General features: G+C 41.2%; 2 protein-coding genes across 2 annotated transcripts; one reads left to right on the top strand and one right to left on the bottom strand.

The window, feature by feature from the left end:
• The first annotated feature begins 21,012 nt into the window (after positions 1-21,012).
• POLE4 (DNA polymerase epsilon 4, accessory subunit) lies at positions 21,013-31,906 on the top strand. Its single transcript, XM_045828186.1, has 4 exons — positions 21,013-21,278; positions 21,984-22,068; positions 22,742-22,783; positions 31,599-31,906. Exons 1-4 carry the CDS (start codon positions 21,063-21,065, stop codon positions 31,610-31,612), a joined length of 357 nt encoding a protein of 118 aa, XP_045684142.1. The 5' UTR covers positions 21,013-21,062; the 3' UTR covers positions 31,613-31,906.
• Positions 31,907-108,318: 76,412 nt separating this feature from the next.
• Positions 108,319-263,977, bottom strand: TACR1 (tachykinin receptor 1). Its single transcript, XM_045828200.1, has 5 exons — positions 262,947-263,977; positions 175,683-175,877; positions 111,440-111,590; positions 109,556-109,752; positions 108,319-108,644 (listed from the first exon to the last, which is right to left on the bottom strand). Exons 1-5 carry the CDS (start codon positions 263,333-263,335, stop codon positions 108,353-108,355), a joined length of 1,224 nt encoding a protein of 407 aa, XP_045684156.1. The 5' UTR covers positions 263,336-263,977; the 3' UTR covers positions 108,319-108,352.
• Between the last annotated feature and the right edge of the window lie 24,381 nt (positions 263,978-288,358).

The raw sequence follows: 288,358 nt of genomic DNA, 5'->3' as shown, positions 1-288,358 counted from the left end.
TTAGAATTAATTTGTAACCAGCTACAGATTCACCCCTCCCCTATCCCTTACCATAAGCCAAGTCGGGGCAGGGTCCACCATCTGTCTCTGGGGAGCCCATCTTCTTCATGCCTCTTACTGGATCTGGAGGCCTCTGCAGGATTGAATGGAGCTCCCTAGGCTTCCAGCAAAGCCAGCAGCACCCTGCCAGCCTGCACACTGTGGCCACTCCTGTCCTGTCTCCCAGAAATGCTGCTGTTGAGTGCTGGCCCCTTACCTTGACTTCTTTGCTTCTTGCCTTGGCAGAGGGGTGTGTGCCTGGGGCAGGGAGGGGGGTGGGGTGCAAGCTGCATGGTGACTCCCCTTCTTCTGGGCTCTGCTCTGCCCAGGAGGCCTCTTTTGTTCTCTCAGGTTGCAACCCTGGGCCATGATTTGTGGAGACCTGCTCTGGCTCTGGTGTCCTCTGGCCAAGTCTGTGCCAATCAAGGTCAGTTGTCCCTTTAGACCATGCTTGGGGACCTGGAAATCAGAATTCTCTGCCCAAGTGCCCCACCTCTTCCAGGGCTGCGTGAGCATCCCCCCACACCCCGTCTGGATGGCTCCCCTCGTCCTTGGGGAGAGTGGAGGGCAGCAGTTGTGGCAGGCCTTCAGGTGGGGTTTACACATGCGGTTGAGGTGTTTGTTCCATGAGCGAAGCTGGAGGTGGGAAGAGAAGGTGCGGGTGTGGACAGCTGCCTCCATTTGTACAGGGTGGGGCAGAAGGTTTACAGTTGCTTGCATGGAAAATAATACAATAATTAATAAATAATAATATGAGAATAAACTCTGGGTTTCATGTACATACAGTTGTGAACTTACTTTACCACACCTCCTACAAATGTTAGGTAGGGGCAGGTATGGGTCTGGGGTCCATTTGGAAAAGGAAAGATACTTTTTCTTCCTATTCAGTCACCCCTTTCTCTACCCTTCTCTCCCTCTGGGGTGGATTAAAAGGCTTCTTGCAGAAAAACACACCAACCAACAAATGAACAAAAACAATACTTCAAGTTATACCTACATGCAAATGGACATAACCCATGAACTCAGCAGGCCACCCCCCAACATGCCTTTGAGGAGATGCTCTTAAGAGGTTTCGGGGAGGGTTGGTCTCCGAAAGGGACAGACGGGGACTGGTACCTGCCTCTGGCTGGTGAGGACTGAGGACCTCTCGGAGGAGGGGAGTGTGGAAGTGAGCCATTGGAGGCTTCTCTCTCTAGGTTAACTTAAGGGTGTCCCAGCAGTTGCTCCCTGCAGCACCTCCTCCTCAAACGCAGTATGAGAGAGAGATGCTGGGGAGCTCTTCCAGCTGAAACAGGGTTGTGGGATAGGACGACTGTCCTCCTTGGTGACACCTCCACCTGTTCCTGAGGAGCAAGTTGAAAACTTGCAGCTGTAGGCAGATGAACTAGGTGAGGGACGCGCAGGTCAGGCTGTGCCAGGCTGTTCCAGGCCGCAGAGCAGGAGCTCAGGGACAAGGTGGAAGCAAGGGGCCCAAAGCTGGATGCTGGGACTGTCTCCCATTCTCCTTGGTGCCAGAACACACAGGTAATTTCCCCCAATGCCCCCATGTTACTGTTATTTGCCTTTAAAGAGGCCAATGTCAGAATCTCTGTATAATTACAAAGAACTAAGTAAACATGGGGTGACGTTCACCAGTAAAAGGGTAGGTGAGTGTTCCTGGTCTGGTGTTTTCTGTCTTCTCATCTATCGTGACGGTCTTGTTCAGACCCTGTGCTGGTTAGGAAGGTGGCATCCCTCAGACCCACTCTTCTCTACTCTCTGATGTTGGGTCTGGGATGCTGCAAACACGGTTCTCTGTGGCCAGCTGGCTCCTGGATAGGCTCTGCCAACCAGGTGGTTTGCAAGGTTGGAGGAGGGAGCAGGGACTTGCTCCTTCTGCACCGCCTCTGTCCCTGTGAGCACCACCCCGGCAATGACTCTACACCTTGCAGGGACAGTTTCTTCCAATAGCAGTGTGTTCCAGTTTCCAGTTTTTCCGCACTGCCAGCACCAGCCTCAGAGTACCAGGCAATTGCCCTTCTTGGAGTTTAGGGTGCCAGTCTGCAGGGCCCCCCTTCCAAGCTTCTAAGTGATCAGCACCCAGTCTCCTCTCTTTGTTCTCCCACTCCAGAAATGGAGCTGCTTCCTGTAGTTACTGCCTCTGTTTATCTTGATATTCCCTTTTCAGCCTGTAACACCGACTTCAGCTATTGCCTAGATTAAATTCTCGCTGTTAAAGTAACTGGTGCGGTTTGCTTTCCTTTTGAAACCCGACTGGTACACGGTTCTCAGAGACATTGCCTGGAAAGCAGAAGAGGCTGCAGTCTTACCTGGCTGGGCTGCTCTGTGGAGCCTGACCTCAGAAATCTTGTCAGCAGCCCTGACAAGTCAACCTCTATGGTAAAAGAGCTCCCTTATCACAAGAAAAGTCCTCTAATCTAATGCAACCTTTCTAAACAAACTCACTCCAAGAGGGAGGGTTTAATTTGAGAAAACCAGAAGGGACCCTCAATCTTCTCATCCCAATCAAAGCTGTCAGAGCCAGTTAGCATCAGAGCTAGTCAGGTGGCCCCAAAGCTGCTCTCTGCCAGGCAGCCATCCTGTCACCAAGGAAACCAAGCACCAGAGCAGAAAGCCACGAACAGTGTCCCTAGGCACCAGCCTGAAACTCAATTGTCTGACATGCTTGTCATTATCAACTCTGTGAAAGTGCAGCATCTCTTGCAAGAATGATTCTCTCCCACCTCAATCCCCCGTCTTCTCTTTCCCAAATCAGGAACATGCCTACCTCTGAGGAAGACATGTGCTGGCAGGTGTGACAGAACCAAGAGAGTCATTTCCTCAACAGCAGATAGGGAAGGCTGCCTGCTGCCTCCACACCAGGACCAGTGCCTTTGGGTGCCCCACCTCCCTGCCCAGGACCCAGTGACTTCTGGTCATCTGCGTCATCAAGTCTGCCCACCTTCCCCCACAGCAGTACCAGCAGAACATGCTCCTACCCTTTCCTTTATCTGCACTGATGTTTGACGTCACCATCCAGAAGGTGATCACAGAAACCTCCATCCTATCAACGACTGGTAACTTCACACTTGACAAGGGGATTTATTCACTTGTTCAGTCATTCTACATATACTCACTGAGCATCTTCTGTATGCCAGACACTAGGCTGTGCATTGAGGTTAATAATAATAATTAATCATTTATTAGTGGTGGATGGAGCCAGTGGACACTTACAATGACCAGGGAGGGCAGTTCTGAGAAGGACACATATCAGCTGTATTCCCAGTATTTATTGCTGTGTCACAAAGCACCCCAAAACTTAGTGGTTTAGAACAATGACAGCAATCATCTTGTTCACAAATCTGCAATTTAGGCAAAGCTTGGTGAGGATGATGTGTCTCTGCTCTACCTAGCACCAACCAGGGGGAGGGGAGCACTTGGAGGCTGGGGACTGAACACACCTGAAGACTTCCTCATTTATCTGTCTAGTGGCTGATGCTGGTTGTTGGCAGGGGCCTCAGCTGGGGCTATCAATGGAGATGCCTGCCTGTGGCCTCTTCATGTAGCTGCTTGTCTTTGTCACAGCATGTGCTTGGGTTCTAGGGGCAAGCCTCACAACAGAGAGAACCAGGTTGGAAGTTGCATCATCTTTTTTGATCTAGTCTTACATGTTACACACAGTCACTTCTGCCGCCTTTTATTCATTAGAAGCAAGTTGCTAAGGCCAGTCTATAATCAAGGGGAGGGGAGAAATTTCAGTCCATTTTTTGTTTTTTAGAGATTTTATTTATTTATTTTTAGAGAGAGGGAAAGGGAGGGAGGAAGAGACAGAGAAAGAAACATCAATCAGTTGCCTCTCACACACGCCTCAACTGGGGGAATGAACCCACAACCCAGGCATGTGCTCTGACTGGGAATTGAACCAGTGACCCTTCACTTTGGGGGACAACATCCAACCAACTGAGCCACATGAATCAGGGCACAGTCCATCTTTCGACCAGTTGAAGTCAAAGAATTTGTGGATGTGTTTAAAATCACAACAAGCTGTGACCTACAGAAGAAATTTGTGGAAGAGCATTCCAGGAAGAGGTCCTAGCATGTAAAGGCCCTGTGGGTGGAAAAATCCAGGTGTATTGAAGGCAATGAAAGGCCAGCAAGGCTGGAGCACAGTGGGCAAGGGGGGGTATATGAGATGAGGTTAGAGGTGATGGAGTCGTGCTGAGCAATCATAGGGGGTTGGGCGTTATTCTGGGTGCGGTGGGAGCCATTGGAAGATTTAAGATTTATATTCACATCTTGAAAGGACACTCCCCTTTTGTTGTTCTGTAGGGAATGGACTGAGGTGATACAGGCATAGGAAAAACCGGTGAGGACACTACTGGAGAGGTCTGGAGGAGATATGATAGCTGGAACAGGATGATGGCCTTGAAGATGAAAAGAAGTAGATGCACTTGAGAAATGATGGGAAGAATGGAAAGAATTCATTAATGGACTGGATGGGAGAGTGATGGAAAGGAAGGTAGGTAAGAATAAGGACTCTCAGGTTTCATGCATCTGTGTGGAGAGTGGAGCCATTTCCTGTGATTGGAAGACTAGGGAGGAACTTGTTAATATGAATGAAGGGTACAACTAAGAGTCCATCTTTAGGCACATGAAATTTGAGAATTTTGCCCTGGCCGGGTGGCTTTGTTGGTGGGAACATTGTCCTGTACACCGAGAGGTTGTGGATTGGATTCCTGGTCATAGCACATATCTAGCTTGTGGGTTTGCTCCTCAGTCGGGGCACCTGTTCAATATTTCTCTCGTATCAATGTCTGCCTGCCTGTCTCTCTGTCTTTGCCTTTCTTCCCTGCTGGTGGTGGTTTGTAGAAGCAGGAGTGCAGGCAACATTAGAAGTGATCGCATTGCAGAAATGCAGTGATTACAGCCTGTAGAATTCAAGAGAACACATGATTCAAAGATGTGTTATTCTACGTTAGCACCATAAATTCCAAACAGAAAATGTAAGCAGAAAATGGATTATTATTCACATTTTCTTGAATATTCTAGGTAAGACTGGTATTTCTGGTCATCACCACTGGAGCACAGAACTGACCTAGCACAGTGCTAGGGAGCCCGTATTCGCAGATGCCGCCCATGGTGATAGTGCAGCACCATGAGCAATGATGCGAACAGCACTAAAGAAATGGTATTAAAGAACCACAGCACACAAACAAAAATCAAAGAAACAAAAATCCCAAGCCCCAAATCATACTGTCTTAATGCAAACATGTTTCAGAGAGTCTGGTCATTGAGAGCAGTAGCAGTGTTGCTATCTTTTTTTTTTTTTCACTGTGAGAGATACAATATTAGCCAAAGGGGCACAAAGACATGTTTCCTGGATCTGAACAGAAACAATTGGTGCCTGGACTCTATGAAGAATCTTCATGTGCAGTGGTACAACAATAAACAAATATGTAAATGCCTCTTTGCTACTGATAATTCTAATTCTTAATTGATGAATATTAACACCTCACATGGGCCCATACATTTTGAAATACAATCTTAAACCAAATTGTTTAGATACACAAGAGCCCTGCAAAAAATATCTTTCTAGGACCTTGCGCACCAAAGGTGGCTCTAGTCTTTGGTGATCTGGAAAATGCTATGTCAGTGGATGGTGCTACTAAATATCTTGTTGGAAAAATGTGAGAGGAAGTGAGAAAAGAAAAATTGGAGGCAATGAATATAGGCAAGTTTTAAAAAGACTTTTGTGCCTTGGTCAGTGTGGCTCAGTTAGTTGGAACATCATCTTGTACACCAAAAGGTCATGGGTTTGATTCCTGGTCAGGGCACATGCCTAGGTTGCAGGTTCAGCTTTCATCGATGTTTCTCTCCCTTTCTCCCATTCTTCTCTCTCCAGACTCAATAAACATGTTCTTGGGTGTGGATAAAAAATAAAAAGACTTTTGCTGTAAATAAGAGCAAATAAACGAGGCAGAAGCTGGAGGAGTGTGTGGGGTTTTCTGGTTTTTTTTTTTTTTTAAAGCTATATACCAATAGGAACGGTCCAGCAGAGGAAGAAGAGTCAGTGCTGTGGAGGGTGGGGAGAGAGAGAGACAGAGCAAGAAGAAATGCCAGAGTGATTTCCTTGAGCAGACAAGAGGGGATGGGGACCCAGTGTAATGGAGAGAGGCACAGGGGGTGGCCTCAGAGGAGAACACCTGTGACGAGCAAGTGCTTGCTGCCCCACGTGCCCAGGAGCCAATCTATGGCAGCAGCTTTTAAGAAAAGAAAGAACTTCTATTTGAGAGTTTGGCTGGCAAGGATATGGGAGGCTCAAATTGTCTCCCAAACTAGAGTTCGGGGCAAGGTTTAAGGGGTTTCAGCATGGGATCTTCCTGGACCCTTTGGCTCTGAAAGGGTTCTGGTGTTCAGGCTCCAGTCACATCCCCATTCTTGGGTTCTGTGGGACAGACCAGTTAAGGGTTCACCAGTGTCACTCACGAGTGATGTTCACAAGTGCTACTCATGTGTGGTGTATCTTAAGTTTAAATTTTGGTTAGAAAAAAGAATTGCTGGTGGATCCCACCATGGGGACTTCAGTGGCTTCACTGCTCAGTGAGCTAGGCTGTGCCCTCTGGACCTCAGCTCTGGTGGTAGGGAGGGGTGCCCTGCCATGTTCACCCCATCCCTGGGTGCTCCACCCCAGGTTTGGGGTAGGTTTGGTCATGAAAGAATGGGAAGAGTTGTTGAAGCAATAACCATTACTCATTTCTTTCCCCTCCTTTATTTTTATTGCTCTTGCTTTACTGTCTTCTTCTCCAGTAGCATATAAACTGTTCAAGTTTCTCTATTCTGAAAAATGAAACAAAAGAGAACCCATATTTGACCTCTTCCTTTAGTTACTGCTCTGTTTACCTTTATAATCAAGTTCCTCAAAAGAATATCCTCACCTCACTGCAGTGGGATGGACTAGTGCTCCCAGTTCTTAGTTCCTTCTCTGTAATGGAATGACACAACTCTGCCCGTCATGCGACTTGTCCATCCTTCCCGAAGGGATGCATACACCCTTGCTGCACTGATTTGAGTATTGGCCATGACACTTGCTTTTATCCACAGAACATGGATGGGAGTAACAGAGTGGCACTTCGAAGCAAAGATTTATGAGACAAGACGTATTTCCACTCATCCTTCTTGAGCCTTTGCCCTCTGCCACGGGAATGGAAGAGCGTGCCCCAGATTGTGGCTGCTCCTCTGGCCTGGGGCCTAGGATGAGAAGACTCATGGAGCCCAGCTGAGGGCCTGTTCTGTGAACATGACTTCGACCACCACCTCACTCTTTTTCCTGCTATCATCTTAGTCTCTAAAGTAAAATAAAGCAAAAAATTTCCAAGATTTTATTGTATTTTCAAAATTTTGGGTCTTATTCATACTTAATCCCTAGTCCATCAGGAAATGATTTTCATACAGACACAAAGGGGTACATTCTCAATGAAGAGACAGCCATGACAGAGGGAAAGGCTGGTCCATCTGAGGACTTCAAGGGTCCTGGTGTCTCAGAGCAGGCCTTCAGATGTCCTACTTACATAAGTGAAATCGGTAGAGAGGATATTGATTCTGAGGTTGGGCCCAGAACACTAGTGTATTAACAAAGTACCATCAATTGAGTCTGCAGACTAGACATCTGAAATGAAGGCATTGGCGTGGTTGGTTGCTCCCAAGGGCTCTGAGGAAGGGGCCTACCTGCTCCAGGCCTCTCCTCTTGGTGTCAGTGGCTATCTTCTTGTCCACAGTGTTATCCTTATATATGTGTCTGTTTCCATGTTTTCCTTTTTATGTGGACACCAGTCAAATTAGATTAGGGCTCACCAAATGACCTCATTTTAATTTAACTATCTCTATAAAGATCCTATATCCAAATAAGGTCATCTGCTGGGGTACTGGGGGTTAGGACTTCAGTGTATGAATTTGGTGTATACACAATACAACCCATAACAACTAAGATAAACACTCCCGAGAAATGAGGGGAGAGAGACATTTCCTCCAATATCTGGGGTAGGTGGAGTATTCTGACTATACAGGGAACTCTCTTCAAGGTAGAAATGAGTTGGAGTTCTTCCAGTCCAGATCCTAGGTGAATTTACCCAAAGGTCCCAAGGCAGAGAGGAAAATACAACAAAAACAAAAAAGAGTTATCATTGAAGGAGATATGCCCTGCCAGCTTCAGCAGTGGTAGGAGTAGCGGGTATACAGGCCACAGTGGCCAAGGTTGTCCTGACCTACTCTTGGCAAGGAGCAGCCAGGCCAGAGCAGTGGTATACTGGGTTCTGCAACCAGAAGGACCCAAAGCATCTTCTACTGGTGCAATTATGATCAATTGTTTTATTCCAAAGGGTAGCTCTGTTTATAGATCAGCTGAGGATTATGTTCTAAAGGACAGAGAGAAAATTAGGAGCATATTAGATAAGTTGATAAGGAGGCTGTGCTGTTCCCTTTCTGGTAATGATAATGGACCACCTGAAGAAATGGAGGGGGCAGAAAACCAGGTAGGTGATCACATGTAATTTTCCCAAAAAGTGTTTTCTTAGCTTCTTTGTCACCCAATCACACTGTAATTGTTTAATTAACCAGTTGTCTTTATTGATGTTTGTGTCCTCTCCAAATTCATATGCTGAAGCCATAACCCCCATTGTGACTGCATTTGGGCCTGTATGGAAGTCATTAAGGTTAAATGAGCTCATAAGAGTGGGGTCCTGATCTCATAGCACTAGTGACCTTATAAGACAAGACACCAAAGACCTCACTCTCTCTGCATGTGCACAAAGAAGAGTTCATGTGTACACAATGAAAAGGTGGCCATCGCCCTGGCTGGCGTAGCTCAGTGGATTGAGTTCAGGCTGCGAACCAAAGCATCGCAGTTTCGATTCCCAGTCAGGGCACATGCCTGGGTTGCAGGCCATGGCCCCCAGCAACCGCACATTGATGTTTCTCCCTCTCTCTTTCTCCCTCCCTTCCCTCTCTAAAAATCAGTAAATAAAATCTTAAAAAAAAAAAGAAAAGGTGGCCGTCTACATGCTGGGAAGAGGGCTCTCACTAGGAACTAAACCTTGGAATTCTCAGCCTCTAGAACTGTGAGAAATAATTTTTTGTTGTTTAGGCTACCCAGTTTATGGTATTTTGTTATAGCAGCACAAGCAGACTAATATAATTAAATTATGTGTTCCCTCTTAGAAGCCATGCATCCTTATTTCCCTAGTCTCACCAGTGCCTGGCATGGTACCTCTCACATAGCAGGTAGACACCCAGTAAATATTTGTTGAATGAATGAATAATTGGAAAATGAATGTGATGGTAGGTATTATTATCCTCCCTTTATAGTGGAGAAAATTGCCAGCTATAAAGAGATACTTAATACAACCCAGAGACACAAATGGCATTTCATTAACCAAAATTAATTGAAAGTGGACCAGGATGAAATAACGTTTTCAAGCACCAGCTGTATTAGGAGTTGCTTTAGCTGCTTAGTGAAAAGGGTCATACTGGCTGTGGCTTCACTCCAGTGTCCTCTCTCTAATCAAGATCAGAGATTTGTCAATCTACATCTGTTTCTTTTCCTATAGATGAATGCTCTCAGAGTCAGCAGATGGATACAAAGCTTAGAGAGATTTCATCGCCAAAGGCAATGTGGGGATATCAGAGGATGAGTATTTGGCTGTCTCCCAAGAGACCTCACAGGGTGGCACTTTCTCTGCCAAGAGTTTGGTCTCCACCCTGCAGGTTTAGAAACTGGATCTGCCAGCATCCTGAGTGTGGATCCATCTCTTAGCTATAAGTCTAATTAATTAAGCTTAGAGAGCTGATGCATGACACCAGAATTTGCTGACTCGCAAGAGGACTGGAATTGCCTCTGTGTCTGGAATGCTTGTCTCCACATGGCTTGCACATTTTTTTCATTGAAGACAGACCTCCAAAGAAGGCAAACTATCAGAAGGTTGCTTAGTAAGCATGGATTAAAAATGAAAGATGTGAGTTAGATGATTCATATGTTTAATGGCTTAGGCTGGGAAATCTTGACACTACCATTTCTGTTATAGGAATGGCAGTGCAAATAGCACCAGAACATTCACAGTTATTGGTTGAGGTGCCACTTGCAGTGAACTTTTCTTAAATGGGCTATGCTGATGCTCACTATCATGATGCTCCTTTTCCCATGCTTTCATGGCCAACCAACTCAGCTTTGACCAGCTTTGTGCAGTTGTAGAGCTTAATTCTCAGAGGATAACCTATTTTCTTAATTTAGTCATACTTAAGAAAGACCTCACTAAATTCCACAATAGTCAGATAGTTTCTATTATTCTTGTAGTTCTATCTTACTTCATTAAAAAAATATTTGAGGACACTTGTCAGAGACACATTGTCCCATCTTTGTACTATGCCAAATTACTAATTTCTTCCATGTGTAGATAATCTTCATCTTAATTACCACTTATCGATTTTTTGAATTGACTCACTAATTCTTCCTGAGGCACAAGATTACATAAGGACAGCACAATGGCAATGATGAGACAGAGCATGATTCTTTCCAGATGGTAAAACTCTGTCAAAGTCACCTTTAAGAATATAGAGTCACCAAAAGTTGTCTTGGTTTAATATCTGGCTGTTTTTCTCAGCAAAAAGTCAAGTTGCTGCTTGATAGTTTTAAGGGGCTTCACACCAAAGTTCCTTTCCACCCTTACCCCTCTTTGGTGATACTCCAGCTCTGAACATCCTTCTATCTAAATCTTACCTATTGTCCAGATTCTGCTTCTCTATCCTGAAGCTCTCTGACCTCCTCCCTTAGCCACCATCTCACCCTTCTCTGGGTCTGTGTAGTCTTTATAGTCTTTATACTTTGCTCTGTAGAATCTACCAACTTAAGTTATTCTCCAGTTGTCTTCTGTGTGCTACTCCTACCTTGGGCAGCTTGTAAAACCTGCAAAGCCAGGATTATTTTTTCTCTCTTGTATCACCCATGTCATCTGGCTTGGCTGGAGTGAACAGCCGATGTCCTCTCAATGCATCAACTTGACCCTAGAAATGTCCTGAGAGATGCTGAAGTAGGAGTTGCTGAAGACCGTGGAGCTACTCTGAGAACACTTTTTCAAAGGAACAGTTTTAGCCAATGTTTTCTGAAGGCTCAAGAAAGAAGTCTGCTCCCTAGGAAATTCATACTTTTCTTTGGAGCATGTAGGACTATCCATGTTTTGCTAAAATGGTTAGACATGGAAACTGGTTACTCAAGTATTCTTCAAAAGCTCTCAGATGACATAGAAACCATAGAATGTTAGAACTGAGAGAAACTAGAAACAATCTAGTCCCACTCATATTTACTACATAAGCAATAATTTCCTGTTATGTGCTGGGCATCATGCCAGGGCTCAGAGATATAGAGATGAATGACGGAGCCTTTGTTTTTTAGGAGTGTGTGATTTCTTGCAGAGATCATAAACAGGTAGCTCAAGGGCTCCATGGGGACATTTCAAAATGAGAAGTTTTGGACGACTGGAAGATCTTGTAATCTGAATTCACAACCCTATGGCTGCTTCATCATTTTTTTTTCAGCAAACTTTTTTCAGTAAAGTGTAGATAATAAGCATTTTAAGCGTTTTTGGCCTGGGTGGTCTGTCACAAGTACTCAGCTCTGCCTTTATACCATGAAAACAGTCATGGAAAATATATAAACAAATGGGTGTGGTTGTGGTTTTATTTTGTTAATTTAAAAAAATTCCCATTCCTCTCCCATTAGTTATCCACAAAGCTTACTTCATCACTTTCTTCAAGTGCTAAACTATCACTTTTATAATTTTTAAACACCCTTATTGAGGTATAATTGATATATAGTAATCTGCATATATTTGAAATGTACAATTTGCTAAGTTTTGATGCATGTATACACCTGTGAAGCAATTACCATAATGAACATAGGGAATGTATTCATCATCAAGATTTCATGTGCACCTGTACCACCCCAAGTATTCCCTACCCAGGTAACCACTGATCTATTTTTTTTTATCTCTATCAATTCATTTGTATTTAATAGAATTTTGTATAAATGGAATAATACAGTATGTATTTTTGGGGGGTATGTATTCTTTTACTCAGCATACTTATTTCAAGAGTTGTTCATGCCTTAGTGTGTATCAATAGTTCATTGTAGCTGTGTTTTTTATAAAGATTTTATTTTTATAGAGGGGAAGGAAGGGAGAAGTGAAATATCAATACGAGAAACAGCTGCTTCTTGTATGTGTCCCCAATGGGAACCAAACAAACTGAGCCACACTGGTCAAGGGCCATTGTAGTTGCGTTTTAATAAGACTTTATTTTTAAAAGAAGATATTAGTCTCAATGTGACTCATGGACCAAACTTTTCCATCCTCTGATTTCTACCATCAGCTTCACCAAGGAAGGGATATGAGATCCTAATCTCCAGTGTAGTGAAAGCAAACCTTACAGATAGAGGTGGCAAGTTTAGCATAGCTGTGGACAGGTGCTGGTAGGAGATGGGGGTTGGGGTGAAGTTTCTAAATCCCTTGAAGGGAGAGAAAAGAGCATCCAGAGGACTCTCAAGTATCTGATTAGGAGACCATATGGATATAGTCTCAGTCTCAATAGAGGAAAAGTTATCAGGTTGAGTTTGAGGTCCCTATGAGGCACCCAAGCATCTATGAGGGTAACTGAGTGTTTATTGTACTATTCTTTTAACCTTATTGTATGTTTGAAATTATTATGGTAAAAATATGTAATATTTAACTTATAAATGTAAAATATAAAATTAAAAATTGAATAAAAATTTACTAAAAATTAAAACTTCAGAATCCAGGAGATAATTGCCTTTTGGAAAGTTGAGTAATTCCTTAACCTCTCTAGATTTCTGCTTTTTCACCTCAAATGAAGAGCACGGTGGAGCTTCGTCTAGTAGAGCCCCCTGCCCATCACGGATGAGAATGATTTTACCAAGATGTGATCTGCTTATAGAGGAAATGTAGCCAATCTCTCAAAGGAGAACGGCCGTGAGCCTGTTCCTCAATGGGCTTTTATTGGGTTTAATTTGCATAGGAATACAGGATATTCCAATGCAATGACACCAGTCATTGTCAGGCAGTAATGATCAAACAATAGATAACATTCAAAGAACTGTGAGGGTTTATTCTGAGTCAGGGTCAGATAGCTAAAGGGCCATGAAACTTTGGGAAACAAACTCATTTTATGCTTGGTTCCTTATCATTTAAATTGAGGGCATTCTTAGCAAAGCAGGTTTCACAGGATTTTATGCTTTCTTTCTTAGGACTGATGTCCCAGGGAACTGCCCTTTCCTGCACAGGGCTGCACCCACCTCCAGCATTGTTTTAGGCTTAAGTTGGGGGTAGGATGTGGGCAGCCAAGAGATTAGGAGACTTTTTACAGATAGAATGAGGACTCAGGCTATGACAAAGCTGAGGGGTGAAGGTCCATCACCCCTTTTTCTATAGCCCTCTAAGTTCTTCCCTGATGGCCCCTTTGTGACTGTGCCTGTCTTAGGTCATCCCTCCCTTGTGGAATCTTACCCGTCATTGGCTAACCAGTCATCTGACTGGGGCCAAGCAAGGTAAAGTAAAGTGGACAGAGGCTGTGCCCCTGTTGGAAGGATAAGGATAAGCCTTGTCTCCATAGTGGCTTATGGTCCCAAGGTCTTTTTATTCAGCTTTAGCCATGCGGGGGGGGGGGGGGTTACAGCTTCTGAAACCAGGCAGGGCAGTTCCCAACAGGAGAAGAGGAGTTGACTTAAAGAATAATTGAGTTCTAAATTAATTAATCAAAGACCAACCAACCAGTAAGCATTTATTAAGCAACTACTTTGAAATCATTTGTTAGGTGCTGTGGAGAGCTCAAAAGACCTAGAATTTCAACTCTGCATCAAGGAACTTAGTGTTTTGGGGAAGACCTAAGTGGTTATACAAAAAACAATCAAAGAACAACCTAGGACCTTGTAGTCCTCCAGGATTTCCAAAAAAAGAAAGAGAATTGACAATTACTTGTCTAGAAGCTCGTGGAGGAAATAAAGTTAAGAACAAATCATTCCATTTATGAACATCAGTATTTGATTTGAGTGCTTATCCTTAATTATATTTGTTTGATTTCTCTTATCAGAATCTGACTCTCTTAATTTCTGGAGTAATATGGCTGAAGTGCAGTGTTGAGGACCTGGAGCCACAGTGCCTGGGACTAGTAAGGAGTTTGGGGCTGATCTGAGGTCTGAGGTCAGAAAGGAGTGATTTATCTGCAGTCATCTGGGAGAGCTGACCTGGAGTTGTTTCCTTGGCTTGGATTCTATATTGTAAAAAAAATAATATATGTTTGGTCATTTGAAAAATGGAAATAACAGGAGTTCTGGCCAAGATAGAGGCATAGGTAGAAACCCTTCACTTCCTCACATAACCAAAAGGATACCAACCAATCTAAAAACAATAAATGACCAGAAGTGCCAGAAAATCAAACTGCATGGAACTTTGACAACCAAGGAGTTAAAAAATCATTCACCAGATTAATGGCACCACCATGCAGCAAAGAGGGTTGCTTCTTCCAGGTGAACATCTAAGACTCCACCCCCCCCCCCCACAACATAACAGGTGCACTGAGACAAATAAATACGGCCCAAATGAAAGAACAGATCAAAACTCCAGAAAAAGACCGAAGTGATGAGGAGACAGCCAACCTATCTGATGCAGAGTTCAAAACACTGGTAATCAGGATGCTTATAGAACTGATGGAACTCAGTCGTAAAATGAAGGAACAAATGAAAAATATCCAAAGTGAAATAAAGTAAAATGTACAGGAAACTGACAGTGAAGGGAAGGAAACTGAGACTCAAATCAATGATCTGTAACAAAAGGAAGAAATAAATATCCAACCAGAACAGAATGAAGAAACAAGAATTCAAAAAAAAATCAGGAGAGGCTTAGGAACCTCTGGGACAACTTTAAATGTTCCAATATTCAAATCATAGGGGTGCCAGAAGGAGAAGAACAAGAGCAAGAAGTTGAAAACTTATTTGAACAAATAATGAAGGAAAACTTCCACAATTTGGCAAAGGAAATAGATTTCCAGGAAGTCCAGGAATCCCAGAGAGTGCCAAAGAAGGTGGACCCAAGGAGGAACACACCGAGGCACATCATCGTCAAGTTACCTAAGATTAAAAATAAAGAGAGAATCTTAAAAGCAGCAAGAGAAAAGGAGACAGTTACCTACAAAGGAGTTCTCATAAGGCTATCAGCTGATTTCTCAAAAGAATTGCAGGCAAGAAGGGTCTGGAAAGAAGTATTCAAAGTCATGAAAGGCAAAGACCTACATTCAAGATTACTTTATCCAGCAAAGCTTTCATTTAGAATGCAAGGGCAGTTCTTCCCAGATAAGGTGAAGTTAAAGGAGTTCAATATCACCCAGCCATTATTATATGATATATTAAAGGTACTTATCTAGGAAATAGAAGATTAAAAACTATGAACAGTAAAGTGACAATAAACTCACAACTATCAACAACTGAATCCAAAAAAAATGAAAACAAAAACTAAGCAAACAACTAGAACAGGAACAAAATCATAGAAATGGACATCACATGGAGGGTGTTCAGTGGGGAGGGGGAGGGGAGGAATGGGGAGGAAGGTACAGGGAATAAGAAGCATAATTGGTAGGAATATAATAGATGGGGAGAGGTTAAGAATGGTATAGGAAACAGAGAAGTCAAAGAACTTATATGTACAATCCATGGACAGGAACTAAGGGGGTGGAAGTCTGGAGATTTGAGGGGTGCAGGGTGGAGCAGGGATAAAGGGGGAAAATTGGGAAAACTATAACAGCATAATCAGTAAAATATACTTAAAAAAAGAATCTGACTCTGAAAAATGTAGGACCATAGGGGAGATTGGCAAGGGATATGAGATGAGATGGGAAGGAAGTCAGGTAGGGCAAAGGTTTAGTGAGGAGACACAGGTGAAATGGTGGTTGGGAAGGTGCAGGAGCCCTGGCTGAAATATTATAAATGGCTGTTGGGAGTTGCTCTAGGATCTGGGGCAGAGTCAAGATAAGAGGTGAGTTTAGCTTCTGATGTTCACTGAAGACTAGTATCTGAGACAAGCATCAAAGTAAATTCCCAGGGAAGCCAAATACTTCTAAAAGGAAACCGTTCCTAGTCTTAAATATCAGGGCTCATTAGGCAACATATATTATAGTTCCTCTGCATCAGGAGCCATGTCTTCATCACCCTAGGCCCACTCACTGACGATGTCTGTGGTCAATGCCATGAGCTTCTGGCAGCCAGATCTTAATCAGCTCCACCTTCCCTCTTTCCCTCACAAGATATCAGGGCCCTCAGAAGCTCCTCTCTCATCTGAAATTTGGAGTTTGGGTTGGCTGTCTGGACTGAACTTTGACAGTGTCCACAAACTATTTTTATTGAGGTGGTAATTATGATGAAAGAAAAGTGGAGCCATTTTTTGGAAGGCAGCTATGCTCACCACTATACCACCAACGCCACATGTGGAGCCATTTTTTGTTAGAATTTTGGCCATCTTGAATAATCCATTCTCCCATTCCCATGGGGAGATACTTTATTTTTCTCTTTTAAACCTCCTATGGATTGTTTATTTTTTACCTTAGCATGTCCTCTGTCATCCCTTTGAATTAACATTTGACCCTACAAATATGTATGTCTATATATATGGATGTATACCTACATGCACACATATATATATACACAAATATATATTATACATATATGTATATATATTAAAGTAACCAAATTAGGCCCAAGATGGAGTTGCTCAAGCTAAGCTTCATGTCAGCAAACCAAAATTAACTAAGTTTCGATGCTGGGCTCTTCCAGAAAAGGAAGGCCTGGGTCAATCAATCAATGCTTGCCAGTTCAGCATAAGTTACCTAACCTGGTTCCAAGACTTCCCTTTGCTCCATATAAGTAACCCTGCTTTAACCAATCAGCAAATGCCCAGTATAACTTTCTTGTTCCTGTTCACTTTGGTCTATAAAAATCTCTTGCTTGTACAGCTCTTCAGAGTTGTTTGCTGTCTGCTAGATTGGATGCTCCCTGATTCATAAATCATTAAATAAAACTAGTAAGATCTTTAAAATTTACCCAGTTGAATTTTATTCTTTGAAAATAGGACAGCAGGCTCAAAATGGAGTCAGTTATGCTAAGTCCCACATCACCAAACTGAGACAGTTTCAGGTCTCCCAGAAATAAAATCTTAGTCAATCAGGAATTGCCTGAACAGCACTAGTTAGGTAATCTGCCTGATAGACTCCTACCATCCCCTCCAGAGGTGTCCAACATTTTGGTGTCGCTGGGCCACACTGGAAGAAGAGTTGTCTTGGGTCACACATTAAATACATTATGACATGAAATCACAAAATTATTTCATAATGTTTTAAGTAAGTTTACGATTTTGTGTTGGGCTGCATTTATAGCCATGGGCCACAAGAAACCCCTGGGCTTGGGGTTAGACACCCTTGCTAGAGGAAAGTAACCATGCAATAACCAACCGGTTTTTTTGGCCTAGCACAACCTTCTTGTTCCTGCTCCCTTTCGCCTATGAAAGTCTTCATTTTGTACAGCTCCTCAGAGCTCCTTTCTATCTGCTAGGTTAGATGCTGCCAATTCATGAGTTGTTAAATAAAGCCAATCAGAACTTTACAATTTATTTAGCTGACTTTTATATTTTAACAACACACAACACATAATAATTATTTTAAAAACAATTTAGAAATGAAATGTTATTGGTTTTCTTTGAGTACACATCTCTTGGATAGAATTTTTACCCCAGGAGGGTAGATGGTAAGTTGTCTTAACCATTAGTTTATTACATAAAATGTTCACATGACATCTTTTTTGCACTTTCTTCCTGTAGCCTTTAAAATATAATTTTAGCCTTTTGGCCCATATGGATTGATATGCAAACTTGTTTTATGTGTAGCTTTTTTGACCTTTGTCTGTTTTTTCTGCTCTTTTGCCACCAAACTTCAAAGACAGTAAAACATGATACTCTCCTTTAACACAATTTAGTGTCTTTCTTTTTTCTTTTTTTAAAATTTCTTTATTTTTAGAGAGGGAAGGGAGGGAGATAGATAGAGACATCCATGTGCGGTTGCTGGGGGTCATGGCCTGCAACCCAGGCATGTACCCTGGCTGGGAATCCAACCTGCGACACTTTGGTTCCCAGCCCGTGCTCAATCCACTGAGCTACACCAGCCAGGGCTTACAATTCAGTGTCTTTCAATGCTCATAGTCAGAAAGTCCTGTGTGGTCTATATATGTTTTTATTAGTCACAGTAAAACTAGGCAAAGGACTATGGGGCTGGGCCAAGTGATAAAATATTCATGAGATGAGGAAAAAAATAGGCATTGTGGGGAGAAAAGGGAGGGGCAGAAGAAGAAGTGAAAGAAAGGGAGGGAAAAATGAATAAATGGGAGAAAATTGAGAAGAGGGGAAGATTAAAGAGAGAATCCTTCAAAAATCAATTTGACTTAGAACCCTCAGGAAGTCTTAATGAATCCTGTCCACACAGTGGGAAACTTTTATTGTATTAACTTAGAATTTAGGCTGCCATTAGTACTTACCTACTTTGACATAATTGAAATGTTGTTCCATGAAGTGTTCTCCTGAAAGGTGACACAAGAATCTAGCCATGATTTTATAATTTTGTGTGGAGCTTTCCAAGTACAGATGTATACACAAATGTGATCTGAAGATGGACTCGGGACTAAAAGGAGGCTGCAGTGAAAATTTCAGTGACTCAGATCCCTTCTGAAGATTGTAATCTCAGCCAAGCCTTTTGTTCGGATAATTCAGTCAGTAGAGTTTACTACATCTTTGGAATGGAGAGTGATTTCAGATGTTATCTAATGCAATCTCATTTTGGCTTCCCCACATTCCCCTGTGGGTGACATGGACCAAGCATACATGAAATCAGGAGGCTTTGACTAGAAACAAGTGATAAAGATTATTCAAGGGCCTTGGGATTTGCAAACTGTAATCACAATTAGGCAATATCCAGAGTGTTTGGAAGAAGAAAGAAAAGCTGAGTTCTTATAGTAAAAAGTACAGTGTTGAGAAAAATCAATCCTGCATTCTTAGGGATTGGTCCAAGGTAATAATACTCTAGATGATTGGTAGTATGGATAATAGATTTCAGATGGGTTGGATAATGGATATCAGGAAGTCTGTATATATGAATATTCTATTCTTAGTCCTTCAGGGAGTAGTCAGAAGTAAACTGGGTTTGATGTATATCTGAACATTGAGGCAGAACTGCAGAGTTCAAAATTTTAAGTTCCCAGGCTAGTTAAAACAAGAATAGAATTGTTTTCTCATACATGAACCTACTTGATTTTAGTAATTTAGTAGATTGATTAGTGACTCCGTTTTATTTTTTCACTCTATTCCTCAGTGAACTAACTCAATTTTCTCAGTTGTAAAACAAGACTAAATATTACCTATTTCAAATAGGGTATTATGAAAATAATGTAGGTCAATATGATTTACATAAATGTAAAGCACTGTGAGCCATGCACATAGTGTTTAAAAATGAGAGCTACTAAAACAGAATTGACTTAGATTAAACCTATCATTTTAAACATCAACTCTTCCTATAGTGTGTTGTGGGGACCAATGGGGGTGTGTGATTATTCTCAGAGACCATTTATAGGGGTCTGTGAAGTCAAAACTATTTTCTTAATGTAACCAATCCAGGTAAGTGGGTTGTTGCCTGCTGCACAACTGAAAAGTCAAACTTAGAGGCAGATGTCTTTTGCAGAGAGATTTTGAGAAAACCACACAAGGAGATCAGAGCCAAGGCTCAAATCAGTCTGTCCCCACCAACAAACTATTAGTGACTTTTATGGTGAAGAGGAAGGGTGGTTGTTCTGCACAGACTAGCCATGGAAACTAGTCTGGTCTTGTTTGACCTGGCTGCCGAAGGGGCGCTGGGAGGGAGGTTGGTGGTTTCTCTAGAAATACACTAAAAGAAACATCTAAGGTTCGGTCTCCTTAATAATATGAAAAGGTTATTTGCTGTTTCATTCTCATTACCTCAATAAGATGCAGTGGAGTTTTCGAGATCTACGTGGAAAACGATAGTGTTAACAGAGAAGCACAAGAGAATCCAGTTGTCTAAGTCAGGCATAAAGAGACTCTTCTCATTAATTTACAAAAATAAGTTACTTCTCATAAAAATGTTAACATGCAATGTATTAGTTAAGTGAATATTTTAAAACTTTGTTTTAATTTCTAGTACAATAAATATCAATATAACCTACAGAAACAAAAGCTCTTTTGGGTCTTCAATAAATTCCAAGAGTGTAAAGGATCCTGTAACAAAAGTTTGAGAGACAAGATTGTGATGCAACTCTTGACTGAGTAAATCTATGTGCCTTGTGACCGTCACAACGTCGTTTTCCAGCCTCTATGGCTCTTTCTTGTGGTTTCCTGTCTAGACTGAACTTCTTCCATTTTTGCCTGCCAAAGTCCTATCCCTAATTCAAGAGCATTTTGTTCTCTTTGAAGCTGGTCCAAATTTCGTGCCCTCCTCCATACCCTCTTCTCCTCACGTTGGGCCATTCGGCGCAGCCTTGGGTATCAATCTGCGTTGACAAAGACTCTTGAGGGTCCAGCCAGTGTTTCTCCAGATCTGAGAGGTCCTCCAGCGACCAGCACGTCCCAGACCACATTCACCAACTAAGCAGCGGTGCCTGGACTCAACTAGACCGGATGGCACCGGTGGGTCACCGAAAACCGAAAAGGAGGCCACTACACTCCAATGACAGAGGGGTACGGCCGGATTTATGAGGCTGCCACACAACGCGGGGGATTCCAACTTGTCAGGACTTCCACTCAGGATTCCTTGCACAGTCGAGCTGGCTGAGGGGCGGAGCCACGCGCTCACAGAGGGCGTGGCCTCCACTGCGCGCGGGAAAGGGGCTGGCGCCGCAAGCGCGTGCACAGTCTGCGGCCGCGCACTGCACGCTAAGGGCCCGGATGGCGGCGGCGGCAGCGGCTACTGGAAGCGGGACTCCCCGCGAGGAGGAGGGGTCTAGTGGGGAGGCAGCAGCCCCGCAGCCACAAGCCCCGACGAGTGGGTCCGGGGCTCGTCTCTCCAGGCTGCCTCTGGCTCGAGTGAAAGCCTTGGTTAAGGCAGACCCCGACGTGACGCTCGCGGGACAGGAAGCCATCTTCATCCTGGCTCGAGCCGCGGTGCGCGGGGAGCACCAGAATGGGGGCGGAGAGCGTCGCGAGGGGCGGGGCTTGGCGACAGCTGGGGCCCGGAGTTGTGGGGTGGAGCCGGAGGAGGAAGAGGAGGGTCTGGGAGGGGTGTGCTGAAGGCCCGGAAGTGAGGGTGCTGGGGCGGGACTATGAGATGGGGGTGTAGGAAGGGAAGACAGGGAAAGTACTGTATACAAAAGTACTGTAGTAGTTTGTCAACACACCTGCCTCATCCTGAGGGAGTGGACAGCATCTTTAATTTGCATCTCCAGTGTCTACCACAGAATTTGTAGGAATCTCAAGTGAATGTGTGGGGTGGAGGATTTACAAAGAAGGGAGGAGGGACGGGTCATGGCCTACTGCGGGAGGGCGAGGAGGAGCAGACCTTTAGGAAGTGCAGGACAGCCTTCAGCTTTCCTCAGAACCTCTCTAGGCATCTGAGCCTCCTTTCACCCCGCCCCACTCACAAATAGGAGCACTCACGAAAGTTGTGCTAGTACCCTTTAGTACAGCGGATCCTCAAATAACTTTCTTTTTGTTCAACATCGTTTCTACATAACGTTGATGAGATGCCATAGGAGCTTAACTCTTGTTTATACCACTTAGCCTACGGTAAAATTGGCTTTGTTACATGGTATGTCACTTAAAGTCTCAGGTTGAGTGAGGGCTTACTGTACACTTCTGTTTGCTTCGCAGGAACTGTTTGTGGAGACTATTGCAAAAGATGCCTACTGCTGTGCTCAACAAGGAAAGAGGAAAACCCTCCAGAGGAGAGATTTGGGTATAGTGTCACTGTGATATTTGGTACCTCAGGCTGACAAGGGAGGCTGGGTGAAGTTTTCCCACGTACTGGTTAAGAAGGCATCAAAGTAAAATGATGTCTGTGCCACAGGGTCTCTCTGATATTTTCTGTTGGACTGTCATGGCACGAGAAAGCCCTACCTTTAGAGTCTCTATGCTTTGAGTGGGTGGAGGTATGTTGGGGCCGAGAACGAAAGGAGTCTAGCTGTTGTCAAAACTGACAAGACCTCTTTATCCTGTGTGCCATGTTGTACCAGACTTGCCATTTCTGTTTCCTCTAGAAATGGGGGTTTGATTTCTGACTCTTCTTTCTAGGTGGTAACCATCATGCATGTGTAAGCTTTTGTATATTGTATTCTCACTTTCCCTGCTATATTGCCCAACTTTTCTCTTTTGATTCTCAGAGCAAAGAAGTTCCCTTCACTGAACAGTCAGGATTTGCTCAGCTTTTCTTGCTATTGGAGAGAGAGCGAGAGAGAGGGCGAGCGCGTGCCCTAGCTGAGAGTTAAGATTTGATGGTGGAGTGGAAATGGATCTCAAGATAGCAAAGGGGCAAATTTTATAAATTTCCTGGTTTGCACAAAGTCTCTTGCCCCCTTCAGTGTGTGCATTGTACTTTTAGGGGGCTGATGTTCCTTTATCTTGTGTTTCAGATAATGCAATAGAAGCTGTGGATGAATTTGCTTTTCTGGAAGGTAAGTTCTCTACCAATGGGTAATTATTTTCAGCTGTCGTTTCCATGCTAATGATCTGACTTCAAAACCTCTCCCTACTTTCTATTGAGATAGGTAAAACTAATTTGCTAAATCTGATGAGATTTAGAAATTCTAATTCCCGTGGGGAATTAGAACTTCTACTTGAGAATTGCTAATAATAAAGAAATGGGAGAGTAAGTAAGATTGCAGTGGAGTTTGGTGGATCCTGATGTTTAATTCCTACTTTGCTCTACCCCTAGATATAAATTTTTCCCCTCAAAGTGCTAGAAATCAGAAATAATCACCAACATTTAAAGGGTTACTTCTTATTTCTTTTTTTAATAGTCTGTTAAGTGATTATTTTGCTGCAGAGATTCTGTGCTTGTATCTATTCTTGGGAATTTTAGATTAACTTGTGTACTAACTAAATTTTGTCATTTAGCAAATACTTGAAATACCTTGCTTTAGCTACCTTCTCTTAGAACTATTCTGCTACTTGATCCCCAAATCTGGTCAGTTTACTCTTTCTTACACATATTCCGAGGTATTCTCATTACATCCTTCAAGCCTCATTACATTCAGAAATCTTCTTGATTTATTTTATTATATTTATACCTGTGTTTTGCATCTTTGTATAAATCTAAGCCCCTGGCCCTTTTGATCCATTGTTTTAAAAGTCTTTAAAGATAAATTCCCATGACCAGCTTCAAGTATTTCTGAATTTGTAGTGTTTTCTTAAGCCATTCTATTTGTCTACTTACTATTCTTAAAAATGACTTGCTAGCTGTCTACCTAAGGCAGGCAACTTCTTGTGCCTGACTTCCTGTAAGTTTTCTAGTCAGAAATGCTGGGAACCTGCTTTACCTACTCATATTTAATTACCAGCTCTTCAGAGATGAGTAAAATGATCAGATTTGTATTTTAAAGATATACCACAAGTGCCCTTCAGATAATAAATTAATTGGAGGATGCCAGGAATAGAAGTGGAGAGATCTTACGCACTTTTCTATCCCAGTCTCTGCCATGGCATAGTACTTAGCTTGGATTTTTAATAAATACCATTTATTGAGGGGTAGATGTGTTCACTTTCATGTTCTGATTCAATAATCTTAGTAATTGAATGCTCTGTGCTGTATCACATTAACAGAGCAGAATTTTGGCCATTTTAGCCCTTGTGGATTTAGTCAGTATTATATTATTTTGTACTTGGTAAAACAAATGTTCTTATGTCATTACAAGTGTATGTTCTAAGTAGAAAATTGTTTTTTTCTTTTTGAATCAAGGCAATATATATCCATGCTTAATAGTCAAATAGTTATCTAATGGCATATAATGAGATAACAACTGTTGCCCCTCACCTTTTTGTTTTTGTTTTTAGTTTTCAGGAGGTTACTTATATTTCTAGGTAGTATGCTTCCTCCTTAATTTACCAGCTACAGTTGTTATCAGTTCCTGCTATGATAAATGAAGATTTGGCTAACCTATACTACTCCATAAGTCCCTTCCCTCTTTCCTGTTTTTTGGTAGTTGGTATCATTATTTTTACAGTTTATATAACACAGTAAAATGTGTATTTTTTATTGTACCCAAGTTTTAACATATTTTTTTCTCCCCACTTTGTAAGGTGTGACTATTATTGCATCTGTCTTTTCCTTTCCTGTTTTTAGCTTCCAACTCTTGTTCTGTGTCATCTATACTTATTCTTTCACATTGTTGAGGCTGGTAACATTTATATCATCTTATCAGAATTGAATCTTCTGTGTTGTATCTGTAAGTTGAGTGTAGAAGTTGAAAAACAGCCCTCCTCTGTGCTTTCTGTCCCTTACTACCTCATATAGGTCCCTCCCTGCAGGCACCTTTTATTAGGCTCTGTAATCTTCTAGATATTTTATGCAAATAAATTAATATATATATATTTTTTTGTAAGTATTTCCTTGTGAAATACAGCATGAACAAATGTAAAGTCAATAAATAATAAAATGAACAGTATTGTAACCAACAACTAGGCCAAGAGGTAGAATGTTGTCAGCCCTCAGAAGTTCTGGATATATTCCTTCTTTATTATATGTGTTCCCATGACCGGTCCTGACATACCTGTATCCTGATTTTTTGGTAATTCTTTGATTTTCTTTATAATTTTACTACATAAGCATGCATCCATCAATAGTTTTTTTTCTTTAGGTTAATTCATTTATGAGATTCATCTTTGTGGTTGTACATATATCTAGTTTGTTCATTTCTTTGCTGTATGGCATGCCATCATATAACAATACTGTAACCATTTTCATATCACTTTTTGGATATTGTGCTATTATAAACAACTTACTATGAACATTCTTGTATGTTTTTCTTTGGGGGGGTGTGTGTATGTGTATGTGTAAAATTGCTGGGACGTAGGCTATATGTAGCTCCCTTTTGTAGGTACTGCTGAAATTCCTGTATACCTGATTCACATTAATACTAGTAATATAGGAAAATTCTCATTGCTCCTCATTCTTGCCAACACTTGATATTATCAGTTTTTGATTTTTGTCAATCTGGTAGGAATGTAAGTGTAAATTGCATTGTGGTTTTAATTTGCATTCCCTGATTACAAGTGACGTTGAGCATCTTTTCATATGCATATCCATTTCTTTTTTTGCATGTTTGTCCTATTTTTCTTTTGGATATTTTGTCTTTTTTTATTATCGATTTATAATAATACATATATATTCCGAATAGAATGTTGTTCAGGATATGAGAGAAAAATGTATTTTCCTGGTTTATGATTTTCCTTTTCACTCCATATAGCTAATGCTATTTGTGATCTGTTTAATAACAAATTTTTCCCTAACCCAAGGTCATGAAGACATTCTCCTATGTGCTAAAATATTTATAGCTTGTCTTTTATAAAACTAGAGTTGACTTTTTATTTATTGGATTGAGGTGGGGGTCTAATTTCTTTTTTTTCCTTCTCATTTGGATATCCACTTGTCCATATCATTTTTTCACATTTCTATCTTCGCTGTAAATCAGGGTTGTTTCTGGGCTTTTTGTTCTCTCCTGTTGATCTGTTTTTCTACTCCCATGGCAGTACCATACTGTCTCGATTATAGTAGTTTATTCAAGAGAGCAACTCTTCCCACCTTGTTTTTGAAGTGTTTTTGGTTCTTTGCATTTTCATGTGTATTTAGAATCTGCTTGTCAAATTTCACAAAAAGAAATATTGATATGGATGGCATTGAGTCTATAGATTACTTTGGGGGAGAAATGATATTTTTACTATAGTGAATCTTCCAGTTCATGAACATGATATGGTTTTCATTTATTTAGATCTTTAATTTTTTCTAATTAAGTTTTTATACTACATGAAGAAATCTTGACATATTCTGTTAAATGTTTTCCTCTAAGTACTTAATGTTTTTAATATTGTGTTAGTGGCATCTTTCTAAAAATATCATTTTTAAAATGTTGCTAGTATATAGAAATATAATTGGTTTCATATGTTAACTTTGTACCTAGTCTCTTGCTCAACTTTATTAATTGTAATTTATCTGTTTATTCTTCTTTTGGATTTCCTTAATCACACAGTAATATCTGCCTGTAATGACATTTCTGTGAAGTTCTTTTTAATTCTTATCTTTTAATTTTTTACTTGCCATAATGCACTGGCTAGAATCTCCAGTAGTGTTGAGTAGAAGTAGTGATAGCAAATATCTTGACAACAAAGAGAAAGCTTGTAGTGTTTTTCCAGTAATTAGGCTTACTGTAGGTTTTTTGTTTTTTTGCGAGTGTGGATTATCAGAATGCAAATACTACATCATGTTTATGAGAGAGATTGATATTTTTTATACTATATGTGAGCCCCACTCAAATTAGATGGAGAATATACCTCTTTTTTCTATGTTCTCTGGAAAACTTTTTGTAAATTTAGACTGATTTCTTTGACTGTTTGGTGGAATTCACCAAGAAAACCATCTGGGCCTGGAATTTTCTTTGTGGGAAGATTTTTGATTATTGATCCAATTTTTGGAATGGTTTTAAAACTATTCTGATCCTCTTTATTTTTGTGAGACATCCCCTCTTTCCCCAAGGAGTTCCAGTTTTTCTAAGAATTTTATATTTGTATATGTAAATTTTCAAATTTATTGGCATAAAGTTCTTCACAATGTACTTTTATTATCTTTGTAATGTCTATAAGGAAGTTATTAACATTCCCTTTTTTATTCTTTGTGCTATCAGAACTTTTTCTCTTTTTCCCTTGATCACTTTCACTAGAGGTTTATCAATTTTCTTAGTCTTTTCAAAGAACAAACCTTTGGCTTTGTTGATGCTAACACATAATTCTATTTTATATTTTATTAGTTTCTGCTCTTTATTATTTCTTCTCTTTACTTTTTTGGAGTTTAAGTTTGCTGTTTTTTCCCAACTCTCTGAGACAGATTTTTAGTTTGTTAAAGTTTAGGCCTTTTCTCTACCTTCTACATTTTAAGTTATAAATTTGCCACTAGTCTTTGCTTTGAATGTATCTCACTTTTTAATAGATATTTTTATTAGTATTTGGTTTGAAATTTTTTTAATTGTAAAAATTTTATTTATTTTTAGAGAGAGGGGAAAGGAAAGTCAAAGAGAAGGAGAGCAACATTGATCAGTTGCCTCTTGCAGGCTGCCAACCAGGGACCCAGTCTGCAACCCAGGCATGTGCCCTGACTGGGAACTAAACCAACAACCTTTCAGTCCGTAGGCTGGTGGTCAGTCTACTGAGCCACACCAGCGAGGGCTGAGCTTTTTTCTTTCTCTTTTTGTTTTTAGGGCTGAATGTTTTTAAATTCATTTTTTTGGGCTTGTGCATTATTTAGATGAATATTTTTTAATTTCCAAAAAATATGAAAATTTTAGTTAACTTTTTTGTTAATAATAATTGCATTGTTTTAAAAAATGTACTCTATTATTTCTGTTTTTTGGGATATTCGAAACTTGAGTTATGGCCCCAATATATGGGCAATCTTGTGAATGTTCTGTGTGTTCTTAAAGAAAAGGTGTATTCTGTAGTTGTTGGGTGCACTGTCAGGTTTGGTGATTGCAGAGTTCAGATTTTGTGTTTCTATGGAATTCTTGTCTGCTTATTTAATCAGTTTTTGAGAATGGTGTGTTAAAGTCTACTATGATTGTAGACTGTTTCTACTTATATATCTGGGTCTGTTTTTCTTTGTATATTATGAGACCATAAAATTAGGTATACATACATTTTATATTGTTATATATTACTAGTGTTTGAATCTGTTGTATTTATAAATTGACCATCGTTATTTCTAGCAGTGCTTTTTGCCTTAAAGTCTATTCTGTCTAATGTTATAAAAGTGTACCAGCTTTCTTTTTTATTTTTGCCTTTATATCTTTGCAAATAGTGTATAATTGGATTATTTTTAAAAATTCAGACTGGCAGTCTTTAACTGACACACACACACAGGTAACTTATATTTGATATAATTAGTGATGTGTGTGGGTTTAAATCTCTCATTTTGTGCTGTTTGTCTTGCTGATGTTTTATTTTTTCTCTTCATCTTTTGCCCCCCTTTTTTTAGTGTAATTTATTATTCCACTTTTTTTCTCTATTATTTTGGAAGTTAGTTGATCTAGTTCTTTTCTTTTAGTTGTTACTCTGTCAGGTACTTTCATGCATCCTTAATATACCAAAGTCTGTTGTTAGTACCTTTTCCCTCAGCAGAATGGGATCTTAGAATATATTAACTCCATTTATAAGTCTCTTCTGCCGCACATGTTTTATTGTCATGTATTTTTGTTTCATCTTTTGTCTTTGTCAGTTCACATAAGTCATTATCATTGCTATATTACACAGTTAATGAAATATAAAATTACCAATATATTTACTACTATCCTTGCTCTTCTTTTCATTCTGTATTCCTGGATCCTTCATTTGTGATCATTTTCTTTCTTCCTGAAGTAAATCCTTTAGAACTTCCTTAAATTTGGGTCTACTGGTAGCTGCCTTGTTTTTTTATTTTAGCACATTGAAGCTATTATCTACTTTCTTCAGTTTCTATTGTTTCTGTTCAGAAATCACCTGTTAACCTGTTATTCTTTTGGAATTAGTTCATCCTTTTTTTCTGTATGCTTTTGAGATCTTCTCTTTACGTTTGCTATTTCTGTAGTTTCACTTTGATGTATTTAGGTATAGATTTCTTACATAGTCTGCTTAGGGTTGTTAAATACGTGAATCTGTCCTGGAAAATTCTTAGCCAGTAATTGTTGAAATATTGGCTGTGCTTTGTTTTTTTCTCTCTTTTCTCTTTGGGATTCCCATTAAACAGGTATTAAAACTCAGCCATAATTTTGCCTCTCCATGATGTGTTCTGTCTATTTTTTTTGACCTCCCAGTTTGCTCTCTCTTCAGTGGTCTTACCTCTTTTAAACTTTTCTGTTGATTTTTTTAGTTTCAGTTTTGTTTTTATATTTTTCATTTCTGCAAAATGTTTGGTTATTTTTTAAATATATTTTTGTCACTTTTGTTTGTATTTTCTGCAGGGATTTTGAAGCTTGTATTTTATTTCTTTAAACATAGTAAGCACTATTGTTTCATGGTCTGTGTCTAGTCTAATACTTAATTAAGCCTTTTGAAGCATTTATTTTTTGTCTATGGTTCCTGCTGGTACTGTCTCAAGGTATTTTTTCTCTATATGTCTAGTCATATCAGTACATCATTCATTGAACTTGATAAAATTATTTGTTGGATAATTTGAGGGTTATGTTATAAAATTTTCAAAGATTTTCATGTGCTTCTGCAACACACCTAGTAGGCATTTATCAGTGCAGGATCTCCTTAATCCAAATCCAAGATTTGAGGATCCTTGGATCACCATGGTGATATAAACCCTGATTGCAGGACTGTGAGGGGCTAATTTAATTCTGGTTTTGCCTCACTTGAGAGTGTAGTCGTTTATTTGGGACTCCAGCTTTTTAAAAAAAGCAGGATTGGGGACAGATTGTCAGACCCTCGCACCTGGGGAGACTCTGGGATTCAATTCCTGGTTCACTGAGCCTGCCAGAATCACAGCTTTTCTCAGATCTGTCTTTTGGATTGACAGATACCTTCAGGGCAAAGGCAGCTTTGAAGGCTGGGTTTACTTTGTGGATTTTGGATCTGATTTTCTTGATGGTTCTTCAATGCCTGAAGGATTAAAAAAATAGTTTAATCAGCTTTTTCAGTTGGTCGCAGCAGGAATTTAACATTCTCACTTTTTTAAAATTTATTTTATTGATTATACTATTACAGTTGTCCCATTTCCCCCCTACATTCCCCTCTACCCTGCACACCCCCTCCCACCCACATTCCCCACTTTAGTTCATGTCCATGTGTCATAAGTTCTTTAGCTTCTACATTTCCCATACTATTCTTGCCCTCCCTCTGTGTATTTTCTACCTACCATCTATGTTACTTATTCTCTGTACTTTTCCCCCCCTCTCCTCCTCCCACTCCCCTGTTGCTAACCCTCTATGAGATCTCCATTTCTGTGGTTCTGTTCCTGTTCTAGTTGTTTGCTTAGTTTGTTTTTGTTTTTGTTTTAGGTGTGGTTGTTAATAATTGTGAGTTTGTTCTCAGTTTACTACACCTGTTTTTCATCTTCTTTTACTTAGATAAATCCCTTTGACATTTCATAAAATAAGGGCTTGGTGATGATGAACTCCTTTAACTTGACCTTATTCGGGAAGCACTTTATCTGCCCTTCCATTCTAAATGAAAGCTTTGCTGGATAGAGCAATCTTGGATGTTTAACATTCTCACTTTTTAAAAAAAGTAAATTTTTGTCTCTTACTGTATAGGATTTCTTCAAATGCCTGGTAATTTTTATCCTATTTAAAAATGAGGGAGTATGGCCATTGTTGGAAACTGTATGTGTATGTGTGTGTTTTGTCTGGTAGTTTTATTTTAGTGTGTGCAGGAGTGGGACTGGATGTTATGGTGGGGTCCCCAAAAGGCCAGAATGCAGAAGGCTTTATGTGGGGAGCTAGCATTTTCAGAAACTGTTCTCCTTCTCCAGATAATTCCTTTATTTTTTTAGAAGAGAGCCCTCTGATACTTTCCTGCCAAATTAGGTTTAAATCCTTGTTTCCTGGTAGTGCTGCCCTCAGGGAGGGTTGTGGGGAGATGGGGCCAGCTGTTTCTCTCTCTTTCCGTCATTCCCCGCATCTGAGTCTGCAGCCTCTGCACGGGGCTCCTAGGCAGATGGGTTCCCACCTCTGCTGCAGTTCCTTCTTTGTTCATTCTGGGCTCATTTTTCTTCTACACTATTATTAACATACTTAAGTCAGGTTTTTGTTACTTTTTTGAAATCTCTTAATGCTGATGCCTGTCCCCACATTCTTCGTTGTAGATTTACATATTTTTTAAGCCATTTTTTCTTTTGAATGGAATCTTGGATGGGAGGGCATGGAAACTTGTGCTCTTGGTATTACATCTTAAACTGGAACTTTCTCAAAAAGTTATAAACTCTTTGCTTAGAGAACTTCTCATGTATTTTGTATCACTCATCCCTTGTGCAGTGTCTACAAATGCTCATTAACCTGACAACTTCTTAGGCCTTTTCCTACGTCTGATTCTAACTCTCCAGACCAGTATGCTTAATTCCCAACTGCCCACCCTCTGTGCTGACATGATTTTCCCCAAGGATTTTTTGGATGGATATTCTTCAAAATGTGTTTTGGTCTTAGAGAACTGCCAGCACCAAAGCAGCTTTCACTTTAACTTTGCCCAGTTTATTACACTCATCCATTTCTTGAGGCACCTTACCTGATACATTGCTCTTTGTCTTTTTAGGTACTTTGGATTGATTGCTGAGCTGGGGACTTTTGTGAGCCTTTACCTACATCCTTCAGCTAGCCTTCTGCAGGCCTCAGCTTTGAAGAAGAGTCCTTGGAAAGTCACACATATACTTTTCCTGTTCTCGCTTCACCTAAGCCAGAATAAACACAGATCTCATCTGTTAGTCCTACAAGGTCTTCCACTGCTGTGTCTTCCATTTCAGGCCTCGATGCAGCTACTGCTGCTTGAGGCAGAGAAAAGGGAAATAATTTGTGTAGGTTGCTTAATGAATGGTAGGGACCAGAATAAAGGTGTCTGATCAAGCTCGTGTGTTTTACGGTTTTGCCTTTGTTGTCACCGCCCTGACTGGAGAGCTAGCGTGCCTGGTCACAGACCTTCCTGACCTTTTCTGCCAGCCATCCTAAGCTCAGTCTTTTATTTGTTCTTCATTTTTCCAGCCTGCCACCAGAATCTGGTTCCAGAGTTTACTCGATACCACATAAGGTCTTCGTAAGTTCAAATAAATGTGATCCTAGATGTAAAACTAATTAAAACTTTTAATAGCTTTGTTGAGATATAATTCATATACCATACAGTTCACCCTTTTAAAGTACATATTTCAATAGTTTTTAGTATATTTACAGAGATATACAACTATCACCACAATTTAAGAACATTTTCATATGAGTGGAATCATCCTATGTGGCTGTTGTGCGTGGGATCACCGGCCAGCAGTGACCACGGAATGCTGTGGATGGCTCGACGAAAACACGCGAGAAAAAACACACATGCACAGAGACAGACTAGTTTCTGTGGGGAAGTAGGGACGAAATGGCCACCCCCCCTAGTGGGGAGCGTGCTGATTTACAGTCCATACCTGCTTTTATTGGGCTCATTCTGCATAATAGTTCAGGTAAAGTACAGTACTCATTAAGGGGAAGTAAGGAACCATAGAAAACAAAGAACTCTGCCGGTCTATTGAGTTAGGGGTCAAAGAGCTGTAAGACTGAGGAACAAACTAACTTCCTCCTAAGACCCTTCTCATTCAACTGAGAGCACTCTAAACAAAGGTTTCACAGTAATTTACATGTTCTTTCTTAGGCCTGATCACCCGAGGAATCCGCACTTCTCAGTACCGAGCTGCACCACCCTGTCATTGTTTCAGGCTTAGGTGGAGCAAGGGAACTAAGGCAACTGAGAGACAAGGAGGTTTTTTCCCAGACACTGAGAACTCAGGCTATGCCAAAGATGAGGAGCGAGGGTCCATCACCCCCTTTTGCTGCAGCCCCCCAGGTCCTTCTTTTGGGGGGCCTCCCAAGGTGATCGTGCCTGTCTTAGGCACGTTCCTCCCGTGGGGAATCTTACCCGTCTTTGGCTAACCGACCAAGCTTTTTGGGGTTCAGTTATGAATAAAGCAGCAGAAGCAGCATTCCTGCCAGGGAGATAAGCTTTTGTCTCCTTGTTGGCTTATGGTTCCAAGGGCGTTCCTTTAGCCTTAGCCTAGGCGGGGGTTTCAGCTTCTGATACCAGTCAGGGCGGTTCCCAATAGGTGGCATTTTGTGTCTGACTGCTTTCATGTAGATAATGTTTTCAGGGTTTAGGTGATAGTATATATCAGCATAAATTCCATTATTTTAATTTTTTAATTGTAAAGTATACATAACATAAAATTTACCACTTAAGCCTTTTAATTTAAAGCCTTACCATTTAAGCCTTTTAAAATTTATTTATTTATTTATTTATTTATTTATTTATTTATTTAAATCCTCACCCGAGGATGTCTATTGATCTGAGACAGACAGGCAGGTAGACAGACAGAGATTGATGTGAGAGAGAAACTGATTGAGTGCTTCCCATATGTGCCCTGACTAGGGATTGAACCTGCAACCTTTTGGTGCACAGGACAATGCTTCAACCACTGAGCAACCCATCCAGAACCCTTTGAAGCCATTTTTAAGTGTACAGTTTTGTGGCATTAGTACATTCCCAGTGTTGTACAACCATCACCAGTCATTTCCAGAACACTTACCATCTTCCCAAAGTGAAACTCTGTACCCGGTCAACAATAACTTCCCACTCTCCCCTTCTCCAGTCTCTGGCCAAATTTTGTTTTGAGAGGAAGGTGTGGGTGACAGAGCAGGAAGGAGGCAGAATGTGTAGGAAGTAGTGGTTAAGGAAAGTAGCAGGAAGCCTTGGATAGTGGGTATTACATGTATTTGGATCTTGGATTGGAGATAGAAAGTTCATAGATCCCCACAAAAAAATGCACAGATACTCAGTCCTGGAATGTTCTGTAAATAAACTTTATTTTAGAATAACACTAGATTTACAACAAAGTTGCAAAGATAGTGCAGATTCTTTGTATACCCCTCATCTGGTTCCCTTGTTAACATCTTATGTCGTCAAGTACGTTTTTTTCTTACTAATTCAAACTTATTTTTTATTTTTGCTTTTCTTAAATATTTTGTCTATGCTATTTTTGTCCCAATTTTTACCCCTCTGCCCAGCCCATCGCACAGTTGATCCCCACACAGTTGTCCATGCACACAGTTGTCCATGTCCATGCATCATTTATATATGTTCTTTGACTAATCCCTTTGCTGTCTTTCAGTCAGTTCCTCCCACCCCCTCCCCTCTTCAGCTGTCAGTCTATTCCATGTTTCTATGCCTTTGGTTCTATTTTGCTCATTAGTTTATTTTGTTTACTAGATTCCACTTATAAGTGAGATCATATGGTATTTGTCTTTCACTGACTGGCTTATTTCACTTACCATAATAGATTCCAGTTCCATCTGTGCTGTCACAAAAGTTAAGAATTTCTTTCTTTTTTTTTTTTTTACCACTGCATAGTATTTCATTGTGTAGATGTACCAGTTTTTTTTAATCTACCATCTACTGATAGGCACTTAGGCTGTTTCCAAATCTTGGCTACTGTGAAGAAACTGACATTTATATGTTATTATTCACTAAACTCCAGTCTGGCTTTTCCCAATTTTTCTGTTCCCAGATCCAAACCAGAATACTACATTACATGCACTTGTCATTGTCTCCCCAGTCTCTGAGCTATGACAATGTCTCAGTCTTTCCTCATTTGTCATGACCTGCAGTGGTGAGGTATCCTGTAGAATGTCCCCAACGTGGGTTTGTCTGTTTTTCTCATGATTATTTAGTCCCATAACTTTTCATAAAATTTCAGGGGTTACACAGACCCCTGAGGCCCTTTCATTGGCCTAATATCACAAATGGAAATTTAAAAGGGCATGCTGGCCTTTTTAAAAGATATATTAGAAGTTGCAGCCCATTAGTAGGACATGAATTGATGTAGTGTGTTGCTATTGGCATTTGAAAATAATAAAAGCACCAGAGTGTGGAGTAAGGGCATTTTAATTTTTGCTTCATGTATGTGTGTGTATACTAGGTCAGTGTAAGGTGCATGTGGTGGGCAGGATTTTGGCCCCCATGACCTTCACCTGTGCTATCATGCCTGTGAATATGTTATGTTACATATAACAGTGGGGCAAAGGGGATGTTGTGGATGATGTACAGGTGTACATTATGTACTGTGAGTTCAGTTCCAGATCGCTGCAATAAAGCAAATACTGCCAATAAAGTGAGTCACACGAAGATTTTGGTTTCCCAAGGCACGTAAAAGTTATGTTTGTTTACACTATGCTGTAGTCTATTATATGTGCAATAGTATTATATTAAAAAACAATGTACATACCTGAATTTTAAAATACTGCTAAAAACTGCTAGCACCTGAGTCTTCAGCACTTTCTAATCACTGCTGGTGGAGGGTCTTGCCTCAATGCTGATGGCTGCTGCCTGATCAGGGTGGTGGCTGTCAAAGGGTGGGGTGGCTGTGACAATTTCTTTAAAAGAAGACAAGGAAGCTGGCTGCATCGATGGACTCTTCCTTTCATGAATGATTTCTCTGCAGCACATGATGCTTTTTGACAGCATTGTACTCACAATAGGGCTTTCAAAACTGAAGTCAGTCCTCTCAAACCCTGCTGTTGCTTTGCAAACTAAATTTATGTAATTTTCTAAATCCTTTGTTGTCATTTTAACAATTTTTACAGCCTCTTCATGAGGAATAGATTCCATCTCAAGCAATCGTTTTTTGTCCTTCCCTAAGAAGCAGCTTCTCAACCCGTTAAAGTGTTTTCATGAGATTTCAGCCAGTCAGTCACAGCTTCAGGCTCCACATCTAATTCTAGTTCTCTTGTGATCTCCACCATACTTGCAGTTACTTTTTCCATAACAAATATAATGAGAATGAAAAAGGTTGAAATATTGTGAGAATTACTAAAATGTGACAGAGACATGAAGTAAACAAATGCTGTTGGAAAAATGGAGCCCAGAGGCTTGCTCCACATGATGTTGCCACAAACTTTCAATTTGTAGAAATGCAATATCTGTGAAACGCAATACAGTGAGCAGTAAAACAAGGTGTTCCTGTAATTAAGGTTACTAATCAGTTGACTTTAAAATAGTTTACCTTAGATTACCTTGGCAGACCCAAAGTGACCACACAAGCCCTTAAAAAAAGAGCCTTCTCCTGGGTGAGTGTAGAAGAGATTGTCAGAAAGATTCAAAGCATAACACAGACTTTGTTGCTGGCTTTGAAGATGGAGAGGGCCCTGGAACAAGGAGTGTGGGAAGCCTTTAGAAGCTGAGAACAACCTCCAGCTCACAGCTGGCAAAGAAAAGACCTTAGTCCCACAACTGCCTTGAACTGAATTCTGCCAGAAACTTCCATGGTCTTGGAAATGGATTTTTTTCCCCTCGAACCTCCAGATAGAGCCCAGGTCAGGTGATTCTTTCACTTTGGCCTTATGAGACCCTGGGCACAGGATCCAGCCACAGACTGGAGTCTGAGACAGACTTCTGCAGAACTGAGATAATAAATGAGTATTGTTTTAGTATGGTGAGTACCAGAGGGAAAGGGGGGTGGGGGAAGCAGGAGGGAATAAAGGGGCAGGAGGTAAATGGTGATGGAAAGAGACATGACTTGGGGTGGAGAACACAATACAACACACAGATGGTATATCATAGAATTGTACACCTTAAACCCATATAATTTTATTAACAAGTGTAATCCCAATTCAATAAAAATAAATAAACAAATGTGGTGTTAACCTGAAGAATTTGTGACAATGATGTATTTTTTATTGTGTGTCAAGGTTACAAAAGTCAAAAAGACTGCTGCAATGTTAAGGATCCTGGATGGGGGTCCAGAGACCCATTCCCACCTAGCCACTCCCCTGCCTTAGGTGACACTGTATTAATCACCCTTTTTGTGTTTTCTGTTTTGTCAATTGAGTGGGTTATTCTAAAGTTTCTCCCATATGACATATTTTTCTTTTATGAGCCGCTTTATTTTTTTTTCAGCAAAATTTACCTCTTTAATGTTCAGTTCTATGAGTTTTGGTAAATGCATAAAATCACCATGTTATTCAAAGTATAGAACAGTTATATCACCAGAAACATTTCCTCTTGCTGCCTCTTTGTTGCGGTCCTCTCCCAACGCACTGGTGCTCCAGCCCCTGGCAACCACCGATCTGTTCCTCATTGTTTGCCTTCCTAAATGGAATCAGACAGTGTGTAGAGTTTTGAGTCTGACTAAATTTAATTTAGCATAATACATTTGAAATTCACCTATGTTGTATGTGCCAATAGTTTCTTTTTATTGCTGAGTAGTATTCCATTGTATAGAATGTATATACCATTATTTTGTTTATCCATTTTCCAATTGAAGGACATTTGGGTTGTACCCAGTTTTTGGTAATTTTGGATAAAGCTTCTAAAACATTTTTGTACAGGTTTTGGTGTGAACATAAGTTTTCATTTCTCTTGGGTAAATATGTAGGAATGGGAATGCTGGATCTTATTATAAATGGATGTTTAATTTTTTTTTAAACAATGTGCCTGGGTCATTTTGTCCTTGTGCAGGTAAGTATACTTTGTGACAGATTGCTAGAAGTGGGCTGCCAGGCTGAAGGGTAAATGCAGCTGTTATTTTGCTTCTATTATTTTTTTCTTTTATTGATTTTAGAGAGAGGGGAAGGAGGGGAGAAAGAAAGGGGGAGAAATATCAATGTGAGAGAGAAACACTGATTGGTTGTCTCCTGTATGTGCCCAGACCAGGGACTGAACTCTTAACCCAAGCATGTGCACTGGCTGGGAATTGAATCAGCAACATTTTGGTTTGTGGAAAGATGCCCAACACACTGAGCCACACCAGCTGGGGCTGGGTGTTTATTTTTTAAAGACACTGCCTAATTGTTTTACAAAATGGCTATACATTTTTCATTTACATCAACAATTTTTGAGAATTTTGGTTATTCTGCATCCTTGCTAGCACTTGGTATTTACTTAAAAATTATTTTAAACCATTCTAATAAGTATGTACTGGCATTTCATTGTAGTTTTAATTTGCATTTTCCTAAGGACTAGTATGTTAAACACTTTTTCACATGTATATTTGTCACTATATAGTTTCATTGGTGAAGTGTCTGCTCTCATCTTTTTCCTATTTTTTTAAAAACTGATTTGAGAGAGAGAGAAACATCGATTGGTTGCCTTCTGTACTCACCCTGACCAGGGATCGAACCCACAACCTAGGTATATACCCTGACTGGGAATCAAACCTGTAATCTCTTGATATACAGGACACTGGCCCAACTAACTGAGCCACCTGGCCAGGGCTCTTTTTCCTATTTTTAAAATTAGGTTGATTTTTAAAGTAAGTTTTGAGGGTTCTTTATATATTCTGGATATCAGTCCTTTATCAGATCCATGTTATGCAAATATTTTCTCCAAGCCCTGTTTGACATTGTGATATTTAATCCTATAAATAAGTCTTAACTGCACTCAGTAGTGTTGGTGAAATGACTTAAATGAAGCACCTGTGGCTCCCAGGGGACCCTTGCTCCTTTAAGTTTTTTGTATACGGTCTGAGGGGGAGCAGGGCTTTCTTCCTTCTTTGTCTATCAGTCATGCGCTAGGGGCTCAGGATAGGAAGCTGCATTTCCAGATTCCTGGTGGCTTCCTTAGATACCTTTGGGGCTGGAGAAAGGCAAATGAGACTGTTACCAGGTATTACGGAGGGTGAAGACCTTAAGCTACGGAAACTTGATGTTAACAGTGTGAAGGCCCAATATTCAAAAAGAGTAAGAGCAAATCTTGCCAAAAAAAGCAGAAAAATTAAAAATTTGTTCCTGTTCTTCCTCAATGTTTGAACCAGGGATCTGACATTGCTAATTTGAGCCTAAATCTCTGAGCATCCTGGTGCTTAAAGCATTTTTTCTTATTTCCTCAACTAATGGGGTCAGAATATTCTACCTCATCTTGGATATCATTTTACTTTTTAGGGTTTTATCTTTCTCCTTTCCCATAGGAACCTTATTTCCCCTATCAGATATACAAAATTTAGGTACCTTGGAATCTTAAAAACAAAAAAACAATGAATGCTCAACTGTGAGCATGCATATCTGGTCCAGGGTGGCAGAGTGAATACCCCTTATGGAGTCTCCTTTCTTTAGTACAACCTGATTAGGTAAATGAACAATCACCCTGCCCCCTCCAAGTCCATACAAATTAGCAAAAAATTTTACCGCAATAATCCAACTAGGAATAGGGTACATTGCAGGGCGACAGGCTTCAGAAAGTGGCTGATAAGGAACGACAGAGAGGACCCAGGACTTGAGAGGAAGTGCATCACAGAGAAAGGTTCTGAACCCCATCTTTCAGAAGTCATAATTGTGAGTAGTCACCAAAGTTCTGAGAATTCTTACTTATACCCTCAGTCAGAAGAAAAGAAAACCAAGGAGGAATCTCCTTTTCTGACTGGAAAGAAATGAAATGGTAGCTGGGAGAAGTGGGTGAGGTGGATGCAAGTGAACCCTTTCTTCATATGCGGGCTCTAGGCTAAGCTAGAGGATGGATGAATCCAAGGCGGGGAACTCTGTCTAAGGAGATCAGCGTGGAGCCTCCACGAGGTGGAGTGAATCCTAGGACTGTCAGCCCTCCGAGTTGGCTCCCCTTCTAAGCTGAGCACTCCCTCTCCACTCACCATACCTTTAGGCTTCAGGGAAAGTACACAGAAAGGAAGTAGCCAGTCCTGCAACTAGAGTTCCCTGGAGAACAAATGGTGGGAAATACCGTGGTTAAGGAAATGGACGCCGGAGCCAGAATGCCTACTTTCTAATTTGCCTCTGCTACTTACAAGTTACTTGAACAAGTTGCTTAACCTCTTTATGCCTGAAGTTCCTCATTTGTAAAATGGGGATAGTAGTAATATCTCAGAATTCATGTGAGGATTAAATTGATTAATATAGCACTTATAACTGACTCACATATAGTAAGCGCTGTGTAGCTAAGTGTTGTTATTATATCAGAGCAAATGAAAGGTCCAAGCATGAGCAGAATGAAAATAGCACAACTGTATAAAAAAGCAACAGCAAACAAACAAAAACCAGAAACAGTGTTGAAAATACAAGGAGCTCCATCTAGAAGAAGACATAGCTCAAGGAACAGAAGAAAATTGCTCATTAGTGTTTTGGATTACAGACTAACATAAAACATACATTTAATAAAATATTGAATAAGTTTAAAGGCTAAGTAATACATTAAAGAAATGAAGGGGAGCTTGCAGATCTCACTTTTAATTGCCAGGAATCAATCTATACTATGTAAAATGATAACATTAATAAAGTGATTTTATTATGCTGAAGAAATATTTGATACCAGCACAATTAAAGTTCTTTTTTACTTGAGTTTTCACCTCTTGTTAAATTTTAACAAAAGAAGCTTTAGTATTTCATAATTAAAATAGAAGTTGTATTTTATATAAACATTTGTGTTTACCTGTCTACTTATCCTTCTTTCTCCCATGAAAATATGCATAGGGTGATTTTTACCTAATGTTGATAATGGTTGTTTCTAGGTGGTGGAAATTTTTTTAAAGCTTTCATCTGCTCTTTCTTTCTTTCTTTCTTTCTTTCTTTCTTTCTTTCTTTCTTTCTTTCTTTCTTTCTTCTTTCTTCTTTCCTCTTTCTTTCGGCATTGCTTATTATCTGATGCAAGTTGTTTTTATGAGGTGGGGACCAGCACTTTGAGGCAATTTGAAAAGTTTTTTTTGACATTGCGTCAGGACTAGCCACTAAAATCTCTGACCTGGACTTGAGATGGCTTGCCCCAGTTGCCTATTGATTTCCCAGGAGTGATAAAAATCTCTCAATATCCTGGAAGGCACTTTATATTTCATCTTCTCTGTATTCTATGGGCACTGAGAAGTGACAGCTACTATGTGGGCTAAGATCCATCCCTGCACCAACCAGTACAGGAGCTGGCACCCCAAAGGCAACAAGACCTACTTGCAGCTACAATTTACTAGGCACTCATGCATGATTATTCCTACTTCACAGAAGAGGAACTAGGCCCAGAGATACTAAAAGAGAGAGCTAAAGTTCTCTCAGGTCCTAAGTGCTGAACTGATTTCGTGGTTTCAGCAGCATTCTCCCTAGGATATCTGCTTCCAGCCACAGGATCTTCTCTTCTAGCTTGTCTATGCAAGGTGCATGGTACCCAGGTGGGTTGGGGTAGGTTGCCCTTTTGTCTTTGCGTTCCTTGTCTCATGTTTGGTGTACTGAAGAAGGCAGCAGGCTGAGGCAGAACAGCATAGAATCTGGGCCCAACGGATAAGAGTTAGCTCTCTCACTCCTCTCTTTCCTAGTTGTTCACACTGGGCAGGACGGTCAGCCTTCTTAGGCCACCATTCCTCTAAAATGAGGAGGGAGACAAGGTAATGATGGAGGATGAGCTTGGAACAGCTGTTGTGTACCAGGCCCTGTGCCAAGTGCTTTGCGCACAGATCTCATTGTGTCTCCCACAACCCTGTGCAGTAGACACTATTGTTACCTTCCTTTTACAAATGAGAAACCGTAGGCTCATGGGTCCTTCATATGTGTCAGCTGAGCTGATTCAACAGTGGGCCTGGTTCCTGTAGCTTTTGTCAACTCCGGTGTCAGCTTTCAGTAGTGCTCACTGAGCACTGTAGCTCTTCCTGTTCTGAATGTGGCTCACCTACAGCAACAGAGCCCTGAAATCAAGACTCTTTCAAACACACAGAAGAGAAACACCATAAGTGGAGGTGCATCTGTGCATCAGATATTGAGTTTAGTTAAAAAGAGTTTGCTTTTGAGAGAAAGATTTATACTGACCTGCCTATAACCCCAATTTTCTTAGCCTGAGACATATTCACTGAGATTATTAATGGAGGACCTTTTTAGAGACACTGGAGAGCTTTTGCCTGAGATGAACAATATGTCCCTTTTCACTCCCCACTCCCCACTAGAGTCTAGTATAGCAAACACAGAAAGACATGATTTTAAAAAAGATGTCTATGCCCAATCAGTTCTTGGTGTTTTCTTGACAGACAGATAATGAACACAGCTCTACCTTATTAGAGAAGATAGAAACTGACCAGGGTGCCACAGGGCACTGGTGAGATCATCAGACCTCACCTCAAGGATGTCACCCCGGAGTGTCACGAAGCAGAGATCCATGTTGTCTGTTTAAATTATACTGGTAAAGATAATTCACTAAAGACGTGAAGTGAATTTTGAAGAAATATATCATTTGACAATAAACAACTGTGAAACTGTATTTCAAGACAATGACGATAACATTTATTTGTCTTACCCGCTTAAAGAAACGTTGTGCCTTCAGTGCTTCAAAATAGTAAAATACTCACCCGGGTGAGTGCTGGATGAAAATCTGGGGATGGTTTCAGGATTCCTCCTCTTGCCACTGTTACTATATGGTGCATGCTAAAAGCAAGAAGTGAAATTGATTTTCTGCTAATTGTCATTCCTAATTACAAGTGATGTAAATCACAGTGATTTCACCAAGCAGTTTGTAAAAGTGAAAAGGTCTGTAAGAGTGTGTGTCTAATAGAGAAAAATGTCAGACATAAAATTGGGAGAGAAAATTCCCAAGAGAGCTTATTGTTATGGGAAGTCCTTAAGCTCAGAGCCTGAGAGATAGACAGAGGCCTAAAATACTTGGGCACAAGCCAAGAGGAAGCCCTAAGCAGGTGGCACTGGGGGATGGGAGGAGGACAGCCAACAAGGTAGCAGGTGCCAGCAAATCCGTAACTGTGCTGACAAGGATGAGTTGAGGCTCTGGTGATAGTGTGCCCCAAAGTTCATGAATGTAGACCTGGGGCCCTGTAGGGCCTAGAGTGGCTGAACAGACCTGCCTGAGCAGTATTTCACAAGGGGATTCCTCTATACCAAGTTTCTGGAAAGGGCTGGGTTTTTCCTGGGATGTGATTCTTATTTTTTTTAATTTAAAGATTTTACTTCTTTATTTTTAGATAGAGGGGAAGGGAGGGAGAAGGGAAGGAGAAAGAGAGGGAGAGAAACATCAATGTGTGGTTGCCTCTTGAGCTCCCCACTACTGGGGACCTGGCCCGCAACCCAGGCATGTGCCCTGACTGGGAATCGAACCAGCAACCCTTTGCTTCTCAGGCTGACACTAAATCTACTGAGCCACACCAGCAGGGCTTTAAAAAAAAAGTTAGTGGTTTAGGAATGATGGCATGTTCGGCTCTGGGGGAAAGTCTACTGAAGTTGGCAGTGAGGGCCAGGTGTCACAAACTAGGACAAATGGATGGATGGATGGTCCTCCTTCAGCTGATGCTAGGAAAACACTGCCCAGTGTTTTCAAAAATAAAAGAAAATCTTGCAGTTGTGAGACACTGAGAATAAGAATATCTTGCTTCTAGCTGGTGTAATCTGGCAGAACAAATGCTGATGAAGGATCATGTTAAAGGTCAAGTCCAATCAACCCTTTTTGCTTAACATCCTTTGTGACTACCTATTGGTCCCAAGGGTAAAAAGTCCAACCTGCTTAACAAGACTTTACAACGCCTTTGTGGTGAGACCTGTCCCCTCTCTATTCCTGTTTTCCCCTCCCCATTCCTGTTTCTCCTCCCTCCTTTCCTTGAGCTCCAGCTACTATGGATTTCCTGAGGGAGCCGAGGTCTCTGGGGCTTGGCAGATGCAGTTCCCTCTGCCTGCTGTACTTTTCTGCTCATTCTCCTCTTCCCAGGTCGCCTCCCGACTTCCACTCATTTTCCTGGCCACTCTCTGGATCAGGGCAGGTGCCCTTGCTCTGCGCTCCCCCATGGCCCATCTCTCCCAGCACAGGGCTCTCCACACTGCTGAGTCAGTGCTTGGTTCCTGTCTCCCATCAGACCTTTCGCATTCTTAAACATGACTGGGGACCCCAGACGACACTTGTTGGGATATCCATTGATACTTACCATGTTAGAAATTTGAAGAATCTTTAAAATATGTATTACTTCATTTCAAAATAACAATAATAAAACACATTACATGTTAACATAAGTAACATTCTTTATGAAGAAAATATTTTTAAAACAAAAATTGCTAAGAAGAGAGGTATTATTTCTTTGAAGTTTGGTTTAGTAGAAGACAGCTGAATGCTCATACCTGTTGTGACGTATTGTGTTAGGTGAAACACATGAGGAAAATCTAGCTGTGACAGATATGTGGTTGGAAAAGCAAAGATCTTACTGATCCCTGAGAGAATCTCAGGGGCCCCAGATGTCCCTCGGCTGCACTTTGAATCCTGCTACTGTGCGTGGTATCTTGCTGCTCAGAGTGGGATCCAGGGACCAGCTGCACCAGCATCATTGGGACTTATTAGGAATTCAGGCTCCCAGGCCCTCTGACTCAGAACAGGCAGTTTAATGAGGTCCTCACATGTTCCTGTGCTGAGGAGGGTTTGAGCGGCACTTCTTCGGGGCAATGTGTTTCCTGAGTCTTTGCATGTCTGAAAACGTCTTATTCGAGCCTCACATTGACTTGATGGTTTGGCTGGGTATAGGCTTGATGCTAGGTTGAAAGTCATTTTAATTTTCAATTTCTGTTTCCCCAGAGAATGAATCAATAGTATCTGGCGGAAGAGCAGGGGACATTATTTACCTTGGCAGGCTGGTCAGGCACTCAGGATTTCAGCCTCCCTGTAAATAGACTTCCAACCGAGCAAGCGAGCGCCCCTGGCCTTGTCCCCGCCTTCTCAGACACCGTGCCTCTGGGCTCCACGGCTTCCCTGGGGTCTGTAGGGGCAGCCCCTCCTCATTCTTACCTTCCTCCACTTGAAAAAGATACCTAGGTTATGGTTTTGTTCCTCCCGTTCTTTTTGGATTTTTGTTTTACACTTTTGTTTATTATTTCACTGTCATTTTATGGTGTTTTGATGGTTGTATTTGCTCAAAAGTCTCCCAACTGATTTTAATTTCCAGAATACTATGAAATGTTTTGCTGTCTGGTGGGTCTAAAAGAGTTTTCCTAGCCCATTCTTCATTTTTTATATGAACTTTATAATTAGCTTGCCTAGTGTCTCCCCTTGCACTCTCCAAAACTCACTGCCATCTTACTGAGATCATATAAAATGTATAGTTCAATTTAGAGAGAACTGACAGCTTTAAATTATTGAGATTTCAAGATATGTTTTTTCCATTTATTCAATTACTTTTTTATATCCCTCAGTAGATTTTTTAAAAAATATATTATTTATTTACTTTTAGATAGAGGGGAAGAGAGGGAGAAAGAGGAAGAGAAACCTCAATATGCAAAAGACAGTCAGTCAGTTGCCTCTCACACACACCCACATGGGGACCTGGCCTGCAACCCAGGCATGTGCCCTGACTGGGAATCAATCTGGTGACCTTTTTGTTTGCAGGCCGGCACTCAATCCACAGAGCCACACCAGCCAGGGTGTTCCTCAGTAGAATTTTAAAGTTTAGTTCTGACAGATTTTACCCATGTCTTATATTTTATCTCTTTGGTTTCTATTATAAATGAGATCATGTCTTCTAATATACTTTGTAACTGTTTGGTGTTTCTCTTGCTATTGTATCAATAAAGTCTTTTTGATCTCAAAGTATATAAATTTCCCTCTTATTTTGTAAAATTAAAAAAAATTTTTTCAATTACTGTTGATGTACACTATTATACTAGCCCTCACATTTTAGAATATTTAACTGGAGTTTTGAGTAGTTCAAAAGGTAATACATGACATTATAAAAATCATTAAAATATAAAAGTGCATACAATGAAAAATAAACTTCCCTTTCATCTACAGAATTTATCATGTGTATTATTTCTTGTATAATCCTCCCAGAGCTTTCTTTTTTATTTTTTTTGCTTATACATGGAAATTTATATATGCAATAAGAGGTTGAAATGGTTTTCTTTCTCCTTTTGGGTGAGGCCAAAGGCATGCAACAACGTTGTGGATGCCTTATACTTCCACTGGCTCAACCTACAACCGCCTTTGTAGGTTGTGCTGACTGTGAGAAAGGATTGGCTGCGTTAGCAACCCTCCTTATGGCCGATAGGAGGTGCAGAGGCTGAGAGATTTCTTTGGAGTGTGTTGTCAGAGTGCTTGTCCCGGTGAGCAGCGCTTCAAGACCATCTCCCAGAAAGCTGACCCCTGTTGCCTGGCATCAGGAGAAGGTGAAAAGGCTATTTTGAAACTTTTTACCTGGGGTTGAGTGAGGAGAGTTGGCTACCTTGTATTGAGCTATGTTTTCAGTAGCTGTGGGGCAAAGGTGCGCGTTTCTGGGGGACCAGATATGGATTCTGTCAGGTTTGGGAAGCAGCCTGCGGTTGCCTTGAATCTCACCCAAGAGGATCTCCAGGTGGGACCAGGTGATTCCAACAGAGTGAGTCTGTGGGCCTGAGGGAGAGGTTTTCCACAGCCAGACAACAGACAGCTCCTGTAGCAAAGGTGCATAGCCATCAGTCCCCAGCGGGAGAAACTATAAAATGGGAGGGGGAAAAGATTAAACGCTGTAACAGCTCTTTGCGAAACCAACATCTGGAAACTCTGCATCTGTTACACCCAGAGAACAAGACTTCACTCCCTTCTGTAAAGAAGACCACCCTCTCTCTACAGGCCCTCTTCTCCTGCACCCCGGCGGGGGTGCGTGGGTCAGAACACAAAGCCAGCCAGTAGTTGAGGGGGTGATTGAGGAGGAGAGAAGCGGCCAACCTGGCCCTGCCGCACCCCTACTCAACAGCACCGACTCCAGACAGTAGGCCTAGCCCGACAGGGAAGGGAGGGGTTTCACCCTGGACTAGGCTGGAGTTTAGCTATTACACTGGATGGACTATTAAATCACCCAAGTGAGGTTTTCTTGTAACTGAATGTGATGGAGGGCTTTTCAATGATCTAGGAATGGCTGAAGAACTATAGGGCCTCCCAGTACTGTTATCTTCAAGTAGGGGAAGAACAAATCCATAGAGTAAGTTTAAACAGAAATGGTGGGGAAAAAATGGACTTTTTTCATGCGCCCTATTCCAGCTGATTATGACCCCTGGTCACCACCCCACCCCACCCCACCCCACCCCACCAGAACTGCCACAAACAAGGCCATGTTATACCTACTATCCTGTACTTTGCTTTTCACTTAGTAACATAGAGATCTTAGAGATAATGTCTCCTTACCAGCACACAAATGTACCTATTTTTAGGTCTGTTATGTAGTATTCTGTATGTAGTTATATCATATGAACAAACCATATTTATTTAGCCATTTCTTTATAGATAAACAACTAGGATTTTCCCAATTCTTGCTTTTACAATGTTGCAGTGAATAGCCTTGTTGTTTTTTGGTTGCACATGGGAGTGTACCTGTATGAATATATTTGTATAAAATAGATGTGGTACATTTGTACAATAGATACTACTGGCTATACAAAAGAAGGAGCTCTTACCCTTTGAGACAGCATGGATGGACCTGGAGATTGTTATGCTAAGTGAAATAAGCCAGTCAGAGAAAGACAAGTACCATAAGATCTCACTCATAAGTGGAATTTAATGAACAAAATAAACTGACGAACAAAATTGGATGAGAGTCATGGATACATGGAACAGACTGACAGATCTCAGAGGGCAGGGGGTGAGTGGGACTGGAAAAGATTAGCCAAAGAACATACACGCACGTATACAAAGCCTACAGACACAGGCAACAATGTGGTGATGGGGGTGGGGTCGGGGCTGGGTAGAGGGGAACAAAGAGTGGGAAAGAAAACAGTTGGAAATGGACTCTTTTTTCTTTATAACTGGTTACACACATTTTATTTTCACAATTTTATCCTTCCTTGGTTGATGCATCAAAACCATCACAACAGTTGTTATCACTGTCAAAGTTGTCTTACTTCAGCCCTCACTGGTGTGGCTCAGTGGACTGAGTGCCGGCCTGTGAACCAAAGAGTTGCTGGTTTGATTCCCAGTCAGGGCACATGCCTGGGTTGCTGGCCAGGTCCCCAGCTGGGGGCATGTGAGAGGCAACCAGTGGATGTTTCTCTCCCTGTCTGTCTTCCTCTCTCCCTTCTCTCTAAAACTAAGTAAATAAAGTCTTTTAAGAAAAGTTTTACTCTAGACCCTCAAATCAATAAATGCTAAGGGAGAGTTTAATTAGCTGAAACCTAAATCATCATTATTAATTTTCTATTTACATCACAATACCATGTAAAACATTTATGCTGCAGTAAATGGAGCACCGGCTTTCCAGTGATCACGTGGCATAGCTAGTTTACTCCCCAACTGAATATTTAATCACTAATCTTCGCATAGCTAAAGGGACTCAGCTAAAATCACATTATGTTACTTGCAATGAAATGCTTAACATCCTTACTTTGAATATTTTAAAGTCTTATAAAATAAATGATGGAAGGTCAGGCATATGTAAATATTTCTGAAATGTTGGTAGATGGAACTGCTGTAAATTAATTAGGAGACTTTTTATTTTAGAAAGGTCAAACGTGAAAAGTCGGGAAGGTTTTACATTGAGACTGTGTGTGCTCAGGTGGTGGCAGGGCTTCTGTCTGGGACGGTGAAAAGTTCTGACGATGAACAGTGCGGTGGCCGCACCCGCTGTCAGCGCACTTAATGCTGCTGATTGTAATCTTAACAGTGGTTAAAACGTAAGTTTTATGTTATGTATATTTAATCACAATGAATATACCATATTCAATTTTAAAAAAGAATACCTTCCTAGAGGTAAGATTGCTAAATCAACCAGTGTATAAATCTTAAAATACATCTCCAATAAATTGCACCAATTTCTATTGCTATCAACATTCTCCTCATAACCATGTAGATACTGTATATTATCAGATGTTTTAATTTTTCCAGTATATGATGTTAAAAAAATTACCTTGGCAATTCATATATAATAAATGAGATTTAGCATCTTTTCATATATTTGTAAGTCATTTTTATTTATTTTTCTATAAATTTTCCTAGTTATGTCTTTACAGATTGATTTTAAAAATTTGTGTTGTCAGCTATGTTTTCTTGTGGGAAGTCAGCCAGTAGTGAGTGACCAAAGAATGAGACAGTGAGCTGTACCTCATGCCAGCGACGTGAGAACGTGGGCAGAAAACTCTGGCTTGCTCAGTTCTTTAATCTGTTTTCTTCTCCTTCCTTCTCTTCTTTGGGTTTGTGTCTGGATGTCTGGGTTTGAAACTCTGTAAGGCACAGGTTGCCTTCGTCTTCTCTCCCCATCCCACCCAGTGCCTGTTAGCTAGCACCATCCCTGTGAGTAGTGCTCGGCTCCGAAGGCAGGGGCACTGTGCTGGTTACCATCCACCCTCCACCCTCCACCCGGCCCTGTGCTCTGGGAAGCAGACCTGCATGCCCGGCCCTGTGCTCTGGGAAGCAGACCTGCATGCCCTCCCTCAGCGGGCTTCCCGCCCCCCAGCTGCTGGTTGTGTTCAGTAGTGAGGAGCCCCACAGCAGACGGATGGGGGAGTGAAGGCAGTGTACTTATTTTTCCCTCCCTGAGGGACTGACACAGGTAGCTTTATCCTTTGACCAAAGGTCTCAGCTCTTGGTAGGCCGCCTCTCAGGGTGACCTCCTCATCTTCGGGCTCCCTTAACCACACTTTCCTCACCCTTTCAGGCCTAGGGGTGAGATGGATGCTGTTTCTGACTTTGGGACCTGCAATATTCCTTGTGAGGTCCCTGCTTCTTGCCTGCACATTTGTAAACAGTCCGTTGAGTAAACTGTCTGTAAGTTATCCAAAACAGCATGCACCATCTCAGCTTAGTATGCTGGGGCCTTGGCTGACAGAGGTGCCTTGTGCCTTGTTGTATCCAGTGGGTCCTAAATAGGAAGAAAAGTGGTTAAGCAGCAGCCATGGCTGGTGTTAGAGCCTTTAGCTATGCCCAAGAGGGCCCCACACTTCCCCTAGAACAGGCACTCTGAGGGCTGTGCTTTGATAATGTTGGCACTCAGGCCCAGGTGGAGGAAGGCTAAGGCACCTGGGGAGTGAGATGCTCCTGGTGTGCTTTAGCCCCTGGTGACCAACAGAGCTGAGAAGGCTGTGTCAGATGGTGCTCTGGGTCTGTGAGGGTGGCTCTGTGCTAGAGGAAGAGTTGACAGCCACCAGGGAACACTACGATCCTTCCTGGGGCTTGGGCATGAGGAGGCAAGCACTCTAGGAGGGTCTGGAATGAGGGAGGTGGGATGGATGGTGAGAGGGACTCTGACCAGGATGCTTCAGCTGGGACTGGGCAATGTGGGTCTTGAGTCCAAGGCATCCCCAAGAGGCTGCAGCCCCGCAGTGCAGGCAGTGGAGCCAGGCTTGGTGGGAATCTGAGAAGATGCTGGAGTCAGGGAAGAGGTTAGGGTGGTAGCAGTGGTCCAGCCTCAGTAGCTCGCTCACAGCCTGTCGGCCTGTGAAGATCCAGCATGGGAGGGAATGCCCTCCCTTGCTGTTCCTGAGAGGCTGGAGGGCATGTTGCGCGCCCTCCATATTATTTATCCTACTCCTGTGCAAAGCTGCCCTGCTGGCCAGTGCTTTTCGTTATTATTTCTTCGAGTGACCGCTGTGCTCTGTTACCTCACAGTCCAAGTGTGATCTACTTTTTGTCCTGCCAGAACAGTCTGGAGCAGGCTTTAATGGAAGATTTGGTTGGAGCAGGCAGTAATTACAATGCAGAAAACGACAACTGAAACTTTGAGGTGGAGACCATGTCCCCCAGAGGGCCTTCCTGGAGAAGGGGACGCCTCCCCCACCTCTGTCTTCAGCCCCTCAGCTGGGTCACCCTTTTATTTTTAATTAGTGAATTAATTGATTTTTGTTGTGGTAAAATATACATGATATGAAAAATTCTACCTTCTTTAGTGTACTATTTAGTGGCATTTAATTTACACTGTTGTGCAACCATCACTGCTCTCCACTCCCAGAATTTTTTCTAAATCATCCTAAACATAATTCTATGTTCATTAAAAACACCTGCCCACCCACCTCCCTGCAGTCCCTGGTGACCTCTGTTTCTGTGACCGGGTCATTATTTTGCAGGATTTAGCTAAGAGTTCTTTGACAGCAGAGTCAGGGCCTCTGTCTCCTGTGGGTATTGAGAGAGGAAAGCATCTTCTTTCTCCTTTCTTCAAGGTTAACATAAAAGGCCAAAAATAAAACAAAAGAGAGACGTGGCTCAGCACATAACCAGTATTTGTAATCTGAATTACTATTCATGACAAATCTGTGCTTTAAGCAGAGAACACTGGATGTAACTGAACATTTTGTGCATTAATTACCAAAAGCTACTGTTATAAATTGGAGCATCTCCCAAATGGCCTAAACTTGTGTTTTGTTAGTTGATCTTATGTCTGTTTTTTTTATAGTTTTAATTCTCCTCTCCTAAGTTTATGCTTCTCATTGGCTTTGGACTAGTAAACCAGACAGTTAAGCCTGCTGCTGTGGGCTGTAAGATAAGATCAATAAATTCTGGATGAGAGATTGAAGCCTAATCCTATAAGTAGAGTGCATTCGCTTTAACACCATTATTTTGGTTGAGTGGAAGCTTTGATGCTTATATTTTCTCAGGCTTGCCTTGCAGCTATATTCCGGGTGGGCGAGATTACCAGGTAATCTAATTGTGGATTGGGGATGTGTGCTCTTCCACTTTGAGGAACATGGCAGTGGCAGGACTATAGGATAGCAAAGTCTGAATGCCACTTCTGGCTTTGTTGACTGTATATATTTTATTTTGCTCCGTTTTATCATGCTCCTTGGATGCTGTGTTTTTCACAAATTGAAAGCAAGACTCTGCACCAGCAAAAAGATTCTGACTCACTTCATTGTGACACGACTTGATTGTGGTGGTCTGGAACTAGACAGCGGTGTTGCTGAGGTATGTCTGTATATCGGGTCCAGGGTGTGACTATTTGTTACGGTGAAAAGACTTAAAAGGAGGCACTGTGGGCAGATGACCACCTCAGCAGACTGGATGCCATGCAAGTTCTATGGGGGTTCTGGGCTCCTCATTTGATGCTTTCCTTGGTGCCCAACCACCCATCTCTGTTTTTTCCCCCCATGCTCCATCCTTTGTCCTGGACCTTGGTTTCTTATCTGAGTCTTCTATTTCTGAATCATATATATATCTACCTATATAGATATATAGACATAGAGATACATAAATATATTCAATATATATTTCAGTGTATTTATATACATTTCAATAGCTTCCTGGCTCATTCTGACTCCAGCCTTCATAGTAAAGTCAGAAGCAGACCACTACGTTGGCTCCAATGTCTTGGCACTTGCTTGGGGGACCACAGACTGCCCAGGCTGTGGTAAAATCATGTGGGTCACCAGCAGGTTTATAAACAGAGCTGTATGACCCACAGGATTGTTGAGTTGTGAAGATGTAGCCAGAAGACTCTAAGAAACATGAGGTATAATTTTTAATAAAAGGTGGACGCTATTCTAGCAAGCAGCCGCTCTGGTCTCCAACACAGAGTCCCAATAAGTGAGCAATGGAGCTTTGGTAGCATCCTTCTTCATTCTAAGAGAAGAAAACACAAGTCTCTTCGAGGAAAGATGTATGTGCCGAGGCAGGTGTGAGAACAGGATCTTCCTGGAAATGCTCCTTGGCTCTCTTCTATCCCAACTGGCATTGCCCATTGGCCTTTTAGGTCCTTTAAGGAATGAGTGAGGTTGAGTGGGGGTACCAATGCAGAGATTCTGAAAATGTTTACTGGGTAGGTTCTCTTTTTTAAATCCTTACCCAAGACTCTTTCATCCTGCTGTTTATTGATTTTTGAGAGAGGAGAAGGGAAGGAGAAAGAGAAGGGGAGAAACATCGACTGGCTGCTTTTCATAGGTGCCCCAACTGGGGACCAAACCCACAACCTAGGTATGTGTTCTGACTTGGAACTGAACCAGCGACCTTTTGGTTTGCAAAGCAATGCCCAACCAACTGAGCCACACCAGCCAGAGATGCATAAGTTTCTTTTTAACTGCTTACTCCCCTATGAGCAAGTGCTGTCTGATGGGCCAGTTCAGGGACTTCTTGGGGAGTCCTGCAAGCAGGTCTGCTAGCTCCTCCAGGTGAGGATGCCACTGCCTTCAGGGCCCAGGTGATGAGGAGACCCCTGTTATCATCTACTACCTCAATAATATCAAGCATAGTCTAGACAGTGCTGTCCAGTAGAACTTTATATAATGATGAAAAATTTGCCACCAAGTTTTTCATACCGTTATCTGAGTTGGGGACTACAGTGGGTGATTGCTGGTGTAGCATCATTTATTTATTTACCTATTTTTTAGCAAACCCCATGTTTCTTAGAATCTTCTGAGTCACCTGTGGCTGAGGTCCCTAGCTGGGCCGTTTGAAGGACCCCTGTCTTCTACTTCATCTCAAACTTCTGCAGCCAGTGTTGCCAGGTTTCCCATCAGAATCTAACCTTGCACCCCATACTAAGGAGTCCAGATAAACATGCTGCCTAGGGGAAAATGTGTCCAGCTATGGGGAGAAAGAAGTGACCTGGAGAGTGCATTCTATCCGGTACTCTCTTCTAAGCTTGAGGCCAAGGTTATTGGCCAGTCATCTGCACTTGCTCATGATGGGGCTCGTCAGGCTGTCCCTTTCTATCAGCTGAGATAATGACAATGTGTGGGAGCTTCCTGGCTAGTCAGAGGCATCCAGTGATTCCTGTGTGGGCTTCATAAAAATGATGTTGCTTTGTTCCTCACTTTACACTCAGTGTTTTTTCATAACCAAGATCCCCAAGAAAGAAAAGGGGTGTGGGGCGATGTTCTGTGGTTGCAGGTTTCTAGTGGCTGAGGCAACTGAAAACATATAGATCCTAACTAATTCTAGTTTTTCTGACCCCACTTAGGTTTGTATGGTTAAGGCCAAGGCCCATAGCACAGCATTGGGACCACACTATCAAGGAAGATTCCAGGTCTGTCCATCTCTGTCCTGTAGCTTCTTCTATTGGGAGCTGGTCCTAGTAGAAGTCACTCATCTGGTTTGGGAGTGGGAGCTGCTCAATATGAAGCTTGCTTCCATCTTCCAGAGAGTCTGCCTCAAGGGCACTTGAACCATGGCATTTGGGGAACCATGGCATTTGGACCTGAAAGCCAAGCTCAGGCCAGCCATGTGGGCCATAACTTTTAGCTTCTTGAATTCACTCTTTGTATGCCTGTGTTTATATACGTAATATACATACAGGGTCCAGCACAAATAATGCCCCTTTTTATTACAAAATCATAAGCATGTGATTCTGTAACATAACAATATCACACTCAAGCACATTGTATGGCATTTTAGATGAAATGTTCAAATTAAAACTATAAATTATTACACCCATATTATTACCCTACCAACCATACTCAAGCAGGCATTACTTCTGCCAGACCCTGTATATATGTGATATATTAAATATAACTTATATAGCGCATATATATATATATATATATATATATATATATATATATATGATGAGGTCATATAGAGTGGGAAAATGCAGGTAGACACTATGTATGTGTTATCATTTCATCTGAAGTCAGGACATGTAATATTAATTTTATTATTATTTTATTTATTAGTTCAAACAGTATTTATTAAATGTTTAAAACTGCACAATACTATTCTAAGAACGAAGCACAGTGTGGAGCACAGAAACACAGAAAATGTAAGTGCCCTGTGTTCTAGGAGCTCAGAATCTGTGGAGGAGAGAGGTATGCAACTCACTACATTCCACATTTGAAAAAAAATCAAGTATCAAAAGAGGTATAAACCAACTGTTGCAGGAGTTTTGATGAGATAAAGATCAATTTCCCTAGTGGGGATTAGGGACTGCGCCCCTGAGGAAGTAACTTCGGAGGTGGCCCCCAGGGATGAATAGACTACCACTTCGCCAGTGATGGAAATACCGTCTTGGCAATAGCGCTCTTCACAATTTACGTTCGTGTGGCAGTTGCCTGCTGACTGGGTAACCTCCCACACTCATCAGGTTTAATTGGAATAAAGCCTTTGCAAGGTTAAGGGTATATTCTTTTTTAAGGTCATATTTTGCCTTAGAGAACTTTTATGACTTGCCTCATAAAAGGCCACCCCTTATTTAGTTGGGGCAGGGGGAGTATAGATATGGAATCAATGTCTTCTCTCTGTACATATTGTGAGAGCTTCTTCCTCACATGCCTTGCTGTTAACAGGCTATCTAGAGGTACACTCCAGGAGTTTGCCAATTATTGGTCATTATAGCCTTATTAACTAGCCTCAGTGACCATTGATGGTTCTCAAAGTGTGGACTCCATACCCATGCCATTAACATAGGAACTTGTTAGAAATATAAATTCTCAGCCCCCATTCCATACCTGGTGAATCAGAAACGCCAGCAGTGTGTATGTCATACTGTCCTTCAGGTGATTCTGGTGCAGGTTCAAGTGTGAGAGCCATCGACATGTACGATGTAAATAACACAACTTTAAGGATTCTCTCAAATCAAAATAGATGATATGAAACCATGAGAACTGATTCTAACCCCCACTCCCATTAATACTTACAGTATCAGAAATGAAGGTGAATTGTATTTTCATTTTTCGTGTCTGAAGATTTTTATCGAGCAAGGTGATGTTGGCATAGGGATGGAATAAGTGGAATACCATAGGGATGGTATTACAATTGTGTACATTTCTTTCTCATTGAGAAAACAGATATTTTCAGAACTGGGACTCAGTCTGCAAAAGTCAAGGTCTTCCAGAATTGAAGCGCACGGTCAAACATTGCTTCAGAACACAAAGGGATGGATTTCTGATAAGGGCTACCCACAAAAGAGAGGACCCAACCCTGACAACTTGTGAATCTGCTCTTGAGAACATGCAGTTTTGAAAGAAATTCAGCTGAGAAATGAGAGAGATCCTGGTGTCATGACATTTCATTGTTTTGAATAGTTTGTGAGAAAAAAAAACAAGACGGATGAGGGTTATCTGTTACCATGACAACTTGGAGAGGCCAGCTGATGATAACTGTTGAGCTGACAAAGCTCAGCATCTGATTCTAGATGAGAGAAAAGTGGGGCTGTGGAGGTCTGGGGATTGCGTGGAAATGAATATTCTTTTATTCCCAGTCTGCCACATCGCCTGATTTAAAAAAGTAACCCATTGAATTAAACAGCATGCACAGGGACTGTGGCTAATGAACATTTGTTCATGCATTTCCCCTTACCTGGAGGGCACACCCGCTCCCTTGCCTAGTTCCTATCCGAGCCCTTCTGCAGGGAGGGCTTCCTCGTCCACTGGCCCTCAGCAAACCACAGCGCTGAACGGCCTCACTGTTCAGTCCTGCTTGATAGGGGAGAGAAACACAATAAATGTTATTTCATTGTGCCTCCAGGGTCTGGCTAGAAGGCTGCCCGTAATCTCTTTTGTACCCTTTTACTTGTAAAATAAAAATAGCTTACAGTTATTGAGTGCTTAGTGTATACCTCCCCAGTGCTATTTAAAGTGTGGTCGAAGATCAACAGCATCAGCATCACCTGAGAACTTGCTTAAAAGGCAATCTGGGATTCTACCCCAGACCTGCTCAGTCATAACCTCTGGGGGGTCCCAGGAACCCCCTTTTAATAAGCCCCCTGGTAATTCTGATACACACTAAGTTTGAGAATCATTGTACTAGACACATCTAAGTGCTTCATAATCTTTTTCATTTAGTTTTCACAACATTTAACCTAGAGACTAGTATTACTTCCTCCATCCCTCACCCCATTCAGATGGGGGAACTGAGACACAGAAAGTCTGAGTAAATTGCTCAAGGTCCCTGTGGTGTACTGTTTCCAAAGATGATGGCAACTATTCCTCCAGGTGTTCAATGTGACTTTGTCACTTCTCTCAGGAGGTGAAGTCTGTTTCCCATCTCCTTGAACAGGAGTGGTCTGTGACTTGCTTTGACCAACAGAATACAATGAGAGTGATACAGGACAACTTCCAGTGGGGCCAGAAGAGGCCTTGCAAAGTCTGTTTTCAGGGATGCTCCTATAGTCCCCTGACTCCCATATGAAGAAGTCCAGGCCATCCTGCTGGGGACACATGGCCATGTGGTACCAGGGACAATAGGGAGAGAGGCCATGTGGCAAAGAACCTCAGTGTGCCAGCCAACAGCCATCGTGATGCCTGGTCCTGCGTGGGGGAGGGGGCATCCTGGATCTGTTGGCCCAGCCTGGTCACCAGCTGAATGCAGCCACGTGCTGGGGTCTTGCTAACACCAGACGGAGCAGAGGCTGGCTTGCTGAGTCCTGTCTGAATCCCCAACCCACACAACTGTGTGCAATACAATGATGCTGTTTTAAGCCATGAGTGTTGGGATCACTCGTTATATAGCATTAGGTAACTGAAATGGTCCTATAATTTGCCAATCGTAGATCCTGGAGTCCTACCCAGGCAGCTTAGCTGTAGAGCTGTCCATCATAGTCATTGTTCTTTGCTTCATATTATTAAAAAATTAGAATTGATATTATATTAATATATGGAGTGCTAAACCCAAATTCCAGTGCAGAGTATCTGGTAAATTGTGGTCAACCTTATAGCATATATAATAGCACCCATGTCTTCCCTCTAAGCTTGCTAATAATTATAATTGGTAACATTTACAAGGTTCTCAATGTCATTGATAAGTTCTTAGAAACTGTGAATTTAAGCAAAAGGATGTATAACTTTTACTATAGGCTAATAGATATAAAAAAGTCAGGTTCCAACAGTGTATTTCTGGTCACAAAAACATCAACAAACTTGTAAGTAAAGATCCAAACACTTTTTAATATTAAATATTGAAATAAAAGTAAACTATAGATACATTTAAGACAGATGAATAAAAACATGCCAGATAATTCCTTGCCAGCGCGCTGATTCCAGTTCAGCCTGGCAGGTGGCCAGAGCCTGTCCCGGCAGCTCAGGGTGCGAGGTGGGGTCCCACTCCAGGCTGGACGTCCTTTCGTCTCGGGGTCACTTACACGCATATCCACACTCTCTCAGGATGGGACAGGTTCACTCAGACTTCCTGGAGAAAACCCATGGAGGCGTGGGAGGAAGCTGTAAACTCCACACAGACAGTGGCCCGGGCCAGGAATTGATTTTTTCTCATTAATGTTATAACAAAATAACTTTATTCAAGAGCCTGCTGTACTTAGTATGTACCAGGCAGTAAGTGCTTTGAATATATTTTAACTTGCTCATTTTTCAAATAACTTGAAATGATATTTTGAAATATATGCTTACTTGATTTTCAGCCTTTTTCCTAATGCAAGTATTTAAAGCTCTACATTTTATTTTTTAAATTTTATTTTAATTGTTTTGCAGTACAATTTTCTATCTTTTACTCCCATCCCAACCCACTCACGTAGCTCTCCCCTCCTCCCTCCCATTTCCACCTGCCCCTAGTTTTTGTCCACTTGTTCCTGTAAACCCTTCCCCTTTTCCCCTGAAATTCCCCTGAAATTCCCTCTTCTCTCCCCTCTGAACTCTGTCAGTCTGTTCTTTATTTTAGTGTCTTTGGTTATATAAAGCTCTACATTTTCTAAATATGACTTTAAATACATCATAAAATTTTTCATATGTCATTCTAATTATTATTCCATTCAGATTTCTTCTTTGACCCAGGATTTTTTTTTTTAGAAATGTATTGCTTACTTTGGTTTTCTTCTAATTAGAAAATTCTATTAATTATTTCTTCCTAAATTATTCCATTGTGGTTAGAGGATACATTCTGTATAATTTCAAACATTTGAAATTTATTGGGGCTTATTTTTTGGCGTAGTGTATCTTCAATTTTGGTAAATATTCCATGTGTACTTAAAAATGTGTATTCTACAGTTGATGGCTGACTTACATAAGCTTTTAATAATGTTGTTATGGATGATTATTCCCTTAAGGGTTCCCTCACTGACCCCTTAAAATAGAGAAGGATTATGTAGCTATGGGGTTGGTGCTCTGGAGACCCAAGGTTGGGCCGGGGCAGCATAGCCGTACTGTGGACTCAGAAATATATCTCTTTACTTTGAGATGAAGCAATTTCCCTGAGAACACGCACCAGGAAAACGCCAAGAACAGTACCTGACACACAGGAGGAGCACTCTGTGCTTGCTGAAGGGCTGCGTGGGCTGGTTGACCACATCTGCTGTCGTAGTCACAGGAGACTGTCAAGGCTGCTGTAGGCCTCATTGGTCAGTTGAGGCCGGCACAACTTACTCGGGATCCTTCCCCGAACATCTGCTGGAAAACCGTTGTAACACATATGCAAATTATAATCTGATACAAATAGGGCCTCCTGGATCTGTGCAGTATCCAGTGTGCTCAGTTGCAGGTGGGGACCAGAGGATCTAATTTCAGCCTCCGGGCTTAGCTTTCCCCCACTGAGCCAAGCTGGTAGGACAGCTGTATTCAAGCCCACAGATGAACGTGGTCTCTCCTTAGCTCTGCTGGAATGTAAGCCGAGGCCTTGGGTTGCACTGAGCAGTGGCTTACGTGGAGCAAGCCTTAGCCAAGGGGTCCTGTGTCACTGTGTTTCCTGTGAGGAAGAGTGAAGGCAGGACCATGGTGCATCCTCACAGATGCTGAGATTTTTATTTCCAAAGGAATAAAATCACTAGCACTGCATTTCTTAAAAAATTGAGTTAATTACAAACATTCCCATAAAGGAAAATTTCATGCCCAAATGGTTTCACTGTGATTTATAGCAAATGTTTAAGGAAGAAACAATAGCAATTATATATAAACTCAGAAATTAAAAGGGAGGGAATATTTTCTAAGTCATTTTATGAGGCCAGCATTACTCCCGATACCAAAACCAGACAGATATTATAAGAAAACCCCACAGATTACTGTCCCTCTGCAGATAGCCACAAACATTCTTGACAATTTGCAAATCAAATCAAACAACATAAAAAAGGATAATGTAGCATAACCAAGTAGGGTTTCATTCTAGGCATGCAAGTGTGATTTAATATAAAAAAAGTCAATGCAATAGTCATCTTAACAGAATAAAAGAAAAAATAAATGACCATTCTGTAGATGTAGAAAAAGCATTTGACAAAATTCAACACATATTTGTGATTTAAGGGGACTTCTATTAAGAAGGGGACTTTTTACTTAGTAAAAAATATCTTTCAAAAAAATGGAATGAAATCTCTTTACTGTTTGGTCACAGATCTAGGGTGATATCAGAATTTAACACCTATTGAATGCTTACTACTGTCAGACCTCAATCCAGATTCCTTATGTCAGGTTGGATAGATAGCAAGCCAGGGCAGGGAGGAGGAGGGAGACATGTCTCACCCACTAAACAAGCTGTCCTGAGCCCAAAGTTCCCAAAGTCCCCAAAGTCCCCAAAGATTTGGGTTCTGAATACTTGAGGGGGGAATGTTATGGTAGAATGAGCAGCCAGAGGGGAAACAAAGGCAGGGAGGAGGAGGGATACTCGTCCCACCCACTGACTCAGCAGTCCTTGAAATTCTGTGTATCTTTTCCATTATCTGGGAAAGAAAGCCTTTGATATCCTGCTTTCATTCCATGGCCTCAAAGGCTCAAAAGGGCCCATTGTGCCTGAAGGAATAAGTCCATTAACACATTTGGGTGCTCACACCTCCATCCTAGAAAGCTAGCACCACATTTACCTGTCAATCAATGTGTAACTTCTTTACCTTCCCCGTCCTGCCAACTATGTAAGTCCTCAGAACAAAGGCCTTGGGGCTTGGTGCTCTTGACTCTCTGGCCGCCTAGCCAGGCTGCCTAGCCTCAGGCCACTTGGCCTCTGGCCATGTGCTAGCTTGCCACCCCAGCTCTCACCACCCCTGCACTTGTCACCCAGGCCTTTGGCTGCCTTTACCTTCACCGCCCTTACACTGCTTCCTCCTGAACCTATGTCTTTCAGCCCCCACCCCACCTTAGCTAGACTCTTTCTCTTCCATGAGAACGGATCACCAATAAATCCTGCTTGTGTTACTTGTGTTACCTGTTCTTCTTGCCGATACAGTAAAGAATTACAGGTAAGCGAGCCTATTAGCGTGCAAGCAAAGTTTATTAGTGAATGGGAGAGCAAAAGCAAGAGTGGCTAGAACAAGGATGGATAAAGGCCCAGGTGGCCAGCACCTAGGTGGCCAGAAGCCAGATGGCAAAAATGCGTGGCCAGGGGCCTGGTAGCCAGAGGCTCCCTGGCCATAGGCCAAGTGGCCAGGGCCCCCCTCACTGAAACCCTATGGCAAGAGAGTCACAAGCCAAGATAAGAGAGCAATTCTTTTGTTTTGAGGACTTATGTAGGTGGCTGGGTGGGCATGAGGGAATCATATTTTGATTGATGTGTAAGGTTGGTGTGGGTTTGGGGGAGTGCGGAGTGCAGGGAGATGTGACTACTCATCTCCCTACTCATGTGACTAGTATGTGTAGGGGTCTGTTAGCCCAAAATCTTATCTTGCTCCGGACTCCATTTGCTCATTTTGTATATGTGACGGGAGGCAGGCAATTAACCAAAGTTGTTTCATGGGCTTTTTCTCTGGGCATTGTAGTCCTCCTCCTGTAATGGGTGCAGAATTATGTTCAGAACAGGTGTAGGCTGAAAAGCCCCAAGACTGCCCCTCCTACAAACCTAGCTGGGAGGCTGGGAAAAGCAACAGTGCAGTGATTGAAAGTTAGTCTGCATATCGATAACGGCAGGCTAGCTTCACAGTAATGCTGAATAGTCTGCCTGGGCCAGGGAGATGGGCAAGACTTTGACCCATGATGTAACTGGGAGGTGGCTCCCCCAGTTACAGATCCTGCACGAAAGCTTGGAGTTCACTCCGCGCAATGGGGCCATGTCTGCCCGGACTTACTACAGCAGCCAAGAAATGTGGAAAATATGGGAGTGCTAGCAGGTGTAGCCAATTGTGGGAGGAGTCAGAAATGGGGCTGTGGAGGAGGTTCCAGGCTGGGATTTAAATAAAAAGTCAGGCCTACATGTGCAATGTGACAATGTGGGACTGGATAATGTGGGACTGGGCAATGTGGGACTGGGCAATGTGGGACTGGACGATGTGGAACCTTGCAGGACCATGTGGGTAAAAAGGGGGCAGAAAGACTCTTGCCAGCTGGCCATGAGGAGGTATCGGGTAATTTTGGATTAAGAACTGGAGATTTTGGTGACACAGCTGAGGGTGCTGGGAACCACAGGAGACTTGCCCAGCTGAGCACAGATTACTGGGAGGAACTGGGAGAAGTGAGCTTCGGATTTCTGTTTTTTTTTTTCTTCTGGAAGGTGGTACTTCTGACTGGCAGGCTCTGAGACTGACCTGACTGGGCCAAAGGGGGAGGGCAGGACTGTGTGTTTGTGGGTGTATCTTTGTTTCTAAAGAGAGTGAGGTTTAACAGAGAATTCCACCATTATTCTAACCTGTATAACTTTTAATTAAATAATTCCTTTATACCAAGTTCTGGCATTGAGAGCCACAATTCCTACCAGCGGCAGGCAAAAAGAACCGTAGAACAAAAAGACCCCCAGGGGCAGGGGGGTTTTCTGTAGCATTACCCTTCTTGCTTCCTGGCCTTGGAATGAATACACAGCCTCAAGGTTTTCCTTTTCCCAGCTAGTGGAGAGGATACACACAGACTTTCAAGGACTCCCCTTGCCCTTTCTCTCCCTCCCCACCTCACACTATCTTGTTGTTTGGAATGTCTGACAGCCTTGTCCAACCAAGCTCAGGACTACTGAGGCATGGGAGAGACATGTCTTCCTTTGCTTTTAGCCTCCTGTGTTAAGTTCTTTGTTAGATTGCAATGGTGAGGGCCCTGCCTTTATTTCCCTTCTGGTTGCACATTCCTCGCTGCTACCTAAGTGTTAAAAGGTGTTGCTTGGCAACCAGGATGCTAGCCGCTGGCCAGCAACTGCAGCTCAGTCTCAGAGCTCTTCCTGTGCTATCTACTGCAACACTTGCTGGCAAATAGACTTGCTGATCTTTAATTCTTTACTGCATTGGCCAGAAGAACTGAGTTTCTGGGAATTTCTCCCATAACATATACAGATATCATCTTATTTGATCCACTTAACCATATGTGATATGTAGTATCATCATCCCATTTTGAAGATGAGAAAATAATGCAAAGAGATGGCAACTAACTTAATATTGCTCAGCCAGTAAGGGTCGGGGCTAAGACAGTCGGACTCCAGAGCCCATGTACTTAACCACTCCATTGCACTTCCATCTTTTTTTAACAGTTTATTTATTTATTTTTTAGAGAGGGAAGGGAGGGAGATAGAGAGAGAGAGAATCATCAATGTGCGGTTGCTAGGGGTCATGGCCTGCAACCCAGGCCTGTACCCTGACTGGGAATCAAACCTGTGACACTTTGGTTCTCAGCCCGTGCTCAATCCACTGAGCTATGCCAGCCAGGGCTTGCACTTCCATCTTTACAGTTGAAGTTTGACTTTGTGGCTCAAGCCAAACAATAAGGGTCTAAGGCAGAGGCTGAAACCTGACCATACAGGAGAAATGCTTGTGGAGTTTTTGACAGCCACACGTGTCTGCAGGGCCACGCCAAATGATTGCCATCAATTGTACACAGCTCTACATGGTAGACCTGCATTTTAGATCCCCAACCTCTGAGATTCTAATACTTTGACACAAAGGTCGGGCCTGGGCATCTGCATTTTTAAACAGCTTGACACATGGGGGAAGAACCATTAGACCGAGTGTCCTCTGTGCTTGATCATGGACTGGACACATTGATTTTTGGAAGCTCTGAGGATACAGGTGATATATGAATATGAAAACATTTCCTACCAGGTGCCTGGTGTAGGGAGTCACCAAATTGTTTTTAGCAAGGAAGTGATTTGATCAATGCTTGAAAAATCCACTTTGGCAGAGGTGGAAAATGGCCTGGAAATTGATGAGGCAGAAAGATGAGTTATAAAGCTATTTCATTATCGAGGTAAGAGATGTTGAGAGCCCATGCAAGGCAGTGGCACAGGGCTGGACAGGGAGGGATGGAGAAGAGACAAAGGCTTTTGCTTGCTATTTAAATTCCACAAAGCAACCTGTTGGGCCCTTTATGGGAGTGTTTGCTTATTGGGATTTTGTATTTCATATTAGTAGTTTTTAATTTTTATTTAAATATTCCATTTTTGCTAATTTTACCATCTTTTAGGCTTGTTTTATAATAGTTTCTCTACCCAAATGATGTGGGTTGGCTGACTTTTTCTATTTGATTATCTTCCTGAGTTCTACAAAGACCTTCTCAGCACCCACCCCTTGATCTTCATGTCAGCTCACAGGGAAGGCTTCAGATTGACTTGCACTCATGATTCACAGGAGAGTTGCAGGTCAGAATTCTCCTCTGAAGACAGAGTATGTCCTGCATTTGCATCAGTTCTGGAGAATTGCTGGAAAAATGCCCTTAGCTGTCTATGCTGCTCTAAGAGGGAAGTTATCATCTTAAATCATGCCATCTATTGTGCATACCTGATGATAAGCACTTAGAAATTTGTATTAGGGAGAAAAATATAACCTTTTATGTCAGCTGTCCTTAATTTAAAGCTGTTCAAAGTGATTGATGTGACGTCTTTCCTCCAAGTTCCTAGGTGATATGCTCTCTCTGGCTTTCATCTGCAGGTATTTATAGGTGGACACAGATGTAAAAAGTTTGAATTGGGACACATTGGGTGTACATATTAGTTTTTTATTGCTGATATAACAAACTACCACTAAGTTAGTGACTTAAGACAATACCAACTTATTTATCTGGATTTCAAGGTATCAGAAGAACCATATCCCTTCTGGAGGTTCTAGGGGAGAATCCACCAGTTCCTGGCCTTTTCCAGCTGCTAGAGGTTGCCCACATTCCTTGGATTGCAGCCATATCACTCTGACCTCTGCTTCTGTCACCACATCTTCTCTGCCTTCTTTTTATAAGAATCTTTGTATTTAAATTGGGCCCCTCTAGATAATCCAGGATAATCTCCCCATCTGGAGATCCTTAACTTCACATCTGGAAAGTCCCTTTTGAAATGCAAGATAACATTTAATGGGTCCTAGGGACTAGGGAATGGACGTCTTTGGCGGGGCGGGGCGGGGGGGGGGTTGACATTATTCTGTCTACCACACTGAATTTAAACCAGAGGACCTTGTCTGAAACAGGTGGCTTGGCAAACCATCCTGCTTCCATACAAGGAAAGAAGGATGTAATAGATGATGAAAATTACCCTACCTTATAATTTTAATGCAGTTTTGTCTCAGAAAACTCAGCCTTTCATTCATAGAATTTCAGATGATGTATTTAATGGCTGTTTCCTCCCTGTCTCTGTCACTAAACTCTAAGTTCCACGAGGGCATAGACTGTGTCTATCATGTTCATCACAGTGTCGCGTGTGCCTGGCTGTGGCAAGTTGTGTGCATGTCCCTTCCCCCCTCCCTGGCTACTCTACCTCTTAGTGACTGAATTTCAATTCTGTTCCTAGGGTACTGTGCCTATTTTCAAGGGGTGAACTATAGCTGTCTAAGCCAATAAGATAATCCTGTTCTCCTTTGTCAGTGATTGATCTACAGATGACCATGTGACCCAGTTCTGGTCTTCTGGAAGGATCACCCCTCTTAGTGAAAACAACAATTCTGATCTTTTCCTTTCTCCTTAGGATCTTATCATATTTCTATTTTTTTTATCAATGTGCGGCTGCTGGGGGTCATGGCCTGCAACCCAGGCATGTACCCTGACTGGGAATCGAACCTGCGACACTTTGGTTTGCAGCCTGAGCTCAATCCGCTGAGGTATGCCAGCCAGGGCTCTTGTCATATTTCTTATTCTGCTTGAGTTGCCATAACAAACATACTACAGACTGGGTGGCTGAAACAAGAAAAATGTATTTCTCATAGTTCTGAAGGCTGGAGAGTCCAAGATCAAGATGCCAGCCAATTCAGTTCCTGGTGAGAACCCTCTTCCTGGTTTGTAGATGGCTGCCTTCTTGCTCTGTCCTCATGGAGTATAGGGTGAGAAGAAGAGAGAGAGAGGGAGGGAGGGAGGGAGGGAGAGAGATTGAGAGAGAGACTCTGTCTCCCTGTCTCTTCTTATAAGGGCACTAATTCTGCTCATGAGGGCTTCACTGTTATGGCCTAATTACTTCACAAAGGCCCTAACTCCTAATACAATCGCATTGTTAATTTAGTTTCAATATATGAATTTTGGAGAGACAAAAAACAGTCAGCCCACAGCATCATATATGGTAGTGATACTTGGGGCTGTGGAAGCTGTTTTGAAACCATGAAGGAAAATGTAGCTATTCACTGAAGGTAGCAGAGGAGGGAGATGGGATGATCCCGTGTTCCTGTTGGCATGGTTGAACAGCTGCACCAGTCTTGGTGAAACTGGAAAAGACACCGAAGTTCATCTGCCTGTCACTACCAAACCCAATAAGCAGAGACAAGGATTGAATCTTTATGGGTGCTTTGTTCAGATGGCCAGTGATCTGAGAAAATGGCAGGTTCATACCCTAACAAACCATCTTCCCTTTTCTTTCCAGGCCAAGTTTTTTATAATAGGGAATAAACAAGGTACGGTAAGGGATTTTGAAATTCAGGGAAAAGTTAATTGGATTAGGAAAAAAAAAACCCCAATTTCAGCATTCTTGTCCTGGGCGCTGGTCTTAAGCTGTGCCCCAGGTGGTGGTCTTTAGCTGTGTCCTGGGTAGTGGTCCTCTCACCCTGGAGGACAATGGCTCAGATACAGGACTGAATTGCTTGCAGTCCTCCTGAGGAACAAAGGTGGAACTGCTTATGGTCTCCTGGAGTCAGGGTGGGTCACACCTTCAGTTCCTGGAACAAAAGCTTTTACATGCATTGATTACTAAGCTTTTTAGCTATTACTTAAACTAAAATTTTCCAACTCCTAAGTCCCCTGTCATTGGCACTACCTATGTTCAGACTTCTGGTTCTGTGAGATAATTAAAGGTCTTCATCATTTACCATATGTTTGGACTATAAGATGCACCCCCCAAATTTGGGAGGAAATTGGGGGTGCACCTTATAGTCCAAATGTGGCTTTACATTTACATTGGTGAAATATTATGTTATTTGTTATTAAATATTTTACCACATTTTTTACTTCAAAATTTTTTTTTCCTATTTTCCTCCTATAAAACCTAGGTGCATCTTATAGTTTGAAAAATATGGGAAGGCCCTGTCAATCAGGGATTTTGTTATTTGTAGCCAAACTCACTTGAACCAAAATACGAGCATAGTATTTGGGACATTGTGGAAACGTCTAATGAATAAATACTTCAGTTGACAAACGTGTCTTCCCCACATCCCCAGAATGCCTTAAAGAAAGAAGATCTACCTTACAAACAGCCATGCTAATCTGGTGCATTCCAGAAAGAAGGCCCTGAAGACTGGGAGTAGCTGAGAAAAAGTCTCTGTTGTTTTGACTTTCACCACAAGGAGGGGAGTGATTTCATTATGGATGATTTGGAGCCTGCAAAGCAAATTATCCTATATCCTATTTAAATGTCTACCACTTCTTCCCAGTGGATTAGCTTTCTCTGACTAATTCCCACTGGAGTGTTTGCCAGCTGGGAACAGTGTGCCATCTGCTGAGTTTCAGGCAGAATGAACCAACAGGCAGATGCTCTATCCTAAAAAAAGAGAACAAGGAAACTTATCTGGGAAATTCCTCAACCCCAAGCCTTCCTCCTATAACTACAGAACTGAGGACTCTGCAAGACACCTAAGCACCACACAACAAACCAAGGAGGGTCAGGGCCCCCCACAGGGCCTCAGAAGACGCAGAATGTCTGTGAGACAGGGTTGTAAGCCAGGAAAAGTGGAATAGGGAAACTGAGAGAGATATTAAATGGTCAACCATCCAGTAAACCACAAAATCTTATCTTCCCTGACCAAGGACACTTAAGAATAAATGGTTTACACTTCGCCCCAACCAGAGGGTAAGTAGGTTAAATCACCCTACTCAGAGAGATAGATAATAGAAATCTGATCAGTGCCATTTGTGCCAACCACACCCAAGGTAGGCTGAAGTCAGGGGAATAACTCTACTTTTGGCACATCAGCATAAAGCTGATGAATATTCTATTGAGATCATTCCCTAAGACCTCCCCTAAGGCCTCTCCTAAAATTCCCACCTTTAGAAAACAGATAAGAACCCTCAAGACAAAAAGACCCAGCTGTGGGTTCTCTCTACAGCACACTGACACCTTCTCCCCTTTCTGGAGTGCATCTTTACTTTTCTCTCATCTTTAAGGGTCCCCATGAAACTTGCAGTCAGGGAAACAATGGCAGTGGCAGGTGGTCCCCAGCTAACCCCCTAACCCTGTCTCCAAGGCCCCCTTTTCTCTGACTTTTAAGTGAGCTAACAGCAGCCCCACTGTGGCCCACTTCTTCCCTATAAAGTAGGAAGTTTCTCAGTTTCTACTGAGCCAAAGCAGAACACTGCCTACGCTCTCCGGCTGCCTCTTCTATCCTATCCCTTCCTTGTTTCACAGTCCCCAGCTTTAATAAATGTACTCTCAAAGTCACCTGGACTTGTTTTGTGAAATCTTTCCTGCACAAATGATGAACCCACACACTACTGGCAAGTCTGAGGCAGACCCACTCTGGGCCCAATCCCTTTCCAACGACACCTGGAAGGCCTGTTTCAGCCTGGAGTGAGTGGCTCAGACTGCTGTCCAGCCAGATTCATACCTATAATTACCTTTGTTACCTTGGGTCCCAACAAACATCTTGCCTCTCTGGCTACTGTGTGTGATACTCTTCCTCTGATGTGATCAGGACATTGCCTGAAAGGATGAGGCTAGTGCCATTTGCTATTTTGGTGCTATTTGCCAAGCAGGCCTATGAGCTTGTTAAACATGACTGCCATCTTAGTGTTCCAAGATTCTGTCCTCAGGTTTGGAAATTACTGGAAAGTTAGAACAGAACCTGACTAACTGCCCCCAACAGCCTTAGGCAAAAGATAACACTGGAACAAACTGCAGCTTATGCAAACCACCCTAAACTCCTGTGTTGCAACACCCCCAACAGCCTAGGGGCCACACAACAGCAACACCCTCACTCTTCTATCATCCAATAAAAACTCAAAGCCCCCACACCTCAGTGCTGGTGCATATCTCTGTACCTAGCCCTTTCCCTTTTTTGGGAAAGTAAAATAAAATCTTTGCTCTCTGTGTTTTCTTCTCTTTGTGAATTCTTTCACAGCCTGTGTCGTCAACCACCCTAACATTGCCCACTTGGATCTCTCCCTGGCCCAGGCTATCCAAAGGATGGCTGTATTTACTACCAGCCCTAACCTGCCCTGGAACTACATCTTCCATCATGGTTATACTCCCCTTCTCTTCACATAGGTATGTGACCGTAATCCTGTATTGGGGGTGTAATTGCCTCTTGAAGTGGTCACCTTTTCTTAGTTTTACATCCTGTCTCACTTGGCCTCTTCCACATCAGATACAGCTGGTGCTCTTTGGCTTCATTTTCCAAAGGTCCCTGGTTTTAAATAGGGTCCCTGGTTTGAATTGGGATTCCTTTCCTGGGCACCAGAAGAACACAGCTGCTGTTATTCCCTATATATCTTCAGCCTGAATGTCCTTTCCATTGACATTCCAACTCTGCCATGTCTTTGTGCCCTCAGCACCAGTGTCAACACTACCCCAGCACTACACTCACCTGTCATGCAGACTCCTCACCTTAATCCTCCCTTCTGTAATGGGGTGTTGAGTTAGAGGTCCCTGAAATGGAGTTGTTCCCCATGAACCTTGGTTTGGGGGATGAGTGAAGCAGGAGACAGCCATTGAGAGGTATTCTGCATATCTATGGAAACTTGGCTAGCTTAATAGTTACATTAAAAAGCTGTGCTGCCCTGAGCCAGAGAGTTGGGTTTGACTTTGACTTGTGATGTGGGGGCGTGGGGGTATGGGGGTATGGGGATGTGGGGGTGTTACAGAGCCTATGTGAAGAAGGAAGGTGTTTCCCTGTTATAGCACCTACGTGAGAGGCAGGAAGGCGGTTCGCCCAGCGTCACTGGGCCATGCCTTCCTGCACTGATAATGGCAGCAGAAAGAGTGTGAACTGTACAAAGAATGGGCAGATGTAACCCATTGTGGGAGTAGTTAGTAATGGAGTTGCACTGGAAGCTAGGGTCAGGATTTAAACTATGCATGGTAGCCATGAGGCATTCTCTCTCTGCCATGCAGTTTGAAAGGGTGCAGAAGGGCCCCACTGGCCTGCCATAAGGCTGGTATGGAAGAAGGTGCCACATGGGTTTGGATTAAGCACCAGAGAACATGGTGACATGGCTGATAGTGCTGTGAATTGCAGGACCTGTCCAGCCAAACACAGATTAATGGAGATGCCTGAATGCTGAACTGTTACTGGGAATGCTGAGCTGTGTACTTGTGTTTTTCTGAAAGACAGTATCTCTGACTGGCATATTCTGAAGCTTCCCTGGTTTAGCAAAGGGAGGCAGGACTGTGTGTTTGCGGGTGTTTTAAAGGGAGTGGGACTTGACAGCAGCAATTCACTATTATTCTAAATCTGTATAACTTTTAAGAATTCCTTTCTGTTCACAAACTCTGGCATTGGGAATCATGCTTCTTGGTGGTGGGCAACCGATCCCTCACAACTGTTTCAGAACTGCATGGGCTGGGGTTCTACAACACTTCCAGACCTACTCATGTTTCTACTCCTCAATCTTCAGCTCCCTGGTTTCTCCATCTTACCAAGTTACCGGATGTGTAACTCTTACTTTCTCTCCATCCTTTCAGACTGAAAAAGACCCAGTTATGAACTCTTTTCCTCCTCAGATCCTTTTTGGAACACAACTTTTTAAATTTGTACATTATCTGCATGTTCTTATCATTAATAAAAGTCACTACTATGCCTCAGTTTGGTTTGAGTGAATCCATCTTTCTTCTGGCCTTCCCCTAGGGCAGGAGATGAGGCAAAATGGAATTTTGGGACTTTTTGGGAAAATTACAGACTTGTTCCTGCATTTTGGGGATGCCACAAAACTGGAGGCTTAGGAGGCTTTGTCCACCTGCTGCTTCTGATATCTCCCTTCCTGTTTATGCTACCCAGAAGAACTGAGCCTGTATTATGAGTAAAGAGAGCAGCCATAAAAATCAAGATCATGTTCAAAGCCATTGTTTATATGATGAACCAGAAAGCCTGCACCTGGGGATGATGAGGATTCAAGATTGGCCCAGAAAAGAAGGCTCTAGTAATAGCAAGAGGCAAGAAGGGGGCTATCTCTGGAGACCAGGGATTTTAGGGAAAATGCTATCACATGAAAATGAAACTGTATACACACTGCCTTCTCCTTCAGGCCAAGTAGCCCGAGGGTGTTGGACACTTCTGCACTAAAGTCTTTAGATAACTAAGCACTTAAAACTGGAGTGTGACAAACATCTTCTTAAAAACACACTATTCCCGGTGAGGCACTACAGGTGACAATGGACAGTGCCAGAGATGCTTTGGAAGGCAACTTGGCAAAATGCATCGAGAGCTCTAAAAATATTTATTTTTTGATATAGAAATTCTATTTACAAAAGAAAGTCAGGAGGAAATAATACCAAATAAACACAAAAATGTTTATTGTACCCTATTCTTATTATAATAGGGAAATATTGGAACTAACTTAACTACTCAGTGATAGGATATTTAATTAAATCATACTATATTCCCTTGATAAAATATTATGCAGTCATTGAAAATTTTAATTGTGGAGATGATAGCAAGATAGGAACATAATGATGTGAAATTTTATGCACACTCTTGATTGCGATGCCCTAAAAATACATAATCGTGTAATCAGAGAATGGTAGGGAACACATAAAATGTGGAATAGCTGTATTAATTATTGGTGATTTGAAAAATATTCCACCCAGTGTAATGTTACTATGCTCTTTATAATATATAAAATAAATACATGAAATGCAAATACTCTGAGAATGGTTAAGAAATGGGGTAAAAATTTAGCATTCTTCAAAGGACTATTATGTTTCAGCTACTGGGCTAGGTATTATTTTACTTATATCATGTTATTACAGAACAGACCTGGGGTTGGGGGGGTGAATGGTATACTATTACTGAATGGACCCACACTTATGTTCCGGGGGTTTCCCCACTCTGTACTAGGTTCACCTTACCTGCTGCCAGGGAAAGACATCTCTCAATGCCAGAGATTGGTAAAAAAGAAAGGGATTATTTATTTAAAAAGTTATACAGACTTAGAGTAATGCCTTAATGTCTTCATTAAAAATACTGTTACAGAACAGACCGGTGGGGGGGTGCTGCTGAACAGTATAAAAGACCCCTCCTTTTTTCTCTGGGGATTCCTCCCTGGTATTAGGTTTGCTTTGCCTGCCACCAGAGGAAAGACATCTCTCAATGCCAGAGATTGGTGAAAAGGAAAAGAATTATTATTTATTTAAAAGTTATACAGACTAAAGTTCTTTAGCATACCCACAAATGCACACAGTCCTTCCTTCCCCCTCTGCTCAGTCCGGGGTATCCTGTCTCAGGAAAGAAGTAGAAGTCCATGATTCAGGTTCCCGGCACCATCCACATGGCAAAAGGGAGTGTAACTGGAAAAGACACCGGCGTTCGGGCTGCCTGTCACTACCAAATCCAATAAGCAATGACAGTGATTGAATCTTTTATAGGTGCTTTATTCAGATGGCCGGTGATCCGAGAAGATGGCGGGTTCATACCCTAACAAACCATCTTCCCCTTTCTTTCCCAGCCAGATCTTTTAAAAGGGGGTTGGGGGGGGCGGAAAACAAGGTGTCAGCGAAAGCCTTTGAAATTCAACAGTTGCCTCCAAGGGGGAAGGGTAGTTGCTTGCTTCTTCCTGGTACAGACGCCTCCAGACTGAGGTAATTTCCAGTCAGTGACCCAGGAGGTCAACTGCTGAATCCCAGGTGCCAGGATGGGCTTTATCTGTAGTTACTGAAACAAAAACTTAACATACACATTATTTGCTAGATTTATGACTATTTACCTTAAGCTAAATTTTCCCAAGTTTTAAACCCCTATCAGGAGCACTGCTAAAGCTATGTGGTCCCTGAAAAGATGCCAAATGGCTATTGCGCCTGGGTTTAAATCCCAGTGCTAATCGTCCTCTGCAGCCTCATTTCTGGCTCCTCCCACAATTGGCCACAGCTGCCAGCATTCTGAGCCGGTGTGGCCCTGTGGTGTGGGGCCAATCATCTCCAAGCTCTTCTGGACCCCATTGAAAATCCCTGTTTGGGACCCCCCTCATGACTGCACCCTGTTACAATACTAAAGTCCTTTAGAATACCCACAGACACAAAGTCCTTCCTTGTCCCCTTTGCCTAGTCCTGGGTACCATATCTCAGGAAAAGAAGTAGAAGTCCGTGGTTCAGGCAGCCCCTCAATTCTGGCACCATCAGCTGTGTTGCTGCTGTGATCTCCAGTTAATCCAAAACCATGTGGCACCTTTTTCTGGCCCACCAGCAAGGATCCTTTCACCCCTTTTCTTCCAGGGGTGAAAGGACAAAGAGACAGGCAAAGAGAGAGACAGGCAAAGTCTCTCCTGTTTTCTAAGCCATATGGCAAAAAGGGAGCACCCTAAAACTGCATGGTCCCAACTTTCACCAAAGCTGCATGGTCCCCAAAAGCCCCAGCTGCCGTGTCTGGGTTTAAATCCCAGCACCAGTCTTCCTCTGCAGCCCCATTTCTGACTCCCCCCATAATCAGTTACACCTGCCAGCATTCCTGTATTCTTCCAGCTTCACTGGGCTGCCATAGTAAGTCTGGGCAGGTGTGGCCCCCATGGCATGAAGCCAATCATCTCCAAGCTCTCACACAGGCACTGTAACCAGAGGGAGCTGCCTTCCAGTTACATCTTGGGTAGAAGTCATTTCCATCCCCCTAGCTCAAAGCGTGTCCACAGATGTTTAACATATCTATGACACCAGTTAAAGGTTATAGATATGTTAAGTGACTATGCCCCAGGTTAGCTGCAAAGCTGTTGGTGTACAAAACAGCTCTCTCTCAATGGCCCTGCTCCATGTGTCCCATCCCCCAGCTCAGACTGGCAGGGGTGAGGACATCATATATATATATTTTTCTAATATTTCCTGGACACCCTGAGTTCTAGACCCCATTACAAATCCCCATTTGGGGTCCCCCCTTGGCTGCACCCTGTTACAATGTGATATAATTTTCTTTTGTCTTTTAAGAGGTATTTCTTTTTACCTTTTTACATATGAGAAAATGAACCTGAGAGATGCTGGTCAAGGATACCAAGAAGATGGGAGGGGGGCAGATGAACATTCAGTGCTATTCATAATTTTCCCAGCAGCTGGAAAATCAAGGAGGGTCAGGGACTAGAAAGCCCAGTTTATTTACCAGCTACATGAGAGGATGAGGGCTAATGTTCTCCTTGGCTTATTTTGCTCCTGCTCCTCTGGCAGAGGAATGAGGGATGAACTATTGGCAGCACCCAGTGGACACCTAGATTGCTGTACTACCCTAAGTATCCTAGGAAGCCTCCTTTCAGAATGGGTGACATCTTCTTGAGCATCATTTCAGTACTTGGGGAGCCTGAATGTGGCTAAGAAGTCTGTCTGGGGATTCTCAAATACCTGTTTCTTGGCAATGGGCCAGGAAGTGGTGATATAATAGGAATCTTGAAATGTCTGGACCAAGGGCTTATGGGGTATCACTTGTGAGGTCCAAAAAAGGAAGGGAAAAAAAGTTTATGTGTAGGGAGCTGAGGAGGTGATTAAAAAGGGGGTGAAAATCCAGGCAGTCAGAAAGCAGATGTAGTGGGAGTGGCAGCACGGACAGCCGGCAGGACAGGAAGTTATGGCTGGTGTTCAAGTTTCTAGATGATGACACATTCCAGGTTGTTACCCTAGAAGTGTGTGACTGCCCTTCCTCAAATCCATACATTCAAGCTCTAACCCCCAATGTGACTATATTTGGAGGGAGGGTCTTTATAGAAGTCATAAGGGTGGGGTCTTAATCTAATAGGATCGGAGCCCTTATGAGAAGAGGAAGCAACACCAAAGACCTCTCTCTCTCTACTCTGCACGCAGTGGAAGGCTGTATGAAGACACAGTGAGAAGGTGGCTGTCCACAAGCCAGCTCTCATCAGAAACTGAATTTGCCAGCACCTTGATTGTGGATTTCCAGTCTCCAGAACTGAGAAAATAAATGTCTATTGTTTAAGCCACCCAGTCTGCGATACTTTGTAATGCAGCCTGAGTAGACTAATACAGTGGTTAAATCAAAGTGGGGTGGGGGAGTCTATGTAAGTAGCTAAGGTGGTTCACCTATATGGATGATTAAAGAAAATCCCATGAAGTTGAGTAGGAAATGAATAATAATGTGAGCTAAACTTACTCGGCACTTAAGGGACAAGAAATCTCCTAAGCACTTTATGTGCATTAACTCATTTAATTCTCTACCAGTCCCAGGGCATAGGCCCTGCTAGTGCGTCCCCATTATGCATGTGAAGGCGCTGAGGCACGGAGAGGTGAAATGGTGTGTCTAGTCACAGAGCTGGCCACAGAGGTGGTGCTTGAGCCACACGCGTGGTCGGCAGAGCCGACAACCCTAACCACTGTTCTGTGCTGGGGTGTGAGGAATGCTATGAGCCAGGGACCAAAGAAGGGATCTACACAGAGAGGTGACAAAAGAAGGGTTCACCAGACCAATCTGCCAGATCAGCTGGGGAATCTGGGTGACAAGAAGATGATAGATGGGAGAAGATGACCTTGTGGCCTGTCATCTGGAGGGAGACAGAACCTTAGCATTGAGTTCAAGGGGTGCAGGATTTTTGTATGAGAATTACTGTGATAAAAGAGTCCCTATAGAAAATAAGGAAACTAGAGCAGAAAAGTTTGCTGGTTTGTCCAGTCTGAGGCTGGTCTGGAGCTTTAGGGTGAGCAATAAGCTAGCCTGTTGAATGCAGGTGTTGAGCAGGCGATCAGCGGGTGGTGGTAAGGCAAGCTGTGGAGTCGGGACACCGACAAGGGAAGAGGTTTTCAGGCCATGTGGCTGCACGGGGTAGGGGGGTGGTTTGCAGAAGGAGTGGCAGCTCTGTGTGGTTATAGATGTGGAAGTCCTAACTTATTACCAACCAATTTATCAATAACATATCAGAAATTCAGGAGCAGCTTCATTAGATGATTTTGGCTCAGGATCTCTCATGTGGGGAGATCGGTAAGGATGCTGGCAAGGGCTGGGGTCATCTGAAGGGATGAGAAGAGGGAAGGAGGGAAGGGAGGAAAGAAGGAAGGGAAGGAGGGAGGGAGGAACGGGGGAAGGAGTGAAGGAACAGAGGAAGACAGGCAGCACTTAGTGGTAGACAAAGACCTTGCTGTTCTCCTTAAATATTTGATTTTCCACAAGGCCCCTGGCTCTTCTGATAGTGTCTCTCCCATTTGTTATGGGGTTAGTGGAGGAAACAGAATAGACTCAGAGGGGGCTGTGCTCTGTGAACAAAGGCACAACTATGTAAATTTAAATCAAAGTACACCCAGCTCTGCATCCCCATACTGCTGGATGAGAGAAACTGAACCTCATCAATACTAGGATTTTTAAGTTTATTTCTTCTTTAACCCAGAAAGGTACACAGGTGCTATGCACTGAGATGGGAAAAAGGAGATGTTCAGTGGTTATAAAAGTTCAGTTTTGCAAGATGGAAACATTCTCGAGATCCATTGCACAAAGATGTGTGTACGCTTAACACTACTGTGCTGTACTGTGCAGTTAAAAATTGCTAAGATGGTACATTTTGTGTTATGCATTTTTTAACTACAACTTTTTTGCAAAAAAAAAAGAGAGAAAATACAAGGATGTGTGTTACTTAGCTGGTCTCAGGGTCTAACAAGCAGAGCTAATTGTTTGGTTTCATAGGGCATTTTCAGAGTCTCCAATAGTCCATACTGGGGAAACAAGGGAAAAGGAATTGTAACCTGGCTCAAACCCCTCCCTGTCTCCCACTGGTCTGTCACACGCGGGCTGTGACTGCACTATACTCTAGCTTGTGTCACCCTGCCCCTCCAAGCAGCTGGCTGGTTGGCAGTGGCAGCCCTGTGTCTGCGGCAGGGCAGCGGGGGCAGCAGCAGTGACCCGGCTCCGAGATCACAAACTGTCAGTATGGCCAGAGAGCAAGGCCTGTGGGCGGATCTGAGTGGCACAGAAACTGAGCCATGCACGGTCTTCCTGTGGCTTCTAAATTTAAGCTGAAATCAGGAAAGGAGTTATATGGGGACATGGTTGTCACCAGAAATGAGAAGGAAAACCTAAAATTGCAAGTTGCTGTGTGAAGGCTTTAATTGAGGAAAATATTCATTCAAAAAGCAAACAGGTGATGATTACCTCAATAAAATGTTTCTGCAGAGGAAAAGCATTTTGATGGTATCTACTCAGACTTCCATGCAGCAAAATAAAGGCTTGTATGATGAGAGACTATTCTACTGTGGCTGGAGTAAGTAGTTCATAAAACTCAACTAATGAATGGAAGGAAACTGCATTTATTAAAAGGTCATGGTATTGGTGGGAACACATTTTAATTTTCAAAATATCACTTCAGAGAGTAAATCCATCAGTGGAAGACAGCTGATTGTAATCGAGATCTTTTCATTCTTCACTCTTGGGAAATTGGCAGTAAAAAACAGGGTCAAACCCTTTTATTTATATTACATTTGCATTGAGCTTTGGAAAACAGATTGCCACACTAATTAAGCTGAGCCAGTTCTTAGGAGAACTACTTGCTCCTATTAGCAAGCACTTATTCATACAAAGGCTTTCCCTACATTTTGTCAGTTGTTACAGCTACTCCTGGGTGTAGCAGTTTTTATTTCCCTTCCTATTACGAGGTGAAGAAATTGCTTCAAGTTCATCTAGATTGAACCAGAACTAGAAGAGATAGTGGTTTTTCTTAACTATAGTTTAGGATCTTAAAACATAAAGGAATCCCTAGGAGAGTTAAGTAATTATTAAGTCAATAAAATTGTCATGAAGGTACAAGTTGTCTCCTTTGCCTTTTTTACTTTCCTGTCCACCCAAGAGATCTCTGGTGTGCCCAGACTTTGAAAAAGGACCTTCTTCCTCCAGCTCCCATGCAGCTTTGCTGCTCCTGGACAGCACCCATGGCTTAACTTTTGCTCCTTTTTCTTTGTGTTTCTAGAGAGTGCTTCCCAGGTTAAAGTAGGTTATAGTCACATCTAGACTAGAAACAAATCCCTCTTAAAGTTTATGTCTCCTTTGAAGCAAATGAGCCCTTAAGTAACTCTGGTTGCTGTTATAGACCTGGCCGAGACATTTACTGCTGGTTGAAAGGAAGGAAATCCAGAGCCCCATACCTGTTACCAGGACACTCCCTTCACTCTCCACCCACATCATATCCCCTTGCCCTTGTTCCTGAATGTTCTGGTCTGACTTCGGACTGCCAGCACCTGCATTCCTTACCTGAGGGCTTTTCCTGTGTAAGCTTCACAGGCCCTCAACAATTGATAGGAGTTGAGGTGTGTATAAACATCCCAGCTCCCTCTCTCCTGGGGTGGGATGTCAGTTGGAGTGCTGGGGAGTCTCCTTCACTGGCCAAGATGTTGACAGCAGGAGGTTCTTACACTCAGTGTGTGGAAAGCTAGAGATATGGATGGATAGGGCCCCTGAAAGATAATTGGATAGGAAAAAGTCTTCCCCTCCCTATCCCTATAAGAACCTCAGGCTTGAGCAGAAAGATGAGATGGTCTTTGAGAATGGAGTCCATCATTCTCTCAGGTTGCGCAGCACCTGAATGAACCTCTTTCCTTTTGCACCAGCCTCGTGCATTTGGCTTTTGTGGAGGCAGGGAGCTGAACCTCGGTTTCTGTGCAGGTACATGCTCTGCACTGGCTCCCAGAATTCCGCAGTAGAGTCAAGCTCCAGTGGCCAGAGTAGTAACTCGAAAAACGCTCCTTTGATTGGCTTCCTTCCTTCCTCAGCTCACTTCCCTGTTCCATTTGCAGAGTTTCTGGCAATTGTTTCCCAAATAAACCACTTATTTGGGAATTCTGCTTCAGGTTGGCTTTTGGAAGAACCCAAATGGAGCCAGTCTCTAAAATCTTAAAACAGACTTGAGCTGAGTACAAGGCCAGCCTTTGTTTCCCAAGGAGTCCCGGGTGATGCACATTCACTTTAACGGAGCCGTTGTGCCCGTCCATGATTTTCACTTGCCCAGAGTTGGAGGGAATCGGGGTGTTCCAATTCCCCACACTGTGTTATTTTTCAAAGTTGTCTTCCAGAGTTCTCTATTCTTAACCAAATTAGCTCTTTTTGATATAAAGTTTAATTACTGTATTGCATTCTATGAAAGAAGCATGAGCCTGAAATTTAATGAGTTAATCATTCCCCACCACCCCCTTTCTTTTCTTTAGTAATGGAAGTATTTTAGCATTTGGCTAACTCCCATACATTTTGATATGGGATTCAAAATAAAAATAGGTGAACTAAGAACCTAACTCCCTAAATTTAGAAAAATTGAGAATAAAGTATATTCAAGGAAAGCAGAAGACATAGGGAAAATAAAAGCAGAAACCAATGAATAAGACATACAAAATTACAGAACTGATAAATCAAAAAGAAAACTCTTGTTTAAAAGATTTTATTTGTTTTTAGAGAGGGGGGAAGGGAGGCAGAAAGATAGGGAGAGAAACATCCATCTGTTGCCTCTTGCAGGCCCCCAGCTGGGGACCTGGCCCATAACCCAGGCCTGTGCCCCACCCCCACAACTGGAACTTGAAAATGGTAACCTTTTGGTCTGCAGGACAACACCCAACCTACTGAGCCACATCAGTCAGGGTAAAGGATGCCTTTTGTCACAATCATTTTCAACATTGTTTGGAAGTTGTTGTCCAGAGTTACTCTAACTTTAATCCAAGAGCACAGGTTTTATAAGCAGTGGTGACTGGAGAATTTCTATCTGGGAAAGGCCAAAAGGACATATGCCTGTGGGCGGAGGATATGAGACTGGGACTGCTGTTGGCCTTGGTTTATTAATGGATGTTTCTGAGTGCTAGGTACACTAGTGATGCAAGGTTAAATAAGTTTAACTAGGTTTCTTTACCACGTAACTTTTAATGCTCTCAAGTACAACTTGTGAACCTGTGAGAGGAAGATAAACTACCTAGCATTTTCCAAATTCATGGTATACCAGGTTCTGTGAGCCATGGATTGGGCAACACTGTGCTAGGGCATACCGTGAGGCAAGAACTAAAAAGAAAAACACAAAGAGAGGTATAAGTTTACTTACAAAAATAAATAATTTTCAGATGATGTGTTTATTTCTCTATAAAATTTAAGAAACCAATCGAAAAACTATATGGCCAACTCCAACATTAATAGTTTTATAATATATCAGCAAAACCAGTTAAGAATAAAATAAGAAAATGTCATATTTCAATACTATTAAAGTACAAAATTCCTAGAAATAAAATTAATACGAAATGTACTTGATCTGTAAAAAGAAAACCAAAGACCTGGTCAGGTGGATTAGTTGGTTGGAGTGTTATCTAAAAGGTTGCAGATTTGATTTCTTTTCAGGGCACATACCTAGGTTCCTGGTTCAATCCCCTGTTGTGGGAGCCAACAGGAGGCAACCAATTCATGTTTCTCTCTCACATCGATGTTTCTCTCTCCCCCTCCCTCTCCCTCTCTCTCTCTCCCTCTCTCTACCCCCAACTCTCCCTCTCCCTTCTTCTCTAAACATATCCTCGGGTGAGGATTAAAAAAAATAAAAACCAAAAACCAAAAAGTATACTTGAGGAACAGAAAAGAACAAGTGAGAAGCATTTTCAAGGTTGTTGGAAGATGTTACTTTTTCAAATTAATCTATAGCATATAACATAAACATAAAAAATTAACAGAAGTTTTAAAAGGAATTTAATACAATAATTATGAAAGTTACCTAAAATCTTTTTATTTTCACATTATATTTTTGAAATAAAAACACATATGTACTACTTTTCCAATGAGAAAAATATAAAAATTAAATGAGTAAACAGAGCAAATAAATATTTGGAAAAAAGTTATATGAGAAGGACTTACCTTACCAGATAAGAATATAATATATAAAAAGACTATAATGATATGAAAATTAAAATTTCATGCTACTGATTCAAGGCATGAATAGGCTTCCTTACTCTAGAATACAACATAGCTCAAAGTGTAGTAAATAAAACATTACAAATCAATAGGAAAGATGAATTATTCAATAATGAGCTGAGAAGATTGGTTAGTTTCAAAAGTAATATACTCGGAACCTCACTTTAAAGTATATGCAAAGAGGTAAAAAAAACTTGAAGAAAACAGATGAATATGTATTTAATCACTGAATAGATAACAAATTTCCAAATAGAAAATAATGGAAGGCATTACAAAAGAAAAAATACAGATTTGCTTACATAAAGCTTAGAAATCTTCCACTTTTCAAAACTATGTAAAAAAGAAAATGAATGGGGATTATGATTTCTAATCATTTAATTGTTTACAAGAGTGATTTAAAAATTTCAAAGCTTCAATTGAAAAATGAAGAATATGAAGATAGGGAATTTGGAGAGGAGAAATTATAAATGTCTAAGAAACATATACAAACACATATTAACTTCAGTGTTAATGAGAAATGCGCAATAAAATAATAGTGAATTGCAACTCTTCTTGGAAATTGGGAAGTGTATCCTGTCTGAGACAGAGAGCCTGCTGTCACCTCCCCTGCTGAGCAAACAGGGACTACATATTCCAGTAACCCATAGAGATGGGTGCAGCCATGTGGTGGGGTTCTAGCCAATGGAGCATTAGTGGAGGTGATATATAAGCCTTTTCTGGGCCCAGGGCTATTGTTTTCTGGCAAGAATAGACTCACCAGAAATACATCATGCAGAAATACATCATGTTTTTGATCTTCTGGCTGGCCAGAATAGAGGCAACCCCCAGAGAGACCTCGAGAGCCAAAATTTAAAGAAAACAAAGCCTTGGCAAGTCTGGCTTCCTGAAAGACGTGCCAATCTATTTACATGCCCACTGCTGTGATGTGATTAAAGAGTAAATTTCTATTGTGTCTGAGTCAGCACACATTTTGAGATCTGTTTGTCACAGCAGTTAGCCTCACAGACCCATCTAGCATCCAGGGGACTTTGGACTTTCCCTCCCGCAAGAGAATGTGTGCTGCCAGCACATGAGCCTGGGTGAGGCAGGGGGTCTCTGAACTGCTCCACTCCACCACTGTAGAGTGAAAGCAGTCAGTGTGCAAGTGAACATCTGTGACTATGTTCCGATAAAATTGTATTTATAAAACAGGTAGCTGGCATGATTTATCTTCAGGGGTTGCCAGACAGAGCACTGCTCTATCCTTTTGCCCTGCTTTATTTTCCTTTAAGGCATCTACTACTTGCCATATTATAATGGAAGCTCCCAAAGAAGAGAGACATTTTGTGTCCTGTCTACTAGTGCATTTCCAGTGTATACAATAATGAGTAGCTCATAATAGGCCCTAGATAAATATTTGTTGAGTAAATGATGGTAGGTTTGGTGAAACTGGTCCATTTGTTTGTTGCTGATATAATTGTTAATTTTAGTATCATATTTCTGCAGAACAATGTGGCATAACTTATTAAGAAACCTAAAATATTCATTAATTTTGAGTTTTCTACTTCTAATAAACAGAAATGCTTATTATTACATTATTTATAATAATGAAAATTAGAAAAATAAGGCTAAATAAGGTGATGGTTAAGCCAATTAGAGTATAAACTTCTAGATAAAATATTTTGAAAATACAAAAATTATTACAAAACATTTTTGCAATATTGAATATGCAGTTAATCTTTTTCCCTTTTTATTGAATATTGAGATGACACTGGTTAAACTATTATACAGGTTTCAGGTACTACAAAGAACTTTTAATGACAAAAGAAAAAGGTTGTAACTTAATTTTAATGGAAAAAGATGCTATACTTATAAAATACATATTTAATGAGAAGAGGAAATGGTGATTATTTTGTCTATATTTGACTGAGTTCTCTTCATGCTGCCCCTACCACACAAGTAGAGGAAAAAAACTAGCATTTAGTTTTGTCTGGTTTATTAGAGTGCTAATTAGGACAATCCTTTCTCCTCTGGACTAAATCTTGGGGGGGGGAGGGGTAAAATCATAACACATCTCTCAGTTTTCACCTTTTCTTTCTTCTTTTTCACACAATGCCTTGGGCCCTGTGAGCAGTGGGTGCTGACTCCTTCCCTTTCTCTTCCTTCAGGAATCTCTATGGTCCATCTAAGTCAAGTCTAGACTTTGATCTGCTCAAGGGAGAGATAAAGGAAAGCAGACTACCTGCTCTTCATTGCCTAACAATGGGCATACAAGGCTTTTGTTTTGCTGTATAATCTTTTTTTTATGTGTTGAAAATATAAACTCACTTTTCCCTCCTAGCTCTCATCCATACTAAATCTTTGAAAGATTAAGCATGTACTGAGAAGGCGAAGAGACAAATCTACTAAGAATTTTCAGAACATTACTCTTCCAACAAAAGTATATGTGCTAGAAAAAGAACCTAGAAGAAAATACCCATGTAAGTAGGGATTATTGCTAAATAATAACATTATTTTGGGGATAATGAATACTTTAATTTTTATTTTTGGGGTGTTTTTGTGTTTTTAATTTTTCTATAGTGACTATAATTTCATACTAAAAATAAAATTATTTTTAAGGTAAAAATATGGATTAGAAAAGAATAAACCATTTGATAATTTTATTGAAGTTCTTTTAAATTATTATGGATTTCTTCAGATACTACAAAATTATATATTCTAAGACTTTAAAAAATAAAATTCTATTTCTTAAGTTAGTGATTTCATCCTTTTGAATTTTACAGGCCTCTCCTTTATTACCCCAAATAATTCCAGAAATGATCTGCAGTGGTCAACAATTTATTATTTGAGGGTTTACTTAACCCCCCAAAACTCCAGAGCCCCAAACTAAACTTTCACTTAAAAGTTAATATAAAAATAATAGATATAATCTCAGAATCGAGAGGAGTTTTAAAAATTCAACAAGTTTAACTTCAGGATATACGACTACTTTTTTAAAAATTAGTTTTTATTTCATCTGAGTCAGGGGGCCTTGCTCAGGAATAATTATGGCATTTGGGAGTCCCGAGTGTGACAGCTTGGGGCAGAGGGGTGAGGATGGAAGGGAGTGAGGTTCTGGCACGAGGGCAGGGGAGTGCCATGTTTCCGCAGGCCTGGGGACACCTGGTGCCTCTGGGAAGAGGCAGTTCCTGTGTGCTCTCTTTCCGCTCACTGTTTCTCTTTCTTTAAAACTATTTTTTGCTGGCTTACCATTTTCTCTTCGTTCATCCTACCTTGTTGACGTAACCCATGCTCTATACCTGCCACTATACAATAGCCACATTTCTTAGCACTCTGTCTGTGAAAGAACACAGTTATCAAAATTATGACCCTTCTAGGGCATCCTTACTAAACTGAATGCCTTGGTATGTAGGAACTTGGCCCTGAAGAGTGATATTGGATATTTATTCTGTAGAACTTCATTTTCTGCAGGGTGATCAGTCTCAGGCAACAATGACAAAATGACACCATTTGAAATAAGCAAAAAAAAGTTTTTGTTTTTTTTTTTTGACAATCATTTTATTGTTTGTATCCCAGGCAGGATGACTCTGCTGTACCAACAGTGCACTCACATGGTATGTGTTTATTTACCTTAGAGATGGTGGAACCTCTTTGGCTTCCTCACAAGTGTGTAAAAGCATCTCTCTTACACTCAGAGTTTTGACACTTTAGACTCCCAAACACCAGAAACTTCAGTTGTAGAATTCCAGGGGTTTTTTTTTTTTAATGCTCATCATACCTGAGAAAGGAAAAAGCAATTCCTGCATCCAAATCCTGGCCTGACCCCATTAACTCTGGTGTTGTTAGGAGGTGGCTGGACACTTGCAGCTGAGTCATGATCACCTGTTGGACATAATCTACAAAACACCAACATCAGACTGGGCTAGTCTGTGAATGGGATGATTAGACAGAAGAAGACCATTGAGCCATCCACATAATTTCATACATGTATATGTATGTATATATAGAGAGAATTCTATTTCAAGAAATTGGCTTATGCACTTGTGAGAGCTGGCAAGTCTAAAATCTGCAGGGCCAGACAGCAGGCTGGAAACTCAGGCAGGAGCTGATGCTGCCTTCAGGTGGAAGGCTGCTCCCCCTCAGGGAAACACTAGTTTTGCTCTTAAGGTCTTCCAACTGGCTGGATGAGGCCCACCATATCATTAAGAGTAATCTCTTTTAAGTAAAGAATCAGTTTAAGTAAAACTGATTGTGGAAGTGAACCACAACTTTAAAACACTTTCATAGCAATGCCTAGATTAGTGTTTGAATGAAAAACTGGGTATTATGGCCTAGTTGACACATACACATGATCATCATGGTGCAGCTTTTCTCCTGGGTAGTCGGGTGTAGCCCACCTGACAGGCAAGGAGGTGGGGGGCATACATAGCGTAAGCAGAGCTCCTTGGTTTCCTGCAGCTGCACAGCCTGGGCCAGGTCTGTTTCCAGGTCCAGCAGGTGTTTTGAGAGATTATAGGTCAAAGTTCATGGGAATGTTGTGGACACTGAATGAAATAATCTATATAAAACATTAAGTTTTTAAAACATTGATTACTTTGTTAATAAAAGGTTTTTTAAAAATTTTGTACCTTTTACCCTTTCCATGTGTAAGGAGAAGAAGCTTCCTATCCCTGTGACCATGACCATGGAATTCTTTCGAATCTGCTCTGAATAAGAGGGGAACATGTTCTCTTGACCCTCTTTTACTTATAAAGATGGTTGGTGGGGAAGCTTTACCTGAGATTTTGAACTGATACTGGAGGGAGCAAAATACCCTATGTGCCCTGGAATTTCTAAGCTCCTGCTGGTTCTTTGTGTAGGTAAGGATAATGGTCAATGGTGGATGGCACTTTTATCAGGGGGTGAAATAAAAACCACATAAAAGTTGTTATGGAGGGGCTCCTCCCCCCATTGACAAGATGGGGAGTACTTAGTATGATAAACTTTTCATTGACATTGCTGTGCATAATAAAGTAGCAGGAATATTCAGTGTTCTCTGCTGGGTAGAGAAGACAGAGTAGGACTTTGGAGAGCACTGGCGGGGGAGAAGGGTAGAGATGGAAGAGAAGAGGTAGTCCAAGCTGGGGTGGAGCTGAGCCCTGAACATCTGGGTAGCTGGTAGAAGTCTCTCACCAGGGATGGCAGGGGAACTCTAGGACAATGGAGCCCAGTGTTCAGCTTCTGGTTCTGTGCTCTGAGGTTACCCCCATCATTATTCTTTGCCTTTAGTGAAAGGCTGCAAAAGGTGACAGCTTTCTGTTAGTGTTTTGGGGGCGAGGATGTATGTGAGGTGTGGGGTGATGGGTCCTGTGTCCTGGGCTTTGATAAGGAACAAAGTACAGTGATCAGAAACACAGAGATCGAGACCCAGGTTCATGGCTGGGGGATAGGAGAGCCAGACCTGGCTTGGGCTGACCAAGGGTGGACATAGTAAACCTCTACTTCTTGCAAAGACACAATTCTAGGAAAAAGTGAACAAGATTCTGTCTTTATATGCAATAATGGGCTGATTATTTTATTTTGATATTTGATGAGGTGTCTGGGTTACACTTACTCTTCTATACCTGTGCTCATTTGCTTAGCCCTGCCTGGACTATCTGTGGAAAGCTGATATAGAATAGTACTCAGGAACCAGATTGTCAGGGTCCAGAGCCCACCTCCACTACTTAGAGATCTTGAACGATTCTGACTCTTCCAAGTCTTACTGTTCCCATTTCTCGCATGGGAATAGCAAAGAGCTCTTACCCCTTATGGGCTCTCCAAAGTCCTACTCTGTCTTTTCTGTCCAACAGAGAACACTGAATATTCCTGCTACTTTATTATGTAGAGCAATGTCAATGAAAATTTATGAGACTAAGTACTTCCCTTCTTGTTGATGCGGGGAGGGGCCCCTCCATAACAAGTGGTTTTATGGCTGCTGTGGGGGCTAAGTGCAATAATGTTGTGTGTGCTTAGCACAGAGACAGATGCAGAGAAGGTGTTCACTAAATGCCAACCACTATTATTATTATTAGTATCTCCTTTCCTTCTCTTCTACTTATGCGATCATACTCATCCTTTAGGCTCAGCTCAAGTGCCAGCCTCACGGTTGTTTTCTCTTCTTACTCTCACTTTCCTGGTGATCTCATACAGTCCTATGGCTTTAAATACCATCTATATTCTGGCACTTTTCCAGTTGATGACCTCACTCTGACCTCTCCCTTGAACCCCGTATTCATACAACTGCCTGTGTGATGTTTCCACTTGGATGACTACTAGGCCTCTCAAATTTGATGTATTTCAAATGAACCTTTTGATTCCCTGACCTGAACATGCTCCTTCTGCCACCCTCCCCATCTCAGAGGATCACAGCTGTATCCTCCAGTTACTCAGGCCCAAATGTTTGAGGTCATTATTGTCTTCTCTCTTCCTCTCACACTGACCTCCAATCCACCGATAAGTTCACTAGGCTCTATCTTCAAGATACATCTGGAAGCAGACCACTTCTCTCCACTCCCACTTTTCCCACCCTGGGCCAAGCCCCTTTCACTCTATGGCTTTTTTTTTTAAAGATTTTATTTACTTATTTTTAGAGAGAGGGGTAGGGAGGAAGAAAGAGAGGGAGAGAAAAACATTAATCTGTTGCCTCTCATATGCTCCCAACCAGGACTGAACCCAAAACCCAGGCATGTGCCTTGACCCGGAATTGAACTAGTAGCTTTTGCTTTGTGGGAGGATGCACACTCCACTGAGCCCCAACAGTCTGAGCCACTCCCTGGGTTTTTGTGGAAGCCTCGTCACTGGTCTCCCACATTCACCATGGTGTCCTTATTGGCTGTTCTTAACACTGCAGCCAGAATAATCACTCAGTGACCTGTCAGGGTGTCACATCTCTGCTCAAAATATCCTGGCTTTCCATCTTGCTTGCAATAAAAGCTTAAGTTCTTAGGAGGCCTTTATTCAAGGCCCTACACGTTTTAAAATCAATCTGCTCCTTTCTCCAAGTAACATGGATAAATCTTATGAATATAATGACTGAAAGAAGGCAAAAACAAGAGAATACAAATTATATGCTTTCCTTTTATAAAGTTGGAAACATTCAGGACTTATCTATGGAGGGTGAAGTCAGCATGGTGGTCCCTTTGGTCTCTATGGAGGGGCACTGTGAAGTGACTCAGAGGGGCGTGAGGGGAGGTCCCAGGTGCTGGCAGTGCTGTTTCTTGGCCGCATGGCTGTTGCATGGGTGTGTTCACTCTGTGACAATTCATTGAACTCCATCTAGCTTTACAATGTGTGCACTTTTCTGTATGTTGGTTATACTTCAAGAAAAAGGCTTTAAAATTATCCATTGGGTTTTCAGACTTATAGGTAGAAAGATTCTGTTTTTCCTAAATTCTTTACCCAGGGACTTTGTTCTGGTGACTTCTCAATGTGAGGCTGTAGGTCAGGGTTGGCACAGTCATGTCAGGTAGTGGTGGTGCCTGCAGCACTGAGCAGAGAGAGGCCTGGAGTCAGCTTCTGGGCTCAGCAGTGGCAGAGTGCTCTGGCCAGAGAGACGTGTGTCGTGATTGAGGGAGAGAGAGATGGCTGCACATGTGCCTAATGCTGGCCAGTTCTTCTGATAGTAAAGTCATGTACTAGCCAATTTCTGTCTTTTAAAGCAGACCCTGATTTGTGCCAACACAGAACCAACTTGAGATTTTAGAAGCTCCACCAGGAGCCATAGACATTCCCCCAATCTCTCTTTCTCATTTCTTTGATGATCCATCACTATCTAAATCCTGCTTCTGTCCCTCTCAAACAGCACCCTCCATCGTTTCAGTGCTGTGAGGTTCTGGCAGCACCACCCGAATGGCAGGCATTCAGTGATTCATCTTCCCTGTGTCCAGCCAGCCTCCAGCTGCCATGCCTGCAGCCCACAGCAGGCCCCTGACCCCACAACCAGCTGCCACCTCAGCCTGGGCAGTCAGGAAGCCCTGAATGAGCCACCAGATAGTGGCAGATGTCTCCTGTCCCCCACTTGGTGAAACCAAAAGGCACAAATCTGGGTGAAATGGGTGCCTACCATGCCTTTTTCCCTCTGTTCTTTAAACACAAGGAGATTGTTTGCTTCTCAGCATTTTGGTATTGTAGTTGCTGCTTCCTTGGTTTGAAATGTCTTCCCATTTAGCTTTAAGACTTAAAACTGCTTCCTTCAGAGAGACCTTCTTTCACCACTCTTAGTCGTTCAACTTCTCATTAATTCAACAAACAGTCATTGAGCACTGACACATTGCCAGGCGTTGTTCTCAGTGTGGTGACGCAGCAATGAGCAAACAGGTGAAACCCCTGTTCCCCAGGGAGCACCTGTCTAGTGCAGAAGCGTCAAATAATAGGTAAACATAAATATCTGTTGTATGACAAATACTGTATCTACTGTCACCAATATCTATTGGTGACAAATACTATGAAGAAAATTCAACAGGGAAAGGAGAGAGGAAATGAGAGCAGGGAATGGAGGCAGCGCTATCTCAGGTAGCGTGAGTCAGGGGAAGCCTCCTTCGTCAGGTGACAGTAGCATCGGAAAGTGGGAAGAAGTGAGCACAGGGAGTGTCTGGGAAACAACACTCCAGGCAGAGAGGACCAAGAGTGCAGTGGCCCTGGGGAGGGTGCTCCGCCTCCCCTCTGTCATGCCCACTATCACTTTATCCCATCTATTTCCTTCACAGCCCCTTTTACTCTTCTAAATTATTTATTTACTCATGACTTCTTTCTCATTTGTGTTATGTTAAGGAGGCTCTGTGAGGGCAGGGCCTTCACTGACTGTTGTTGCATTATCACCTCTGCCTAGAATTCAGCCTGGTGGGAAAAACAAACAAACACACAAACACACACACAAACAAACAAAATAACAACTGTGCCCAAGAAACGGGATTGACTTGTTAAGTTTATAGTCAGTTATTCTCTCTTTGTGCAAGTCACAGCAAGTTACAAGGAAAAACAAAGCCACAAAGGGGGCTTAATTGGAAGGAGGTGAGCGCTCACAGAATTGTCGGCACAGCTGGAGAACGGGACAAGGCCTTGGAAGGCACAGGACAGCAGCCAGGGCAGCCCTTGCGTTCTGGGGGCAGGACTGAACGGGCGTCCCCATGGAGCTCTGCCCAGGACATGACTGGGCTTCCCTGTTCCTCTCCCTGGGACTTTCCTCGCACGAATCCTGTGGGCAGTGGGGCTGGCTTCATGGGCATGTAACTGCTTTGAAAAGCCCCTCTGCTTGGTTTAACGCTCTGCTGCTGCCATGGTGAAGTCCTTAATAATTGTTGAACAAGAGACCTTGTGTTTTCATTTTATTAAGACTTTAGTATAATTTTTTTAAAAAGGCAGTTTTAGTTTCACAGCAAATTTGCTCTATGTGCAGGTTTTTGTGGGGACATAAGTCTTTAACTCCTTTTAGTAAACACCAAGCAGCATGGTTGCTAAATCGTATGGTGAGAATTATGTTTAGTTTTGTAAAAACTGCCAACCATCTTCTAAACTTTCTGTACCAGTTTTGCATTTCCACCAGCCATGAATGAGACTTCAGTGTTTTTCTCCTAAGGTCGCCCACTTACTGGGTGAGGTCCGCCCAGTTTATGGAGGGTAGTCTGCTTTACTGAAACTCTACTGATTTAAGTGTCGCTAAATACCTAAATTCATCTAAATTCACTAAATACACTAAATTCATCTAAAAATACCTTCATAGTAACATCTAGACTGGCATTCGATCAAATATTTAAGTATGATGACCTACTTAAGTTAACATATAAAACATTGTAATAGGCAATTTTTAAAGATTGATCATATCCATTGTTCATAAGAAGTGAGAGAAATGGATACTCTTTTACATTGTTGGTGGAATTATATAGAACGGCCTTCTGGGAACACATAAAACAGCAATATGGCAGTTTCTACAGAAATTTAAAATATGTAGAGCTTTGCATCCAGCCTGCTGGTTTGCCTCCACCTGGCCGTGTTGTCCCACCAAGGTCAGCTGCCCCTCCAGACCCTTAATCCAAACAGTTATTGGACCCAGAAAGAGAGGGGCCTTGTCATACAACTCTCTCTTTCTGGGTTCAGTAACTGATCCCTTCTTTTGTGCCTTGTAGTGTAGGGTTGGTATTTGCTCCCCGCCCTGGGGAACTGTACCCTGCCTGCAGTTAATGCAAACAGTGCATGCGTTAACTCCTCAGGTTCTCCTGATTTGAGTGTGATCTGTTTCCACCTGGAGCCCTGCCTGATACCATCCGGGATTCTCCTCTCACACTCTTTCTCTGCCTACAGTCTATCTATCACCAACACACATCAGTAAAATCCTCTTTACTCTTTCTTGTTTCCAACCACAGAACTAGTATCCTAACTTGGACCATTATCATCTTTTGCCTGGATTTCTGAAAAATATTCCTTTTTTCATTGCCTTAAATCTTGTCTTCCTCCAAGAAATTTTCCACTTTTCCTAAAGGGTTTTTCTAAAATGAAAATTTGATCATACCCTGTTTCTCTGTTTCAATGGTTCACTGGTTTTGATGTCTTTTTCTCAGTTTGTGTTTCAAAATTTTTTCCTGATGAAATTTGGATAGTAAACGTCATTTCTTATTAAACTTTAAATCATTCCTCCCAAAGAAGTTTAAGAGTCTTAAAGAGGAAGAAGCACATGCGTCTGTGGTCACCCTGTTGCCGGGATGAGAGAGCTGGCATGTCTAGACCCATAACCGCAGGCTCACGACAATACGGATCCCTTTTCGATGAAAGGAGAGGATTGTGGTATGCCTTGCTTATTCGGAATGTACTGTTTTTTTTTTTAAAAGAGTTTTCTCATCTGTCGACTCTTACGGACAGTTGTAGACATTTGCTGGAGGCAACAGAGTGCTATAGTTACTGTGACCCCTATGAACACATGCATGTTTAAGGTCAAGTTAGTTTATAAATAAAATATTTTATTTATAATAATGTGTTTGTATTACAGCGAGAAGCACATAATAGATGCTTATGCACAAAGATACCTGCTTCTGGCATGTTTTTGTCCTGGGAGGATGTTTCTATTTTCCTTAACGATCTCTGGTACTCTGGTCAGGGTCCTCCATGGATAAGACCCAATAACTCCATTCTCCTCAAAAGTGTATGAACAGCCACAATATCCAGGAAGATATTTGGCTTCTAGATTTGTTTCAAACTTGTCCCAAGAGGCGAGGTGGTTGTTTTCAAACTCCATTCACTGATTAGTGAGACACAAGACTCTTAGAATAAACTCAAACTTTGTTTTTGTTTGAGTAATTGAATTGATTGCTACTTCCCCTATTTCCAAAGAGTTCTCAGGTAATTAGTAGTAAAAACGCATGCAACAAAACAAATAAAATGGAAACAGAAAGTCAGTACAAAGACAAATAAGTGGGAATTACCATACTAATGGTAAGATGGCACCAGCTTGTGTATGAGACCCAAATTCGACTGCCTGTTTCCTGGAATGCAGGGAAAATAGGCAAGTGATGAACACTGCACTACTCATGATCAGGGGGAGGAAGTGTACCAGTTTCCCAAAAGAATGGAAATTTTCCTGGCTGTAAACTCCCAAAAAAATTCTCGCGCACAGATTATAGGGTATGGTGTGACATTGTGGATAAATAGATTCATAATAGCCCCTTCCTCCTGAGGGATATGTAACAATTACTGTATTTTTCAGACCATAAGATGCACCTAGGTTTTAGAAGGGAAAAATAGGAAAAAAATTTTGAAGCAAAAAATGTAGTAAAATATTTAATAACATAGATAACATAATATTTAACCAATGTAAATGTAAACAGAATGCAACAGCAGCATTAACAACCATTATTCCTCCCAAATTTGGCGGCAGGGGAGGGGGGAGGGTTGATGCGTCTTATAGTCAGAAAAAACATGATTAATAAAGCTGAACATGCAAAGCCCTTAGAATTGTGAGTGGCACATAGTAAACTCAAATATTAACTATCATCATTATGATTATATAAAATTATATACAAATTACATAATAATCAACATTGATAATATTCACAATGACTTGTAGCAAATGTACAAGTGGATTTTGTTTAGTTGTTTCTTGAAACAGCTCTAGCCAAGAGCATGACATTAACACAACCCAGGGAAGGTGGCCAGCAGGAGCCACGGCTGAGGTGGTCCGACTGTGGGCTTGTTTGGTGTCCTTGTTGCATCAAACAACAGAACAGAGGGCACCTAGAGAAAAGGCCAGGTCGTGCACCACCTAGTATTTCTTAGATATGGTTCTTAGTCATTGAGTAAGCTATGAGCAGGGAATGAATATAAAAATCCAAGTTCTTATAGGTAAATGGTGTGTAATTCCATATATTTTTAGTAAGTTGCTTACCAGTAATTATTATGTAAATTATTGAGGAATACTACAATTTGATATTCAAAAACCTCATGTTAACACTACACTAAATTCCCTGAAGATACTAATTCATCATTCTACCAGTAAGTCTGGCTTCTCCATAGTGCCTATAATGCTGCAACGACCAGAGAGTGGGATGGCTTGTTATTGGTTTATTATAGCAGTAGCCCAAGCTTATTGGTTTTCCAATGGCGACCATTCTTGATTTTCAAATATTAAATTACTTTTCTGAAGATTGGTTAATCCTACAGATTATTATGATTTATATTTGCATCAATAGCATTGCTAAAGTTAATGTCAGTTTGATCCCCTTAAAATGTGCTTGTTCCTGTGTGTTTTTCTCATGGTTCATGGTCCACTGGAGTTGCTTCCTCTGACTAAGTGGCAGCCATAAAGGTCTGAGAGCCACTGCCTTAGATTCTCTGGCCTGGATACTACTCTGTCAGCTTGACCAACCAGAAGTCAGAGGGCTATCACTGCGTGTTGCTCTGGAAGCCTGCAGGGATGGGGTAGGGTTGACTTCATGATGTGTTTGTGGATTTGGTGATGTTTCACATGACTGTAGGTAGCTGATATAATTTTATTCAAGTTGGAAGCCTTTCTTCAGCATTATTCCTCAGATGGAGGTCAGCCCACCTCAAGGAGATGAGCTATGGAGACACTTTTTAAAAAGCCAGTTTTTTTTCTCAGAAAGAAATTTGATCTATTCTAACTCCTCAATTCAGTCACCAAAGTTTTACACTATCAAACATGGCAGAGAACATGGTGACTTAGAAAATTTTTAGCACTTCAGTAGTACATCTGTGATGGTGGTATGCTGGCCAGTTCACTGGCCTGTACCAACTTGTGATAGCCCATTGTTAATTTTTGAGTAATTTAGTGAGCTGATTGTTAAACTATTGGTAGTTTGGAATTGGCCATAGTGGTAGTATTTCAGAAAATGCTATATTTTTTCCCCAGACAGCCAGTTATCAAACTTTTATTAGCACATCACTATCTGTGGACCATCTAAAGTTAAACTATATTGGTCTCTTGTGTCCCTTAAAAACTCAAAATGAGTTTTACTCATCTTCAAAAGGGGTAACCAATTATTTCTTCTTAATTAGAGTCATTCCCTTGCTAGTGATGTTAACCCCTTTGCCAGCCTTACTCCAGGGACACGTTTCAAAATTGAGTCCCCTAATTGGATATTGAGTATGAAGAATGAGTAGATTTTAAAGACAGCTATAATATTATTAACCCCTATTAAACTTCATCCCATCTCCATAGATCATTCACTAATTTATTCAGTAGACATTTACTGAACATGTCTACTTAAAGTGAAACCAGCCTTTTGTGTTGATGCTGTGCTAGTGAATGGGTGTGTTTCCTGTGACAGAACTGAGATGGGCTTTCCCAGGGTTTACAGTCCAACAAGGGTTACAAACCTGAGAAAAATTATACAAACAACTTGTACTTGCAAACTGTGGTCATGCTGCAAAGGAAAAGAACATGGTGATGTGTGAGAGAATAACAATGCAGATCTATTTTGGGGGTCCATTTTCATGTTGTGGGTAGAGAACAATATTTCTAAGGAAGTGGCACTAAATCAGAGATTTGAAAGATAACTGTTAACCAAGCAAAGAGAGAAGGAAAATTCATTAAGATATTGACTGAAGCCAAGTAAGGTCCTTGGTATAGTATACTGATTTGTCTTTAGACTTCAAGTTCATGTACAGAAACGGGGTTATGTGTCAAGATGTATAATATTAGCATAGTTACAATGCTTTTTCAAGACTTGAACCATTGTTCTTCCAAAATTAAAATAGATAAAATTTGTTCTGATCCATCTTGTTTAAAATTTGTAGTTAAGTATTATGTTCAGTTTTTAAGCAAATTGTGTACATACTTATGTAGTGTTACCTTTTGATGAGGGTCATACCTTGGAATTCTCATGGGTAGATTGGGTAATAATTAATTCTGTAAATCATGGTAATTCTAGGAATGGAGGGGATAAGCCCAGTGGGGCATGGTTCTAGGGACAAAATGCAATATTAGTTATTAGAACTAGGGCCTAAGTTCAGAACACAAGACTAATTCAAGTTAATGTTGAGTTGCCTCAGAACCAAATTCAGTTATTAAATTTTGCATAAGATCAAGAATGTGCTCCAGAGCCGTGTAGCAGTTCAGAACAGTCTCCTCAGAGTGTGCCACTCTGGCATGACGATTATTTTGAACTGAAGACAATTGAGGTCCAATAGGCTCAGTAAGAACTTTACTTCCCCACTAACTGCCTTAAAGAATCTAGAGAGAAGCCTCAGTCCAGGGAGAGAACTATCACCAGAGATAACTGGGAAGAAACTCGGTACGCTAGAGCAGGGGAAGTTTAACAAGGCCTGTTTGTTCAAAGTCCTCTCTGTGTCCCATTGTCTCTGTGTGACATGACAAACATTTGTTTACCAAACATTTGTTTTTTCATTTTTCTGTAAATTGTTTTTCTTCCTTGAAGTCCTAGACCACTACTCCCATTTCTTAGCTCAGACTGGGCTATATAGCCTGTGGCCCTCATAGTCTCATGAAGCCCTGTACAAACAAATTAAACATGATTTTCTCCTGTTAACCTGTCTCGTGATAATTTAATTCTCAGACCAGTGAGAAGAGCCCAGAAGAGTAGAAGAGAAGCTTTTGCTCTGCCACAGCTGCTTGGTCAAACACCCATTCTTGGGGAGTGGGACCATGTAGGTCCCTTGACTCACATACACCAGGAACATCTTGGAAACATTTACCACATTTTGCTGTGTACAATGTGCTCCTGTGCGTAACATGCACCCATGTTTTGTGTGCATTATACGTGGATTATGTAAACATTATTCTCGTATATAATGCACACCTTTATTTTTCCCACAAAAATTTGAACAAAAAATGTGCATTATACACAGCAAGATATGATATTTCTTTCATTCTTGATGGTGATCTTCACATGGGGATGTGAAAAGGGACATGTCCTGTGTTTCTCAAAGCCTGGTTCGTGAACACCCTGTATTAGAATCGACAGTGCTGTTTGTTTAAAAACTAGATTTGAAGGTACTATCCCCAAACAACTGAATCAGGGTTTCTGGAGAACCTGCAATGATAACTTGAAGTCTTTAATGTGCTCCCTCCATCCATTATCTTGTAGCCTCATTCCACAAGCTCCTGCCCCATTAACAGTAGGTGATCCTGTTTTCTGCTTCTCCGAGAAAATTGAAACTATCTCCTGAAGGAATTTCTCTGACCTACAGCTTCTGAATCTCCTAACCTACCTTCACTCTTTGTCTCTCATCTTCCAGCTGTGCTCTTCATATCAGTCTCCTGCTTTCCCAGAAATTGTTTGCTATCAATTGTCTCTTCTCTCTCCTACACAATCAACTGCTCCTTCTCAAAAGGATCATTCCTGTAGGCATTGAAGTATGTCCATGTCTCTTCTATTAAACAACAAATACAAATAAAAATACCTTCCTTGGTCCCACATTTCCTTTAGCTAACTACCTTCTCTTTCTTGGCTTTGAAATTAGCCTTTTGGAAGGAATTCTATAGGTTTGCGTCTCTATTTCTTCATCGAACATTCTTTTGTTAGCTTGCTGTGTTCTGCTTCTGCCTCAGGACTCCACTCAGGTAGCTCTTGCTGAGGATCACCACTGATCTTTTCATCGCTAAACTTACTGGGCATTTTCCACGTCCACACATCCTCCTCTTGTTTGCAGCATTCAACATCACAGAATTCTCTCTTCCAAGTATTCTTTTTCGTGGGCTTCCATGACACCACATTCCCTGTTTTTTTTCCCCTTTTATCTCTCTAGGCATAATATGATTCCTCTTATAACTGGCTATTAAACATTGCAGTTGATTACCCAATACTATCACACTTGGCAAGCTTATTTGTGTGCTTGCACACTGCCATCTATAAATGACTTGCAAATTGACGTCCTCCGCCAGACTGCTCCCCGAGCTCTAACTCTGCATCTCCAACCACTTATCTGATACCTCCTTTCATGTTTCAAAGTTATCCCACACTCATAACATTTCTGCCTCTCCCCTTCCCCAAGCTCCATATCCCAATGTTCTCTGTTTTAGTAAGTGGTGTTATTATTGAACCAGTTACATAAGTAAGAAACAGCAAATTCACCCGTGAAACCCTCCCTTTCCCCATAACCAGTGCAGTTCATTGCTAAATAAATATTTCTCATAGTTTCTGAAGGCTTTCAGTTTCATCCACTTGTACTCATGTTCATGCCCAACAATGTAGCCCAAGCCCCCATCTCCTCTTACATGAACCATAGCAACCAGCTGCTAATGGGTTTCCTTGCACCTGGAGAGATCTTTCCGAATAGCAGAATGATCCTGTCACCTCCTAAATCTTTTGGTGACTTGCTTTGCTCTAAGAAAAAAGATCAAAATTCTTATCAAGGCCCATAAGCTTCTCTAAAGTCCTCTGCTTCCCTCTTTTTCATCCTCATCTTCCACTACTTTTCCCCTCTCTCCCATCCAGGCACATTGGACTTATTTCGCAGTACCTTGCTTGAATATGCCATATTCCTGCTTGTCACAGGCCTTTCTCCTCGCCTTTCCCAGTGCTTGGAATGCTCTCCCCTCCTTTTGTGTCACTCCTCCTCAGGGCCCCACTTGTTCGGAGAAAACTTCCCTAGTCTTAAGTGCTGGGTCCAGTTCCTTTGTAACAGGTGACCACAAAAGATCCTTTCTTCCTCTAATCGCCCTTATCTCAGTGTTTAATTATACCCTCCTTTGTGGGATTATTTGATCACAAGTCTTTCCATTAGCCTGAAAACTGCTTGCAAGTAGGAAGTGTGCCCCTTTCCCTCTAGTACACCCTTGCTTCCTGGCACAGGGCCTGGTGTATTGTAGGAGATCAGAGTGAATGAATGAAGAATCAGGCATGCTCAGACCTGAAGGAGGCTTCATATTTCCTGTCACAAGGGCCATTGGAGATAATCTCTAGAGTACCAGAGCATCAACATATTCATTGTCTGTGAGGAAATGTTTCTTGGGATTCAGTAGATGCTGGATGAAAGAGTGAGTTTCAGGGCACCTCACCATCAGCCCTGCTCTGATTACGAGGCCAAGACAGAACATCCAGAGACCCTACACCCCAGTGGTCAACCATGTCCTGGTGCTGACGCGTCATCACACGTCTGAGGGAACATCACCATGTCTGTCATCAAAGAGGAATAAAATTAGAGGTGGTTGTGGTTTGTAGTTTCTTTACTTGTTGTAAAAAGAAAATATATCCCCCTCCTGCTGCTTTGTCTTAGTTAAAGTGAATATTTCGACCTTTCCCCTCTCTCACTGTTTATATAAAAACACTGCTCCGGCATATGGACTTCCTTTGCTTGGATATGAATCTGAGTGGAACATAAGAGGAAAGTTGTAAATAAATAAAAAAGGCAAATTGGGTTCAGTGTTAAGACTAGATAAAAATAAAGTGGTTTTTCATAAAATGCTCTGGGAATTATTTCGGAATTCGGGAAAAATGATTTCATCCTGAGCTGGACATAGTTCAACAATGGGGCCTCCCAGGAGCTGGCAGCGATGGCCTAGGACTAGAAACCTGGAAAGTGCAAATTTTGTACTTTAATTCTGATTTTTCGAACTTGAGTGAAGGAAGACTAAAACAGGGGCAGGGGGTGGGTCAGAGGCTCTTAAGCTTCTTCCTGTTGGTTAGTGTTGGAACTCTGGGAGGAGACACTGGAAGTGGGGCTGCCAGCAAGGACAGTGGTGAAGTGGTTGGAGTCCTAACCCCCTCTTGCATTTCCCATTGCCCTGCTCCCCTCTCATGGTGCTGACCCTAGGGCCTTGCTTCCACCCAGCTTTTCAAGTCCAGTTCTTTGAGAGTCTACCTTGACCAAGTGTGGCAAGCTTATGTATAAGAAACCCTCTCCTGCTTATAATTCAGTTTTTTCTTCTGTCAAAACACCTCCTCATTGACTTTCCAACCTGTTTTCTGTCTAGGTTTCACCTAGTCCAGTGGTTTCATAGGCCATCTGCATTGTAACCACTGATTTGCTTGTTAAAATATAAATCTATTTGGTCAGAATCTCTGGGGATGAGGCTAGGAATCCTTGGACAACCCCCCGAAGTGATTTTTATACCCATTAGGGTTTGGAATCATTGACTTGGTTCCTCTAGTTTTCAACTTCTTAGTTCCTTTGTGCGGGTACTGAGCTCACCTGTCTTTCCTGACTCAGCAGCCTTGTGAGCAATGTTCTGGTTCAGTGTGGCCCCAGGACACCCTCTCCTTGTGCACTATTTTTACGAGGAGTCCAGTCATCCCCTCCCACCTCTGTAACCCCCTGCCCTCCGTCCAACACTTGCTGCCAATACCTAGGTTAGTCTGGCCTTTAGGACAGGAAATAGATACCTAAGTGTTAGTTGTACATGTAAGGTATTATCCATCTCAATGACACTTATATTTCCAAAAGAAGTTTTCATCCTCCAGAGAAATGCACATCTAGGGGATTCTATGCATGCAAGGCTAAATATGCAAGATTAATTACAGCTGGAAATCCTTGATGATCCATTCTTCAAATCTTAGTGAAAACTTGACCTTATGTCCTGCATAATTTAGGGATGACCACAGAATATGAAGGCAATTTACCCTTTAAAATATTTTTTTCTGATGATTTAATGGAGCTGTGAAAGTTTGCTGCTCCTGGAAGCAACATCTCTTGAATTAACGTTTGGCAGCATGTCTGGGGTGGTCATTCCAGCCTGGGCTGTGGCACCTTTGGGAGGATAGAGGCCTAGGAATAACATGAATAGAGGAGACAGCAGGGTTTTGCCTAAAACCTTGGGCTTTGTAATTGGATAGCTCTGAGATTTAGTTCTTGGAATGGGATGTCAGACAAGTTACTATTATGTCTCACTGTTCTCATTAAATTAAGGACAATAATAATATTGATTTCACATTAAGTGCTTGGCACAAATGATCCAGAGTGTAATGCTTGTCATCACTATCGTTATTGTCTTTATTATCACATTTGTGGTAGAAAGGGGGAAGAAGGGAAGAAGCACTTCCTCCATTTTCCAAGCCTTCAGACTTTTCTGGGGCACACATCTCTCCTTTCTCTCACATGCCTCTCTGTCAAGCAAGGGCCTCAGGAATATCTTACAGTGTATCCTTTATCCCACCCCATTTTTTAAATGGATGCAATTCGGGCAGCACCAATACCCAAGGCCAAAGGGGTCTCAAGATTTTGGGGAACAAATGGGATAAAGCAAGGGTTGTCCACTCCTCTGGCATTGATGATGGCTGAGGTACAACCTCAATGTTGTCTTTGTTTGGAAAGTGAGCTGATAGAACCATTTTTGCTCAGGCCAGGGGACCCTGAAACCAGTGCCATAAGCAAGGCCTCCCAGAACACACACTTGGGTGTTCATTCTCTTTCGCCTACTCCAATCATCCTCTTGAGGATTTATTGCTAATCCATTAGGAGACACAGGGACTTAATTCTGCCCTGAGAATCTACAAAATATCCATGGCAATGACCTAGTAAGGGTAAGGAGCTGCTGGAGAGGCTTGATGCTTCTGAGACACAGCACACAGTTCCGAATCCAAGGCCAATGTAGACTGGAACCAAGAGTGACCCCTCTACACCTAAAGTATACAACCCAAATAAATGCCTCCTGCCTCACGGGGGTTGCCCTAAGTGGGCAACTGTGCCAGTCCCACTGCAACCTGGCATCAGTGGCAGCATAAGTAGCAGAGATTCTTGCTATTTCTTAGAGACAGGGCCCTGCTTAGCATCTCTGGGTGAGCTGAGGGGGCCTGTGCCAACCATTCTGCATATCTCCAGGCCGTGGGCAAGGTCTCCACTGTGCTTCACGCCCATTGTGACAACTCTTACCAGAACATTAAGATCAGCATAAGGATATCTGGGAGTTGGCAGAAAGCCCATCACAGTTAGGAATGCAATCTTCATATTAGAGAGAGGGAGGGAAAAGAGGATGACAGGCCCACTGTGGAGCTCCATGATCAGCTCCCATGATTGGATCGGGAGTTCTGGTGCGAACAGAAGCAGAAGTGATTATATGCACAATGATGACAAGTCCCTATTTCCAGGCCCTGCATGTTCTCTTGTGTCTCTTCCTTTCTGTGAAACCATAACCCAAACCATGCCCAGGCAGAGGAATTCTTGGTTATGGCATTGACTCCCTGGGCTACTTCCAAGCAACCTCCCCACCTGCTGACAATGTGCACAGAGTCTCAGTGTTTGGCACTTCATTTGAACCCTCAACTTGTGCGTGTTTATGAAGAGGGTCCTCCAGAGGGCAGCAGAGAGCAGTCCCGTGGCCCTATGGTGGAACCCAGAGGAAGGTGGGAGTAGATGGTCACATTTTATTGGGACTGCTGAGGGTCTGGATTTTAATTTGGGAGAATTTAAAATCAACAGTAGACACAATTAAAAAGTGTCATCAATAGGGGGATTCATGGTTAAGGAATTTAGAACTTTGCAACCCTGAAAAAGCAAAGGTGCCCATCAGATAAGGGAGAATTTAGGAAGTTCTGGAAGTCAGTACGATGGGCAAACGTTTTCTGTGAGAGAGTGGGTGTGCATTTCCATGGAGGAAAATGTCAGGCTTAAGACCTCATTGCCTTTAGCAACATTAAGGGGGTTGTGACATCAAGAGCCCTTCCTGGCATCTCTGCTTCGACACTCCTCCCACTGGGCTGTGGAACATCTATCTGTCTGCCCCTCTGGACTGTGCAGTCCGTGAGGTCTAGGACCACATGCTATTGAAGTTTATATTTACAAATCCCCCCAGAGTGCCTGATATATCATGGTGCCAGGCAAATATTCAGCAGATGGAGTTGAATTATCAGCTGCCACATCCTTGTAGGTATAAAATAAACTGAAAAGGTCTGTGTCTCTTCTTGTAGAAGTGTTTGGATTATCCCACATTTCTGAGGTTAAAACAGAACATGCTTATAATTGCCCCTAACAGAATGTGTGTTTTTAAACTTTATTTTTATTGTTGACCCTGTTACAGATGTCCCGTCCCCCAGCCCCCTTTCCTCAAGCCACCACCACACTGTCTCCTGTGTCTATGGGTTATGTGGATATGTTCTTTGGCTAATCTCTTCACCTTTTTTCATCCAGTGCCCCTACCCCCAGCATCTGTTTTTGACTAGTTGGATTAGCCCCCGTGGCTGCCATCTTTGAGGGGTAGTTATTGCCCCACAAGATACTTCAGCCCAAACAAACAGGTGCTTCTCCAGGTGTAGTTGTACAAGAGGGCAATGAGCATGGATCAGTGAGTGAGCAAATGGCAGGGGATAAATCAGACCCAGAAAATGCCTCACGGGCAGTGAGTGTGCCCCACCTCCCTCACTCTGTCCTATGGCCCCTTCATGCACTAATGCTGTTCTTCAAATCCACATGCTGGCATGGTCAGGAGATAACAGCACTGGAACCTGGCCTCCCTCTGGAGTCTGCTGCTCTCCTGGCTCAGTGTGGAGGCTGGATCTGTTGCTTCAGCTGTTTCTTTTTAAGTGTTGGAGCTAGGTCAGGAGCACTTTTCTGGGAGCCATCTCAGCTTGGGGAGGTAGGTGAGTGGGAGCTGAGGATTAGGGGATAAAGGGAAAGTGTGGGTGGGCAACGAGGGATTTGGGAAGATGCAAAAAGGGGATTTGCTAGGGATGGCTCCTAACTTTCGTACCAAATCCTCTCTTTATGAGTGAGTGCACCAGCAAGGCATCCAGAGCAGTGCAGAGAAAACCTAGAGATCCCAGCAGGGACAGTGTTAGGAGAGGCTTCCAAGGATGGGAGCAATGCTGCACTAGAGAGTGGACAGCAACAGGAAACTGGACATAAAAAGAAGAAAGAAGAGAGAAGGACACATGGGCACATGACCTGGCTTAGAATCTGTCTGCATGAAAATCTTTGACGCTGGCAGGATATACTTGCTCACATGCCCTCTGAGAGCTATGGGGCCAGGGCAGCTCACCCATCTGGCTCAGGTCAGTGCTGATGTCCCTTTGTCATTTGTTTCTAATGAGCAGCCTTTTCTCTGCTAGCTGCTCTGGTTAAGAGAGAAGCTAGGACCAGTGGTGACAGCCACTGTGTTGAACTTGTAGCTTGTGAGATCTGTGCTCCCACGGCCTCATTCCCCTTCCTCTCCCTTTTCCTGAATGGGCAGAGATGAAGGAGGGCATCTCAGACTTCACCTGTGGGGTTCAGAAAAGCAGATTCTGCAGTCAGATGCTGCCTTCACCTTTGACGATAAGGGAGAGAAATATTCTTGGTGTGCTCCACCTTGCTCGCCTTGGCTTTGGGCCTTGACTGAAATCCCAGGTTCCAGAGCTGAGGAGATCACATACACTCCAGAAAGAGATTTGAAGAGCCACGGGATGGGGAGTGGAGGGAGGGTTATTAATGAAGCCAGGGTGGCTCCTAAGGTCAAGTGTCAAGTGTCCCTGGTGTGTAGCCTGTGCTAACACAGAACGTCCTTGCATTTTCAAAGGAATGTCCACACTCCACAGCTGGAATTATTTTTTACTTATAACTAAGCTTAGTCTTTCCTCAGCTAACAAATACTCATCTTCTCATGGGGAAGAGCATACCTCTTAATCATGAATTTGGTATTTTTAGTGACACAAACATCTCTAATGACATTCTACAGCTTTAACTCCTCCGGGAGTCTGTGGTGAATTATGACTTTGTTCCAAAGCTGTTTCCAGCTTCCCGGCAGTCACTCTGGTTCTCCTGGGGCTCATCTCCCTCTCATTGTGCTCTGACGGCCTCCCGGATCCTCGCCCCTCTGCTGGAAACAGCTTAGTTTCTCTCCTTCTCTGGAGAGCCAGGGGTGAATGAGTTCTTCAAGAAGACTCAGGGTTTGCACTCTTACTACACACACACACACGCACACACACACACAGTTTTACATGTGATTGGTAAGGATTTTGAAGGGGATTTGTGGATTCACTGAAGCTTATCCAGACACCCCAGTTTAAGCTGCGTCAATTTAAATAGAAATATCTTTATTGTTTGTTTCTAATACAGACTATGTTGGGTGGCTGTGTATGTTCTCCTCACAACTCCCTTTTTCAGTGCCTCCCCAGGCTTTGTCATTGCAAGTCCGCTAACAGCCTTAACAGCTGCTCAGGGCTGCTTTGAGGAAGTGGGCTTGAGACGTGAGGTGGGACAAAGGGGCCCCCAGAAGTTGGTGTTGGTTGACAGGACCGACAGAGGTCATCATTAACGTTTCAAATCCTACCAATGGTTTCCTGACATGGTTTCTGGACACAGGGGCCTTGACCAAAGCCCTGGTGCCAGCTGTGGGGGTGCTGGCTCCGGTGGGAGTGCAGACTGCTAGCTGCTGGCCGCCAGCTGCTGTGCTGTCAGGACCCACCAGGGTGTTCAAACTCAGACCACTCACTCCCCAGACAGCTCCCAGCCAGGGCCCCCATAACAGGGTTACCGGGCCTGGCTATTTCTGCCAATGTGGGCCTCATCTAGGGGCACCCATTGGCAAACTGAGATTTTCTCAGAGCTTCACTCAGCCTGAGGCTCTGCCTGCCCACTACTTCCTCCCCCTTCTCCACAGGCATCTGATCTGCCCCAAGGTCCCAGGACTTCCCAGCCTCCTCCAGCTTCCTTCTCTATTTATCTTTCCCATGGACTTCCCTCAATAAATCTCTTGCACTTCTAACTCTGCCTTAGCATCTGCTTCTGGGAGGACCTGAACTGACACAGCTCTTCACCTGTGACATTGTGGTCACTTCACACAATCCCACCTTACCTTCCCAGATCCTTCCTTGGAAACAGTCCCCACATTTTGGCAACTCATTTTGCCATGGAGTTAGGACTTTGTTGGGTGTTGGGTTTCATCTTTCTGATTATGCAAGTAGTTAGGATTCAGAGGACCACCCCTTCAGCCTCCTGTAGGGTGCTGAGTTTCCCTGGAGATAAGACAGCAACGTGAGATAGTCAAACACATATTTATTCTCTATGGAAATTCTTTCCAGGATCCCAGGCTGGAAAATGGAAATCTCAGGAACACCCCAGCTCACACACAGGATCCTTCCCGAAAGCCAGGTCAACGAGTTCAGCTCCTGAGCCCTCTTTTCCTAGAAGTCCTTTCAATCCTTCCAAGAAAGAAGACATTCCAACATGTCTCAGCATTCTGATGTTGGGGGAGAGGACAAGGACTCTGCCCCTTAGATCTTCTCCTAAAAGGTCCCCTCCCCACCCCTTAGTAACTATGGTCCTACTGTGAGTCCACAATATACATCAGCTCCTCTTTTTTGAAACCATGAGGAAGAGGAGAGCTTGGCACAATACAGAGAACACACTGATGGCAACTGGATCCCATATTTTGGAAGTAACACAACAAAGATTGGCCCCATGACATCTTGTATTCTATTCCTACTGAACAGTACACCGAGGAAACAGACTTAGGAGAGAAACACAGGAGTGACACATTTCTGTAAGAATGAGCCCCATGCACAGCGCAAATCCTGGTGTTTCTCACATGTGGGAGCGGATGACATTTCTTGTAAATTAAATGGGCGCTGGAGAATGGGTCAGAGGAAGGCTTGCTGGGCTACTTCACAGGTGCTGTTTTGCCATATTTGAAACAGTGCAGTACCATCCCACACTCTAAGAATGTGCAGTGACGATGCTGTCCAACCATGTCTTGCTAGGTCCCCTGTTCTGACTGGTGGCCCCCCTTAGAATTACCTCAGAGAACTCTCAGTGCACAAGGTTCTCTGAAGGTCTCAGCCCTTGGCTTGATTACACATATTGAATGTGGGTCTTTAGAATCCTGGGGAGAATCTGCTTCTCAGCTGCCTTCATGCCTGCTGCATGGCCTCAGCCCACTAGGACTGGTGAGTTAGCAATGGCTCCTCAAGAGTGGAAGAAGCTGTCTGTCCCCAACTCAGGCCAAGTCCAGAGCAAGTACTTAGTGATCCTTGTTGAACTCAACTCTAACCTCTTCTATAGACAGGATGTCCCCAAGTCCTTGAAACTTTCTTCTTAACTTCTTCTCATAACCATGCCGGTTTTTTATAAATTCCTCAAGACAATCATCCATACATAAATGGCACAATTCTTTACTGAAAGTATAACTAATGTTTTCAGCACTGGCTTTTGTTGTCCCTAAATTATGTCTTCTGCTCATATATCTGCATTGAGCTAGCTTTACTTAATTTATTTGATCCTTCCTATGAGGCTTTGCAGAGTATGGTTCTCAGTTCCTTCCAGCTTATACTGTTGCTCTACAACAACCCTCCCCCTGCCCCACCCTAGCCCTGCCTGGTGTGGCCTGGTAGGGTTAGAGCCAGCAGGGCTGGTGAGGCTGTAAACCGTGTGGACAGTGCTGTTCTCCCTCCACACCATGGACACAACACATGTGCATCCTTCTTCAAACGATGAGGAGGATATTCATGGATATTACATGAAGTTTCTGCTTTCAGCCACTTCAGGACAAAGCACAGATCTGGGAGACAGAAAAGAACTGCATGCTCCCCTGATGGAAATCCCAAAGCTTTACTGGGACATGAAGCATAAGTGCATGGATCTTGGTAGGTGAACTGTTCTGTAGGGTCGGTGTGTTGTCTCACCTTTATAGACAGTAGGCCAGCAAAGCCAGGGTGGCAGGAAGGGGGAGATTTGAGAGTCTAAAGGGAAGATGCAAGGTGTCCTCTTCCCAGAGGTACTGCTGCTGTGTGCAGCCCTTTTGCTCAGTGGGCATCTGAGCACATGCCTGATGCTAGTGTAAAGCTAGTGCCTCTGGCCTAAGACACAAAAGGCCAGGCCAGGGAGTCCACAAATTAGTTAATCCTGATGTCATCTCCAGCTGCAGGCTCTGCCTGCTAAAACCTGGTGGAGAGACTCAGGCTTTGACACCAAGTGCTCAGCTCTGTTAAAGACTAAAAACTTCCAGGAGAAAAAAAGCACTCATGTTTTAGGACAAATCAGAGAATGCCTGACATGGGTGTTGACACATGGTCTTAGCAGTTGCTACTTCCCTAGGAACTTGGTATTAAATCGCTAAACTCTCTTCTCCTATTCTTTCTGAGACCACCATTTTTTGGTGAGACAAAAACTGATGCAATGATTGAACCATTGAATGTTAAAATTTGAGGGACACTTAGATGATCTAGTTCAGCCCCACAGTTTTATAAATAAGGAAAGAAAGGCTTAGACAGATTAAGTACAGCACAGCTCTCCTGACTCTTGATGACCCATGATGGACATTAGCTGGTATTAGGGGACACATTCTGCCTGCATCAGTTGCTTAGGACAGTCGCCAGGGACAAAATGCAGATGAATCTGAGGCTCTCAGTCCCATGATATTTATATGCCCTAAAATACTGAGATGTCGAAAAGAGATGGATTTTGTATTCTTTTTGCAAGTGCTTGGGGTTAAATCTCTCATTCAGCTTTTCTGGGGTTCCTTCTTTGGCTCCTCCGGCTGAAGGACAGTAATTTGAGCTTGACTGAGAATGACTTTGCTAACATAAGACAGAGGCTCCAGGCAAACAAGACAGGTAGCTCTGTTGCTACATTGCAGGATTCAACTTGAAATGAGTGCTCACATGCAACCAAAGTTTATTCTAGAACCATGGAATAGATTGTAGAGAACATCGAGTACAACCTTCCCATTTATAGGCTCAGAGAAGTTGGATGATTTGCCTTGGGTCACAGCATGGGGGTGGCAATGACATGGAAGAATCCAGGTTTTTTAACTCCATGATGGAATGTTTTTCCTAAACCGTTCTAATACTTTTCACAAGCCCCAGTGTTAGGGGTTTCTGATGGTTTTCAGATCAAGGAATTATTCATGCATGAAGTGAAGCAGGACAAAGACAATGGTGGCTGCCCCTGCCCCTGCTGAAGGCCCCGGGGTCTAGGAGAGCATGTTGGAGTAGAAGCTGAAGCTCTCTGTCAGGGTCTTGGAGTTGCTGCGAGAGGAGCCATTGGAGGTCAGGTCCAGGGATGAGGGCGTGGCCTTGGGGCCATCCTCGGGCTCCTCCTCCTGGTTTCCTACCACTGTGGAGACAGTGGTCTCCAGACGGCTGACTTTGTACACACTGCCTTGGGTCTGTAGGTACCGGGTGGATTTCATTTCGAGCCCCTCGTAGTCGCCTGCAGTGATGAAGGGGCAGCACCGGAAGGCATGCTTGAAGCCCAGCCGGAACCTGGAGGGAGAGCAGATGGAGCGGTGAGCTGGGGCGTGGCCTGTTTTCAGAGGGTCTTCCTGCCGCTGCATCAGCCCTTTAACATGTGGATATGCCCAGGCATGGCTCTATGTTTTTATTTTTAAAATTAGTTGAGAACTGGAGACAGTAAGGCCAAAAAGATTTAAAGGTTGGTCATTAAAGTCAAACCCAGTACTAGAACCCAGGTTCAGGTGACACACGTCTTTCCTGAGGGCAGCCACTGAACTATGCTGCCTACACTGCTGTGGCGTTGGCCAACTTTGGGTCGCTCAGCATCGAAATAAAACATTCACTATGGGTTTACTCTGTGGACAATACTGTGTTAGCAACTATGTGGTAAAAACATGACCATTTAGTCCCTTCCTTCAAGTGGTTCACTGTCTGAAGGATGAATTTCAGCCAATCACCCTCTTCCAGTATGCCTCTCCCAAGCTGCTCTCACACCAACTCTGTCCCTCTGTGTCCACACACAGCCCCTGTGTGATGAATGCATCGGGCAGAGTGCACCAATGCACAGCCACAGACTGGATCCATCGAGTGGACCTGCTTTCTACACATCAACCACAGAGGGTCTTTTTTGTTTGTTTTTTTTTAATCTGTACCCCACTCCCATTGACTTAGTTGGCAGTGTTTGAAAGTTATAAGATATCACACAAAAATATGGATTTCTGGTTCCTTTTGGAAAAGAAGAATATGTCCACTTTGGGCTTATATTCTTGCAGTGGTGATCATCAGCAGGGGTTGAATAATGTGGTGCTTAGTTTGCTGTAGTCCCTACCACTCCCTGTTGTCTCACAGCTAAGTTTGCTCATTTAGTTTGGCTGCTTGGTGGTTATTTAAACAGATGGTCTTGTGGCCCCTGGAAAGAGTCTGGGCAATGGGGTTCTCACCTGTCATTGAGGCAGCAGTAGATGATTGGGTTATACATGGTAGAGCTCATGGCCAGCCACATGATGGCCAGGTAGACCTGCTGAATGAACTTCTCCAGGTAGAGCTCTGGGTTGATGTAGGGCAGGAGGAAGAAGATGTGGAAGGGAAGCCAGCAGATGGCGAAAGTGCACACCACGATGATCATCATCTTGACCACCTGGTACAGGGTGAGACAGGTGAGACCACCAGCACATTCTCCTTTGCTCATGGCTACTTTCGTTCTTCTCCCACCACCCCCTCATTGCACACAGTGCAGTCTGGGGTGGGATGTGTTCTCAAAACCCCTTTTGAGGAAGAAGAAAGACCTTTATATGTGTTACTAGGGCTTGGGTTATGTCAGTGGTTCTGAGAGTTTGGCCCCAGGACTTGCTCAAACCTTGTCAGAAATGCTAATTCTTGGACCCCACCCAGACTCACCAAATAAGATGCTCCAAGGGTGGGACCCAGACTTCTGTGTTTGACAAGCCCTTCCAATTCTGATGGACACTGATGTCTGAGAATCCCTGTGTTATATCATCCTCTGGGCAATATGTGGAGAAGCTAAGGGAGACCACATTAATGAGCCAAAGGGAATGGGGGTTCAAGAAGCAAAGACTCAGGAAGCAGGGAAATACCAGAGGGGGAGAGGCAGTGAGCGAGGGCAGATCTTTGCTTGAAGTCTGAGCAGGAGGGCAGGAGAAAGGACAGGGTTCGGACAGCTGCCACCGCGGGGCATCAGATGTTTAAAGGGGATTTATAAAGTTTTATGAACTCTGGGTGATATAACCACTTCTTTCCCCAATAATCAGTGAAGAACTACCTAGCCTCCACACAATGAAATAGTATGCAAACATGAACCTAAACAAACAAACAAAAAGAATAAGGAATCTCTCTATATATTGGTTTTTGAAGGTCTTTTGGATATTTTTAGGTACAAAAGGAGTGAAGGGCAGAAAGTGTATATTTACTATTGTGTGAAAAAGAAAAAAGTAATTTATATTTATTTGGTATATAAATACATTGTAATATTTGGAAGGATTAATAAGAAACAACGGTGCCTACCATAGTGAATGTGCTCATGAACTTGGGAGCTGGGTGGAGGGAGAGCTAGACAGGAGGGATCCTTTTCATGGTAAGACTCTTCATGTGGTTTTTTAACTTTCCATTTTTAAATGATTTAAGACTCCCAGCAAGTAGCAAAAATAGTGCAGAGAGTTCCCAGCTTTCTCAGGTGACACCACCTTACACAACCGTGTCACGTGATCAAAACCAGGACTCTGGGGTTAGCGCAGTGCTAGAACAGCACTGCGGTCCGTGTGTGGGCTGCCTGTGCTCCACAGGCCCATGTGGGGGTGGGGGGGGCAGTTCCATGAGATTTTATCACTTGTATAGATGAGTGAAAGCCCTGCCACAACCAGGCACAGAACTGCTCCAATGCGACCCTCCAAACCTCTGACCTGGTGTCCGCCATCATGCTGCTGTTCCTTTGAATCCAATATGTTTTATGTTTTCACCAAGTGAATGTATTATTTTGCTAAGCTTTAAATAAATAAAAGAGGACTGAATACCTCTTTAATGCTTTTGTAGTTAAATGCTGTGTGTGTGGATATGTGTTTTAATGGCTTGGCAGGTTGCAGTTACCCGTAAGGCGAGAGCAAGGTCATGCCCGTACAGGCAGACCTAGGTCACCAGTACATTAAAGAGGGCCCCGTTCCTTCTCTTCCCCTCCTGTCCCCTCTGCTGTTCCCTAGACCCAGGGGGACTTTGTGCCTGTTGTCTCTGAGCCTTCTGAGCCTCTAGGCCCATATGCTTGCCAGCCTGTTGTCTGTGTTGGGGTGGGTTAGGGCTGCCTGTCCCTTGCTCACCTTGCGCTTGGCAGAGACTTGCTCGTGGTATCGGTCAGAGGAGTCCCCGGGAATCTCGCTGGCCCACAGCGTAATTCCCACTACAGTGTATGCATAGCCGATCACCAGCAGGGGGAGGAAGTAGATCAGAACAGGCACACAAATGTGGTACCTGCAATAAAGTGGATGGGAGGGGTCAGTCTAAGAAATAAGGGCTGATCAAGGCTTGACAGCTATCTTTCTCAGCATTTGCCGTTAATGAGTTTGGATGATAAGACCCACCGCAGGGAGGCTTGCCACCTGCAATGGATAAGTGGGTGATACGTTAATGGATAAACTAGAAAAAGCAAATCTCTTCAACTTATACTTTTCTGGTGGACTTTTTCCATAATGAAGATTCCTGTTCAGATTGAAAAGAGAAGAGTAAACATGGATTAAAGAGAATTGAATCCATTGTATACCTATGGCAATTTTAGTTAATGTTGAGTTCAATATTGCTGTCATTCTCTTCCTGCTCCCTCCCCGCCGCAACCCCCCCCGGCAACATGCAACCTCAGGCTTCATTATTATAAGTACATGCTCTATAAAGAAGGGAGTGATTGTACCACTCAGCTGATACATTTGATGTTAAACTTAGACACGATTTGGGTGCAGGGATGCAGACCAATGGGTACTTTCAGACAAGAGCCAACACAATTGTTCTGAGCCCTAATCCATTCTATCTGACAAATGGAGTCCCAGACAGAAGAATAATTAGGTTGGAGAAGAGACCTAAGACTTATCCAAGACTAGGGTCAGTAGGAAAAAGCCACAAGGTGTTAGCCACTCCTAAGTCTGGTTCTTAAAAATATATCTCCAGAGGGAAGCTGCCTGGGTCTCTGAGTCACCGCTTGGAGTTTAGATAGCAATGGACTTAGTCTGACTGAGACACACCAAGAAATAATGCTTTGCAGCGTTGGACTGCTGAGCCTTTGGGGGCAGCCACAGCAGCAAGCATAGAGCATCCTGCTGTTTTAGACAAGGCTCTTTCTAAGGAGGACATTCAAATGAGTTTTTTGAATTTTTAGACAGAATATTTTTTCTGAAGGGGTCATTGGCAAGTCTGGCTAGTCATAACCCTTTCCTCTGATGCGAGTTTAATGGCAAGGCTCAGCATTTCTAATAGTAATGATAGTAACAGCTAATACTCTGGGAGGTTTACTCTAGGCCACTGTGCTAATAATGTTAGTGATGGCATTCCCAGCAGAAACTGGGAGGGGATCTCACTGAGTCACCAGCACAATGCCAAGCATTTTGCTAGCATTATCCCATTTAATCCCAAAAATAAGTGATTGGGTAGATACTATCATGATCCTATTTTGTAGAGGAGGAAACTGAAGTTTAGACTTTAATTAAATTATCTAAGTTCACAGCTGGTAAAAAGAGGAGCTGGTATTAGAATACAGATACCAGAATTAGATCCTCCTCAATGAAAAAAAGTCACACAGTGTGATATTTTCTTCCATTTTGTTTATGCTTATTCTTCACAGTGAATTTTTTCCAATAAGGAAAATGCATTCAATTTCTCCTTTACAGATACTCTGTTTCCAACCATTTCTCTGCAAAGCCCCACAGTTTAATATTCAAAGCCAGGCCCGTGAATATTAAAATTTGCAACCTGAAGACATTTTGAGAGTTTTTAAGTAACAAATCACAGATGTAGCAAAGGAGGGAGCCAAGCATGTCCAGAATGTGCAGACAGGCTACCCCAGTCTCACCAGCCGTTCAAGGTCCCCCTTTATTGTCACTTCCTTTGTGAGCCTCTGGGCTCTCCAACCGCAGCGCAGTGATTGCATCTGTGTTTCCTGTCTGATCTCAGCCCCCTTCCCTATTGCTGCAATCAAAGTAGTGGCTAAGAATTCTGAGGACCTCCAGGCTGTACCTACTTTTCCCACCTGTAAGAACAGCCTGTCTTAGGTAGACTGATATTTGGTGATAAAACACTTTAGTTGAGCTTTTCAGGGTTGCTGCCTCAGAGCAGTGAGCACCCATGTTGGAGTCAGGGACATGATGGCAGATACTATAGACAAGCCGCCCACACTCCTTCCCTTAAACCAGTGGTCCTCCAACTTGACACAGCTTTAGAATCACCTGGTGGGCTTATGGTTTAAGGAGTGGCAAACTTATTTTCACCAGGGGCCACATCAGCTTTGTGGTTGCCTTCAAAGGGTCGAATGTAATTTTAGGACAGTATAAATGTGACTACTCCTTAACTAGGGGCAAGGTGCTTGGGGTTGCGGCCAGGTAGAAACAAGGTGCGGGCAGGATAAGACAAGGTGGAGGGGGTGATCCAGCCCCAGGGGCCTTGAATTTTTCTCCTGGGGCTTATACAAACAGGGAGGGCTGAACCACACCCAGAGTTTCCAGCCTTGCACACGGGCCTGAGAACCTATGTTTATAACAAGTTCCAGGTGATGCTGTTGTTCATCTGGATTTAGTCTTGGAGAAACACTGTCCTACACAGTCCCTAAAGCACGTAAGAATCACCTCGGGAATTTTTAAAATGATCAGTGCACACAGATATTCATTTAATTGGCCTGAGTGTGGGAGGAGGATCCCATATTTTAGAGAATTCTCCAAGTTATTCTGGTATACAGCTAGCATGGAGAACTGCTGTTTCAGACCCACGGTCTGCAGGCCTGTGGGGACTCTGAGATTTTGTGACTTCACTAAAGTGTGCATTAACCTTATTTTCTAGCTTCTGCATCAGATGCTTTAACAATTCCCCAGGCCACCTATTCCCTAGAGATAACTCCTTCCAGCTTGTCTTTCATATGCAAACTAACCAATCCAAAACCCATAGCAGCACTATTCACAGAAGCCAAAGGTGGAAACAACCCAGAAGTCTCTCAAGAGATGAACTCTGTGAACAAAATGTGGCATATACATCTAATAGAATATCAATCAACCTTAAAAAAGAAAGATTTTCTGACACATACTACAGCATGGGTGAGCCTTGCAAACATTGTGCCAAGTGAGTAAGCCAAACACAAATGGACGAATATTGTATGACTCCACCTGTATGCAATATCTAGAATAGGCAAATTCACAGAGATGGACAGTAGATTAGCCGCTGGCACAGAAATTGTGAGGATGAAAAGGTCTGGAAATGGGTGGTGGTGATGGTCACACAATATTGGGAATGTCAAATAATAAATTTTGTTATGTATATTTTATCATAATAAAACAAATTTAATTAAAAAAATAACACTTCAGATGAGCTGGGTCTCACAATTTGCAGCGTTTTTCCTCCTCCAGGTACTCCTCAACAAACAGCCCCGAAGGTTTGATTTGAACAGGACCAAAGGTTAAATGCATCCTCCTGGATCTTGCTCAGATAAAGACATTGCAAATACTCTATCCAAACAACATCTAAGTTATCAAAAATTCAAAATGATTGTAGACCAAATGAATAAAATTCCATCATTTAAAAAAACAATATTAAATACAGTTATTCCTCCTGGACGCTATTTTTGAAGAATTTTTTTTTTTACCATATCCTTGTAGTTAATTGGAAGTAACTCTGTTTTTTTACTTCTCACCAAAATTATTATTTTAGAGAGCTGGTCAGTGAACCTAGTGTAATCTTGTTTTGTACAGCTCCATGCATTTTTTGGCTCTTGGATGTGATATTCCCTAGGTTCCTGCCAGACATGATTTTAGCCTTTCTCAGAATTAACATCTGCCTTGGGAGAAGAGATCAGGGGTCAGGAATATATCAGAAATGAGACAGAGAAAGTGTCAGGAGTGACTGCAAGTAACAGCGACAGAAGGGACGGCTTGGTTCCCACTTGATCAGATGTGCACTGATTTTGATGGAGAAATCCTGCCAATGAACTTATCAGTCCTCTCTGGAGGAAGGTGCATGCAACAACTTCATGTCTTTGTTCTCTCCAGCGTATTCCTCTAAGCAGTGAATTGGGCTTGACACATTTTACAGGATAAATTTGCGGAATACAGGTGGTAGAGCCCCAAGTCCTGCAGATATCATCTTGTCCTTAGCGCCTTAATACCTTAATGCTCACTAATCCAGGCTCACTGAGGGCTCGCCAGGCTGGAGTCCTCTTCGTCGTCCAAGAATCAACAGTTCCAGTTTCTGAAATAATCCTCAGCATTTGAAGTGAAGATAGATACACGTATTAAATAGTATCTAGGGTGCCCCTGACTGGTGTAGCTCAGAGGATTCAGTGCCGGTGAACCAAAGGGTTGCCTGTTTGATTCCCGGTCAGGGCACATGCCTGGGTTGTGGACCAGGTGCCCAGCAGGGGACACTTGAGAGGCAACCATACATTGATGTTTCTCTCTCTCTCCTTCTCCCTCCCTTCTCTGCTCTCTAAAATTAAATAAATAAAATCTTAAAAAGTGGTATCTAGGGTGTCTTCTAATGAACTTCATGGAGAACTTCAGATGCTGTGGGGTGGTGGAAGGAAGCCAAGAGGGCAGGGCTCTGGGTTCTCCACCCGCCCTCTATGAGACAGCTCAGCTTTGCTGGGTGTATATATTGGCTATCTGTGGATAATTTTGTTTGGCGGTGGTGGTGGTGGAAGATTGCAGCTGTTACAGAGAGGCTGAAAAGCACCGATGTAATTCCAGTCCCTATTCAGTGCATAAGTCCTCTCTGCAATATCCATATGTCGTCGTAACCTGCTGTCTTTTTCTTGAATACTCCCTCTGACATGCTGGTCACTAGCTATAAAGCTAGCTCCGTCAGGGATGTTCTGTGGCTGGTTAGAGATGCATGTTCTCAGGCCCCACCCGGAAGGACCAAATCAGAGTGTGCCTTTTAATAAGACTACCTGGTTATTTTTGTGCAAGTTTGTAGCACAGAGCTCTCAATCTTGGCTGCACATCACCTGGGAGCATCAAAAAATCCCAATGTGTGGATCCCACTCTAGAGCTTCTGATTTAAAATTGGTTTGTAGCACGACCTGAAAATCAGAGTTTTAGTAGCTCCCCAGGGGATTCTCCTGTGCAGGCAGGGCTGACTGAGTCACTGTCATTGAGCAGCAGAGTCACTTCTGCTGCTGGCTGTGACTGACACATTGCTCCTTAAACTGAATAAAACCTGTGGTTCTGCAGCTTTCGCTACGTCATCCTAGGTCATGAGCAACAAGCTGAATTTGCCCCCTGATCCTGCAAACTCAGAGCAGCATGCCCTTCCCCAAAGCCCTGTTTGCATCTCGGACTTCTCAGCCATCCCTCATTTGACAGGCACTGAGCAGCTTCACCTTCCTGCTCTTCCTCCAGCAGCCCTCGGGCTGTCTCTTCTTTAAGCATGATACTATTTACCTGCTTGACATTTTACTTCCTGCAAAATATTGCCTTCTTTGCAGGTAAATGGGGTTTCTTTGTAGTAAAGGAAAGCAAAACCCTTATATTTCTTGGTTCACTTTTACTTTCAGACTTGACATCTGCCAAATCCCCAAACCCTGCATTTGGGAGCCAAATCCCCAAACCCTGGCAGTCCTGTTGGAGGTGACGTCCTAATTAATAATCATGTCAATGGCCCTGTGCTTGGGGCTGGGGACAAAGAGGTGAGTCCCTCCCTGCCTTTGGTCTTTTTCCAGAAGTTTAGCCTGTGGTGGGGACAGAGAAGTGATTGACAGTAGGCACCTCTTCAGAAGGAGTGGAGACATTGAGGAGGGGTGTTAGGGGCCTTTATGAGTATCTATAAAATATAAAAAAATGGAAATATGTAAAAAAATGTAAAAATTACCCTGAATACAATAGGCGTTTTGTTACCAAGTGAATAGAGTAATGAGAATGCAAAAGTGAGACTCTCAATCCAGCTGATCAGAGAAGCTTCCTGGAAGAGGTGCTACTAGGCCAGGCCCTGATGAATAAGCAGGAAAATAGCAAGAGCAAAGGTACGAGGGGAGATCTTGGCATAACGAGGGTGCTGTGCTGTGGTTCGGACTGAATGGAAGAGGGCTGTGTGAGGAAGTGTCAGGAGTCTTGGCCAGGAAGGTGGACAGAAGCCAAGTCCTGAAGGGCTTTCGGCATAGGCTAAAGGGTTTGTAATTCACTCTGAAGGTGATGGAAAATGTGAAGTAGTTTTAAACAGGGCGGTGATCTGATCAAATATTTGTACTCTGGCCTTGATGGGGCATGGGTAGAGGTGGGCAAAGCTAGAGGCTCCAGCCTTCAGGGTGCTGTGTGGGGATCCAGGCAGGAGGTGACAGTGACCTGAGCCAGAGCCATGGCAGAATGGATGGATGGGGCGGAGGGGAAGGGCCTCAAGGGGTGCTGGAACTGAGGAAATGCTGGCTGTTGATGGGGCAATTTGCTTGGACTTCTGGTCTCTGTGAATGAAGAGGTGGGCAGTGAGGCCAAGTGTCGCTAGTATGGGGACCTGGAAGGAGGAACGGGATTGTTGTAGGAGTGGTAAGTTGACCTTGAGGGCAGGCGGTTGGACGTCTGGATCTGTCTGGAGCTGGGACAAAAGGCCTGGGCTGGAGACTAGATTTAGAGTCCTCACGTGTCCCCAAAGCATGAGAAGAGGGGGGAGCCACAGCTGAAGGGGACAGCTGTGTGTATGTGAAAAGGTGGGGAAGGAAGCCCTCTGAGCCCTCTCCTGCTCATTACCTGTTCCACCTGGGGTGACAGTGACATGAGTCCATGTCCGTCACTCTGCTCTTCTGAGAAGGGTCAGGATCACTGCGTCCAGTCACAAACTCTGGGCAGAAATGCCCCAGTTGTTCCCCGCCCACCTCCAACCTCTGGCTGAATGGGAGACCAATCAAAACAGATTGCTCAAGTGCATTATTTAATTCATGGAAAAAATGAGCTCACAAAATCCTTCCCCACCCCTGCCCCCGGGGGCTGCCTCCTACTCCCTCAGGTGAACAGGACGGGAAATGAAGCCCATTCTTTTTGTAGTCATTGACAGAATTTTGTGCTCATCTCCAGCTCCTTTTTCTATTTATCTGCTTGCTTGGATGATATTGTCTTTTTTGTTTCTCTTTATTCCCCTTCACAAAACTGGCACTGTGGAAATACTTCACAGAAAGACATTGTCTCAGGCTTTGGAGGACAATAGGGCTCTCGCCTGGTCCCTCCCCAGAGAGCACAGAGCGCGCTGCCCCCAGCGGTGTGCTGATCTGCCGCTCTGCCACTCTGCTGCTCGCGGTCCCACAGGCACAGAGCCCGGGGTGGAGCATTCCTTAACATCTTCGTATTTTTAGTCAATAGCTTTCTCACTACAAGTTTTATATCTATTCATTGTGGATTTGAAATTACAGACAAGCAGTAAAAGAAAACCTACAAAATTTCCTATCATCCCATCACTTAGAAACAAATTCTAATAGAATTATCTTTATGCACTCACACTTAACATCGGTACATACACAGGCATGTTTTAGATTGCTTTAAAAACTTAACACTATGTCACAACTTTTTTTGGTAAATAAATGTATTTCTATAACAAAATTTCTAATGACTGTAATAATATTCTGATTTATGGTAGTTATTTAACCAGTCTTCTAGTTCAGACATTTGAGTTATTTACTGTGTTTTGATAGTTAATTAGTGCTATAATTATAATACTCAAATATATGTCTTTGCTCTCATTCTTATTTGCCAAGAATTAATCAATTGGAATTAAATGCCTTTAAAGGTTTGGTATGTATTGTTGCTTTTCAGAAAATGTATGCCGGTTTACACCACAGCAGCCCTTCACGAGGTTTCTCTTTCTTCTGCATGGCTGCTCTGGGCTGTCGCGTGTCTTGTAGTCTTTGGCGCCGTGATAGCTGATGAATGCTTCCCTACTTTACATTTAATATTCTTGATTCATTATACTTTGAAATTTTACAATTGTGTTATTTAGTCATTGTCATCTCTTCTTTTGTGACTTGTTTGCTTGTGTAATTTATTCAATTTACATTGAAGTTGTTCATATTGTCCTTTTTAAACACTGGAGTTGTTCATATTGTCCGCATTAAGTTGTAAGAACTCACTTTGGCTGGTGTGGCTCAGTGGATTGGGTGCCAGCCTGCAAACCAAAAGGTCACTAGTTCCAGTTCCCAGTCAGGCACCCGCCTGGGTTGTGGGCCAGGTGCCCAGTTGAGGGCATATGAGAGGCAACTGATCAATGTATCTCTCACAAATTGATGTTACCCTCCCTCTCTCTTTCTCTCTCCCTTCCCCTCTCTCTAAGAGTAAATAAATAAAATCTTTAAAAATATTTTTAAGAACTCTTTATGGGTTCTATCATATTATACTTACAATGGCCTCTTCCAAACCCAAATCATGAAAATGTGTGCCTGGATTTCTCCTGTTTACTTATTTGATTACTTGCACTCAACTATTCAGCTTCTCAGGGGTTTATTTTGGTCAATATATGAAAAAAAGTCTTCACATATTTTTTCTCTAACAATTTCTAATTTTTCCCGGCCTCACTGTTGGATACGCCACCCTTTCCTCTCTGATATGAAGCTGCACTTGTACCTCGTACACTCACGTATATACTTGGTTCTGCTTCCAGGCTTTTGTTCTGTTTCCTTGATCCACCCCTCCTTTCTGGTGCCAGCCCTGCACATCTGAATTATTGTGGCTTTGTAGTATATCTTTTACTTATGGTAGTACAAATGTCGTATTGTTTTATTCAGTTCAAAAATAAAAATATCTCCAGAACTGCACGTTTCTTAAAAAGAGGGTCAGGGGATGGATTCAATCATTTGCAGCCCGGCTTGCAGCTTCCCGGAAGATGTCAGGTGGTGAATTCGCTGGCTGTCCCAGCATCAGCCCTCATACTAAAGTTTAACAGTGAATGCTATTGATCTGCCCAGGGCCTTATGTCTTTGTTTCAGATTTTTAAAAAATCCTCACATGAGGACATTTTTTCATTGCTTTTAGGGAGAGAAGGTGGAGGGGAGGGAGGGAGGGAGGAGGAGGAGGAGGGGAGAGAGAGATGAGAGAGAAATATTGGTTGGTTGCCTACCATATGCACCCAGACTGGGATCGAACCCATAATCTTTTGGTGTACTGGATGACGTTCCAACCTACTGAGCCACCGGGCCAGGGCCAGATTCTTTCTTGATCAGCATTCTTAGGTAAAGACAATGGTCCTCAGAAGGATGTGTTTCCAGGATAGGTTCCACAGTTTGGAAATGCTCTAACAAGAGGCATTTAAACACTGGACTCCAGCAGATAGACACTCAGCTCCCTCACCCGCACCCCTTCTTCCTCCAGTCTGCTAAGGGGCAGGGCAGAGATGGAGGTGGAGGCAGATGGCTAACACTCCTGCCTGAAAATTTTATTTGGTGGGTGTGCTAAAGAGAAAACAAACTCTGTATTATAAAGCTTCTTCAGGCTTTGAATTGCTGAGATAGAAGAACAAATTAGATGGCTGATTGGTTTGGTTGGGGATGTTGTTGCATTTCAGGATAAGGCAAGATAGGTTAGAAGCATAGTTTTGGGTAGGGTAAAAATGCTAAATTAGTCTCTGTAAGGAAAAAAATGTTAAGAATACAGGTAATAAGAAAGAGGGAGAGAAAGGAGAGAGAGAGAGAGAGAGAGAGAGAGAGAGAGAGAGAGAGAGAGAGAGATAGGTATCTTGAGTACCCATGGTTGAACATGGGACTTGTAGAAGAACACAGCCAACAGGAAATTTCCTGTGGCAAGGATGGCTTGATATACATACACAGACCTGAGAATAAATCCCAGGACAGTGAGGTCCTATCCTATGCTGTAAGTCTGATTTCTCTAGTCACACCACAAATCTCCTGTAGGATGCACCACAGCCAACAGCTCCAGTGGGTCTTTGAGGATGGGAAGGAAGAGAACTGGTTTCCTGATGGAGCCAAGTGGGCTGGCCAGACAGCAGTGGTGACCACAGATTTTCCGTGTGCTGGGTTAAAGTTCTTACCTTGTGGGTTGAGTAGGGAGTGTGGAGAAGAGAGAGACCTTGTCTCAAGAGGCAGGGAGGCAGTGAGGGAGTCCCTCAGTCTGCATTCTGCTCCTTAGTCAATCTTTCCAGTCTGTCAGATAACATCAAATCATGTAATCCCCATGGTAGTTCTGGAAGCTCCAACCAGCCACAGGGCTAGATAGTGAAGTCCAATAGACAACCGCCACCAGGTGGCGTTGAACTGCAGCTTGCGCCAGGCCCTATCGGAACGTACTTCTTTTAGGTTACTGGCACTTCAGTGTACCAGCAATGAGGCAGCATGCATTTTACGTGCTTGTGTGCATTGCACACTGCACACCCTGCCCCCAGTGCCCTACTGTGCCAGGATATTGTTTTCCAATAGGTAGCTTGGTCTAGACTTTACCAATGTAGCTTGAACTTGGCAAACTTCCTTGGATTATTACAACCCATTGAGAACAAGACTGCGTTTTTTGTCTGTGACATGTTTTCCTGCTTATTAGTGGGCACTGATAAGTGTTTTGCTGATAAAACTCATCCCCCGTAAAGTGTACAGATGGTTCTTAACTCTGTTGCGTTGGGCTCTGGTTGAGGTTGGGGCAGCTGTCACTGCGGTGGACCACTCCTTGCTGGGTGAGCAGCCATGGACAGGTCTGGGATGAGTCTCTGCCCCGGTTGCTGCAGGCTGTGATGAATGCTGAGCCAAGGGAGCTCAGATACACACTGCAGAACTGACACTTGTACTTTGTCATTCTTCTGAGCACTTAAAATATCGTTATTTTTGGTATGGCACTGTTTAAAAACTGCTTCTTTCAGAGCTGACTGATATCAGTAAGCATTTTCTAATATAAGTTGGAGCATAAATGTGCATGTTAGTGGTTTCATACTTCTCCTAGTCCCTGGGGTCTGAAAAACACTAAAAATAATCAACTGTAGTCACAATAGCCTGTGACTAATAACCATCGCATCCCCGATGCAGTCCGGATGCAGTGCCCTGGCCCATGGCCCTCGTGCTGAGCAGCCAGCTCCTTGCTGTGCACTGAAGGCATTTCCTCCACACAAGGCACATCTTAGCACAACACCCACTAACAAATGGCCAGATAGTGGCCATTTTTTTCTTTTGATGAAATCTTCTGATGAGATCTGGTATCAAGTGTAGTACAATGTAAACAGCTGTTTGGCTTGTTGAAGGTGTAGAAGCTGCACATTTTCTATGTGCACTGGTTTCATTGTAAAGGTGTTTCTGGAAAGTGGATTTGACTTTATCTCATCACCTCTGGGACTTGGGGTAAAAGACAGAAATGGCTAACCCTGCTTTAAATTGAAAAATTAAGGTACGGGGAAGGTAATTGCCTTGTTGAAGTCACTCAGGGTTGAAATGGGACTAGAAAACAGATCTGTCCTTTTCTCATTTCAACTCTTTGCATTTCTTTGTCTTAGTGTTCAGATGAGCTCAGAAGAAGAATGAATAAATGTCACTCAGAGCAAGGAAACCACATTTTTTCAAGAATGAACACACACATCAAACACAAAAAAATTATCTGTGGCATTAATAATGGCAGATAATTTATTGAAAAGTAGCATTGCCTAAACTATCAGACCTAGAGCTCAATTCTGTCTACACGTGTGACTTGGAATGTGGCCAAGTCTTGGATTCCAGTTTGTGTCTGGGTTTATTCTTGTATTTCTACAGCCTTTTCCTGTCTTGAACTCTGAGTCCAAAGAAACCTTCAAGTGGCTGAAATATGTGAGAAAAACAAACACCCCACTTTCTGTTCCTCAGCCAAAAGTTCCTCAGTGTGAACAATAGACCATTATGCCATGAGCCACACAGGCTGCCAGTCTAGAGTTTCCATTAACAAATTGAGCAATGTAATTTACATCTTACAAGAAAATACCAAGGAGACTCCATTAATCAATTTGAAGTTTCCTGTGAATTATATGCAAGAGAGGGCAAACCTTTTTAACATGGGAGTGTTGACAGATTCTCATACCTCCCCAAGCTGGTCAAAGAGAATCTAGTAATATCCAAACTATCTTTGATGCAATCTTTTCCTCTTTTGAGAAAGGGGTCTTTACTGATGGAAGGAAAGCTAAGCTGCTCTATCCGAGGAAGACAGAAAATCTGGGTGGACCAGATGTGGAAAGGATGTTTCGGCTGGGGAGGGGAGGAAGGGAGCAACCATGGGTTATGAAAGTAGGAGGCAAGCAGAGGGGAAATTGTGCTGTGGGCAATGGTTTTGGGTATTTTTAATGGAGTTTTTTTTTTAAGATTTTATTTATTTATTTTTAGAGAGGGAAGGGAGGGGGAAAGAGAGAAACAGAAACATCAATGTGCGGTTGCTGGGGGCCGTGGCCTGCAACCCAAGCATATGCCCTGACTAGGAATCGAACCTGCGATGCTTTGGTTTGCAGCCTGCTCTCAATCCACTGAGCTACGCCAGCCAGGGCTAATGGACTTTTTATTTATTACTTTTGCCTATTAAACTAGGCTTCCTGAACTTGGCTCTCCTTAGATAATTAATCATGTACAATAGATTTCAGCTTTGTAGGGGCTGCATGTACATTGTTAGCAAAGCCACCTGTTCAGGCTGGAGGCCAGCCCTTTGTTGAGGTAACACCTCCAGTTATGGATGAGGAGCATATGAAAGAAAGCCGTATAGTTGCCTCTGGGCCCCCTTCATTCAGCCATCAAATTGTTCATGAACCCCAACTTTGTGCTAGCATCTGGGGATATAGTGGTGAATAAAAAAGACATGATTCCTGCCCTTGAGAAGCTCAAAGTATGGTGGGGAAGACAGACTATAAAATATACTGGCAAATAAATATAAAGTCATAAATGGGTTATATGCATAAAGCAACTAAATGAAGGTGGTGGTAAGAAATCTGGGCTCACACTCAGAGACTCTCTGTTGAGACGGCCTGAAGGTTGAGGCAGCCACGTGAAGGGTGTGGGGTCTATGCAGGGATAAAAGCCGACACAAGGCCCTGAGGTCCGAATGAACTGGACACACAGGAGGACCCAAAGGAAGGTTTCTGTAGGTGCAGGTGGGGGTTAAGGGTCATGAGACGTGGACAGGGACTGCAGTGTGTAGGTCCCTATGGGCCATGCTCTCAGGACCTGGGCCTTCACTTGAGGTGCCAGTCTAAGTCACTGAAGGGGATAAGCTTTAATTTGGGAGAGAGATGGAGTCAAACATGCAAAGTTGGGTTCAGGTAAGAGGTTGCACTTTCTTCTGTGCAAGACAGTACAGAGGCTGGGCTAGATGGCTGCCTTGGTCAGGGTTCTCCAGAGAAACAGCACCAACAGGATATTGTGTGTGTGTGTGTGTGTGTGTGTGTGTGTGTATAGATAGATTCACTTTAAGGAGTTACTTGCACAGTTGTAATGGTTGGTGAGTCTAGAACCTGTAGACTGGAAACTTGAGTAAGTGTTGATGTTGCAGTCTTGAGGAAGAATTCTTCCTTCTCCAGAAAACCTCAGCTTTTGCTCTTAAGGCCTTCAACTGATTGGATGAGGCTCACCTACATCACAGAGGGTAATCTGCTTTCCTTAAAGTCAACTCTTTGTAAATGCTAATCACATCTACAAAATACCTTCTGAACCAGTATTTGACTGGTTGCCCAGCCAGGCTGACACATAAACTTAATCACCCCTGGGCACAGCTTGGTTGGAGAGAGCTGGGGAAATTGAGGGTATGAATTGGAGACAGAATAGGCAGGACATGCAGATGGGAGTATGTGAAGGTAAGGGCTGCCCCCAGCCACAGCCTGGGACCCAGTCTTCCTGCCTTTTCTTTTAGTAAGGACTCCTACCCCCTTTAGTATTTAGGAAGAGAAGAGGCTTAGTGGAGATAGCATCTTGATTAAAATGGGAATCCAATGTGGTAATAAAACTGGTGTAAGATGTGTACATGTGCCTTTTATGAATTAACTAAATAGCAGTCCTGTTATGGTTATGGTCCCTAAAGGGGTTAGGGAGATACCTACTAACGATAGGCCTCCAAATCATCATCATCACCATTGTCAACATCATCATCACCACCACCATACTGACAGGTAACACTGATATAGTGTTTGCTATCTGCCAGGAACCATTCTAAATACTTTATTTACACATATTGACTGATTAATGTCTCTCAACAGCAATCTGTCTTGTGGATAATAAAACTCAGGTACAGAGATTACAAAGTTATTATGCACTATGGTACGCCGCACAGCTCCAGGACATCATTCACAGAGACTATTGATTGGATAACACCTCTGGAGCTCTGGCTGGGTGGCTCAGTTGGTTGGAGTGCCATCCCATATGCCAAAAGGTTGACCTCCAGTCAGGGCACATACCTAGGTTGTGTGGGTTGGATTCCCAGTTGGGGTGCATATGGGAGAACATCGATTGATGATTCTGTCTCCCATTGGTGTTTCTCTCTCTCTATCTTCCTTCCTCTCTCTCTGAAAGCAATCAACATATACTCAGGTGAGGATTAAAAAAAATAACATCCCTGGAGTTTGCAATGCAATTCACCCTGACAGAGAGTAATTGGCCCAAGAATTCCATGTTACAGAGATTAGTATTGTCTTGGGTGGAAAAGATTGCAAAACTATCTGAGAAGGGATGCCATGTGTATAGTATACATATGTTTTTAACTTTGAATATATAAATATTTACTAATATAGAGTTCAAAACATAATCATTTTATCTCAGAATAGTATGAGATTTAAGGAACAGTTGCGAAGATAATGCAGAGAATGCCTCTATGCTTCACAGGCAGTTTCCTTTACTATTAACAACTTATTAGTGTGGTACATTTGTCACAATTAATTAACCAATATCAATATGTTCTTAACTACAATCCATATTTTGCTCAGTTTTTCCTAGTGTTTATCTAATGTCCTTTTCCTGTTCCAGGACCCCAGCCACACTTCCTCAGACTTCCCTTGGCAGTCGTGAGGCTCCTGGTCAGGTATTTCACAGCATGTCCCTCAGCTGGGATTTGTCTATAGGTGTTTGTTCCTGATTGGACTGGGGATGTGGGCTTTTTTCTTATTTTTTGGTGTGAGGGAGACCACAGAGGTGAAGTGTCATTCTCATCACATCGTATCAAGGGTGCATGCTATCAGTATGGCTTCTCACTGCTGGGGTTGGCCTTGGTCGCCCAACTGCACTGGCATTTATCAGGTTGATACACTCAAAGCTACTTCTTTCCCCCCACCCTGCCCTCATTCCATACTGTACTCTTTGGAAGAAAATCACTGTGCATAGTCCACCCTGAAGGATTAGGGGGTTATGCACCCCTCCTTGAAGGTGGAGTTTCTATATGAATTACTTGGAATTCTTCTGCATGGGAGATTTGCCTTTCTCTATCTATTATTTATGCAATCCTTTATGTATATCAATATGGATTCATGTATATTTATTATATACTGTGGGTCATAATAAAATACTACTTCTTAAAAAATGTGCTTTAATTGCTCCAGCTTTAGCCATTGGAAGCTCTTTCAATTGTGTCTGGTATCCACTTGGCACTAACATTGCATGTGTGTGTATTTTGAGCTCTTTCTTCATTTCTAGGCATATAAGGTGTTCCAGGCTTATCTTGCAAATTCATTAGCTCTGTCCTTGAATCAGTCATTTTGCAAGAAGCTGTAGTTTCTTTTACTGGAGAATATTATACGAGATAAAAATCTGGGCTGTGCGTGGTAGAGAGCCTTGTTCACTTTTCCAAATGCAATCCTGTTTACGACGTCATTCCCCAGCCTCCACACAGAGTGAGTAAAATCAACCTCACAAAGTAAAATCATTCCTATTCTACGTAAGATGAAACTGTCTACTAAATGTCATGCAGCAGACCTTGAAGTAGACCCTAAGTCTTGCAACTCCGAACCTCAAGTTTTTCCCCACCACACTTGTTTTCTGCAGTCTCTACTCCTCCATGCATGCCTCGGGGTAGGTGTCATCAGTTCAAGACTTCCTGCTCATTTAATCCTCACAACAACCAGAGAGGATGGATGCTGCTATCTTCATCTCCACTTTGAAGGTGAGGGAGCTGAGACACAGAGAGGTAAATAATTTATGCACAGCTGCACATCTGGTGAGTGGGTATGCAGGTGTCACACATGGGCTCAGGTCCCCTGACTCCACAGGCCCCAGACCAGGCTCCCCCTTCAGGGACCATATCTCCTACAGGTTAAGTCAGCTCACCACCTATTTTTATATGGTTCGGGAGTGAAGAATGGTTTCTGAACTTTTACATGAATGAAAAAATCAAAATAAGAATATTATTTCATGGTATGAGAAAATTATAAGAAATTAAAATTTCAGTTTTCATAAATAAAATTATCTAGAGCAGCCACACCCACTCATTTCAGTATTGTCTGTGGCTGCTTTCCTGCTTCAGTGGCTGAGCGGAGCAGTTGTAATGGAGACTGTAGGGCTTGCAAAACCTTTTTATTACTCTCTGGCTCTTAAAATTTGCTGACCCCTGCTCTGTTGCACGGCAAAGGGAAGGGCTGAGTTACAACCATTATAGAGGAAAGCAGCGCAGGTCAGCGCTGTGCCTTCAGCGGACTTACTTATGCCACTGGGATGCTTTCCTTTCTTCTGGCATCAACCCAACTTTCAGCCTTCTTCAAGGTTCAGCTCCTGCTGCTGGGAGATTCTCTGGATCAGTCTGGTCTTCACAATCCTTCTTGTTCTTCTAATCTTGCAGGCCACTTAACATCTACTTAGTTTTTGCTTACTTGGTGCCTTGTACAGTTCTGCATTTCACATGCATTAGCTTTCTCTTTCAAGTCATCGGCAAGCTCCTTGAACGCAGAGACCATGAGTATCTCTCTTCTCTACTCCCCGCATGATCAACCACAGATTAAGTTTCACAAAACCCATCTCTGACCACTGATACAAATGCCCTCCCTGTTCAGGGTTCTAATTACCTATCAAATTAAGCACAAACTTTTTAGCATGGCATTTCATGCTCTCTGTTATATAATCCTCACCCTCCATTGTTACTAGTTAACCCAGGGTCCAGATTCATGTTTGGAACATAGTGGCTGCTCAGAAAATGTTCCCTCCTGCTCTCCCCTCTTTTCTTTCTCTTATGCTTTTACCTTGTTGTTAGAGAATTGAGAACAGGTCATTAGATTTGACAATGATGAAGTCACTCCTGACCAATTGCCATGTCAGGATGAGAACAAAAAACAGAAAGCAAGAACAAAAGAGTATGTCAATGAAAAAAATAACTACAGCAAGCTTAGCATAGATGTTTGTGCTGAGAAGAAGGGGTATGTGCATTGTTTAGTGTGGGGAGAGCATTGAACGGATTTGAAGGTGAAAGACAAGGATTCAATGGCATTGTAAGGAGGTGGTTAGCTAAGGAAAACTCAGAAGGAGCAGGGAGAGGGCTCAAGTGCAGAGAGGGCAGAGAAGGAAGGGAGGGAAGAAAGAGACTTCTTCCTGTCTTCTCACTGAGGTTACCAAGAATCATCTTTTGAGTCAAGGATGCAGGGCAGGGTTAGAGGTCTGAGGACACCCCCACAGGATGGCAGCTGATGACATCAGTAATCAGAGACGTGCTGGAAGGTTGCCAAGTAGCATGAACTAGTATGGCCACATCAGCATGGTTTCCTGACTTTTGCTAGCATTCCTGGGAGATCCAGGGGTGAGAGGGGAGAAAATACAGGAGAACACGAGGTGGGAAAGCTGAAGTTGGACACGGGTCATGGAGATCATTGAAAACCTTGGGAACAATGCCTTAGGGAACACATTTATTCAGCATCCTTTGATTTGGCACCTACTGAAGTCTAAAAATTATCATGTATTACCCCTGTTTAATGCCCAAACCAATTCTGTCAAAGTGGGATTTCATTATCTCAATTTTGTAATTAAATTTGACATTCAGAAAAATGCTCTGAGATGTGATTAGATCTGGATTTTAATACAGATCTTTATTTTTCTTTCCACTCCACCATTCTGACTTTATACTAAGAGATGGTCTCCCAAGAGACCTCTGAGTGCCACAGATTAGAGGTGTGCGTGAAGCCTTGAAGGGTTAAGAGACTGTTTAACACCCTCATTTCCATCAAAGCACATATCCTTCCTCATTGTGACACCATTCAGGTAGCCCCTCCTGGTTCACCCAGTCACATGGGTGGCGCTTCTGCTCTGCTGAGTTTGTCTTCAATAAAGCAGAGACCTAAGGGTACTAGTGCCCACCTGATGGAACTTTTGCCAGATGAATGGAGCAGATCACTCTTTGCTTTCCTTTCTGTCCAGTCCCAGAATTTCAGGATAGGAAAGGAACCATCGAGCTTCCAATCTCAAGAGCCCTTTGCTCTTTGCTGTGACTCTCCAGAGAGACCCCTGCTGTGAACTGAATGTTTGTGTCCAAATTCATATGTTAAAGCTCTCCCCCCCAGTTGGATGGTTCTAGGATGTCTGGGGCCTTTGCGAATTAGATCACGAGGGTGGAGCCATCATGATGGGATTAGCGCCCTTGTGGGAAGATGACACCTGACAGACCATCTCTCTCTGACCAGTGAGGGCAGAGCAAGAAGGCAGCCATCTGTAAACGAGGAAGAGGGTTCTCACCAGGAACAGAGTCAGCTGGCACCTTAACCTTGGACTTCCCAGCCTCCGGAACTGTGAGAAATAAATGTTCTTGTTTAAACCGCCCAGTGTGTGGTATTTTGTTACACCAGCCTCAGCTGATGAAGACAACCCAGGTTTCCTCCAGACTTTCTCTGAGTTTCTCTGGTGCAAATGTATTTTGTTGCCAACTTGACAAAAACAACAAAAATGTTTTTAACGATAAAAAGAAGGCAGCTTCCTGGGTGTAGGAGGAGATGGACAAGAGATTTTTCTCCCACTACCGGAACACCTCTTTGCTGTCTTCCCTCTCTCTGGCTGCTGTTCTCAAACAGAATGTTTTTTCAAAAGGTCGCCGTGAGCATGATGTTTTTCAAAATTAAAGTACAGTTGACATATGATATTATATTATGGTCAGGTGCACAGTACAATGATTCAACGTCTACCTTGCGACATGATTGCCACAGTAAGCCCAGCAACCATCTGCCACAGTACAGAGTTATTATGATATTACTGACTAGATTTCCAGGCTGCACTTTACATCCCTGTGACTTATTTATTTTACAGCTGTATCTCTTATTCCCTTCCACTTTTTCCATCCATGCCCACCCCCTCCCTTCTAACTGTAGGCATGCTTTTAATATCCTAATTCTGGGGCCATACCACAGAGACTCTGAGGGAGGGTCTGTGAATATGAATTTTAACAAGTCCTTCAGTGATTGCAGGGCAGGTGGCCCCTCCTACCTGTGAAGAATCGGTGTTCAAAGAGGGAACCCAAATTCACTGGCTTAAAACAGCTCAAGTTTTAATGGCATTTTGTTTAGGGCAGTCTTCCAAATGCCTTGTCGAGACAGATTCACCAGTGAGTTTTGCTGCAGTTTGAAAGAAAATGGGTATCTGTGAAGCACAAGGTGTCTCTGGGAATAGCTGGCTGTTGGGGACCCCCAAAGGTGGTTTGAGACCCCCAAAGTGCATTTACCTTGGTAAGTTTTCTCTAGTGCAGGGCCTACCCCAGTTCTTGAGCCCCAGAACCTTCACTTGTCCACATGCATGACCTTGGAGCAGCTAGTACGCTAATTAGCCACCTTCTCAGGAATCTGATTTGTAAATCATTGTAAGGGAGACATGGGACTGCTAAGTGAACTGGATGTCGGTGCTGGTCAAATCAATAGGCTATGGATCCCATATCCAGATTTGGCACCAGGAGGATTGGTTGGCTGAATCCAGGGCCTCCCAACACAAGCTCTGAGAGCCTGCAAGGAGCATGCACCACAGTGAGGAGCTATCTGTCGGAGGATGGACCTGCCCGCCCTTGCCCTCACACGGCGCCAGGCACACAGCTGGTGTCCTGAAAATGGCTTTAGCCTGGTGAGGCCAACCTCAGGCCTCTTTTTCCCAAACCCTCAAGATCTCTGGTTGCCAGACTTCTGCATTTCATGGAAAATTTTGAAACAAAATTTGGGGACTGGGGTAGGTTTTCCTTTTCTCCCTGGTAGCATTGGGCCAAATATAGACGTTAAAAACTAACCTAAGCTAAGCTAAACTCAATTAAACAAAGCTACTGACTGCCATCATCACCACTACATTCAGTAAAAGCATATTTTAACAAGAGAAAAAAAAACAGGGGCAAAATTTTGATCATAAAAGGCAGACCTGTCCATGAAAATCCCTCACCACATGAAAAGAGAAAACTACTACTCACAGGCTGGGTGTCTGGGAACCTCTGAGAACCTGGACCACTGTACAGGGGCAATAATTCTGCTTCTTTGCCTTTAGTTGACCTCCAGATGAGCTTCAACCCAATGATTTCATTTCTATCTGCTCACAATTCCAGAGCAGCACCCCCCTTAGATCGCCCTGACTGGGGGCTTCAGGTGTTCCTAAACTTGGCAATGTCACCAGCTCCTGAGGCAAAGGCAACTCCTGCACCCTCCGTGTGGAAGCTCCCAGTGCAAGCCTCAGAGGGCAACTATTTTCAAGAAGAGGAGGAGAAGGAGGGGTGAGAGGGGTGCTGATTGGCTGATGCTGGTCACCAGGAGGACTTGGAGCCTGCATCTCTGGTCTGTACTCAACTCTGAGAAAGTGTGTGTGACAAAGGGGCCAACCCCAATGATGGCTTTGGCCAGTAAAGCAGAAAATGGTTTGAGCCCAGTTTTCTAAGTAGGACCAAAGCTGACAAGAGAAAGAAACCAGAGGAAATGAAGGATGAAGGTATGGGGGTTGCAGGTGAGGTCCTGTCTGCAGTCAGTGGGCACCCACAGAGGCTGGTCTGGCAGGAGGATCCAGTTGACCTGGGGAGGTCAGGCTGACACAGGGCTCCTATGTTTGGATATCAGTCATGAGGGATGTAGGGATACTGAGAAAGACATACTCCTGCCACTTTTTGAGACATTCATTCTCTGGCCATTTATGGGAATATAGGTAGATTCCTTGTCCACATCCTCACATAGGAATGGTCACCTCTCACCAAGAGACATATGGCTAAATGAAGCAAATCTCCAAACCACCTGAAGAACCCTTTTTGCTGGGCACGGAAAGGCATTCACAGAATAGGTTCTCCTTGGCTCAGCTTTGAGACACTTTCCTACCCAAGGGCCTGAAATAAATAAAGGGCACCTGCAGCAGCCCCACCCCTGCCATTCTGTGCTCTGCTCAAATCAGTAGCAGGTACAGTGCCTGAAATAAGCTACACATGCTAGATTTTATATTACTAATTGGTTATAATGATGACGATGATGATTTTTACCACTTGTGCTATACAATTTACCAAATGGAGGGCAGTATCAAAATATTTTCAGCCCTGGCTGCTGTGGCTCAGTGGGTTGAGTCCCAGCCTGAGAACCTAAGGGTCATGGGTTTGACTCCTATTCGGGGCACATGCCTGGGTTGAAGGTCAGGTCCCCAGTTGGGGGCATGCAAGAGGCAACTGCACATTGATGTTTCTCTTCCTCTGTATCTCCTTCCCTTCCCTTCTCTCTAGAAATAAGTAAATAAAATCTAAAAAAAAAAGAAACCCCTACATTCAAAAAAATATTTCACAACCAGGACAGCTGTACTGGTGGGCTCCTGTTGATGCCAGCCCTGCACACAGGGAGTACCAAACTTATTTGCAAAGTGAGAAACCACTGACACAAGTGTTGGCTGATGCTGTTCTAACTTGTTGCAAAGGAGAAAAATTGACCATGGGGGTTCCTGTTGTCTTTGTGCCCTGCAACTCCACCTCTAGTAAGAGCTCTATGAAGTCTGCTTTTCCACAGAGCAATCTTTCAGGAGCTCCTGGGTGTACCCTGGCCTGGTGGGGGAGGGGCAGAGCTCAGCTTTCACATCTACATAATGTGGCTCTACAGCATATGACCGATTCTCCCAGCAGAAAGGCCCTAGAGCCAGTATTTTCAGGCAAGACTGTGGCTTTGGATAGCAGCCTATAAAATCCATCTGTGATATAGATGCCAGGTGTGTTACAGGCTGTGTGTGTACGAAGATTAGGCTCCTTGCACAGAATAAAATGTTTAAGGACTAGCATGGTTGGGGAGCATCTATGTGTGCAGTATGGATACCAATACCAAACCAAAAGCTCTTGGTTTGCCCAAGATTTTCCTGGTTTTGAAATAAAAATTCTGCATCCAAAAGACCCCTCTGTTCCAGGCAAACCAGAGTGGTTGGACACGCTGGATGTGGGAGTGCTGTGAACATGTTCTTCTCCCCAGTTGTTCCCTCTTTCACTGGACTGTGATAGGCTAATTGCACACTATTTAAGATTCATTCCTTTGAGTGAGGACATTGTCCCACGGTGAAATGCAGATACCTGGAAGAGGGGTGAGCCATTAAATCACTGCAGCTGGAAGCAGTGCTGTGCACAGCTGATCGCTTCCTCCTGCTCAGAACAAGGTCTCTTTCCTCAAGGAAATGCAAATTAAGACCACACAAGGTAGTGTTTTACATTTATTTGATAGGCCAAAAAGAAATCTGACAACACCAAGTATTGGCAAGGACACTGAACTCTTATTTACTGCTGGTCATTGTGTAAACTGGAATACCCACTTTAGAAAACAATGATCTTGTGACATTAACCTATAGAGTTGAATGTGTGCAAACCCAAGTTAACTGAACTTTAAGCTATATGTATTAAAGAAGCCCTTATATTTGATCCTCAGGAATTATACATAAGAAAGTTCTTAACAGCAAAAATATTGGAAACCACCCAAGTGATGACAAGGTAGAGAATGGATACATAAATTATGGAGTACTTAGATGCAAAATAATATGTGGCAGTTAAAACCAATAAACCACAGCTGCGTGCAATAACATAATGAATCTCAGCAACAAAGTGTTCAGCAAAAATGTTAAATCATCGTAAAACTACATGCAGTATGACACGATTTGTATAAAGGTGAAAATCAAGCAAAACTAAACAATAAACTGCTTAGAAATGCATACAGACCACCTATGGGAGGAAAGAAGAGAGTCTCTATGGCTTAATGATGCTCCAGTTCACAAGATGGGTGTTTGATTTACATTTCAAATTATTACTATGCCCCATTACTTCCATATGTGTTACAGACATTTATTTGTAAAAACACAAATGTATAATGATGCTTTAGGAAAATAAGAAGGTGGAAATAAAATGTCAACGATCACAATACATATAAAGAGACTAAATTCACTGGTTAAAAGGTAGTGAAGGTAAAATATTTTAAAACAACAACAACAAATCCAGATAAATGCTCATTATAAAAGACACACATAAAACACAAGGATTCAGAAAGATTGAAAGTAAAAGGACAGAAGAAGACAGTCCAAGCAAGAATAACTAAGCTAACATCAAACAAAGGCAAAAATTAGCAATACCTACTATCCTATGTCCAACCTTAAGAATCAAGAGTCTTCATGAAATTATCATAAAGTTATAACATTTGAATCATTATAGTATAGCTTTACTAGGTATCAAGCAAAACTCAACAGAATGCTAGGAGAAATGGATAAATCTGCAAACATGGTGGGTGGGAGATTTTAACCCAGTGAGTGAGTGGTAGCTGTAGGTTTGTGCTTGAACCTGCCCCTGCTACTCTCCCTCTCCTAATTTCCTATGTGACCTTGAGTAGGTCTCTTCCTCTTGTTAGATCTCAGTTTCTCATATCTGAAAGAAGGGACTGGACCAGATGAGTAAGGATTCCATGAAATGCCCCCAGTCCATGCCAGGTGGTGTCTGGAAAAAAAACGTTGTCACATGATGGATGCTTCTAAGCCCAGTGGCAGCTGGTGCTCTTTACTCAGTACATTCCAGGAGAATCAATCACCTGCTGTTTTCCCTGACAATGCTGCTTCACAAATTGCTCCTTTCCATCCCAGGCAGCTTTAGACATACAGAGGCTTATAAACCTCTCTGTCAGCTGAAGGGCTAACAGAGCAAAAGCATAGTCCAGTAGATCCAGCTTCTGGGAACTGCGTGTCTGGTTTGCCTTTTGAAGTCAATTAGGAGGTGACAGGGTAAGTCAGTCCGAGCTGACTCTGCAGGGAGGCTGGCATTTATACAGGGCATGTGCCACTGGAAACATGGAAGGGGCTATCTGTGAAAGCTGAGAGTGGGGGCTTTTTTAAGTGGCAATTCCGAGTGCAGCATAAAGGGGTAAGCTGTGTGGCAATGGGGTGGTACTAGGAGCTGGGTTTGCTGGCCTTGACAATCAATCGTTGGTGCAATGTTGGATTAGCTGCTGCTTGTCTTTGCATCTCTTTCTTAACTGTAAAGCAATGGGACTGGTTCTAACCTGTGAGGCCTCCCAGCTCTGGTAGAGGCTAAGAACTCTGAATTTTTATGAGATAATTCTTTTGCCAATTGGTTCTTTTACTCAGTAGGAAGAGGAGAGGGATTTAACATTTATCAGGTGGCTACCCGGTTCTCGATACACTATACAAGTAATTTTATATAATTCTCACCATTCTCCTGTTATTATTTTATTTTTACTGTTGGGAACTGAGGCTCAGAGAGGGAATAATATTTCAGACAGTAGTACTAACAGAATTTGAACTCAGGTCTTTTGACAAAGAGACAGTGTATCTACTACAAGGAGCATACAGTGGCTAGGATATCTCTACTAAGAGGTCAGATGGTTCTGCTGTGAATTTTTCTTCCTACAAGGTGGAATGCTCCCAGAAGGGGCTAGAAGGAAAGAGAGATTGTTGGTAAATGGCTGACATAGGCACAAAAAAATCCATAAATATTTTATGGTTGACAAGGAAACAACACAAATACACAACCATCCTGAGGGCTGTGAAGCATCCTAAGGGATGCTTTGCAGGCTATCCTGAGGCCGAGCTCTGTGGTCAACAGATAAGTGCCTGTAGGTGTTCATCTCTCCCTCCATTTATCAAAGAGCATTTACTGTGAGGCAGGCCTGAGATGCTGAGAGGACTGTAATGTGCAACACAGACCCTGTCCCTGCTCTTAGTTCTCCTGCTGAAGTCTCAGTAGCTCAAGTCTACAGGGAATTCAGAGGGTCAGTGGATTATGAGTTCCAACATGTTGTGAAGGTGCTGTGATGGGGGAGGACTATCATCATGGGAGTGTGGGGCTGGGCCTCGACCCAGACAAGAAGGCTCAAGGAAGGCTTCCAGGAACATAACCCATAAATGATCTTCTCCTCTTGCTTCTCCTTCAGTTCCCCCATTTTACTCAGTCCCAGTTATGTGCTCATCTCATTCTTCCAATGACCAATCTGGAATCCACTAACTCCAGTTGGAAAGCTCATTCATATCTATTGCATTATCTCTTTTGCAGAATCTGTATTTCTTAAAAATTATTAAAGGCATTTAATTTTATTTTTTATTACATTTATTTTTAAAAATTATATTTTATTGATTATGCTATTATAGTTGTCCCAATTTTTCCCCTTTGACTCCTTACCCAAGCACACCTCACTCCCTCAGCCAATCCCTCCACTATTATTCATGTCCATGGGTTAGGTGTATATATTCTTCTGCTACGCCATCTCCTACACTGTACTTTACATCCGCATGGCTCTTCTGTAACTACCTATTTGTACTTCTCAATCCCCTCACCCCTTCACCCATTCTCCTCCTCCCCCCTCCAATATGGCAACCTTCCATAACTAACTTCTTTTCTCTTGCTTTTAAGAGTCTCTCTTTATCTTTAAACTTTGGCCTTCTAATAATGATGTGTCTTGGAGTAGGCCTCTTTGCATCCATCATAATTGAAGCTTTCTGCACTTCCTGGACTTGCAAGTCAATTTCATTCACCAAATTAGGGAAGTTTTCTTTCACTATTTCTTCAGATAGATTTCTAATTTCTTGATCTTTCTCTTCTTTTTCTGGCATGCCTATGAGGCAAATGTTGGACATCTTCAAGTTGTGCCAGAGGCTGTTTATACTACCCTCAGTTTTTGGATTTGTTGTTCGTTTTTCTTGTTCTATATGGTTGTTTCTTGTTTCCTTATGTTCCAAATCATTGATTCGATTCTTGGCTTCATTCACTCCACTGTTATTTCCCTGTAAACTGTTCTTTATTTGAATTAGTGTATCCTTTGTTTCTTACTGGGTCTTTTTTATGCTGCTAAGGCCGGCCCTTACTATGTACCTTGAGCATCCTTATAACCATTGTTTTGAACTTTGCATCTGATAGATTGCTTATCTCTATTTTGTTTAGCTCTTTTTTTTTGAGTTTCGACCTGTTCTTTTATTTGGGCCATGTTTCATTGTCTCCTCCTTTTGGCAGCCTTTATGTGCTTATTTCTCTGTGTTAGGTAGAGGTACTTTGATTCTGTGTCTTGGTAATATGGCCTAATGTAGTAGGTGTCCTACAGGGTCCAATGGCACAGCCTCCCCATGACCGAAGCTGGGTACTCGAGGTGTGCCCTTCCTGTGGGCTGAGTACACCCTCCTCTTGGTTGAGCCTTGGTTGCTGTTGGCAGTTCAATGGGAGGGATTTTCCAGGACAGTCAGCTGGAAGGATTGTCTATGACCACTGACCACTAACCTCTGCCCTCTGTGGTGGATCAGCTGTGCAGGGGCAGAGTGGTGGTATTCCACTGTGGTTTGTAGCTGTCCCCTGGGTGCATTGGTCCTGGGGTTTCCTGGGTGGTATAGGACAAGGTCAGCCCCCACCTGTGTTTTGCCCTGGGCACCCTGCCTGAGCTCTAAAGCAATCTGAGGTGGCTGCTACTTGTGCTGGGCTTGGAGGTTCCCAGGTGACTCTAGAGCTAAGCTGTGACTCTAACCTGGCTGCCTCTAGGGCTCACTGATGCCAGTTATTGATTGTTTGATAGGATTTAGGAGTCAAGACCAGCCATTCTTATGGAAAAGCAGCTTGGGTGGGCCCATAAATTGGGTTGGGTACAGCCTCTGTGGATCTCCAAGGCAGGTCACAGTGTTAGCCAGGTTGGTGGAGTCTTAAATATGGCACCAGCCTACTGGTTCTGTGCAGGGGAGGGCTCAGCAAAGTGTCAATAGCTTCTGCTCTCCCCAATGTCAGACACTTCAGTCTCTCCCTGTATATCACTGGTGCCCTTCAAGCTGCCACCTGGTACTGGAGCTCAGAGGGAGTGAGTTTGAGTAGGTGAGCCCATGTGTGGGTTCCCCAAGAGGAACTGCTTATGGCTGCAGCAGCCTCCTCCACTGACTTAATCTCCACTGGTTCATAGCCAGAAGTTGTGGGGACTTATCCTCCTGGCACTGGAATCCTGGGCTGGGGGGCCTGGTGTGGGTCTGGGACTCCTCGCTCCCAAGATACCCCTCCTGAATTTTTATCCACGTGGGTGTGGGGCCAGCCAGTTCTGCATCTGTACCCGTCCTACCAGTCTGGATGTGGATGTGGTTTCTTTAATTCCATGGTTGTCAGACTTCCATTCAACTCAATTTCACAGTTGTCAGGCTTCTATTCAACTTGATTTCTGAAGTTCCTGAGTGGTGGTTGTTCTGTATTTTAGTTGTAATTTTGATGTGGTTGTGCAAAGAGGTGAGCCATGTCTGCCTATGTTGCCATTTTGACAGAGCCAGGAATCTGTATTTTAACCTGGGACTCCTGACATCAAATGAACAAGTTTTCTACTGGAGTGACTGCTATTAGTGAAGCAGGGTGATGTTCAGGTGGGAAGGAGGGGGTTCCCTAAGTCACCTGAATAAGGCCTCTGATCAGAGCTGTCAAGTGTGATGATCATGAATACAATCCTCAATAACTGGGTTAGGAGTCCAATGTCCCTGCCTGGATTCCACTGGGTGCTCTGTTATCTCGTTTGAGTTGGGAGTAATGGATTTTACATGATTTTGCAAGTTGCATGACCTTGAGTAATTTTCCAAACTCTCTGAATCTCAATTTATGTAGCTGTAAAGTGGAGATTGTTTTAGCTGTCCTTACCAGAAGTTAGGAGGAGCAAATGGGATTATTCATTTAACATGCCTAGCGTAGTACCTGGCTCATGTAAGAACTTCATAAAAACTTAGTATTACTCAAAATAATAAGTATTTAATGTCTGTTATTTAGCTTTTACCTCCATTTTATCATACCTCCTTTCCATTAGGATCTTCTCCTAGGCAAAATGTCCTGTGGTATCTTGGTTTGCTTTCCCATGCTTCATGCCATCCTTCTCCAGTCACACTCTTCATGCCACTTTCAACCTCATGGAGCACATGATGCAGCCAGGGTCCCGGTAGGGCTGTGTTCAGGAGAACTAAGAATCTTCTTTGGACATCAGAAAAGCAAATAGTAATTCTAAGTAGTTTTCAAACCAGGAATGTTCTTGGTTCTATTTGTTCATTTTCTGAGAACATGCTGTGTGCAAAGTTTTTGGCATCATGGAGGTTCTGAGTAAAGGAAAGATCTTTACCTCTGTCTACTGCCTCTCCCTACCATCTGTTTATCTATTTAGTCACAAACCGTGAAGATTCTCAGAATTATAAAGGGGAAGATGCGACAATAACTCTGAAGTGCAAAGTGAACAGACATTGAATCATGCAGCCACACGCTCTCTGACAAATGTATCAAAGCATCAAAATCCTGTGTTTGCTTGAGGACCTACCATTGTCAGGGAGCTCGCCACCTTGCAAGGCCACCCGTCCTGTTACTTCTCAGTGGCAATTATTCCTGCAGTTGTCTTTACATGGAAGCCACATGATATGCCTTCATGTCACTTTCATCATTGGTCCTAATTTTGTTCCCTGGAGTGACCCTGAGGAAGTCGCACACCTCTTCAATGTGACAGCTCTTTCCTCCCTCTGTCAAATGCCTCCCTTTCTGTCTCAGCACATGGCCACTGCCAGAGTGTTGTCCATCACAGTTGAAAGGGTGATTATAATAAGTTTCCTCAGCACGTTTCTCTGTGTCCAGTCTCTCCCAATCTATCTTCCCTACTCTTGCTAGATTTCTCTTTCCCAAACTGGGTTACTTTCTACTGGTTTAAGTTCAAATGTTAAATTTGCACTTGACCCAGGGCTGCGGCCTGCACTGCCCCCTGCTCTCCACCACTGGTCCTAACGTGCTCAGCCTCTCTTTCCTGCCTCATCACTCACTGCATCTTTATGCTGGGGTGCCCATCAGATCTGTAGTCCCTGGACATGTTGCCAAGAATACCTTGTGATCTTCTGTTTCCTTGTTTTTACTGTTCCATACTGTTCTTTCTCTGGAACATCTCCCACCTCACCCTCTGTTTCAAATGAGATTCATTTACATTTTTGGGAAAGTTCAGACTGTGCTTATAGACCTACTACTTTTTTTTGTCTCACTTTGAAGGAAGTAATTTCCATCAATCTTCTGAGAGATTATTCTTTAGGAATATGGTCCAGCTGTAGCAACCTTCTGGAAGGTTGATCCCTTGATGGTCTTTGGGGTTATCTGAAGGGAAGATGACTGAAAGTGGAGAAACTTTTTTATATTTCCTAACTAGCTGTGTCACCGCCAGCAAGTTACTATTTCACCAAGTGCAGAGAGGGTTGTTGGAAGCTGGTTCTGAAGGTAATGAAGCTGATCTGGTCTGCCTACAGATCACAGCACTGGAGGAAGTCATCACTCTCCAATCTTGCAAAAGATTGTTACTTGTCTATTACTTACACTTCAGGATATTAAGATTGGAACAAAAGTAATTCTTACTGAAATTAGAAATTGAAATGCAATTAGAACTTTCTAATTAGGTAGGTATAAATATTTATAAGAGTATAATGCAAATTTCAAATGGCTGCAGCACCAAATGCCTTTTTGAGTGTGCTCAGGTACTCCACCCTGGGAAAAGGTTAAATCCCCAAGGGCTGCACACACACAGAGCACATACATCAAAGCACACTCATACATGTGCAACCATCATCTCTTCCCTTGAGTACCATTGGTGTGGTCAGAAATAGCTGTTCATTTGGGCTTTTGGATTTCATGCAATCACTGGTCCACTGAGCCAGTGATAGCTACATTTACAGTCTTTCTAGCTCAGACCTTTGGAACTATATTGAACTACCCAGCATACTAGAAGGAGCATTATTAGCTGGCTCTGGAAGCTGATAGGGTGTCTCGAGCCGCCACTTGGTTTAGGAAAGAGAACATACATCTAGAGGACAGAGACCAGAGCTTCAATTCTGGCTCTCCTAGTCACCAAGCCTGTGAGTTTGAAGGAGTGTTTTGTCCTCTCATACTTCCAGATGGGGTTAATAGGAGTATTCCCTACCCCTTAGGGCTGCTGTGAGGACATGTCGAAATAACCGATGCAAAAGCATTTAGGAAAGTGAAGAAGAACAATGTACTCAGATATAGTTGTTGTGGATGTAATTATTACTTAACCCTATTAGCTGATGGAGTAGCGCATGTACAAGCAATACTTCCTAAGCCCTAATACCTGAATGGGGCAAATTGTGAGGAGGGAAGCCATGGGCAGGGGCCAGATATGAAAATAGGAGAGATGGCATGACAATGGATGAATTAGTCAGGAGGACTCAGGGAAGGACCATCTTCATAAAGCCAACTGGGAGATTGCCGTAACTCCAAGCCACCTGGCAGATTGCTGGAGAGAACAGTGACATGTCAGTCAGTGTGCCAGCCCCTCAGTCTGTCACACCACAGGTGCTACAAGGTATACAACAAAGCCAGGTCTGGCCTGGGTGAGGTAAACTCAGGAAACAGAATAAGACCGTGTAGTAAATGATGTGAAATTGTGCAAAGAGAAAGCACATTAGTGCTGCCAACCTAACCCTTACATCCAGGGATGAGGGGGCACTATTCCATGTCCTGGGCTATAAAGGCCCCACTTAGGTCCTCCACAGAATGAAGAGTTCATAATCTTTTTAGGGTTAAGAAGAGACACCCACAGGTCAGCCCTCCACCCTCATCATGCTGTTGTACCTGTGACCCTGGAATTTTCTAGAGCCACTTCTAGGGTGTGTGTGGGCCTCTTCCTCTGGGCTAGTCCCCCTACCCCAGGGTGGACAGTGCTGTCTGTTTGCCTGTGGGGTGGTGAAGGGGCAGCTACTTATGGGGACTGGATGTGGAAAACACTTGGACGTAGAGATCAGGGTGTGACATGTGTGAGAACCCCCTCTGGGTAGGGGGCAGGGGCAGGGGTGGGGGGGAAAGTGGGCTCCCGGAGAGCTAGGGGCTGGATTATGCTGCAAGGCCACGTGCCCAAAAGAACTCCCAGATGCAAAGGTTCAAACTTGGTCTTTCAGGTCAGTATTAAGGTCCATTTTTTCAAGATAAAAGGATAGAGATTTTAACTACTGGTTTATTATCTTGATTTATAACTTTAAATATTTAGATATGATGTGCAAGCTGCACTCTTGTCTCTGGCCTGCAAATGTGAGCAGCAGGCTAAGTGCAACGGTAATTTGTACAGGGAGAGACAGCGTTTCCTAAGCAGCTGCAACAAAGGCACATTGCCCCCTGCCCGCTTCCAGAGAAGGTTGTCGGAAGCTGGTTTGGAAGTAATTAAGCTGATCTGCCCACAGAGCAGCACTGGATCCTGTGATCAGCCCTGGAGGAAGTCGTTACTTTCTAATCTTGCAAAAGGTTTTTCGATGTTTATTACCTACACTTCAGAATGTTAAGATTGGGAGGAAACCAATTCTTACTGAGATTAACTGCAAGCATTAGGGAGGACTTCCCCTAGGAGGTGGGATATGAATTTTGCCCTGAAGTATCTGTCCAGGTTGGGAAAGAATTCCAAGGCACACAAATGACTGAGCAAAGCCCTGGAGGTGGTGAGGGTGACTTGGCTGGAGTCAGTCTTCGTTGTTTCCTTCCAGCCCCAACCACTCTCTCCACTCCCCATGTGGCTAAATTCCTGGCCTTTTTTTCACATCTTACAGAAACCCTGCTTCCTCCACGGAGCCTTCTCAGGTTTCTTCAATGCCTAGAATCACCTCTCTTTTCTGATTACCTCTGCAATCCTTATCTATGCCATCAGCAGTTGTGCATGGGCATTCCTAGTTGGCACTCCTCAGTCCAGAATTTACTTGTGAATTAAGTTGTGGAGGGTTCGTTTTGTCTCTCTTAAAACTAAAATCTCCGGGACATTATGAGCAAAGGCCATGACCATGAAACTGGGCCATGACAAGGTCATTCTGATAGTTCTGTGTTGTTTGGGTTGAGGAGAGAAAAGAGAAGAGGGGGAGCAATTGTTAGTCTTTTCAGACTTTTTGATCAAAGTTGCTTCCTGTAGAAGAGGAACTGGGAACATGCATCTGTAGGTGATCTGAGGGCATGGCCCTCAGCGATGTGTGTCAAGCCTAGACATTTCTGTGAAGCCTCTTGTTTTTACCTTAAAACATATACAGATTTTATATTCTACCCCACGATACATTTTTGTATCTGTTAAAACAGTTTTAAATTATTTATCTCTGAGTGAACTGACTCTCTTAGAAGGTTTATCATTGATCAGTTTTATAAAGTGTGACTTATCTCAGGGCTGAGCACAGCGCTGGCACACAGTGGACACTCGAGGAACATTTGATGAGTGAATAAAGGAATGAACCGTGGTGGGGAGTCTCATACCTCCAGCCAGTTGCACTGTGTTCCCAGGGGGAAGCATGCCTGTGTTGGAGTAGCTGTGGATTAGATCAGCATTTCAATGGAAAGGGCCTGGTTAGAGGGCTGGCAGTGTAGGGAGGGACAGATACGAGAGATGCTTCAAAGGAAGAATCAATGAGACTAAAACACTGACTGCAAATGGGGTATGAAAGAAGGAAGATGCTCAGTAATGAGGAAATTTCAAAGGGGAAGAAATGTTTAATTCAGCTTTAGCATGTGAGTTTGTGAGAACAATGGCAGATTTAGGTACTCTTGGGTCATCTTTCCCAGGATGACAGGAATGTGTCAATTCAACATGCAACATGCACAGGCCGAGTCTTTGTCAATGTAACACGGAAAATATGAAAACCTTAGTCTGAGAGAAACCATCACTGCCTAGGCCCATTCTGTGTAACTTGGTAGCCACTGGCCACATGTGGTCAATGAACCTCGAGTTACGGTTCATTGGAATGGAGCTGTGTTGTCAGTGTAAAACGCACACTGTACTTTGAAGACAGTATGTACATACCCATATGCTCAGACCCCAAGTATAAAATATCTCAATCATTTTTATATTGGTTTCATGCTGAAATGATACTACTATGGCTATATTAGGTTCAATAATATATACTAATAAAATTAATTTTACCTGTTTCTTTTACTTTAAAAAAATGTAGCTACTAAAAATTTTTAAATGATATGTGAGTCTTGCATTTGTAATTCATGCTGTGTTTCTACCAGGCCACACTGGTCTAGACTGATGAATTAAGATGACTTGGTCCTAGATCCAGGAAAAGAGATCCCAGTAGCTTTTCCCTAAGGATTACCAAGCATAGGCCTTTGAAACCTCACTTTGCCAAAACAATGTTTATCTCTTGGGCATATTTGGAAGATACTATTAATAGAAGGCTGCAAAGCACAATTATCATTCACCACATATATTTGACAGGTGTACTGTTGAGAAAAGTTGTGGAAGTATAAATTCAAATGAAAACTAATTAAAACCCTTGCCTAAAAAAGCTCCATCAGTCTCAAATAACTTCAAGCAGTGATCTGTGATTAATCTCCCTTTTGTGCAACACTCCCCCAGCCGCATCTATGGGTTGTCCCCGACTCCCCGACCCCTGGCCATTTTAAACAGTAAATAATTGGACTTTTGTTCAGCTCCTTGTCATTCCTAATTGCTTGTCTGCTGAGCCCTGGTCTTTTAAGTAACAGTCTGTCCACCTGGAGGGACTGAAACATTTTTGATACTGTTATTAAATATTTGTCACAGTTCTAGCAGGGTCAGGATTCTTATTGACTAGTATTTTCATATAGCAAAGTGCTATATGGAGTTAAAAAGAGAGCTAGCCACTGATAACGAACTTGACCCCCAGTGGCCGGCATTCATGGATTGTTTTGGAATCCTGCCAAGGGAAGATCTCCTCTTCGGTGCAATGAACTTCCTTCACCTGCAGTTGCGCCACACCTGGCTCCTCGCTTCCCTAGCTGACCTCTGCCTTATGGTTTGGCCCTGCAGCCCGAAGTTCTCATCTACCCCTTTGCTGGCACATGGTTGGATAAAGATCCAAACTGTCAAGATGGCCAAAAATGCTTTGTTGGCTTGCCCCCAGCCCTGCCCCCAGCCCTGTCCCCTTCTGCAGCCACATCTCAGGCTACTCTCTCCTGCACCCTTCTCCAGCCACCCTACTGGCCTTGGTTCTTATCCCTGACTAGGTCCTACTGTCCAGACTCAGGGCCTCTCCTTGCAGTGCTGTCTGCCTGGAATAAGTCCGCCTTCCCTCCCTCTTCACACACCACCTTGTCCTTAAAGCTGAGTTCCTCTGGGCATCTTCCCTGAAAACTCCAGCATTTTTATTTGCCCTCACGGTGGCCTGAGCTTCTCTTCTAAAGTGCTCACCATAGTTGGTGATACACGGTTTATGTCATTGTGTGGAGATTTGATGTCTGTCTTTGCCACCTGATGTTAAGCACTGGAGGGTGGGGAAAATATGTGTTTTGTTTACTGTTGTATTTCCAGGGCTAGAGACTCAGTAAATATTTGCAGGACAGATTCATAAATGTGTTTGTTCTGCTCCTCCCTTACACTGCTCAGAAATGCCTTGGGGGCAGTGCTGAGAGTTCATGTGCAGGGCGAGGGTGATTAGGTGGGTCAGTTATCAGTCAAACCTTGAATTACACTCTTTTCTCCTCATTCTCTTGGCCTGAGCTACTACACTCTTCTGGATTTCAAGCCTTCTTCCTCTTCCCATAGCTCTTCAATTTTCGCTGCTTGTGGATCCTTCCTTTTCTTCCTTGTGCTGTCCTCACCTCCCGCTAGCCTGGTAGTTTCCCATAGAGAACATCAAGAACTAGGGACATGGGTAGGCACTTTTCCATCTGATTACAGTGGTTTCCAGTTTAACACAGCCATGTAAGCCAGCACAGGCTCAATTAGCTACCAGGGAGGCTCATCATCTGCTCCTCTCTTTGGTTTAGAACATAGGGTGGGGGGCCAGGGACAGAGTTTCAAATGAGAACACTGGTTAGAGAGTTCTGCACGCCCCAGAGATCAAATCTGCCACAATTTTATGTAGCAGGTACATCATGACTTGCTTTTTGCATAAATGCAAGATTTTTCACAAGCAAAATCTTTGAGCTCTTCCATTAAAGACGGATCAAGAATCAGACCACTTCTCACCACCTCCACTGGCAGCACCTTGGCCCAAGTCACTGCCAGTGTTTCCCAGAATTACTGCCGGGTCTCCCTGCTTTTGCCTTTGCTTCCCGAGGGATGGTGTTGAAATGCAATTCAACCATGACACTTCTCTGCTTAAGATCCTACAGTGCAAGGGATTCCTGCCATTTGAGACAGCATGGGTGACCCTTGAGGACACTCTGTTGGGTTAAAGGAGTCAGACAGAGAAAGATGACTACTGTATGATCTCACTTATATGTGAAATCTTAACAAACTGAACTTATAGAAACAGCGTATAGACTGGTGTATGCCTGAGGTGGGAGGGTGGGGGGATGGGAAAATGGGTGAAGATAGTCAAAAGGTACAAACTTCTGGTTATAAAATAAATAAATTATGGGAATGTGATGGTGACTATGATTAAAAATACTGTATTGTATATTAAATGTTGCCAGCTAATTTGAAAGTTGCTGAGAGTCAGTCTTAAAAGTTCTTATCACAAGAAAAAAATTTATAACCATATGAGGTGATAGATATTAACTAAGCTTAGGTGGTTATCATTTGCAGTATATATATATATATATCAACTCATTATGTTGTACACCTAAAACTAATACAATGTTATACATCAACTATATCTCAATCTAATGAGGAGGAAAATGAATTACTCAGAGTAAAGTTGAAGTCCATGTAGTTGCCATCTCCAACCTCACTTCTTTTTATGTTTAACTAAGGAGTTTAATTAAAGAATTTGGATATTTTATTAAGAAGAAAGATAAAAGCTATTCAAGTAAGCTAGAAGTAAGTTTTCTTTCCAACTAATTCTTATACAGTAAATCACCAATTTGGTTCTAATATGTTCATTTTTAAAAATTTATTTTGTAATCAGAGTTGGCATACAATATTATGTTAGTTTCAGGTGTACAACGCAGTGAGTTTATGTAACTTACAAAGTGATCATCTCAGTTAAGTCTGGTGCCCCTCTGACACCACATAGTTATTGCCATATTACTGACTACATTCCTTTTGCTGGACTTTCCATCCCCATGACTGGCTTTATACCTAGCAATTTGTGTTTCTTAATCCCTTCACCTTTTTTCACCCACCTCCCCAAGCCCACTCCCCTCTCCCATCACGCATCTTTCCCTTCGCTCATTCCACTCTGGTGATACTGACTTCCCTCTGGTTTCTCAAATGAGCCAATAACACTCCTGCCTCTGCACTTTGCATTTGCTGCTTCCTCTACCTGGAATGCCATCCCTTCAGTGTGCACAGTGCTTCATCTCCCTCTTCAGGATCACATCATTGTGCGAACTCTGCATCTTTGCCCTAACCTTTCATTTGGCTCCCTCTGGCTTTCCTCTTTGAAAATAGCAAGGCATATCAATGAGATTATGGTGAGACTCTGGCTAGTTGAGACCCTCTTTGAAGAATCATCACTCCTGTTTGAGAACATCTGATGACTTAGGAGAGGCCATAGACACTAGGGCAATAGTTTCAAATTTTTAAAATGTAAGTGGAGCCCTTTCGTCAAATGGAATCATGTGCAGAAGACCTTCTTTAGCAAGTTTTAGAGGGATGAAATGTTGACCACTTATTTGAACACATTGCTGAGGGAAGAGGCTATCACTGCCTTAGCTGACAGATTAGAAACATGAGGCCAAGAGAGGTTAAATTCTTAATGTGGAAGCTGGAAGTAGAGAAGAAAAAGTGGGAGTAGAGGCTTGGTTTGGTCATCACCACCACTTCACGTCCTCCTCCACCCCCACAGTCCTTTACAAGGGTTTTATGAATATAAAAACAAACAACCCTCACCCCCCCAAAAAAAGCAAGTACAGCTAATTACTTGGTATAGAATTACTTGGCTTATTACTATTCATCAAAATCGCCATCACCATTCGTCTGATTGTCTATATTGCATTATTGTGTCCACAAGAACAGTGTGAGAACTTATAACCTGCATTTGCTAAAACAAATGTACTTCCTGTCACCTTCAGGCCTGCTCAAAGGTCACTTCTCAGTGACATGGCCACCCTACTGCAAAGTGCAACCCAGTCTTTTCCTCTACCTAACTCCTCCCTCATTCCACTCTGCTTGTTCTTTTGTCTTAATTCCTCATACCACTTTTAACATGTGATAAAATTGACTTATTTGTTGTTTATCTGTTGTTCATTTTTTGTCCCCCTCTGCTAGAATGTAAGCTCAACATGGGCATTTCCTCTGTCCATTAGCATTCTATTCTCCCTTCAAGTTCCAGTCAAGTCCCAGTTTTCTCTCTTGGCTCTGGTTTGCACTAATTCTGCCTCCTCCTGTTTGCTCATGGGGTACATTGTTTCATCCCACACATTTCAGAGCTTGATATAATTCTTTCTGTAAACTTCTATTTCTTATGTGCTCAGTGGAGGAAAAATAATTTCCCACTGGGCTTCCACTTCTAATTCTGCTATAACTCAATGGTGACCTTGAGAAATGACTCAATTACCCTGGACCTCATTTTTTTGTTTCATTTTACAATAAGAAGCTGAGTTAGATGATATTTGAGTTCTCCCCAGATTTCACATTCTAAACGACCATAAGCAGTTTGATAGCAGGGTCCGTGTCCAATAAAAACAACAATTCCCATTCACAATTGCCTGCTAGCCCCTTCAGCTACATAAGTTCCCACCCCCTTAGTCATCCTGTAAGGGAGGCACTATTGTACCCATTGTACAGAGGAGGAAATAATACTCAAAACTGCACCCAAAAAGCTTGCTTAAGGGACTCTTAGTGAGGGCTTGGACTCTATCTTGAGTCTAACTTCAAAGCCTGTGTCCCTTCCCTCCTTCTCAACTGTCTCTTGCCTTACATTTCTTTTAGATCACTCTTGGTCATGAGTGACAGATCTGAGGTGATCTTCAAATTATAATCCAAAACTCAAGAGGAATCCAATTGCATTTCCTTGCTTGGCTGTGAAACCTGACTGCTGTGTGAGCTGGGCTGTGCCCTCTGCGTGTCTCCTTGATGCTGTCATTCGGGCAGAAGGCAGCCATGTGGGCAAGAAGTCTTTCTTCCACTCACTAATGTGTGACAGTGGGCAGGTCACATATGTTCTACAAGCCTCAGTTTACTAATTATTTTTCCCATTAGATAAGAACAATAACACCTGCCTCCTAGGTTTGTTAGGAGAAATTTAAATGAGGAAATAAATGTAACATCAGTGTATGGGATTTTAAAATTTTAATTGTGGTAAAGTACATATAACATACTACTTACAGTCTTAACCCTCCCTCAGTGGCATTAAATACATTTATTCTGTTATACAACCATCACCACCATCTAACTCCAGAACCCATTCTGCCTTGCAAAGCTGAAACTCCATATATGCTGTGTTTGTCTTTGTTTCAACTCAACTTGGATGCAAAACTCGGCACACCTTCCAGTTCTTGCAAAGGAAAACACACATGCACACACATTAGTGAGTAGCAAGACCTCCCCAATTATCTCGCAGGGTGATGGCACCAGCTTTAATCTCTAAACTCATGTTTCCAACTCACTATGGTAATCAGAAAACAAAGTCCCTGCTGGTTAACAGGATTCACTTTGAGCAGTTCTATTGGGGCTGTAAATGACAAAGATTATTTTCCTTGTACATTATCATCATCACCTCCATCATCGTCAACTATTCCTGGTAACTTAGAAGAATGATGCAGAAACAGAGAAGTGCTGGTAACTGGGAAATAGAAACATTTAAATCCACTTTTCAAAAGAGTGATAGATGGATCATGAGAATCCAGTGCTGGGTAAAGTAGCTCTGGAGCTCAGCCTCTTGTGATCAGAAAAATCAAACCAACTATATCCAGCGACCGAAGCTCATCAGCCACCCCACATTGGTTGGATGTGGACTGGAGACCCCACCACATTCCCTTACCCACACCATCTGACGGCAGTCACTGGAGGGGATCTCCATTGATTGCTTAGAATGGCTGACCTAGAGGAATAGAGCCCTACAGCCTGGGCTGACATGTGGGGGCCTCCACAGCCTGGTATGGGACCAGGCTCACTGATCAACACTGTCGTGGACTGTTTGCCCAAACCTACTGTGTCAATGTGATTACCCTTGTCTAGAAGCTTCATGCCAAGAATAATGTGGAAATCAAATTTATCTGAAAGGGGAGAGGCTGGAAGCCATCTACAATTGCTGAAAAATAGAGTAATAAAATTAAAGCTATCAACATAAAAACATCCCCGATCAAGAGTCTTCAAATACTTTTTTATCATCTACAGGTAAAGCTATTTTATATGTGGCAAGCTAAATTAATTTCTAATGGCCTAGTGAACAGTAGATCACAGCATCAATGGGAGGCACCCGACAGAAGGCATAGGCTGTGTACCTGTGCATGGGGTCCTTCAAGCGTGCAAAGAAGAAAAGATGAGCTTCATTTTTCTAATTTACAATAACCTAGGAATGTTAATACTGATTCTATTCCTGTGTGACTTTCCACAGAGCAGAAAAAAGATCTCCATGAATATTGAAGACTTTAATTTGCCATCTTTGCATAACACCTATGCAGCAAAGATCTCACAGCTCTCAGGAATAAGAGGCTGGGCAACGAAAAGGACTAGATTTGTCAATGACAGCTGTAAGCTTTGCTCTGTAAGCTAAATTTTCACCATCATTATGCCTGGAGCAGAATGAATCTGATCTTTTAATTCCCCTATGGACTTCTCAATAAATGAGAGACTGTGCTGGTTAGTAGCACTGAAAAAAAAGGGCTATGGGGTTGGCATCAGAGATCAAAGGCCTTAATATCTATGAAGTATAGGCAGGAGTCTGAAGCCACTTATTTTCTTAGTTTTTCCATCTGTAGTAATTGTCTCTGCCTTGTATTTGGTGGAATGGTAATTCTAAGTCTTTGTGGAGTTATGACTGATACTTTCTGTTTGATTTGTAACATCTCAGCAAGTTACAATATGGGCAATTTGGCAGATAGTAATTATAAATAAGAGTTAAAAATCAATATTACTTGGCATTTTAATTGGAAACATTTCATGACTCTCCCTTTTCTTAACTGGATTTACCTGTGAAATAAGAAGACAGTGGCTGAGTTTTTGCCTTAGAATTCTAGGACATTAGCAATGATTCAGTTCAAAGCTCTCTCTTTCTGTAGATGATGAACAAATCCACAGAAAGCCAGAGATGTAGGTTGTAGTATATATTGGAGGCAAAGACAAGACTAGAGCCCAGGTCATTTAACTCTGAGCAGTAGTGCTCTCCCCTGACACTACATTTTAATAGCTATGTCTAAGATACTGCATCCCATATGCAGAAAGCACTGCATGCAAATAGCTCCTTGAAGAATATTTGTAATTGACAATAACATTGCTGTCAGTGTTGATTTAATTATAGGGTGCTAGTTTTCCAAATGGAAAGAATACAGTTAAAAATAAGAGAGTAAGAACATTGTTCCAGGTTCAAATTAAGTACTATCCCTTATGTACTCTTCAAATGAAATTAAAAAGAAGTAGGCCATAGAATTTATTTGGGTAAAATATTAAGAAAACTGAACCAAAGCTTCCATTTCCTTAATTTTCCTGTTAGATATGAAGCTGCCCATCACCAGGAAGGCATTCACTAACAACCAGTGATCTCTGACATCTCCAAGAGTGGCAGCTGGCTTCTTCAAGCAAACATTTATCAAGTGTCAAGTCTATAGCTGGTGACTATAGAGGGGTACCTTCAGTGGTGGAGGTACCCCTGATCATGCTGGTGCTGCTGGTGGTGGTGGTGACGGTAGTGATCACAGTGGTGGAGGAAGAGGCGGTGGTGGCAGTGGAAGAAGTTGTGGAAGTGGTATTGGTGGCCACAAAGGTGGTGGTGGTGGTGGTGGTGGTGGTGATGGTGGTGGTAATGAAGAAGGATTGCCATTTGCACTCAGCTTTCAAGGATAGGCAGGGTTTTCAAAAGGCAGAGCTGTGCAGGAATGGAAACTCCAAGTTGAGGAAGTAGCTTAGCTGAAGTCAGTAAATTTCTCTGACTGGCTGGAATGTGGGGTGACTGACATGTGGCAAGAGTGTGAAAGACAGCCTCAGTAAGGTACACCTAGGGTCATCGGGTAAAGTCTTGGATACTAGGACAAGAAATTTGAACAAGTCTTTGCCCAGGAGAATGTGATATGACTAGAATCACTTGGACAGAAATGAGGAGGAACTCACTCAGGGCAGTTGCCCTTAGGATAGCGATGTGAAGAAAGATATGAGAGTCATGTGTGGATCAACAGAACCCAGAAGCTGACTGGGTGTGGGGCTGAGAGTCATGCTCTGTGCAGTGACCTGCTCCGTGAGAGGGCAGAGTAATTGTGTCATGTTACTTGGCTTTTCCATAGGGTCTGGCACTGTGCTTACTATGTGGTAGCTGTTTTGAAAGTGTCTGGGATCTGTTTAACTGCTTTGAGTCACCCTGGCTAAAGGGCTGACCAAGTGGTTGGTTGAATCTGACTCTTTTTCCTGTTCCCTTCATTCTCCATAGAGTGCACATTTAGTCAGTGGCACTCTCTCACACAGACCTACTTTCCATGGCTGACCCCAGCCCATAGTTTGGCTAGGCTCCAGGGAATTGATTAGGATGATAGCATTGTATACTCCACCCTCCCTCCCATTAGAGGAGGGAATTCACTGAAGGATGGGGAGTCTGAGATAACCTCATGGGAGAGGTTATATCTGACTGGGGTTTTGAGGAAGGATAGAGGTTAGATGAACAGTGAGTGGGGGTGGGGGGTATTTTAGGAGGGAAGAAAGCAGGGGCTGAAGTTTAGACATCGGTATTAGTGGATTGGTTTTGCGGAAGTGAAGGCATGTGAGGGCTGTTGGAGTGACTCTGGTCAGACTAGGGGAGGCTTTGAATTCTCAGGAAAAAAATGCTGGGCTAACTCCTAGGGCAGAGGCTTCTGAGTCATGACAACTGGTATTCATCTTAAGTTCCTATATCCCTTTCATGTTTCAATCTCCCTTGTGGTCAGTTCAGGTTCCCTCCCCCTGTGAGGGAGCTCTGGCAGACAGGAATGTGAGTGGTGCTGACACATCCCTCTTGGTCAGGGTGCCCTGTGCATGCCTCTCTGCCCCTCTGTGGTACCCTTGGAAATGCTCCAGGTGGTGCAGCTACAAGCTGGCAGGACCTTTGTACTTAAGGTCTTGGAGGGGAGAACTAATTTCAGGACTTATATGTGAGTAAGAAATAACATTTTGTTGTTATAAGGACCTGGGTTTTGGGTTAATTTGTTAGGGCAACTACCCTGACAGTTTCTAAGGCCTGGGGTCAAAGACAGGAATGATGGGCGTTGGGGGGCAGTGGAAAGATAGGTAAAAGGCCATGTACTCTTCATCTGTGATGCTTCCTCTCTTGTGCAATCAGATGGCACAGTGTTCTTCTGGACACTGGGGAGAACAGTTGATTATAAAATCCATGAAGGCCTTTCCTTTTCACTGGGCACCATCCTTTGCCTGTGCTACTTTTTGAATACCTTGGAGCAGAGGGTTGACAGGAAGAAGTGAGATGCTTGAAATGAAGGGCAAAACTTTAGTGAAGCAGAGGGTTAGGAGGCAAGACCCTTTAGTTTTCCCTAAACATCAGCCAGGCAATGGAGGCTCTCAGAATTCCCAATGCAACCCAAAATCCAATTTGAAAATACCTTGGTAGCATGGAAAGGTGCAGGATTTGGATTCAGAAGATGTGGAATTCACTCCCAGCTCCACCAGTCACTAATTGTGTGAATATGGGTAAATTTCTTAATCTACCTAGGATGTATTCATTATATGAAATTGGGTACAAAAATTGTGTTTACTACTATACAGGGCTATTGTGCAAATAAAGATAAATAAGATGTATGAGTGATGCTTTATGAACCATGTCAGACTCTGCAAATATGTATGGTTTGTTCATTGTCATGCATGCATACCTGCAAAGCTGTCTCAGCAGGGGCCTCATTGCTCTCTCTTATACAGCCTGTGTTGTGTGTCTCAGAACCTTCTCACTTCTTTCTGTAGTTGACCTTGCCTCTCCCTTCACTGAGAATGTCAAGAACTTCCAACATGAACATCTCCACTTTTCCCAGTAGCTTTGTACATCCTCTCATTCTTCTTTCCTGTTTCAGGGGAAGATAGTGCTCTTCTCTGCTCCAGGGCCAAACCTTGCATTTGGGTTCACAGCCCCATTCCAACACACCTCCTTCACAGCTTCCCTAACCACCAACCCCTACCTCATGACTTCCAGCATTTCTATCTTCAGTCAGATAATGGACCAAGTCTCTTTCATCCTGAAAAAGAAAAGTCCCCCTAGCATATTATCTCATAAGGTTAAATCTTATCTTTCTCTCTTCTTTACCACATGTATTTCTGAAAGAATCGCCAAGTTCTTTACTTCCACTTCCACACTCATTTGGAGTGGGAAGAATGAAGGGGGTACTTTCTAATCACAATGAAACAGCCAGTTAACTTTTCACGGGTGTGGTGAATGTGGGCAATACGGCAGGCGGGTCTTCAGCATCTTTTGTTCTGAGCAGGTACACACAGTACAAACCAAACCAAACCAACCAACCAACCAACCAAGCAACTAAGCAACCAAACAACCAAGGAACTAGATGAAATAATTCAGGAACTTTTTTTTATCCTTTCTTACTTTGCTTTACAACAATGCTACTGCTTCATTGATTTAATTTTTTTAACTGTAGGTGATAAAACTATTTCTGTTCTGTGAAGTGTGTATTTGAAGAGTGGAACTGAACATTCTCTCATCTAATAAACAGCACACTCAGGTTTGAGCAACCTGGATTTTTAAAAATAAGTGATGAAGAACATTTTGATGGTCTCCAGAGGGGAGGGGGTTGGGGCGATAGGCAAAAAAGGTGAAGGGATTAAGAAGTAAAAATTAGTAGTTACTGAATACTCATGGGGATGTTAAGTACAGCATAAGGAATAGAGCAGCCAAAGAACATATATGCAGGACCCATAGACATGGACAATGGTGTGGGGATTGCCTGAAGGTGTGAGGGGGCTGGGTAGAGGGGACAATGGCGGAAAAGCTGGGACAACTAATAATTCCATAATTGATAAAATATAATTAAAAAAACAAAACAAAAAATGAGAAAAATGAGGAAACTCAATGTGAGAAGCAATGACAGTGACAGATGATCACACAGGGGCATTCCTGGTCTGGGATAAGCAGCTGACCACTGTCCATGCCCAGGGGCTACTAAAAATGGAGGCAGCTATATTTACACTCTAAATCCAAAAGACAGATTTTGTTTTTTCCTATTGTTCAGTTGAGACATGAACAAGTTGTTTCTCTGCTCTGTAGGGATCTGCACCAGGGCAAAGACAAATGGGGCACTCAGTCTCAAATCCTTGCCTGCTCCTGGGTGTTTCCAAACTTTCATCAGGATTTTCTGGTGGTGATGCACAGCAGGTGGTATGTTAGCAACACCTGGCTCTCCAAGAAAAATCCCTAATTGGCAGGTAGCACTCTGTGGAATAAATACTTTTGTGATGGCCGATTTCAAGCTACAACATGTCACTGAGCATGGAATTGGGAAGAGACATGCACCATTGGCTCTTCAAGGTGACTCCAGTATATAGCTGAGTATGCCATACGTTCTGCTAACAACGTAGTATACATACCATAGGGAACTGGAAATTCATAGAAATGCAGGGAAGAATGCAGAGAGAAAAAATACTAGGAACTTCAGTCCTGCAAAAGATAATAAATTAATATATTCCATTTTCAAAACAGAAAGAAAATTCTATGCATAGATTGTTTTTAGTGTCTAGTTTTTGCATAGCTGTCACCATCATACTGTAGTTTTGTTTCCTGACACAACACACAACTTTTCCTATGTTATTACAAATTCATCCTAAACACTTTAGCAGCTGAATAACATTCTAATGCATGAGCAAAGCAGTCCATATCAGAATCTAGTGCACGGTGACATCTCCGCTTTTAAACTCCTCAGTTCCAGGTACCTTTCTCTCTCCTCTGCTTCCCTGGTCACACTGGGACCATGTTACACTTTGGAGATGCATTTCAATCATGCCCTCCATAAATGCCATGTCCATCTTCCTGGCTCACTTGAACCAAGTACCTCCACTGTCACAATTCTCTGTCTCAGTGAGAGCTCAAATCGATTGAGCCAGCCACTTACTTCCAACCCCCCAGCCTCTTCAGGTTTTACTTCCCTCTTTGTCCATGGATTTAATCATACCTATGTAGCTACCTCCAATTCTCTAGTTTTTACACCCTGTATGATATTTACCTGACAGCATCTCAGCCCAAGATGAACTCAACTGCCCACATCCTTGTCTGCGGCTGCCTCAGGTGCTGAGCACTGGGAGACATTCAGAGAGCCAGGCTGACTTGACTTTTGATTCCTGGGTCATTTCTTTCTATGCTTCCAGGAATCCATACCCATGGTTCTCCTCCTACCCCAACTTGCCACTGATTCACAGTCCTCTTGGCTAAGTCTTCCTATCCTACTGACTTCTTTAGGGCTTTGTCTAGTCTCCTCTGATAGCTCCCCCACAGATGACTTGTCTGTCACCAAGCTTGTAGATCCATCTATCAGCTCATAAGTCACATTTTTATATCTGTTCCTCAGACCTCACTCATCAGCTGGACTTCTATATCCACTGGGATGCATATCACAAGTGTCTCGTGGTTGATCTCTGGCTGCAGGCTTTTACTCCCCATTGTTGTCTGGGTAAAGTCCAAAATCCTCAACCAGTCTACGGAGCTTCATGATCTTTAGCTTGGTATTTCTTCACTTATTCCTGTCTCATCCACCACCACCACCACACATACACACAATGTCACACACATGTACCATGCTACACACATATACCACAGACATACCCCCCACATCATACACATATACACACACATTCTACAGCACACCATACTACATACACCACACACATACCACCTCTTACACCACACATACACAACCCCGCATAACACCCCCCCCCCCACACACACACACTGAATTTCTTCAGAGAGGCAGGATAATGCAGTGGCTAATGAGTGAGCACCAAGGTCAGACTTCCTTGATTCCAATTCTGATTATGCCACTTACTAGCTAAAGAATCTTGGACAACTCACCTACCTTATTGAGCTGTCGTGAGGATGAAATGAGATGAGGCATATAAAGTTCTTGGCAGAGTGCCTGAAACATCATAAGTGCTTAATGAATGTCGGCGATTATTGTTTTTAAATTTAGTTTCTTAAGCATAACATAGGATCTCTTTTTCAGAGCATGCTGTTGCCTCGACCTGGAATTCTTTCTTCCACTGAATGCTGCATATGACTTTGCTTCCCCCCACACACATGCTGTCTGACTCAGACTTAACCTCCAGGACCTTGCTGATTACTTACTTGGTCTGTTGAACATTTCTTGATGCCAGGTTAAGCACACCCCTTCCTGCCACTCTCCTGGCACTGTGGCACACCCCTCACTGCACTTACATGCCCCTTTACCTCTCTGATTGCCCAGTAGACTCTATAGGTATTGAGCATAGGGCATGTGTTTTTGCCATTCTTGTATCTCCAGCATAGTTCCTGTTATAGGTAAGTGTTCATAAATATTTGCTAAATGAATGAATAAAATGATAAGTCACACAAAGTAACCATAGCTCTCTCCTTTAAAGAACAATAAGTCAAAAAAGAAAGTTCATGGGAACTATAAAGTAATTTTGTGATTCAGAGAAATGAAATCCTCAGTTCAGTAAAAATCTTTGGTGATATGTGTTCCCTGAAAGAGATTACTATAAGGAAAAAAAGAATAATGCTGAAATGGCTCATTTATGTTCTTGGAAATAATAAGATGCTGTCCCTAAGAAAAAAAGAAAACTACTATTAACTGAGTTCCAACATATAAATTTGGCCAACCATGACAAAAATCATGGCTGCTGAATTAAAAAAAAACAATAGGTGACATACTGAAAAAGGCAGAAAATTGATTACAGTAGTTCTTCCTTATCCCTGGTTTCACTCTCGAAGGTTTCAGTCACCTTCAGTCAACTACAGCCTGAAAATATTAAATGAAAAATTCCAGAAATAAACCATGTATACATTTAAATTGCACACTGCCTTGAACAGCATGATGAAATTCTGCACCATCCCAGCCCATCAAACCCTGGACATGAATCATCCCTTTTTGCAGTGTGCATATGGTGCGTACACTACTCTCCTGTTAGTCACTTAGTAGTAATAGTGTTTCGGTTATGGTATCACAGTGCTAGTGTTAAAATACTCCTTATTTTACTTAATAATGGCCACAAAGTACAAGAGTAGCAATGCTGGAAATTTGCATTGCCAAAGAGAAGCCATAACATGTATGTATGTATGTATGTATGTATGTATGTATGTATAGGAAAAACCACCGTATTTATAGGGTTTGGTGCTCTCTGTGGTTTCAGGCATCCACTAGGGGTCCCAGAACACCCCCCAGGAATAGGGAGGACTACTGTAGTCAGGCAGAGGACAAGTTGATTATTTGCTGAGAATAATTTAGAAAAAAAAAGTAAGTTGAAGATAAGTATAAGAAATATTATAGGAACAGAAATGAGACTGTCAGAGATATTAGCTACTAATAACAATATTTTTTTTATCACATCTCAATCCCAGGTGAGACTTGTTGATCTAAACCATTTTGTACAAATAGGAACAAAGCCTAGTTTTAAAGATGCCTATAAGAGATATCTTGATTTAAACTATGGGTATGCATTTATTCTAAGATGCTGGAGGCTGGTGATAAAAGTAATTGAAATTAAAGGGCCTGGGGAACAACTTAAGAAAGGAATAGGAGCAAACAGAGCCTGGAAATTATCAGAAGAGGAAAATGTAGGGAATTAAAGAAGAGCTAAAGATAAAAGTGTGATGGCTGCCCTGTCCTTAAACAATTGTGATCAGGTCTCTATTAGTTACAAGTAACAGAAACTCAACTTTAAAAAGCAAAAAAGTTGTTGTTATTATTATTATTATTATTAATTGTTACATAAAGGTGAGAGTACAAGTTGGGATTTGGGCGCTGGCCAGTGTGGCTCAGTTGGTTGGCGCATCATCCCATAAACAGAAATGCGGCTCCTAGTTGGGGAGCTTGTGAGAGGCAAACCACCAGTGTTTCTCTCTCACAATGATGTTTCTCTCCCTCTCTCTCCCTCCCTTCCCCTCTGTCTAAAATCAATAAGCATGCCCTTGGCTGAGAATAAAAAACATTTGTGACTTCGGTACAGCTGGATCCAGAAACTCAAAAAATGGTAGAGCTTTGTTCTCTTTGCGTTAATTTCATTCTCAAGGGAAAAAAAGATTTTTTGAAAGAGATCAGAATGATGAAGATTAGGCAGTAAACAAAGCTGCTGTATCTTTTTTATGTTTTTGCAGCAGTGGTACTGCAAGATCTATCATATTTGTTATAATAATTAAATAAAACAACTTAAGTACTTGTGAATTCTTGGCTGTCAGCATTTATTAGATAGTAACTATGTACCAGACACTGGGCTAAGGGTTTTATATGCACTATATCATAGAATCCTTACAACTCAACTCATGATGAAGGTGTTATCAGTATCCCCAATTTTCAGATGAGGAAAGTGAGGCTCAGAAGAGAAGAAAAATACCTTTCCCAAAGTCACATTGCTGGTGAATGGTGGCCCTGTGTAGATTACTTTGAGAGTGATCCGTGCTGGGCAAATCATCATCATAATTCTGGAACTGCTCCTGAGAAACAAATACCAGGCTCTCTTCAGCAGTTGAAAATAAAGCTGGGTTCATATTTTCTGCCATACAGTTTGTTTGACCAATGGCATGTTAGCATATGTGTGGCAAGCAGAGACTTTAAAAGCACTACTGCATTGAGGCTTGTCCTCTCGCTGCTTTTGGAAGCCAGCCACTCTGTGAAGAAACCTGAGCACTCCCACTAGATGACAAGAAACACACAGTTCAGTCATCCCCGACACCCTGGTTGGTAATCCTCCAAGTGCCAGATCTGTGAGTGAGGGTTCCTAGGTTATCCAGCAGCTAGATATCCATTGCTGGCAGAAGACATGAGCAAGTCCACAGAGTTGACATAAACCAAACCAGCCAACTAACTTATAAAATCATGACCTATATGAATAGTTGTTATTTAAACCACTAAGTTTTGGAGTGGTATGTTACTCAGCAGGAGCTAATTGATACACCCTCCACTTGCGAAAGCAAGCATAAAGAAGCTGCCCCAGTGCAGAAGGCTTCAGGATGATGCTGGAAATGGATGAGGCCTTGAAACTGCTTCCAATTTTGGAATGCGCAGTAGGCACCAGGGTAAGAAATTGTCAGCTCAAGGACCAGTGCCAGCTTCCCATTGGCTTGAAAAGCTGGGGGCATGATCCCTAGTGACTGGAGAAGGGGGTAGGGCTCTGCTGCCCCTCACCCCCTACAGTGGGGAGGAAGCTGGGAAGAGGAAAACCATGGATAACCTATACTTCTTTCTCTTTTTATCTGCCATTGAAGGAGCTGAGGAGGGCTCCTACAACTCCAAATCTATCTTAACTCCCCACACTGGGCTACACTTGATAAGGCTGAGTGAAAAAAGAAAGAGATTCCCTATTTGGCAGAACTGACTATAGGAACCGATCTTGGGAAGAAGAAAATATTTCTTTGGGAAAACTCTTGCTCCAAGGAACAGGTGGAATCTGGAGGTAATTCCTTACTTGTTTCTAAAACAAGATTTGAGAGGCTGTTGCTCCCATGAAAACTGCAGGAAACATTCTTTCAAAAGCAGACATGATTACAGAAATAAAAATGTACCAGAAGCAGTGAGGAGCAGATCATTTCTTGATCTCCCAATTTCATCAGAAATGCTTGAGATTTCACCCAGAAACCAGAAAAAAATGAAAGAAATGACCAACATTAGTAAAGCAGTAAGGAACATGGAGAGCAGACTTGAGGAAAAGATTTTTTTTTTACACAGCATTAATTTTGAAAAGGGGAGCAGAACATGGTGCCAGTAATTAAAAAAAAATTTAAGAAAGTTTCCTCAAACTAGAGATCTGAATTGAGATGAGAAGATCTCAGCAGTGATGGAAAAACACAAAACAAAACTCTGAATATCCATATATTCTGTTGTGCTTTTTTGTAAAAATCAAAACAGCCTGCTACTGGCAGAAGAACAGACACATAGACCAATGGAACAGAATAGAGAGCACCTCTATGGCTAATTAATATTTGACAAAGGGGGCAGCAGAATAAAATGGAATAAAAATAGCCTCTTCAACAAATGGTGTTAGAAGAGCTGGACAGCTTCATGCAAAAAAATGAAACTCAATCACCAACTTACACCACACACAAAAATAAGTTCAAGATGGACAAAAGACTTAACTATAAGTCATGACACCATAAAAGTCCTAGAGAACATAGGCTGGAAAATCTCAGATATTCCATGCAGCAATATTTTCACCGCTATGTACCCTAGAGCAAGGGACATAAAGGAAAGAATAAACAAATGGGATCTCATCACAATAAAAAGCCTCTGTGTGGCTAAAGAAAACAGCATTAAAATGAAAAGGGAACCAACTATATGAGAAAACATATTTGCCAATGATAGCTCAGACTAGGGTTTGATCTCCAAAATAGATAAAGAACTCACATGACTCCACTCCAGGAAGACAAAATACCCAATTAAAAAATGGGCAAAGGACTTGAACAGACACTTCTCCAAAGAGGACATACAGAGGGCCCAGAAACACATGAAAAGATGCTCAGCATCACTAGCCATCAGAGAGATGCAAATTAAAACCACAGTGAGATACCACTTCACACTGGTCAGAATGGCCATCATAAACAAATCAACAAACAACAAGTGTTGAAGAGGATGTGGAGAAAAGGGAACCCTAGTGCACTCTTTGTGGGATTGCAGACTGGTGTAGCCACTGTGGAAAACTGTCTGGAATTTCCTCAGAAAACTAAAAATGGAACTGCATTTTGACCCAGCAACTTCACTGCTGGGATTATATCCTAAGATCCCTGAAACACCAATCCAAAAGAACCTATACACCCCAATGCTCATAGCAGTACAATTTACAGTAGTCAAGTGTTGGAAGCAACCTAAGTACCAATCAATGAATGAGTGGATCAAAAAACTATGGTACATTTACACGATGGAATACTATGCAGTGGAAAGAAAAAAGGAGCTCTTACCCTTCTCAACAGCATGAATGGAACTGGAGAACATTATGCTAAGTGAAATAAACCGGGCGGTGAAAGACAAACACTGTAAGATCTCACATTTAAGTGGAACCTAATCAACAAAGAAGCAAGCAAAATATAACCAGAGGGGAGGTAGGAGGGGATAATGGGGGAAAAGGGGGAAGGGTTTTCAGGAACAACTATAAAGGACACATGGACAAAGCCAAGAGGGGGTTGGATCAGGGGATGGCTGGGATGAGGGAGAGTGGTGGTGGTGGGGGGTGGGGAGCAGACAACTGTACTTGAACAACAATAAAAAAACAATAACAAAATAAAGAAAAATGCAAGTAGACAGAAATCACAAGTTATCTAAAATGAAAAAAGTCAGATGGCAGTAGATTTCTTCACAAAAACCAATGCCAGAAGACCACAGAACAATGCATAAATAATTTACAAAGAAAATGATTCTGGTCTAATAACTATACAATTAGCTAAGCTATTTTTTAGGTGTTAAAATATTCATTTTTGCTTCATCTTTTTTCCAGTGAATTTATTTCTCAAAGATAATATATTTATTCTAGATGTGAATGCCTTAAAAATTTCATGTTATTGAATTTTAAAATGTAGTGCAGCTAATGATTTATATTCAGTTTGAAGAATATCAAATTGAAGATAAGCAAAAATAAAAAATTCAAATGACTTGTAATTCTACTTCCAAAAATAGAAACAGTGTATATACTTTAAAAACACACAAATGGTACTAAACTATGCATATTACTTTAAAAAATTATTTTTTATTTTTATTTAAAAATATTTAAACTATACATATTACTTTTAAAGCCTATTTTACTTACTAATCAGAATATCATGAACATCTTTTCATGGTAATGAACATGTTTGCCTAATATGGTTTCTAAAACTATGACTGCATAGTCTTTCTTTGTGTGGATAATTCACCATTGATTTAATTAGTCCTGTACAATTGGCCATTTGTTTTCAGTTCTGCAGCCTTATACCAATGCTGACATCATGTCTTGTGTATACAGGCTTGCCCTTATAACTTTCTAGGAGTATAATTGCTGACCCAAATCGACTGTATGATTAAAAAACTTGAGAGCTATTATCTAACTGTCTTTCTGAGAACAGTGCCCACCTTCCTCATAGCTGTGTTAATAGCATATTTATTAAGTTTAACTTGGGCTAGTCTAGTAGAGAGAAAATTGTATCCGTTGTTGGAATACCATTTTTTTTGTATTTTTATGAGTTCTTAGCTTTTTGATCCTTCCCTTATTCTTACTGGTTAGAGCTCCTCTGTGTTAATTGTATAAATTATTTCTCTCATACTATGCATTTCCCCCCCTCAATTTGTCATTTGAAGAAATTCCTCATGGAGTTTCCTGATACACAGAATTTAACAAATATATCAATATCTATGTCTGTATTCAAAACCAGCAACGTCTTTTAGTTTGGTTTTGCTTTGGGTATTATGCTTCAAAAGCCTCTATTTCATCTCAATTTATTTGGAATTTATACTGATTAAAATTGTGAGAAGGGAATACAGCTTCATGATTATCCCAGAGTTCCTTAGAATATGTTTTATGGACATTATTTCTGTGGGGTATTAATGGGGGTTAATTAAAGAAGGTTTCTATGTTAAAATAAGTTTGTGAAACACAAGGTTTAAGAAAAACCATTGGGTTTCTTTACGCAAAACTTGCCACAGTGGGACACATGCTTTGCTGTATAATTTGAAGTAGCTAAATGCTAGGAGCAGTCCAAATATACAGTAACATTGTGCCAGCTAAATAAACTATGTTTCCCATACAAAGTAATACTGTGCAGCTATAAAGAAACAAATGAGAATGCTGGCTCTGTACTGATAGGGAAGAATATCCAAGATACATCGTTAATAGAAAAGGCAAGAATAGGGTGTATTATCTATTTTGTTTTAAGCAGGGAGACAATAAGATTATTTATTTAATTGTTTTTTAGATAAACATGAAGAAGCAATAGTGGTCAGAGGAAGAAAACTTTTCCTAATTACCCTTTTATACTTCCTTGTTTGTATACCATGTGAATACATTACCTATAAAAGCAAGTAAAAACTTTTTTTAATAGAAAGCATTTCAGAGGGTTCAATATATTAATATATATTGTGACTCTTCAAATTAGGGTAGTTATTGGTTATGCAGTTGCCTATAAAGCTATTTAGTACAGAATCCTACAGAATTTTGGGTCATTAGGTTTTCAGAAACTTTACAGAATAATCTTTATAGAGTATAGATTTGATGTTATTTATAGCATATACTAAGTATAAAATATTACAGTCGTGTGTATGTGTGTGATTTCTGTTCTGTTTTTTATTGAGCAATACTACTTCCAGTACTAAGTATGTCAATATCTGGAAGAGTGAGTCACTTCTTACCATTCTTTTTCATTATTTTGCTGTAATCAAAATTAATTCTTCTTGTTCAACTTTCTCAAGCAATTTTTATCTACTTGTTCTTTCAAATTATTTTCTTTATCAACCAATTAAACATATTTGTTGGGCCAATTTAAGAAAAAATGATAGCTTCATGGAATTATGTAAAGATAGAAGGGAGATCACTTTAAACCCTCAGACATTTTCCAGGTTTTGAGTTATATGAAATATATTTTTCAAATATTCTCTTCTACCATTCAGTAAAGTCTAAATAGCATAATGCTTTTTCATTTTCTTCATATAATTACTATTTCTTATTTATTCTGTTTTTATTTTGCTTGTGTTGTAAAGGACATACATTACTCATTTGGTTTTCTTAAGGATTACTGCTAATATAAGCTATTTTTTCTTTAATACATGCAACATTTAACAAATTTACCTTTGACATTTACTGAGATGAGTATATGATGTTTCCCTTTGACCAATTAATTTAATAAAATATAATAACATTTCCTGATAACTTTTAATCTTACTTGCCAGGAAAAGTCATGATCAAAAACAAAGCCTTGCTATTTTAATACAATTGTGAATATTTTTGGTGCATCTTTTAATTAGATGTTTGCATCCATATTTGTAAATGAAATTGGCCTGAAAGTTTGTTTTTGGAGCTCTCTTTGTCAGCTTTTTACATTTAGGTAATGTCTAATGTGTATAATAAATTACTGAAGTTCTCCATATGGTGCTGAACCATTTTTAAATATATTTGATTGATTATGCTATTATAGTTATCTCATTCTTTTTATCCTTCTGCCTGCCCCCTGCCCCCTGCCCCCTCCATCATTTCCTCCTCTTACTTCATGTCCATGGGTTGTACATATAAGTTCTTTGGCTTCTCCATTTCCTATACTACTCTTAACCTCCCCCTGTCTATTTTATACCCACCAATTATGTTTCTTACTCCCTGTACCTTTTTCCCTATTCTCCCCTCTCCTCCTCCCCACTGATAACCCTCCATGTGGTCTCCAATTTTGTCATTCTGTTCCTGTTCTAGTTGTTTGTTTGTTTGTTTGTTTGTTTTTGGTTCAGTTTTTGATAGTTGTGAGTTTGTTGTCATTTTAGTGTTCATAGTTTTGATCATCTTCTTTTTCTTAATTAAGTCCCTTTAACATTTCAGATAATAAGGGCTTGGTGATGAACTCCTTTCACTTGACCTTCTCTGGGGAAGCACTTTATCTGTCCTTCCATTCTAAATGATAGCTTTGCTGGATAGAGTAATCTTGGTTGTAGGTTCTTGCTTTTCACAATTTTGAATACTTCTTTCAAGCCCCTTCTTGCATGTAAGGTCTCTTTTGAGAAATCAGCTGATAGTCTTATGGGAACTCCTTTGTAGATAACTCCTTTTCTTTTGTTGCTTTTAAGATTCTCTCCTTATCTTTAATCTTGGGTGATTTAATTATGATTTGTCTTGCTGTGTTCCTCCTTGAGTCCAACTTCTTTGGAACTCTCTGAGCTTCCTGGACTTCCCGGAAGTCTATTTCTTTCACCAGATTGGGGAATTCTCCTTCACATTTGTTCAAATAGTTTTCCATTTCTTGCTCTTCCTCTTCATTTTCTGACACCCTTATGATTTGGATGTTGGAACATTTCAAGTTGTCCCTGAGGTTTCTAAGCCTTTCCTCATTTTTTTTTGAATTTTTGTTTATTCTGTTCTGGTTGAATGTTTATTTCTTCCTTCTGTTCCAAATCATTGATTTGAGTCCCAGTTTCCTTCCCTTTACTGTTGGTTCCCTGTATATTTTTCTTTATTTCATTTTGTATAGCCTTCTCTTCTTTTATTTTGTGTCCATACCCAAACACTTCTGTGAGCATCCTGATCACCAGTGTTTTGAACTCTGCATCTGATAGGTTGGCTATCTCCTCATTGCTTAGTTCTTTTTTGTGGAACTCTGATCTATTCTTTCATTTGGACCACATTTCTTTGCTCAGTGAACCTGTTGTATTCTAAGGGGCAGATCCTTAGGTATTCACCAGGGTGGGGCAACCCATTTTGCTGTGATGTGGTGCAGTATGTGGGGTAGGGGTCAGAGAGGGTACAATGGTGTTTGCTCAGCTCTTGCCCCTCTTTCAGTCACTTTCTTCACTACCCACAAGCAAATTGGGCCTTTCTGGTGCTGATTCCCCGTTGGGTGGGTTTGTGTATATTCTAGGACCCTGTGGGTCCCTCCAATGGACTCTCCTGTGAGATGGGAGTCTCCTCCACTGCCACAACCCCCACAGATTTTTACAGCCAGAGTTTTTGAGGCTTTATTTCCCCGCACTTGAACCCTGGAATATGGGATCTGTCTTGCTCTCCAGTTGTTCCTCTAGGTTTATCCACACAAGAATATGGGTCTGCCTGGTCTGCTAGATACCACCTTGCCATGCATCCTCTCCACTCTGGCTGCCTGTCTCTGCCCCTCCTACCGGTCTGGATGAATATCTCTTCTTTAACTCCGTGGTTGTCAGACTTCCATACAGTTCAATTTTCTGACAGTTCTGGTTGCTTTTGTTTTTAAATCGGTTGTTGTCCTTCTTTTGGTTGTGCAAGGAAACAAAGCATATCTACCTATGTGTCCATCTTGGCCAGAAGTACAGTGCTGAACTCTTGAAGAGCTTGTAGTGTATCTGAAAGAATTTTCTGCACAAATGTTAATCCCAGTGCTTTTTATAAATGAAATCCTTAAATAGTATTTTCATGCTTCCCCCCTCAAACTTCATCAATGTGATTATATACAGTTAATCACATTGTTAACTGTAACATTTCCAATGTGGAAAACCACCCATTTCATTTTACTGTCAGTTATGCTTTGGTTCAGTTGTGCTTTCTCTTTCTTTAGGTCTATGGATAGCTGCCTCCAGAAGTTAATCCTGGCAGCCCAAAGAAATCCCTAACTGGGTGGTCCCATATTTCACAGGCTTATACTTTCACCTCCTAATTAGGGGTTTCTAGCAAGTATTGCCCTTGACAACCTTTGTGGCTGCCTCCTCTTCAGGTCTTTCTATACAGTATTTATCAGAAATAGAGTGAAATTTCTGGCATTTGTATGATAGCCTTCTTAGTTTCTGCATTAATATAGGCTCTCCTTTTATTTTTCTTCCTCTTCCTTCTCCTTCACCTCCTCTGACTCCTCCTCTGCCTCCTACTCCTTCTTCTTTTTTAACTTTGTTTTTTTTCTAATTTCTTTCTAGGAGCCAGGGCTAAGGGCTTGTTTTATGCTACCATCTTTCTCTGAAGTGTCAACAGCACTTTTCATTCTTGGTTTAACTGTTTTTCATCAACAGTGATGACAATACTAGGGGCCCTGGGCTATATTTATAAATGCAGTGGGTGCCAGGGGAGGAGATTAATTACAACAGCTAGCAAATCAATCCCAGTAACACAAATATGCTGACATGCCCTTGGCCAAGGCCTGAAGCAGCCTGGCAAAGAATCCATACTTCTTTTCTTCTTTCACTTGTGAAATAATCAAGAATGTGGAAAATTTGAGAAGTAATGCTACAGGTACATTTTCTAATATTCGCTTTCCCCCTCTCACCCTGTCACTTAGTTGATTTTCAATTTTCTTTATTATTATGGAAGTAAAAATACATTTAAATAGAAAATTTCAGCTAATTTCTGATGATGAGTCATAACATACAAGAGACAAAATTCAATAGTAGTGACAATGATGCATTTTTGTAGTATTCTGTTATAACTGGTGCGTATTAAGCATTAATTTAGAGTTAATACGACCACATTCATGTACATGTCCACAAAATTTCCAGGGAATTAGAGTCATGAATGATCCTGCTCTCTAACATAGCCTCCTTTTCCCGTGTATAGGTAATATTTGCAATTTAAAACAAACACATCTTACTTCAGGCTAAAACACCACAATGTTAGGTACAAAAGTTTAATTAACAGAAAATGACATATGACCAATATTAATAAATGATTCAGGGAACCTGAAATTCCCCGGGCTATTTAAGTCTCATTCTTTTAGATGTTTTTCCCATTTTCCATCCTCATTGCAAACCTTTTCTTGGTCTTAGTGGTGGGCCCTCTGATAAAGAAATGTTGGCTTGTTCATCTTCCTTGTTCTTGGGGGTGTTGCCCATGAATCTTCTGGGACCACTGTAACCTGATACAACATCATCAAGAGTGGGCTTGACTATGAATAACTTTGAAAGCTACTGCACACTCCTCCTAGTTTTTTTATTTTTATTTTTCAATTACAGTTTATATTAAAAATTATTCTATGTTAGTTTCAGATGTACAGCATAGTGATTAGAAAATCATGTAGCTTACAGAGTGGTCCCCCTGATGTTTCAAGTACCCACCTGGCCTCATACATAGTTATTGTGATATTATTGATTATATTCCCTATGCTATAATTACATCTCTGTGACTATTCTGTAACTGTCAACTTGTACTGCCTAATTCCTTCACTTTTTTCACCCAGACCCCCAACACCTTTCCCTCTGACAACTGTCTGTTCTCTGTACCTATGAATCTATTTCTATTTTGTCTGTTTATTGTTTTCTTTAAATTTATTATACTTAAGTAAAATCATATGGTATTTGTCTTTCTCTGTCTCACTTATTTTGCTTAGCATAATACACTTTAAGTCTATCCATGCTGTCACAAAAGGTAAGGTTTCATTCTTTTTTATGGCTGAGTAGTATTCCATTGAGTATATGTACCACAGCTTTTTTATCCACTCATCTTTGATGGGTACTTGGGTTGCTTGAGAATGCAGACTGGTATAACCACTATGGAAAATAGTGAGGATGTTTCTCAAAAAACTGAAAGTGGAATTTTCTATGTCCCAGCAATTTCACTTCTGAGAATGTATCTGAAGAAACTGAAAACACTAATTTGAAAGAATATATGTATTCCTATGTTCATAGCAGCATCATTTACAATAGCCAAGATAAGGAAACACTCCTCATAGTTTTAATAGAATAGAGAGGTCGATGCATTTTGTAAGTCCAAATGTTTTTCTTTATATTTTAATTTTTCTTTATTGTGCTTTTTTCTCCACAAGGAAAAGTAATTTACTGTATTTTTGAACTATAAGATGTACTCCCCCCATCCAAATTTGGGAGGAATAATGGTTGTTAATGCTGCTGTTGAGTTCTGTTTACATTTACATTAGTGAAGTATAATGTTATTTATGTTAGTAAATATTTTACCATATTTTTTGCTTCAAAAATGTTTTCCCTATTTTCCTCCTCTAACATCTAGGTATGTCTAATGGTCTGAAAAATATGGTAATCATCTATGAAATCTTCCTTCCTCACCAGTCAGTCAACTCCACTTTTGTAGGACTTCCTGGGTAGTGTCACAGTTTTGCAAGAGCAGCTACGGTGGCTAATTATTGCAGAAATCAATTGCAAAATATGATAATAGAGCATTGATAATGAGTTCAAGGGTACACTTTCATGACTGTTATAATGTTAGCATAATTTTCTGTAACTGTGGACTGTAAATGTAACCAAGGGATGGCAGACGACACTGAACCAGTCCCCTCAGATATCTATGGCTGTAGCTAGAAGGAGGCCACTTTGACGTCTGGTGTTTTATCTTACTAGTCATCTAAAAAAACTGCTGGAATAATCAATTTTCAAATGAGAGGATCAGTTAATGAAATTATTATCTATATACACATACACATATGTGTATATATATATTCATATCAAGTTGTAGAAATGTGTTTAATGACATAGGAAATTGTTTATGATATGGTAAATGAAATGAGTAGATTATAATATGTACATACAAATGTTTCTTAAATATGAAAAAATGTTCAAACTCACTCCTAATAAGAGAAATGCAAATTTTAATGATAACAGGTCAAAATCTAAAAACTTGGTCATATATTCTCAATGTGAGGCTGTAGAGAAATAGGGACTTTCATCCATTGCTGGTAGGAATGTAAATTAGTACAATCCCATATGAAAGAAAAATATTAAAAATAAAGCGGTGTATGTTTGACTCAGGAATTCCATTGTAGGGGCGTTTTATGCTACAGATAGCCTTGCAGGATATATGTGGCAATTATTCATGGCAGCACTCTGTGATAGCACAAGGCTGGAGACAAACCAAAGTCCAAATAACTGCTTTTTGTATGTTTATAACATGAAGTACTGTGTAGCTGAAATAAAGAATAAAGAAGCTCTTTACAAACTGATATGGAAAGATCTCTAAGATGTATTAAGTTAAAAAAAAAGGTCCAGCAATGTCTTGCATTTCAAAGAGGGAAACAATCTATATTAGTGTTACTCTGTATGCATATGAAACACTTTAAAAGAAACTAAGAACAATATTTCCTTGGAGATGGACTAAAAATCTGGAAGGGTATTCATCAAAGTGTTAGAATCTTTCATAAAAATGGAAATATGGGTGATTAAAGAAATTATATGAACTTTCACTATATTCTATAATCCATGGCTTTAAATGCAAAACAATGTTTTAAAATAATTTTACAAGAATATGAACCAAGTTTATCTGTAGCATTTTGTAGCTCAGAGGTGCATGCCTATGAATAGAGTAGGAAGGGAGAACGCTGTGGAGACCATCTGGGCCTTATTCTTGGGTTAACGTCTGTCATATCCCTCCAGGGAAAAGCATCTGTCCTATACCACTTAGAGCAGTTGGAAAAATTCCAGGTGGGCTGAAGCACAGAAGTCAGCAAGGCAAAATGCAGAGGTCAAGTAAGCATGAGAATGGGTGGGGCCCATACACACTTCATCTTATTCAGAGGTAATTACTTGTGAATAATGTCATTCTAGGCAAAGCCTCACAGAAGAGAATTTCTTATGGAGAAACATTTGGGGTTATCCCAGTGAAGCAGTTTCCAGAGAGCTTGTAAAAGCAAAATTCTTTAAATAGAACTTAATTTTTAGGGTTAAATGATATGAAACATACATTCCAGAAAAAAATGCACAAATCAAATTACCTGGTATAATAAGTAATGTTTAGGCAAACATGCTACTACCACTGAGCTCAAGAAATACAGTGCCATCCCCTCAAATGCACTTCTTAGTGTCCCTTCTTGGTCACACTGTTTCCCTCCTACCAGAGACAATCATGGTCCTCACATTCATGGTGATGACTTTGAATTTACAGTTTTACTGCCTGCTTACACACTCTTAAAGACGTGCTTTCATTTTGCCTGTTTTGAAACTGTTTATAAGAGCCATCCACATTGTACAGAGCTACATTTTGTTCATTCTATTAACTATATCATATTCCACTACATGCTCGCAGCAACATTTTTTTATATCTACCCTACTGATGATGGACATTTGGAATATTTCCAGTTTGGGACACTAAGAACAATGCTGACAATATGAACAGTAAGCTAGGTATATTTGGGTGCATATATGCATGAGTTTTTCTAGGGTAATTACCCCTGACTGAACCTGGGAGGTTATAGGGTAAAAATAGCTTCTGTTTTACTAGATAGTACAAGTGTTGTCTAATGTGGTTTTATCAATGTACACTTCTAACAGTCTGCAAAGGTTTTCATTTTTCCTTATCTTCACCAAAAGTTCTAAACACTGAGTTTAGTCAAGATTCTCAATATTTGCTAGTCTAATAGGTGAGCAGTAAGATTGCATGGTTTTAATTTATATTTCACTGGTGATGAATGAAGTTGTGTGCATCCTTGTATATTAATTGGTTGTTTGGATATTTTCTTTTGTGAAGTACACATGCAAAACTTTTGCCTGTTCTTTTATTAGATTGCCTTTCTTTAACAGTGCTTAATTTGATCCATGTATTAATAAGAGTCTAAATGATGAATAGTCAGGGTTGGAGGTTTAACATGCAGCCAGAGAGGGCAAATGCAGCAATTAAAGATTTTTCAGATAACATTTATTTATGTAATTAGCTGGCACAAATGATTAATCAGACAAATAGGACCTAAGCATCTGCCCACCACCCCGTCTAATGCCATTTATCCGCCCATGCACCCAGGTCAATATATGATGCTAACAACAGTAGTCAACATTTGCCACATTTTTACCATGTGCATGGTGCTGGGCTAAGTGTGTGTCTTATTTATTTCTCTGGATACCTTTGTTAGGCTCACAGGCTTAAATAACCATTATGACTCAACGAGAGAGTGATGTAGCTGAAAGTTAACTATAGAGCCCATGTTCTTATACTCATCATTATACTGCCTCAAAACAAAGTTTCTTCCTGGTTTCAAATTTGTGATTAACTGTACTGTGGAAATGACAATCATTTCTAACAGAAGAGAGTATAATTAAGTACTTAGTTTAGAGCTGGTAAAATTTAAATTACTTAAAAATATATCATAATAATTATGAAGGGTACTGACATAGAGAAAATAAGTTTACCTGTAGAATCCTATGCATCACAGCCCATATGTGATGGCAAATATGGATTCTTTCAACTTACTACTGCACCCATAAACATTTTATACACGAATGAAGTACTTGAATAGATAAAATCAAATGCTCCTATCCAGACTCATTTTTTTAGGATGAAAATTGTGAAATAAACAATTATGGCAAACCTAAACACGCATGTAGCAGCGACCCTAAATTCTCAGAACAAAGAGAAAGACAACCCGACAGAGTTGGGTATTGTAGGGCTTTCTAGTCACTAATAAGCATAAAACAGTAAAATGGTCAAAAGTAAAACACTAATTTCTTGGACAAGAGCTCCAGAGATCTGTAGGAAAATTAAACTTTATTTCCAAGTTAAACTTTGAATTTGTTGGAAGATAAAATAATTGCATGTATTTGAAACCAAGGTTGTAGAAATGTGATCAGATTTTGAAAAGATCGTGACAACTAAGAACTGAACTACACTCCATGAAGCCAATGGCATTTTTGAAACTGTTCATATAATGAGCTTTAATTCAGAGGGTGTTTACCCACTTTCTGAGGGGACCTTACGGATCAAAGGTGTTGAGTGGTTCTGTATGGTTTGTAAAGCTGTTATTTCACTTGCTGTGGCCCTGCTAAGTCTTGTAGTTTCATTTGAAAGAATAATTTTTAATGTCTCCTTCTAGGCTGAGCATTAATCCCCCTGCTGCTTGATCATTAAATCCCACTGTTTGCATCTGGAAGGCCAAATCTGAGCTTTAGGTATTGGCTTTGGCAAGCCTCATCCGTGCTCCGTGGAAGAGAAGTAGTAGGGTAACTGTGTGCATCAGGCTTTCGGAACCTTTATTGTTGGGGGCCGACAGGGATAGTATCTCATTTTACCATTTGATGAGTTTAAAGACCTATAATGATTATATGGCAATCTGATGAATTTGGTTCAATAACAGTATCTTACCTTTTCTATAGCATTTTCTTGTGTGCTTTTCACAATTGCTTATGGGAAGCAGGACTTTATCATTTGCTAGTTTAACAAGGAGAGACTGTGATTGTTGCTCAGACCCATAGCTAGTAACTGGCAATCTTGTTAACACTGAGATCTTCTGATTCTAACACCAGTTTTTTTTAAGACTAATACAGTAAACCCAAGATTAGAGAATTATAAAGGAATTTCAAAAAGACCCACATTACCCAAGTGCTCTGATTCCAGAAAACTCATTGTAATATAAATGTCATGTTGATGCTCACTGAGCAGAGCAAAACAAAGAATAGGCCATTTCAATGTCTCCTCTTGAAGAAAATCATCAGGATGACTTTGGAAAAGCCCCGACTGTCATCAATTAGGCCTCTAGAAGGTAAGCAGGCCTGCCCTGTAGGAACCCTGGAACTTGTAAGATCTCAACATGCTGGCCTTGCCTTCCCATGCATTTTACATGTGTATATCTTATTTCTCCCACTGGAAAATCTTGGAAGTAGGCATTTTGATTTGGTTTTCCCCAGAGGCAGATCCTGAGATTAAAAAGTCAAGTGCAAATGACTTACTTAGGAAGAGAAGGAAACAACAGCAGTGGGGTGGGATGGTGGTTTAGGAAAGGGAGGTGGTCAACAAAGGGTATATCATTGAGTCAGCTGCCACAGGACAACTGGACTTTAATCCCAAGAGTAAACCATGGGCACGATGTAAAGCACACACCTCAGAGACATCCCACCTGTGGGGTGATTGAGCTGGGGTGTCTTCATACGCTAACTCGGATCAGTCCTCATTGAGAACTGCTGGAAATAGGGGATAATTCCTCCACCCTCCAGCACACTGTGCAAGAGGGAAGAGTGGCATTCCATAGCTTAGGAAGAAGTTCCCAGGCAAAGACATGCAGACGTTGCAGGGCAAAGTCATTGACTGGTAAAAGGCACGGCAAATATGGAGGGCACCCAAAGGGTCTCTAGAACAGGATCCAGGTCTCATTTACTTATTTTTTTAAGCTTTCTTTCAAAGCCCAGAATAGCATTCGAGACATAATAGTCCCCTGATAGCTTGGGCACATTGAATCCTGATTGATAGAGAATGTGGAAAGAAAGAGGAAATTAGAAAGAGCAAAGAAGGCACCGGGGAGTCATCTCTACTCACACTTTCTCGTACATCTTGTTGGGATGCTCTGGCCAGTCAATCATGCACACCACTCTGTTGGGCATGGTCTCCGTGGTGGAGTAGTAGCCCTGGGGGAAGGCCAGCAGGAGAGCCAGGACCCAGATGACACAGATGACCAGCTTGGTAGCTGTGGCTGACAGCCGGGGCCGGAGGGGATGGATGATGGCCATGTACCTGGAACAAGAAGAAAAGACAAAGTTTTGATTTAGTCACCAAAATCGACATTAGAATATGTGTTTTTTTTTCCAAGAAAAACTTCCCCCAAACCCTTGATTCCTGGTAATTTCTACAACTATTATCTGGTACATTTTTCATATTTTATCCCAAAGCTTTATTATTCTTATTCCATAAAATACTAAAATCCATAAAATAAGCCATATAAATTCCTCAGGTGCCTCTAGCCAACTCTGCCCCACCTTTGCGGGAACCCCCAGGGTAAGTGGTTGCAAATAAAAATTTGTGAGTTGTCCCTTTAAATGGCTCTCTGAGTATCCAGCCATCAGTCTCTGGCAGAGAGCAATACTTCCGCTTTTGCCACTGGCTGTTATCTGTGTACTCTTTGGGCTCTGGTGCTCTTGTCTGGGGATCCTAGCTTAGGGTTTAGACTCCATTCTTCTCTGGCAGATCCATCAGGCCGCTTAATTATCCCTCCAATGCTGCCACCTGTGGGTGCCCAGCCAGTCCTCTTGAATCTCCACTGCACTGCCTTTTGACCCAGCAATTCCGCTGCTGGGATTATACCCTGAGAATCCTGAAGCATCAGTTGAAAAGAACCTATGCACCCCAATGTTCATATTAGCACAATTTACAATAGCCAAGTGTTGGAAGTGACCTAAGTGCCCATCAGTAAACGAGGGGATCAAAACACTGTAGTACATTACACAATGGAACACTACACAGCAGAAAGAAAGAAGGAGCTCCTACCCTTCGTGACAGCAAGGATGGAACTGGAGAGCCTTATGCTAAGTGAAATAACTCAGGTGGTAAAAGACAAATAGCATATGATCTCACTTATAAGTGGAATCTAATCAACAAAACAAATGAGCAAGCAAAATATAACCAGAGCCATTGAAATAGGGAACAGACCGATAGTGGCCAGAGGGGAGGTGGGAAGGGATAGTGGGGGGACAAAGGGGAAGGGTCGCTAAGGAGCATATATGGGGGACACATGGATGGGCTAAGGGCAGGGTAGGATGGAGGGAAGGAGGTGAGGATGGCTGGGGTGGGAGGTGTGGTGGGGGAAAATGGAGACAACTGTACTTGCACAAAATAAAAAAAAGGAGAGAAAGAAAAAAAAAGTCAGATTTTTTTATTTCAGAACCCATTGAGCAATACTCCAGAAGAGAAGTTTTCGTCATAGAAATGCTCATGTTAGGGAAAAGATGTCCAAGTGGCTTACAGTGAAATTAGATGGTCAGTGGCTTACAGTGAAATTAGAAAAGACATGTAAATTTATCCCATACAAAGACTATCTTTATCCTTTTTGGATTAAGGAATAATGGTGGTAGAAACAGTAGTTTTTAAAGTCCTGGTGTGGCAATTTAAAAGGCTAGCAATCCTATATTAGCTCATAGAATTTGAAGACAAGTGAAGGTGTATATGTGAGAAAACAGTGGCCTAAGCTCAGCAAAATACAACAGTTCCTGAAGAAATCCTCATCAATTCCTTGACCCTTTTGAAGTCAGTGTGCAGTAACAACATAGGCTCCATGAGGACAAAGTCTCCACCTGCTGAGACAGACACACTCGAGCCTATGAAAGGTCAGGGTGTAACGTTGGGAAATTGGAACCCACCCCACCATTCTTTTGACATTATTTCTGTAAATATGACTCTGACATAATATGTAGCTTGTAGATAAACAACATGTTTGTATGTGAATCTTAGAAACTAACTCCAAAAGATACAGACTCTGACCTTCAGGTATCCCAGCTCCTGGAGATTTGCTGTGGAGCCAGGATGACATGAGGCCGGGATAATATGAAGCCAGGATGACTAAGCCAGGATGACGCACACTGGACCATCACTTGCCTTATCGGAATGGACTGTGCTCGTCTGCATTTAGAGAGTTTTTCAACCCTCTATCTTAATCTTTGTTCTGTTCTCCTCTCACTGCTTGTAAAAACCTCTGCCTCCACTGAGATGTGGAGATGGGTTTTGAAAAAAGATTCCCCCATCTTCTCAGGAGATGGGCTTTGAGACAAGAGTCTCTCATTTTCCAGGTTGCTGGCCCCTGAAATAAAACCACTTTCCTTCACATTGGCACCTGCCTCTTGAAAGCACTTGGTTTTGGAGGCAGCAGGTAGCTGCACCTGCATTTGGTTACAAGGGTAGATGAAACCTCCTTGAGAGAGCAGGCAGTGGGAAGCAAAGTGAATGACCACTTAGGGTCTGGAGCTCTTCCTCCATCTCCTCACACAAAGGATCTGGCATTTAATGGTATTCTCTGAATGAATGTGTTCACACATTTGAATTTCTGTGCAGCCTGTGGAATAGAGGAACTTTTAGGAATAATAAATACGGTAATCAGCATTTCATTTCGGTTATAATCAATTCTGACTTCTCCATTTTTTACACACTTAACATTTTGCCTCCACCTTAAAAGGCATATTCTTTTGTGTATTTTTTCTTGCAAAGTTTATGGATCCATTCCTTTAAATATGCATACATTTTTTTCAGAGTCAGAATTATGTATTATACTGCCTTTGGGGTTTAAATACTATCTGACAAATCCTTAGAATCACACATTTGATTCTCTGACATGCAGGTATTCCTGGCTTCCATGGGCCAGAATGGTGAGTGGAGACTTAAGAAATGAGCAGACAGCAGCCCAGCTGCCAGCTGCCTCTACTTAATTCCACCCAATTCTGTCTCAACCCTCTTTAGACTTCTAGGATCTCTAGGCTAGAACTGGGGCCAGGATCACAAGGAGAGCAATCTTATGCAGTATGCACTCCACAGATTCACAGCGGGCACCCGCTACATGCAGAACACGGCATTTCCTTTTGGGCTCTGAGCTAATTTTCTGGGGAAAAAAGTCACATAAATAACCAGCAACAACATGAGAGTAGGATATTTGACCTCCAGGGGTAATCTGATAACCTAGAGCCTTAGCAAGGCTCTAGAGGTAACCAAGCCTTGGAATGGTAGGTGGACTATTAGAGGGGGATAAAGAGGCATACTTAGCTGGGTTTGGGGTGAGCCCACCTGAGTATCTGGCTTGAAGGGGCAGGAAGTATTCAGAGCCTCCCTCTCTACTTTGTGTCATGCTTAGATCTGACTTTCTGTCTGGAAAGTCTGATAGCTCAGTTTTTAAGAAAACTTTCCCAAGCTTCCTTTTAGCATCCTAAACTTTAGAATACCTTTCCTATATTTTCTTGCTAGGGACCTAGCCTTTCCTCCCTGGCCTCAGAGAATTCCACTGAAGATGTCTAGTGCATGGAAGCTGGATATCAGAATGCCTCAGGTCCACTTTTACATATAGTACATGTGATGATAACCTCCAGGAAGGAAATCTCAGGATCCTTTCCTTCTGTCTCATTTGGAAAGTGGGTAGGTGGTCTTGAAGTCAAGAGAGAGTGAAATTAGGAAAACATTTGGAAAATGTATTGTAGTGGGAGTGAGTAGTAATTTATCAATCTCTGGGCAAATTTGCCTGGTTGACTTGGTGGCTGTAGAGGCTATGACTCAACTGTCATCTCCAGAGGATCAGAGGGGCAAAAACAACTCTCACAATACTGTGAATCAAGAATTGTCTGTCTTCTTTAGGTTACTCCAAGGGGCCACAGATACTGCCAAGGGAGGTCCAGTATACTATAGACTTAATGACCTCCTATTGTTGGGGTGGTCAACTGAAAAGAACTCTGACAAGTCTTGATTTCCCTTCTGGATCTGCCTCTTTCTTGCTGTGTGACAGCAAGAGAGCACTGACTTCCTCTCCAGTCATGGATTGTGGTTGGTGAAGGAACTTCAAAATTAGAGCCAACCAAGGTGGACTTGTGCAACCAGTATCTCAGATTCTTTCCAGTTCAGCAAAGGGTTGGACCTGGATGGTCATGGTCAGAATCTCTGAGTATTTGCATTTAAATTGTAGGCTTGCTTGTTGGCTTATTTCCCAGAGGCAAGATATTTCCCCTCCAAAACTGGACACATGCCCGTGAAAATGCCTTTCCTTTCCCGCACAACACAGGCTCCTTCTCTCAGTACGGCTGTGCATTCTTGGGCCTCTCAGGGAATTAAAGAGGATACACAGGGGAGAATGTGGTAATTACATTGCCCTTTTTAATATTGTCTCAAATGCATATCTTAACTTTGCTTTTAACTCAGGATAAATGCTCGGTCTTAAATAAATGTACCCTAACACCCATCCCCATGCTCAAGCTGGCAATAGACTGTTCAGAATCTAATGTGACTGGGACTTAAAAGTGATTGCATCAGTATATTGGTACTGTAGCTCCAAATGGGTGGCAGAGAGCCGTATTTTATCTCTACTGCAAAAACTGCAATCTGGGAGCCCATTTCAGCAAACTCTCTGCCATTCCTAGAGTGTAGAAGCCATTTCAGTGACAGATTAAAGTATTACTCATAAAGCTAGAGAGAATAAAAAGATTGGCTTTTAAAAATGTATATATTTTTATTTGTTCAAAATACAGCCATTTATAAATCTCCTTCCTTTATTTTTCTGTTTCTCTCTTGCAGTCCTCACTGCTGGGGCTTGTGTGACATAATTCTTTCTTATGTACCCCAAAGCTAGTACTGCTTGGATACTTTGCAGATAGAAGTGTTCTTTTCTTTCTTACTGCCCATTCTTAGCTTGGATTCCGTTAACATACATTTATATATTTGTCACCACCCTGAATAATTCTTGCTTATTAGATTATAAGTTATCACTGAGCAAGTACTGGAAAGCCCTAGAAAAATACATTCAATAAATATTTATCGACTGCCTTGTGCTCACAAGACTGGAAGGCAGTCAATGAAACATCTTTCTAGTTTAGGCATTAATCATCAGGCTGCCAGACAAGGGTCCAGAGGCTATGTGAGATGTGGATTACAGTCTCTACTTCAGGTCGTTCCAGTCCCACACAGGGACAGTGGCTCTGATTTGAATTGTATGTGGCCTCCCAGCTGAGAAACCTGAGGTGTTGTTTTCCTCTTGCATGATTATGCTTCATAAAAAGAGCTCTCCCTATAGTTCCTTCAATAAGGCAAAATATAAAGCTGCAGCTTTTTTCTCTCATTCATATTAACTTTATTATTATGTATTATTTATTTTTATCTTAAAATATATTTTATTGATTATGCTATTACAGTTGTCCCATTTTTTCTCCCCTTTATTCCCCTCCACCCTGTACCCCCCTCCCACCAGCATTCCCCCCTTGGTTCATGTCCATGGTTTGTACATATAAGTTTTTTGGCTTCTCCATTTCTTACACTATTGTTAACCTCCCCCTGTCTATTTTGTATCTACCATTTATGCTTGTTATTCCCTGTACCTTTTTCCCCATCCTCCCTCCCCTCCTCCCCACTGACAACCCTCCATGTGATCTCCATTTCTGTCATTCTGTTCTTGTTCTAGTTGTCTGCTTAGTTTTTTTTATAGGTTTAGTTGTTGATAGTTGTGAATTTGTTGTCATTTTACTGTTCATCTTCTGTTCATGTTTTGATCATCTTTTTCTTAGATAACTCCCTTTAACATTTCATATAATAAGGGCTTGGTAATGATGAACTCCTTTAACTTGACCTTATCTGAGAAGCACTTTATCTGCCTTTCCATCCTAAATGAAACCTTTGCTGGATAGAGTAATCTTGGATGTAGGTCCTTGCATTTCATGACTTGGAATACTTCTGTCCAGCCCCTTCCTGCCAGCAAGATTTCTTTTGAGAAATCAGCTGACAGTCTTATGGGAATTCCTTTGTAGGTAACTGTCTCCTTTTATCTTGCTGCTTTTAAGATTTTCTCCTTATCTTTAATCTTGGGTAATGTAATTATGATGTGCCTTGGTGTGTTCCTCCTTGAGTCCAACTTCTTTGGGACTCTCCGAGCTTCCCGGACTTCCTGGAAATCTATTTCCTTTGCCAGATTGGGGAAGTTCTCCTTCATTATGTTTTCAAATAAGTTTTCAATTTTTTGGTCTTCCTCTTCTCCTTCTGATACCCCTATGATTTGGATGTTGGAATTTTTAAAGTTGTCCCAGAGGTTCCTAAGCCCCTCCTCATTTTTTTGAATTCATGTTTCTTCATTCTGTTCCAAATCATTAATTTGAGTCCTGGTTCCCCTACTGTTACTGTTGGTTCCCTATATATTTTTCTTTATTTCACTTTGTATAGCCTTCACTTCTTCCTCTATTTTGTGACCATACTCAACCATTTCTGTGAGCATCCTGATTACCAGTGTTTTGAACTGTGCATGTGATGGGTTGGCTATCTCTTCATTGCTTGGTTCTATTTTTGGAGCTTTGATCTGTTGTTTCATTTGGGCCATATTTTTTTGTCTCGATGAACCTGTTACATAGAAAAAGGTGGAACCTTAGTTATTTGCCAGGGCGAGGCAACCCACATTGCTGCATTGTGGCACTGTGTGTGGGGGAGGGGTCTGAGAGGGAACAATGCTGCTCACTTGGCCCTTAGCTGGCTTTCAGTCACTTCCCCCAATACTCACAAACAAATTGGGCCTTTGTGGTGCTGATTCCCGGGTGAATGATATGTGTACATTCTAGGACCCTTTGGGTCTCTCCAATAAACTCTCCTATGAGGCTGGGAGTTTCTCCAAACACCGCAACCCCCATAGGTTTTTATAGTTAGAGGTTTTGAGGCTTTATTTCCCTGTGCTGGAACCCTGGGTTGTGAGATCTGTCTTGTTCTCTCATTGTTCTTCCCGGTTTATCTGCACACAAATGTGGGACCACCCACTCCACCAGCCACCAGCTTGAGGTAAGTCCTCTCTACCCCAGCTGCCTATCTCTACCCTTTACTGATCTGGATGTATGTTTCTTCTTTAACTCCTTGGTTTTTGGACTTCCATACAGTTCAATTTTCTGGCAGTTCTGGTTATTTTTTGTTTTTAAATTTGCCATTGTCCTTCTTTTGGTTGTGTGAGGAGGCAAAGTATATCAATGCCTATGCCTCCATCTTGGCCAGAAGTCTGTTTATTTAAGCTGCACAGTTTTCCAAAAGGCAAAGTGAAACAATCTTATTGGGGAAAACAATTCCAGTCTTTTGACAAGCACAGTATCCTAATAACTTCCTCCAATATCAGCCCTATATCTCCTGATCTATCCTACTATGACCTTCTTCCACAGTCTTTCCCCTCCAGTTCCAGCCCCCATTCTTCCCTATCCCACTCACTTCTTCCTGTGTTGGTACAGATTTCCTTTAAGGGACCATGTCTTCCTGGGTTTAAATAACCAGGAGTGGTGACAGCTGAGAGCATGGCTGCTATAGTCTAATTCAAGGGTTGACAATTTTTTTTCTATAAAGAGCCAGATAGTAAATATTTTAAGCCTTGGGGCCCATACTTTGTGGCTCAATTCTGCCTTTGTAGTACAAAAGCAGCCATAGACAAGTCAATGATTGGGCATGACCATGTGCCAATAAAATTTTATTTTAAAAAACAGGTGGTGGGCTGGACTCAACCCTCTGGATCACAATTTGTTGACCCTTGGCCTAATGTATGGGGAGTGAAGAACAGGAGGAATTAGAATCATAGAAGGACATGATGTTCTCTTCAGAAACACACATTACTTTTGCCACATTACTTTTGAGGGCCCTAATACCAAGGCTCACAGGGTGGATGAATCTTACAGCCCACAAGTAGTCAGCAAGCCCACAAGTGGTCAGCCATCAGTCATAGCCCAGAATCTTGCCTCTTGCCTCTTGCCTCTTCTCTGAGGACAGTGGTCACTCAGCCCAGGATGTTTTCCCTCCTCTATTTCCTTTTGGCTGGCTCCTACTGGTTTTCATGGATTGACCCAGTCATCATGTCCTTGTGGCTGGGTTAGGTGCCCTACTTTTAGAGCTGTGGCCATCTCTAACCTTGTGCTGACCACACTTCAGTTTATTTACATATCCATCAATCTCTTCTTTCTTCATCCTTCCCAGATCCTTTGAGGTTAACATTTGTTGTGATTTATTCATATCAGTATCCTTGGACTCCCTCAGCCTAGGATGTAGTAAATACTCAATAAAATCTTAATTGAATAAGTAAATGTGCACATATCTTGGCAAATAGCAGGGACTCCTTAAATGGTTATTGAGTAAAAATAAATGCAGCAGGAGAAATGCATATATATTGTAATTTTATTCCTTCCAGTCTGAACATATGTGAAAATAATTATTGCTCAATGTTTTCTGTTATATAGATATCCAGGGTCATCCTACAGGAGTGACCTTATTGGACCTGAATTGTCAGAACTTTCTACCTCTTGACATTAAATCCTTAAATAAATTCTCAGTAAGTATTAATTGATTAGATTCTGCACTGGCCAGTGTGTTGGGAACCATGTAGAATTCAGTCATTCTGGTGTCACCCTCTGGCTCTTCCTCCGAAGAAGAGGTTGCTCAGTCCTTTCCCCTCCCACTCTGTACTCCCTTCCATCTCAGATTGCCCACAGTCTTTCTACCTGAGATCACTAACATTCCATCAGGATATTTCTTTAGTCTCCAAAATTTAGGAACCTCATTTGGCCAGATCACTTGACCAGCAACTTTGTTTATTTAGCTAAGCTAAAGCTCACAAAACTATAGCCAAAGAGGCCCTTGAGCAGCCAACAGAGATGACTCAATGTTCACACACTATCAAAGTGTTCTTGTTAATGGCAGAGCCCCTCAAGTCCTTGCTGCCATGTTCTCCACAATTCTAAAAAGCATCAGTTTTGGTTTCTGCATTGCCAGTGCACTCATTTCAAAAAGTGCCAGCTGACAGTAAGAGAGCAGTCAACAACACCATAAGAAATGTTGCAAAAGCAGATGGAACCAAGAGCCTGTGACAATTTAGAGTAAGCTGAAGGAGGGATGTAGCTGACTGTTGTCCAAGCTGTCCTGTCCCACTGGTGATCAAAGAAGAACCTGTGTGGTTTAAAGCTGATTCAGACATAGTCTCCAGTCAGGAGTGTTCATAGCTGCCTTATTTATAATTTCCAAGATCTGAAAACAATCAAAATGTTCACCAACAGGCAAATGGATAAAAAATATGATATATTCCCACAAGGGCATACCACCAACAGTAAAAAGAATGCACTATTGACACACACCCAAGGATGTGTGTGTCACACACAAAAGAATGCACTATTGACACACACAAGTGTAACGTTCTTTGATATCTGTGCTATCAAAGATATCAAAGAACATTACACTAAGTGGAAAAGCCAGACCAAAAAAATGGTGTCTATTCATGATTCCTCTTATATGAAGTTCTAGAACACACAAACCAAAGTTATGGTCATGGAAATCAGAATGTTCTGTATTTTATAGGGGCATAGTTAACTTGGGTGGTATGCCTTCATGAAATCTCATTGAACTTATACTGAAGTACAGTGCATTTCACTGTATGTACATCATACCTAAAAACACCCCGAGACCTCTGATGACTCAATGGCCTGATGATCCTCTGAATTTTCTGTCAGCTGAGGTATATGATAAGAAAAGTCTATGATTCAGTCACTGTGACCATTATCAAGGAAAAGCTTGCAGCCATTCTAAACATCATCTTGTAATGGCTAAAATTGGTTCAAGTGAAAAAATTGCTATTAAATAAATCTTAGATATGTGAAGCCCACCTAGTATTGTTAAACCTTAGTGTTTCTGCCAGCAGAGGTGGACCAGATTTGGGTGAGCAGCAGGCTACCACTGGGAAGAAGCAACACCAGGGGTATCAGTTGACTACTCATGGGGAGTATAGGATTTGTAATAGAAATCCCACTCTTCAGTGATTGGACTGAGGGTGGGGGTAGCTGGATAAAGCAGGACAACAGAGTTTGCATCATTTCTAACAGAAAGGAGAAATGACAGCCAGTCCACAGGGTGATGGAAGGTAAGACAAGGAAGATACATTTTCCTCCCCAACTTGAAGGCTCTTGCCAAAGATTGGCTAAAGCCACTCACTAGCATGGCACATCACTAACGTTGCTTTCTTTCTGTAAAGGGTCTTCATACTTGCATCTGAGACACCAGTCTTGAGCCTCTGCTGGTATACATGGCACAGAGACATGCAATGATAACCGTACCTGGACCACACGATGGTACCACTGTCAAACTCTAGTCCTCGGTGAGTGACATTCCCACTAGTTCTCAAAGTTCTCAGAGTGGTGACATTCCCACTTTGGCATTTGGAACTAAAACCTAAAGTATAGTAACACATGAGAGACTTGGGTTTATATACATCTGATTTGGGAAGTGCTGAGGGGACCACATTAGCTCCAGTGGTAGAGTCAAAAGCAAAGAGAGAAGAAGGTTTAGAATATAACCTTGAGATTTTAATTACTAACAAGGGGAAAATAATTGAATTGAACTTTATGCTTTTAGTGGCAACTTAATAATGAGAGGAAGTTCACATAGGGCATTGTCAACATTGTGCTTTTGGCCTTGCTGCCACTAGATTATTAAATAACCCTCTCTGGTTAGCCAGGTAAGGAAATGTAGTTGGCCATAATCTGAAATGGGACTGAATTTTCATCTTTTCATGCAGTGTGGCCTTGATACTAAGTTCATTCATGTTTTTCTTCTGACCAGTTTTAAGGCATGTTTGAGCAATATCCAAGATGCAATCTTTTGTAGGGCTGAAATGTACATTTCATCAGGTGAGTGGGCTAAATAGAGATTGCCATGGTCACACACATGTGTCTAGGTTTCTCTGATTATCTTCCATCTCCTCCCCCAGAGTTACAGGCATGTTTTTAGGTGACCATAAGCTTAACTTTTAATTTCAGTAGCAGAAAACTTAAAGCAAGGGCACCTGAGATGGGAGGGTGGGATGGGTGGAGGTTTCAGAGAATGGTAGCCTCTCTTCTCTCACAAATGTCCTTTATTCACCTCATAAAGGCAGGATCTGTAGGCTGGAATTGGAGTGAGGTGAATGAGACACTCACTCAGGGTTGTATAACTACAGTGTTAGATCTTGTTTTTATTGAAAATTTTGATATTTTGATCAACATAGATTTTAAAAAATTAAATATTTTTTGTTGTGCTATTATAGTTGTACCAGTTTTTCCCCCGTTGCTCTCCTCCACCCCACCCACCTCCATTCCCACAGTCAATCCCCACCCTGTTGTCCAACTAATTTTGATATTTCAAAATACTGTATTAAAATATTATTTATCTTGATTGCTGAATTTTTTTGTGCCCTCTTAAATTTTGTACCACAGCCAACTGCCTCACTTGCTTTACCATAACCCTGGCTGTCTTCCACTCAAGTACCTCAGGGAGATAGAGTCACTGATGAAATGAGGCGTATCCAGATTCAAGCAGTGGTGGGACTATTATTGTTGGATGATGCTGGCCATGTCAACTATCTGATTACCAGTTATTTATGCTGTGTCCTCTGCCTGCAGCTTTGTAATGCTCCAGATCACCACACCTGGTGGGTGGCAGGGATAGCAGGAAGCCTGAAAGTTAATGATGAATGTGTAGCCTGCAAAAAGGGATTCTAGACATTTATCTTCTCTGGGGCCCAAGTGTTAAAACTTAACATGTGTAGCCTGGATAGGTGGCTCAGTTGTAGAGAGTTGTTCTGTACATGAACAGGTTGTGAGTTTGATCCCAGGTCACAACACATACCTAGGTTGCTAGTTTGAACCCTGGTCAGAGTGTGGGAGGCAGCCAATTGATTTTTCTCTCTCATATCGATGATTCTCCCTCTCTCTCCCTCCCTTCTTCTCTGTTTAAAATCAGTGGGCCTGTCCTTGGGTGAGTATTAAAAAAATCCCAAAACTTGACATGTGTAAACCAGAAGACACAAATCTGCTGAAGAAGCAGAAACATGTATCCCCAAAAGTTAGTAATTGCTTTAAGACTGGGCCCAAAGGCTTTGATTCACCATATGCAGTGCAAATTGTGTGTTTGCCCATCACTCTGTGAAGCCCGACTTTTCATTTACATTAAACAACCATTCTAAATTAATTTCATTTTTTTTCAGGTCCATTTTTTCTTGTACTCAGACAAAAGTTCAAATGATAGCTATTAATGTGTTGGCTCAGTTAACAGAAGAACTTGGCAAATAGCTAAATGATTCTAAATTTATTTCAGTGTCATCAGATTTTTCAAATAAGAAATCAGTTTATTCCAATAATAGTTCAATTCTATTTTTATTTAAATTTATGGATTCAAATTTTTGGAAGGTGAAACAACTGACATTGTTGTGAATGTTATCATAAGTTTATTTTAAACTTCAATAGTGAAGATAAATTGTTTTATTTTGGTTCTAATATGAATACAATGTGGTAAAATAATATCCATGCTAAATTAAGAAAATTATGAAACAGAAATGTATTTTGAAAATGTTGTGGCACATACAATTTTTCGTTATCCAAACAAGCTGTGATATTTTACCAATTGACATAGAAGTGGTAGTTATTGCAATTTATAAAAAATTTTGTAGGTAGAGTAACTGAACTAAAATTTTTTATTATAAAATTGATGATAAATTCAAAAGCATGTTTTAATAGGACTTTACAAGTGTTTGAACCTTTGACAAAATGTTTTGTAAATATACTTAAGTAATAGTGCTGAACTTTTTGTAATTGAGTACTCTAAGTTTTGGATGCATTGTGTTTAAAATTAGTTGAAATCTTTAATGAAAAAAATTTTAATGGGTATCCCAAAATTTTACCTTCTGAAGCTTTTCCAAAATTGCAATGTTTGAATACAAATCTGGCAAACAAAAAGACATTGAAATTCATCCTCATAAAGGCAAGAGAGGAATTGTACAAGTTTAACAATAAAAGAAATCTTTATGGTCTGCAAAATTTAATTTTGAAATGCTTAAATTGCTTTTAAGAATATTTTGTCTTAGGTGAAAAATAATTTGAGAGATCTATTTATTTTTTAGCAAATAATGTATATTCTGTATCAGAATGGAGTAGTATGAAATTGGGTAGGATTATAATTTTGCAGTATTTTTTAAAGATTTAATTTATTTATTTTTAGAGAGAGGTGGAGGGAGGGAAAAGAGAGTGAGAGGAACATCATTGGAGAGAGAAGCATTGATTGGTTGCTTCTTGTATATGCCCCAACTGGGGACCAAATGGCAACCCTGGCATGTGCTCTGACCCGGAATCAAGAAGGCAACATTTTGTTTTGCAGGATGACACCCAACCAACTGAGCCACACTGGTCAGGGTCAATTTTGCAGAATCTAAATTTGATAAAACATTAAAAGAAAACATGGAGACAACCTATTTATATACTCAGACAACTTAGTTTTGCCTCTTAAATGTATTTCTTTGTGTGTCTTCGTGCTGCATTCTGGATAATTTTTAGAATCAGTCTTCAGTTCACTGATTCTTTCTTCAGCATTTCTTTTTTTTTTTTTAATATTTTATTTATTTATTTTTAGAGAGGGAAGGGAGGGAGTGGGAGAGAGAAAGAGAGAGAGAGAGAGAGATCAATGTGCGGTTGCTGGGGGTTATGGCCTGCAACCCAGGAATGTACCCTGGCTGGGAATCGAACCTGGGACACTTTGGTTCCCAGCCCGCGCTCAATCCACTGAGCTACGCCAGCCAGGGCTTCTTCAGCATTTCTAATCTACCACTAGACCTGTTCATTGACTTACTTTCAACTCTTATTCTTCATTTTTATAATTTTTATTTATTTTCAACATGATTAGCCATTATTTATATTTTTCACTTGCTCCTCATATTTTCAAACTTCTTTTAAATTTATTTTTACATGATAAACAGTTTATATTTTGTGTCTCTATTAACTGTAATAGCTGAAGTCTCTGTGGGTCTTCTGCAGGTTCTCATTATGTTTCCTTTTTATCTACTTTTTTCAATTAAAGTTTAAATTCAATATTATTTTGCATTAGTTTCAGGTATATAGCATAGTGATTAGACAATCAGGTTTTCAAAGTGTTTCCCCTGATATTTTGAGCACCCACCTGGCACCATATATTGTTATTATAATATTATCATGTTTCATCTTGACTTCATCCTCCTTATTTTCCTTGAAACTTCATGTGTGAGAGTTCACTGATGCCTGGCTTGAAGGTGGGTTACTTCAGAGAAGATTAGCAATAGTTTCTGCCAAGAACCTGGGAAGACTTTAAGGCTTGGATGACTGTGAACAAATTTTAGAGTGAGCTTTTTTTAGACCAACCAACTGATAGGACTCTGGCTTGTATACTCATGTAAGGGCTCCTTTTCCACTGCAAACTTTCAGGAGAGCTTTTTGTTTTAGTGTTGTTTTCTGTTAATTCAGCACTAAGGCTGGAGATAGACAATTTTCCTTGCAGTTGCAGGCAGGGTAGGCATTTATTTCTAGTTCTTTTTTACACTAAAGGTATAGCCCTATGATTCTCAACTGAAGAAAACGTGTCTTGTTAGACAGTCAATGCTGGGTAGGTCCTAGGCTTTGTGTCTTGTCCCTGTACCCTGTGAGTCAAAGTCAAATCAAATGCTCTTAAGACAAAAATAAGACTCATTGCTCTGTCCAATACTTTGAAATCTTGCCTTCATTTAAATTTTATACCTGAGTATTCCCCACTTTCTTGCAAGGCAATTTATTTAACAAGTTGTATGTGTATGGTATCTTGTTCAGAAATTTTTAGTTAATTTCAAGAGCATCAGTTAGGATATGTGGTCTGTCATTTTTCTGGGAGCAAAAGTTCTGCTGTCTTATTTTTTTTTTCTTTTTATTGTTGAATTATTGGGAATAAAAATTCAAACAACACAAAAGGAGATAAAGGGAAAGCCTTTCTCCCACCTTTATTCCCTAAGATGGGTGTCAAACTCATTTTCTCCAGGGACCACATCAGCCTCACAGTTGCCTTTAAAAGGATGAAATAATTTTAGGACTGTATAAATGTAACTACTCCTTAACTGTTAAGGAGTTGAAATTATATTTGAGAAATTACATTTCTCTTAGGGCCAAAGGAAAAAATGTAGCTAATGTAGTGAGCATTTGGGAAGTGCCAGGTTCCATTTTGTGTGCTTTCTGTGTTTATTAACTCATTTTATCTTTCATCAACTCTTCAAGACAGGCAACCATCACAAGCCCCATTTTCCAGATGAGGAAATTGAGGCTCAGAGACATTGATTCATTGCCAATTCACTTAAGTGAATTTACAAAACAATTTGTCAAAGGTGGGAAACACAAAATAAGAAGTGTGACCTTCTTTTCTTTGTATATACAAGCCTATATATTTATACTTTTATCTGCATTTATTTTTGAATCCACCCATTTAATAAGCATTATTTGATCCCTTTCTATGTATTAGGTCATGTTTTGAAGGAATAGCCTGTTTAGAGGGGGAGGCACAAACTTCCATGATAATAAAGAGACACTGTGCTGTGTGCTTCAGCAGAGTTCCAGTGTGTAGGAAGCATGGAGCAGACAGGAGGCTGGGTGGCAAGGGCAGGAAAGTTTCTCAGTGGAGGTGGTATTTGAATTTGATCTTGAAGGATGACTTGGCATGTACAGCTATGAAAAGTGGCATGCTACATATTTTCTCTGAGAAGTCAAAACATATACAAAGGGCTGGGGATCTAAGAAGAAAGGGCTTGTTTATAATCACATCTGACATTTTATTAGATACTTATCAGGAATTGCAAGCTCTATTCTTTTGAATTTTCATAGCTCTTGACCAGGCACAACATAACTCAGCTATGACCACTTGTTGATTTAATAGCCTCCTCTTAATCAAGCAGATGTTGGCCTCTGGGTTTGCTCCCACTGCATCTTGATGGGAAAACAAGGATAAGAAGGTTGAGTGAGGAAGGAAGGACACAGTCTTGTGACCTCTGCTGGTAAAAGTGCCCAGAGAGAATGTTAGCCTCCAAGGGAAACATATGAAGCATGCTGGGACCAGGGCTGCCAAATAGAGCAAGAGCCCAAGAGAGGGAAACATACTTCCCAGAAACTAAACACTCCCATGGCTTATATTTACAGACCACCCTGTTGCCCATCCTTCTTGTGATATAGGGCTGCCTCAGTCTGCGTTCCCCAGCACCGGGGCCTCTCCTGTCTGAGTTATGATTTTCCTTCTCCCATGGAGCTCTGCCACGGAACATACCTTTTCCCCTTTCCCCTTGTTATTTCCCTTTCAGCTACTTAATCTCTCTTGAAGTGGTTTCTCAGAGTTTCCATCGTCTCTTCGCAAAGAAGGACTATTAACTGGGTGTTGATGGCTAACATATAATGTGGGAAGGGAAACATCTGTGCCATCGGTTGGATCCAGGGCCAGGTGCTCGAAGATACTCAAACAGCAAAAGGCCAGTGAAGCAGTAGCATCAGCTTAATAGCTGTTGTCAATGGAATAATTTCATAACATAATATTTCATGAGAAAAAATAAATTGGAGCAGTATTTTTCATCCCCACAGTCCTCATGTGTGAATTCCACGGAGACATTTAAGCATAACAATTGTTAAAACATGATGTCACAGGTTGATAGAGGGGGGCTAAAATTTAACCAGCTACACATTGGACCTCCTCTAGGCTTGGCTGGAATGAATTGCCTTCGTTCTGGGGACCCCAAGACCAGCTTCTGTGGAGGAGGAGCCTGTTCTCATCTCTCCTGCTTCTCCCATGACTCCTCCTCCACTTAGCATCCTATTTCACTGCCTTTTTTTTCTTTTAATAAATGTGACTTTTGAGAATGGTTGTTAGAGGCTTGCCAGAGAACTGTTGTGACACCAGGAACTAGTGTGGTATTGTAGAGGACCAAGCACAGATGCTGTGCAGGTGGGGAGGCACGGGCAGAGAAAAGCGCCTCCTCAAGCAAGAAGGAAACACGTGAGGAGGACAGGTGCTGGCGGGCCATGGGCTGTGCGGAGAAGGGCCAGACATGTCATCTGACAGGGCACAGTCCAGAGTTCTCAAGCTTCCAGAGACCTCTTTGCAGCCCTCTCTCTGGCTTTCTTTCCTACCCTGTGTGATGGTTGATTGCTCGGGAGATGTGGGTCTGAGGGTTTGGTCCTTTCTTTTTCATTCTTATAACAGCCCACAGCAGAAGACGTGTGGAATTTGTGCTTACTGAAGTAGTGCAATGACAAAGACAAAAACTCTGCTAACAATGAGGCAGAAGGAACTCAGTTCTAGCCTTTTCTTTTTCTTCCACCAACTGGTGTGAGCTTTTGGCAAATCATCTTCTCTCTAAGTCTTGGCTTTCTCATTGATGAGCAGTTTCTACAGATGTCCTGTAAGATCTGTATATGAGTTTTGCTGTGAGTTCCAGCCCTGAATGTAGATCTGGGCCACTTCTAGTTCTGCTGAGGCATGTCTCTTCCCTGATCCCTGTCCCATCTTATAGGACCTCTCTGCCAGCATCTCTCAAAATCCCCTTTGTCCCATCAGAAGTGGTCAGATTCATAACCGGCACTTTAATTTTTCTATCTCATGTGATTATTGTGAAGAGCAAATAAGGCCAAAATTAATGACTTGTAATTGTTATGTGAGGCATTGTTAGGGGTAGTCAGGCTCAGGAAAGACAGAAAGAGAGGCAACTCATAGGGGTGAGTGTGTCCATGTCCCTTGTATGCTGATGGCACACAGGACATTAGTGACTAGGCAGGCTGCTTAAAATGAGAAAGGGATTTAGAGTTTGGTCAGTTCAGCCCCTTCACTAGATACATGAAGATGCCAAGGCCTGGAGTGGTGGCATGAACAATCAAAGTCAAGTTTAAGGTCAAATTCTGCTTAAAGTCGGTGGTGGCTCTGGAATTTCTCTATTGGAAGAGCTAAGGGAAGAATCTGGGTTGAGGGGACAGGGATGCCATGTCTTTAAGCTGTTTTTGTGTGAAACTTTACATAAGATTGAAAAGGTGTCAACTGTCTATATCAGAAAATAGGAGGGAAGAGCTGATATAGGTGGGAGAAAACCAAAGTCACCCTCTGTAACCAACACAGCTTGATGCCCAAGGACACTGCCTTCTGCTCTTCACTAGATATGGCCATCTGAACATTTTTAGGTGAAGGGGGAAGAGGGCAGATCTGTCTGTGTCCACACAGCATTGACCCTACCCTCTGGACTAGGCAGCCCTGGCCTCACGTCTGCCAGGGCCACAGGAGAGCCATGGTGAGGAGCTGAGTGGGTCCTGCCTTGACGGCAAATGTTCACTACAGAGAGACACCTGTACGTCCACCTCATGCCCAGATGTAGAGGATTGGGAAAGGGACTTCTAGCAACAAACTCATCAATACCAACTGCTATTACCAGAAATCAGTTTGGAAGGCTGACAGAATTCATTAAGATGGGATTCTACTTATAATAATCACTGCAAACAGAAAAGATTGTAATTTATGCCCAGCTTTACAACCACCCAGATGGGGGCAAGAGTCCCTCTCCCATTGTGTGTTGAAGGGCTCTGGACCTTCCAAGGCCTTTTCTGTGCCTAAGCAACAGATGTCACGAACAGATTACAGACATTTGTTTGAATAGCTTCAAAGCTTTTGTTTCTGTTTCACGGCTACCTACTTGGCTTTAAGGCCTCTCTTCCCAACAGTTTCTTTCTTTCTTGTTTATTTTTTTTTTTTGACTATTTACTCTGAGTGATTGCAAGTCCCATGGGAGACTGGAAAACTGACAAAGATGGCTCTGGGTCACTTTCAGAGCTATTGTCTTAAAATGATCTGGACAGTTCATATTCCAGGTAGCTCCTGGAATCTCACTGCAGCTCCATCATTGAGCCAGACACCCCACCTGAAATGAAGCAGGATGGTTTGGTTTAATAGAATTGATATGGCCTTTTTAAAAAAAACATGTTGGGGTCAACATGTAGAAATATTTTCTGATATCAAGCAAAGTGCAAAAAATCACTTCTCTGTCTCCAAGCCTTTCCCCCTTCATTATCCCTACCTCTCTCAGGCTCATCTTTAAGGAAGAGTTGGCGATGAAGTGGAAATTAGAAATGCGATGGGGTCCAGGAAGGGGATAGAGGATCCTATTTAAACAACTGGAATAGTAATGGTTCAATTTCCAGTTAGGACCAAGATATCTTTGTGGTCAAGATTCACCCAGTAACAATTGTTCACACCTGAGTATTCAATAAGTCAGTCACCTCTGGGAAAGCAGTGTCCCTCCCCCTTCCCCATATTCTCTGAGCACAGTGCCTTTTATATCAGATGTCCAACTCACCATCCTCTGGGATATTATACCTAATCATTGTTTAGAATAGAGCCATATGGTAGCTCACCAAGACCTCTATTTTTCCCCTTTCCCTTAGCTACAAAATTCTAATTCAAGTTAGGTAAGTTCTCACCAGAGATGTTAATGGAAGGTTGTGGAAGGTTAGTGGAAGAATTCCAAGAGGGAGAGCTCAGTTCTCCCTTCCCTTCTCACTTATTCTTTTTGTTGCCTAGAGTTTGGATGCAATGACTGAAACCTCAGCAGTTAGTTTGGACTATAATGTGACCTGAGAATAGAAGCCCCACATGTTGAGGAGCAGAAAGACAGAACCCAGGTGTCTGACAGTTTCTTGGTCCTTCTGTGGCCACTGGCTTTCAGGTAAGTCTAGCATTTTCATGTCTCTGGCATTCTTAGAATGTCCACCTGCTTCCTTCTGGAATTGTTTTATGTAATAGAATAAACCCTTTTGCGTTGAAGACATAGCAGTCAGGTCTCAGGTATTTTCATCTGATATGAATCCTGATGACAGAATTTAGCTCTTGTAAGTAGCTGCTGTAAGTAACAGAACCAAAAATATGGCATTAGATTATTGGAGAAAGGGAGGGTAGATATTAAGGACTCAGTGATTGCAGGTTGGAAACTTGCTTGGTCTCATTTTGCTTGGTCAATACATGCACCTTGGAAGCCAGATCTTGAGCTGCTACAGCCTGAAGCATTAGGGTTGATGGTACTTATGGGAGGCTGTTTTTGTGAAGTTCTGTGAGTGATGAACTCAGATTAAAGCTAGAGAGGCTGCACATAGAAATGGGAGGAAGTGCAACTTTGCTATGAGAGGCTTGTAATTTGGAGCACTGCAGGACTGAAAAATGCCAACTGCTCTCAGACACAAGTGAAGTACATAATTGTATGCGGTGGCTGTACAACTGCACCTTTAGAAGGAGGTAAGGTGTTTATCCTACCCTAGTAAGGTGGTGAGCTCATCTTAATGTGGATACCAATCACCAGGGACCACCTTGGTATTTTGGGGGATTTTGGGTCTCCCTGTGGCCACTGGCTTTCCCAGCATTTGCTCATCCCTGACATCCTTAGAATGTCAAACAACACTTCCCATGTCTTTACAGAGCTTAATGGTAAGGTCACATTTTCCAGTAGGAAGAGCAGCTTATTTTAGCCCACCCCTACAAGTTATTTAACATCAGTATTTATAAAAGAGTTTCTGTAAACAAAATCCTAGCTATGTAGGTAGGTGGTGGTCACACATGGTGCTACCTCCAACTCCGTTTCTCCTCCAGGTCTAAGAGAAAAGCAGTCCTTAGAGATCCAGCTGCCTATGGAGAACTTTGGCCCAAATGAGTCTCCAAAACTTGAGATGTTAGGTTGTCTTTGTCCTTCTTTGCCCATCCACTTGTTCCATATCTCTAAATCTCTAATATGTTTGTTCATGGTGGGATCTTTGAGATGAGACACTGCATAATATTGAATATATAATGATAGGTTTCACCAGTGTTGCTCAGGAGATACACACACACACACACACACACACACACACACACACACGACAATTTAATAGCATCAAATAAAATGGCTTGGATTATGAACACTTGCAGAGAGATATATTGGGAAAGATGAACATATTTACCATCACATGATCCCTTGACAACACGTGAGAAAACTGGGGCTCACAAAAATTAAGTAACAAAGGCAGGATCCATAACCATCAATTCTCTCTGACTCCCAGACCCACGCCTTGGAAGGGGTATGCAGAGACTTTTCCAGTTCAGAGTTCCTGTGGAAAGACAGGGCTGGGAATGATCTGCCAGTATGTATGTATGTATGTATGTATGTGTCTATGTATGTGTGTGTGTATGTATGTATTTGAACCACCTCCTATGTGCCATGTGCTGTGTGCCTTGAGACAGTTCCACCTTGGGCAGAGCAATGAGTGCACTGAAGTCTTTGCTTTCTAGCCATGGCTGAAGCTACCTATCCTGAAGCTTTGCCTATTCCCTGGGAAAGTGGTTGTTACTCAAGTGGAATAGGCTACAGGGCTGGAATGGTTTCTTGTCCATGAAAGAGTGCTCCATTTTGTTGAATCAAAGTTGAGGGGGTGTTGGAACAGGCCCATCCCAGGCAGCTGGGGAGTGCCAACCAGTTGAAGTGCTCATGCTATAAGGAAGCCTGGACTATACCACATAACTATTCACAGTGGCAAACAAACTTCTGGGATGTAGTCACAGTAAAGGGTGGGAAATCTGCCTCTCCTGAACTTCATCTGCATGGGCTCTCCTGTGGTCCAGACCCATTGCTGGATGGCAGCCTAGAAATCATTCTTTCATCCGAATACTTACTGATTGCCTGCCAGACCCAGGCACTATGGCCAGGGCTGGGATGTAGAAGCAGAGGTTGTAAACAATGCCCTTGATCTCAGGGAACTCTGGTCCTGTAAGGGGTGACCGATGGTAATCAATTAAACCTGTAAATAAAGGTCCAATTATAGCTGTGGTCAGTGCTATGAAGGAAGGCCATATGATTATGTAACAAGGAGATTGGGAATCTTGGGGGTCAGAAAAGAGTGTTTGAGGAAGTGACATTTGAGCTGAGACCTAAAGGTGTGTTGGATCTGGGAGGTGAAGAGTGATGGGAGGGTGGGGTGGGAGTGGAGTCATATTAGAGAGGGAGAGTGAATAGCATGTCCAGAGGTCTGTGGTGGGAGAGAGACTGGAGCACAGGGAGCCAGGGAGAATGGGTGAGGTAATGACAGCAGCTAATACCACTGGATGCTTACTCTGTTCCAGGTGCTATTTAAGGGCTTTACACTTGTGAACTCATTTAGTCTTCATAGCTACCTAAAGAGGTAAATGTTGTTACGACTCATATTTCGCATATGAGGAAACTGAGCCACAGAGAGATTAAGTACTGCACGCATGATCATATGGCTACTAAACAGTTTCAGCTTCCAGGTAGCTTAGCTCTAGAACGGGGTGAGGATGTGTCTACTCGGATGGGAACTGGGAGCCATAGCATGTTCTTGAGGTGAGGAGTTGTGTGGCCTGGTTTGCATCCTGAAGAGTTCACTCTGGCTTGGTAAACTCTGCTGGTGCATGGCAGCTTTGGGGTTGCCTCAGGCCCTCTGCCTTCAGTATTCATGACCTCTCAGGGCACATACTCATGTGGCTGTGGACAGGTAGGAATGATGCTCAGAAAACTGAAGTCCCAGTATCCTATGTCCTCAGGGTCTCAAGAAGAACTAAAGAAGATACTGGTTGCTAAGGGTCTGGGCGAAGCCATGCAGACATTAAAAAGTTCAGCTATCATCTCCTTGCCCTGATGATGGGCGGATGAGCAGAAGAAAAGCTGTCTGTGCCACTGGGACAGCCTCTGACTTGGGACCAGGGGCCTTGGAGTCTGTGATGGCTCTGTACTCACTGACCAGCTTCTTTACCTATGAAGTGTAAGGAGTGGACTACAGCAGGATGGTCATCAGTTACCTCAGGAACTGTTAATAAAAGTTATATACCACTGCTCCTTTCTAGACCCACCAAATCAGAATTTCTGGTATGAGGCCCAGAAATCAGTATTTTTGAAGAGCTCCCAGACTGAAGCAGATCACTTTTAAAGCTTCTTCTTGTTCCAAAATAATGATTTTTTAAAATCCTCACCAGGTGATGTATCCATTGATTCCAGACAGAGGGAGGGAGATTGAGAGAGAAAAACACTGACGTGAGAGAAATATGAATTGGTTGATGCCCTAATGTGTCCCAACAGGGGACTGAACCCATCCAACCTAGGCTTGTGCCCTGACTGGATATTGAACCCATGATCTTTCAGTTTACAGGACAATGCTTCAACCAACGGAGCCATGTTGTCCAGGACCAAAATAACATGTTTTCCTTCCATTTATCAATTACAAGGGGAGTAGGAAGAACCAGATACAGTACTAAGACATTTTATATATTTTCTATTGCTTAATGCTCAGTCCAGCCCTTTGAGGCTGCTAAAATTATTCTCATCTGACAGATGAGGAGACTTTGGCTCAGAAAGTTTACTTCCTGTTCAATGTCTCAGACTTAATTAACGCTGGAGCCAGGATTGGAATCTCTTTCTTTAAAACCCAGCACCTTCTACTAACCTAGGGTTGGGCAAACTTTTTCTTAAAGGGCCACACAGTACGTGCTTTTGACTTTGTGGGCATTAAAGTCTTTATTGCAATACCTCACCTCTGCCATTGTAGAGGGAAAGCAGCCACAGCTGCTTTCTACATGTAAAACATATGCGTGGCTGTGTCCCAATGAGACTTCATTTATAAGAACAGGAGGCTGGACAGATTTGGACCATTGGCCATAGTTTGCCCACTCCCAAACTGCACATTTAAAGAATTAATTTAGCCTTCTAAAGAAAAGAGAAACAAGATGAACATTTGTTTAAACAGTTAATACAGGATATTTAACAAATGGGCTTTCCAGACATCATGCTCTATTCTTTGTGGCTTTGATTTCCTATAAAGCAGATTATAGGAAGCAGATTATCAGCCATATTTTACCTATAAAAAAACTGAGACACAAGGTAGTTAAGGTATCTGTCCAAGGTCACCTTGCTAGTGAGGAATGGGGGCAGGGCAGATGTCTGAATAGGCCTAGTAAGCTTGAGTTAGGGACATGGCACACCTGCTAGGCTAGAGTTAGGGATATGGCAGGATTCTGACTTCAGCATCTGTACTTTTTCTTCTAAAATGAGAACAGCGTCTATATTTCCCAGGTATAACTATGGGTCTGGTTAGCTTGGTCTGACCCAAGAGCTTTTGTGTACCTCCTCCCTGCTTGGTGAAGCTGCTTAAAGCAGCATCTTTCTACACTTCAGCCACACTGAGTCCCCCACAGAAAACCAGGAACTATTGTCTAAGAAATGGATTATTTCAGAGCTTTCTTTCCTCCATATATAAACAACTAAATCATCAGCATTCAATAGTCTGGTAACAAAGTAATCTCTTTCCTGTTGAGCTGAAGATAAGGGATTTGAGAGGCTCCACTGGGGGAGAAATAAAAACCTGAATTATAAGTTTATTTGAGACACAGCCAAAATACTAACATCTCATTCAGGAGAGGAAAACAGTGAGGCAAATAGTTAAGCACTGGAAAGATTAGACATCAGGTAATACAACAGCTCCATCAATGACCACCAGCAAAATAGAAATAAAGATGAAGTCCATTAATTCTAGGATGTACAACCAGGTTGTTAATGGGGAGAGAAGACATGTAATTCAGAAATCTGCTTTTATTCCTTTTAAATCAACATGTTTCCATTAAAATGGAAATTGAAGTCCCATCACATGGAGCAGTCACTTTCTGGGTACTATATGATTTTCTCTACCTTTCCTGGGTACGTGGGAAATGAAAATACTCAGTTTCACCCATTTGCCTTTGGAAGTTATAACTTCAGGTTTCTCAGAGTAGCCTGCTTTCCTTAGTTGTGTTTAGACACTAATTATTAGGAGTAGGGGGCTGGGTGGGTAGTATGTACATCCCTTTTTCCTACTCAGGCTAACTCAGAAAGGCCACGGGGAAATGAAAATGTGGGATGCTATAAGTGAAAAGGTTTGTTTATTTTGTTTTGTTTGTTTTGTTGTTTTAGAAAAAGAATGAAAGCAGGTAAATGCCCTCCTGGAGAAAAGTCATTATAAGGAAAAGGAAGCCAATTTGGCTGCCAAGTTCACACAGAGAGATTATGTGAGGCATGTGCTTTAAATGAGCAGTGGGCTTAGCTGCTGTAGCCTTCCTGGGCATTTCCCAGCTGGTCTGTTTTGGAAGGTTCAGTCAAGGAGCTCTTGAAAGGGCTGTTCTCCTACCTGTCAAACAAAATCCTGTCATCTCCCCTCTGAGACTCAACTCAGGGTGACCCCATAAGAAGTCCTCCCCAAGGTCTTTCTCTAATCATCTCTGTCAATCCCTACTGAGACCAAAATGCAGCTTGAAAGCACTTGTTTGATGGCTTTATATCTTGTCTGTTCAATGGGACGTAGGCTCTTGAGACAAGGACCTGGTTGTGTGTTAATTATGCATTCCTGTGGTGCCCCAAATGGTGCCAGGTTCAGAGGGTACAGGTATGTACTTGAGACTGTTTTCCCTTCAGTGGCCCATATTAATTTGGCTGAAACTCTGTTTTGTAATGTTGGTAAAGTCCAAAGCCCTATTCATGATATGTGGAGATTCTCATGGTCTTTCTTTTCATGTTTCCTACTGTGACTAGTTCCTAAACACACACTTTCTTTTTCCTATCGTTCACCTGGATGCAAAGCTCACTCTTTTTTAAAAATATATTTTATTGATTATGTTATTACAGTCATCCTAATTTTTTTCCTTGAGCCCTCCTCTGGGGAAAAGATGAAGGGATTACGAAGTACAAATTTGTAGGTACAGAAAAAAAACCCTCACCCTTTACTGCTTTCTGTTCAAGTTGGTGAGTTTAGCAGGAACTGGGGGTTTAGAAATCACAGGATGGTCTCATTGGGCAACTCACAACAGTTCATTGTCTTTCTCTTCCTCTCCCATCTCCCCTTGGACTGCCTCAGAAACCTCAAGTTGTAGTGTCTATAGGATGTGGAATCCCCCAGCTCTTTCAGTCTGCAAATTCACATCCACAGTGTTTCAGCACAACACAGGCAGCTCATGATGAGACCCACCCTCCTCAGAAAACAGCTGGAGCTTTAACTAATAACTTTTCCTTGCTACATTAAACAGAACTTGCTCCAATTGTTGCCTCATCAACAACCATCTCCTTAATAAAGGTGCTTTGCACTACTCATGATTTGATCTGAGAATAGGAGGCTCAGAGTCATCACTTTGCGGGGAAGCTGTATGGACTGGACATCTTGAGGAAACACACAGGAGTCAGAGCTCTGGGTGGCTTAACCACATCCAGGCATGGAGGTAGAGGTATGGACCAAATGGTCTGTATACTCCTCAGTAAACAGCAACTTATTCCCATTTGACTTGTAGTCTGGAGGATGGAGGAACTAGAAAAGAAAATGGGAAAGACATCATCAAATTATATCTTTGTCCTCTTCCATTCAATTTACAAATATTTATTGGTGGTCTATTAGGCACTCTATTAGACATGAGGGCTACACTGATAAATGAGGTGTGGTCTTTTCCCCAAAGAGCATAGTATGTGCTAGAAATGTGTCACACCATCTCCTGTTACAGCAAGCTCATGAGGATTCTTAGATATCCTGGGAAGGCAGCTTGCTTGGTCTATGTCAGTGGTCTGTTTTTCATGCCTCCTGAAACTGTGGTCAGTTTGCTAGACTGGACTCTTTGGCTTCCTGCAGGTGCTACCCCACTGTCTGCTCCAACCCACCACAAGAGTGCATGCTCAGGCCCCTGGCTGCTGTCAATTGTTCTACTGCATTTTTCCACAGTCCAAGAAAAGACAGAAAGGCAAGAGGAAATAGTTCTTGCACAATACTTGGTGCTTTCATATATATTAGTTCATTTTATTCTCATAACAACCTTATAGTAACCCATTGTCATCCCTCTTTTTTGGATGAGGACACCAAAGCTTAGAGTGGTTAATGACTTACCTAAGGTTAACTCAGCTATGGAGTTACCTTAGGTTACCTGAGGTTAACTCAGCTATGGAGGCTAGTGGTGGGGAGAAGAGCTCAGTCCTCGAGTCCCCAGCTTGTTCCCACATCCTGTCTAGCAGGCCAGTAAGCCCATTTAAGGGGCTGGTTCATGCTTTCTGGGTGTTTAGTTTTTTTCATTCCTCATGCCAATTCCTGTGCCAGGCTTGAAGTTGCCAACTAGAGAAGTCTCAGGCAAAGGCTGTTACACAATAGGCCCTCTGATCCTCGGGGCTTCCTTTCTCAAGAAGACAGAAGGTTCACAGTAAGTTTGGCAAACAAGTCTGGTGTATATTTGCCAGACAAGAAACAATGGTTCCTGCCTCACTTAGAAGCTCCTCAGTTAAGTCCCTGAAAGTCAAATCAGGGTGGGCAAGAGCAACAAACAATAAAGGCTAGAAACACCTGAGAGACTGGAAGCTGAGACATTTAGGGAAGAGATAATTCGGTTATTTGTTCATTCATGCAACATAGTTTTGAATGCCTGGAACTGTGCAAGGTGCTGGAGACATAAGACAGATAAGATGTGGTACCTGGTTGAAAGGAATTCATGTTTTGTTAAAAATAGGAGAGCATGCTAACTAGAGGGGAGGGTGAGTTAACCAGAGGGGAGGGCATGTTAACCAGCCACCAGTGGGGGGAAGGGGAGAGCAGGTTAATTGGATAGGAGAGTCTAACCAGAGAGGACCCACGTTAACCAGAGAAGTATTATTAACTCAAATCTGGCTGGTCCTCAGAATCACCTCAGTTGTTCTATAAATATATGGATTCCTAGACCCAACCCTAACCTGATGAATTAGAATCTTCCAGAGCCATCATTTGTATTTTTTAATAAGCTCCCTAGTTGAGTCCAACAATCATGGCAGTGGGAGCAATACATCACAGGCACATTATAGAGAAACCTGCACTGGGTAGATCCCAAGGAGGTGTTTGTTGGTGCAATTCTGGGCTTTCTTAGCCCAGATGATATCTAAAATGAGCCTTTAGAATTGCAATAAAGCAAATAAGGCACACAGGGCTTTTGGGTGGAAGGCTCTAAATGTGCAGAGTCTCTGAGGTATGGACCACCACAGTGAGGCAGAGCCCAGGTGCGAGAGAGGACCAAGTTAGTGAAAAAGCCAGAAGGTGGGCTAGATCCCAAGTGGCCTTGCTGAGTTTTAATTTTAGCTTCTTTGATATGAGCAATTATTCAAAAGTTTAAATGGGGGGGGTGAAATGATTAGGTTTTGTTTCAGAAAGAGTACTTCAGAATTTCTAGAACATAATGGAAATTTTAGCCTGAATATTTAACACTTCTCTTTCTAAAATTTCCTTGGAAATATGCAAAGAAATATAAAAGAGAGACAGAGAGAGAGCAACTGAGGAAGGATTCCTTCCTTGAACTGGAAGCTTTGACATTTTGGTTCTAGTTAACATTGACTGAGCATTGCTCTGTGCACTCATTGTTTGGAATGCTTAGTATTGTGGTGTTCCACAAGGAAGGTGCTGTCTTTATCTACACTGGTGGGCTATTATTGTCCCCCTATCACAGATGAAGAAACCAGGGCCCAGAGAAGGTAGCTAAGTCCACCAGTCCTGTAGCTAGTTGTAGAGCTAGCATTTGAATCCAAGAAGTCTGGCTTTAGAGACCAAGCACTAACAGCATCATACTGCCTAGTACATTGTAAAAATGTGGTGCTAGTGGTCTGCACTGACTGATGAGTGAATGGGTACACAGTGCAACCCCCATAACTTCTAAGCTTGGAAGGTCTTGCAACAGGGGATGCCATGGGCAGGATATTGAGGGAGTATTCTAATGCCAGTATCTATGCCAGAAAGAGAAGAGTCATTCCCCATTTGCTTAGCAGAGAAATTCCCTGCCATGGGACTGCCTTCAGTCATAATTACTTTCCTAGTTCCCAAAGTCAAAAGAATTCCCACTTGGCACAAATGTTCTTAACTTTGAACACCAGGCCCAGGACTGTATGGGGCTGCTAATGGAACAAAAGGCATGGTCTTTCATAAGTTCTCAGAAAATACAGTGAGAGCTTATATACAGTCCTCCTGGTCTTGAGAGGTATGATAATTAAAGTGTGGGCACAGCTGTAGACTTCACTGGGAACTGGAAGGAATCCTTCAGCCTAACACCAGGTTCTCTATGCAGATATCTCTGGCTGTAGACTTGTCCCAATCCTCACAGTCAACCAGACTGCTACAGACTAAAGCTGCAGACTTTTCTCTTTATCTCATTTGGAATGAAGATTTGAATAAGCATTCCCATGATCTCTGATGCAAACCATTGTAACTCACAATCCTAAACAGTACTTTCTCAGGAAAGTTGGGCAAACAGAAAAATCACCAGATATATGAAATGATTCATCAGTTTGAATGCAGGAAATGTATCTGAAGAATCAGAGTGAATGTTCTCTTTTGAAGGAATTTTACTCCAAAAAGTAAGATTAAAACCAGAAATAAAACAAAATTGATTCATATTTTCAATGAGACTTGAGATTTCAGCACCCACCCCATCTAAAAGCAACAACCTGACATTAGGCAATGTTGTTCTTAATCATTAAAAAATTTTAAATGTAAATTTATCTTATAAATTTTTAAGTTCAAATTTTAAATTTTTATGTGCAAATGGTAGTAGTTATTAACAAATTAGATAGTATAAAAATCATAACAATGACTCAAAAGTCAAGTTTGAGAAATTTTCTAAAATCCCAGAAGCAAAAGACAAAGTGAATACAATAAATAAAAATGTGAGAAATATGAAGGAGTAGGTGTAGGAGATAATATATAGTGTAATAGAAATTCTAGAAGTAGAAGCAATAATTAATAAATTTACAATGCCATCCCCTAGGCTGAATAAGTTCTTAAATTAAATGGGCCCTTCCTAGAAAAAAAATTACCACAAAGACACTCAATATTAGGAACTCTATCATTTATCATATGACTAGATCAAAGGATAAAAAAACTTGAAATCATTTCTTTGGATAACTAAAAGATTTAACAAAAATTGAACATCTTTTACTAATATAGAATAGAAATAGAATGATATGTAATTAATAAAATAAAGCATATTTAATTTAATGATGAGAGGATTTTAAACTTAATGGTGAAAAGTAGAAGTGGTCTAATGACCATTATTACCAGTGGTAATACTGCTCTGGGCATGCTAGCCAGTGCAGTTTAAAAAGGAATAAGAGGCATAAATAGTGCAAAGTAAGAGAAAGCTATCATTCCATGCAGATAGTCTAGCTACCCAAGCCAAAGATAATCAACTGAAAAACAGGTAAATCTAATTAGAGAGTTCAGAAAAATGCTTTTAAAAATGCTGGTAAAAATCAATAGCTTTTGTAGATAACAACAGAGCCATTTCTACAACAAAATGAAAACAAGATCACATTACAATAGTCATGAAAGCATATACTTAGAAATAAACAATTATTGAATTATGTAGGATCTAGATGAAGAAACTACTAAATATTCTTATACTGAAAGAAATGGAAACTTGAATAAGTGAAGAAAGATTATATACTGCTGAATGAGCATATCCAATACTGCAATATTAGAACAATTTAGTGTGGGGATTTGAAACTCTTAATGCACATCCACATGGAGAGATGCAGAAAGCAGATAGGGTATCTATTTTGAATTCAGATGAGAGATCTGGGTTGGCAACAGAGATTTGGGAGTTACCACTGTAGAGTTAAGGGCTGTAGGCATGAACATGGATGAGATCTGTTAGAGGAGAGAGTGGAGTGCAAAGAGAGAAGGGTCAGCGACCAATTCTGGAGAACACCAATATTCATAAGGGGCACTGGGACAGAAAGCCAGTAAATGAGATTGGGAAGGTATGATTTAAGATGAAGGAGGAAAATCACGAAGGAGAGCAGCATCCTGGAAACTGAAGAAGACAGCTTTAAGAAATAGGGAGAATTCCACATGGTCATTTGTTACAGAAGGGTCAGGCAAGATAAAAATGGAAGAGTCCACAATATTTGGCTTCTAGAAGATTGCTGGTTACAATGACAAGAATAGTTTTTGTGGAACTGGGGAGTGCCAACGTTAAGGTGAGGATTGTTGAAGTTCTTATGATGCTAATAACTATAGAGGGGCCAGTGCACATGGAATCTACTACTTACTGTGTGAAGAAGTTACCAAAACCTAATGAGTCTCAATTTTCTCATCTATAACATGGAGTTGCAGTTGCCTGAAAAACTGTGATAATGACTGTGAACTGTTTTATAAACTATAAACTACTATACAAACAAATGGTGTTATTTTAAGCTCTTGAGATTGTCCAGACACTACTTTAATGTGAACTGCATTAAAGAGGATGGCACTGAGATAATGGCCTTGAAAATGTCCCCATCGATTCCTCTGTAGTCCCAGTGTTTCATCCCAAGGTAGGTGCTGCAGACTTGTTAACACAGAAGCATGACCTGCTGTGTGCTTCTGCACTGACGCAAACTCAGCTATCGGGGAGGCCACCCGATCTGAAATGTTTTGCAATGCTCTGCATTGTTTCAACCATTGAATGGAGACCAGAATTCCAGTTCCAATGAAGTTAGGTGGCAGAACGTTTTCCTGTTTGTCTAAGTAGATGCCAGCACTTAAACAAACATCATGTTCCTTCCTAGAACTTAGCTGGAAAGCACCCCCAACCAAACAGAACCCTGAGATGCTTGGCGCATGGCCCAAACTAGCTAAAATTTCCATTATTCCTCCCCCCTATTGTTGGGATCTCAAATGGCCACAGGGCTGACATTTCTCCAGACCCTCAGTGGGAACATTTCAGTGACAGCTATTAAGTGGTCACAACATAATGGGCTCCACATTCATTCTTTCCTTAATCCATCTCTACAAAGTATATTTGTTAAGCATCAGCTCCACATTCATTCTTTCCTTAATCCATCCCTACAAAGTATATTTGTTAAGCATCTATTAAATTCCAGGCACTTTGCCAGGGAAAAGGTTCACAAAGATGAATGACAACAAGTTGCCCTTGAAGAGCTGGGAGTTTAATAAAGAAGAGAAGCATGGTAGCACTTGATTACAATACAGTAAAATAAGAACTTTGCTAAATGCATGTTCAAAGTGCTATGGGAACCCTGAGTAAGGGCATCCAGCCTGTCAGTTCAGTCAAAAGGCCAAGAGCTGAAGTGACAAGAGGTCTGACCTCTTCGAATTCTGAAAACAGCAAGCTTAGCAATTGGTACATAGTAGGTATTCAATTAATATTTAATAAACAATTGATGAATTTCACTAAACACAGGCATAGATCACAGCTCTACTAATCATTGCAACTCTACTCCTATTTGGGTAGTTCATTACTAATGAGATGGTGAGAGGCTCCCTGGGAGAGTAGACTACACACCACACTATTCATCTGCAGCAGGTGGACCAATGACTATTAATCCCAAACAAAGATGAGAGTAAGACCTCTTCTAAAAGTCATTTTAGGCAAAAGCTCAGCAGAGAGCAGGCCTGGAATGGCATCATGGTCACACTAACCTTGACTGAATCTGAGAAACATGGTGGCATGGACAGAAGCAGAAATTGACAGGACCCTTCTCAAGTCCTCAGAACACCACCGTGAAGATTGTTGCTAGGAGATCGTCCAGACGCTGACATGTGGTAACTCACCTGGGACACAGCTCCCTTCTGAGGGTCACTGACTCTTTGTCAACATCAAATATAGAGGTTGGCTGGCTATGCTCTTTGTCTCTTCCAGATCTATGGATCTAGGATTCATTTTTATAGTCAGAGCAAAAACTATGAAAACAAATCTCTTAATTTATAGAGCAGTTGTGGGCCACTGGGGGAGAAGGAACAGCATGATTCCTAAAATTCACCCAACCCATTCCACATTCCTGTCAGAGCAGAAGATGTAGCCAGGACAACCCAGGAAGCAAAATGGTAGAGAAAATTTTAACTCCTTCATGCAAAAATTTGACTCCCTGCGTGTCCTCTCTTCCTACTCATGCTAATTGCAGGTTGTCAGTGTGTGTAGCTACTCAGTTAACTTTTTACTGGAGTCTCTGACTGTGGACAGCACTATTCAGCTTTATTCTGGGTGTTGTACAATGAAACAGACAGGGAGGGGCCTGCTGCATAAAGATATCATCAGCCTTGGAAAGGGACTAGCCTCGTTTAGGATTTCTATCAAAGCTGAGCCTGCTTGTTAATGGGTTAATTGAAGAGTGGGGTTGGAAGACTTGCTCTGCAGAAACCAGCTCCCTCCGTTGCCCCCTGCTAGTGCCCAAAGTAGAGCTGGGTCCACAGGAAGGCTGAGCCCCATGCTGCCTTCTTCCCAGGCTTCCCCTCAGATCCAAATGATCGGGGTCACATTACTGATGCTGAGGCATGAACATCCTGTTCCTGAAAACCCCACACAACAACACCCCTCAGGGACCCACTTGGGAACAGTTGAACCCTCCAGGATGAGCATGTCTCCAGGGGGGCCTACATTGTTGAAGCCTCTTACTCTGGGAAAATTCTAATGGGAAGTCTGGCCCTAGGGACATAATCAGCCGAACAAAAAAACAGTGGGGATTCAGGACCAAACCCAGCACATCTGAGTGACAAATGCCAGCCTGTTAGCCACCAGCCATGTGCTTCTCTGACACAGGAGATTCCCTATCTCTCCTCTTCCCTGATTACCTGGAGGGGAGGCCCTCAAGTATCCTGCTGGGACTGTGACCAGTGGCTCCTAACTGTTCTGTCTTCTCTGGCCTTGTTGCCCAGTCTCTCCCTGTCCATCCACCCTGCATCCCTGTTGCTGTCAGTGGAGTCCCCTAAAGCATTCTCCAAAGCTCTGCTCAGTTCCTGTTACATGCCCATCACTGCTGGCCCAGCCTGGGCTGCAGACTTTAGAGGCCACATCTGGTTCACTTCCCTCCTTTATTTGTCCCAATTCACACCAAGCATGGTCCTCCCTGGCCCCACCCCTCCATACCAAAGAAAGGACTGGTAAATGCCACTTGTTACTTTTGGAAGATTATTATACACTGTCTTCCATTAAAAAAAAACAGCAAAAACAAACCCCCCAAATTCAGGCATTCTTCCCAAGCCCCAGCACCCTTGCCCATCCCTCAGAGATGCTCTCTCCATTCCTGGGATTTCAGCTCCTAACTCCTCTTAATTATCAGCTCTAAGAAGTCTCTAATTGTCCTCTCTCCTGGTATGGCCTAATAAGCCTCATGCCTACTTAGCATCATCTGGATTGAATGTCCTGTCTTGTCATAAGCAACCTCATTTTATCCTCTGTCTCTCTCTTCTTCTTTCCATTCTTTCTTCTGTCTCCCCTTCTCTTTGCTTATATTCCCTTTTACTCCCATTCCCTCCTCTCTTTTTCTCTCAATCTCCCCTCTAATTCAGCTCATTTCAACTGTCCCATTCATTCCCCCACTCTGTCACCAGCTCATCTGGCCCAGCTTACTTGCAGAAGGTTCTGTTCTTTCCACAGAATTCACCATACCTTGTTCTTACAGGTCACATAGCTCAGACACACATGAACTTCCTGCCGTGGATGTCACCATATTACACTTCCCTACCATATTCCCTCTGAAGCCACATTAGCGTTTCCTCGCATCCACATGGCTGGAGGGAGACTTTTGAAAAAGACAGCAGTCATATCATATCAAAAGACACAGAAACCTTCAGAATACTGAAGACAGAGAAAAGATAGTTGGTTTTATTAGGAGGTTATTGGAGATCTTCAAAAAGAAATCAAGACGCATTAAAATATTCTGTGATTCAAACCCAGGATTTGCAAATTATAGCCCACAGGCCAAATGTAGCCAGCTGCTTGTTTTTTATGTGGATATGGAAAAGCACAGTTTTTACATTTCTAAATGGCTGATGAAAAATAAAAGATGAAGAATATTTTATAATGTGTGAAAACTCTATGAAATTCAAGTTCCAGTGTCCATAAATTAAATTTTCCTGGCACACAGCCACACTCATTTATTTATATATTGTCTAGGGCTACTTTCACCCTAGCTACAATGGCAGAATTGAGGAGCTAAAACATAACATAGTGGTGACATTTATGGCTCATAAAGCCTAAAATACTTGCTACCTGACAGTAGTGGGTTGATTGGCAGTCCTCCAAAAGATATGTCACTGGCCTGATATCCAGACTCTGTGCATGTTACCTTATTTGGAGTCTTTGCAGATGAAGTTAAGGGTCTTGAGATAAGATCATCCTGAATTATTGGGATGGGCCCCAAGTCCAATGACAAGTGTTCATGACAGAGACAGAAGAGAAGAAGACGCAGACACAGAGGCGAAGGCCACGTGACCGTGAGGGCAGAGATTGGAATTATTCAGCTTCAAGCCAAGGATGCCCTGGAGCCACCAGAAGTTGGAAGAAGCAAGCGAGGACTCTCTCCTAGAGCCCAATAGAGCCCTGCTAACACTTTGATTTTTGACTTCTTACCTCCAAAACTGTGAGAAAAAGAAATGTTCTGCTGTTTTCAGCCACCTAGTCTGTGGTAATTTACTATAAAAGCCATAGGAAACTAAAACACTGACCCTTTCCAGAAAGTTTTCCAGCCCTTGTTTTGATCTGTGTATCTACATTGAATTTTGTTATGCTCATTCAAATTTAGGGTTTTTTTTACTGAAGGAGGTAAAGAGGTAGTGCAATGTAAGGATACACTGCATTTTTATTAAGTTAAGATGAACAAACAAATGAGAAAGCTTGCATGTGCCCACATGGCAAAGCTGACACTCCACCCTTTCCTGTGGGGGATGAATGCTCTATCCATTTTTGCAAAGAACTCATCTCTCCATTGCATCCCCTCTGCTACCCTGGATCCAGTGGTTGGAAATAGTGCCTGGAAGGAATTATCTCCTCAGATATATTCCAGTTTCTGGTAGTGGGGGAGGGTATGATAAGGAGGAAAGTGAGGGGGGAAAGGACACTACCCTGGGGAAACTGGTAACCAAACCTTGGAGGACGGCTAGACCCCACTCCACCAGGTCTAAACAAATCACCTTCCTTCCTGTTTCCTCGGCACCATCTTCCCACTGTAGCCCTCCCCAACACCCCATGGAAGCAGGGACATCCAGAGTCTTGGGAAGGCACTCACACTTCTCTTTCTTATACTCCCCGAATAGGGAACTCAGTTCCCACAAATAAGCCTTTCGTAGGTTTTTAGATAAGAATTTGCTTTAGTAGAATCAGAGAGAAAGCACTGAAAGAGCTGAAAAAGGAGGATGGCATCCACTTGGATCCCTACCTGTTCACGTGCAATGTGCCAAAGAAGGGCAAGTAAGTGGCCCAGGCAGTCTCCAAATAGCCCTGGGCCAAGACCATGACAGGTGGCATCAGTGGGACCCCCTCCCCCGCTCAGGGCAGAGGCCAGGCACCACAGGGATACACCACTGTCACACCAATGTGGAGCTGCCCCCTTCCTACATATACATATGTATATGTATATGTATATATTTATTTTATTCAGGAAAAGTTGAGTATCAATTTAAACATTTCATTTTGTTCTTTCCATTCTGCCTACTGGCCATTATCAGGAAGATGTGGGAAGAAGCCTGAATGAAAATCTTATTATTGAGAAAGAATTCACAACAGTGAAGCTATTTACAGCACTTCTACCTAGAGACAGGGAGATAAGAGCATTCTGAGACTAAGTTCCCATGGAAATGTTCAATTCAGAGTTTGTTTCTCACAGAATGTGCACATACACAAATGGATTTGTGCAATTCTCATTATAAACTCATGGATTAGGTCTAAACTTTGTCATATATGAGTAAATGGAGCCTAGCTATTTAAAAATTTGCCTGAGATCATAGAGATAGTTGAGGACAAAATCTGAGACTCTTACTGTGACCCAAATTGGTTCTCTAACATTCCTCTCTACTTTGGGATCCAATCCACTTCATGTTAATGTGTCTTGAGCTGGGCGAAGGCCTGGGCATTTATGGGAAAAGCATTATTCCAGGTAACTACCTAATCATGTAATTTAATAAAGCAAAGTGGACACCAAGAGATTTCTAGGCTCCTTTCCTCTCTGCCCTTTTTCTGGCTAGAACATGCATACCATGCATTCCCAGGGTCTGACTTAAGAAAAGGAATGATTAGAAAAGGTCGCAACAGGACAGCTATTTTTCAAGATAAAATACATATTTAATTAGATAAATAGCAAAAATGGAAATGATCCTTAGGGGGAGGTCTCTATTCCAGGCTTCAAACAAATTTCTAACCTTAGAATCTGTTAATTTTTACCAGCAGGGTTAAAAGTTGTTTTTGTCAGCTCTGGGTGATTGCCATATATTTTCATCAATTAATTTTTGTTGAAATGTCTTCTGAGTATGTGGTGTAGCCCAGGGAGACAGCTGACTGTTTGCAACATAATTTAATTTGGCAGCTGGTCTCTGAAAGCTGAGAACTCCTCAAATTAATATACCCATGATAGCAGAGGAAGCAGAACTGAAAGAGGCATCGGTGGTCAGTGAAAGGTTTCCCCTTAGCTGTTTTGTGAGAGTAGATACTCAACTCTGAACTCATATGGTTCCACATCCCAGCCCTGGCTCTGCCTTCACCAGCTGTGTGGATTCCAGCAAGTCTTCCCAATCTTTGAGCATCATCTTCCTCATTTGTAAATAGGTATAGTAATTGCACCAACCTCTACTATGTGTTGTACTGATCCTACCTCATTTAAGTCTTACAACCACCATGAGCAGATAAAAACTACTTTTTATTATTGGTGCTTTTTTAAGGGCCACAAGTAAAGTAGCTAATATGGAAAGAGAGGCCAAGGAATAGGAGACCCGATTTCTAGTCCAGCTTGGCTATTAACTAATTCCAGATCTATAATGGCTTGGAAACCAGATCCTAAACACAAATTTTGCAATTACGTCATTTAATGTATAAGCACTTGGACCAACTGACACACAAATCAAAGTAAAGAATTCAAATAGGAAAGGCATGTTATAAAAGACCAGTTGGTAAGTACTGAACCCAGATAGACATAAATAATTGTTAATTGTTATATTATCTTTTTATCAAAAACACCCAATAAATAATCTTTCTCTCCTCCAACTTACTGTGAAATAATTATGAAAAACAAAAAAAAATGAGTTTTTATAAAACTGTAAGTTCTAAGTATTCCTCAATGATATGCCGGGAAGCAGAATGAAGTTCTATTAATCAAGATCCAAGGAAGCTTAAAGGCAGAAGAAAGGAAAAGTGCACTACGGAATTCAATAGAGCTATGTCTACTACAGATCCTTTCCTTTGAAACATGGAGTCTTCCCATCAGAAAAAGGGAAGCCAGCCTATGTCTGATGACTATAATAATAATGACCATTTCCCCCCAGTCATTAATTACTGGTTTCTTACATCAATTTTGGAACTATAATTACTCACAATGCTGTGTGACTGAGAGTGCTTATATCTAGGAGGGTCAGGTTGGCAGCTGGAAGGAGGGGAGCCTGACAGAGTTGTGGTGCATTCTGAGGTTTCTGTTGAATACTGGAGGAACCATTTACTGAGCCTTTACTGAGAAAATCTACCATTCACTGGGTTAGGTATGTATTAAAAAACATGGAAGAATGCCTGACTATCCAGGAATCACTGACACTCATGAAAAGATAAACAGGCATCTTCCCCAGGCAATACATTCACACTAAATAGAAGACTTCAAACCAGCATAAAATGGGCCAGGAAGTATGAATATCAAACAACACTTGATCTTAACATCTGAAATGAGAATTCTATCAGCAAGTATGTGGACAGTAAGAGGAACCGGTTAGAAAAATGATGTTTACAGTAAAACCTAACCTGCTTCTCTACATTAAAGGATGAGTAAATAGAAAAAAATTAACTTTGTGCTAATGACTTATGAGTATGTATTCTAAAAGGAAGAGAATATAACACTCAAAAGGCAGATGAATAACACAATTTTGAAAAAATGATATCCTATAGGTTCCAGAAATAAATTTTATAGTACAGTGGCTGTGGGCTTTCAAAACTATTCAGAATGAGCCTGGCCAGTGTGGCCCAGTTGGTTGGGCATCGTCCTATAAACCAAAAAGTTGCCAGTACTATTCTCAGTCAGGGCACATGATGGGGTCAAAGGTTCAGTCCCTAGTCAAGGCACATACAGAAAGCTGCCAATTGATGTTTTTCTCCCTCCCTTTCTCTCTCTAAAATTTTATACATACACACACATACACACACACACACTATTTAGGATAACACAGATTCTATGAAACACATCAAAGATGAGATCGAAGGAATAAAAGCTAAAATTAAAAAAGAGCTAGCTAACAAAAAGCAAGAATGAAAAAAGTTAATTTGTAACAGTGGAAAACTGTAACGGTGGGTAATTGCAACCCACCCCACCATTCTTTTGACATCACTTCTGTAAGTGCAGACTGACAAATACGGAGTTTGTAGATGAACAGCCATGTTTGTGTAAGAATCCTAGGTACTAACTGCAGAAGATACACACTCCACCTTCAAGCATCCCAACCCCTGACCTTCACCATGGAGCTAGGATGACATGAAGCTGGATGACGTGAATCCAGCATGACTAACTGGGATGATGCACACTGGACCATCACTTTCCTTATTGGAATGCACTGTGAGAATCTGCACACAGAGAACTCTGCAACCTCCTTCCTTGATCTTTTTGTTCTGTTCCCCTCTCACTCTTTAGAAAAACTTTTTCCTCCAATGAGAGGTGGAGATGGGCTTTGTTACATGAGTCCTCCATCTTCCAAATGGCCAGCATCTTCAAATAAACCACTTTCCTTTACATTAGCCCCTGCCTCTTGAGTATTGTCTTTCGTAGCAGCAAGCAGCTGGACCTGAATTTCGGTTACAGATTGAGCTTAGAAACAATTTTGGAGTTAAAGATGTGGCTACAGAATTAAATTCAACATTGCAATAAGTAAATTGCAGAAAAGCAAATGAGCAATGAGTGAATCAGTTTTAGAAGTTGTTCCAGAATGAAAAGGAGAAGAACAACAAAATAAAAATAATAAATAAATTGGGATTCTTGAATAGTAGAACTAAACAATTTGAACAGAAGTGGTGTTGTAAGATATAATAGAAGAAAAATGTTCATGAATTGAATAAAGATCCAAAACTGCTTATACTAAACAAAATCAATGTATATGGGAGAGGGGATACACACCTAAAGCTATTCTGAACATTTTTTTCTTCAAGAGCCCATGGATATGGACAACAGGGTAGGGGGTCACTGTGGGAGTGGGGCATGGGTTGGGCAAGAGAGAGCAGTGGGGGAAAATTGGGACAACTGTAATACAACAACAGTAAAAAAAATAAATAAATAATTAAATAATAAAATAAAAGAATTCCATCAGCTATTCAAGAAGATAAACATTTTACCTATAGGGAAATATGTAAGGCAGGCCTTATAATTTTATCTCATTAAAATGCCAGAAAGTAAAGAAGACACATTTATAAAATTATGAAAGAAGAAATCTTACAGTCTGAGAATTATCTGCCCAAGTTGTTATTTATGTGTTAAGATTACAGAAAGAACTTCTCAGGAACACAAGGGCTCAGGAAGTATGCCAGCAATACTATCTCTGAGAAACAATAACGAAAACCCCAAAACACACTACTCAAAGACATTCTTTAATTGGAGAGCAACAGCTCAAAATGGTACAACAAAGGGAAACCTATTGACTAAAAAGGTTATGGCTCACGTTGAAATAATCTAAATAGAAAATTTAGGCTTAACAGTAGTTGTTATATTATTACACAGTTCAATACAAATGTTAAAAATAGCTATTGAAAAAGAAAATATACACCATCAAATACGGCATAAAAATATGAGTTAAAATTCCATACCTAGAATTTGGCTAGATCCCAGTCCAACTGAAGATTTTGGATTACATTGTCTTCCCAGCCCTTTGACCCTTCAACCAAACCCCTTAATAAAAGGGTTTAACACAAGAAAAAATAAAATAAGATAATTAAAAGACTTGGGAAAATGGGAGAAAGAAAGGAGAAATTAAAAATGCAGGCCAAAGCCTTGGCCAGGTACCTCAGTTGGTTAGAGCCTCACCCTGATATGCCAAGGTTGCAGGTTCTATCCCTGGTCAGGGCACACACAAGAATTGACCAATGAATGTATAAATAAGTGGAACAGCAAATTGATTTCTCTTTCTCTTTCTCTAAAATCAATAAAATTTTAAAAATGCATGCTAAAGTGTTAATTTTTCATAGGGTTAGTCAATAAATACAGTTTTATTCTTGGCATTGGCAATAAGAGTGGTTTCAACTATTTTTTTTAAAGCTTTGGTGAGGGAATCGAGAGATTCCATTCTTTTTTTTTTTTAAAGATTTTATTTATTTATTTTTAGAGAGGGAAGGGAGGGAGAAAGAGAGAGAAACATCAATGTGCAGTTGCTAGGGCCTGCAACCCAGGCATGTGCCCTGACTGGGAATCTAACCTGCGATGCTTTGGTTCGCAGCCCACGCTCTCAACTAGTTTTTTAAATGTAAAATTAGTCACTAGAAATATAACAGCAGATCACATAAATTTCAAATCACTAGATGGAACAAAGTCTAAGAAAACACAGTCCATGTAGGAAATGGAGTTTAAAAAAATAAAGAGATAACAAAAGAAATCATGTAAAACAGAAATAGACCAGGCATATTCATTATGACAAGAAACTTTAATGGATAAAACACTTTTACTGAAAGAAAATGAACCAGAAAGATCAGCAGTATAAACAACCATATAGACTTCCTAAATAAAACCATTATTTAGGAAAAATTTCAAATACTAAGATAGATACCTTGTGTACAAATCCACTAGGAATTGAGCCATATCTCCTCAGCAGCTGCAGAGAAAGGCATGGACAGCATTGGGTCAAGAGCAAGTGGGTGAATAGGTAATCACTAATCCATAGTGAATATTGATTGGATGAATATGTCAAAACTGGAGCAGGGCAGCCCAAGCAGCAGAGACTATCCCTAAAAACAAGAAGATGGAAATCTTCCCATTAACATCATTCAGGAGCATATTGGAAATCTATTTGCAGCATATGAGCCAGAGAATATCCTGAAAGTGCACTTTAGAATAAAATGTTATTCCTTTGTGACACCTACAAATTCAGAAGACAGCCCTGAACTAAAAAGTTTATGTAATCAGATTTATAAAGGAGAAAGGCACCCCAAAGTACTGCATGTTTTCATGACCCCACCTAAATACTCTTTCAAGAAAAATGATGTGGCAGAGGTACACAGTGTAGCATACTTTAATTACTCTAAATCAGTAGCCAGTGGTTCTGAATCTCCAAATAATACCAGAAGAAAGCCAGTGCATGCATATGAAAGTCTATAATATTTAGTTATTTTAGGAAAGAAAAACTTGGGACTAGAACAATGAAACATGCCAGTGAAAATTGAGAAGCTTCAGCTAGAAGTGAAAAATATATCAAAGGGATGGGTTTATTTGAGCTCTGTTTTAGTTCAAACATATTTAATTATATTATTTCATGACTCGTTGGTTGGAAATACAGTTTCCTGTAATTGAAGGTAAATATTATTATATTTTTAGCATTTTGGGGTCTCTGTTTATGTTGAGATAACACTCAAGATGCTGATTTTTTTTACTCAAGATTGTTTTGTACATTAATTTTATGTTAGCATTTTCTTTAAAGATAGACAAGTCAGAGAAATACTGTTGATATTTCAAAGTTGTTAACATTCCATGCTAGGTCTCCATCTATAGTCTACAGCACTATGTATCTATCACTTGTGGAAGACTACTGGTGCTCTCCCAAGTCCAGTTATGTTCCCTGTTTTAGTCCCATGAAAGACTACAATTCCTAGTCCTTTTGTAACTTCACAAGGTTGAGTGACAAAATCTAGTTAACAAAATGTAAGTGGAAGTGACACGTGTCACTTCTAGACTAAGAGAGTTGAAAGCTGATATACCACCTCCACTTCCCCCTCATTCTGTCATGGAAACCTTGGCGGCCATACATTGAAATGATAGTATTACGAGAGAGATTTGATTCTTGAGTCACTAGAAGGAGGACAGCCCCTTTGGGCTCACGTTGGACTTCAGGAGAGCAACCAGCAAATTGCTGTGTTAAATAAACTACTGAGAATGCAGAGTTTGTCTATTGCAGCTACGATTGATTACTTAACCCTGACACAGGCTTTTCAAGCTTTCCTTTGGGCTCATGTTCCTTAGAACCTATAAATATTTGCCTTGAATAAAAATGTAAATCAGTTCACGGTAGCTAAAATGTGCAAACTGTAAAATAAAGGCAGTTATATAAACCCTAATAACTAATTTCATGTTCACATACGTATGTTCCATTAAATTCAATTCTACATTGATTGCCAGTTTTATTATTATTTTTAATTAAATATTTAGCAGGTAAACAGGAAAAATGTTGAGATGGGAATACTGAACTCTGAACTTCCTAATAACTTATTCTCAGAAACTTGGTGCACAAGTTTCTGAGATGTTTTTTAATGTCACATTAAAAATATGACATTCAATGTTGTTATTCAAAGCATTTTATGGTTTATTTTGAAGAAAGCAGTCTATTTAATACAAAAATGTAGATGTCTTAATAGGAAGCAGGGGAGGAGGAGGGATATTGATCCTTAACCCAGTATTGCATTTAGTACTCTTCATGACTTTATACATTGTATTCAATGGAATTTTAAATGAACCATTTACTATTCTAATAACTATATATGGTGCCAGTTGGGTACTGGAAATATCATGGGGAAGATTTTGTAAAGTACATTATTGTCTAACCACTATGGTCTACACTGAAGCTAATACAAAATAATAGTGAATGTAAACTGTAATTGAAAAAAAAAGTTTTAAAAAATGCACAAAAACACAAAATATAATAAAATGAGTCATTTAAGTTTCTCCTTATAGGTTAAGTAGTTTATATTTTGTAAAAAAATAGTTTGTTCTATTTTTTTTTCAGTTTTGAATGGGAGTTTATTTTTGAAATTCCCTTTTAAATTATTATTTATTCTATTACAGTTGTCCCAATTTTTCCCCCTTTGCTCTCTTCCAACCAGCCCAGCCCCACCCCCACTCACATAGTCAATTCCCTCACCATTGTCCATGTCCATGGGTGTTTTGTACATGTTCTTTGACTAATCTCTTCCTCTTTTTTCCACCATTCCCCACTTCCTCCCTGGCAGTTGTCAGTCTGTTCCATGTCTTTGGTTCTATTTGCTTGTTAGTTTATTTCATTTATTAGATTCCTCTTATAAATGAGATCATATTATATTTGTCTTTCACCAACTGGCTTATTTCACTTAGTATAGCAGTCTCAAGTTCCATACATACTGTTGTGAAGGGTAGGGATTCCTTCTTTCTTTCTGCTGCATAGCATTCCATTGTGTAAATGTACCACAATTTTTTAATCCACTCATCTACTCATGGGCACTTAGGCTGTTTCCAGCACTTGGCTATTATAAATAGAGCTGCTATGAACATAGGAGTATATAAGTTATTTTGAATTAGTATTTCAGGATTTTAGGGTGTATTCCCAGTAGTGTTTCACAAAGTGATGTAAAAATTGTCACTCTGGTCTTGAAATCAAAACACATGATCTTAAAAAATAAAGAAATAAATGTACAAAGATAAATCAGGTAAAAAAAACTAAAAAAGCAGGAATGACTATACAAACATTGTACAGAATAAAAATAATAAAAAATAATTAGAACTAAATGTTATTTTGTAATGATTAAAGACATTATCTTTAAAAAGTTATAACAGTCATAAAAATTGAATGCAGCAAATGTAATAGATAATTTTCTGGGAAAATACAAATTACTGAAACCAACTGAAGCATAAACTGGCAATCTAAAAAGAACAACCATCTTGGAAGAAAATGAAAAAATTCTGTTAAAAGACTTTGGGATCAGGCAGTTTAATAGGTAAACTTTCTTTTTTAGAGATTGTCTGATTCCTACAATATATAAACACAAGGAAAAAGAGGTAAAGCCTCCAAAATCATTTCATGAAGCACATCTTAATGAGTCATCAGCTAAGTCTCATGAGTCTTAACTCAGAAAAGCTAAAATATTTGCAATACAAATTAATGAGTATAATGGCAGATAATACATCATAGTCTAAGCAGAATTATCCATGATTATATTTAATCTGGCTCCTGGAATTGCAAAAAGACCCCATCTGTTGGGCTCCTGGTCCACCATGCTATTTACTAATTGGTTCAGCTCAAACCTTAACTTGGCTTCTGCAGAGGCTCTTGAAAATGCTTAGTGTCAAGCTCCATCAACACTTTTAAAAACCAGCTATAGAGTTCTGTGGGGAAAGCCAAGGCATGAGGTTGGGTCCATGACAATCTGATACTGAATGAGCACTAATTCTGCTCAGGAATTTCACGGCTCTTCCCATTGCAGCAGGTGTGTTGAGTTGGAGGAGTGGATACGCTGGACTCAGCACTAGAAGGAACACTGGATGAATTGTGTGAGCATCAGTGTTAGTCTTACTATCATCACAAAGGGACTTGACTTGTCAGAAGCTAGACTAGAGTTCAGATTGGGTCTCATAAGAAAAACCAACAAGAAAAAAGTCTCAGTAGAAACTGGTCACAACTCCCACTTCTGGTCCTTTTGGAGTCAAAGATCATGAGGAGGAAGAGGAAGAAGGATCTTACTTCCTTCTTCCTCACTATGAACTCTTTATGAATAGTCAAGGGCTGATGCTCACATGAGGCTGGGGTCCCACCTTCCATCCTCTGGGTCAGAACATTGGAATGAGAGTAGCCTAGTGGAGGCCTTTGACTTCCCTGCACCTAGATAGTGAGTTCTTCTGACACAGCACGTGTTCTGGTTAACTCTGTTGCTCACCACAGCAATTCCTTTAATGCCAAGTCTCTGTCCTTTAGTCTTTCACTTCCAATATCACAAGTGAACCACACTGGAGGCAGGAAGACAGCCATATTCTGTCAGGAACTACTCCCCACTTCATGGTTCTCTGTGCCTCTGGTATACAGTCAACACTCTGGTCAAATTCATACTTTCAGAGTGACTTTTTAAAAAGTTAAATTTATATTAGTCAACCATAAGAAAAGATGAAATATTGCCATTTGCGACAACATGTATATATCTTGAGAATAGTATACTAAGCAAAATAAGTCAGAGCAACTTTTCACAAGAAGATTAACTTCATACTTTAATGAGTCACTTCAAACAATTAGCATCTATTAAGGAGCACACAAATCTCTCTTTATTCCTTATCCTTTAATTAAAGAGTCACATAAATGAACTTTCTTTGAAAAGAAACCTCCCTGCCTGGTTTCAGGAGCTGTAACTCCCCCATGGCTAAGGCTGAGTGACCGAAGTTGGGACCATAAGCCACTAAGGAGACAAAGCTTATTTCCCTGGCAGGGGTGCTGCCTCTGCTCCTTTTACTTCACCCTGCCTGGACCCCAGTGCTTGATTGGTTAGCCAATGACAGGTAAGATTCCTCAAGGGAGGGAGGATCTAAGACAGACACAATCATGGGGGCCCCCAGGGAAGGACTTGGGAGCTACAGAAAAAGGGGGTGATGGACCCTTGCCCCTCGGCTTTGACATAGCCTAAGTCCTCATTCTGTCTGCAAGAAGTCTCCTAATCTCTTGGCTGCCTTACTTCCCCTGCCTGACTTAAGCCTGAAACAATTCTGGAGGTGGGTGCTGTTCTGGGCTGGAAAGGGCAGGTTCCCTAGGGTGATCAGGCCTAAGAAAATATGCACAAAATCCTATGAAAGCTACTTTGCTAATACCCTCAATTTAAATAATAAGGGACCAAGCAGAAAGTGAGATTGTTTCCCAAAGTTTCATGGCCCTTTAGCTAGCTGACCATGACTCAAAATAGGCCCTCAGAGTTCTTTGGATGTTATCTATTGTTTAATCATTTCTGCCTGACAATGATTGATGAACTTTATTCCTGTGCAAATTTAGCCCAGTAAAAGTCTGTCAAGGCAAGGGTTGGGGTGATCTCCTCTTGAGAGAGTGGCCACGCTGTCCCTTCTCATCCACAGGACTCAGTAGTCTGTGTGAATTTGTCTCATATCTTATCCACAATGTCATGGACCCCACATGCTGGGGTACACATCAGGGTATTTTTTCTGTCACTATAAGTAGAGAAGAATAAGTCTCTGGGACAATCCAAAACATACTGCTTTGTTAAAACAAGAATTATTTAATATTAGGATATTCATTAATAACAAAATGCCATATTCATTAGGTTGTGTGTGTGGGGGGAACATGTAGCCATCTGGACAGAGACCAGAAATAATGGCTTTAATAAAATTCCTTATCCACTATTGATATTTATCCATTGTTGAACAATGAAAACTAGGGCAGATCCTTCTTTTACATAATAGAAAACATCAAAAGTCATCAAGCAACCTGTATAATGATAAAGTTACAAAAGAATTCTTATTATAGTTAGAATGTCTTTAATTACTACTATTGGTTTAATATTATAGATGCTTTGAGCAATTCAATACAATAACAAAATTATCTAACCCCCAAATTCAGGAGGATTATAATGGATACTTACTTGGCTGTTGCCTAAGCAATCAGCACCCTCACCTCCCTCCTGCCCCATATGCTGCTACTGGGCTTTGGCATCTGGACCATCACTGACTCTTCCAGAAGGGCAGACTATAATCAGCCTGGCCAATAGTCTCTTCACAAGTTTAGAAGAGAAAGAGAGCAAGAGTGAGGAAATGAGAGCATAGCAAGTGAGTTGGCTAAAGATTGTGGGTGGCTAGAGTTGCAAAATGTAAAATTTGGATGCTGTTAGTGGTTACATCCTCTTTTATTTGGTTCAGGTTATCTGAGTAGGTTGTTTGCTGAGAGAGAGAATGAAGGATGAAGCAGACATATGCAGAGGTCCAGAGTCAAGAGACAGGAAAGCCAGTTCTAGTTCATTGTGAGAGCAGCTGCAGTCCTGCCTTCGTGTTATGTGATAAGCCTTAATGTTTTTATTTTAGAAGTGTTTTTGGCTTGTGGATAGTTTGAGTTGAGCTAATGCAGGTAGGTAACTTGTAATACCATAGATACTAAATAATGATTTTTTTGTATATTTACAATAATATTATGTAAGAATACATATGGTAATAATTTTTTCCACAATAGTGACAAAAAATAAACTATAAAACAATCTAAGTAAAATGTACAGGACATTTGTATGATGAACACATTTAGTGTTTTCAGAGGTGAAATGGAAAACTTAAAAATGGAAGGATAATCATAGTGAAGGAAACAATTACCTCTCAATCATTTTGTATTTTATAATTTCAACAGAAATTATAGGGAGATTTTTCTTGGACCATGACTTAGTGATTCTAAAGCTCACCTGGGAGAAAAAACTGGCAATAGAGTCAGAAACAGAGAAAATAGCATAACATGTATACAGCATGGTTGGTAGTGGGAGATATCTTCCAACCTAATCAGAATAAAAATAAAGTACTAATTATTAAAACAGTATTGTATCAACACAGGATAGAAAGATAGATCAAATGAATATAATAAAGTACTTAGAAACAGACTCTACTACATATAAGAACGTAACATAAAATATCCCTGACATTATATATTTTTGAAAAAAGAAAAGTCCTAAGAAATCTTTCTGACACAATTGCTAAGCTATTGAAAAAATATTTTATTACCTCATCACATACAAAAACTAGAAGAAAATATAGATAAATATCTAATCTTTGAGTAATAGAGAACTTATTAACTTAATACCAGTTGCATGCCCTGGCTGGTGTGGCTCAGTGGATTGAGTGCTGGCCTGTGAACCAAAGGGTTGCCAGTTCTATTCCCAGTCAGGGCACATGCTTGGGTTGCAGGCCAGGTCCCCATTGAGGGGCGTGTGAGAGGCAACTACACATTGATGTTTCTCTCCCTCTGTTTCTTCTTCCCATCCCTTCTCTAAAAATGAATAAATAAAATCTTAAAAATTTGTTTAAAAAAACAGCTTAATAGATGAACTATGTAAACCTTCTGAATGTCAAAAAGTATCCTAGAAAATAATAGACTTGAATAATAGATGTAAGTAAATAATAGGCTTGAACTATATTTGAACCTCAAAGAGTTAATATTGTTAATATAAAGACAATTCTTGCAAGCCAATTTAAGAAATAATCAATAAACTCTAATCTAAAAATGGGCAAAGGAGTTAAGCCAGTTTAAAAACATAAGAAATACAAGTGGACAATGGAAATATGAAAATCAATTTTGAGTTCATTAGTAAGCTAAGAAATGCAGTTGTTATAATAATGTGATACTATTTTAACTCACTAATTTGTCAAATATTAAAAAATAGATACACAATCCCCAGTTGCCAAGGTGCAAAATCAGGCATTTTTTCATACACCACTGGAGAGAGAGAAGTTTAGACCTTTGAGGAAGTAAATTCAACAACATGTCAAGAGTTTTGTCACTTAAAGAAATAATCTTTGACTTGGAATTCCAATTTTAGAAATTTTCCCAAAGGAAATACTCAGTTTACACAGGCCTATATAGAAAAATGTTTGTTATTTTAAAAATCTTGAAAACAGATATCCAACCAATGGGAATTGGTTAAATGAACTATGATCATAAATAGTGTGATAGACAGAATAATGGTCCCTCTACCCCCAAGACACCTGAGTCCTAATCCCAGGAGCCTGTGAATTTGTTACCTTTATGGCAAAGAAAGTTTTTTGGATGCAATTAAATTAAGGACCTTAAATGGGAAGATTATCCTGTATTATCTGATGGGTCCAATTAATGACAAATCCCAAAAAGTGAAGAATCTTTCTCAGCTGTGATCCAAGGAAAGCATGACAATAAGAGGATGGTCAGGGGGGGCCATTGTTACAGGTTTGAAAATGGAGAGAGGCAATGAACCAAGGAAGGCAGGTGGCCTCTAGAAGCTGGAAAGGGCAAGGAAACAGATTCCCTCAAGAATGCCAGAAAAAAACAGAGGTGTGCCTATACCTTGCTTCCAGCCCGTGTTGAACTTCTAACCTATAGAACTATAAGATAATAAATTTGTGTTGTTTCAAGCTATTAAGTTTGTGGTTATTTGTTATAGCAACAATAGGAAACAAATACAAATGGGATTTTTGTTATAAGTAATTAAAATCATATTGGTTAATTTATTTAAAGTAAAAAAATAGATTATGAAATTGTGAATTTGGCAGTCTAGTTCTCATTATGAAATGTAAATAGAGCAGCAATGGTTCTTTCTGGGGGCTGAAATTATTAGACTTTTTTTCCCTTACTTTATTTTTTCCTTAAATATCTTTCCTTTGTGATCAGAAAAAGAAATCTAATAACTGTGAGGTAAAATACACTGTAGACTTCCAGCCAAGATGGAGGCATAGGTAGACACACTGTGCCTCCTCACAAAACCAAAAGAAGGACAATAACATTTTAGAAATTAAAAAACAACCAGAAGTGAGAGAAAATCGAACTGTATGGAAGTCTGACAACCAAGGAGTTAAAGAAAACATATTCATCCAGACCGGTAGGAGGGGCAGAGTTGGGCAGCCAGGGAGCAGAGGACTTGAGGCAAGGCAGTGGCTGGCAGACTGGGTGGTTCTGCATTCATGTGCAGATAAACCAGACGAAACTGGGGAGTAGGACGGACCACACAACCCAGGGTCCCACTGTGGGGAAATAAAGCCTCAAACTTCTGATTGAAAACACCTGTGGGGGGTTAAGGTGCTGAGAGAAACTCCCAGCCTCACAGGACAGTTCATTGGAGGGACCCACAGGATCCTAGAATGTACACAAGCCCACCCACATGGGAATCAACACCAGAAAGGTCCCAATTTGCTTGTGGGAAGCAGGGGAAGTGACTGAAAACTGGCAGAGAGCGGAGCAAGTGCCATTGTTCCCTCTCGGACACCTTCCCTACATACAACATCACAATACAGCAACATGGGTTACCCATCCTGGGGGGAACACCTAAGTCTCCACCCCTCACTACCTAACAGGTGCATCAAGACAAAAAAAATGGCCCAAAGGAAAGAACAGATCAAAGTTTCAGAAAAAATACAACTAAATGATGAAGATATAGCCAACCTATCAGATGCACAGTTCAAAACACTGGTAATCAGGATGCTCAGAGAATTGGTTGAATTTGGTTGCAAATTAGATGAAAAAATGAAGGCTATGCTAAGTGAAATAAAGGAAAATGTACAGGGAACCAACAGTGATGACTGTTGGAAAGTGAGACTCAAATCAATGGTGTGGTCCAGAAGGAAGAAAGAAGCATCCAATCAGAGCAGAGTGAACAAAAAAAGAATTCAAAAAAATGAGGAGAGGCTTAGGAACCTCCAGGACATCTTTAAATGTTCCAACATCTGAATTATAGGGGTACCAGAAGGAGAAGAAGAAGAGCAACAAGTGGAAAAGTTATTTGAACAAATAATAAAGGAGAACTTCCCCAATCTGGCAAAAGAAATAGACTTCCAGGAAGTCCAGGAAGCTCAGAGAGTCCCAAAGAAGTTGGACCCAAGGAGGAACACACCCAGGCACATCATAATTGCATTACCCAAGATTAAAGTGAAGGAGAGAATCCTAGAAGCAGCAAGAGATAAGGAGGCAGTTACCTGCAAAGGAGTTCCCATAAGATTGTCAGCTGATTTCTCAAAAGAAATCTTGCAGGCAGGAAGGGGCTGGAAAGAAGTATTCCAACTCATGAAAGGCAACGACCTACATCCCAGATTGCTCTATCCAGCAAAGGTTTAATTTAGAATGGAAAGGCAGATAAAGTGCTTCTCAGATAAGGTCAAGTTCAAGGAGTTCATCATCACCAAGCCCTTATTATATGAAATGTTAAAGGGATCTATCCAAGAAAAAGAAGATTAAAAATATGTACAGTAAAATGACAGCAAACTCATAATTACTAACACCACACCTAAAACAAAAACAAACTAAGCAGACATCTAGAGTAGGAACAGAACCACAGACATGGAGATCACATGGAGGGTTATCAACAGGGGAGTGGAAGGGAAGAGAAGGGGAAAAGGTACAGAAAATAAGTAGCATAGATGGCAGGTAGAAAACAGACAGGGGGAGGATAAGAATAGCATGGGAAATGTAGAAGCCAAAAAACTTATATGTATGACACATGGACATGAACTAAAGGGGGGGAGAATGTGGGTGGGAGGGGGTGTACAGAATGGAGGGGAGTGAGGGGGGAAAATGGGACAACTGTAATAGCATAATCAATAAAATATAAAAAAATAAAATACACTGTAAATTTTATTTCTTTAATTTTAAATCAACAATAACATAATTTACAGGGGCTTTACTTCTTATAGAAATCACCTACTTCTACCTTCCAAAGTCTACCTAAATCCTAGTTTTATATTACTGAAAATTATTATTGTATTATTGTGTTCAATAAAATATAAATCTCTTTTAAGACTTATATTTTTCCATTTTAACTTCTGCATTCAGTTTCATTATCATATAGCAACTGGGAAGAAACCATATTTGACAGATTGTTTTCATCATCACTCTTTTTGTATCAGTTCTTTCCCCTTTGAGTTTTTAATTTTGATTCATTTCTTCATCAGTTGTAGTATGTCTCTGCATTGATTTATTTTTTTATTCAGGAAAAGGATGCAGCTGTTCTAATTTCAAAGTCTTTGCATATCTGAAAATGCTTTTTTTACACATGAATTTTAATATATGCATATATAATAATTATGTCATAATCTTTTCTCCTAAGATTTCTGTGTGGACATTGCTCAGTTGCTATCTGATATTTATTGCCACCTACCAGAACACTGAGGTCAGCATAATTTTTATGTTATTTCAGATATCTTTTATGTTTTTTCCTGCTGGAATGTGTAATGGGATTTTAAAAATTTAACTTAGAATTCAATAATTTACCAAAAACTGAAAGCCATATTAATGAGTATAGGTTTTGTTTTGTTTTCATTTATGGTACTTTGAATATGTGAGCCTATTCTAAGCAGATTCAGGAAAGCAGATTCTGCTCAGGAGTTTTATTCCAAGCTAGATTCTTTTGCAAGAATGCCTGGTCTGGTATATGAAGATGAATTTCTAGCTTGTGTTTCTCATAATTAATAACTTCTCTCTTAAATTTTATGTTTTACTTCTTTTTACTTTTTTTGTTGTGGAACAACTTTTGTACTGTGCAACTGATTTGACTTTTCTGTGTCAGTTCAGCTTTTTATGACCTCTGTGCAATTTTAATTCTGAGACTGCATTTTTAGTCTCTTTGTGGTTTTCTCCTCTCTCAGCCAGATCCTTTTTTATCTTGACCCATTTGATTTTTGTCTCATCTGACTTTCTCATTTTAGAGACCCTTTTTTGTATGTTTAGAGAAAGTAATGTATTTATTTTGATTTTTCTCTTTTTGTGTTAAATAATTAAGATAACCATTTTTCTTTAATTCTTCAGAAGAATGCTCTTTATGACTTTGTCCTATGGAATCATTTTATAAGCTCCATATTGGTTTCTTGAATTGAAAACCAACCAAATCTGGACTTGACATAAAGAAGAATTTATGTCCATTAGGTATTTGGGAGCAGGTAGAAATCCCTTCTAGAGTCTAAATTTGCCCAAGTTTTGGAACTAGCAAGTATTAATTGTGTCATTTTGTTGAACTGAGGTGGAAATTCCAATAGGCCGTTTCTCTATCAGGCAATATTTCTTTGATCTTAGAAGAAATATGAGAAACAACAGCTCCTTGAACACTCTTTCTTCAGAGCTTGCTCTCTGCCATGTTTACCCTAAGGGGTCTGAACACACATCTCAGGTGTCAATACCTGCCCATGCATCCTAAAGTTGTAGCCTCCCCTTGTCCAGCAAGAGGCTCTCAAGTAGGGAAGAGTTTGGGGTGAATGCATTCTCTGGAGGCTGTGTACCTGTTTCCTCATGGTAGCATCAGAAAGTGCTTGCATTAGTTTGCTAGGACTGCCAGAACAAAACACCACACTCTGGATGCTTGCACAACAGAAATTTACTGTCCCCTAGTTCTTGGTAAACTTGTGGCAGTCCAGTAAAAATTGCCCCATACACTGGCATACATTCAGCGATTAACCTTACTACCCAATGTGTTTGCAGGTTTCCATAATTCTGCCTCCTTTGCCAATTATTATATTGAAAGGGAAAACCCTGAAGAGGCTTTGTTAGGGATTATTAGCTGACTGTCAGATTAACTGAAGTGCCAGTCACCAGTGTTTGTTGATAAATGAGTGCTTCCAAAGTCCATTTCCTTGTACCTCTACCATACTTCATTGCTGTGAATAGTTTTAATGCCTTCTTTGGGTTACTTATTGAATCCTGAATAATAGCTCTTGATCTTCTTGATCTCCTTGACAAATGAATCTGGATAAAGGAAAGGAGCATGAAAAATGATGGAGGGATAGGAATGAAGGGCACTTTTGCAGCTGATTTGTTCATAATGAACCAGATAAAAACGGAGGAAAACAACTTCTTTCCTAACCTTCACGTAGAGGAGAGCAGCAAGCAAATCAGAAGGTGAAGTTTTGTCTAATTATACAATAATTATCTACTCTTTTAACTTGAAAGAATATTTACCATATGTTTCCTTCACTGAAAAGAACATCCTCTGACTTGGTAATGATCAAACTACATTCTTAAGTAGAGAGGAAGGCAGAAATTAGACCTTCTTGTTTTTATGCAGAGAACAGGTCTGTAATGAGCTGTCTTATCCTGCTGCATTCTTCTGAGCCACACCGACCTCCCAGAGGACAGATGCCTGATGTGCTAAACAATGGGGATGCTAGTCTCCCTGGTGAGGGCTAATTACACACTGTGCTCAGGAGCTCAGGAGTCAGGAATGAAGCAGTCATCTTCTTGCCTGACTCTTTACCCTTCTCCTATGTTGCAGTCCCAACCAAAGGACTTCTGTGTCTGGGTTCCCATTCTGTACGTTACTTTCTCTGAATCCCATGGTCCTTTCTCTCTCTGTTATACTGAGAATCCCCTACTAGACCCTACAGCAGCATCAATATCATTGCATCCACTGTAACACAGAGGTCTATCACATATTTTGTCCTAACATTTCTCTTCCTAAAGGAGGTGATAAGTAGATATCACCTTTGCAGACAGACAGTAACCAGTGGCTGCTGAAGGAGGAAGGGGTATTACATAAAAGATTTTTTTCTCTCATATTCCATAGTTATGGAGACTGAAGGGAAAATTCACTTCTTTTCTATTTTAATTGCATTAATTCTCCCCACTTGTGAATATTTATAATGGTTTGGGATTTAATTAGATGCCTCCCTGGGAAATTAGAAAGTTATAGATTATGATGGCTTCTATAACCAAATGGAAATTCTGTTCTCAGTCTCAATTTCAGGGGGCAGGGGATGAGCAGGGATTAAACACGGGCTTTTAAGAAATCAATCAGCAGTCTTTATTGATTGACCAGAACTCCTGTAGTTTATTTGACCTTTACTCTGAAACAGTCACTGCCCAGAGGCTACTGAGTGCTGAGTAACTAAAGGTCCATGAAAGCATCATTGGAAATGGGTTTCTAGTTCAAAGAAATCCTCAGATATGAATGCCCTCACTCTTCTTGCTCCTAAGTGATGACTACCTTCTTTTGCAAATTAAATATTTGTAGAGGTGTGTTTTAGTTGTCACAATGACTTGGGGGAGCTGCTGGAATTTAGCTGCGGGGGCTGAAATTGTTGGGTGTCCTGCAATGAGTGGTACAATCCTGCACAAAGCTGCATTGTCCCACACTCCAATAATTTTTTATTGTACCTCCAGATAATCATGCAGATGAGAAACTTGTTTATAATTACCCAAATCCAGAACCTAGTTTTAATATTTATACTAAAAAGGTGAATTAATTTCCTATTACTTAACACAATGCACATTTATGATTTTAGGCTCCTAGAGGTGAGAATTCTGAAATGGGTTTTGATGGGCTAAAATCAAGGTGTTGGCAGGGCTGTGTTTCTTCTAGGGGAGCATCCATTCCTTCGCCTTTCACAGCTTCTAGGGGCTGCCTGCATTGCTTGGCTCATGACCTTTTCCTCCAGCAGCACACTCTCCTGCCTTCCACTTTCACTTATAAGGATTGTAAGTGCATTGGGCCTGCCCAGATAGCTCAGGAAAAATCTCTACATTTCATGATCCTTAACTTAATGACACCTGCAAAGTCCATTTTGCCATGTAATTTAACATATCCATAGGTCCAGGGATTAGGATGTGGACATCTTTGGGAAACCATTATTCTGCCTATAACATAAAGAGTATTTTTGAATTTAAAAATATTCTAAATTTTCTAGGAACCTAACTACCATATAAATAAAGGAAGATTGTATTTTATTCATTATGAAGAATTGATCCCCATTTCAGAACATTATGTCACTGATACAAGCATGGCTCATGGTATATGAGTTGCAAAGAAAGAAAGAAAGAAAGAAAGAAAGAAAGAAAGAAAGAAAGAAAGAAAGAAAAGAAAAGAAAAAGAAAGAAGGGAAAAAAATTGAACTTTGCTACTCTACTTGCATCTGTTGCTGTTGTATTCCCTTTATTCTAAATAAAGGTGTAAGCCTACCACATTCATCTTGTATCCTAATGTATGCCTGAGCTTTTCCATATTGAAATACATTTTATTTTATTTAAAATTGCTTTTCTCTTATTTTTATAATATAGTTAGGATATTGTATTGATTTTTCATTGAAAATATGTGTATTGGTACATTAAAATATATATTAATTGTATTTCTGTATAGCAAATACTTATTTTGAAAAAGTTGGGCATTGAGTTTGAAGTGTGCTTCTCAGATTCATCTGGGATTACTTTCAGTTGAAGGAGTCTCTTTTCTCCTGGTCAATGCTATCATCTAGGCATTGGATTTTACTACCTATAGTGTCCTTCAAAACTCCACAGAACCTATTCTTGCTAAGGGCATCCAGCAATGCCCAATGACATGGTATGTAGTTGTGGTAAGTAGCCCACACCCAAGATCATGAACTTTCCAGGGAAATATATGAAAGAGGACCTTGGAAAAACTGTTCTCACAGCAGGATTTCAGGCAATCTCATGGATTCTGAGTGCTATTGATAGGACTTCTACCTTTCCCTTCCTTACCGCAATAAGATGTCTCATTGTCCAGTACCAAGGAGGAAGCTCTAGTTAGGAGCATTATGGGCATTCCTCTTAATCACCACAAGGATCAACCCCATCTGTCCTTACTTCTCTGTGTATCCAACCCCCACCAGAGGTCTGAGTTTCTCCAGTTAATAATTTCCACCCTCCTGACTCTTGTCTCCGATACGGCTCCACATATTTCCCTAGTCTGACCCAACCTCCACTGACCAAATCCTACAGGACCCATAGTCTGTCATCAACAAAAGGGCCCTCTTTTTGAAGAGGGTGAGGACCCTCTTCTTCAAAAGCTCCCTGCACCTTTTTGTTACCTGAAACTTGGCTGTTTAAGGTTATCACTCCCTCCATTGCAATCCTCACAGGTGGTGGCTGTTCTTACTGCACAGTCCACCCACCATAGAATCTGGACCAGCAGTAGATATACTCACTGCTCCTTACCTCTACCTCCAGACCATTATTCCTTCTCTTGCTTTTAAATCCTGGCCTCTTTGAAATATGATATTGGACTACACCACCTGCTACTTCTGTTGCAGTCATTCCCTGGCCCATTCCCTCTCATTCACTGGCAATTTTAGCTTCTGGCTACTGGCTTTCTCCTCACCACTGTTTTCTTTTCCATTTTGGTGACCATGATATCTTCCTACATGAAAAGCCTAACTCCTTGATTCACTTCCTAACTTATTCACTTCCAGTTATGTTTTCTTCCACTTGCCTCTAGCCTTCCACTCTCATGGTGACTCCTTATCTGGACTCTTTATCACCAGTAACTATAGCATTTCCAAAATTTATGCTTTAAGCTTCTTACTTTCTGTCACCTGCTATCTTTTCAGTGCATGCCTTCTAGCACTCCAAGTCCAACAATTCTAAATATTCACCAGAAGCCTCAGTCTCTCAGTCTTACCACTTTTTATTATCTACCACTCCCTCACAGTTCTTGCTTCTCTATTTGCCCATGGTTTATCCCTATAATCACTCCTTGCATATACTCTGGACTCCACTTTTCTCCCCATCTCCATTTCACTCATCTGGAAAAAACCCCAATGCTAATAATCTATGCCTTCTCCAAGTGGCTCCACATACGGAGATGTGTGTTTTTCTCTACAGAAAAACATACATTATGTTGACTTATCTCCAGGTTTACTTATCAATTCATAAATCTCAAGTGGTGCTTCTTTTTGCTTAACAATTCTAAAGTATTTTCTAGTGACTTTAGTCCCCAATTCCACAACATGACTATTTCACAGTTTTCCTTTTCTTCTCAGCTTCTAATACTTCCTTCTTCCTCACTTTCACTTGATAACCTTGCTTTTCATTTCACTGGGAGCATAGGAGCAATAAAAATAAACTATGTAATTTTATCATCAATCTAACATCCTCTTTTCAGTTCTAGCCATATGTCCATTGTTCCTCCATAGCATATTGTCTCATTTCCTTCTGAAAACCAACCCTGGAGCCACCCCTATTTTCTTACTCAAAAGTTTTGCTTCTACATTTTCCTCTCATTGGCATCATAAATTTCTCCCTCTCAGTTTGCCCCATTCTTATCACAACACAAACATACTCTAACTTCTTCCCCCTTAAAAAACCCTTCCTTAAACTAATATTCCTTTTGACTACTGTACTTTTTCTCTTCTTCCATTTATAACTCCACATCTCTCCTCACAGCATTCTGTAAGTTTATCCATGCCACTTCCCATCACTTTATTGAAGCCACTTTAGTCAAGGTCACTATTGATCTCATTTTGTCATATCCAATGGTCCAGTCTTAGTCCTCATCTTACTTAACCTCTCAACAGTTTATGACATAGTAGGCACTTCTTTATTCCTGAAAGGCTTTCTCATTTAGCTTCCAGAATACCTCATCTACTAGTTCTTTTAACTCACTGCCTATTCCTTCTTGGTCATATTTTTCAGTTCCTACCCCTCTTCCTGATTTTCTAAGTAAGGAGTTCCCTAGAGCTCACTCAGTGGTAATGTCCTCTATCTCACTCTTTCCCCTAAGTGATTGTCTACAGCCCTATGATTTTAGATTTGCTAATGATTCCTGAATCTGATTCCTAGCCCTTACTACTCTTCCTGAACTTGAAATTTAAAAATCAACTGTCAGTCCAAAGAAGGCATGCAGATGGCCAACAGGTACATGAAAAGATGCTCAATATAATTAGCCATATGAGAAATGCAAATCAAAACCACAGTGAGATATCATCTCACAATTATTAGACTGACTATTATCAATAAAACAAACAATAAGGATTGGTGAGGATCTGGAGAAAAGCAAACCATTGTACACTGTTAGTGGAAATGTAAACTGTTGTAGCCACTATGGAAAACATATGTAGGTTCTTGAAAAATTAAAAAGAACAACCACATAATTCAGTATTCCTACTTCTGGGTATTTATCCAAGAAAATTAAAATAGTAATTAAAAAAGACTTATGCACCCCAATGTTCACTGCAGCATGATTTATAATAGCCAAGAGAGGGAAACAACTTAAAAGTCCATCAGTGGATGAATAATTAAAGAAGATATGGTATATATGTACAATGCAATACTATTTAGCCATAAGAAATGAAACCTTGGCATTTGCAACAACATGGATGGACCTTGACACCATTATGCTAAGTGACATAAATCAGACAGAGGAAGACAAATACAGTATGATCTCACTTATATGTGGACTTAAATAAACAAAAACAAAAATAAACCCAAACTCATGATATATAGAACAGACTGGTAGTTTCCAGAGGTGGAGTGTAGGGGGTGGGCAAAATAGATGACAGGGGTCAAAAAGTACAAACTTCTGGTTATAAAACAAATAAGTCACAGGGATGTATTGTACAACATAGGGAACATAGTCAATAATATCATAACTTTGTATGGTTACAAATGGTTACTAGACTTATAGTAGTGATCATTTAGTAAGGTACAATGTGAAATCACTATGTTGTCACCTGAAACTAATATATTGTATGTCAACTATACTTTAATTTTTTAAAAAAATCAACTGTTGGCCCACTCAATATCTCCACTTGTCTGTTCACTACTTATCTCAAACTTATCGTTATCACACTCCAGATTTCTGCTTCCGAATCTATTTCTTCTTCATTCTTCCCCAGCTTTGTAAATGGAATCACCATTCTCCAGGTTGCTTAACCTCAAGCCTTTGAGTGGTTCTCAGTTGCTCTTTTTCTCCTTTATCCTACATTCATTCTGTTTGCAAATGATTTGGCTTTACTTTCAAAACACATCTCAAATGTAATCATTTCTTACTACCTGTACCATTGTATTCTGGTTTAAGTCACCCTCTCTTTATAGAAGAACTCCAACCTGGGCACCCTGCTTTTACTTTTCCCTCCCTTCTGTCTTCTCCCCATAACAGCCAGATGATCTTTTAAAAGTGTAGATAAGATCATATCTCTTCTCTGCTCATTATCTTCTAGTTTCTTCTCATCACACATAAAATGAAAACTAAATGTATATTGCTGTGGCAGAAACTTTTATTCACTAAATACTCATTTTTTCTCCCACATTTTCCAGAGCCTTTGCACTTGGACCAGGCCATATAACTAGTTCTTGCTAATGGATTGTAAGGAGCAGTGATGTGAAATTCCTCTGGACTGAAGCAAGTTGAAGCTCCTGTGTGACTCTCAGCTCCTTCTTCCTTTACTGTAACAATCAGAGCTCAGGGTGAAATGGCTGAGTCACAAAACAGAAATGACCTACAACCAAGTAATGTTTTTAGGGAGCTGCTCAGGAGAGAAATTGGACCTGCAGTAGATTTAGAGTGAGTAATGGATAAACTTATGTGTATTAAGCCATTGAGATTTGGGGGCTTGTTTGTTATTGCAGTGTATCATCACCTACCCTAATACATGCAGTTTACATGACCTTCTCTAACTTCATTGGCCTCTCTCTCCCTGATTCACTGTAATACCACACTCAGGTTTTACTGCCAAACCCATTCCTGCCTCAGGGCCTTTATTCTAGCTGTTCCTTCTACCTATAAAGTACCTGCCCAAGATCATCACGTGGCAGACTCCACCACATTATTCAGGACTTTGTTCAGATGTCACCTCCTCAGAAAGAGCTTCTTTGATCTCCCTATTTAAAATAGTCTGCTTCTACTTTCCACCACTCTATTCCTTCTTTTCATCATAGTACTTAACATTATTCAAAATTATATGTATTTTTAGTTTGTTTATCATATATACATATGAAACAAGGACTTTTTTGTCCTTTGCTATAACCTCAAAAACTTGAAAGTGCCTGGCACATAGATAGCATGTAGATTAATTGCATTAATGGTTCCAATATTTATCACTTCCTGTATCCTTGCCTTTTGCTATGAGTGTTTTCAGTCTTTATCACTAACAAGTTGGAATCTGGCTCCTAAACTTAAATCCAGTCTATTCTGAGGACTTGTTTTGGCCAGTAGGGTTATTAGTCGATATGACACAAGTATAGACTTGAGAAAGTACTTGCATGTGTCTGTTTGCCTTTTACATTTTGCCATTGCCATGAGGACATACTTGGCCAGCCTGTGGAAGGATGAAAGACACGTGAGACAGAGGTGAACTGCCTCCAGTCATTTCTGCTGAGGTCAGCTTAGGTCAGTTGACAGCTCGTTGGCCCTGGGCATGTAAATGAGCCCAGCAATGATTCAGAAAAGCCAAGTCCAAATCAGCTGAATGCTGTAGATGAATGAACACAGCATTATTGTGCAATGGATAACTGATAAAACAGGGACTTGATAAGCAGCTATGGAATGTCTACAGAGGATATGTTGATGCTCCATGGTGGGTATTAAGATGTCTTTATTTTGCTATGCTCCTGATTTTACCATCCATCCATCTATCCATCCATCCATACATTCTTCTAAGTTAGTAAACTGGGAGAAGCTCCAACAACTTTTCATTCATTTCTAACACTTACTCTCTTCCAAACAGCAAATAGCTTGATAAATCCTACAATTCCACCTAAAAATCTTTGGAATCTGGTTTTCCCAGTCCTTTAGTTCTAATGATATTTTGCCTCAATATTATAACATCTTCCTATTTGGAACCCTTACCAATAGTTTCTTCCCTACTCTAGAGCATCTTCCCCACTTCTATTAGTTTCATTAATTTCAAAAACAAATATGGATGTATAGTCAGATAAAACATTGAAGGGTCACATCGAAAACTTCTTCCTCAAATTCCTTTAAAATATTTTTAAAAAGGCAAAAAGAAATATAACCTGATCAAGTTTAATAAAAAAAATAGCAAAAAACAACAAAGCAAACATACTCCAGCCTGTTGGCTCTCAACTTTCTGAATAATTACTTTATTATTCTTCATATAACAATTTAAAAAATACAACAAATGAGTAAATAAATAAAAATAATATAAGCAAAGCCATTTTAAAATGGAATCAGTGTTTCTAGAAAAAAAGATTATTAAAAATAAATGAAAGTGGATTTAACATTATCCCTATGCTCTTATCACTCACTAATTTGCTTTCCTGAGTTTGAAATAAAGGGTGGACTCATAGTGAATATTTCTGATAACTCTCAGCTTATCTTGTCTATCACACAGTTTGTGGTGAAATTCTATTACTGAGGCTCCATTCCTAGTTGAGATGGTATTAATTACCACAATACTTAAAAGTTGTGACTTTGTGTTTTTTCCATTTTTTCATTTTATCCATGGATACAGTTTTAATGTGATAAATAGCAAGTATAAATGAAAAGTATTATTTCTTCTGATGGATCATACTTTCTCCTGCCCAGAGCTTTTGTAAAAGCAGCTAACTTGCCTAGAACTCTTTCCATCCCACCTAACCTCACTCTTAATTAGTTGGGATTATGTTTGGTTGCAAATTTTAAAAAATCTGTTTATCAAGGACTTAAAAAATTGAGGTTTCATTGTTTTTCATAATAGGAAGGCCAAAACAGGGTAGCTTAGGGCTGGTACCTGGGTCAATAATGCTACCAAGTTTCCAGGCTCTTTCTAACTTTCTCATCCACAACCCTAGTTTTCATAGATAAAATGTGCTGCTGTCTTCCAAGCCTCTTTCCCTCATTCTCCAGTGGAAGAAGGGGGAAGGCAAAGAGTAAAACACATTTCTCTTTGTGACCATTGCCTTTTTATTCAGGAAGAGAAGCTCAATTGAGAGACTTCCTCTAGGAAGACTTCGTCTAGGTAAATACTTCTCCTTGCACTTGCACTTTGTCATATGGCCAATGCTCCCTTCAGGGAAGGCTAGGACGCTGACAGTATCTCCAGTAGAATATGACAAAGGAGAAGGGGGGCTGTAGGTGGCTTTTGTGTAGCCAATTCACAATGTCTGCCACATTGCTTACCCTAATTCCTACTCATCCTTTAGAGTTCTGCCCAAAATCTTTTAGAAAAAATGAATTTTTATCATCTCATAACATTAATATCCTCTAATAGCTCTTAAGACAGTTTATAATTATACATTTATTTGAATAATTATTGGAAAAATGTTTTATTATCATCTGCTTGAGGGCAGCAGAGAGGGTTGCTTTTTGCTGACTATTGTATCCCTGGAGCCCAGGTGTGTATGGTATTGGCTCTCTGTAAATATTTAGATTGACATCTACACAGCATGAGGGGGTTCAGAGTTAGTTGAACATAACAATTATCACTTTAAAAGCAAAGTGATAATAAAAATAAAATGTGCCAAACTCAGTTTGTATTAATAACAACATATTAGAGGAAGATCCAAGATCACGGTCGAGTAGGGGAAAGGAACAATCACCTCCTCCCAGGACCAAACAGAAATTACAACTAAAATATAGAACAATTAACCTGAATAACTAGTTGAAGACTAGAAGACATATGGGGACTTGTAGGAAGGATAGAGATTTGAAAAAGGCTGGCTCTACTCCTACAGGGCAGCTAAGATTCTGGAGGGATGTCTTAGCTAAAAATTATTCCCTGAGAAGTGTGAGGTTGCAACTCCATGCTAGGCTCTCCAGTCCAGAAAAAGGTCACCCATATAACATTTAGCTGTGAAAATAAGTGGAGATTCTGTCTGGGAGGGTGACATTGGAGTCCGCTAGAGACAAAGGCACCCTCGTAAAGGTCCAGTGCACAAATTCTCATTTTCAGCCACTTACCCTGGGTTTCAGCAGAGGGAGGGTGGAGCAGACTAGAGTCATGTGAAAAAAAACTGGAAATTATGACTCCAGGGAGAAAGCTGAAGTGACCCTGTGCTGAGTTCCTTTCCCATACTGCAGATACCACGTTTCTTAGGTGGGGCAATGTCCTACTTATGGCATCAGCCTGGGGAAGTGCAATAACCACCTTTTGGACTCCCTGTCACCCCACCTTCCGGAGCTCATGCTCTGTGGAGGAGTCAGCTGCCTTCACTGTGGTGCAGAGGTCTGGGCCGACTCAGAAGGTGTCAGTGATTGAGGTGTGTGGCTCTGGGGCAGGAGCCATTTCCTCTACCTTCCCCCCAAGCCTGACTGGGGTCTAGCCCTCATGGATGATCTACTAGCTCCACACTCCAGACTCCCAGCAGCTCCACCCTATTGGCTCCTGGTGGCCCTACCTCACTGAGGTTGGCCTCTCCAGAAGGTATGGACAGAATCTGGGACACACTGAGTTATGTGGCTCTAATACAGGGCAGTTTTTTCTCACATGCCCCAACCAATGCAGAGCCTTTCTTTCACATGGCTAAATCTTCATCTGTTGGGGCTTGATAAACTGTGCTTACTTCACCCTGATGACTGTCTGAGACCCCGCTTAACCACAAAGGTCTGCAGGAACCCAGTGGGTGGCAGCTAGCTTTGTTGTATCCTGGGATTTTTACTGACTGGCTTCAGACTCAGAACTGGCAGCAAGTGTGCACTTGTATCAGTCAGGTGAACACTGCTCACCCTACCTGGTAATTCACTGAGAACCTTCCTCATGCAACTCAAATACTGCCAGAGGCTCTTTCAGAGACTGAGCCTAACAGGCAGCCAGCAGGTGAAGACAGATAGAGATAGATCTTAGAGTTACTTGGACATTTAGCTGAACTACTCCCAGCCTCTGTGCTGGTGCAATCCAGCCTTACTGAGCATTCCCACATACACCAAGGCCCAGCAGAGGCAGCCATAAACTGTGCATTGCTTTGTAGCTCCAAATAGGTTTCCCAGGGCCAGTCACAGGCAGTATCTGATATTGACCTACACCAGAGTCCCTCCCAAGGGGCCTGAGAACCAGTACATTCTGTGGTAAGCTTCAGACAACATCAGAGCAAGATCTAATTAGCTTCACAATTGGCATATCCAAAGCAATACTTAGGCAGACACCTGACACTGCTGAGGTAAATTTTTCTTTGTGTGGTCAGTACCTACACAGAAGCTTATATACTGTGGTTGGGGTCAATCTTCACAGTTAGCCAACCTGGGAGTTGATCCCATGCATGAATGGGCCAGGAGCAATCAAGACTCACTTATAATCAGAAGACTCACAAAACACACACAATGGATATTCCTGGAGCACCCAGCTCAGGTGGTCAAGGAGATTGTGCCCCATAGGACACCTACTAGGACAGGATGAAAAGGACACTGGGTGCCTCACTGGGTTCCACAGGATACCTACTATTAATATATGTCTCCTCTACCAAAACTGGGAGGCATAACAGATCTATCTAATACACAGGCACAAACACAGAGAGGAAGCCAAAAAATGGGGAGACAAAGGAACATGCCCTATATGAAAGAACAGGAGAAATCCCCAGAAAAAGAACTAAATGAAATAGAGGCAAGCAATGTACCAGATATAGAGTTTTTAAAAAAATGGTTATAAGGATATTCAATGAACTTAGTGAGAACTTCAACAAAGAGACAGCAAGTATAGCTATAAAAAAGAACCAGTCAGAAATAAAGAGCACAACATCTGAAAAAAAAACATACTAGAAGGAATAAACAGTAGGTTAGATGAAGCAGAGGATAGAAGCAGAGATTTGGGAAACATGGTAGCAGAATATGCCAATCAAAGCAACAAACTTTTTAAAATGAGGATTGTTTAAGAGCCCTTGAGGACAACATGAAGTGTAACAACATTCATATCGTAAGGGTCCCAGAAGGAGAAGAGAGAACAAAAGATTGAGAATATATTTAGAAAAATAGTGACTGAAAGCTTTTCTAACCTAGTGAAGAAAAAAGTCACACAAGTCCAGGAAGAGCAGAGTCTCAAACAAGATGAACCCAAAGAAGCTCACACCAAGACACATCATAATTAAAATGGCAAAGATGAATGACAAAGAGAGAATCTTAAAAGCAACAAGAGAAAGAAACAAGAAAGCAACAAGAAAAAGCAACAAGAGAATTAGTTACCCACTAGGGAGCAACAAGAAAAAGCAACAAGAGAATTAGTTACCCACAAGGGAGTTCCCATCAGACTGTCAGCTTATTTCTCAACAGAAACATCTCAGGCTAGAAGGGATTGATACAAAATTTTTAAATTGATATAAAGCAAGGATCTGCTATCAGGACTACTTTACCCAGCAAAGCTATCACTTAAACTTGGGGAGAAACAAAGAGCTTCCAAAACAAACAAAAAAATTGCTAAAGGATTTCATTGCTATGAAAACAATATTACAAGAACTGTTAAAGGGTCACCTTAAGGAGAAGAAATAAAAGAAATGGAGGAACATAGTTATAAAGAATAAAGTGGCAATAAATACATACCTATCAATAATTACTTTGAATGTAAGTTTTTAAAATACTTTAGTGAAAAGACATAGGGTAGATGAATGGATAAGAAAACAAGACCTATATAATTCAGTCTTTAAGAGACCCAGCTCAGAATGATTGATACACATGGCCTAAGAGTAAAGAGATGGAAAGATATTTCATGAAAATGAAAATTTAAAAAAAGCTGTGGTAGCAAAACTTATATCTGACAAAATAGACCTTAAAACAAAGCCCAGTAAGAGACAAAGAAGGACACTACATAATGATAAAAGAAGCAACCCAACAAGAGGATATAACCCTTGTAAACATTTAGACACCAAACATGGGAGCACCTAAATCTATAAAGCAAAATCTTGATGAACATAAAGGGAGATATTGATAGTACTGTCATAAATGTAGGGGATTTTAAAACCCCATTGAAATTGGTGGATAGATCTTTCAGACAGAAAATCAACAAGCAAACAACAGCCTTAAGTAACACACTAGATTAAATAGATTTAATTGATATCTTCAGAGCATTTCATCCCAAAGCAGCAGAATACACATTCTTTTCAATTACACATGGAACATTATGAAGATAAACCACATATTAGGACACAAAACAAGTATCAATAAATTTAAGAAGATTAAAATCATATCAAGCATCATCTCTGACCATAATGGTATAAAACTAGAAGTCAATCACAGAAAAAAAAGCTGAAAAACACACAAAAACATGGAGGCTAAATAACATGTTACTAAACAATGAATGAGTAAACAAGGAGATCAAGGAAGAAATCAAAAGATACCTTGAAGCAAATAAAAATGAGAATATAACAACCCAAAATGTATAGGACACAGTGAAAGAAGTCCTATGAGGGTAATTCACAGCATAACCAGCCTATCTCAAGAAACAAGAAAAATCTCAAACAATTTAACCTTATACATAAGGGAATTACAGGGATAAGGGGACTAAATGGTAATAGAAAAAAATACAATAAAGATTAAATTTTTTAAATAACTAAAAAAAGGAAAAACAAACAAAGCCCGAGGTGAGTAGAAGAAAGAAAATAATACAGATCAGAGCAGAAATAAACAAAAGAGTCTTAAACAATACAAAAGATCAATGAAACCAAGAGCTCATTCTTTGAAAAGGTAAACAAGATTAAAAAATTTTTATTGTATTATTTCTATTACTGTTTACCTCCCTTTTACCCTTTCCCCATACAATCAATCACCATACTGCTGTCTATGTCCATGAGCACTTTTTCCATTTTGCTTAGTCCCTCCACTCCTAAACCCCCTACCCACAGATATGTCAACCTGCTCTCTGAAAGTCTATTTTGCTTGTTAGTTCAGTTTGTTCATTAGATTCCACATATGAGGAAAATCATATGGCATTTGTCTTTCTCTGACTGGCTTATTTCACTAAGCATAATGTTCTCCAGGTTCGTCCAAGCTGTTATAAAGGGTAACATTGTCTGCTTTTTTATGGCCAAGTAGTATTCCATTGTGTAAATGTCCCATAGTTACTTTATGCATTCATCTACTGATGGACACTTGGGCTGCTCCATATCTTGGTGATTGTGAATAATGCTTCAATGAACCTATTGGTGCTTACAGTCTTTCAAATTAGTGTTTTAGGTTTCTTCAGATAAATTCCTAGAAGTGGAATTGTTGGGTCATAAGGCAGCTCCATTTTTAATTTTCTGAGGTATCTCCATACTGCTTTCCAGAGTGGCTGCACCAATATGCACTCCTGCCAACAGTATAGAAGGGTTTCCCTTTGTCCACATCTTTGTCATTTGTTGATTTATTGGTGATAGCCATTCTGACAGGTGTGAGGTGATACCTCATTGTGGATTTAGTTTACATTTCTCTGATGATTAGTGACATTGAGTATCTTTTCATATGTCTATTGACCATCTGCATGTCCTCCTTGGATAACTGTCTATTCAGGTCCTTTGCCCATTTTTTAATTGGATCTTATGCTTTTTTGGTGTTAAATGTTATAAGCTGTTTGTACAGTTTGGATATTAACCCCTTGTCAGATGTATTGGCAAATAAGTCCACCCATTCTTTGGGTTATCTTTTTATTTTGTTGATGATTCCTTTGCTGTGCAAAAACTTTTTAGTTTGATGTAGTTCTATTGTTTATTTTTTCTTTTGTTTCCCTTGCCTGAGGAGATATATCAGAAAAAGATTGCTACAAGCAATGTCAGAGATTTTACTGCCTGTGTTTTCTTCTAGGATTTTTATGGTTTGGGGTCTAACATTTAAATATTTAATCCATTTTGAATTTATTCTTGTATGTGGTATAACCAGAAATCAGTTGCATTTTTATATGCCAATAATGAACTATTAGAAAGGGAAATTAAGGAAAGAATCTTATTCACAGTTGCTTCAAAAAGAATAAAATACCTAAGAATGAATCTAACCAAGGATGTAAAAGACGTGTACTCGGAAAACTATGGCACTGCAGAAAGAAATTGAAGCAGATACAAATAAGTAGAAGCATATACCATGTTCATGGATATGAAGAACTCTCATCATTAAAATGTCCATACTACCCAAGGCGATCTATGGAGTCAGTGCAACTCCTATCAAAATACCAATGATGTATTTCACAGAGCTAGAACAAATAAACCAAAAATGTATATGGAACCACAAAATTTCCCTAATAGCCATAACAATCTTGAAAAGAAGAACAAAGTTGGAGAAACCACACAACCTAATATCTAGCTATCCTACAAGGCCACAGTAATCAAAACCATCTGGTGCTGGCATAAAAATAGACATATGGATCAATGGAACAGAACATAGAGCCCACAAATAAACCCATGTCTATATGGTCAATTAATATTTGACAATGGAAGCAATATCATACAATGGAGTAAAGACAGTCTGTTAAATAAATGGTGTTGGAAAAATTATACAGATATATGCAAAAAATAAAACTAGACCATCTTCTTACACCATATAGGGGAATAAACTCAAAATAGGTTAAAGACTTAAATCTAAGACTCAAAACCATAAAAATCTCAAATATTTCTCCTAGTAAGATTTTCACTTGAGCAAGGGAAACAAAAGAAAAAAATGAACAAATAGGACTACACCAAACTAAAGTTTTTGCATAGCAAAAGAACCATCAACAAAATGAAGAGACAACTAACTGAATGGGAGAACACATTCACCAATGGTACATCTGATAAGGGGCTAATATCCAAAGTCTACAAATAACTTACAAAACTCAACACCAAAAAAACAATCCAATTAAAAACTGAGCCAAGGACCTGAATGGACAATTCTCCAAAGAGGACATAGAGATGACCAATAGACATATGAAAATGTGTTCAACATCATTAATTATCAGAGAAATGCAAATTAAAACCACAATGAGTTATCACCTATCAGAATGATTATCATCAATAGTTTACAGGAACAAGTATAAAGGACACATGGACAAAAACCAGGGGGAGTGGAAACAGGAGGGAGGTGGGGAGGGCTTTGGGGGTGGGCTGTGATGAGAGTAAGAAGCAGAAAACTGTATTTGAACAACAATTAAAATAAAAGAAATAAATCAACAAATGACAAGTGTTGGTGAAGATGTGTAAGAAAGGAAACCTTTTTGTACCGATGGTGGGAATGCAGACTGGTGCAGCCGCTGGAAAACAGTATGGAGATTCCCCCCAAAATTAAAAATGGAACTACTTTATGATCCAGTGATTTCATCTCTGAGAATGTATCCGAAGCAACTCGAAACACTGATTCGAAAGAATATACAAACCCATGTGTTCATTGCAGCATTATTTACTATAGCCAAAATTTGGAAGCAGCCCTGTCAGTAGATGAGTGGATCAAAAGGCTGTGGTACATTTACACAATGGAATACTTTCTATTCTGCTGTAAAAAAGAAGGAAATCGTACCATTTGCAACAGAATGGATGGACCTGGAAAGCATTATGCTAAGTGAAGTGAGCCAGTCAGAGAAAGATAAATACCATATAATTTCACTTACATGTGGATTTAATGAACAAAATAAACAAATGAACAAAATATAAACAGACACATAGATACAGAGAACAAAGTGATAGCTGTCAGTGAGGAGGAAGTTTGAGTTGGCTGGGTGAAAAAAAGAAAAGAATTAAGGAAAAAAAAACCTATGGATGCAGACAATAGTATGGTGATTACCAGAGGGAAAAGGGAATGGGGGCAGGTAGAAAAGGATAAAGGGGAATAAATGGTTATGGAAGGAGTTTTGACTTGGGTGAGGAGCACACTATATACATACACATAGGGTTTTACAGAATTGTACAGTTGAAACCTGTATAATTTTATTAACCAATATAACCCCAATGAATTAAATAAAATATGTATTTAATTTTATTTATTTCTTCTTAGAGAGAAAGGAAGAGAGGGAAAAAGAGAAGGAGAGAAACATCGATGCGGGAGAGAAGCAACAATTTGTTGCCTCTTTTATGCACCTTGACTAGGAATCCAACTCGGAACCCAGGCATGTTCCCCGACCAGGAATTACACTGACAACTTTTCACTTTGCAGGACGATGCCCAGCCAACTGAGCCACACTGCTTAGGGCAATAAAAACATTTTTTTTAGCCCTGGCTGGCATAGCTCAGTGGATTGAGTGCGGGCTGGGAACTAAAGTGTCCCAGGTTCGATTCCCAGCCAGGGTACATTCCTGGGTTGCAGGCCATAACCCCCAGCAACCGCACATTGATGTCTGTCTGTCTGTCTGTCTGTCTCTCTCTCCCTCCCTCCCTCCCTCCCTTCCCTCTCTAAAAATAAATAAATAAAATCTTAAAAAAACAACAAAAAAACCCCACATTTTTTTAAATATTAAAAAATGTAATATATCTCAGAAACTTTTCAATGTCTGTATAAAGAACATCTCATTATTTTTTGTACTTGAATAGTATTTACTGTATATGCCATACTTTTAAAACTGAATATTAAATTATATTAGCATAATAAATACTCAATATAAATAATTGAAAACAATAATATATTGGAAACCACTAGCTTGTATGTATAATGATTTTTTAACCCCAAATTAAAATTTATTTTTATTTCTTCAATAGTATTTACTTGCTTGCCTTATTCATATTGCTTATAGAAGGGAGAGTTTGGAAAAATTAAAACTCAATGTTTTAAAAATTAAGTTTAATTTTTACAAATTACAATGTTTAATTTTTCCTCTAAAGTTTTAATTACTGAGGTCCTTAAATAGACAGTTTTATTAATGATAGGTCTTGTTAAACGTCTTACAAAATGCACACCAAGCTGAAAAAATCTGGGATGCTATATTTTTCTTATTGGTTGTATTTTTCCTGGATTTTGTCAAAATCTGTGTCTTCTCATGAGGATGTCTTTCCTGGGACAACTGAGTATTGTGGCAGAAAAAAGGAGCCCGGAAGCTTCGCCTCACCTTCCAGGTAAGGAGCTTCAGGGCGCTGAGAACCACTGCTGGGCTCTTCTCCCCTGCTCTGCCAGGGGCTGGCTTTGCAATGATTGTTCCCACAAACGAGTGGCTGGTTTTTAAAAATATTTTATCTATCTATGAAAAAGTTTTGCAGCATATTATAGTCAAAAGGGTATATCCTTAATATAGCTCTGTCCAGAAGGTATCTAGCCACGTAATATGAAAAATAGAGACATTTACTGAAGAAGATACAAGAAACATTGTACATAGGACAATGACACCTCAATGTACTTCAGAGTAAGCACCTGGAGACCTCACATAATTCTCCCATTGCCATCAGCTGCCCCGTCGTATTTTCCACAAACCTCACTGATGGTCTGAAATCTCTTCCCTTTCAAAGGCGATTTTAGTTTTGGGAAAAGCCAGAAGTTGCAGAGCTCTAATTCTGGGCTGTAGGGGTGCTGGGTGATTTGATGTTTTGCCAAAAAAACTCTGCTTGAGACGTGATGCAGGAGTGGATGTGTTGCTGTGATGTAGCTGCCAATTACCACTGGCCCATAGCTGTGGCCTTCTGAATCATCTGGATAGTTTCTGCAGAGCAATGTTCAAGCTTAACGCAAAATCTGATGCAGATTCATTGCTCTACTTGTTCAGTCATTTTGAATTTGAAGGCCACACAGTACACATGCTCATGCAATAGTGTCTACTGCCCCCACTGACAGTGAAGTACAGTGAAGTCATCAATAAATGATGACTTCATGAATGCACACCTGTGCATTCCAGTCCACTGTCCTTGGCTGCCAGGTTACATCAATGTCACACAAACTATTCTTGTTATATTAACAATGGCTGGACTTTTTCTGGCTAGACCTACAATTTCTACAATTCCATATGTAACTTAAAGACAAAGGTTTAATTAAAAATCTCCTAGGGTTATGAATAGATAATTCACACAAAAAAGTGAAATATAAAGGAATAGTAAATAAACAAAATTATTCAGTCTTACTAGTAAGAACTACAAGCATAACTAACATTTTAAATCTTTTAAATTGGAAAAAATGTTTCTGAAATTGTTAGGAATGTGGGGAGAGGAGCTCTCCTATACAGTGGGTCTGTGTATTGTGATTCATGCTGCTAAATTGCTAAAGATTTCTGAAGACCAACTTAGCGGAATAAAGCAAAGCCTTAAAATGTCCATCACTCTGCACAGACTTTTTTCCTAAGAATTTATCCAAATAATTTTGCACGTGTGCAAGTTTAGGTAAAACATATTGATCACAAACTACATTGTAACAAGAGCTAGAAACACCTTCCAGGTTCCTGGATAAGGGATTATTTAAAATGTGATAATTTGTAACCAGTAAGCATAATCATACAGAGCTTCAGTTACAGAAAGTGTTTCATACTGTATTGTGTTAAATTTAAATTTTTTTTCTCATGCATAGGGAAAAAATTCTGTATTGAAATAATGCCTGAGAAATGACAATAGTGGTGTGTGGGCAGTGAGATGAGGGCTGACTTTGCTTTTATTCTTCATCATCCTATTTTTCGTAAGATTGTAATTCTCCTTAATGAAAATGTAATACTTTTTAGTGTTAACAATATGTATATTAAAAATTATCAGAAGGGAATTTGCAGTTGTGCAGATAATATTAAATGAAATGGTAAGTTTTTTTTTAAAGTAGTTTAAGTACACTTTAAATTTACACAATGTTATAATCAGATATACTCATAGTAGCTTAAATTCTTATTTAAATAAAGAGCCTTAAAGAATCTTTTCAGGACCCATCTGGACTCATTTGCTTAATCAGAATCATAGTACTTTACATTTTTAATACTGCTGTGTAAATCTATTCTTCAACTGTTTTATACATAACAGCTTTTGGGTTTTGTCTGCTCCAATTTCAATTTTTCATCAGTGGCACTTATTGAAGCCACACGATTTTCAAAATGCTGAGAAGGAGTTGGGAGAAAATGGAGCAAGAAATTTTGATTCAGGTGTCGAGAGAAAGGGAGAAACAAAAGGCACAGACAAGGAAAAAGGAATGCAAGCTTCTAGATGAAGTGTGGGTCCAGATAGACCCTGGCAGAAAGCCCAGCTCTTGGGAAAGGCCCCAGGATTTGTACACAATGCAGATCCATTGCCAAAGATGCTGAAGACATGGAGAATCAATCAACCTTGACCATCTAAACAGTACTGCACTGCACTGCTGCCCTTAACCCCAACCTACAAGGCCCAAAACACTGGCTGGGGCTGTGACCCAAAGATTTTTCTGATGTGATACCCTCCCAAGCTATACAAATATTACATATTTGTCAGAGAATTAGTGACTTACAAAGAAATATGAAGAACAGGAGCAAATTCAACCTTGTTTCATTCATTACTCAGACACACCCAGGTGCAGAATTCACTGGCACCTCAGGGCCAAAACAATTCTGAGTCTGGCAGGAGAAGATCTTCCAGCAGCAATATGGGTTCATGCAGACAGCCCCTCATGCTTTCCCTGCAGTCTCCATAGCACTTACATGTGGCCACGTTGTAAAAGCCAAACTCTGGACACTTCTGTAGTACCAGATCCCTAGATCCCTAGGGCTGTTTGTCTTGATTCTCTAAACCCTTCCCTGTTCAAGGAGTAGGTAACTTGAATGGACACACTGTCATTTTAAAACACAAATAAGACTTAGAAGGTGGAAGCTCATAATATCCCTACCTTAGTGTGATTTTAACCAGCTACTTTTCTCTTGGTTCAGCTCAATTTACTAAATTGGATTGGGCTGCGAAGAGTACCAAGAAGTAATTTGAGATCATGCACTTGGGAAGGACCTTCATGCAGGTGTGTGCTGGTTAAAGCATTATTGGAGGGGAAGGGCCAGGAAGGGAAGAGGATAGTAATTCTGCCTCCCCACCACCCCCACATACAGGATGTGGAAAGTGAATGTGCAGTTTTGGAGATGGTATTAAAGAAAATGATTTGATTTTTCTGGACCATGGTATATCTAAATGATGGGCTTCAGGTAAGAGTGTGCATCTGCACGGAGGGGAAGGGTGCTGACAGCATTTAGCACCATGATTTGCTGACCCACTTAGGAGGATTTGAAACTATACTCTTAGGGAGAAAGGATCTTGAGACAGGAATGAATGTGAACAGCAAATATAATGGTGTGTCAGGGTTTATTAGTGATCATAATGTTACTCTTAATTGAGCTCTTACTAGATGTCAAGCAATGAATCAGGAACTTTCCATCACTTTCCATTTCCTTCTCCCCTTCAAACAATACTCTACAGAGCAAGTTTCATTATATCCCTGTTAGCAGGTGGGAAAACTGAGGCCAGAGAGGTTAAGTGTCTTGCCTATGTTCACACAGCTAGTAAGTGGTAGAACCCACTGCTGGAACCCACTGCCCATTTCCTATGCTAATCTCCACTGTCAAGAGCTAGATGTAAGGTTATAAAAGGGCATTCATTTTTAAAAATTAAATTTATTGGAGTGACATTGGTTAATACAATTATATAGGTTTCAGGGGTACAATTCTATAATACATCATCTGTATACTGTGTTCACTACCTAAAGTCAAGTTTCCTTCCATCACTGTTTATTCCCCCAGTACCCCTTTACCTCCTCCCACCTCCCTTTCCCTCTGGTAATCAGCATACTGTTGTCTGTCTATAAGGGTTATATATTTTTTCACTTTTCATTTTGCAGCTTGCATTTTGCAGAGTTTCGGCTGGCAGTGCTCTAACTGGGCCACTGAAAACATATGACAGCTGTGGTTTGGCTCATATTCCAGCTGAGTCTTAAACATATTCACTTCCAGATCCCTTGTCATTGCAGATGGGAAGGGAAAGGAACTGGCCTATCTTTGAGAACAAATTTAAACGGTGCCCCTATTCAGGATACAACCACAAGGCTTTCTAGGTTATCATCTAAGTCCTTTTTGAAGAGCCTAAACTGTTGAACAAACTAGTTGTATTTCACCCTCACTGCTGTTTCCCTTTTCGTTCCTGTCATGAATTGGGGCGTTTTTAAGCCCCCTCTGGTTCCCTGGGACTATTTAGGAGGATATTTCAGCTGTTTGTGGGATTATCTTTTGTTTAAACATTTTCAGAATCAGACAAATCCTCTTAGGACAACATATTAATTATTCAAGAGGACCTTTCTCCACAGTAAAATAAAATTAATTAACACACAAGGTGATTATTAGAGCTTATGCTCCTAACCTCCCCACATGCCAGTAAATGTGCACATGAGATTTTGAAAAATGTGTCAATTGTATTTCCTAGTAGAGAGGGCAGAGGGATAGCATGACTGTTCAGCACCCTCCCTGCATGAACCCAGGCAATTGTGATTTGCAAAGATGGCTGCTCAACAGTTCATATATGGTTTAGGACATTGGGCTGAGCTGTCAGAACACAGCATTGCCTAATTTTTATCATCTGAAATCCACAGAGAAGGGAGGGAAAGCAAAGGTCTCAGACTCTTAGAGCTATGAAAAAGCCATGAGACTCTGTCCTCATAGGGGAAACCCAGCTGATTTGAAGAAGGAACATCTTATGACCCAGTTGGAGGATTTAAGGGTGCCAGGTGGTTCCAGGCTCTGACAAGACAGGCTCCGCTGCTGAAGACTTCACGCCAAGGGAACAGAAGCTGCTGTGTAGACTTTGTACCCGGGGGCACACGGAGTCTTTGGACACATAGTTGAAACATGCTGAGATCTCGGGGTTGTCAAAACCAACAGGCACTACCCCTCCATTTTTGATGATCCAAGTCAAGAAAGGAGGATACACAGAAAAATTCTGGTACGTATTTTTCCTGACTTCAAAGTCTGATAAAATGATCTGAAGGATCCAGGACAGATGGTGATTTTGCAGTGGAGGACAGGGGCACTTTATCCATGTCCATCAAGTCTGCTATGGAGGTGGATAAGAAGGTAAAATGTAAGAGGGCACAGTGTGTAGCTAGATGGAGGCAAACTAGGGGTGGGGCATGGCTCTGCATGATGCCATCTGTGTAATTCAAATGATAAAATGTTAAGATGAGAAGTAGAAAAGGGTAAAACTTGAAGGAAGCCAAGGAGATACAGAGCACATTGGGAGGACTTGATTCCAATGGCCAGGGGTGGGAGGGTTCTGTGGGTGCTGAGCAAGCAGAGCTCCACCATTGGGCATTGGGCGGCAGCCCCAGGCAAGACCCCTGAAGGCACACATGGATTGGGATCTCCCACTCAACCCTGATTATAGAACCTCAGTGGCCCCTTCTGGAGATGCTTCTGCCACCTATGCTTGTATAACTCTGTAACTCTGGGAAGAAATTTTTTAAAAAGTAAATAGACAGTGAAGAGATGGTATTTCCATGTAGGAAGTATGTGTATAGCAGTGAATTTTATGATGGGTATATGTTATGCTGTGTGCAATTTGTGTTTAATCTGTTGGAAATAAAAATCTGATATATTAGAGAAATTGGCTACCTAAATTTGTAGTTTTAATTGAAATACTTAGGAGGATTTAATGAATTAATTTTGCAGTCAATGTTTAGGTGCTCATGAGAACCTCATTTACTAAATCTGTGAATTTAATTCCTAGGAGGTCAAAATGTTTTAAGAGAAATTGATATGCTATATTTAGAGGTTTTGATTTATTAGATTTAGCAGAACTATGTAAGTCTGGAGGAAAACTTTCTTTCTCCTATTTATAAGTCATCCTGTTGGAGATTAAAAGTTGTTTTAAAAAACAGATGTATTACATTTATTATTATAATTGAAAATTTTAGGGAGATTTATATAATCAAGTTTATAAGCAATATTTACACTTTTAAGATTATTTGATTTGCTAGGTTTATAAAATATTGTGACTAATTAGAAATATGTAAGATCATTAGTTTGAAAATGTTAAAATATTTAGAAGTAAGAACTCTGTCTCAGGTTTAAGAGCTAATTGGGCATTGGTCAAAGGATATGGGAAAGTGAATGTTTGACACTTGAACACGAACAAACCAGATTTATAGGGAAATGCCCATGACTTACAAGATATGTTCAAAGGTTAAAGAAACCGTTTTAACAAATTGAATATCAACTAAAACACATGCAGCTGTAAAAGTTTTCTGCTATGGCCAAGTTCTCCTTCAGGCATTAAACATGCAAATGGTGCTTCCCTGTGATGGCGGTGACTTCGGGACACACAGGATGTGGAAAGTGAATGTGCTGTTTTGGAGATGGTATAAAAGAAAATGGAGATGGTTTGATTTTTCTGGGCCATGGTATATCCAAATGATGGGTTTCAGGTAAGGGTGTGCATCTACACAGAGGGGAAGGGTGCTGACAGCATTTAGCACCATGGTTTGCCAATTGAGTTAGGAGGATTTAAAACTATACTCTTAGGGGGAAAGAATATAAGTGTTTTATCCTGTTGCTGTTATACTGGAGCCCCAGGGAATGCTGAGACAGGATGTGAATATAATGGTGTGTCAGGGTTTATTAGCGATCATAACTTTGCTCTTAATTGAGCTCTTACTGAATGTCAAGCAATGAATCAGGAACTTTCCATCCTTTTCCATTTCCTTCTCTCCTTCAAATAATACCCTACAAGGCAAGTTTTATTATATCCTTGTTACCAGGTGGGAAAATTGATGCCCCGAGAGGTTAAGTGTCTTGCCTATGTTCACACAGCTAGTAAGTGGTAAAACCCACTACTGGAATCCACTGCCTGTGCGCTTTCCTCTGTTAAACTCCATTGTCAAAGGCTGGAGGTAAGGTTAGTAAAAGGCACTCTTCCATGAAGGACACAAAAGGCACTCCATGGAGAGTCCCAACTATTAAATGTAGTGATAAAGCTGAATTGGAATGTAGATCCAGTAAAGAATTATATAAGGGAAGAGCAAGGAATCAGGCTCCAGGCTGCTTAGACAAATTTCCTAGAGCAGTTCATATGCTGCATTAATTCTCATGCTGAGATTTATGTCTCAAGGATATCGCTAAAGCATCTATTCATTCCCGAAGTTCCTCATTCATAGATCCTCATATTTCCCCTTTGAACAAGGTGGAATCACAGCCTCTTGAGGTGGCTTGGGCAATGTAAGCCAGTTCCCCAGTATGTCCTCCAGGTGCATGACTTTCGCAGGCCACTCTGCTCGGGTTTCCCTGTGCCTAACATTATCATATGGTAAGAACTAGGTGTCCAGATAATTACTGTGGATATAGGACTTGGAGGACTGGGTGGTGAGTAGGTTTTTGTTGGTCCTGCCTCAGGAAGGACAATTAAAGCAGAAAGTACACTTCCTGTGGCTAGTGGGGCATTGGAGAAAAAGACAGAGAATGACAACAGTTGAGCCAGAAAAGAGTCCGTGAAATGTCTCAGTTTCCATCATGCCTAGAGAGAGTGCAATAAGGTGGGAATGGTAAACTCCTCCCCAGTCAGAGACATTCCCCTGGGTCTAATACCTGTTAGGAGCAGAATGTGGATGAGGAATCCAGTGGGGCCCAGTCAAGTGGAATGTGGAAGAGGTGAGTGTGAATTAGAATATGTCATTTTTCTAGAGCAGGGTTTCTGAACTAAGAGTATTCTATATTGTAGCAAAACTCCATGGTAGTCTTAAATTTGGCCCAATAATATTCTTTTGATTCGAGGCATAGTATCATAGGTGTGCTTGGTGGTCTGCTTGAATCGTTGGTTCTGGTTTTCAGATTTTGGTTAATATGAACAGGAGAGAGGTACATCAATTCAACCACCCTGCTCACATTTTAAAGAGTACCTACTTTGAGTCAGGCAACTGGATAGCTTCTGGGAACAGAAAACCAAATAAAGCATTCTTGTTTTCATGGTGCTTGCAACATAGTAAGCAGGGAGGTGTGGAAGAGTCCAACACGTTATATACAGGAACAACCTCAATGGATCAATGACAGGAAGAAAGAAGGCACCTCATCTAGACTTGCAGGGTGAGGTCAGCTTCTTAGTGGAGATGGCACTTGAGCTAAATTCTGGGAGGACAACAAAATCACTAGGTAGAATGCCAGCCCTACAGCAGGTTGAGCTAGACCAAGTAATGGTTATAGGGTAGTGTGCAGTTTGCAGCATTAGTTCACCTCTCAGGTAACCATTAACAAATGAGAATAGCCAGTAGAAAAAAACAAGGATGGAAAGATGAGGAAACCAGGGACAGTTAACTGGGGATGGAGAAGCTTCTGGGAGGGTGGATCAGAAAGATGGCCACACAGAAATCCTTTTAGGAGCAGCCAAAACCAGAGGCAGATTTCAGTTGAACAAAAAGTATATCTTTCCCCCCAAAGGTTGTAATATTTTAATAACAAAAAAGGATATTTTTATAATGACTCAAAACTGAGTAAATTTAATAAATGAGACAAGTTGAGATCAATATTTCAGCAGATTTGACATTCTTACAAAGGCCCTGTCTAGGTTGTGTTTTGGGGGTTGAATTTTGATTTGTGTGGAAAATTGTCAAAAGGGTTTCTAATGTCCTCTCTGCACATTAGGACCCTTATATCACTTTTCTGCCTTCAGTGACAGCTTTCCTTTAATGATATAGCATTGAAAAGCCACTTTAAGTAGGATATGTAGGCAGCTGTCTAAGGCACATGAAAGCAAATTTTTCAGGTCTCCAAGCTACAAGTGAGTGGAGACTGGGAGGTAAGTGTTAAAAGAAATTGTGTCCAATAGTCTTTCAAAGGTAGAAACAGAATCCCCATTGGTTATTGAGGATTAGATGAGACAATGGATTGGAGAGAATGAAGAAAAGTAAGATATTGTCATCAATTTTATTAACATGAAATCTTCTGTCTAGTTTCTAAGTGACAAACACTAACAAATCATTATAACTCCAATCCAGTGTTTTTGAAGTGAGTTAAAAAAGCCACCTAAAACTCCACATCGTTTTCTGTACTTTGTTGTTTCTTCTCTCCCTTCTTCCTCCTCCTCCTCATCTCACTTTTCTTTATTTTACCAGTAAGTCTGTCCTATATTCCCAAAGGAAGTGCTCTGCTCAGTCTCCAAGCTCCCACAGCACAGTATTAATTGCATTAAGTTATAATGGTGTTCATGACTTTGTCAATCTCCAAAGACTGATGGCACAAGGCAAATGAAGTGTTTTACAGCCTCAACATCTGGCACATTGTAGGTGTTCAGTGACAGTTTAATGATAGATGAGGAAGAGCCATTGCCTTCACTGCCATCTGATTTTATCCCTCCTTCTATATTTTGCTGACACTATCTCTCACTGGTCACCAATGTTCTCTGTCAAATTGAGTGTTGTCATCTTTGAATTTTAATGACACTAATGAATATAATCAACCACAAATCACTTCTCTTAACCTTTGTCACTCCACAGATCCTAATTTCTCCACTACATCTTTATCTGTTTTTTCTTCTTTTCCACCCCTCCTGTTACCTGCTAGGACATTCCTGTGACTCTTGAGCCTCATCTCTGGAAACCGGTATGCAGATGAAAGTGCTATTCTCTACTTCCCAAACACTAATAGTTTGGAGGACTCCTAAATCTACATTTTGATCCCTGGCTTCTCACTCTTTAACCCCACCTGTTAAGTTGTATGTTGTGCATTTCTAACTATTATATTTTCACATCAACTCCAGCAAAAACTGTATTCATTTTCCTCCCATGAATGTTTCCATTCATTCCCTAATTAACTTGTGAATTTACTATAATTGAGTCAGCCTGCCATTCTCTGCAGACCCTGTGCAACTTTTTTACTTCCACACCTGTGTTATACAGCTTCTTCTGCTTGTAACATCACCTTTCTTTCTCACCCTCTCTAAATGTCTTATGTAATCTTCAAAGCCCAACTCAATTGCCATTGTTTGAGGTCCCCTTAATTGTCACTGCTGGACATGACTTCCTCCTCTCCTTTCCTGTAGAATTTGTCAGTACAACCCATATAAAATACACTGCCTGACACCTTATATTGTAGTTATCTCTCAGTCAGTCTTATTTGCCCCGATATTTAGAATAATCCCTTTGAAGAAGGACATGAGCCCAGTGTTGGGAAACATCATACCTGGTGGCATTATCCTTTGATGGACTAAAGATCTTTTCCCAAGTTTAACAATGAGTGTTTTCCCATTCTGTCATTTGCTAACGACAATAATAATAATAGTTAAAAAGTCTTATATATCCATTATGTGATTTCACACTGAGAATTAGTCTTTATTTCTCCACAATTGAACTTTTGCTTCTGGCAGCTTAAAACGAACAAACAAAAAAACAAAACAAAACAAAAACAAAGAGCCTCTGAGCATTCAGGACACTGGGGGCTCCAGTGAGCAGAGAGAGGATGTGGCAAGTGCACTGGGGCAGCTTCAGGGAGCAGGTGAGCACTGAATTTCTCCAGGCAAGGTCCTGCAGCCTAAATGACCCATCCAAGATGAAACAAACTTGAGTTTGCTCCACATCAACCCAGACATTCAAGGTTACTGATTTGAACAGACAGGGGCAGTTGTGGTGGGCAAACTCCCAGGGAAAGACTATTCTCAGCATCACAGGGCTGTTTAGTCATAGGTTATAAGGTCCACCTAAATCAGTGCAAAGGATCCTAGAATCTAAGTCTGGCCCCTGGGTGGGTGGGGGTGAAGGGAGGAGTGTCCTGGATTATACAGTGGAATCCAAGTCTAGTTAACAAGTTGAGGTTCAAGGATAGAATGCAGGGTGAGTGAAGACCTGGGAAGAAGCCTACTTAAACTTGTAGCTGCATATGACTGGGGCAGAGTAGGGTAGACATCAAGGATCAATGAACAGAGTTTTTTTGTTATTTATGTATTTCTTTGCGCTTGGTTCCTGTTTTACTCTCTCAGAGAGTTCATTCCTTCTTTTGCCTTCACCATTACCCCTGTCTGAGCAACTATATTTTTGGTCCTGACTACATTTCATATTGTTCAGAGACCATCATCATTTGGATGTTTCCTTTTACTGAAACACAACATATCCAGAACCAGTTGGAATAATGAACAACCTTTCCCTTTCATTTTGCAGAGATTATACCTGCCCCTACCAGGTAGAGAAGTGGTGTTACCAGGCTGGTGCTTTTCTGAGCCTCCTGTTGCTGTGTGCTTGGTTCCAAACCATGTTGCATATTGTCCTTAAAGTCCATCTTCATGGGCTTAGGGATTGGTGCCCCCACTTCTTGGTACTGCCCCACAATACTAGAACCCACTACTATCACCAGCTTCTGCAAAATAGAGGTGTCACCTCTCAGTGTCCCCAGACTTCTAATTTCATGGAACATCTCACACACCTTTTGGTTTTTAAAATAGGAAAAAAATTTAACTTTTATTTTAAGAGGAAAAATTAAGGAGTTTCAAAAAGTAAAAATCTTGGTGTTGTTTAGATTTTAATTAGAGGTAGACTTAATCTTATTTAGGTGTATTTTTCTTTGCAACTTTTTTATTCTAGGTAACCATGACCCTCAATAAATAAGTATTCTTATGAAGGGGTTTTTTCTCTGTCTCTTCTATCTCTCAATCTCCCTGTCTCTCTTTCTCCATTTTATAAAAGGATTATAGAAAAGATTTACATTAGTACTAAAATCTGCTGCTAATATTTTTTTCCTGTGCATGTATTTTGGTTCTAGAAGGAAATTTGACAGTTTATCAGGATGGTTTGACCCAGGGATTCCACTTCAATGAGATTCTCTAAGGAAGAAACAAGGGATGTTCTCAAAGATTTATATCCAGGATATTCACTTTGAAGTTATTTGTAATCATTACAAATGGAAACAATTCACATTTTAAAATAGAGGAATACTTAGGTAAATGATTATAGCCATGAAATATAATGCATCCATTACAGTTCTATTTTTAAGACTATTTCATGACATAAAGTTAAGGAACAAAAGAAGAAGTTAAAACAAAAAGGAGCTATTGAAACTGTTTTTACTATGGCCCAAAATTTATCCTTAAAAGTGTGAGTGACTGTGTGTGGTATAAGAAACAAAAAAAAAGTAAGCATAAGCTAGCATTCCAGAATTCTAATTGGTTGTCTGTCAGAGTGGGATTGTAGAAAAGTTTTACATTTTTTAAATTATTGTATGCATTTTTCCAAATGTTTTTCTAGGAACATGCATTATTTTATTCATTCATTCACTTATTCAAGAAACACAGTGACTATGAGGTGCCAAGGACTCTGCTTTGTGCTGAGGAGATAATGTAAACAAGAGAGAACAGACGTGTTCTTTGCTTTGCTCAGAGTTTATAATCCGTTAAAATTAGGAGGAAAAGTTTTTTTAAAATTCATTTCATTTGACCCAGTAATTCCACTGCTGGGAATCTATCCTAAGAAAATAAGCAAGAAAAACAAAATTATCATACAGAAATATATAGTAGTGCATTATTCATAAGAGCAAAATATCTAGAAATGACCTAAATACCCAACAGTAGGGAGATACCTAAAGTAATAATAGCACATTCATATAATAGAATAATAGGAAGCCATTAAAATTATGTTATGTAAGACTTTTTAATAAGTCTTAATACCAAGGGAAAATGTTGTTAATATTTTCCATTAATATCAATAGAATTGATATTTATAATCTACATTGATCTATCTAAATTGATATTTATAATCTACAAAATTATATAGAACCTGACCTCAGTTATATAGTGTAATAGTCATAAGAGAGAAATTCACTAGTTAGCAAACATTATTTTTGCACAGGAAAGTAACAGTTGATTTGTATTTTTGGGTCTATGCTCTTCATACTTTCCCAGTTTTCTGCAATGAACAAGGTTTAATTTTATTATCAGAAAAACCAGGTTGCTTTCATTATTTAAGACTTGATTCAGAGGTTATCTGTGAAAGATTCAAGAAACATACAAAAAGTAGCTTAACATTTTCTCACAGCCTGCATTGGCATGGTGGAGAAAGGAGAGATCATTCATATGGAGAGAGTGTAGGGCCCCTTCTGTTCTAAAACTGGACAGAGTGGATGACCACAAATGCAAGGGAGCTACATTCTTCAGAGGGCCTGAGGGGATGAATTCACTGTGTGCTCAAAAGGTGAGCAAGGGAAAATAGAAGGAACACTAGGAGGACTTGGAGACACAGCCTTGACACTTAATCCCTAACCCTACTTTGAGCTCTAAACTTGAATATGTCATTAATAGCATCCCTGGGCTGTATCTGTACAGTAGGGACATGGGGACATTTCTTGGTGCTGTCATTTCCCTCAGCTTTGGCACGAGAGATCCTCTGACCTCACTGAGCAGGGTTCGCACAGGGGCAAGGTCCTGTCTCTGGTTTGCCTTGGAAAAAAACAGTGGAGCTTGAGATGCCAGCATCAGGGCAGCTCCCTGCCCAGTCCCCTGTGAAGACTTTGGCCCTGCTTCTTGCCTGCCCCTAACCTAAGTTCAAGGGCAAAGAGCAGGGCTGTGGAACATGTCTTTTCTGTAGAAGCCAAAGCAGAAGAGCTGTTGACTGCTGCTCATACTGACTGACTGACAGGTCTCTTGAGCTCACACAAGGTCCCAACGCAGTAAAAATACCAACTCTCCTTCTAATTTAGGATCATCAAGATTGCACGTGTAAAGTACCAGTTTTCACCGCACCTATATTCAGTTACATATAAAGCTTTAGGTTTTCTAAGTTTAAGGGGGCAGCTGTGAGATAAAGGAGCAAGTCAGTACAGAAAGATTTACAAGTGCACCTCATTTTCAGCAAACTGAGTATCTGAAAACCAGTGTAGCATAAAAGATAAATTTACTAAAGAATTCATTTCACTACCACTTTGAGCAATTGGCTTCCTTCCACATTTAAAATATAATGGATTCACCATAAGTTGCCTTACACACAACATATCAAGCAAATAAGAGCTGCATAAAGGGAAGTTTACATGGAAGTAAGAAATCAGTATTTGGACACCAATGCAAATGAAACCGCCTTCTCTGATCTTAGAAGTGTTCATTCACAACAGAAACTGAAAAAGACCTCAAATTGATTGCAAATCATAAACAATCTTTATACAAAAGGGTTTAGCAGTTTGGGAATTTTTTTTGAAGTTTTTCTCCTAGTTCCTTTTTTGAGTTTCTCACATTCATTTATCTCAGTAAGGCCATCAAAGAGCCCATTTTAAAATCACAGTGGCAGGTGTTTTAAACCCACCTCCACATCCCCCATAAACATTTAACACTGATGCACACATAGATATACACATGAGATACCTAGGACACCCACAAAAGCTTAATACAAACAGAGCTGTGCTGTAATGATCAAATTTCCATCATGCCACCTGAGGGGCCATTCATTCCAGAGTGCTAGCCCCTGTGTTTGAAAATTCCAACCTTTTCACATTCAGTCAGCTTCTGAAACCCTAACCTGTTGGTTATAGGAAGGAGAGAGTTCTCAATTGCCTTTGCTGAGCATGTTTCTCTGTGGGTTCAGACAGGCTAAAAACATTGATCTCACGTTACAAGAGAGATTTAGAAACACTCCTGGGTAAGCTCCTTATCTATGGAATGCCTTAAGAACAGTGTAGCTGCCTCTCATTCATGAAGGAGAACTTGTAGCAGTGTAGAGGAAGCTGAATTAGAATTCTGAGTATTTCTGATTCTAGTGAAATAAATGCTCTTCACACCCAAATAATATTGGAACATTGAGGTAGGAGCAGCAAGCTCCTGAATATTCAGGAAAAGGTGAAAAATGATAAATTCTGGCTAGGCATACCTAAAACTGGAAGGCAGAGGCTGCCCCACAGAAGTGGGCCCTCAGGGTTTTATAAATCCCAGGTAGGAACCACACTTCGGCCAAGCCCTGGGCATCCCCCTCAGCCTTTCAGGGCAAAGAAAAGAAATGCAAGGAAAGAAGCAAAGTAGGAGTTGGAAGGAAAATGTCTGGGAGATGAGGGGTGAAGGGATGAAGAAAAGAGGGTTAAGTGAAGAAAAAGGGGGAGGGTGTGAAGAAAGGAAGGGAGACTGGTGATGGGTGGAAAGAGAAAAAAAGGAAAGAGAAAATAGAGTAGAAAATGATGAGATAAGAGTCTCACCATCAACAACTGGTTGTTAGTAAGAATCCCTTCACCTTGAACTAGGCACAACCCAATCCCACAGCCCCAGAACAAAGCCATGGCCCTCTGTGGACATTTTCTCCCTTTTCCACAAAGGGCAAGCTCACCTATCCAAGGCCACAGCTGTCATGGAGTAGATACTGGCAAAGACTGCCGCAATAGGGAAGAAGTTGTGGAACTTGCAGTAGAACAGGCCGTAGTACCACTCGTTGTGGACAGCATAGGTGAAATTCACCACTGTGTTGAACGCAGCCATGGAGGCCTCTGCGAAGGCCAAGTTCACCAGGAAATAATTGGTGACTGTCCTCATTCTCTTGTGGGCCAAAATGATCCACATCACCACCACATTGCCCACCACGGAGGTCACCACGATGGCCGTGTAGGCAGCTGCCCAAAGGACAATTTGCCAGGTAGGCTGCACGAACTGGTTGGGCTCCGAGGTGTTGGTGGAGATGTTTGGGAAGAGGTCTGAGTCAACTGGGAGGACGTTATCCATTTCTCGGTTAAGTGGTTAAGCCTTGCTCTCTCTACACGCACCCACTTTGCAACAGGGTCCCCAGGCCAGCGCCTGGAGTCAGGGTCCTGCTTAACCAAGACAGAAGGGCTACAGGCTCTTTCGGGCAGAACTCTTCCTTGCGAGCAGAAGACTCGGCGCCCTAAAAATGAACACTTGCTGTCTGTCTGCCCCCGGTGCCACTGAATGCGTCTGTATTCAAGCCTCAGGAAGCATTTGAGTTCAGAAATCTGGAGATAGTCTATCTTCTGCGTTGGGCTGAAAATGGAAAAGAAATTCCGTCGGTCACGGTTCCAAGAAGCAGGAGTCCCCCGCCTTTCAGCACCTGCTGCTGCTTACAACTCCTACTCCCCTTCCCGCAGCGAGGAAGGCAAAAAGCTCTGCTTCGTGAGGACTTGTGGGCACACAGGGTGCTCGTCAGAGCGCGACTCATAAAAGTTCTAAATCTGTGGCCGGCATTCTGGAGCTCCGTGCCCAGCTGGGAATTTTTCCTTTGCTTTCGCTGTTGCCCCTGCGCCGCCACCTCCTGCAGCTTCGCAGGCGCCTCTTGGCGCGGGTCCTGCTAGGACTGGGAGTTAGCAGAAGAACCTCCGCAGGCTGCGCGCGAGGTTTATAAAGCCTGGCAGAAATGTTTTACCAGGAAGGGGCAGTACCTGGGCTTCGTACTCGCCAGTCCCAGTGCGCTGCAGCTTCATCAGCTGTTGCCAGCTGTCTCAGTCCGGCGTCGCAGCCACCACGCCTTTTGCAGCTCCCTGTACCTGCGGTGGGAGTCTGCAAATCGGACGCGCCACACACTCCGCCAGGGGGCGCTAGGCAACCTTGGAGTAATTGCGTCAGTTGGGGTCTGCAGCTGGAACCAAGTGGGGAAAGGAAGGGTTTGAGAATGAGCAGCAGTGATGCACACTGAACTTCAGGGAGGGCAGCGCAGAGTGCTGCGACAGCTTTGCAGAGGCACCTGCCTGTGGCTGGGGAGTAGGGCAAGTGTGGGGGCGACCTGCCAGCGCAGCGCTGCGGCAGTGCTCCAGCTCGTGCTCCAGCCGGAGTGCACGGCGCGCTGGCTCTGGAGACTGTGGAGAAGCGAGAGGGGAGGACGTTTGGTTTCCGGTTTCCGGAAAATAACTTTCCTAAGGTCGTGTTTAGGAAACACCTCCAAAATGCCTAGTTCCTTTCCCTGGCAGGCCAATTCTCCTAAGCTCTACGCTTTGGAGGACACCCTCCCCAACATCTTTGGTAGCTTGACTCCTTGCTCCATGAAAAACTCCAGCTGAGCCGCCCACTAGGACAACCGGGACTGGGTTGCGTTCCCTGTGAAGCTTGGTGAGCGGAGGAGCCACCCATCAGCAGTGTGTTGCCCAGACGCGCGGCTCTGGGCTCTCTGCCAGCGCCCACTGCGGCCTCCCGTTCGCCGCCTGGGGACCTGGCAGCCTCTGCCTCCATGCCTCCGGGTGCAGGCCAGAGCCGGGACATGCGTGGCATGGTGGTGGTGGTAGTGGCGGGACTCTTCCACCTCCCCGCTCTCAGGTTTGGGTAGGGACTGTGGGTCAGGGCTGCCCGCCTTTTCTGTACCTGCCCTCCCATCTCCAACCCCTGCCACCCTCACCACCCCTCCCTCGGCTTCGAAGCCTGGTCTCCCAGTTCAAGGCCATTTCAAACTGCGGAGCTGGTAATAGGCACTTGAAGGAGGTGGGAACGGCTAGCCAGTCGGTGCGAACCGTTTTGAAGGCGAGATAGGTTGAGGTTAGGAGCGAGTTCCAGACAGAGTGCCAGATAAGCTGTTCTGTGAAGACTCGAACCTTCGGAGCCTTTCTGGGAGCCATCTACCGTTCTGCCCACGATCCACCCTTCACTGTGGGGACTCCGAACTGTGGGACGAGGGCAGGAGGCTCGGGTGGACGCAAGCCCCCACTCTCTCGGGGGCCGCGTTTAGGCACTAGTCCTGCCTGCTTGCGCGCCTCTCCAGCGAGTGCGTCAAGTGTGTTTCGAGACGTTTTTTAAAGCTTAGTAATTTATTGCCCAGATTTTGGGCAGAGCTAAAATCGGATCGTCTCTCGAGGCGGGAAGTCTACTAGTTCACTCAGGTTTTTTGAAGCCTGGGATTTCAGCATTATATGAACCGCACCTGGCACTACTCGGTCCTGGTCCTCTGAGAGCCCCTAAACCCGGAGGAGAAAACTCCAATGAGGCCTTAAAGAGAACAGCTCCCCCCACCCCAACCCCGCCTCCATAGGGGACGGCAAAGGGAACGCCTCCTCCACCACCCGGGATCTCTCACAGTTGCTTCCACCACCTCTCAGAAAGGGTGCGTGTGTGTCCACTTTTAAAGTGTCCTCCTAAGCTGTGTAAAGCCGTCTTTCTCTATTCTTCCTGTTCAGTGGAGGCAGGCTGACATTTTCTAAAGGAGCAATGCTTAAAGGAAAAGAGAAAGTAAAGAAAACCTAAGCTAAAAAAAATAAGGCTGTATCCATTTATCCTCCATCAGTAGAGCAAGCTGGTCTCTTGAACAAGGTACTGTGCGGAAGGTGCAGTCTGCCAAGCACTTACAGACTAGTGAGGGAGAAAGAGACAACTACAGGCACAGACAGTATGACTGAGACAGGTTAGCAGTAAGCTGGAAAATCCCCTGGCAAGTGGAATGAGGGAAACTGAGACAAAGCAGTTAAACAAGGCAGAGCAATCAACAGCCTGATAATACATCAAAAGATCTTGTCTTCCTTAACCAAGGACACCCAGGAGAAGATGGTTTATACCTGACCTCCCCAACCAGAGAGTAAGTAGTTTAAATCACCCTGGTCGAGGAGATAGATAACAGAGACCCAGTTAGTGCCATCAGTACCAGCCAAAACCCAGAAAAGGTGAAGTCAAGGGAATAAATAATAAAAATCCAATCAGAGCCAGACAAATTCAAGATAAAAGTAAGAGTGAAATGACCAGATGATTCCAAACTCCCTATACACTCATTTTGATGTGTCAGCACATTGAAGGACACGTCTGGAAATCTATTGAATATTCTGTTGAGACCCTCCCCTGAGATAGCCCCTAAAACTTCCACCTTTAAAAAACACATCTGAACCCTGAGGAAAAAAATCCTAGTGTGCACAGTCCTGTGAGCACACCTGTGCCTCTCCTTTCCTTGGGCACACGCTTTTACTTTCTTTCTCTGAAGCTCCAAGGATCCCCGTGAGACTTGCAGCCAGGGGAGAAGTGGGCAGAGGCAGCTGGTCCCAGGCCAGTCCCCTGAACCTGTCTCTAAGGACTCTCCTTTTGCCTCTGTAACTTGTTCCCTGAGTGCACGCAGCCCAGCGTGGCTCACTTCTGTCACTGTGACTTCCTTATGTAAGTCTAGGCAGCCCAGTCCACGCTCACTCCCATTGCTGTGGCCTCACCTCTTCTATCTGAAGCCTTTCCTTTGCTTCCTTGTCCCCAGCTTTAATAAAGGTGCTCTCAAAATCACGTGGACTCCTGCCATGAAACCTTTCCTATGTGAAGTCGAGAACCCACACATTCCAGACTGTGCTGGGGCAGACCTGCCTTGGTCCAGTTTCTTTCTGGTGAAGAGATGATGGGGTGAGGACACCTAATTTTGGCAACAGAGGGAATCAGGGATGAGAGTAGAAAATTGTATCTATAGAGAAGCCTAGAGAATGTGTTAAAAAGAATATTTCAGATAGGTGTTTAAGATATCAAACCATATGACTCTGCTTAACATCCCAGGGACTGCCCAGCTCACTTACAGGAACACCTATATTTCCTACTCTGTACTTCAAGGGTCCGTATCCCTCACCCTGACATGTGGATGAGGTTGGCCTGGATGCTCTCCTTTCAGGTCCTGGTTCTTCATGGCAGGTACCCATGCCCTAGAAATACATATGACTTGCTAGTTAATTTCTCTCTCTCTGTCACTCTCTGTCTCTGTCTCTGTCTCTCTCTTTCTCTCTCTCTCTCACACACACACACACACACACACACACACACACACACACAAGCATATTTATGATGGGCAAACATTAAGAAGCAAAGTTTCTGCCATACCATAGCCAAAGCTATCCCTTGGTTTAGACACATGCTCTGAGGAGGGGCCTTCGCTGGCATTGTCCCTTCCATAAAGTAGTGACTTTTCCCCACATAGGAATAACTTGGCATGAATGTGTAGATAAGATACTATATAGGCTTTTCTTTCCTCCAAGAAATGATGTTTTCTCCCTTATCCTCTTTCCCTCCCCTCTCCTTTCTACTGACCTCCCTCCTTGACATATAACACAGACCCACCAGTATCGCAGTTGACAGGCTAGTATAAATCTTCCCTTATTTGTCCAGACTCTTTCATACTATATAAAATAAATAGAAACACACACAATAACTATGTAAGCCTATACAAATATGACTTTTACTAGTGTTTGAATTTTGTTTTTCTCACTCAAAATATTGTTTGGATGCTTCAGAGTCAACAGGTATAGATTTAATTGATTCTTTTCAATGGGTAAATATTATTATGTTATGGATGCACCTTACTCTCCATTTCCTACTCATAAAAATTCACCTTGCTTTCAGTTTTTGCTACTAAAAACAATGCAACAATAAACATTCTTACATATGTCTCCATAGTCTGGTGTTTTGTTTCTATGGGATAGGTTCCAAGTGGAATTGCTAGGTAATGGATTATATTTATATTCATTTGCATATGTATGTGTTTTGTATATTTCTATTTCTATTAATGTTGCTAGATTGCCTTCCAAAAGGATGTAACATGGTTACATTTCACTAGCAATTAAATTACCCTTGTCTCCACATCTACTCCAGTAACAAGTATTTTAGTTTTGTCAGCCTAAAATATGTAAAATAGATAACACTTCTAATACATGTGTTTTTTTCCCCTGACTACTAGAGAACCTGAACTTCTTTTATCTTTTGACTATGTGGGTTTTCCCTTTATAAACTGCCTGTTCACATCTCTTGTCTCTTTTTCTGTTGGATATCTTCCCATCATTTTTTAATAAGTGTTCTTTCTATGCTATAGGTACAAACTTTTTACCCATCATGAATATTTCAAATATTTTTCTAGTTTTATTAATTTCTTGATTCATGTATTTGCCATAAAAACTGAGATAATTTTTATTTTTATCATTTGGGTTTTAATAGCACTTTGGTTTTAAAAAGTCTCCATGAATGCTGGCTTTTTTCACATAGTCTCCTAAATTTTCTTGGCAACTTTTGTTTTATTTTTTGCATTTAGGTATTTAATTTACCTAGAATTTGTTATTTTATGTAATGTAAAATTTTACTTTTGTTTCTTATATATAGTTAGCTAGTTTTCACAGCTCCGTCCATTTTCCTAGGTAATTAAATCATTATTCTTGTCATAGATTAAAATTTCAAATATGTGTGATCCACTATATTTCCCATTGATCCATTTGTCTAGTCCTATAGCAACACTATAAAATCTCATACCTTTCCTAGCCATTCAGCCAATAGGTTGGGAGTGAAAAAGGCATAAGTATGTGTCACTTCCAGCCTGAAGTTTTGAAGTTCTTGTGTGCGTGTGTGTGTGTGTGTGTGTGTGTGTGTGTGAGAGAGAGAGAGAGAGATAGAGAAAGAGAGAGAGAGAGAGAGAGAGAGACTAGACTTCTCCATGTATTCTTTCCTGATAAATCCCACATGATGCAGCTGCAAGATAACAAGTTTAGATCACCTTGAATTCCTGAGTGGCTATATAACATGAACCTCTGATAAATCATTATGAACATAAAGCATGAGCAAAAAGTGAATCTTTTGTTGTGTCATGACCCTAGGGTTGAGGTTAATGTGTTATGTGCCACGAAGACCTTATTTTAACTAATACAGGAATAAAATATTCTGATATCTTGTAAGGCAAAGGCAAATTCACCAGAGTACTCATTTCTTCTTTTTTTTACATTTTTGGGAGCATCACATTTAAACTTCAATTCAATATTTAAAAATCCAAACTGTATTAGTATTCTAGTCAGGTAACTGACTATAATGTAATTCTGACAAAACTGACATTTTTTATATTAAGTTTTTTTATTCAAGAATATGGTATGACTTCCCATTTCTTCAAATTTGTTTTATGTCTTTCAAAAAGATTTTATGATTTTGTCTAAAATAGATTCTTATGATTAAATTTATTTCCATGTATGTTGTAATTTTTATCTTATTATGAGTACAACATTTTTACTTTTTTAACATAGATCAAAGAAAATCTATTCATTTCTGTGTATATGTATTTGTGTATATGAAGTCTGTCCAGAAAGTATCCATCCATGTAATATGAAAGAGAAACAAGATACAAGAAACATTATACACAGGACAATGATGCCTCAGTTTCCTTCAAAGTGGCCACCTTGAGACCTCACATAGTTCTCCCAGTTCCCATCAGCTGCCCTGTCCTATTTTCTTGAATCTCATGGATGATCTGAAATCCCTTCCCTTTCAAAGGTGATTTTAATTTTGGGAAAAGCCAGAAGTTGTGGGACACCAAATCTGGACTGCAGGGGGGCTAAGTCACCTGTATGATTTGATATTTCACAAAAAAACTGCATGAAATGTGATGCATGAGCAGGCACATTGTTGTGATAAAGCTGCCAATCACCAGTTGCCCATAGCTGCAGCCTTCTGAATCATCTGAATAGTTTCCGCTGAGGGAATGTTCAAGCTTAATGCAAAATGTGATGCAGATTCATTGCTCTACTCACTCATTTTGAATGCGAGGGCCACATAGTACACACACACACGCTCTACAGTATCTATCACCCCCACCGACTAGTACAGTGAAGTTGTCATTGTTCACGCAAGTACATTCCAGTCCACTCTCCTTGACTGCCACGTTACATCAATATCACACAAATCATTCTTGTAATATTAACAGTGGTTGCACTTTTTCCAGACAGACCTCAGGTATGTCTGTGTGTGTGTGTGTGTGTATGTATCCTAGCCATTTTGCTAAATTTATTATTTATTCTAGTGGTTTTGTTTACTTGAGTTTCCTTAATTTTCAATCACATCCTTAGCATTTTCTTGTCTCATTTAATTTCCTCTACCTTCTAAGACAATATTAAATTTAAAATGATGCTAGCATATATTTCCATATCATTTTTGGATTTAATTAAGATGGCTTTGGTTTTTTCCATTTAGGATAATATTTGTGGTTAAATTTGTTAAATATCCCTTTATATTTAAATAGTTTCCTTCTACTATACTTTATTTTGCCTTGAAATAATAATTGGAATATCTTGTAATTTAAAAAAATTCTTAAGTGCTTTTTAATCAGGATTTATTAATATGCTTGTGTTATTTTTTTCACAAATTTGTTGACATAGTGAATTAAGTGGATAAGACTTACCAACACTGACCCAAACACGGACCCACCCTAGCATTCCTGAGGTAAATTCTGCTGGGTCAGAGGCTATATTATTCCTTTGATATATTACTGGATTCAACTTGCTAATGTTTTATTGAATATTTTTGCAACTACTTTCCTGAGATTTATGTATAGATTTCTGTTTCCTTGTCTATCTTGATCAGGTTTTGGTATTAGTGTTATACATTGAAATTAAATTTGAAGCATCTCATCTTTAACTATGGCCAGAAATATTAGTTCTAGTCGTCAAACAGGGGCATTGACATCACCTAGAGCTAGTTGGAAATACAACCTTTTGGCCAATACAGAACTACTAAACTAGAACCTGCACTTTAATAAGACCCTAGGTGATTCACATACACATTAAAGTTTTAGGAATTTAAAATAAGTCTAGTGTTTTCCAAATTTCTCATATGGCAAGAATCTCTTGAGTTGCTCTTTATGTAACCATATTATCATGTTCCTCTGAAAATTCTGATTTGGTAGGTCTGGGTTGGGTTTCAGTGTGGGTTTTAAATTTTTTAATTACAGCATGAAAATTGAAATAACACATAGAGCAAGGGTAAATATTGTTTTGTGGAACTTTTATTTAAATTACAACTCTGTGTAAATAGGTTTTCAATGTGATTTTTTAAATCATGAATTGCAGTAAAAAGAAATATTCAGAATCAGTCCTATAAGCTTCTTAAAAATTTCCTCATGGTTTCTATATATATTTTTTGTGCTCAGAGATATGTCTTGCACTTGATCTTCTAAATCAGCAAATTTCAACTTTTTTCATCCTGTGGCTCATATAAATTAATTGCTAAAATTCTGCGCCACACCAGAAAGAACTTAGGCTTGATCAACATTTTCATATGCTGTCACCCCTTTTTAAAGTAGGACATTAAATAGGCTCGATTAGAAAAGTTTTTAATCCTATTTTATTAATTGAAAAATTATTCTTCCTTCCAAAGACAATAGAACATTGAAATTCACTCTTCAAAATGATTCTTTTAGAAAATATAATGCATTATATAAAGATTTAAGCCCTGGTCATTGTAGCTCAGTTGGTTTGGCATCGTCCTGCAAATCAAAAGGTCACAGGTTTGATTCCTGGTCAGGGCACATGCCTGGGTTGTGGGTTCTGTCCCCAGTCAGGGTACAAGAAGCAACCTATCAATGTTTTTCTCTTGCATCAGTGTTTTCCTCCCTCTCTTTCTCTTTCCTGTCCCCTCTCCCTAGAATCAATGAAGGGAAAAATGTTTTAAAAAATGAAAACTTCTGAAATAAAACTTCTCATTAAAAGTTCAAGAAATAACCATATGATTTCACTTATATGTGTAAACTAATAACAAACTAAACTAACAAACAAAATAGAAATAAACTCATAGTGGTCAGAGAGAAGAGGGAGATGGGGTGCTAGGTGAAAACGGTGAAGGGGTTAAGAAAAAACCCCTCATAAACAGACATCAGCATGGTCATTACCAGAGGGAAATGAGGGTGGGGGAAGCGGGGGTGGGTAAAGGGGGGAGATAAATGGTGATGGAAAAAGACATGACCTGGAGTGAACACACAATACAATATACAGATGATGTGTTGAAGAATTGTGCACCTTAAACCTGTATAATTTTATGAACTGATGTAACCTCAATAAATTTAGTATAAAAATTTAAAAATACTTCAAGAAATAAGTGAAACTTGAAATAAAATAGCAACATGCAGAGATTAAAAAAATGAGAGAAAACTGTGTAATGCCAAGTATAACTAATGATAGATGTGAACACTTTGTTGTAGGTCTTGCCTCCTTGGATTTGGTCTCCTGATACATAGAAGTTGAAGGCTGGGATTCAAAAATCTTCAAATTCCGAACCAGTCTTTTATTTCACCCCATGGACTTGAACATTCTTTATGACTGGGTTTTGGCATAGATCCTTGGGAGTAAAAGTATAAAGTGATATAACCTCTCTGGAGGGTAACTTGAATTAGGTTTTAAAAGCCTTAAAACAATATATATCCTTTTGATCCAGTGATTTTACTTCTAAGTTTTATTCTAGAGAAACAGAGATGTGCACAAGGATTTTGTTCAGGACAGTTTGCTATACCTTTATATATAATAGCAAATTATGTAAGCAAATTAAATGTTTTATACCAAAAGTTTGTTAAATAATTCATGACACATTGATATGTGACCTAGTAGTTAAAATCATATTTTCAGCATTACTTTAATGATGTGGGAATGGGCTTATAATAGATTTTTGAAAGCAACAAGATACCAGAGTGTCTATACATTGATAGTAATTTTGTAACTATTATCACAAATATTATTGGGTTGGCCAAAAATTCCTTTGGCTTTTTTTTTGGCTCTAGTAGCATTTAGTTTTCTTTGACTTTATTCAAAACAATTTTGTTAGATTGTATTGTGACAGTTGTCATATCAGCATGCATTAAAAAAACATCAAAATTGGTGAATTTTTTGTAGCCATTTTAATATTGAAGATGGAAGAAAATATGCAACATTTTAGGCATATTATGCTTTGTTATCTCAAGAAAGGTAAAAATGCAACTGAAATTCAAAAACAAGATTTGGGCAGAGTATAGAGAAGTGCTGTGACTGATCAGACGTGTCTAAAGTTGTTTGCGAAATTTGTGCTGGAGATTTCTCACTGGACAAAGCTCCTTTGTCAGACCAGTTGAAGTTGATAGCAATCAAATCAAGACATTAATTGAGAATGATCAACATTTTACAATGTGGGAGATAACTGACATACTAAAAAATATTCAAATCAATAAAGTTATTGGTGAAAATGAAAAATGTGTCTTTTACTTTATGGAAAATACTAAACAGACTTTTTTGGCCAACCCAATACATATGAAAAGAAAAGAAAGCATCCTCTTAAAATATTCACAGTGGTAGCAAAGAAACAATTAACTTTGTCTTTCTCTATTATTTAGTATTTTCCAAATCTTCTATGATAAACATATTTTCTTCTAATGTTAACTAAAAATGAATGTTCAAAAGGTAAACTCTATAAAATTGGAAAATCAGGGATACTTTCTAGAGACTTGTACTGTATGATCAGTGAGGTTGAGGTGGTTCCCTTACATTGTGAAAACTATCTTCTTGTGGAAAATGACAAAACTATCATATTGCAACACCCTTGATAAAGAAGGTCATTGGAAGGATATGACTGCCCCTTCACTGTCAAGCAAGATCCAGATAATCAGAGCCTCTTCACCCCTTTCTCTGTCCTTGGAATGTACATTCTGCCCACTATTTTGACCATAGGAACTATTTCAGGGATGTGGCCTTCAGAGGGTAATGTCTTGTTGAAACTGTCTGGACTGAATTTGTGACTGAGCCCAGTTAAAGCCTCTGTGAACACTCTTAAGGTTTTTGCAGGCATGTATGGAGATCAGTACTCATCTTGGGCCCACTCGTGATGAGCCCTGTAGGTGAGTTCCCTTGCTTATTGAACTTGTACTTATCAATCTGGAGTGTTCTCCCTTTTTCTTCGGTCCCTTGCCCTCCATCTACAGGGGCCAGTTTTGAATTTCACTTGGCAGATGGTTTCCTGAAGTTGCCAGCTAAGAAGCCTTCTGTACAAAGTTGATTTTGTTCATGATAATTGTTATTTTGTTTTGGCTCCTGAACACTAATGGACATGTCAACCTAAGCATCAGGACTCCTTCCTTCTCTGTGGCAGGTTGTATTTCATGTAAGTAGCAGCTCAGGGAAGAGGATTACCTTATCACATGTAGCCATATCCTCAGCCTTCCCCAGTTGGAGTGATTTCTCAGTCCTGGGGATTACAATGACTTCCAGGCTGGTTGTTTAGGGGCTTTGCCATCTCCTCAAGGTCTGCATATGCAGCTATTTCTAGGGCATGGCTGTCAACCTCATTCTCTCAGCACTGAAAGCATCATGCAAGAATCTGGGAAGATTCTGAACCCATCAGACAGCTTTAGCTCCTGCTCAGGAAAAACTATGAAAAGTCTCTACTTAGCCATCTACTCATTTTAGGCACCAGTTTTTGGTTAGGAAGAATGGTGATTAGGTCCACTGGGTTCAGCTATAGCATCCAGAAAATGACCTAGAAGAACATTTAATTAAAAAAATTTATCCATTTCTTTCATATCAAAGTTATTTATAATCATTGTTAAAAGTTAGAAATGTAGAGAAGGAGGGAATGGTTCTGGTTCTCTCTTGGAAAAAGAGTAGAATTTACAAATAAAAAATTAGATGTGAAAGTGAATATTATTTTAAATGAGATACATCCAGAAAAAGTATAAATTCTTAAGAGTTGCCATATTCTGACTATTCTAGTTTTCTATTGTTCTATAATGAATCACCCAAAACTTAGTGGCTTAAAACAACAACAATTTATTATCATCACCTGCAGTTCTGGGGTTGGCTGAGCTCTGTCAGGCAACCCTTGCTCAGGGTCTTTCATAAAGTGGTACTGAGATGGTGGCTGGGATTGCAGTCATCTTGTGGCTCACTCACATGTCTGGAGTTGATGCTGACCGTGGGCTGAAACCTCAGCTGAAGCTAGTGTCCAGAACACCTACTCACATAGTCTGTCCAGAAGGTATCCAGCCATGTAATATGAAAAATAGACATTTATTGAAGAAGAAGCGTTGTACAAAGGACAATGACGCCTCAGTCTTCTTCAAAGTAGGTGCCTTGGGACCTCACACAGTTCTTCCAGTTGCCATCAGCTGCCCCTTGTATTTTCCTGGATTTTACCTATGATCTGAAATCTCTTCCCTTCAAAGGTCATTTTAGTTTTGGGAAAATACAGAAGTCTTGGGGTGCCAAATCTGGATTTTAGGGGGGCTGAGTCACCTGGATGATTTGATGTTTCACCAAAAAACTCTGCATGAGAGGAGATGCATGAGTGGGTACATTGTTGTGATGAAGCTGCCAATCACCAGTTGCTCATAGCTATGGCCTTGTAAATCTCTCAAATAGTATCTGTGGAGGGATGTCCAAGCTTAATGCAAAATTTGATGCAGATTCATTGCTCACTCATTTTGATTGCAATGGCCACATAGTACACAAGCTCACTTAAACGTGTCTACCACCCCCACTGACTAGTACAGTGAAGTCATCATTGTTCACACACTTGCATTCTAGTCCACTCTTTTTGGCTGCCATGTTATATTGACGTTGTGCAAACCTTTCTCATTTGATTAACAATGGCTGGAATTTTTCCAGATATCAGTGTTCCAAAAAAAGAAAACCCTGCTAATCTACTACCTGAATGGTGAACCCCACAACTTTGATGTTCCCAAGACATACAGACCCTGGGAACCTGTCCCAGTGTTCATGCCCCCTGTAGAGCCTCAATAAATCTGCCTTTGCTTTTATCAGTGCCCCTGGTCTCAACTCTTTTACATCAGAAGACAAGAACCTCAACTCATTGGTAATAGTTAATTTTGTTTCTGTGTTCAAAAAAAACCCCAGCTTAGTTTTGTTGATCTTTTCTGTTGTTTTTCTGGTCTTTATTTCATTTATTTTTGTTCTGATCTTTATTTCCTTGTGTATGCTCACTTTGGGCTTAATTTAGTTCTCTTTTTCTATTTGTGAGGTAAAAAGTTAGGCTGTTTGAGACCTTTCTTTTTCTTTTTTTAAGTATATTTTATTGATTATGCTACTACAGTTGTCCCAGCTTTTTACTCCTTTATGCCCCTCCTCCTTGTACCCCATCACATTCCACCATTCCCCTGACCACTTTGTTCATGTCCATGGGTTGTGCACATAAGTTCTTTGGCTTCTTCATTTACTATACTATTCTTAACCTCCCCCTGTCTATTTTCTACCTACCATCTATGCTACTTATTCTCTGTACCATTTTCCCCTCTCTCCTCCTCCTACTCCCCTACTAATAACCTTCCATTTGATCTTTATTTCTATTATTTTTTTCCTATTCTAGTTGTTAGCTTAGGGGTGTGTGTGTGTGTGTGCATGTGCATGTGCTTCAGTTTGGTTGTTAACAGCTGTGAGTTTGTTGTCATTTTACTGTTCATATCTTGGATATTCTTTTTCTTAGATAGATCCCTTTAACATTTCATATAATAAGGGCTTGGTGGTGATGAACTCCTTGAACTTGACCTTATCTCAGAAGCACTTTATCTGCCCTTCCATTCTAAATGAAAGCTTTGCTGGATAGAGCAATTTTGGATGTAGGTCCTTGCCTTTCATGACTTGGAATACTTCTGTCCAGCACCTTCTTGCCTGTAAGGTCTCTTGAGAAATCAGCTAACAGTCTGACGGGAACTCCTTTGCAGGTAACTGCTTCCATATCTCTTGCTGCTTCTAGGATTCTCTCCTTCATTTTAATCTTGGGTAATGTCATTATGATGTGCCTTGGTGTGTTCTTCCTTGGGTCCAACTTCTTTGGGACTCTCTGAGCTTCCTGGACTTCCTGGAAGTCTATTTCCTTTGCCAGATTGGGGAAATTCTCCTTTATTATTTGTTCAAATAATCTTTCCACTTGTTGCTCTTTCTCTTCTCCTTCTGGTACCCCTATAATTCAGATGTTGGAACATTTAAAGATGTCCTGAAGGTTCCTAAGCCACTCCTCATTTTTTTTTATTTCTTTTTTCTTCATTCTTTTCTGATTGGATGTTTCTTTCTTCCTTCTGATCCACTCTATTGATTTGAGTCTCAGTTTTCTTCCCATCACTCTTGGTTCCCTGTACATTTATGTTGGTTTCCTTTATTTCATTTATCATAGCCTTCATTTTTTCATCTAATTTGCAACCAAATTCAACCAATTCTGTGAGCATCTTGATTACCAGTGTTTTGAACTGTGCATCTGATAGGTTGGCTATCACTTTGTCGCCTAGTTGTATTTTTTCTGGAGCTTTGATCTGTTCTTTCATTTGGGCCATTTTTTGGGGGGGGCAGTGTCAGTTCACCTGTTACATAGTAAGGATTGGAGCCTTAGGTATTCACCAGGGTGGGGTAACCCATATTGCTGCCTTGTGATGCTATATGTGGGAAAGGGATCCTAGAGGGAAAAATGCCCATTGCTCTACTCTCTGCCAGCTTTCAGTCACTTCCCCCACTACCCACAATAAAATTGGGCCCTTCTGTTGCTGATTCCTGGGTGGGTGGGCTTGTGTACATTCTAGGACCCTGCTGGTCTCTCCAGTGAACTCTCCTGTGAGGCTGGGAGTTTGTCCTGCTGCCAGCTTAACCCCTACAGGTGTTTTCAATCAGAGATTTGAGGCTTTACTTCCCCACACTGGAACTCTGGATTCTGTTGTCTGTCTTGCTCCACAGTTGTTCCTCCCAGTTTATCTGCATGCAAATGAGGGACTCCCTAGTCTGCAATCCCCCACCTTGCCAGGTCTGCCAGCCGCTGCCTTGCCACAGTCCTCTCTGCCCTGCTGCCAGTCTCTGCCCCTCCTACCGGTCTGGATGAATGTTTCTTCTTTAACTCTTTGGTTGTCAGACTTCCATACAGTTTGATTTTCTGTCAGGTCTGGTTGTATTTTGTTTTTAAATTTGTTGTTGTCCTTCTTTTGGTTGTGTGAGAAGGCACAGTGTGTCTACCTATACCTCCATCTTGGCTGGAAGTGCACCCATATTTTATTTTTTATTTCCAGAATCTTAATTTGTTTCTTTGATAGTTTTTAGTTCTCCACTGAAATTTTTCATCTTGTTATTTAATCTCTTAAACACTTTATCATGACTTTTTAAATATTCATGCTTGATAATTCCAATATATGGGTATCCTGTGGATTTATTTGTACTATCTATTTTTCTCTTGATTTTTGGTCAATTCTTGATTTTTTGCATGCTTAACTATTTTCATTGTATGACAGAAAATGTGTCTGAAAAATCATAGAGATAATATGAGGCATTGAATGATGCTTTATTCTCTCAAGAAGTTACTTCCGCTCCTGGAATGTGGTTAGGATGACTTTAATCTAATCAGGGCTTGAGCTAATTGGAAATGCCAGTTCGGTCTTTGTGAGGGCTGGTCTCTTTTCAGTTTATCACTACTCTTAGGGAAATGTTCTTTGGGAGTCCAAACTGAACCTTGGACTTGATGAAAACCCTCCCTCTTTGTGGGCACTGAACTCCATTTTTTGTCTTTTTAACCCTGTGAAACTACTGAAACTCTGCTCATTTTCTCAGTCTCTTACCTATTGCTTAAGAAAAGGCAAAAGCCTTGAGGTGAGAGGTGTCAAGGTGACTGGCTGAAGTGGGAGGCAACTCTTTGGCACTGAACATGACTATTTTTAATAAGTATGGCAGTATTTCCATTTTAAAAATTAATACACTTTATTTTTCAGAGAATTCTTGGGTTTATATGAAAATTAGCATAAAGTACAGAAAGTACCTACATATTCCCACCCACCAACAACTTTTATTACTAGCCTTAATAGTGCATACTGGGTGAATAGCTGTTTAAGTTTACTGCCGGTGTCCCCATCTGATGGAAGGTGAGCCCAGAGAACCTTAAAGTTTAATGGTCTTGATCTGTTCCCACCCTGATAACCCTTAGATTTTATCTTGCTCTCTGAGGTGACAAATTGGCACTAGTAAGCACCTAGGTAAGGAATATTTTGTTAGTGAATATTTATGAAGGGAATTGATCACCCACTTCAGAGCCAAAATTTCTATACTATAGTCAAACTGTCAAATCATGGTATCTGACAGACACTTGCTGGCAAAACCAGGAGCTTTTTTCTTAATATCCTCATCTAAGGATGTATTTATTTATTCTTTTAGAGAGAGAGGAAAACATTGACATGAGAGAGAAACATTGATATAAGAGGGAAACATTGGTGTGAGATAGAAACGTCAATGTGAGAGAGAAACATCAACTAGTTGCCTCTTGTACCCACCCTGACTGGGAATCAAAACCACAACCTAGGTATGTGCCTGGACCTGGGAGTAAACCTGCATCATTTTGGTGTAGAGGAAGATGGTCCAACCAACTGAGTCACCTGGTAACAACAAAAACAAGAAGGTTTTATTTTTTTAATTTTTAAAAAAGATTTTATTTATTTTTAGAGAGGGAAAGGGGGACAGAGAGGGAGAGAGAGAGAGAGAGCGCAAGAGAGAGAGGGAGAACAATGTGAGAGAGAAACATAGAGTGGTTGCCTCTCATATCTGCCCTGAATGGGGATTGAACCTGCAACCCAGGCATGTGCCCTGACCAGGGATCAACTGGCAACCTTTTGGTTTGCAGGTTGACACCCACCCAACTGAGCCACACTGGTCAGGGCAAAGAATATTTTGGTCCTTCCATCTTCTTAATACAGTTTTACAAAAAAAAGAAGGAAGCTTCTGTGCCAGCAGGCCAACAATGCACTAAAAGCCCTCAGATTCCTCTCCCTACCAACCTTCATGGAGGTAATAAAACAGGCAAAAAATAAAGAAGAAAAACATTTCTAACTTTATTTCCTAAATATTTAACTCGCTTGGACCTGATACTTCTGTGTCAGATTTAAAAAGAACCTTGCTGACTTCCAGCCAAGATGGAAGAATAGGTAGACACACTGTACCTCCTCGCACAACCAAAATAAGGACAACAACAATTTAGAAACAAAAAACAACCAGTAGTGACAGAAAATTGAACTGTATGGAAGTCTGACAACCAAGGAGTTAAAGTAGACATATTCATCCAGACCGGTAGGAGGGGCAGAGTCAGGCAGCTGGGCTGAGAGGGGTCATGGCAAAGTGGTGGCTGGCAGACCCCGTGCACACAAGGTGGCAGCAGGCAGACCCCAAGAGGCAGCAGATAGTGGAGGGGCAGAGCACAAAAGGTGGCTGGCAGAGTGAGTGGTCCCACATTCACACACAGATAAGCCAGGTGAAACTAGAGAAGAAGACAGACTGCGCAACCCAGGATCCCAGTACTGGGAAAGAAAGCCTCAAAACACCAACTGAAAACACCTGTGGGGGTTGAGGTGCCAAGAGAAACTCCCGGCCTCACAGGAGAGTTCATTGGAGTGATCCACAGGATCCTAGAATGTACACAAACCCACCCACTCAGGAATCAGCACCAGAAGGGCCCAATTTGCTTGGGGGAAGTGGGGAAAGTGACTGAAATCCGGCAGAAAGCATAGCAAGAACTGTTGTTCCCTCTTGGACCCCTGTCCCCCAAACAGCGTCACAACCAAGTCACTGGGTTGTCCCACCCAGGTGAACACCTAAGGCTCCACCCCTCACTATGTAACAGGCCCATCAAGACAAAAAAAAAAAAAGAACTGGCCCAAAGGAAAAAACAAATCAAAGCTCCACAAAAAATGCAACTAAGCAACAAAGAGATAGCCAACCTATCAGATGCACAGTTCAAAACACTGGTAATCAAGATGCTCACAGAATTGGTTGAATTTGGTTGCAAATTAGATGAAAAAATGAAGGCTATGATAAATGAAATAAAGGAAAATGTACAGGGAACCAAGAGTGATGGGAAGAAAACTGAGACTCAAATCAATAGAGTGGATCAGAAGGAAGAAAGAAACATCCAATCAGAAAAGAATGAAGAAAAAAAGAAATAAAAAAAAATGAGGAGTGGCTTAGGAACCTCCAGGACATCTTTAAATGTTCCAACATCTGAATTATAGGGGTACCAGAAGGAGAAGAGAAAGAGCAACAAGTGGAAAGGTTATTTGAACAAATAATAAAGGAGAATTTCCCCAATCTGGCAAAGGAAATAGACTTCCAGGAAGTCCAGGAAGCTCAGAGAGTCCCAAAGAAGTTGGACCCAAGGAGGAACATACCAAGGCACATCATAATGACATTACCCAAGATTAAAATGAAGGAGAGAATCCTAGAAGCAGCAAGAGATAAGGAGGCAGTTACCTACAAAGGAGTTCCCGTCAGACTGTTAGCTGATTTCTCAAAAGAGACCTTACAGGCAAGAAGGTGCTGGACAGAAGTATTCCAAGTCATGAAAGGCAAGGACCTACATCCAAAATTGCTCTATCCAGCAAAGCTTTCATTTAGAATGGAAGGGCAGATAAAGTGCTTCTGAGATAAGGTCAAGTTCAAGGAGTTCATCATCACAAGCCCTTATTATATGAAATGTTAAAGGGATCTATCTAAGAAAAAGATGATAAAAAACCATGTACAGTAAAATAACAGCAAACTCACAATTATTAACAACCACCTAAAAGAAAAATAAACTAAGCAACCAACTAGAACAGGAACAGAACTACAGAAATGGAGATCACATGGAGGGTTATCAACAGAGAAGTGGGAGGAGGAGAGAGGGGGGAAAGGTACAGAGAATAAGTAGCATAGATGGTAGGTAGAAAATAGACAGGGAGAGGGTAAGAATAGTATAGGAAATGTAGAAGCTAAAGAACTTATAAGTACGACACATGAACATGAAATAAAGGGGTGGAATGTTGGTGGGAGGGGGTGTGCAGGGTGGAGGGGAGTGAAGGGGGAAATGGGACAACTGTAATAGCATAATTAATAAAATATATTTTAAAATAAATAAACCACAAAAATAAAAAAAATAAAAAAGGAACTTTGCCATGCTGAAATATAGCCTCACAAATCTTAGAGTGAAGAGTGCACAAAGTCTTAATTCTCCCATAGAACTTTTTAGAGCCTTTAATTCTCAACAGTAGTTGTGATACAGCCAGAAGGTAATAGCAGACGTCTTTTCTGGACCAGTTTCCATTCTCACCTGGACTACTCTATACCTAGTATATATTTTAAAGTCTAAATAAACTGACATTAGCCAAGGATATTTCAAAATTGAATACACCAGGTGATTGAGAACTTTTGCCTATCTAAGGTATTTTAGTGTGTGAGTGTTTTCAAGTAGTTTTTTTCATCTACCACCTTCTCCATTTGGCATTAAAATTAAGAGGGGCTATGGAAATCTTGAGACACTCTCCTAAATGGATAAAAGCTTTTCAGGGAAATAAAGGTTATTTTGTCCTTATCTTCAAGAGTCATATGCATCTGGTATATCTACTCTGAAATAGTAACTCAGTGAACTGTTGGCTTTTTATCAAATAATCCAACACATCTTGTACAGAGGATGCTGTGGAATAATCGATATAAACAGATAATTAAGAGTATGGCACTCCACACATACTCGAATATTTAGACTTCTTTCTCACAACCACAATTGAGAAAGCACATGGCCTGTGGGTTTTGGTAATGATCCAGTTAAACTTCAGTTTTTAACTATCCTTCCTCAGATCATTAATTGTCAGTGCATTTATATTTTAATGATCTTGAGTCATTTAGCTTTATGGTGTGCAGGTTCACTTGAACGCACCTCATATCTCACTCTTGTGGGAAAAATTGCTTTGCCTCAGCCCCAAGCACTTTCTTTCAATCTCTCCTGCACATCTCAGAAACTGAAAGGTCATCAAAGTTAAACTTGTTTGAACTCAGATCATGGAATTTTTTAGAACTGGGCTTGGGAATGAAAGGGGCTTGGATGTTATTTTATTTCCAACTTGTCTTCCTGTTCTACTGTGATTAATGGAGAACATAATGAAATATCTGTCACCTGCCACAACCTTTAAAAAGGCTAGTGTTGCCCCAATCAAGGCTTTTTATCTTCTACTATTTCCATGCATATGAACACTTATAACACCTGGCTCTCTCTCTCTATAATCTGCTCAGTTCAAGATTGCTAATGCATGTGTAAATAAGATAAATTCATCCCTGTTCTCAATATAAAAGACGAATACAGAATAGCATGATAAGTGCCATACAAAAGGAAGCATGAAGCACATAGAAAGGGGACCTGGCCCAGACCTGGGGAGTAAGGGCAGACTTCACAAAGGAAGTGACATGTGTGCTAGCTAGGCCATGGTGCAGTAACAGACAACCCCCATATCCCAGCGGCTTAACCCAGTAAAAGTTTATCTCTTGCTTTTGCAAGAAGCATTTCTAACCACATTTCATTGGCCAAAACTAATCACATGGTCCCACCAAGCTGAGGAGGTGGGGAAAGGTTTTTACCATGTGCCCAGGAAGGTGGAACATGAAAAAGAATTTTTGAATGCACAGCATGTCACTGCCACAGTTGATCCTACGGTACCAGATATTCATTTATTCTTCTTTCCACACATAGAATACATTCCCCAGGGGCTGTTAATTCAGTATCTCATCCAGTTACAGCATCAAAATCAAGAGTCCAGGAACTCTGGATAAATCAGGTATGTATGTGGATTCTCTTGGTCTGAAGTCATATAAACTAAAAATAAGCAAGTATCTGTACTTTCACCTTTCAACCATATGTAATCATAAAATAGGATGAAGAAACCAAAATCATAACATTCTCATTTGGGAAGGAGAAGAATGGGAAGCACACAGCAGTCATTCATCCATAGCAATTTTGAAATCCTGCTGGGTAGACCTATTAATCCCTTAACCTAGGCCAGTGGGTCTCAACCAGGGGCAAGTTTGCCCCTGGGAGACATTTGGCAATACCTGGAGACATTTTTAGTTGTCACAGCTGGGGAAGAGGTGCTACTGGAGTCTAGTGGATAGAGGTCAGGGATGTTACTATATATCCTACAATGCACAGGACATCTCCCTATAAAAAAAATTAAAAGGTCTGTAGTGCCAAGGCTGAGAAACCTTGACCTGAGGATAAGGGGGATTCTTTGATGAGACACTGATCTTGCTCTGTGATTCATTGCAGCCTGTGGCTCCTAGTTTCTATCTTCTTGGAGCTTCTCTCTTTCTTCATTTACCTTTGTGGCCATATCTGAATTGAGCATTGAGGGTTATGCCTTCCTCTAGTACTACACAGCTGTCAGTCCTGTAAGATGAGAATTCAAATGTCCTTTTAAGTCTTGAACATTCACAATTTTCCTTTTTTCTCCATTGTTGGTTTCTTTGACAGTTCATCTCTTTCAAAACCATATCTACTTGATTCTATTCAGGTCCTTTTCTGTAACTATACTCGTGGTTCTTTAGAAGACAGTTTCATATCTGCTCCTTTCCTTTATCATCCCCCAAACTCTCTTAATGGAGACTGTCTTGAGCTTCTGTGGAAAGGCTTCATGCTTAATCTAATCTCTGACAGGACTGAATTTTAATGAGCTTTTGACACTCAAAGACTTCCTTAACATTATCTAAGCTTTTCCAGTTCTTCAAAGCCATGAATTTTTGAGCTATCTATTCTCTTTCATTTCTGCTTATTTTTTCCTGTCTTCATATTCTTTTATAATCTTTGCCAAATAATAAACAACACTTATTACTAAGTTTCTTTTTCAACATTTTCCATGAAAGCCAAATCTTCATTAGTGTGTTGTTACCAAGTAACAACAGACAACAATTTTACTAAATATTTTTCTACTCCATAACATGGGTTAACATTTTCACAGCCTTGAATGTCATTTTTCTTACTTTTTCTACCCATCTGATAAGCCAGTGCCATATATGTTAGGTTTTTGCTGTGGCAGTACCCAAGTCCTGATACCATTCTCTGTATTAGAGAATACTAGACCATACTGTGATGACAAACATCCCTCAAACTTAGTGTGTGACAAATGCTTCTTGTTATTTGCTCACAATGCCTGCTGTGGGCTTGGGTATCTTCTTTATGGCCACTCAGAGATCCTACTTCTTTATGGATCTTCCCTCTCAACACAAGGTCTATGAGTTTGCCAGGACAGGAGCAACCAAGAGATTTGAGAATTGGGCAGAAGATTTTACTGCTTCAGGCTGGAAGTGATACCTATCACTTCTGATCCCATTTTATTGGTAAAAACTAGCAATTTGGCTCCACCTAACATCACTAAGGCCAAGAAGCTTACTTTTCAAGGAGCCCAAAAAGAAGGAATATACAACTGAACTTGAAGAACACAAAGTATTTTTCTCTGTTTAGCTGAAAACTTGAAGGATTAAGAGGAATCAAGTCAGATGAAGAGGATGGAGAGTGAGGGTTTTTCCAGGCAGAGGGGATTACTTGTGTGATAGCCTGGGGCTAGAGAGGCCTTTTGTAATTTTTTATATTGACAAAAGTGTTCTGTGGTTGAATCTTTGTGAGGGCAACATGGGAAGAAGGAGGTAGGAGAAGGAAGTATAGAAAATCAGGTAGAGGTTGTTATCATGCTATACCTTGTAAAACATATTCTGGAGGAAGGGATTTATCCTATGTCAAAGTGGAGATTTTAGGCAGGGTAGTGAAAATTTAATATGTATTTATTAGAAAATTACTCTAATTCACAGAGTCCAGAATGGGTTGGATTGGGTAAGAACTGAGGTAAGTGTCAACTTAGGATGTTCTTGCAGTTGACCAGCCAAGGGTTCGCCTGAACTTATATAGTTTCAGAGAGGATGAAATGACACAGAAGTGTTTGAGAGAGTTATAGGAGACAAAGTAAACAAGAACTGATGGTTAATTTGCTAAAAACAGGTAGAGGAGTCAAGAATAAAACCCAGGTTTCTGAATGGGCAACTCTGTGGATTGTGGTCTCATTCACTGTTGGAAAACACGGCAGAAACCCCACAGTCAGCCACAGATACCTCATTCTCTCATGATTAATAGTCGAAACGTGGCCTGATGGGGGTTTCAAGAAAGACTTGAAGTACATTAGACACTAAGCATCAAGAGGCAAGGTCTTCTTTCAACCTAGCTTTTACTTCTCTGAGCATCAGATGGATGCTATTCATCCTAGAGGAAAAAATATAGTCTGTTTATCTATGTCAACTCTATCTTAAGAAGCTGAAGACCTCCATCCATAATGACCCTGTGTTAGTATAGCCACTAAGGAAAATAGTTTAGTATCACCTATAAAAGTTGAGTACATACCATGATGGTTAATTTTACGTGTCAACTTGTCAACTTGGCTGGGCCATGGTACCCAGATATGTGGTTAACATCATTATGGATGTTTCTGGGTGAGATTTATTTAAATCAGTGGACTTTAAGTAGAGAAAATTGTCCTCCATAATATGTGTGGGCCTCATCCAACCTGCTGAAAGCTTGAATGGAGTAAAAGCCTGATCTCCCCTAAGCAAGGGGGAGTTCTACAACTTTTGGTCTTTGGCCTTCAATCACAACATCATATCTTTTCTGGATCTCTGGCCTGCATGTGTGTGTGTGTTTTGGGCAACTCCCTATTAATAAGCATGGGGCTTGATCTATCCTATTCCCTAAAAAGATTTACAACCCAAACGTGATCTCAAATTGCTGGGACATACTCACTTTAACTTCTACTTCTAAAGCCTGAAGCAAGGCTTCTGTGTTCTTATGCTTTTCAATCTATTCATTTGCTTTTCCTAATTAACAGTGACAGTGAGAACCTTAAGGGGCCTTGAGACTTTAATAGAATCTCAGCATCCACACTAGAAAGTCACCATTTATAGCCTCTGTTGTCACAGGTTCCAATAGGCTTGCTTTGGCCAATCTCCAATTACTGGCCTTTCTTCACTGAGTTTGTGATTCATGCATTTGGTATAGATAATCGGTGGGTGGTTTTGCCTGCATTCTGGTGCAATGTAAAGTCTCCACATGCCATATATATATATATATACATGCACACACACACACACATACACACAGAGTCCAGCAAAAGTAAAGCCTGCTGAGTGGTTGGTAGGGTAATAGTATAGGTGCAATAATTTATAGTTTTAATTTGAACATTCCACCTAAAATGTCATATGGTGTCCTTGAGTGTGATATTGCTGTATTACAGAATTACATGCTTATGATTTTGTAATAAAAGATTTCAAAATAAAAGGGGCATTATTTGTGCCAAACTATATATGTACAAATATAAATATAAATATATGTATATGTGTGTGTATATATATATATCTCCTCACCTGGGGATATGTTTATTGACTTGAGAGAGAGAGAGAGAGAGAGAGAGAAATACATCAATGTGAGAAGCTGATTGGTTGTCTCCCACATGCACCCTGAGCAGGGATGGATCCCACAATGTAGGTGTGTGCCCTGCCTGGGAATCAAACCTACAGCTTTTTGGTGTATAGGGTGACACTCCAACTAACTGAGCCACCTGCCCAGGGCTCCATATGCTTTTTTAACAGTCACAGCAAAGGCTGCAGTAACCTTGAGGCTAAGTATGATCTCTAGTGCGGAAAACATTGACTTTCTATAATTTTTCTTCTCTTCCCTGGCTTAGGGATCTGCCAGTGGGGCCCCAGCTCAGCAGTGCATTGTAGCCACAATCCCAAAACCTTCTTCTACATGAACTGGGTGTCACAGGGTCCCCAAACAACCACATTTGGTGTGCCATTTGCTTTTCTCCCGGGCTTTACTGCTTTCCCTCTTGCCTGTCACAGAGGCTCATCCAGGGGATTCTGCCCAGAGAGACAGAGCAGGGGACTTGGATCAATCCAAACTTACTTGCTGTGTCTTTCTTTCAGTTCCATGCAAGACTTCACTAAAAATAAAATTAATGAGTTGGTTTCTGGTGATGCTGGCTTACATATAGCTTTGAGGACCTCTCTTCATTTGACACTTCTCCCCTTTAAAGCTATTCATGCAAATTTGTGAACGCCCACACTACTGTTGGCTATATCAAGCCATAAACACTGTTTGTCACAGGAAGTTAACTAGCTTCAACATTGTTCCTCATTCTTGAGTGAGATTAGCCCAGCCCTTGGGACTTGGCACCTATTTTGAGGCACGACTATGCCAGTGGTTGGGTAGTCATGATGCAGATGCCCT

Source organism: Phyllostomus hastatus, unplaced genomic scaffold (genome assembly GCF_019186645.2).
Source record: "Phyllostomus hastatus isolate PE091 unplaced genomic scaffold, TTU_PhHast_1.1 phas_scaffold_78, whole genome shotgun sequence".
In the NCBI taxonomy this organism is placed as follows: domain Eukaryota; kingdom Metazoa; phylum Chordata; class Mammalia; order Chiroptera; family Phyllostomidae; genus Phyllostomus; species Phyllostomus hastatus.
Note: the sequence above shows the minus strand (reverse complement) of the source record. Positions and strands in the feature narration are given on the sequence as shown.

Excerpts from the sequence above, each read along its gene's own strand:
- POLE4 (XM_045828186.1), top strand. The coding sequence starts at position 21,063 with ATGGCGGCGGCGGCAGCGGCTACTGGAAGCGGGACTCCCCGCGAGGAG. Across the intron at positions 21,279-21,983 it reads TCATCCTGGCTCGAGCCGCG|GAACTGTTTGTGGAGACTAT; the intron begins GTGCGCGGGGAG and ends TTTGCTTCGCAG. Across the intron at positions 22,069-22,741 it reads CCTCCAGAGGAGAGATTTGG|ATAATGCAATAGAAGCTGTG; the intron begins GTATAGTGTCAC and ends CTTGTGTTTCAG.
- TACR1 (XM_045828200.1), bottom strand. The coding sequence starts at position 263,335 with ATGGATAACGTCCTCCCAGTTGACTCAGACCTCTTCCCAAACATCTCC. Across the intron at positions 175,878-262,946 it reads ACAGCTGTGGCCTTGGATAG|GTACATGGCCATCATCCATC; the intron begins GTGAGCTTGCCC and ends TTCTTGTTCCAG. Across the intron at positions 108,645-109,555 it reads TACTGCTGCCTCAATGACAG|GTTCCGGCTGGGCTTCAAGC; the intron begins GTGAGAACCCCA and ends CTCTCCCTCCAG.